Below are 243,883 nucleotides of genomic sequence, written 5' to 3' on the forward strand. Positions count from 1 at the left end.
TTGGAGTCTGCGTCGACTTCCTGGCTCCAACAAGATGTCAGGGCGGCCGGCGGGACTACACTATCAAATTCACCTTACACGATCCGGCATGGCCAGCTGGTTTGGGCCTACTCTTCTCCTACTTCGAGAGGCAATGTTGTGAGCTTCCCGATATCAGAGACCAAGGTGATGTCGTCATCCTGCGACACGTCAAAACAAATAACTACAACGGCCAGACGACGGGGTGGTCGAATGGCGCTTCCTCGTGGGTTGTCCTTCCTGCCGCCGAGTTGGAGAAGATTCATTCTCTCCAAGATCTGAAGGACAGGGCTAGATACCAGGGGAAAGCTCCCAGCACAGGATTTAAATCACTTGCTCCCTTCAGCGAAGCTGAGTTGAAATACGCCAAATGGATTGCTGAGCAGGAAGATCCAAGTCTATGGACAAAGCAGCAGCCCAGGACTCAACTGGAAATAGCCAATACCATGGAAGAGAACGGTGGCACTGCTCCTGCTCGCAAAGAGAAATTCCGCACACTTGCTCAACTCGAGTTGACCAATGGCAGAGGTTACATCTTTGTAGATCTCTTGGGCGAAGTGCGTAAAGTCTTCTCTCCGAACGACTTGACCACAGAGCTCTACGTGACTGATTATACTGCGAATGCCGGGCTCCGCGACTACCAAAACTCCAACGACCAGGGTGGTCGAGATGGTGACCCGTGGGGATACATCGAGGACAAATCGTCAAACCACTGGCCCGGTCCCTGGGGAAAGATGACCATCACCGTCACATGCTGGGGTAGGCAAGCCTCGGTTGCCACGCACATTGCGAAATTGGGCAGCTTCGTATACCTGCGCAACGTGCAAATCAAGCTCGACAGGAATGAATCGAGACTCGAGGGCAATTGCCGCGATGATCGTGACTATCCGGAGAAGGAATTGATCGAAGTGGCGGGGAGTGAAGATGCAAATCGGAAGGACTTGCTGCGTCGCAAACGAGCCTACGAACAAAAGATGCAGAGCGAAGGCATAATTTTTTACCGAAACCCGGATCAGGCGACGAAGAAGCGCCAGAGGGAAAAGGCTGCCGAGCAGCAAAACGACGAACCGAAGAGCAAAAAGGCCAAGACAAGAATCCGAAGGAACAAGAAGGCAAAAGCGGAGGCCCTGCAACAGGAAAAGGAGAAGGAGAAGGCCGTGGCCGCAATTGTGCGACACGAGCACTCTCTCTTGAAATCCAACACCCATATTCGATGTAACCAGTACGAGGGAGTTTCATGCAAGCATATTGTTGACATCCTCGACCCAGACGTTTTGAATCGCACCACGGCGAAGGGCAATGCCTACCGACTCCCCTTCCAGAACTGCACATACAAGTCGAAAGTCCGCGTGATAGATTTCTACCCGGACAACATTGCTGACTTTGCTGCCCCACGAAAAGATGGGCAGTTTGATGTATTGTCCGACAACGAGGACTTTGAGGAAGACTTGGACATCGACCTCACCCAAGAGAACCCAGAGGATTTGAAATGGGAGTGGCGATTTCTTCTCCTTGTTGAGGACGCTCGAGCGCCGGCCGGTGCTGATAGGCGACCGACCCAGATGGAATTGCTCGTGGCCGATACGGATGGAGCTTTCCTCTTGAACATGGACGCCTGCAATTTGAGGGATACGGCAAACCAGGACGTCCTGGCGACACTGAAGGAGAAGTTATTTCACCTGTGGGGGGACCTGCAAGAGAGAAAGGAGGAATCCAGCACAACCGCCGAAGAGCCCCATGGCAAACCAAGCGCAAGGCCTTTCGAGTGCCTGATTAAAGAGTATGGTATACCTCTTCCGCGTCCAAATCCCCAAGCCAAGGGTGCTGTTGTTTATGACCGACGATTCCGTCTCTTTGGTACAACAATTGCAGTCTGATCCTCATATGACATTGAGCAGAATACTCTTCCTATTCTTTTCCGAACGCTTTTTCATGCGCAAGATTCTCTTGGGGGGAATTGGAGCAGCTTTTGTCCGTTCCCAATTTGGTTTTTGTGAATCCGAGCTTCCTTGTGGTAATCCACAACGTATTCTTGGACCAAGCAATAGTGACTGCATCCATCTTGGAGCGAGGTTTCGGAGAAGGTGGAGGATGTGTTTGCCTACCTGCTTCAACGGAACCAGCCCCCTAAAGAGGATGTTGCTGCTGGCTGATCCTCCCAACGAACGCCACTAACGCCACTCAAGCCCAAGGTGCGTGGACCAGGAGAGGCCAAGGACAAGGGTCCCGAAAAGAAAATCCAATCAGGGACGGCAGTGCGTGTCTGTTGTGGAGGCAGCAGACGAATCTCTCGTATGGTCTGATGGAGCAGCACATTCCTTTCTCCATGGACAATAAACGAAAGCTACGCACGGAATATGCCAAAACTTGCTACTGCTATTACACGCACATCAGTCGATGGAGCCCTCGCCTTTCAATCATCGTCTAATCTCCCGTGCTCTATATGTGCTCGTTGTAGCGATGTCAAAGAGGGAAGCTTGCATCGAGATCCACTTCGCTCTCTTTCTGGGACGGTGATGGGTGCCCCGTTCGTACGTACCACTAGCTCCACGAGTGCGGTGTGTTGTCACATGGAATGTTTTACGGGACGCGGAGGCTTGGAAATCTCTCGACAATACATCGATCAAGGTCTTGGGACATCTTGATCTTGTTGGAAATAACAAAAAAACCGATTTTGAGCCAGTTTACGACACCGCGTCGAGAAATGCAGGCTTGGACTGCTCGTCACAATGTGGTACGAGTAAGACTGCACCTGTCACAAAGACACGAGGAACAAGTATCCCAGTTAGTGGTCGAGGGGAAATTTGGGTTCAGTTGTCGTGGGTCGGCACCCTAATAGAATACTCTTTCGTTTGCCCTGACAGGAGGGATTCGATTCGAAGAGCACAAGAGAACGCTTACAAAATTCTCAAGACCTACTCCACGTTTGTGAAAACAGAAGCGCTGGTAATCCACTGGTGGGTGCTTGACGGCGATTCTGGCAAGGCTCCATATACATCGTAGTTAGACTCATATGCGTGGTCCAAAAGCCATGAGCAAATTGGACCCCAACAAACCTGCGACGTCGTTACGAGTCGAGACACCGAAGATCTCTGCGCGGTCGCATTTCCGCATCGCCCTGTACATTATCCTAGTCAGAAATAGAGGACTCACTCAACGGTGGGAAAAGCAGTTCAGTTCTCCTTTGCTTGTTGAGGATGTCCGTTGAGATCCGACTTTGGATGCAAGCCACCGTGAGTATTCCTCCTTCCGCAGCACTAACATATACCTGCACACCTGCGTAGACTCTGGTAGATTTGACGGCCCTTTTGCCGTCCGGGAATTTGGCCGAGTTTGCCGTCCGTCGAAGGAATAGTTTTCCGCTGTTGGTATTTGTTGTGTAATTCGACAACGGGGCGTAGTGCGTCGGGAGTGGCACTCGGGAATGCTCAATGCTATACCATGCGCCGATGAGACGGAGGACCTCCAAAGTCACACGCATGCAACTCGGGGCTTGGATGCACGGCGTGGGCCGTCCCAGCATTTTAAGATGGCCAGCACAGTGGCAATGAGAGATGAGGCTTTCGAACACAGCCCTCCGCCAGGGAAGCTGGTCTGTCCTAGCCAACAAAGCTGGTAGACGATCGACCCCGCCTCGTAGCTTCCAATCGCTCCTCATGTACGTAGAAATAGCCTTGAGCACAATGAACCAAAGACAAGGGTATTTGCTTCAGGCCTAGCCTATAGTTCATGCATCCTCGCAGGATTTGGGGCCTTTGAAAATAACTCCACTGGTAAATTGATTGTCTGCCGTCACTACGAGCATTCTTGCACAGGTGGCTCGAGTACATTAGATAATGCAATGGGAACCGCATGCCTGTCCAGGTCTCACGAGCAAGGAATACTTGTACGGATTATATTTCCAGTAATTCTCAGAGTTGTCCAAAAAGAATCAGGTTGGTGGTTCCGGCAAAGCTTGTCGTTAGGAATTTATGAAGTAGGTGGTGGCTGATGATCAACATCCTTCGCATCTGAAGAGCAGTGCTGTGGACAATGTAACGTTATTGAGGCGTTTCAGACGCACTTGAACGAAATACTTGAGAGTGATTCGTTGCATATTCTCGGTTTCCGGAGAGAGATGAGCGTCCCTGCACTAGACGTCATATTCATAAGTGATATGAGATTCAAGCCGCCGAAGCAGCGCTGAGTGCGACATGCGCTGAAGAGCTCGCGGGTAGGACGACAGGGTATTTTAGTTCGAGATAGATCGCAGTAGTGGTTCTCATTTAGTGCACCGCAGCGTCATAGAAATCTGGATCTGGCTGCAAATCGGACATCTTGAAAAGCCACCTACGAAATGGAGACATCGAGGCTGGCGGCGCTTCTATCTCTCCTATTTGGAGAAACCCCCAACAGGCAGCTTATGCTTTCAGTCCTTCACGCACCGGCCAATGGAAGCGCCCTTTCGTCGCTTTTGAACCGGCCCATCTGCAGCCTTCCCCTCGGTCTTCACAAGGTTTTGACCGATGCTGCCGAGAAGTGGGCTGAGAACTGCTAACGGGAGTTCGTGGAGAAGATGAGGCCGAAATACTCTGCGTCAGGTGCTCGATCCTGTAATATTGGTCTCCTCGAGGCTGTTTATCATTGGTGGCGGCAAGCAGAGGACAGGCCGCTTTGCCGGTTATCCACGACAGAGAGAGACTCGTGGTCTTGTGATATGCTGAAAGTCAATTGGATGAAACGATCAGTCGAGTCAGGTTCCAAGACTTTAAGTTACTTTCCCGAGGTAGACGTCCCTCGAGGCTGAGCGGCAGTCAGCCAATTCGAAGGAAACTCTAACGGGGAACCATGTAAGATGCGTTCGCCTCCGTACGGTTTCAGAAACATCGCTGGAATTGTCAGCAAAAGGTATTGCGCCGTCCTGAGAGCGTCCGCAGACCGCCTGGTATGCGCAAGTACCGGCCGACGACTTCTTGTCGTGTGGTCGGGGGGTTGCGGCAATTTTCGACATTTAAGTTGGTGACATATAGCTCCTTCCGCACAATTCATCAGTAAGCGACGGACGCCCTTCATCCCAACGCGTCTTCAGAGGCGCTATAGCCCATGAGAAAAGGGTATCACTTGCTGATTGTGGGGACGGGGCCTGGAGAGACTATTTGGTTTATACGGAGTAGTGCATCAGAGATCGTGCTCGGCCTCATGACCACCCCAGATTTGCATACAGTTGCGGATTAGCGCGGGTACTTTAGGTCCACTGGGGCCACAAGTTGAAGGGCAACCCGGATCAGCCACTTCCTCAGACAAGGAGCTCGGAAGCAATTTGGTACAATCCTCCGTCCACGCTCAACCCTTAAGGATCGGCGGATTGCGATATCGTGCTTTTCGGTGGCGGCCGTCCAGACCGAGGGCTAGATCAATGGTTGCTTAAGCATCGGCACGAACATCCAACGATTTGTTTGTCGTCTCCTGGGCGCCTCCGAAACGTACAAGATCGATCAGAGTCATAGCCATCGAAGCCGTACGCCGGTACTGGCGGGGCTGCACAACGAAATGTCTCTAACACCAGAGAGCGGGCCCGGCTGGCGATATCCCGGGTTCGTCGTATTGCCGTTATCAAATGGATCAAATAGATAACAGAGCGTACCAGGTAACCCCCAGGTAGACTGTATCGGTGGGGCTCGTAGTCCTTCCACGGTTGTTGTGGCATATTCTCGAAGATGGTAAATAGATCAATCCCAGTCTCCGGTGCGAACGCGTGAGGCAAGCAGCATTCAGGCTAGGGACACGCAACAGTGCATTAAGTCGACAAGCGCCCACAGCAATTGGTGTGACAACTCAAAATTTGAGGACTTCAGGGTCGGCAACGGGTTGCAGAAGGTGTGAAAGGTTCAAGGATTAAAGCAGATGATCCTTAGCAGAGTGAGAGGGAGCTTGGGCCACTTGCAAGCTGGAAGCGGGGGAGGGAGCGGCAGCGTGGATCCACCTCATCCATGTGTCGAACGAGTACGAAGGCGGGAGGATTACCATGCACCGTGTACTCGTTTGTACGTACTCGTAGTTCCGCCGGGTAGATGACTAGATGATTTTGGGCGAACGGGAAGGCATTGAGCCAGACCAACGGATGGAAAGCGTTTCCGAAAAGTTCATGTTCAGCTGCGAGTGAACCGTTAGAGACCGCTGATCACTAGGCTGATCGTGATTGACGTGCCACTACACGAGGCCTATGGCCTTTTGCGAGTGCGATGCTTACCTGAAACCTGGGGGAGAGATTGACAGAGTGAGAGGCAGACGGGCGCCTAGGAGAAAAGAGACCAGCGTTGTGCGTTGATCTGAGAACCCTTGAGATGAGCTGCATGTCGGGCTATGCAAGAGAGCACCACTTTGAATCCACCTCATCCACCAGGCCTAAGAAACAGAAGGGGACCGGGTCACTTGGACGGGGGGTTGTTGTGCTTATTTTCTGCGCCACACATGGTTGGCATTTGACGGCGCCTGCAAAGGACAAGTAAAGAGTCGCTGAGGAGGGAAAAAGAGGGCCCGGTAGGTTGTGCAGCTAAGAGGATCGAGGGAGGCCGGGAAGGTAACTGTCGAGAGAGAATTCATCGCTTCGTGGACTGCATCTCGCATTCCTTCCCGTAAAGCGGAATCTTGCCTGTGCTGGACGAGAAGGATTGGTTTGTGTGCTCCGTTCAAGTACCGAAGTACGTCTGCATAAAATGGCAAGGGCTGCCTGTAGATGGTAGGGACTCAGCAAGAAGAGTTGAAACAAAGGTCACTTATCTGGTGCAGGTGGAGAAGAGAGTAGAGAAGTATCTACCCTCGTAGGGTGTCAAGGGTACTCCGGACTTGAAAAGTGTGGGACCCAAACCCACTGTGTTCGCAACCCAGGCAGGGCGCAGGCAGCTCGTAAGGGCCTAGCGGACTAGGTATGCCACCGGCAAAGCCTATATCAATCGGTACCGGTTGTTTGTGAAGAAGGGTACTTCCATCCAAGTACATGAACCCTACCAAACTCACGTACCTCCTTATTACGGGGCATTTGGTTGCCTATGCTGCCCATAGGTCACTGGCAAAGTGCCCAGCTGTTCAAGTACCGATACCTAGGTAGCTTAAGCAACCAAACTGCCCCCTTCTTGACCCCCCTCTAGGCCCCTTGCCACTTTGGTTTCTAGACATAGGCGTGCCTGGATATACTCGTACTGACCAGCTGCGTGCCTGCAGAGTGCAACCCAGTGATTCCCAATGCTGCGTCCGTTGGGGGTGTGTGTGGCACTGCGTACACGACCGCAGCTAGGCCTGTTGGACCCTAGTCTCAGAAGGAAAAAACGAAGAGCCACCAGGGCCTTGTGCCCATTGTGGGTGCGGCAACAGTCCGCCCCCCGGAGAGTGCGCAAACTGGCGTTGCCCAATAAGCGGTACACGGCCTAGCAGGGTCCTGTCGCAGGCTGCCGTTCGATTCGGTCGCTTCAGTCACTCCAGACTCTCCGGCCTCCAGCCTAAAATTCTACTCCAGAGTCTCTCTCCATCTCCCCAAGTCTCCAGACCTTGTTCTGCATCACGCCCGCTGAGAAAAATCTCATTGCGAATGCACTTTGTGCACCACCGATTCCCTCTAATGAGAATTGCTCTCTAATCTGTTCTTCTTCTTTCCTTTTTTCCTATTCTTCCTTCCCCCCTCTCCCACACCCTTTTCTGCCGTCTCCCGCCAATTTTCCGATTCCCTCTTCCCTGCTTACCCTTTCCATCGCCAAACTTTCGCCCGTACCACACCCTCGTCGTACCTTGGCGACCTGGTTTCTCCGTTTCACGGAAAAAGAAAACAAAAAGAAGAGCACAGAGGGAAAGAGACTGGACATAGGCGTTTCTTCCCTTGAATTCTGCTTCCGGGTCTCTCCCCGCCTGGTGTCCATTGAGCTCTTCGCTCTTCACTCCTCCTGACCCCCCAAAAAACGGCGTGGCTTGGAAAGCTGCAACAGCTATACCTACTGTAGCTGTTCCCCAGAGCCATACCCGACAACCAACTGATCCTCGGTCGGGACTACCTTTCTTCTACTAGGGTCCGTCCAGCAGACGGCCTATCCTTCAGCCAACGGGCGTTCCAGAACAGACAGCTACCTGCCAGAAGTGGCAGCCTACCAATCCCGTGGCTTCTCGTTCTGCCACCCTGCACGCTTGGAAGCACTCGTGGCCGCCAACCACCGTTGCCGCCCACCCACCTGTGACGTGCAAAAACTTTGAGGGGGGTTCGTCTGGCTCAGTCGGCCTCTGGCCAAAGTAAACTATTTTCTCCCTCGGTCGTCGACCTCGCGCATTTTCGCGATTTTGTTACTGTTGGTATATTGACTCAGGTAAGTGTACGAGCCTCGCGCAGATGTCGTCGTTCTCTTAGACCTTGCTCCACGTCGCAAATGCCATACCTCCAAGTACTAAAAGCTGCATAGAAAACTAGACTCGAGCTTTGCTCATGTACATGATCTCTTAAAAATTCCTGGCCATCTTCCTTAGTTGCCACCTTTCTGGGACCTTGTGTACAGTCTTTACCATTTTGTGCCTGGAGCATCGGGTTCCTCTTTTCAGATCCGCCTGGAGCGCGACAGTACTTGTGGAATTTCCTCCCCTTGAGCGGCTCGGCGCATTTGACGTTGTCTTCGGGGATCGGGTACATATGGTGGGTGTGTTGGATTCAACCTTCTAAACACCTGCGACCAAGGAACATTCCAAAGTGCCACATTATATCATCCGAGTCCAAGCATATTACGACCGACAAGCGACGTCGCGCATGCTACTTCCCCTAACTGGCTTCCCTGTCCCGTTCTCCGTCACCAGAAGCCGCGCCGAATCGAGACGGTATTGAGGATTGCTTCTCAGGCACAAGTGGTCGGAGCGGAAGACAACAGGCGCTGAGAGCAGATAGCAGTGATGGCGGAGGAAGATAAAAAGTCTCTTGTCGAGACCATGGACGTGACACCGCCTGAAGCGGCTCCTGCTGAAGGGACCTCGACCGTGAATGCAGAAGCTGCTGCCCCAGAAACGGGTAAGTTTTTTCTTCCGAGATAGCTCGACTTGGTGTGTTGGATGCTCATTCCCATCTCTCAGCAGACAAGGCACCCGCCAACAAGTCCCCGTCCACCAAGGTTCCCACTGCGACCAAGAGTGTCATGCCAAACCCATCCTTTCCTCCCCCAAAGACAGACAAGCCCCGTCCTCATGTGTGCTTGGTCTGCCTGCGATCCTTTGCTCGCCTAGAGCATCTGAAAAGGCATGAGCGATCTCACACCAAAGAAAAACCGTTTGCGTGTCCCGAATGTACCCGTTGCTTCGCCAGGCGTGACCTGCTGCTCCGACACCAGCAGAAACTCCATTCTTCCACAACACCATCGGCACGACCCCGGGCCGGGCGAAGGGAAAGTGTTGCAGGAGTCGCCGGTGGCCGTGTTCGCAAGAATTCAACCGCGAGCAGCACGACAACAATGAGACCGAGAGCGAACACGGTCAGTCATGTGGACTCTGCCACTCGAAGACTGAGTGTGCTGTCCGATTCCGTTGGTACTTTGGGGCGCCAGCCCACAAGCAACCATAACCACCATAACAGCATGTCGGCCATCCCGAATTTTCAGGCGTATCAATACCGCAGTGCAACCGGTCATCAGCATGCCTTGCATCTACCAAAGTTGGAGACCCTGGGACTGCCCTCCGACATCCCAAGCGGCCTCCGCACGGCGCCCCCCTTCGGAGGATTTGGTGCCGAATTTGAAAATGCTTTCGACTCCGACCAAGGAAACACCATCAACCCTCACGCACTGCATATGTCCAACTTGCAAGGACTGGGTGTCGACTCGTCGCTTTCCCCTTTCCACCAGATGTTCCCCGGTATGACTCCTTCGCAAGCCATGGCTGACGAGGATGCGACTTTCGACTGGATGACGTTGGGTTTCGAGAACCAGATGTCTTTTGCTCAAGCCAATGAGAACGCTATCGATGATTCCTCGCCCTCGGCCATGAGCACCAATAGCCCGGCTGCTTTAAATGACGTGAACATGAACGGCGACCCAAACATTGCAGCGATGCAACACGCCTCGGTTACTGCAGCCAATATGTGGTCCACCAGCCTTGCGGCCCACGTGCCTTTGCTGAACAGTCCTATGAGTATCGAAATGTTGTCCAACTTTAATGATGTCGTCAACGCTTCAATGGGGACCGTCTCTCCAAAATCCTTGCTGGGTCAAGCAACTGCTATGGACATCAGCCTTCCGACTCCGCCAGATTTTGCCTCAATGGACGCTTCTGCCATGAACTCGACCCCTCAATTAACGGGTTTCCAGCTCTCCCTCCCTGGAAATGGGCCTGGCTCTACTACCTCTACCGCCTCTCTGGACAGCAGTCTTCGTCAGAGCTCGATCACCACGATGTCCTCAGATTTGGTTAATGAGCATATTCGGAATGTGTTGATTGCTGGCCTTTCTCAGAACACAGGCTTCGGACAACGCAAGTATTCGCAACCAGCAATCAGTTCGCCGCTCTCTCCAGGCTCCAATATACGCACGAAAGGGTTCAACGCCAACACCTTTCCGAGCACACCTGAATTGCAGCGATATGTTTCTGCCTACATCAAATACTTCCATCCCCACCTTCCATTTCTACACGTCCCGACACTTAACTTTGAGTCGCCAGACTACACAACCCCGATCCGGCTAGTGTCTGGCCATTCTCAATTTGGCCAGGCTTCTGTAGCTGGTGGAGGCAGTTGCTTAATCCTAGCAATTGCTGCCATTGGAGCTCTATACGAACATGAGGTATCTCAGTCTCGAGAACTCTTCGAGTGTGCCAAGCGCTTGATCAGCAGCTATCTGGAAGAAAGGCGCAAGGCCAACCTGACCAAAACCCAGTTTGGCCCTCGACACTCTGCTGAGCGAGAAGATACGCCACTCTGGCTGGTTCAGGCTATGCTGTTGAACGTGATCTATGGCCATAATTGTGGCGATAAAACAGCAGCCGAGCTTGCAAGTAACCATTGTGCAGCCCTAGTAAGCCTTGCTCGCGGCGCCGAGCTCGCAAAACCTTCCCAGGGCCACAGCGGAACAAGCGCCAGCGGTGCCAACGTCAACGTTCAGATGGGTGGAATGCCAAACAATGGCTGGAGCTCGATGATCAGCGAGATTGATGACTCTGACTGGTTGGAGTGGAAGGTCATGGAAGAACGCAAGCGGACTTTGTATGCGGTCTTCATCCTTTCGAGCATGCTTGTGACCGCTTACAACCATCCTCCCGCACTCACCAATTCCGAGATCCGTTTGAATTTGCCCTGCGCGGAGGAACTCTGGGCTGCCGAATCTGCGCAAACATGGCGCCAACTAGGAGGAGCCAGTGCGGAAACGGGCGCGCTTACCTTTGCCGCATCATTGACACATCTGCTCATGTCCGCACACAGACAACGACGCCGGAACAGTAACGTAAATGGAGTTGGGCCTACGAGCGAGCTCGAACTCACCCCAAGCACATTCGGGTGCTTGATCTTGATCAACGCCCTCCACAACTACATATGGGAAACACGGCAACGGCACCTGGGACGGCAATGGACTGCAAGCGAGACAGAGCAGATGCACGCACACATCGAACCGGCACTCACTGCCTGGGAAGCGGCGTGGGCGAGCAATCCCAAGCATAGCATCGAACGGCCCAACCCATTTGGCGACGGTCCCTTGTCCGCGGATTGCGTGCCGCTACTCGACCTTGCTTACATCCGGCTATTTGTCAATTTCGGCAGGTCCAAGGAGGCTTTCTGGCAACGGGACTACGATGCTATGGCAGAAGAGCTTGCAAAGGGTTCCGAGGCAGTTCCAGGCCAGGGACTGGCCAAAGGAGACCAAACCAACAACTCTCCATCTCAAAAGCTCGAGAGCAAGAATCAAGAGCAAATGCCGACTCCTGTGGAAGAAGGCATGAAAGTGGAACCAGGAGAGCACGAGCAGGAAGCCCGGAAATCTCAATCATCTCGGCGCGAGCGACACCTTCGGAAGGCCGCCTTTTACGCCGCCGATTCCTTGGCCATGTCGGACAAACTCGGTCTGAGTTTTGCTGAGCATACATCTCGAGAGCTGCCAACGCAGTCAGCAATGTGTGCATTCGACTGCGCGCAAGTGCTAGCCGAGTGGATCGCAACTGTCCAAGAACGAGTTGGCAAATACCTCGGCGTCATTGGCCGCGACGAGATGAACTTAGTAGAAGTACCAGGCATACTGCTCCTCGAGGATGAAGACCGGACACTGATTCAAAAGATCGACGAGATTCTAACGAGTGCTGAACGCAAGATTGAAACCCAGGGCGGATTTGATCTCTCTGCGGCACGAGAAGGAGGCCACGGCAGCAGGATCCTTACACTGACGGCGTACATACTAGGAAGGGATTGCGTGTGGCCTGGTGAGTCCATACTCCCGTCTGAGAGTGCAATGTACTAATCCTGTGTCAGTCTTCAAGCTCATGGCGCGATCTCTGGAGACCCAGGCCGGGCATATCAAGGATCGAGCATTAGCTTCAGCTTCAAACTCGTGACGACACACAGCAAAGCTCAGTCTCCAATCTCGAGATCATCTTAACCAACATGATTATTCTTCTTTCTCCAAACTGCGACGGATGCAGGCTTGATGGAGACATTTGTTTTAATTTTGACCCAAATCTTGACGACGCCAGTCGATATGATTTAACAGGACATATGATCACAATATACCCCACGGGGACACAACCCTGTGACGCGAAAAGTTTGCAGAGACGAGCCATTTCTGGCCCAGGGACATTCCAAAAGTGCGGAACTTCATGTATAGGGAGTACATATGGGGCTTTGCCATGGGAGGAACGGACTCTCAATGGGCGCTTTGATTGTTAATGAGCAACGCAAGCAACGCATCCGAAGAATGTAATTGTACGTTGGGAGGAAGAAGTCGACGGACAAAAGTAACAGATCGAAGGCGACTCTGATGAGGCTCTCATTTTTATGACGGTCGATGAAATGGGATGGTTTATGCGTTGAATGGGGTTTTCCGCTTGAGGATGGAGATTATCTCGAGGAAATGTCTGATCCTGTAGCTATGGGGTTTGGAGGTTGTACTTGGGATGAGAGAAATCATATGCAGGACGGAACCCGAGAAACTGCTCGTTTTGCGGCTAAGATGTGGTTGTTTCTTCGGGTCCGTTTTGCTGGTATCTGCAGGGCCAAGTCATGCGCCGTAGCTGCAGCAGTTATTTCTTTTGTTTCCCTTCTTCCTATGTAGACGGATTGATAGGCAGCATTGGCGGACCTTGACCAGAAATGGACACTAGTCGGTATCAATCACTGTCACATGCTGGCCTCTGGGCATCAGGAGGTGCACCGAAGCGACAGCAAAATACCAAATACCGGGCCACAACTTGAGGGTATACAGCCTCGAAGAGTGTGATTAGTCCTTGTGCATCGAGTCGGTCAGTGTGGCGAGCGGTCAGAACGATCTACACCGGAAATAGCGCTTCACAAAACCCTGTCATTTCATGCAGCCAAGGCCGTCCATTCTTCTTAAATCGAGGGCCCTTGGAGCCCATCGACCAACCATGACGCGGTGCGGCAGAATCAACATCCCGCTTCCCGTGGGGAGTTGGAATAACTCTGATAGGAAACAATTGAACGCAGAGGAGAAGAAAATAATGCTGAAAATAAGGATAGGAGGGAGAGCCGTGGCTGGAGGGAGTGTTCCACCCTGTTCGTTCCTCGCCGAGTTGTCTTGTCTGCGCAAATCTAGCCGCCTTGGCTATCGATTCGGAGATACCAGTTGGTTGTCGTGCTCGTAGGGATCAAGCCGAGTGCCCGATGCGATGGCGTGGCATGGGCGTGGCACCTATTTCTGGTTGGTTCGGGACCCGGGAATTCCAACGACCAACTTGCCTAGAGTCACTCGGTGGGTGGTCAACTTACTCCACAAAGGGAATCGGTCGAGTTGAGGGCAGCGTGGGCGTCGATATCAACTACTCCGTAGTGTCGCCTAGACCCAGCAGCCCAGGGAGTTGCCATGCTTGGAAGGCCATGCTGACCCCTCCCAAGCCCTCTAAGCCCCCTCAAGACCAACGGATCTCCATTCGACCTGGCTCGGCGCCTTATTAAGATCCCGGCTCAACTAATTGTCGCCCTCTAAAAAACCACACCTCACGTCAATCCTCCTCGTCGCTCTTTCGATTGTCACTATAGATACACCCAAACACCCGAGACACCTTGCTGAGTGTGCTTATTACTCAATTGCCACAGCAGAATCTGGCCTTTGCTTCCCCACCGAGTCTTCTCAGCACCGGAATCCCACCTCAGCACATATAGCAGCCCCCAAGGGGCGGGTTTTTCTTCCCCTATCCCCTCGATCCTTTGATTCCTCTATCACCACATTGTACCTCTGCGACCTGGAGTTTCTTCACTCACTATAGAAACTATCCTGCCGCCGTACCCGGTTGACCGATCCCTCTCGAAGAAGAACAAAAGCTCTCAACTATTCCTCTCCTCCAACTACACATGCTGCAAAACGCTCTCTGAATGCGGTGGGTTCTGCATCACGATCTCCACCAAAGAGAAGGAAACGACTGGGGATAGTACTGCCGAGAGGGCATTATAACTTTCTTGTCGATATAAATCAATATTTGTGTATACTTTAGAAATACATACGGGAGGGATCTGTCACTTGGAGCAAACAAAATCCTGGCTGCAGTTTTGTTCATCTCTTCAAGCCAAACGCGCCGCCAAAAACTTCTTGCAACCTGGTGCGACTCCTAGGTCTCACGACATCTGTGCACGATGGCGTGGTCGCAGCTCACCATAGACAAGCCGCATTTGGTGTACATCATCCTCGGCGGGTTCACCAGCATATTCATGCTATGCTCGCTGTTCATCAAGGAGAAATTGTACATCGGCGAAGCAACCGTTGCGACAATATGTGGTGTCATATTTGGACCGCATGCGGCCAATCTCATCAACCCTCTGACCTGGGGTAACACCGATCAGATTACCCTCGAATTCTCCCGCATCGTCCTGGTTGTCCAGTGTTTTGCGGTCGGCGTCGAGTTGCCAAAGGCGTACATGGAAAGGCACTGGAAGTCGGTCGTGTTCCTCTTGGTCCCCGTCATGACTTTTGGCTGGTTGGTCACCAGTCTCTTCATTTGGTGGATGATTGCCCCTCTCAGCTGGCTGGACTCTCTGGTAGTTGCGGCTTGCGTCACCGCCACCGATCCGGTCCTGGCTTCATCGGTCGTGGGAAAGGGCAAGTTCGCAAAACGGGTTCCCAAGCATCTTCGAGATGTCCTATCTGCTGAATCCGGCTGCAACGACGGTATGGCTTTCCCGTTTATCTATCTCTCGCTCTACTTGGTTAGGTACCACTTGCAGGCCAGAGAGGTTGTCTTTCACTGGACATGTTTCACCATCCTCTACGAGTGTATCTTCGGCGCTTTCTACGGCGTCATGGTCGGGTACATTGGCCGTCACGCCATCAAAATGGCCGAGCGAAAAGGATTGATTGATCGCGAAAGTTTCCTCGTGTTCTATTTCGTCCTGGCCTTGTTCTGCGCCGGTTCTGGGAGTTTGCTGGGGATGGACGATCTTCTTATCGGATTTGCCGCGGGCGTCGGATTTTCGAACGACGGCTGGTTCACGGAGAAGACTGAGGAGTCTCATGTGTCCAACGTCATCGATTTGCTTCTCAACTTGGCCTACTTTGTTTACTTTGGAACCATCATCCCTTGGGATCAGTACAATGCGCATTCTCACGGCCTCGTTCCCTGGAGGCTTGTCGTCATTTCGATCATGGTCATCTTGTTCCGTCGGATCCCTGCCATGTTGGCTCTGAAGCCGCTCATACCCGACGTCAAAACATGGCGCGAGGCTTTGTTTGCGGGCCACTTTGGGCCCATCGGTGTCGGCGCCATCTTTGCGGCAATCCTCGCCCGTGCTGAATTAGAAACAGATGGAGCGATACCGTTGGCCACGCTTCCTGAATCAAGCGAGGAATATGAACTAATCTACCTAATATGGCCTGTGGTCACGTTCTTGGTTATCTCGTCGATCCTTGTCCATGGTTCATCAATCGCCGTGTTCACCTTGGGCAAGCGGATCAACACTTTGACAATCACTCTGTCGTACACTCAAGACAACGAGAAAGGGCCTGCATGGATGCAAAGACTTCCTAGAATCACGTCTCAATCGAGGTCCATGTCCCGCAGGGAGAGCTCGGATTTGGACATTGACGAGAAGCTAGAGGTTCCGCCTGGCGAACTGCCACCCGTAGGGATCCCTAAACTGCATCTCAGGCGACAGCGGGAAGACGAGTATGAGAAGAGGCCGACGTCTAGGTCTTCGAGTCACGGCAGAGCACGGAGGCGGAGGAGGCGGGATAGAGATCTCGAAGAACGGCTGGGAGGTCCTGTCACTCAGAGTGCCATTGCCCCATCGAGACTTAGTGAGCCTGGTCTTGTGCAACAGGAGTCGGGCTCGGACACGCTGTTCGATAAATCTGGTGAACCTTCACCGCAGAGTCGCCAAGAGCGCCTAGGGGCTGTGTCACCAACCTCGTCCCCAGAGCGCCATGAGGTTGAAGCAGAGCGGGAGAGAGCGCCCGCCCGCCGTACACGTTCTCCACCGCCCCCAGACACGACTGCCGACGTCGAAGCATACGAGGAAGGTGACGACATTATTGTGGAGGACGAAGAAGGCAACGTGGTGGATACGATTGATGCCAGTCACATGTCGCCTGACGAAAAGGCCAAGGCCATCGAGAAGGCCCGAAATCGGTTGGCTAAAGACGAATCCGGAAAATTCGCGAAATACAAGCACGCGCCACACCCCAAGGACGAGGGCGAGGAGATAGAGGAGCAGGTTGAAGAAGCTGTCATGCCCAAGAGTATGCGTCAGAGATTTGATCAGTGGGCAGGCTTCGGCAGGCGGAAGGAGGGAGATGCGGAACCCTCGAGCTCCAAGCCAGCCGAACGAAAGCGGGGTCCGGCTCATGCCTACCAGTTTGGCAACACGGTTATCGTGGAGGACGAGGACGGCGAAGTCATCAAGACGTACAACATCCCCAGCGAAAGTGGTGGCGGCGACAAGACGAGGGAGCAGCAGGTGCGGGATGGTTTACGCCGAATGAGTACGTGGGTTGGTTTGGGACGACAAAATGCACCTCCAGCGCCGGCTGGGCCCAGCACTGCTGCTCCTGCACCATTAGACAAGCAAGACCAAGACCTCAAGGAGGAGCCTCCGAAAAAGCGAGATTTCAAGAGGCGCATCAGCGATGCTTCCTCTGACGATGGCCTGAGAATGACAATCTCTCGGGCTGATCAATACGGTCTGACTGGATTGCAAAAGAAAACACGGGATGTTCCTGGAACCATCGCACTAGGATCTGGCCGACGACTGTCAACAAGGGACTTCATCAGGCAAATGCAGCAGCTGGACCCTAAAAATAAGATTCGAGAAGTCGAACGGAGTGACGCCACCGAGGACATTAAACGAGAAGTACGAAGAGCCGCGAACATGGAACGAGAAGAACTTGGTGAGCTGACGCCCTCTGATGAGAGGCCAATGCGTGGACGGACCGATTCAGATATCGGGGTGGTGTCGGGCGCTCGCCGCCCAGATGCTGGCAGAAGAACTGCCAGTGAGCTAGAACCCGACGACTATTTCAGCCCTCAGCGACGTCCGAAACCCAATCGAGTTACTACTCATGAACGCAACCCAACGGTGAGCGAAGAGAGCGAAGAAGACGAGGAAGGAGAGGAAGGAGAAATTCCGACTCATAATGTGAGATCGAGCGTGGCAAGGCACGGCAAAGGTCAGACGGCGGCGGATTTTCGCAGAAGACACCTAGCGAGGATTCGATCCGAGGAGGAAGAGGAAGAGAACGATGACGAGGGAGAAACCGCTGCAGAAAAGAGGCGTCGACTGGCCGCGTTGGGTCTGGGTGGCGGAGACGAAGATTCGAGCAGCAACAGTGACGAAGACGAGCCCCGTCGAACTGAAGCAGCCGTGCCAGAACCCACGCAGGAGGAAGCGTCGTCTTCGGTTCAACCCAAAGCTCGGATCCAATGGGGCGGCGAGAGGGGTCGAGAGAAGAAAGACCCCTACGACATCTACGCCGGCGACCCGATCGTGGGTGCCGCAAGGAAACTGAGAGGAATGATGAAGAAGAAAGGTTGAGCAATTTGTGCGCCCCTTTTGGAAGCCCATGCATGTATGCCAGCTGCGGTTTCACCCGGTGCTTTTTTGTCGCTATTTGGAAAGATTGTGTGTGTGTATGATGGTCATGGTGATGAAGCATGTCGACTTTGGGTGCACATACTAGGGTTTTGCAATGTGATTACGGTATTTCTTCTTGGCCCTGGAGGCGCCTGTAATATCTTTTGACAGCGAGCTACGGAAAGAGTCTCCATAGAAACGTATATTGATGACACTTTGTCTCTGCCATATTCAACCCCGCCTCTGGTTGTAACGGAAGGGTGGTCTTTTGACCTCCAACTGTGCGGTCAGTCTACAATTGAGGTAGCGGCTGCTGGCTCTTAATATTATCAATGAGGTACATATACATATATGGCGATGTGCCAAGTTGTACATGGGAAACCTCCGCCTCTCGCGCCCTCTCGACTTCCTGGAATCTTCCTCGCCGCCTCGACACACATCATGACTTGCTCGTCAGTGCATGTACTCTGGTCCCCAGGAAATACCCGGCAAGGAGCATGTCACCATTACCGGACTCATTTCATAAATCTCAGAGGCACAAAATCTGCTGTTTGGATGCGTTGGTATTTGCAAAGGCATGAGAGAAGATCTCACGTTGGATCTGCAGAGACGACCACAAACACCGGTCCCTCCACTAAACATTTAGAGGACCGTGAGGCAGTTGACAATTCCCGTGGTTGAATCAAAGTTCAGCAGGGCCACGTTTGTTTGGAGATTGATTGATGCCAGCCTCGCCTGATCATGCTCCACCTCAATCGCTCTCCACAAGATCTACTCGTTACGAGAGCCGAAACCCTAGGTAGGGGCCCGTAAGAACTTGGGTGGAGATAGGCTCGCTGCCATGAGCGGCTGTATCCCCTAAAATGAGTTTATCACGAGCACCAACCACAAGGATCTACCATTTCTCGCATCAGGTACGTCTCGGCTATAACTGCATAGTCGTTCATCCCAACATCCGATCAGAAGTGCCGTGGCAACCTTAGATGCTTGGATTACAGAGGATAGAGGAGCACCAGGAAACGCAACGGTTGTTAATGGCAAAAAGGGAGATACGAATGATCTGATCGGGCTCGGTCTTTGGTTAAGATAGAGCAGGAAGCGGGAATGCGGTGAGTAACTGACGAAAAGAGCGAGGGCGCAAATCGCATCTCGGGTTGTCTCTTTTCTGACTTATCTGGACAAGAAAGGCAAACGAGAGAGGAGCTCATTCGCCAATCCAGCAAGTTGAGGTACTACGTACTCGAGAGTAACTCCGCGACGGTGCCCAGGGGCTACGAAAACATCAAGCCCGCACTGGGGACCCTGTTAGCGTCCATGATCGTCGCCGCCTACAGATACTACATCGACAGGGAGAAGGCGGATGATCGCGATCGACACGGGGGAGGTGATGAAGATCTTGTGCAACGCTTACGCCCGTGCTGGACTCCCCGGCTCTGTGCAAGGACCCGACCACGAAGTATCTCGCCTCCGCTGTCAACTCAGCCGGACCTTTCAACGTGGTGACAAGCAAGTGGGAGAAGTGGTACTCGATTTTGAAGACGGGCGAAGTTATTAAGTGGTTTAAAAGCAAGATCTCGGGCATGAAGGGGAAACGACTCTACTCCAGCAGATTGCCTGATACCCGATTAGGGCCTCCCCCTCGGTTTCCCGATGAAGTCAGCGTCCTATATCTCTAAATCTGAGGCGCTCATCGTCCTCTCTGTCCCAGGTACCACCCCACTTGTCTTGAAATTATGGAAGGAGCAACACTTCTCGTGCGCGTCGGCGAAGGTAAAGTTGTGTAACCTCTCTCACTGTGTCTCGATCTCGGGTACCGTCACTTACTCCCTCGTGTCCATATACATTTTAATGAAGGAAAATCAATGTGGGTGGAAGGACGAGTACATTTGGACTAGCAAATTACGGTGCTCATCATCCGAGGCCATGGCAAATGTTTATCAATTGGAAAAAGAGAGTCCAAGGCTTCACATGCAACATCCTCACTGCCATCACCTTGCTGTCTTGTGAAATGGGATATTTCCTGCCGGAGCACAATCCACAGCATTTGGGGATGGCTCATATCATGAAGGAGAGCGATCCGGCGAATGAGAAGGGCACCGGGATGGGAATGACGAAATTCCATACGAGATAGCATCTATATACACCCCTGGTGTTTCTCGGGCATTCATCGGAATGTATACGGCCTCAGCAAGCAATGGTGGCATGTGGAAAAGGATTATTGCTGACTTCAAAGGTGATGTTCGAAGTCTTTCGTAGCCAACTCAGACTCTGGCTTCGTCTTCAAACAGCTACTATGGTGTTGCCTGCTGCTTGTTTTCGGGGAGGATGATGATACATCGGACCTGACACACACTTGGATGCAACTCTATATTCTTCTTTTATCGACGTTCATGATTTCCAAAACCCCAAGCCCGACGCCATGCATAAGCTTGAACACCTGCCAAGACTACGTATGCCAAGACTGGGGAAAAAAAAGTTCATATATTATTTATCTTTTCAGAATTCGCACCACAATTGAGCCACACATTTCAGATGGTTTCTCTGGTTGTGTAGTGTAGTGGTTAGCACAGTGGATTCTGATTTTCAGAACTTTCCACTAACCCCGGTTCAGTGAGTAATAATAATCAATCATTTCTTGTGACCTTTAACTAACTGTCTCCTAAGATCCCGGGCACGACCTTGAAAGGCAGTTTTTGCTGTATGATGAGTGGTTTATGTTTTTTTGCAGTTGGAAGCGATTGAAAATAAGGATCTTGAGAATTTTGATGCTTAGGGTGTACCGAGTAGTTGTGTGGGAGTTGGTGACTTCGTGTAGTATAGTTTGAGTGGAGTACACTCTAATAGACTGACCAATCATTTAACTGTCCTTTCGGTCTTAGCACATCAAGCAAACTAGAGACTTTCTGCACCTTTCCCATTTTTTACCCGATTCTCCCCAGACCCAAGCCTTGTTGCTACAGGTTGAACAGGGTATTCAATACGATATGATCATTCATGTCTATAGAGATGGGTGAAGAAAGGTCGCGGAAGCGAAGGAGGGTGGAGGACGGTACCCTTCCACGTTCTAATGCCATCACCAGTTCAGATCAGCTTCACCAACTTCTTCAGTTCCCGCCGTCTTCATCTGTCGAGGACATAAGAGCAGGTATGTTATGAACGGCATGTATGTGAAGAAGCCAACTTGTTGACGGGCGCAGCGGTCGACCGATTCACACAGTTTCTGTCCGAACTCACCAAGGAAGATTCCCCACATCAGAGTCGCCAGTGGAAGGTATTGAAGAAGTACTGTGATGAGCAGTCTTCAGCTTCACACGACCAAGTAGACTTCCCGGATCTTCTGTCTGCATGGTACAATGCCAGCCAGTCCAACGCAGAAGCCGTGCTTGCCGCCATTCCTCGTTCTCTGACTCAATTTTTCGAGACAATCTCTGGCCATCTCGAGTTCCGCGACTTTGGAATCTCCCTATGCCATAGCTTGCTCAAAAGAGACCAACTGCGAATCCTCGATCGAACCCTGTCGTCACCGAGATCCAAAGAACATCTCATAACACCGTGTCTGCAGCTTTTGACAGAGATCGTCGGTTTCGATGGCGGTGCCCATGCAAGCAGTGTCTTTAGCCGACGGGATTTCCTCTATCGGCGGCTCGATGCCATTCTAAGCCAGACGCCGGCAACCGTGGAGCAAGCCGCTTCGGTAAATGCATACCAGGCGGCTTTGGAGTTTGTTCTGGCCAACTTGAAGTACCTCGACTCTGCCTCCAAGTCCGAGTTCATCATGCATGGCAAAACAATCTTTTTGGCAATTCGCAACTTGTCCACCTTGCCCGTGTCTGCCGTCATCAATACTTTGAAGACTTTGGAGCGGTCAATTATTGCCGATGAGACTCTCAGCAAGCAGACAAAGACTCGGAGTTTCAACTCTGGTGTCCTGTCGGCGCTCGCCAAGCTGTACGATTACAATACCGGAGAGGGCGGTGGGTCTTCAGTCGAAGTTCGAGATGCTCTTCAGAAGCTGCTTTTGCAGGTCTGCACGACCTCAAAGGGGGTGTTGCTTGCCCAATCGGGATGGTATCCTCCAGGAACAAACCCCGATGTTCTCGGTCAAGATGAGAACATGATCGATCTGGGTCTTGATTCTCCTTTCTACTTCGATGACTATACTGAGAAAGTGCCGGTCAAAAACGGGGCAATCTCTACGTTCATTCAGGCCTTGAGACCCGAGAGTGATGTGCGGCAAGCCGATCTTATCGTGGCAATATTGAATACTGCCCCTGAACTTGTGGCCGACTATTTTACAAAAAAACCGAAGTTCCTCGTTCCACCAGGAGATGACCCAAAATGGCGTGGGCAGTTTGCTTTCTTGTTCTCCGTGGTTCAGTTACCGGTGCCCCCGAACTGTGGCTGGAATGACAAGCTGCCATTGACGCCACCCCCGTTGTCGATTGTTGTTGAAAGCATCCTCCCACGCCCAATCGACCGAACGACGATCGGAAAGTGTCTCCGCATGAACGAAGACATCATTATCATGTCCGCGACACGGCTGTTGACAGTGGCTTTCGAGAAGCTCGATTCGGTCTTGAAAGTCTTTGAGAAGGCACCAACCGAGTCTCATTTATGGCAGCAGGCATCACGTAAACTAGTCAGCCTCTTCATTGAGCGTATCCCGCCCCTTTCCGATATCATTGCGACACTTCAAACGCTGCCAGACGAAAATGAGCAAGTCCGAACCTCAGTCCTTGAATGCATAGCTGCGTATCACACGATTCTGCCCTCAGTAACCGCTGGATCAAAGTTCGATTTTGGTGTGCCTTTGGGGAAACGGCTTCAACTTCTAGACTCTGACACGTTGGATGCGGCAACAAGGGACCTCATACTGGCCCAAATAGCGCACCTCGTGCAGATTGCGTACATTTCATCCGCAACAAAATGGTTTCACAAAGCGGGGTTAGAAGAACTGTCGTTAGTCGTGCAGCTGCTCAGACGCTGTGGCCAAGACTCCGAGAAGCCAGTCACGAAAGAAACGCTTCCAATCATCAAAGGCGTGTTGACTGAGAAGGGAATCTTGGACACTGATGTACGATCTACAGATGCATTGATATTGAGCCTTACCGCGACCAAGAAATGGCGGCCGGAGCTCGTCACCTATCAATTCCTGGACAACTGCATATCGCGCACGGCTCAAAGACCTGTCAAGTATCTGGATCAACTGGAACAAGCTCAGCATCTTTTGTCTGATTCGCAACCTTTGAGTCTACTCGCCTGCTGCGTGGCAGAGCAATGGGTACATTTGCTGAAGAAAGAAGACAAGAAAAACATCAAGAATGTTGCGGAGTGGATCGCCAGATTCTTTTCCGCCCTGGAATCGGCAGGCGAGAATTACCGTGTCATGATGCACTTGAAGGAGGAGATGTTGAAGCAATGTGATGCCAACGAGAAGGCCAAAGAAACACTGGAAAAGGCGTTTGAGAGGCAACGAAAGAAACAGGTTGTTCTACCAGAGGAGGATCTCGACGAAGCGGACACAAAACAGCCGGACGGTTCCACCGACAGTATACATGGACCGGAGCAGCGACAGCACGTCAGCCTCGATCTCGCTGAATCCTTCCCGCCACCACCGACCATCCCAACATCTCTCGCAGGCCTCGATCGCTGGGCGAAACCCGACTTCGAATCCGAGATTCAAAGCGGCCGTCTCGCCGATCTGATCCGTTGCCTCATCTCCCCCGAGCCCGAAGCCCGACTTCAGGCGTTTCATATTCTCCAACATGTCATACACGCCGTCCAACAGTCTAACTACGACGAGAAGACCCAGCTCTACCTCCTTCTCGGAGAGCTCTGTGAGACGATCAGGAGCCATGGTTTCTCCAACTCGACGTCCACGGCCACAGCCCCGGCCTTCTCCATCGTGGCGGAACTCGCGATCCATTTCCTCCCCATCGTCGCCGACCCGTCGTCCCCGTTCTACCGCAAGACCAACACCTTCCTCCTCCGCGCGCCCCAGTGGTCCGTGCCCCACATCTTGCCGTACTGGTTGAAGGAGACGTTCCTCACGGAGCCCGAGATCGACGACCCCGACATCCCCACGAGCCTTCAGCAGGGAGGAGGAGGAAACGTCAATGCTCAAGCACTGGAAGTCGAGCATTTCCTCGACCTGCTCCTCCGCTCTCTTCGGACACAGACGGACATGGACCTGTTCCGGCGCGCCCAGGTGTTTACGCGACTGTTCTCCTACTACCTTTCCCCGATCTGCAACAAATCCATTCGGAAGAAGATCCTGCGCGTCGTCGGCCTCGCCACGCGAATCAAGGGCGGGAGTGACACGCTCATCACCAGGACCGGGGTCCGGGAGTGGCTGGCGATCGCGAAGACGCTCCGGGGCCACAGTGGGCACGGGGTCGCCGGGTTCGGGAAGGTCGACGACGAGATGGTGCGGCTGGTGGAGGCAGTGGAGGCGCATGTGCAGCAGACTTGTGACGCTGACAGTGTTCGCCGGTGGGAGGCTGAGAGGCGCATGTTCAGGGAGGTGGCCGAGCGTGGTTCCAGGGTTGAGGGAGGGGCGGTCGGCAAAGAACAGCAGCCTCCCCTGGGAAAAGTCAGAGCGCACGATGTGGGCCACCCCCAGGACACGAGCGAAGATGACCGTGAGGACGAAAGCGTCAGCGAGAGTGAGAGCGAAAGCGACACCGACACTACCACCGACACCACCGAAACGGGGACCGAGACCGAGGACAAAGGATTAAACTTGTGAGGACTGGCGATCGAGTATCAAGGACCAAGGAAGACAGAAAGTCATTATAGTACGTCGTAAATGAATACATTGACTGTACTGTACTGTACATCCATCCTCATTTGGAAGTTCGTGCAGACTGCCTGCCTGTCTCGTGCTGCGGTTGAGTCGACCAAGAATCAATCACTCATGAGCAGTGTATACGGATAGATCGATAGATAGTTAACGAGAGAGAGAGAGAGAGAGAGAGACAATCGACCACAGCTCAGCCAGGACTGACTGGTATTGACTGGACCAACGAACCTACCTATCTGCCTGCCTGCCTGCCTAAGCGGCATCAATCAATCAATCAATATTGATCCGATACACTTACTCCTTTTTTCGGGGGCCAGGCTGAGATGCCCGATGAGACGAGCGAGCGGGCGGAAAGGAATGAACAGATCAGAACAAAGCAGAGCAGAGCAAACAAACGAACAAACACAAAAGACTTTGATATACAACCGCTAGACAAATGTGTGTGTGTACCTGCCACTCAGAACTTGATATTTCTCACACAGTCTCTCTCCTTTTACTTCGTCCTCGTCTCGTCTCGTCTCTTCTCTTCTCTGTTCTTTTTTGCTCTTCTCTTTTGGTCTTGGCTTGCTTTGCTTACTTCTTCTTGTCGAATCTTGCCCCGTTATCTCCGGAGCGTCAGTCAGTCGGTCAGTCATGAGTTCTTCTCTTCCTTCTAGTGTGGCGACCGCTCTACTCTATCGGCCTTGTCCTGCTGGATCTCTCGCGAGCCCACGATACGCAATCTTCCCCAATCGCCGGGAACTGTCTCACATCCTGGGGCTGATTGGGGCAACCGTCATTCTATCCACGAAGACTGATGCCTCTTCACACCTTCAGAAAGCAGGAAACTCGGCTGGTCGCCAGGGATCACTGGCGTCGTTGTTTCCCATACATCGCATCAAGGCCATATACCGCAGACAAATTGTTCAGAAGCTCATCAGGTCTGCTCAATCGTTAGTCCTATGCTCTCTCGCTCAAGCCGCCAGCGTGACACTCACCTCTTCCAAAAAGGGCCCTCTTACTCCAATCCATCGCCAACAGCATCCTCGTCCGGAAACTGACGCTTTGGGCGAAATAGATGCTCCGCCACAGGTAGACAGCCATCAGCCCACCGCTGAAATTTAAACCGCCAAAATCGAAAACGGCGGCGTTTCCAATATAGGCCAGGGAACCCATGTGGTGATACTCAAAGGCCTTGTAGACGGCCTCGTCGAGGTCACCAAAGTCGACCTCGTTCGCCTTGAAGCCGGGAATGGCGGCTGCAATCTTGTTGAATTTCCGACCGAGATACTGGCCCTGTTGGTTCGCACGTTGGGCCGTGGCGGGAAGAGAGGTCAGCTTGGAATCAATCTGGACGAGCAACTCGTGCATTTCGCCAAAGTCTAGCGTGCCAGATTTGTCCTTGTCATATTCCTCAAACAACTTGTCCAGTCGTTTGAGATGACCGGCCGCTTGAGGGAACCGCTTGCGCACCTTTTGCGCCACGCTGCGCCAATCCTGGAAGGTGATGTGCATTTTCTCCGGATCCTTACCCTGTTCGAAAGCCATGCCGCGGAGGAAAGTGGTGAGGTGGTCCGCGATATTGTTTTGAACGGTGGCGCAGTCTCCAATGGCGTAGACCTCTCCCAGCGGTGCTCCTTGAAGTCGCAGATGTGAATCCGTCTCGAGAGCGTGTCGGTTGTTCTGGAACTCGCCAAGCTTTTGGGCGATCTTCCGGCTCAGTTCGGTCTGCGCGACACCGGTGGACCACAAACAGAATCCCATAGGCAGCTCCTTGGTGACGGGCTTCCCGTCCTCCATCTGTGAGAAGATGATGCGATCGGGTTTGACCTCCTTGACCCGCGAGTTCGTCAGGACTTCGACGTGGTCATGTTCGAATCTCTTCTCGGCGTAGACGGACAAGGCTTCGTCATAGGTATTGAGGATGTGGCCCCTCGACTGGATGACGTGCACAGACACTTCGTTCCGTAATATCCTGGGGAACGATTTCAAGAGGTCTTCGTTCAGCATGTCGTATAGTTCTGCAGCAAACTCCACCCCGGTCGGGCCACCACCACTGATGACAAACGAGAGCAGCCTCCGTCGTTCTTGGTCCGAGGTGGTGGGCAGACAGGCAAGTTCGAGGTTACGCAGGACCTTGTTCTTGATGAGGCGGGCATCTTCGATGGTCTTGAGGAAGTTGCAGTGTTCCAGGCCTTTGACGCCGTGGGGATTGGTCGTCGAGCCGACTCCAATCACCAACTTGTCGTAGGGCAGATAAAAATGTCGCTTGTTCCCGTCGGCGTCCTCCTGGGCCACCTCAACCAGCCTTTCGGTGAACTCGATGTCGATGGCCTCAGCTCTCAAGAAATGGCCCCTCAACCGATTGACGATCCGGCGCACTGGCTCAACGAGTGATCGCAGTTCCAGGGTGCCCACCGTGGCAGACGGCAGCATGGGCGTAAACAGGAAGTAGTTGTCCGGGGACACGACCGTCACATGGTAATCGCCTGGATGGAGTTCTTTCAGCATGGCGACGCTCCCCCAGCCGGTGCCGAGAACGACCAATTTTGGCTTGTCTTTCTGCTCACGCATGTGGTCGCAGTCTTCGTCATCCACCAAGACCTCTGCGATGGGCAGGTTCTTGGGTCCTCCTCTTCTGGGTGACAGCGCCGCTTCCGACACAGCAATGTCGCCGGTCGGATCTGGCTCTTCGCGGTAGGTGGAGGCATCGTAGAGAAAGAAGGCGAGGACCAAGGTGCCGGAGAAGACGATGAAGATGCCCGTCCATGCGAATATCCGGTAACAGAAGCGAACGATGGGTCCCTTGTTATTAGGGAGCTCTTTGGTGGAAATGTATCGCACAGTGCCCACTTGGGTAGGGTAGATGAGACGAGACGAGAGCTTCGACGTCCCAATGCGCAGATTTCTAGACGGTAATTGGGCTGTTCGCAGGGTTGACAAGGCCCTTGGGGATTGCAGGCATGGTCTCGGCAGGTAGGAAGGCTTCAGTCGAGGAGAGGTATGCAGACTACGAACAGAGCGCAGAGGAAGCTGTAGGTATCGCTGGCCACCGCGGGCCAATCGAGGAATGGCCTCCATTGTCGAGAAGCGAGAGGAGGGTGGCGGCTGGTTACCTCATGGTGAGAGGACTGTGGCCGATATCCAGAAAGGAGTGGTTTTGAGGCCTCGTTGATAGAGACGTAAAGAAGAAGAATAGGAATGCTGTGGAAAGATCGAGGCAAGAAGGGGGAAAAGAAAAACAGAAAATAGACGGAAGATAGGATATGATGCGGTGACGCTATACGTGGATATGACGGAATGACGGCGAGCTTATGGGGGGCGGCATCAGATCAGATGGATGGGCGCCGATGGGAAAATGATTGTGACGGGATGTTTAGGTGCTAAAGATGCTTATCCGCTGAGCCTGTTGAGCCTGTTGAGCCACCTTTCGCCCACTATTACGGAGTATTAATTAATTAATCGGTGCATGCACACCCCGATCGGAAGTGCGGCAGCAATGCGACCTTCTCATCATCCTCCGTCACTGCGGCGTCGCTTATCAAACCTCTCAGCTTTCCCCTTGATCACCTAATTGGTCCCCCCCCTTTTTCCTTTTACTCTTTTTACTCGATCCGATCACAGGCCGGGAAAGTTCTCAACGAGGTATATTCATCTATCTACGAGGTCCCTGATGGGTGCCTAAAGCCCTTTCTCCGGCTTCACCGTCGACAGCTCTGTGGGGGGTATCATATATAACAAAACACAACAAAAGAAAACTCCTCGTCCTGTGTCCCAGCAACCTGTGCATCTCGCTCGCCTATCTGCCAAAGAAAAAAAAAACTCTTGTCTCCCCTCAGACATGAGCCGTCTTTAAACCGCCTTTTTTCGCTGTCCAGAGAAATCCTGCGCAAGTGCCATCATCACTCATAAATGCTGCTTCAGCCGTGGAAATCTGCGTCGTCAAAGTCGTCCTCCCCCGACGACACCACACTCGCTGATCGTCGTGCATTCCCGTGCTTGACTGGTCGCCCTCGAGCTCTTTTGGGCGTGCCTCCCACTGACCCAGAGAGACTCTTGCGCTTTCGACCGCGTGGTGCACTCCCTGGGAGGTCCGACGCCACGTCCACCAGGGCACTGATTGCCGCCTCCTCCTCGGCAACCTTCACTTCGTCGTCCACAGCCACAAGATCAACAAACTCCCGGCATCGTGCAATCATCGCGCCCCGACTGTGGAGCGATTCAAGAACGGCGTTGGTCCTGTGCCAAAACTTGTCTCCGGTGATTCCATGTACCTTGACCGGCTCCTTTCCGGCTTCCTTGGTTTGCTTGTTCTGTTGCATCGCCATCTTGACATCTCGTGAGATCCCGTACTGTCTCCTCAAATAGTTCCTCGCCTCGGAGATCAGTGTGATCGCACAAGCGGCCGCCGTCAGCGATTTTAACGTGGCTGGATCCACGACCGGGTCCGGAGCTATTGGCTCTATGACCATCACATCGTCATCTAGATTCTTGACGTCCCTGACGAGAAGCGGGGCAGGGGCCTGGCTGAGATGCGTCTCGATCGCCTGTGCTGTCTCGCTGCCGTTTCTGCCAAACGCCAGCTCCAGCTGTAGCACAGTATGCAGGAGCTCATCCATCTTCTTGTACTCAAAGAATGCCAAGTTCTGTGTCACAAAGAGAACAAACAACACTTGTTCGGGGATCTCGTCCCCGGCCGCCACATTCAACTTGGAGTACTCGGTGTTTATTTTCGAAATCAAGTTGCTGATGAACTTCTTCACGTACTTGGAGCCACTGGTGCTGATGATCGCAAAAGCTGGGGCAAGTTTGGCCGTGTATCCCGGAACGATGCCTCCTTGCGGATCCTTGTACACCTCACTCTGGTAATGGAACGCGGCGACGACGGCATTGATGTACTCTCTTTCACAGACGGATTCGTGCTGTTGATGGAGGTGCTCGTGGGCAATCCGGGCCACGCGGGCAGTTCGGGGATCGGTGCTGGTCTCGAGCGCCACAAACGCCGACGTGCTTTGCTTCGGGTGTGTCATGCCTTGGTGGTCGATGCTGGCCAGTGTTTGAGCCGCGAGCAGCGCCTTGGGACCAGTCTCGGACAGGGCAATATGGAGGAGGAGGTCGACCAGCGTGTTGGTGATGATCGAAATGGCACTGTCGCTCTCGCGGGTCTTGCTGTCGCCGCCAATCGTTTTCAAGGCCTGAACCTCCCCTTTGTCCGCGTTTTTCTTCGCGTCCTCTTTGGCCGTAACCCGCTTCCCGTACAGTTCTTGAAATATCTCAAGCACGGTGATCTGCATTCTATCAATGTCGCTTTGGTCCAAGCCACCGAGAGACATTCTATTCAGAACCTCGAATAACGTCTCCCGTATATGCCGTTTGTTGAACTGGCCCGGCCATGCTTGACAGACGAGGCCGAGACTCTCCAGCGCCCTGACTCGGGTTTAGATAGGGCGGTGTCGGGAGGTGTGTTCGCAAATGCAGTCCGCCAAAAACCCTGCGACTGAACCACCCTTGTATGCAGGGAAGCTTCGTTGAAATTCCTCTGCACATCGTTCCAGATCCATATATTTTCCCACGGCGCCAAGGAGCCGCAAGCATAAATTCCTCTTTCGATTCTCGCTCGCATCGTCGTCGTCCCTCCCGGGTGTCTTGTCCGGTAGATTCCTGGTGGGTAGCACATTCCGTATCAGAGAGATCGTGAACTTGACCATCTTGACGGTATTCTGCAGTACTCTGTCGATGCTTCCTAGACAGGCCATCACCTCCTCGACCACTTCTCGTTGCACAAGCTTCTGACTGGCTTTAAGAAGATCCATTTGAACCTCTTGAAGCAGTGGAGCTTGCGTGCTGGACAGATGTGGAAGAACGAGACGGAATATAGCCACGACAGATTTGAACTTGGGAACGTTATCTTGCTTTGACAAGTCTCTCAGATAGCTCTTCAGACTGGTCAAGTCGGCAGGCACCACTGCTTCCGGTCGAGCATCAACAAAAGCTACCAGGGTCGTCAGTTCTGCTGGTCCCACATCAGAGCCATTGGCGGCATCGAGGAGTTTCTTGACAATCCGGGCGCAAAGATCTCGGACTTGATCCGTATGTTTGGAATCCTTCAACTTCCAAACCAGGAACTCTTTCAGCAAAGGTGCTAGGCGCGCCATATCGCTTCCGACGCAGGTGACAATATGCGATTTGAGATCCTCGATCTCAACATCCAAGCGTGCAGAGTCGTCTGCAGAATCCAGCATAGCTAGTTTGGGATCAACCCAAATCTCGGCCAATATCCTTTTTGCAAGCTCCGCCACAGATGTTTCTTGGTCGGCTGCCCGGTGTAAGAAGGCGACGGCAATGGACTCTTTTACGGCCGATCTCCCCTCCTTCAAGTAGACGTCTTTCAGCTGAGCCATGGCTCTTTTCTGAACTCCGACATTGGAGTCAAGCATGCAATTGAGAAGCACCCTGAATGCTTGCCCCTGAAGTGCTGGCCTGGGCATGATGAATCTGGAAATCAGAGTCAGGGCGGAATCCCTCACCATGGCGGAGTCATCAGACGCACATTTTATGACAGCATGCGCTAAGGTTGTTCCCCAATCGAGAAGACTCGAATCGATCTCCAGCATGGCCGCAATACTCTTCAAGCTGCGGGTGCGAACCTGAGCCTGATCGCTCTCGATCGACGAACTGAGCGTGGTGGCAATGCCCGGAAACATTCGACAGAATGGTCCGTTGAGAATGCTCAGCATATAGGCTAGCTGGGCTTCCTGATCTGTAACCTCGACATAATCCTGAGCGGCTTCACTATGTTCAATGGATCCGGATAGCTGATGTAGCATCGCCGAAACAGTAGACGTGAGCCGCGAGTCGGGTTCAACCTCTCGGTCTACGTCCCGTGGTTGTGTAACGACCTGATAAATTTGAGCGGCAAATTTCACGAGGAAATATGCTTTTGCGGATATAGTTCTCAAGCCCTCCCCTTTTTTCTGGCTCAGATACGAGTGGACGATAGAGAACGGTCCATGAGCTGACACAAGTTCGTGAGCTTCGAGAGTGAATTGAGGTCGCTCCCTGACAGAATCCGACAATTCCTGAGCGATTGGAGTGGAGTGGGACTCTCCATCTCTTGTGATCGATGAAAGCAGTCTTCGAGCAGACGCAAGAGTCTGGGATATTGCAGATGCCATGACCCCCAAGGATTCGAGAGCCATATTCTTTGTAGAAGCCGACTTGTCTGTCTCTGCAATTTTTTTCATGCGGAACGCCAACACCGTAAGAAGCAATTCAGATGCTGGCCAGTCCGTGGATGGGAGCACCAGGGTGAGGTCTTCGACAAACAAGTCGAGAATATTGCGGTAAGGCGAATCCCCAGACTTGGTGACACTCGAGGCCTTGTCAACCATCCACATCACAATATGCTGAGCACTCTTAGCTGCCTCAGACAAAAGATTCTGCGCTATTGTGCCCAGCTTTGATAGCGGGTCTTTTTCGACTTCATCGGCCGTGGACCTTAAGTCGATCTCCATATCATTGGCTGAATCGTCGTCCACGTCTGAATCACCAATATTGATCAATCCCTTCCGAGGTTGAGGCCGCGACTTCCGATTTCTTTTCACATTTGTTTGCATGGCTGAAGCTTGCACTAGCTGCATGAAAAGAGCAGTTACCAATTGGATATTCTTACCAGGACCCAGCTTATACTGTCTGGCACTCCTGCTATTTGAAGGCAGCTTATCCAAGGACGTCAAGACCTCCTCCAATATTGCTGGTCGTTCGTTAGGGAAAGCGGCGTACATCCTGGCAACAGCCGCCATGGCTTGCTTTCTCAGCCGCTCGTACGCTTGAGATCCGAGTGCAGATGTTTTGTCGTTGTAGGAATTTTGAACAAAAATGAGCTTCGCCGCCAGGAATTCGGTGGCATTAACGACGGGGCCGGCTTCCTTGATTTCCACACATGCTCTTGTCACAAGGTCCAGAAGTTTGCGACCGACATCGAGCAACCGTTTCAACGGTTCACTGTGTGCAGACGAATGATCGAAGAGCTGGCTGCTTGGTCCATCTGGGCGGGCCTCGACAATCGGAATCAGACAGTTTTCGAATAAATTAACGAGCACATTGGGTAGCCATTGTAACGCAACTAAATTGACGAGGTCTTGATTCTGAGGAGCCCCCAGGATGGTGTATATCAGAGTACAGGCTGAAATGGCTCCCCTTTCCGCTTTGTGAACTTTCGACAACCAGGCGGACATGTCTTCATCTGAAGGATCCGGAGGTAGTCGCAGATTGATCGTTTGCGCTGCTTCTATCGCTGGCTCACATACACGCTGGAGTCGCAGAAGAGACTCCAGAGAGGCCTCGCGCAACCGACCAGAGGTCAGGAGCTGACTCATCATCGATTGAAGTGTCTCCTGTAAACGCAGCGCAAGATATGGTTCAGTGTCGTCTTCATCATCGGGCAGATCAAAGATGGCATTGGTGGCGTTTGCTCGGTCTGCTGGGTTGTTGGAGTCAATCTGGTCTCGAGCTTCGCAAATCTCGGCGAGTTGGTTCTCAAAGTTCTCTAATAGCTGGTCGTCCTTCTGTTTCTTAGAGGTTGTCGCGACAGCAGGCTTGGTATACCGTGAAGAAACACTCAGGTGCTCCGGTTCTGGATCATCTAGCACAATGACATAGTTATCTTTATTGAAGGACGGAGGCGGCTTTGGTATGTCGACAACAAAGGTAGAAGAGGAAGGCTTGGTTATGGGCCTCTGGAGAGTTTTCTTCCTGACTGTAGGTTGAGATGCGGTGGTCAAGGAGTTGTATGTATAGTCGATCTTGGACATTTTGAGAACCATCTTTTGAATGGGATTCAGGTCTGCCTGGGCCGAGTTATCGTTTTGCACGGGAGATTGAGGGAACTTGATCTCTGATAGGCGGTTGCGATCGAGCAAGACCGAAAGACGTTCTTTAGCGGTCGCAGTGAACAGTTCGCTTCGATATGCCGCCTGACGTTCGGAAGGAGAAGTGAGCCGTGAGTCACTCGAGCGCCCAAGTTGTGGGAGAGGGAGGCAAACTGTGAAGTGAATTAGCACGGCACCGACTTTTGTGTGAAGTGGGCATACTGTGCTCTGGGAGAATCGAGGTCGTCACGGGAGTGTATTGGAAAGCCTTCTTCACCGAGAGGCCCTTCCCAATGGAATTATCTTGTGCTCGTCGTCGCCGAGGGATGACGACCTCTATGTTATCTTTTCGAGGCTCCATGATGAGAACACTTGTGAATGATTGATCTTGTCCTGATCCGCCCATGCGATTATCTCGATGATTTTGCCGACGAGGGGAGAGTTATCGAAGTGGGGAGGTTTGAAGTCAGGAACCACGCCATGACCATCATAGCCCCAGAACTGCTATCGCAGGCTGTCAGTCGTATGGGAATGGGTTGTCTTGACGCAGGGCTCCCACTCAAACATGCGGAGATGAAGGAAATACTGAGAGGAGAATGGGGGTTTGGGATGGGGCAAGGCGGCAAGGCGGCAGGGCGCAAGGGATCTCCAGACTGCGATCCGCTCGGTTAAGCTGCGGTTTTCAATAATAATATGAATATGCGATCGCCCTTAACCGTATTGGGGCCGAGCCGCTGCAGGAACGAGATCGCAGAAGCGCCTCCAGAAGTTTGTTCGTCAGCGAGCATCAAATTTTTTTGGCTGACTTGCTGCACAACACTCGAATCCCCAAAGATGGTCGCCATAGGCAGCCTTTTGTTCTGCGACGCCTGTGGCTCGCTTCTGCCACGGACCGTTCCAGGAGAGCATCAGGACGATATGGTCAAGTGCGACGACTGTTTCCAGTACACCAAGGACACCTCTTCCAAAGTCATAACTTCAAAGTCCAAACCCAGTGCCTTCCCGTCTCCTCTACGGGCGAAACACTCCGAAGTACAAGCTATCAATGCCGACGATTTGCAGGTCGAGGCTGTCATCTCCAGGGAGTGTCCCGATTGCCATCGACCGGAAATGTTCTATCACACCAAGCAACTACGAAGCGCAGATGAAGGCACAACTGTCTTCTACAGATGCGAATGCGGTTTCAAGGATGTTCAGAACAATTGATTTGAGGCCAGTCAATGTCTGAAATGCACGCCGTCTAAAGCAAGCCCCCAGCTATGCAGCAGCCCCTGTTGGTATCGTGGCGTACTCCATTTCCCCGGTTTTTTCGTACACGGCCATATCGAGAGCAACAATGACGCTCTCGCGGACCACTTGCTCAGGATCATCCAAGAATCTCCTCAACATGTCCTCCACACCCGGTTCTTCTCCCAGACTGCCAAGCGCCTCTGCCGCCTCGTGTCGAACCATACTCTCTTCCTTTGTATTCTCCAGCACAGCTACTAAGGCGGGTATTGATGCCGGGTGTGAGAGTTGCCCGAACACGAAAGCCACCTCGTGTCGGAATAGTGCCGATGGATCTTTGAACCCGGAAGCGAGGGCATGAACGGCAGCTTCTGCCGTGGGGAGGTCGGGGGGGGACGCGAGGTCTCGCAGCGCGAACATGGCTCGATATCGCTGAAACATGGGTAATGAAGTGTCGAGGAGCGTCGCCTGTATGGTCGGGATTGAAGGGCTTCCTGAAGACAAAGGGAGAGGAGGCGCAGGGTCGATAGAGGCAAAGTCGCTTGGCTTCAGGCTTTCGCTTTGTCGGCTCTTAGAATGAGCCCAATTGATGCGGTCGACTGCAATGTCACATGTCTCTCTGACCACCACGGGCTCCCGCTCGTCGTCTTTCATTTGCTTCATGATTTGTAGACTTGACATGTCTCCCAGAGCTCCGAGCGCCTCGGCCGCCTCGTGTCTACACATTGCATCTTCTGACCTGTCTTCGAGGACCGCCCGAAGGAACGGGACTGCAGCTAGATTTCTGGTCTGTCCCAAACAATACGCCAGCTCGTGTTTCAAGAGCGCCGAGGGAGAAGCAAATGCAGCCGCAATTGCGTTTATTGCTGCTGTTGCTTGTGGTCCTGGGCTTTGTGAAGCGAGATGCTTGAGAGAGAAGAGGGCGCGAAAGCGTCGGGCAAGAGGGACATTCTCGGAGGTCAAATCTCGCCGCAGGACTGAAATGGTGGCGTCAATGTTCGAAGAAGGCTGCGGAGAGGTGGCCATGATTGATCTTGAGTCCTCTGGCCAATGCACGGATGTCAATAAACAAGGGCAAGAAGGTGGTGGAATTGCTGTTGAGAGGAGTTGTACGCAGGTGACAAGCACCCTTGGACTGATCACCCAAAATTTTCGCGGGGGGAAAATCCCTTATCGATAACGCCAGCCACTGCCAAGCCAGCCGTCGCTGCCCACCTAGTGCCTACTTAGCGAGCTAGAGATGCCTAAGCAGCAACTCCATGTTCTTGAATCTTCCAACCTTCTAGCTGCGCGCTTCTTTAACCATCTCGCCGTCTCTCCTTCTCCTTCTAACCTGTTCCTCTATCTCCAAACATCTCACAAGAACAAGATACTTACAACGACAACATCTCTCCACGATCCTCCTTCTCAACAACGCGATGGGTTCTGTCGTCATCCCTCACCTCGTGACCGGCTGGCACGTCGACCAGGCCATTCTCTCCGAAGACGAACGCCTTGTGGTCATCCGCTTCGGCCGTGACTGGGATCCTGACTGCATGCGACAAGACGAAGTCCTCTACAAAATCGCCGATCGAGTCAAGAACTTTGCTGTCATCTACGTCTGCGACCTCGATCAAGTCCCAGACTTTAAGCAGATGTACGAGCTCTACGACCCAGTGACTCTGATGTTCTTCTTCCGCAATAAACACATGATGTGTGACTTCGGCACGGGCAACAACAACAAGCTGAACTGGGTCCTCGAAGACAAGCAAGAGCTTATCGACATCATCGAAACGATCTACAAAGGCGCCAAAAAGGGCCGGGGTTTGGTGGTTTCGCCCAAGGACTACTCGACACGATACCGATACTAGGCAGCGACGGTGTTGTGATTTTGTCGGGCAAACAAGCTGAGCCTTATTTCGCGACGCTGCGAACACCGCTGTCAACGGCGGAATTTGCAGAAGCCAGGGAAGTTAGAAGATGACTTATGGTATTCGCTGCAGATGAACTGCCACATTGGCCACACGCCCAACGAAGGAGATGGTGCTTTTAGGAACTGGGAAATATGGAGTTGGAGCAGCTTTGGTTGGTCTCACTTGACATTCAATGAAACTCTTGCTGACACTACTTTGAATTCAAGTCTACCGTGACTATTGCTTCAGGAGTCCCATGATCTCCTAATTTGCTTCTCCAGGTACATAACCCTCTTCTGCCCCATTCGCGTTAGAGAAGGGCTATTGTCGCTCCCAATCCCAAGCGACAAACCCCTTCTCTGGATATCTCGCCGGCAGGTTATCCCAGCATGCCGAAGTCCAGCCCTTGCAACGACCCAGGAACACGTAGACGTTTTACCCACGCCAGGAAATATCCTCCCGTGACTCTACCAAGTATTGTGACTCGGTTGATGCCCAGTCGGCTTCCTACGTACAGAATACCCAAATCACTTTCCCTCTGTGTAAGGTCGACGTTGACCAGATCATGGGCCTAACAAGCATAGAAAAGAGTATCTGAATCGATCAATATGTTTATGTCCTTCAAATATACCCCGTACAGTTCTTCAATCAACGGCCATCTCACGTGCCCTGTCCACCGTGTACTTCCTGTCGATCTCTGCGGTGATTTAATTAGGGTGACCAAGTGGGGTGATATGGGAGAAGCGAAACCATCCACCACGCACCCTTGTAACGCCGCTTCGTTTCCATTCTCCATTCTCCATTCTCCATTGCGCCGCCGCCGTCAACGTCGATTGAGATCTGGCCACCTTTACCGCTTTTTCGTCCTTTTCAACTGCCCAACTCCACCAGTTCATGCATGGCTGGGGACGAATTTTTCCGGGTCGCCTGTTTCTCTGTCGTGTTCTACCTATCCGTCTCTCTTTGATTTTACGCACTCCAGCCCTTCCCACCATGAAATCTCGCCCGCTGCGGCCGTCGACTCCGTGCTGCCGGTAGGACTGCTTGGGAATGAAACTACCCCCTCCTCTTCCTCCTCCTCCTTTGGACTGCGCCGAGATCCTCTTCACTTGTACAGTAGTAGCAGTACCTTGACGACACGAGACTTGCTACCATTCCTCCCTGCGACAGCTCTATCCGGCTCAGGCCCCTCCTCCTCCCTTCGTTCCAACATGGCCTTCGGAACGATCGTCACGTTGGCCCTCCTCCCCGTCCTCATCTTCGCCCTGTGGCATCTCACCTCGACGATGCTCCCGCCCATGCCTGCCCTCCTCCGCAACAAGCGCATCATTCTGCTCATTGCCCACCCGGACGACGAGTCCATGTTCTTCTCCCCGGCTCTGCAGGCCCTCACGCACCCCTCTCTCCAAAACCACCTGAAGCTCCTGTGCATGAGCACGGGCGACAGCGACGGTCTGGGCGAGACGCGGAAACTGGAACTGGAAAAGGCGGCCATGACACTGGGGCTGAGGCGGAAGGAGGACGTCTTCGTGCTCAACGACGAGCGGTTCAGAGACGGCATGAAGGAGGACTGGAAGCCTGAGGACATCGCGCTCGTGCTGGCCAGTGCATTTGCGCCGCACCTGAACTCGCCGTGCGCGCCAGCGACCCCTGCGACCACCGCCGCATCGGATTCGGACAAGGAGAAGGACAAGGACCGACGCAAATCCAAAGCCACGCCATTGAAACATACCAAATCCTCCTCGCGGTCACCCATCGCGACCCCGCCAGCAGTTCCGGCGCAAAAGGAGGCGGAGGGGCCCCGCGCCACAATTGACGTGCTCATCACCTTCGACAAGGGCGGGATTTCAGGCCACCCCAACCACATCGCACTGTACCACGGGGCGGCCTTGTTCCTGCAGAAAATCATGAAGGGCCATTCGGGCTACGCGTGTCCGGTCACGTTGTACACGCTGCCCTCGATCAACATTGTCCGCAAATACTCGTTCGTCCTGGACGCCATCCCCACACTCCTGATGGGCATCTACGAGAGCATATTCGGCAACCTGTTCGGGATGACGAAGGAGAAAGGCAAGACCGCCACGGGGCCCAAAGGCGCCGCGGACCGGGTCATGTTCGTGAACGACATCTTCCGGTACTGGAAGGCACGCGAGGCCATGATCCACGGCCACAAATCCCAGATGGTCTGGTTTCGATGGGGCTGGATCGGGTTGGGCAGGTATATGGTGGTGAACGATCTACGGAGGGAGCGAGTCGTTGCCGGCTGAGAAGCAGAGGGAAAGGGGGAGATAGTTGGACACCAGACACCACCAGTAAATCGGGAGACAAATTTCATTCTTTGCTTCCTTCTGTTTTCTCTCGGTTTTTTTTTTCTCGGGACGGAGGAGGATGAAAAGCGGTCTTCAAAAACGAGGATTCATTCCCCGCAAGAGGAAGAAGGAGAGAATAGGAGTGAAAGGAAGGCAAGGAAGGGAAAGGAAAGGGATCAAATTGTCCCTCTTTTTTTTGGGTCTTCCTCAGGACATCCGCTCCCTTCTCTGGTGGCTTGTGGATGGAAGGGATGGATGGATGTGCAATCAATCAATAATGGGCGGGATATTTTTGACTCGACGCTTTCTTTCTTTCTTGCTTGTTCGCTTGTCCATGATATCCAATTTGGCCTTTTTTTTTGTGCTGCTTGTCGAAAGATTTAGAAGGGGAGCACATAAGGATCAAGGGCAAATTGTTGTCCTTTTCCTGAGTGGGAGAGAGACAGAGAGAGAGAGAGAGAGAGAGAGAGAGAGAGAGCCTACCGCGTTCCCGCAGAGGAAAGTTACCGCTCGATATGTACGCACATGATGATGGATGATGTTACACTTATTACACGTTCTGTACCACAGCCGGCCAATCCAAAAAAAACTTTGGCATCACTATCACTCCTGCTGTTTTTCCCCTTCTTCGTGTTCGTCTTCATCCCCCTCTTCGTCCCTTGTCGCCGATGCCTTTTTCCGACGTCCGCGCTCTGTCTTGCTATTCCCCGTAACCCCACCCCAGGGCTTCCAATCTTCGCTGTTATTGTCTGGGCCGGGTACCTGCGACCCCACGACCTGGCGATCGCTCAGCCGCTCTTGACGGACAGCCGCCTCGAACCGCAGGACCCAGTCACTCAGGCGCCCCGAAGAATCACTGCGGACTTCATCTTGAAATTTAGACAGAGCGTTCCCTGTCGGCCCGCGATGAATAAATCCTGCCGCATGGCGGAGACGAGTTGGTGAATAAGAGTCCAGCAGCATACGCATTGTGCCTGCCCTTGTTGTCTGGAGAGAGTTCGCGCTCTGGATGGCGGCGTGCCGGGACTCCCTTCCCCAGATACATACGTGACCTGTGGGAGTGTAGTAGGGGATGATATTAGGCAACCAATCTGTCCACTCTGCGATGATATTGGGAATGCCTCGGTATGGCCAGTCTGTGCCTTCGTCATGAGACGTCCAGTCTTTACGCTTGATCGTGTTGCGCACAGCGATAGAAATGAGTTGGATGTGACCTTCCAGCTGAAGGGAAGCAAGCACATATTTATGTTTCAAATCGAGGAACGCGGCGGAAGGCAAGCCATCATAGAAGATGTAATGATAATCGGCATCTTCAAGGAGGTGTCGAATTTGGTCGTACATTTCGGAGAGGCGGGTTCGTTCTTCTTCAAGCAGGACCATACACTGGCGGAGATCCTCGACAGCCTTGTAGAGTTTCCTGGCTTCAGATCTGGCTTTGACTCGAAATATCAGATCCTCGATTTTCGGTCGGACATTGTAAGGTTCGTTATGAAAGACGTGATAGACCGACTCGACTGCCCTGCGCGCAATGCGGCCTTCACCGTGGCCTCTCTCGATCCTAGCCTTGCTGTGTTGGATTGAGAGCACGAAAGTCCACTCCAGCAAATGGGTCCAGATATATTCCGGAATTTCCAGGTTATAGTTGCGCGAGATGTAGTCGAGGAGCATGCCTCCCAAGGCGACTTCATTGTTCGTCCCGAAAACATGGACGACGGTAAATAACAGCCGTGCAGAGGGCCGGAGGGGTGAGCCCTCTTCATAAAATGTGGGACTCTCCAGTTCCTCCTCGTCGTACTTGTCCAAGGCGTCCACATCTACGTTCCACACCGATTTGAGGACGCTCTTGACGCTGCCGAGGTCTCCTTCACGACCCATTGCAACCATGAGGTTGCAGAAGGTCGCTTCGTTGCCGTTCAAGCCCTGATTCACCAGTTCATTGAAGATACCCAGTGTTTCGAGCCTGATGGACTGTTCATTTTTTGGATTTTTGGGTGAGGCGACACCATGACCAAAGAAGCCGAGCGGTCTGGTCTCCAAAGACCGACGGAACATGTTATGCCGGACTATCCGTAATCGGTACCTTTCATGCCTGTTATATGCCTCGTTCCAGGTGAGGGCCTCCATGAAGTAGTTATAACAATCCAAATCAGGTTCAATGTCGTCTTCTCTCATGGCTTTGCGGAACACATTCCTAGCAAATGATCCCACTCCAGCTGCCGCCGTGCAGCGCAACAGATGGCGATAGACGTCGAGGCCGAGGGAGTGACCATGTCTTTGTCGTTGGGTGACCAGGGAATCGAGGATGTTGATAAATGTAGCCACACGCTCTTCCAAGGATCTGACTATTCGAAATTTCGGCTGGGTCTCCAGACTCGGCTTCAAGTAGCGAAATAGCTTTCCATAAGGCACAATGAAATGTTCGGGGTCCAATGCGCATATGGCACGTGCGAACGTCTGATCGTCTGCATTTTCGATGAAATCGTCTCCGATCTGAGGCGTCACCAGCCCCAGGAGTATCCGATCGGGGTTATTTTCTTCCAACAAAGCCTGCATTGACGCCAGTTTCCTAGCTCCATGAGTGGAATCAGGCGCCGACACCTCTTCGATCTCGTATTCTATCGGCGGAAGTTCATCGTGTTCGTCGAGCAGGGTCGATTGCTTCGGTAGTATGAAGGGAGAAAAGGAGACAGTCGTGGAGGATGAACGCTGGAAGCGGCGGGGGTAACGAGCATTGGGAAGACATAGTCCTGTGTCCCAATGCGCCGAAGAAGGGGTCTGTCGACGAAGAATGTGAAGAGTCAAGTGAGGAATCCGACTAGGCGAGGGTTGCGACAAGCCATTGAGTAACCTCACCAGAGGCAGCGAGCCATGCATCAATACACCGCAGACCGACGGCGACCCGAGCTGGAGCTGGAAAGAGTGGCAGCTAAGTCATTGAAAAAGTGTTCAAGTAGCTGGCGTTGAAGCGCAGTGAACGGATTTCGCATTCAGCAAGCAGCTCAAATTTCAAATGACGCCAAGTCTCACGACCCTTTCCAAACTAGTGGCCAGGGCTCTGCTATTCTTCGTCGACATTGAATTTATTTCACATACCACAGGCCCCAGCCCGTCATGGCCGACTCAACGGACGAAGCAGCCAATGCGGTGTCGGAACCGCTCGATCTCGTCCGGCTCTCCCTCGATGAGATTGTGTTTGTCCGGCTACGTGGAGATCGAGAGCTGAAAGGAAGACTACATGTAATGCTCGTCCGTGAGTCTGCAGCGAACTCGTGCTGACGCCTCCGGGGAACCATAGGCATATGATAGCCATTGCAACCTCGTGCTCGGAGATGTCGAGGAGACGATCTACACAGTTGAGGAGGAAGAGGACGGAGAGGAGACCGTCAAGGTCAGTTCTACCCAGCACAACAGCCACCCAGAGCACCGACTCACATTAGCAGACAACGAAGAAACAATCTGATATGCTGTTCGTCCGAGGTACATGCATCGTGAGGAACCTACTTAGCATTTGCTGTTGCTGACAAGCAAACAGGAGACTCGGTTGTGCTCATCTCTCCCCAGCCAGGTTCATGAGACTATGTGATCCACGTCAGTTTGGGTTCTTGATTCAGGCGAGCGAAAAGGCCATCCAAAGGCTTTCAGGGGTCCACCCCAAGCTCATGATGGAGCATACCAGAGCGATGGAAACCCAATTTGAAGACTGTTGGCCGGAACAGCGCCTCTATCAATGAGTCACTTGAAGCTGCAGTTCGTGGACCAGCGAGGGAAGCATTGGGAGAACTTGTACGTCGCGAGCTGCACTGTCCACTTGACGGTGCAAGAGTCACTTGTCTTGGATTGGTGACGGAGCAGAAGCATTTTTCAAGAGTCAATTTGCGAGACTCTGTGTTCGAGACAAAGGAGGCTGAAGCGCGTGGGGGCTAGCAACTGGGGAGGATGAGTCAGTGAATCGTGGTTCCCCGCTTGATACAGTTGTCACTGTCATGACTCCAACACTGCCTCCGTCTTATTTATGTACGTCTAACTAAGGGGCTCTCTGCATCTCTCTGTCTTGCATCTACTTCTTCTTCCCAGCCCTTCTGTCGACAGCATGGCTCAAGCCACGTCGTTAGCACTAGAGTAATACTGTGCTTTCTCTGCTGCTTGCAGCCTCACGATGATTCCCCGAATACCTCACTGATCGCGGGGTGAATCCGCTACTATTTTACTTTCCCCTCATCTCACAACCATCACAAGAAAGAGCATGGGCAGTCGCAATAAGCAGACACTGCAAGATCGCCGGAAAGGGGAGCTCGTGAGGGAGTATCAAGTCGTGAATGGGTTCAAGTTCTAACGCGGCGTCAGGCGCTCTCCGACTTCGCGGAGTATGTCGAACGACAACGAGCGAAGACGCGCATTCAGCACCCTGAATCCGTCGCTGCCTCGTCCGTCACCGAAGACCATGCCGAGCTCGATATCCTCGATCAACTAGACCTCTCGGACAGTCCCAGTCGGGCAAAACTAAAAGAGTGGCTGCTTGATACCTCGGAGGATGCAGCTGCAACGCTGCAGGATTTGTCGGGACTTGTACAGTCTCGGATCGACGAGGGCCATGGCGAGGCGCTCTTCGAGCTAGGTCTTGAGGATAACGGCGACTCAATGGGTTTCACCAAAGAGCAATGGGACCTTGCTATGAAACGCATCACTGAAGCGGCCGGTATGCTCAACGCTGCAGTCAATGTGCTGCTGACGTATAATGTTGGCGGCGATAAGGAGGCTCAATCAAACACGGCCAACGACCACTCAAGCCACGGCAAACTCCTCATTCGACAAACCCCGGCAACGGCCGAAGAAGTCATCGAGACGCGAATTGCCGTGGTTGGCAATGTCGATGCTGGCAAGTCGACCATGTTGGGTGTCCTGGTCAAGGGGAACTTGGACGATGGCCGGGGTAAGGCTCGAGTCAACCTGTTCCGCCACAAGCACGAGATTGAGTCTGGCCGTACCTCGTCCGTGGGGATGGAGATTATGGGCTTTGACACTCATGGTGAAGTTGTCACGTCCAGCGTGCCAGGTCGCAAACTTACCTGGGCGGAGATTGGAACTCGATCTGCGAAGGTCATCTCGTTTACTGATCTCGCTGGCCACGAGCGATATCTTCGGACTACTGTGTTTGGCCTCCTCTCTTCTGCACCGAACTACTGTCTGCTGATGGTGGCAGCCAACAACGGACTGATTGGTATGTCCAAGGAGCACCTCGGGTTAGCATTGGCCCTGAATGTCCCTGTCATGGTCGTCATCACCAAGATCGACATCTGCCCACCCCAGATTCTCGAACAGACAATCACGCAGCTCACGAGGATCCTCAAATCACCCGGAGCGAGGAAAATCCCCGTTTTCATCAAGACCTACGAAGAGACTGTCCTGACCGCCACACAATTTGTGTCCCAGCGGATTTGCCCCATATTTCAAGTCTCCAATGTCACCGGGGAATGCCTGGACCTTGTTCGCGCCTTTCTCAACATTCTTCCGCATCACGGTCATTACGATGACCAGGCGCCGTTCGAATTCCACATCAACGACACTTTCTCCGTCCCCTTTGTGGGCACAGTCGTGTCGGGAGTTGTGAAGTCGGGAATGATTCACGCCGGAGACAACGTCCTTGTTGGACCTGACTCGCTCGGACAATTCCAGACTACAAACATTCGATCCATTGAGCGGAAACGAATACAAGTGCCGGCTTGTAGCGCGGGCCAATCTGCCTCTCTGGCCCTGAGGCGGATCCGAAAGAAGGAAGTGCGCAAAGGTATGGTTGTGCTCCCGAAGCTCGAAGGCCCGCCGCCCAAGGTCTACCGAGAGTTTGTCGCCGAAGTCTTGATCCTCTCTCACCCTACGACGATACGACCAAAATACCAGGCCATGCTCCATGTCGGGCCGATCAGTCAGACCTGCGCCATCATCGAGATTGATCGTGAGTATATTCGGACAGGCGATCGAGCCACAGTCGCGTTCCGATTTGTCCAGAGGCCCGAATTCCTTGCCGTGGGGGACAAAATACTCTTCCGTGAGGGCAAGACCAAGGGTTTAGGGATTGTCAAGTCTCTGGAATACGAGGAAGGGTCACTGAACAAACAAGCGCAACAGAATGGGCAGGGATCGTCTAAAGGAGATTGGTCAAAGGACAAGTCCCAGGCGGAAGAGAAAGTCAGCGTGGTTTTAAAGGGTTCTGCATCGGCGGCGGCGGCGGGGTCACCAACGAGCGAAAAGAGGAGTAATTAGGTCGTGAGGAGCATTCGGCGTCTAGCAATGTGGGAATCCTCGGCATGTATTCTATGCGTGCTATCTATGCTGGAAGTTCTGACAGGTTGCCAGTACGTTTTCAAGCCAAAGTAAATTTCTTTTCTCTCTTAACAACTCTCTGCACAGCAACTTACATAGTTATACAACAGCACAGCACAGCACAGCAGGACTCTTCATAGACTTGACTCGTAGGTGTATTATACGACTGTTGAGCGAAATGACATGAATACTTTCGTTTCTTGTTTCCCGGCCTGACGACTCCTTGCCTTGGGGACTATTTAATATTGTTCTCAGAAGGCCGACTCTTCCGCCAATCAGCAAGCGGTATGTACTTCGGCGGCCAGACAGCTGCTTAGCGAGTTCCAGTGTGTACAGAGTACCGAGTAGTACGGGGTACATAGCTAGTGGCGCAGTCAGTCCATCACCAGCACTCTCCACTTTTCGAGCTGCGGCTCTCTTTATCGCTTTTCAAATGTCGCAGCAGAAGACAACAACAACAACACGACGACGACGTGTCGATCCTGGTCAGCGTGAAGAACAGACCGACAACGACGGAGGACTTGGGAACGTCAGGAGTAGTGGACAGAAGGATCAAAGAAGAAGAAGAAACAGGAGAAGAGACGGAGGCCAGGGAGAAGGAGAAGAAGAAGACGTCGTCGAGATGGATCAATCCCCCATCGTCCGCGCACTGCGGCGGCAGCCCGTCTGGATCGTGCTGGCCGTGTCGAGCGGAGCGTGTGCCGCCTTCAACGGCGTCTTTGCAAAGTTGTACGTTCTACGTCCGCGAGTAGTGCTGGGGCTCAAGTAGTTCCTCAGGACTTCATTCTCTGTTGGAGATCTTTTTGACCCTCCCCCCCATTTCGTCTCGCTCTTCCATGGCTGTCGTGCAAAGAACTAATTGATTAAACAGAACAACCACATCCCTAACATCCAACCTGTCCTCCTCGATCGCGACCTTCCTCTCGCTCTCGCCCAGCAACACCTTCGTCGACCTGGCCGTCCGGGGCACCTTTTTCCTGCTCAACCTCCTCTTCAACGCGCTGATGTGGGCGCTGTTCACGTCCGCCCTCACACGGGCCGAGTCGACCACGCGCGTCAGCATCATCAACGTCTCGGCGAACTTCGTCATCACGGCGGTGCTGGGTGCGCTAATATTTGGCGAAAAGCTGGGCGGGACATGGTGGCTGGGCGCGGGGATGTTGGCCGTGGGCAACGTCGTGATCGGACGGCGAGAAGAAGGCACCAAGCCTGGCGGGAGCGTTGGACTGGACGAGACGAGGGAGGAGGCGGAGCGGTTGATGGGCGGAGAATCAGAAAGAGGTGGCCGTGCCGAAGTGGACCTGGTAGAGTTAGACGACAATCCCGAGGGACTGTCGACGAGGCAGGGAGAGGCGCAGAGTAGGTTGAGGAAGGGAGAAGAGGTGGACGATCCGATCTGAGTCTAGCGAATGTGTCTGTCATCGTTCATCCTTTCCTACCACTTCGCCGCACACCGGGAGGTTGTGCTGGAAAATCTTGAAGGAAGCCGGACTTCCACGGACACTCGAAACAACATGGCAATGGTTTCCATGGAGGTGGCCCGTCGACTGCGCGACCTGGTATGTCAACTGTCATCGGCGGGAGCCGCCGAGAAGAGTATCGCGATGGAAACATCGCCGAAGACCTACAGTACAGTAGGGGTGTTGTGCTCGTCCTGTTCTCCACGGAAGGACGTATTCCGTGGTGCTTGAGGCGGCCGGCCCCGAACAAAGAGAAGGCATTATTCTCTGCCTTCATTCTCCTGCCTTCATCACGCATGGCACAGAAGCGGCTTTGGGAACGGGACAGCAGATGTATACCAGGTAGTTCTCTCGCGCACCCTTCGGGTTGGTCAGGAGACCGAGCAAGCATTGCGGAGCGTCACTTTCCGTTGTCAGGCTATTGGTCACATCCCGGAGTGGTATAAAGTGTTCAATTGCCGTCCTCACGCCACGAGGTGTACTCCCGCCTTTGCTGCAAAAATGCCATCCTTTAGTCGTCAGAGTCAATACGGATGTTAGCAACACCACCTCCCCTCCCTACAAGGAACTCTCTGAACCCACCTCACGAGAGACGTCCTTCGTCCCAGAGCTGGGATCCCGCTGAGTTCATTTTGTGGCTCCTGACTGTCCCTTGTGACGATGCTGAGTGCGGAATACTTTGGTACTTTTGAACCAGTGGGAGAGTCAATTCTGATTTTGATCACTTTACGCCGCCAGAAGGAATCGGAAACACCCCGCTCGACACCTGTTAGTCGTAGTTTGTATTCCGCCATGTACAATGCTGTGAGATTTGCTGCCGGAATGTGTTAGGAGACAGCCTGAATGATCATTCAAGTGCCACGCTCGATTCTCGAATAACTTCGATTCTCTGACATCGTGCCAGAAGTGGATCCATATGTATCAGTATCATTATTACGAGTACCAATGTGTTGGTTGGATACAAAGAAAGACGAATATGGATGTCATTGTGTCACCTCTGACTGCAGTATTCTTGGAGCCTCATGGCGAGCGGAATGCCAAAGTTGTCGTCGTTCCGCATCTGGTCCTTTGCAAATGCTTGGGCTATCAAAGACGACCGGTAAGTAGAATCTTTTGGCGGCATTTCTCACGACATGGAACGCCAGGGCAGTGGAACCAGGAGCATTTAAAGCGCCGATATTGTGCATCGTGTTTCATCTTCGTCTGAAGACGTTAGAAGTTTCTTCGTCAACCATTGTTCGTGCACATAAGCGCCAACTGGTGCCGGCATATGCTGTTCGAGTAGTCCATGTGACTGGTCTCCTGACGGAGCTGGACTACCGAGACATGAGCTGGGAATGTCCAAAACAGGAGACGTTCTTGAACACTAAGAAAGGTTTTTCGGAACCTCTTTAAACCTCAGCTAGTTAGGGTGAAAAAACCATAGCTCTGTCGGGGTTGACCGATATACCTACTGTACATGCAGACCTGCGTCCAACAAGCGAGATATCCGTGCTTGCAAGCGTGGTAAAGTGGAGAGATCGGGGGAGTCATCTTCAGCCTTGTATCTCGATCGAGTGGGACAGGTGGAGTGATGCAGCAGGGATAATAACAAGGGAACTTGCGTCCGCGAACATTGTGTACCTACAAGGTACGTGGTAGCCAGGAATCCGTGTCTGCCGATACGGGTAGAGCTGAGCAAGGAAAGAAGAACTATCTCCAAAAACCAGACTGGCCTCAATCGTTACGTTGATGTCGTGTCAAGCTGCAACTGAGGCTGGGCGTTGACCCCAGAGTAATAGGGGAGGGACGGGTTACTCTCGGAAACCGCATAATAGACCACGAAATGCTTGTAGAGCATGTTCTGATTGTGGTAGCGGCATTAAGAAAAAGCTCCCCTACGCTGTAACATCTAGGGTAATGTGCTGATTGAGATGATTGAAAGGTTCTGGAAACCGAAGCGAAGGAAGGCTTAGCCGGCAGAGGAAAATCCTTGACCCGAGCGACTTTATTCTGTACCTGTTCCGTACGGTGGAATGCCAGGATGAGCGTCAATGGCGCAAAAGAGAGCTTCGGATAGGCCGGCGGTTGCCCACGTCTCAGGGGGTGATTGGACTCTCTCCTGGCCCGACAATCTTGCACCGTCACCACCGTCATTGGCGTTTGCTTTGCTCAGCGTGCAGTGCCCAGTGGAACATCGGTTTCGAGGTGCATTATTCGGTAACACCAGCCCTTCTCGGACGTACAAGGGACATGGACGAGGGAAGCCAATAATTCTTTCCGAGCTCTTGGGTGCGGTAACAGCGAAAGTCCCTCTTATGTGCGTCGGGGTGGTCCGTAGGGCTCACCGAGTGCATGCCTGCATTGATTCTTAGACAGGAGGAGATGAAGTCGGCTGTTAAGGCGCATTGGATGTGGGGTAGCTGTGTCTGGCCGCTGAGACACCCATAGTATCAGGCGTCAAAAGCCTAGAAGTATGGGTGTTTAGGGGGCCATCTCTTTAGTAACCTGAGGTATTCTCAAACCATCATCTCCGCAGTTACCTCCTGTCTGGGCTCTGCTTTCCGGTCAATTAGTGGTCGGCAGCTCCAGGCACGGATGGCACAAATCGAGGTCCAAAGATGCAGGACTGCCGCTGATCTGCAAGGGCCGGACGCTTCGTAAAGCAGTTTTTGCATCGGCCGAAATAGCCCATGCGACGCGGGAAGGGTCCAAGAAGGAGGGACAGGACAAACGTCCAAGCGGATTGGGTAACACGAGGCGTGGATGGAGATGATTCGTGCACCGGTCGAGTGGTGGGATGATGGAGGGACAGGCGAGAAGGTAGCGATTCCTTCCACATCCATCATGGGACGAGGGGCGCAGGGGATGCAGCTCGCGTCTTGGTGTTTTGGTGGTAGGTGACTAGCTTCCAGGCCAAGTCTGGGGAGGGGGCGGTGGAAGGCAGGACCACGAGGGCAATGAGGCATGAGAGGGCAGGGAGGAGGCAGGGCGAAGGCGATTCGTGCAGAAAGCGCTCGTCCCTAGGCTGGAAGAGATTAGCGGGACTGGCATATTGTGGGCGAGAGCGGGTCAGGATCGAAACAACACACCCTCCAGGACGGGTGTGGTCGGTCCCTGTGCTCAGAATTACGCCTGCACAACACGGCCAGACTGAGGGCTGCGTGCAGAGCGTTGGACTATTCCGAGCCTGTGGAGTCGGGCAGAGGCAAATTTCATGGCTGTCCCCGGCAAATTGAAGCCCTCGTCGTGGACTAGGGCGCATTAGTAGGAGACGCCTTGACGTTTTAGCAGCGAATGACAGGCGTCGCTCCCGGCACCACTGCCTAAGACAAAGCGGGTCTTGTGTCCAAGTTTGTCCTGCACTTTCAACTAGCCCTTGGATGGTGCTGGTCGCCCTGATATTTCCCGCCCTCGCCGGCTTCCTGCGCTGGGTCCCTCGCACCCTCTGGCCTCTCAGCTCTCCCGATTTCTGCCTTTTCCCTCGCCTTCTTGCCTTCCCTCCACCGCCTGTTTGGCCAGCCAGTTCGCAAATCGACCATACATCACCATCCCACCGCTGCTTTCCATCTCACTTACACTGCCATTATCTACTACCTGCCACCCACTCTCGTCCTCCCTTCAGCCTTTTCCTCTCACGCCTTGTTCCTACTTCTCTCCTCATTGACGCCTGTTCCAAACATTCTTGCCAACCAAGATCTGTCCAGCATAGACCCTCTGCGCTTGTTCCAAGAGGCTCCTTCTTGCATCAGCTGACACCTATTGTTTTTTTGCCACTGTTTTCCCAGCTGGCCTCCCTCTCGACACTACAAACTGCACCGCTGCGTTCCCTTGCTAGACCTCTCCTGTGTCCTTCCCGGTCATCCTCAGCTGCAAATCGGATCCAACTACAACATGTCGACCTACTACTACACTGCCCATCAACAACATCAAGCCACCAATCCGCAGCCGATGCCCCAGACTCATAGCCACCATGGCCGGTCTCGACGTGCACCTCGATTGTCGGCGGCCCAAAACTCCCATCGGCAGTTCCGAGCGCCCAAAGTAGTCAAGGAGATTGTTGTCACCGAGCCTCCAAGCATGAGTGCATACCGGGCGCGGTTTGAGGCAGGCCGGTCGTTCGACCTGGACGACGATCTGGAGTTCTGCCCAAACCTCTTGACATTCGATGAGGTTTGTGGCGAGCCTCTCTCCACAACTTCATCTCTTACTGACTTCTTCGCAAAGCGTCAGTCGGTAACGTCAGGGTCGTCGGATCGTTCATCGTTGTCGAGTGGCTCGCCGGATTCATCTCCTCTCCAATCCCAGATTCAACCCCAACAAATAACACCCGCCCTGTCCATCTCCTCTGCCGTCACGTCCGCGTACATGTCCCCGCCGAGCTTCGCCGGCAACCACAACAACCTCAAGATCCACCAGCCGTCGGCGATCCGTTCTCGCAACAACGCCATCCCGATTGTGAATCCCTCCACAGGCAACCGCATTGCGAGCCCACCGTCATCCATCTCGCCAGGTATGATGCAGCAAACAACTGCCGCCCGCCGGTGGTAAGAGGGTCTCTGTCCTTGGGAGTGCTCTACCTCCGTGCTAGTCGTCATTGTGTCGCTGTATTCGTTCTGGTCGGTGTTATGATGTGTCGCTTGCCTTTGTGCTTTCCCGTGCCTGTCAACCCCTCTCCTCACCCCTACCTCGACTTCTCACCCACACCTTTGATTTGTACATATGTATCTCACGACGAGGAAAATTTTGTTCATTTTTCAACGAGCGGAAAGGCATAGCGATTCGACGAAGTTGACATCATGATACCAGATATTTGTGGAAGACAGGATCAACCAGGAGTACGGTGGCACAGCGATTTCAAAAAGACGAACTTGATTTTAGCATGGAGTTTCCCGAGCATATCCAAAGGTCAAGAGGATCATGATAGACAACGATCATCATCATATTGGCGGTTTTCATTTATATGTGGATTTACGGGAGTTTGCACATTCGGCATCTTGGGGGGAGGAAATGACAGATGAGAAAACATAAGAGATACCAGATGGGTTGATGTGGGTTTTCTGGTTGGGTATGTTGGTTCCAGCAAGGATGGAACAAATGCACATCTCACGGTTGACGGCTGGCTTAAAACGATATCGGACTTTTCATGGGCCACATTCTTGTCCAGCACAACGGTCGGTGGGGATAGCCGCCGTTATGAGATGTATTTCTAGTTAATAGAAAGCCGCAAAAATCACGAGTATTGATTTCTATTCAGACATGATCGATTACATCGTCAGCCTCCTGTTCTGTTTTGAGACGTGTAGCCCTCGTACTGCATCGTCCGTCTTCATACACTGTGGGCTACCCACGTACTCCGTACCTGGATTGTAGAAGCTCATGCATAGCCTCGATCTTGTTTCCACAGTTCAGCTCTGCAAGGTACCAAACGTATGTTGACTCATCTCTGCCATTCGGTGTACGTTCACCGGTGGCAGTGCAGATAAGTCCTCTGTGAGTACAAACCGAACAATTGGTCAGATTCAACATGGGATTGGTAGGCGGCCGTCTAGGTGGGGTGGGAGATGTGGCTTGTGTACACGTTGTATTCCAGAACGCTGAACGAGATACCTCTAGCCCTGCTGTCCCGTCTGGCCGGTATAAGGTCAAGTCACTGCACAGTCGGGGGTGGTTTTCGGCGGGTGATATACCTTGGACCTGGTGACAGGTGCTTACAGTGCAGGCCTGAGAAGTACGTCGAATTCCATCTTGGCATTGGGCATTCTTCGTGGAAGACCAAGACCGAGCCCACCGCTTTTTGCTCTGTAGAAACAGCAACGACTTCTCTGAAAACGAGACATCGGTGCACCATGGCTCTATTCACGCGGAATGTCCTGCTGTGTCTCTTTCTGGGCTTGATACTGTTCAGCCTTCAAGCCCATGCATTTGGTGCTGGCAGTGCGTGGCCACCTCGAGATATTTGCTAGGCAAACCCCTCACTGACATTGAGAATAGATATTGCCTCTATCTCTGCTGTAGAGGGCAAGAACTGGCGCCATGGGGACATTGAAGATGTCTTGAAGACCGTGGCGTGTATCCGTCACCACAAATGGAATTCGATGATGATCAAACGTGTCTACTTTGGGTATGTCTATCCCCCATCTGGCGCAATTCATACAGGGCTAACCATCCGTTTGTAGTAACTGGCTTCGAGACTACTCTCAGGCTATGGATACCGGTGCTCTGAAGAAAGCACAGCCGGAAACCATTCGCATTTTGGTCTGGCTGCTATCATTCCTCGGATTCGGTTATGCTACAGCGGAGTTCGAGGTTACTTCGGAACGCTTGGGGGTATATCGACCTGAAGAGCACATCGAGTGTGTTGTTTCCTTTTATTGCTGTCGACACCAAATGCTAACAAGATCGCCAGCAATCCCAAGGACTACAATGACAACGAGGACGCTCGAAAGTACGATGTCCGCCTCCGGGGACCCGTGCGAGACATTGAACTACAAATCGACATGGAGACTGGAATGAAGAACTATATTGCCAATGGGAAAGGTGACTGGGCTACCAGCGCTGCTTTCGTCAAATACAGCTTTGAACGCAGCATCCACCACGGCCGTCTTTATACCAATGGCAACGGGTTCTTTAAAGGGAAAGACGAAGATCTCGCCGAGGCTCTGAGATGTCTCGGACAAGGCTTACACACTCTAGAAGACTTTGGTGCCCACACAAACTACGTTGAGCTTACGCTTCGAGAAATGGGCTTTCACAATGTGTTCCCTCACGTTGGAACCGCCACCGCCATAAATCTGCATGGAAAGCATGTCTTCCCCCTTATCACCGGCACTTTCGGGATGGTTGACTTCTATCACTCGGTCCTTGGAGAGGCTACCGACCATTTCACCCAGAGTGAAGTCAACGAGATGGACAATGCTCTCGGCACTGCCCAGCAAGCGGCGCAGTCATCAAACCCCTTGATGACCCTTGTCAAACTTCTTTCTAAGGTCCCAGGAACCAAAGGTCTCTGCGATGAGGCCGAACAGCTGCAAGCAAGCGCTCAAGCCCAAGGACGTGCCAATCAACAAGAAGGCTATGGGGGCCATGGGGGATACCGTGGAGTAGATAACTATCGAGAGTCTTCAAGGGGAATTGATGACTGGGATAGTAGCCGTGCATCTCATCCAAACTATCCATCGCAGCCTCAGGCATATGATGCAAATCCTTGGAATCAACAACCCCAGTCTGGTTATCAGCCGCATTGGGAGCAGAATCCGCCTCCGTACCAACAGCAGCACCAATGGCATGATCAAGGCGTGTCGCAGAGCTATGACCATCCACCGCCTCCCCAACATCAGTCTCAGTGGCACGATCAAGGAGCAACACAAAACTATAGCACACATGACCAATACGGGGGTGCACATCAGGGTTGGCAGCAGCCACCGATGGAGCCGTGGCAACAGCAAGCGCAACGTCCGGGTGCTGGTACTTCACAGCCTCTGCAGTCAGCTATTCCCGCACAAGAGCCACCTCAACCATCACAATCTGGTGCGCCCGCTTCAAGCGCTCTCGAGGGGCTTCCAAGCTTTGACCCTGCGAAGACGGTCGCTCAGATCTATCCGATCCTGGCATTCCGCGACAAAGTTGTCCGGACAGTCAGCAGTATCATTGAAAAGATTCCGGGTCTAGAGGCGCTTGTCGACCGTATTACCGAGACTCTAACAGTATTTATCCTTTCGCTTTTGGCACCTTTTGTCCGACCGCTTCTCAACGCACTCTCGAAGGCTCTCCAATCGGGAAGTGAGGGCGTCCTGAGTTCATCTGCAAAGCATCAATTCGAAGTCTGGACGGATCCACACTCGACTGATCCTACCCATTCGATGCTCAGCAAGGACCACTTCAGCAACTTACTGAATGAACCAGCTGGCAATGTGGCGGCCGAGATTCTCAAATTCATTGCTCCCCGCGTTCTATATGCCTGGGAACACCCTGATGTCCCAGTGCAGCAGGTCCTGCACGATGTCGAGATAATATTCCATCATCCCGCCATCCGAAATGAAGGGCTAGAGGTCCACCGGAATATGTTCGCTGCCGTGAAGAGATGGGTGGATGGCTTGCCTGACAGAGGACGTAGCCTCGAGGCGGTTTTGAGTTCGGACGCGGTGCGAGCAGGCAAAAATCACAAAGCCGGCGTCAATCCGCATACTCAGCATTCTGCTCCAAACACAAGCGGATCGCATCAAGCGAGTTCTGGCACACTGGGAGGACTTGCGAGTTTCATTCCAGGCCAGCAGCACCAGGGCGGTGGCGGAGCTCATCAGTCCTCGTCAAGTTCGGGAGCATTTGGTGGACTGGCGAATCTCATCCCTGGAGGACACCAGAGTGGCGGCCAGGGGAGCAATCCACTTGGAATGGTAGGTGACGTTCTCGGAAACTTCACGGGCCATAAACCAGCGCAACAACACCACGGGGGAGGTGGCGGTCTGAGCAATATGCTGAGCATGGCCGACAAGTTGCCCATTCCAGGCTCATTCAGCAAATACACGAAGCTGATGGGTAGCTTCCCTGGAAGTGGGGCACGAGGCCTGGATGAACAGGATATTGGACCAAGTGGCAGTGACCTAGGGGGCTCGACAGAGCTGCGTGAAGCTGCGTTGTTGGCAGATCGCTCTGCCGCGGGTGATAGATCGCCCAGTCCCATGCCCATGCAGCCACCTGCTGGATATGAGCAATACGGTCGACAAGACGTCGGTGGTTATGGATATGGTCAAGAAGGACAAGACTATCAATACCAGACTTCCTACCAGGATCCTTACCAGAGCCAGGGGCAGTATTATGGTGGTGGTGGTGGTGGCGGCGGCGGCGAGAGTGCGGGCTATTATGGAGGACATTGACAGAAGGTCGCGATCTAGAGGCCACGAGAGGAATGTGTAGGCAATACACTGTGTTACGAGTGACGCTCACATCTCAAGAAGAGTGTCCGAGTCATAAGATTATCAATGAATTTGTTGACGCCGCTCAGAAGAAGGAAGGATGCAAGAGTTACAACTTATCAAATCCGCCGTGTCTCCCTCGACCACCAGCAAATCGAGCAGCCCCTTGGATGCTCTCCGACTGCACAACCTTGACGCCGTGGTCATACTCATTTTTCATCGCATCTTCAAAGTTCTGGGCATTGTATGCCGCATAGTAGCAAGAATTCCGGTCAGCGTTCATGCACGCGTTGGGGAACCTCAGCAGCAACTCGGCGATTTTGGTGGCTTCTTCAAGCGCCTTACCCTTGGGAACAACTCGATTCGCAAGACCCATAGATAGAGCTTCCTGTGCCAAAACTGGTCGCCCCGTGAGAATCATATCTAGTGCCCGTCCCAAGCCAACGATAGCTTGCAGGCGGACTGTTCCACCATCGATCAGGGGCACGCCCCAGCGACGACAGTAGACGCCAAATACAGCGTCCTCCTCGACCACCCGCATGTCAGCCAAAAGGCTCAGTTCGAGGCCACCGGCGACAGCGTGACCCGCCACTGCGGCAATCACGGGCTTCCTAACCTGCAACCTCGACGGACCCATGGGACCGCAGTTGCGATCTTGGACCGGTTGCAGATGATCTCTATCCAGCGGGTCTAGAGTAGCTGGATCTTGCTTGGATTGCGCCGTCAGGTCGACCAGGTCTGCGCCAGCACAAAAAGCTCCCTCGGAACCGGTCAGGACAGCGACCTTTTGGGATGTGTCTTCCTCGAAATCAATAAAGGCAGAGTACAGGGCCCGGGCGGTGGGCGGGTTGACTGCATTGCGGCGATGGGGTCGTGTGATTGTGATTGTCGTGATCCCAGACGGGGTTTTCGAGACGGCGATTGGCGATTCGCTCATGGCTGCTGTCCTACCGAGAGGTGGTATAAAGAAGAAACAGCAGGGGAGGGAACAAGGCAATTGGCTTTTCTAGGCGAGCTGAATGCTTGACGAGGCGATGCTCGGGTACTGTTACTGAGTAGCTTTGCGAGGTGCAGGATGCATGAGGAGAAGTTCCGAGGCTCACAAGGCTGCGGCACAACCTGCCACGTGATTGACCGACTCACTTCTTGATTCTCGTACTCGGTACCTCACCTAATCTTAAACCCTATCAAGGGTAGAGTGGTACATGGGAATTGTGAGACTTGGCTTGACAGGTCTTGCACAGACGTTTCATACCTTCTCCAGCTGATGAATTGCAGGTAGCGCAGTAATGTAAATAGAGGAGCTCTGTACGGCGTCTCGCCTGTCTTTGTCGCTTGTCGCTACCAAGTGCTGAATCGGTCACCACTCGATCAAATGAGCTCTCCACTGCGCCACCAGTGTGGTTGCGTTGCTGCAGTCGGATGGCCAGGTTTGAAACCTGATGGGCAGCAAACATGGCTGTTTGCCTATTTGCCATAGTACAACCGATGTGGGCACCTGGGCGCCAAAACCGGGCCGCCTAGACTAGGGGGGGTCTAGGCATTGAACCGCTGCTTGGACACGGGCGGTAGTACCGGGACTGATTGGCTCTCAGGGCCCGTTGCCCCCTAGGAGCCTCTGTGCGTTTGGCGGTGCGCCAGCCACGACGTCACTGCGTGTTTGGAGGCATGCGATCCTCACACTGGCATATCTCGATCTTGCGTTCCTTGCCTCTGATCGTCAGAACACGTACTCTCCAAGCCCTTTATCCAACTTTTTGATCTCTTGCTTTCCTTTGTGTTGATCTTGTCTTCATTCTCCATTTCTTACAACGACCTTCATTAACGCCCTGCCTGTCGCTTTGTCTCTGCAACTTATTTCGAGTCCCTGAAAGCACGGTCTCTTTCACCCGTCTTGTCACTGACGTCCCCCTCGGTTTACACCTTCTTTGATCTCAAACGAATACGCGGGTCGTCACGAGAGAAAATAGTCATGCCACGACCGATCCTCTGATCACCAACGTTTAACGATACACTACTTCTCGCCGTGGAAGAGTTGAAGATTTCCGCAGTAATACCAAAATGTCGTTGAACTCTACCCTCAATCTCGGTGGGAATACCACCGCAGCAGAACAAAAAAATGGCCAAAGCGCTGGTCAATTCGCGGCCTCCTTCGTCACTGCCATAGCAGTGTTCGGGATCCAGATCGGATTGTTTCTGCTCATCAAGGACCGCTTCGCTAGAATATACCAACCGCGGACATACCTTGTCCCAGAAAGAGAAAGAACTAATCCATCACCTCCAGGCTGGTGGAAGTGGATAAAGCCCGTGACGAGCACATCCAACTCTGAATTCGTCCAGAAGTGTGGCCTGGACGCCTACTTCTTCCTCAGATATCTGCGGACGTTGCTCAAGATATTTGTCCCCGCCGCCTTGGTCATCTTGCCAATTCTCATCCCTCTCAATCTGATCGACGGTCGTGGGGCCCGATTTGCACTCGGCAAAAACGAGAACGCAAGTAATGTCACGGGCCTAGACCAGCTTGCCTGGGGAAACGTCGCTCCTGATCACACAGGACGATACTGGGCTCACTGGCTGCTGGCTTTGGCGCTGATTGTCTGGATATGTTATGTATCTTTCGACGAACTCCGCAACTACATCCGGATGCGACAGGCTTACCTGACGTCTCCCCAACATCGTCTGCGTGCCTCTGCTACCACTGTCCTGGTGAGCTCGATCCCTCAGAAGTGGTGCAATGTCGAGGCTCTCGATGGCCTCTACGACGTTTTCCCCGGCGGGCTTAGAAACATTTGGATCAACAGGAACTTCGATGAGCTCAGTGACAAGATCAAACGGCGCGATAAGCTCGCCCAAACCCTCGAAGCAGCCGAGACCGAGCTCATCAAGAAATGCTTCAAAAAGCACGAGGAGAACGTGGCCAAAGCAGAGAAGGAGGCTGGCAAAAAGATCACCAAAGAGGAAAAGAAGCTGCGAGCAACCATTAGAAATGAAGCCGGTGATCGAGCAGCTCATGGTCACGGCACCACAACTGGAAATCCTCATCAGGTCGAGCATAATCTTCACGATGTCATTCATGGCCATGAAACTGGTTCTCTCTCGGAGTCGAGCGATGATGAGGAAGAAATTCCCGAACCTCAACGTGACAGATTCAATATCCCCATAATTGGCGGGGGTATATCTGCGGTCACTCGAGGCTTGGACAAGGTTGGCAAAGGGATCATGGGAGGTATCCATGGAGTCAACAAAGGAGTCAACGGCACCCTCGACACCACCAATGGCTTCGTGGCGACTGATGCTGACCGAAAGGAAATGGGCCGAAGCTCTCACGACGACGACGATGATGAAGGAGCTAGTCCAGCGACACCCAAGAACCACAAGAAATTTGGACAGCCGCGAGCAACAGGTGCTAGAGATGCCTCTGCAAAGAATGAGAGCTCAGTTGGTGACCGTGGAAGGTCAATGGAGAAGTCGCCCTATGAACGACCACAAAGCCCAATCTCTCAAGGTAGTACAATGGGGGGTGAAAAGGCTCGACCGGAGAAGCAACTGTCTAGATTTGGCAAGTTGAAAAGGGCCATCGGTCTGGGCTCGGACGAAAAAGAACCTGTCGACTACCCGTCTGCATTCGAATGGAACTTTGAGCACGACCCTGACGATGCAGTGTGGCGGCGTTATTTGAGTGAGAAAGATCGTGACACCATGAGACTACCAATATTCGGCTGGCAATGGATGCCATCGCTGCCTCTGTTGGGCGAAAAAGTTGACACAATTCGATACTGCCGGAAGGAGGTCGCTCGGCTCAATGTCGAGATAGAGGATGATCAAGCTCATCCTGAACGGTTTCCTCTGATGAATTCCGCCTTCGTCCAGTTCAATCACCAGGTGGCGGCACACATGGCGTGTCAAGCGGTCAGTCACCATCTACCCAAGCAGATGGCTCCACGCTTGGTCGAGATCGATCCCAACGATGTTATTTGGGACAACATGTCCATTCCATGGTGGTCAGCATATATCAGGACAGGTGGGGTCGTCGCCATTGTGGTTGGTATGATCATCCTCTGGGCCATCCCCATCGCCTTTACGTCGGCTCTTTCACAGCTCGATACTGCTGCCAAGACGTGGACCTGGCTGCATTGGGTTCTCAAAATCCCAGCCTGGATCCGGAGTGTCCTTCAGGGTGTGTTGCCAGCGACTTTACTTGGTCTCCTGCTGTTCCTGCTCCCTCTAATCCTCCGTTTCTTGGTACGATGTCAAGGCACACCGTCTGGGATGCTGGTGGAGCTCTCGGTGCAACGCTACTACTTTTGCTTCCTCTTTGTCCAGCTGTTCTTGGTCGTCTCGATTGCTTCAGCCTTGACCCAGTTCTTTGCGCTGTTCACAAGCGTAGACGGCTGGACCAACGTCCCCAGTCTTCTCGGCACCAACATCCCCAAGGCCAGCAACTATTTCTTCTCATATATGCTCCTGCAAGCCTTGTCGGTGAGCGCTGGAGCACTGCTCCAGGTTGGGTCACTCATTGGATGGTTCATCCTTGCTCCTCTATTTGACAATACAGCCCGGGCCAAATTCACACGACAGACCCAGTTGCAAAACATTCAATGGGGAACATTCTTCCCCGTGTACACGAATCTGGCTTGCATCGGCTTGATCTATTCCGTTATCTCGCCTCTGATCCTTCTTTTCAACATCGTCACATTTGCGCTATTTTGGTTTGTCTATCGGTACAATACTCTGTATGTCAACCGCTTTACTCGCGACACCGGAGGCCTCTTGTATCCCAACGCCATCAACTTCACCTTCGTGGGTGTCTATGTAATGGAGGTTGCTCTGATAGGCATGTTCTTCTTGGTCAGAGATCAACACGGGAATGTCTCGTGTACGGGCCAAGCAATCGGGATGATTATCATTCTCATCCTCACCGCCGGCTATCAATTGCTGCTGAACAATGCTTTCAGTCCGTTGTTCCGATATCTTCCAATCACTCTCGAAGACGACGCGGTCCGGCGAGACGAGGAGTTTGCCCGAGCAATGCAAAGGAAACACGGACTCATTGAGGACGAGAATGAAAACGAGGCTCTTGAAGACCAGCTGGAGCGTAACGAGCGACAGTCCATGGAAGAAGACCGCCAACAACAAGAAATCGAACTACAAGATATTGAGAGGGACAGACAGGACAGGCTCGGGGGGCAAAAGTCTCAAAAGTTACCCGATCTTGAACCATACGAGTTTCAGAACCCAGAGGTTGCCATGAATTTGGACCAAGAAAGCAGGGGCGTTCGAATGATGAAGGCAGCAGCCCAGAAGACGGCCGATCGGACCAAAGGCCTTGTGCCACGGACCATTTCTCAAAAGGGCTACCGCAAGTCCTGGGCCGACAGGGACAACACCAGGAACCGACGAGCATCCAACTTTGGCGAATGGGAGAGTCCCTCACAAAGTAGAAACCTGACACCAGGGGCGTCAAAGCATCAGAAACACCATCTGCAACAGCCCAAGGATGTCTTTGACAAGCTCAACAACTTCAACCCGGTAACGGGTAACGAAAAAGATGTGGAAGCACAACGCGCGGCTCGGAACCAACTTGCGGACGCTCTCTTTGGCGGAGTCAATGACGAATTGGAGGACCTGACACCGGAGGAGCGCGATAAGCTCGTGCAGAGGGCATTCCAACACAGTGCGCTCCGAGCCCGAAGGCCGGTCATTTGGATCCCTCGGGACGAACTCGGCGTTAGTGACGACGAGGTGCACCGGATGGGCCGCTTCAGCAGTCATCTCTGGGTCAGCAATGTCCGGCAGGGCCTCGATTCCAAAGGCCGCTGTGTTTACAGTGGTGCTCCACCCGATTTCAGCGAAGTGGATGTGATACAGCTCTAAATGCTTTGCATGAGAGCAATATAATGAATGAAGGGAGGGGGGCGAATTGATGAAAACAAATCGCCAGTCATAGCGCGGCGTTTTTTTGCATTCACGTCCGGCGAGTCGATGTGTATACACATCACGAAAGCAACTTGAGCGAAAGAAGTTTAATGAGTACTTACTCTCTCCCCGGTGGTAGAACCACTGCCTGGTTCTCCCACGGCGGAGGTGATGATGATGTATGTCCATAGAGCTCCTGAGGCGATACCAAGTCGAATCCTCTGTAACGATAGTGTGCCGGTAGATCGCCAATGATTTATTTGATTAGCTTTTGGGGTTTATTGGATTTTTGTTCCTCTATAGAATACTCTACAGGACTCGTACTACTGAGTACAGTTCAGCCTCAGGAACGAAATGATATTTGTCCCGCTAAAAAAACCCTCACCCATGAATGAATGATGTTCATTCATCTCTGATCCCTCATCACCAAAGGCCCGTCCGTAACCTTTCGTGCGTGGTTCCCCCCCCTTTTTTTTGTTTTCACGATCCCACCGACGTCAGGACGACACAAGAATCGACGTCGGTGTTACAGACGTCCACTCTGCCGAGGCCTTTGAACTTGGGTCCCGTCGGCCCGCTTACGTACTTGATCTGGCCGAGCAGGTCGACCTGGCCCGAGGCATTGAGGGGGAGCTGCAGGTCGCCCCAGATGCCGTTGAAATTCAACCAGCCGGTGGAGTCGATGTCGTTGTAGGCGGCGAACTTCTGCGTCGTGTTGTCGAACGAGTAGAAGAACGCGTTGGCGAGGGGGTCCCACAGGATGCCCGGGTCGGTCTCGTCTGTGACGGGCGAGATGGGCAGGCCGGTCCCCAGGTTGAGACCCGTGATGTTCAGCGGGTGCGGCCCCGGCGTGGCGTAGTTGGCGTGGGTGCCATTGGCGCTGTACACGATGGGTCGGGTCCCGTTGTTGAATTTCGGGATGGCGCTGAACGTGAAGGCCTGCCCCCCGGAGTGTTCGCTGAACCACATCGCCTGCGGCGTCTCGTTCTGGAACCGCACCATCACATGTTCCCAGTCGCCGACGTGGTCGCCCAGTTCGAGTATAGGGAGTCCGAAGATCCAGTCCCCGCGATTGTAGGCGTAGAAGAAGAAGAAAAAGGCGTCCAGGATGTTGTTGGGTTTGCTCACGGTCACGACAGCGGTGGCGGTCGTGTTATCTGGTAACGAGCCATCGACGACAGGCCTTTGGCCGTTGAACCACGAAGGCAGGGCACGGATGCCCTCGTCGGACGTGAGAGAGACGTTGCTGCCATTGTTGCTCCCGAAGGTGTTCAGGATGTTGAGGTTGGACAAGGTCAAGGGGGCAGGCGGAGTGATATTTCGCCCCGTGAAATCTTCAGGGTGAGTGTTCGCGACTTGTAAGGCAATGTCACTGGGAAAGAATGCTTCCGTAGAGTCGAGGAACACCACCGGAGCTGTCACGGGAAGACTACATCAGCTTCTCTCGTTGTAAGATACACACATATCGGCTTCCTTCTGTTCAGAGAAGGGGCAACAAGTGTAGAGAGCGAAATATGCATACCGAATTGACGGACAAACGCTGGAACTGTCGCTCGTTTCTCGAATCCAATGGCGGACACTGAAATCGCGATGAAAGAGAGGAACACCAAGTAGTCCTGCGCGACACGCATTTTGAGCTGTTACCTACCACACTGCGAGGTTGGCAGTGTGCTGGGAGAAACAGTGCCGGGCCGGCGCCCTCGTCAGGTTTATAAGACGAAACCGGGCGCTTCCCAAGCAGTTGCTAGACATTGTCACCCTGGGCAAATCCATAACCAAGATCTGACAACCCGAATATGGTAAATCTGGATCTGGTTAGTGTCCCAGGCGCAGTCGTCGACAGAGGCGTACTTGATGTCGTGTACTCGGGGCGCTGGGGGTGCGTGAGTATCACAGGATCCGTCATGGGTACGAGGCTCTAAGCTAAAGTCAGTAGACAGGGGTGCGTGCCTCGTCCTTCCAAGGCCCATACGCCCTGATAAGTGACTGTGAAGGCGGAGATTCCTTGATGACAGGGGCGACGACTGTCTGAGAAACCGCCAATCATCGCAAGCAGAAAACCAGGGTGTTTAACCGGAATCTCACAATCTGCAGGTGAGCAATGCTTAAAGGACCGAATACTGATACTGGAGAAATCAAACCTGACTGCTTATAGCCTGGCTCGACGGGGCCGAAAAGAGCCTGATACGGCCGACAGCGCGGGGACGACAACCGCAGCACTGATGTGTTCAATTTCCGCTTATATTGTATCACTGCTTCGACCAAAGATGCGTCAATCGGGCCAGGGGGAAGCCTCTCTCAGATGCCAAACGGTCAGGCTGCAGTTGCGGACTTCGAAAACCCTTCCACGCATGGATGTGACTGGCCGGGTCCAGCATACATGATACACACAGTACGGTGCATAGCATTGGCAGTGATGAATACGGGGGCGAGAGGCCCACTCTGTAGCCTTGAATGTACTGTAGATGACGTGACTGGGATATATATATATATAGATATAGATAGATAGGAGTGAGAAAGCAGGTAGAGCGAGAGAAGCTGCGCGAGTCTATACCACGTGCCAAGAGCACCACGTGACTATTGAGTCCACTGAGGTCGTTTCAGCATTTGCCAAATAGACTCGACATTGAAACACTGGGAGCGCAGTACTTTGATGTGACATATGGCTAGAGATAGGTACAATGGCGGGCTCTCATGCACAGCCTCTGGCCCAATCCATCTTGGTCTGCCTTGTGCCATTCTGCACCCTGACCCATGCCAACACTCTTCCTCCGCTGATCAGCGATACTGTGCTCTTGTTTCCCGTAGCAAGCATGCCTGCTCTGACCACACCATTTTCCCTCCTCGTGGTCCACTTCAGTCGCCGCCTTTAGCACTTTATGGCTTCTTTCAGGGCTTCCCATGACCTTTCCGCATGATTTGCAAGCATCTAGGGTCCGTATAAGGCCCAGGATGATTGATGCTGATTCTGGTGGTCCGGGGTAATGGCGATCGCTGAAGGCTTCCGTCGACTGTGATATGTAGTCAACCTCCGATGATGACACCTTTTCTCGAAGACGAGCAGTGCTGTTTGTGCTCTCAAGTGTGTTGTTCCGCTCGCTGGTGCTCCGAAATGCGGCTTGAGTTGTTTGCTCGAACTCGCCGGAATTATAGCCAGAGCTCAGGCAGTCCAACTCCGTCCTTGACGAGGCAACAATTTTGTCTCATAGACATTCATTCTGGTCCAATCCTTTCGCTTTCTGCAGTAACCATTTTTCGCTCCGAGGTGTCTCAGTCACCTACCATGCCCCGAACTCTCTCAATCCGGCTCACAGCCTTCTCCAACCGTTCTAGCCTCTTCCTCTTTTCGCCGTCCCTCTGTTCCAACACCTTAACCCTCTCTTCTAACTTCGCCCGGGCTTTCCTCTCATTTGCGACCATCTCGTTTGCCTGCCCAAACAATTGTGCAGTGAGCTCTTCCAACTCGGTTTGGGTCTGTGACAAAGAGGATTCGGCACGTATGCGGAGGGTGCGCTCTTCTTCGAGGGACGACTGCAAGGACAAGAGGCTCACAGTAGATTGGTTGTTGTCTATGGTGGAGGAAGACGAGAGGGTCGGTGTAGAATTACTAGGTACCGTTGCAACTCCGAAGAAGGGCGTTTTCGGCGGAGACAGTGTGGTATTGCTGATGAGAGCTGCGTTGTTCTGCGGAAATGTGCCTGTCGCTGGTGTCAAAGGATTCTGTCCCCCGAGACTACTATTCGCTTCCCTCTTCCGTCCTGGTAGGAATGCACTGATGCTTGCCAGCCTCGACTGCTGCTGTTGCGGTGGCGTCTGCCCTGGTGTTGTGATCGAGCCTGTCCCGTCCCCCGGAGAAATACTCAGCCTCGGATTTGATCTTGCTTGTTGTTGCTGCTGCTGAGATTTGGAGTATGCATCACGCAGATATTGGATCTCGTCCTCGTAGTCCGCCAGTTTGTCTACCGCCGCGGCGGCCTTGGAGTTGAGGAGCCGTACCTGCGCTTCGAGATCGCGGATGCGTCGGTTCGCTTCAGTGGCTTCAGCAGGAGACTCGGAGGATGAGAAGAGATGGTAGCCGCATTGCGGGCATGTGTGATCCGGAGATGAGTGGTACGAAGCTGCGGCGGTCGCAAACGTAGGGTCCATGGGTATGGTATTGAGAAGGACCGAGGTGGCCATAAGACATGCTTGGACGGCCCGAGGAGGAATGTGAAGACTGGACAAAGGGGACGTTCATATGGGCCTCAGCTGGCGACGACTGGCCAAGAAGATGGGATGTCGAATGTGAAGGGGACAAAGATTAGGCGCCGGTGAATAGCCACCTGAGGTGATAATTTGGCTGTGTTTGGGCGCCCGCGTCCGGTCAACGCGAACGAGGAACAGGGCCACTCGCAGGCTATGCAACGATAAAAGGCAACGGTGAACAAAACTTGGAATAAGCTCAATGATCTATATACAGACTTCCTGAGCTCCGACGGCGCCCGGAACACGGAGGATGTCGAACGAAAGAAGGCGAGGTACATTGGACCTCTGTCACATGGCGTGTTTCAGCAGCTCGTATACAATAATTAGAGCCAAGTGACGTGCCGGGCTGGTGTCGGTGGATTCTGGGATGTTGTGGCTCCGCTTCGGCCAGGCACGTGACAAGCCACCGGTGATCGGCATCGGGAATATCACGTGGACCGAATACTGGAGACGAAGGATAGAGTATTCATTCCTCCCTGGCCTCGATCGTCGCTTTTCAGCTTGGAGCAGGGAGTCCACTTAGGCCGGGAAACCTCGACACGCCCAATGATGGGAATCTCGACGAACAAATTCGAATTCAATGGTGTCTGCACTTGATACTGGTTTATAAAGCTCGGCCAGTCCATCTGGGTCCTGGGTGTGGGCACCCTCCTGGTTTTGGATTATGCTGGATATTGGAGGAAATGGGGAACTGCCAGAGGGCTTTCGTTTCGGAAAGCGTCCGTCAGTCCATGTCCAACGACTGCTCCGCTGAAACAGGTATCCTCCGTCTTCTGCCTTCCGTGATATGCTTCGCCAATATTGAAAACCCCTCTCTCTGGAAAAATCTCAACAAGTGGTATCTCGGACAAGAAACGTCGAAGTAAAGAATGAATAAAGGGTTTCCCTTTCAGAAAAAGTATGGGATTGCAGCGCTGTAATCGTTAGCCCAAGAATAGTGCTCGGATGCAAACAACTCACGCGATGGCCAGTGTCGCCGTGACACCTAACACTGCCCTGGTTCGGACCTTTTCTCTCTTCAATTTCTCTTCCAATACCCTCGCCTTCTTGGCGGGTTGTGCTGGAAGCTCTGCATCAATGTCGCTCGGCTCTGGTTCTTGCGCTTTGCGCTTCTTGGAGATCTTCGGAGAGCTTTCCAGGGTCTTGGCCTCTTCGACCATCTTTTTGGCCGTCTCAAGCATTTTCTCCGTGTCCTCCGGGAGTGGTAACTCTGGCAGGCCGGCCGGTATCTCCACCGTCACATTCGTGTGCGTAGTCTCTGTCGTGCCATCGACTTCAATTGATTGTTCGACTTCAACCTTCACCATCTCCGGCTCCGGGTTTGTCGTCGGGGGGCTAGGCAACGACGGTGACTCTGGCTTTGATTCGGTTTCCGCCACAGATGCGGCGTCGTCGAGGGCAGACTGGAGAGACGCGCTCGCCGCATTGGCATTGGCGAGATTGGCCTCTTTCTGAGCCTTTGTCTGTCTCTTTCTGGGAGATGCCTTCACTTTGGGCGGACTTGCAGCTTTGGCAGGCGACGCCGACCGCGTTACTCTCGTACGAGGCGCTTTGGCGGGAGGAGTTGATTTAGGCTTATCGCCGGGTAGATCGAATTTGGGAGGCGCAGCAATTGGCTTTTTGGAACTCGAAGGCGTTTGCGTGATGTCTGTTGGGTCGAGAAGCGCGCGAATCCATTCTGATAGCCCGTATTCTTCGGCCAGTTCCAGAGCTGGACGTGATGTTAGCCTGAAGCATCCTGCCTTTTGCGCCGCTCATCCTACCGAATTCCGGTGCCACCCAGACATTGCCCGCGACTTCGTCCTGACTCGTTGATTCAAGGTTCTTGAGGTAGTCGCGCTCTTCCTTTTCCTCCATATGGGCAGCCCAAGGAAAGGCGATCTTGAACATGCCGGTCGCGCTCACAAAGCCATCTTTACTCCTCCTCTGCAAAACAAAGTCAGACGTGACGACGTAGGACTGGTTACCGATGCCTTTCGTACCATGAGGAAATATGTTTCCGGGTGGGCTTGGTTCGATTGAGTAGCGAAGATCTCGGAGCCGGTGAGGTCTTCCGGTAAAGGAGCCCGCAGATGGGCATACTCGAACGGCCCCAGATTTTCTGCCTTTGTCGCATTCGATGTTCCCACTTGCCCCGGCTTGACCGTCAGTTTTGTCTTGCCCAGTCGCCGACGGCTGACCAGCTCTTCATCTGGATTGACGTCAGTTTCCACTTCCGGCAATATACAGCTCATGAGAGATCGACGTACAGGAAGGTGCTGCGCCAGGCGCAATCAAAGGATTCCGCTTGCTGGGCAGAGGTCGCATGTTGATGTAATATACGCGCACAATGTACGGGCGAGTGACTTGAGCGCAGGAGAAGCGGTACGCGCCGGTAAGGAGGGATGCAAAATGTCGAGGCGGAAACAGAGAAGGAGTGGCAGAGACGGCTGCTGAGAGTCCCGTCTGGTTCAAATGAAAACAGCTCGGTGGTCAGGAAGGCCAGATAAGAAAAGAAATGGGATGAGTTGTCCGGCTGTCAGTGGGTGGGCGAATTGAACGAGCGCGACAACACAGAAGTGGAAAGGATGGGTAGAGCGCATTCGGAGAGTGAGGGAACGGGGGAGGATGAGGTTGACAATGGGGGGTGGGAGAGCTGGGCTGGAGCTGGGGGAGGGTGTCAGGGTCACCAGTGCTAGCAGCACAGCGATGGTTGGGTGGTTGTTCCGGCCAGGGCCCCCAATCGGAAGCTTTTTCTAGGTGGCTGGTGGGCGCGGAAGAGATCACACCAGTGCCTGTTGGGTGTGCTGGCTACTCGTAATGTACTTGGTACATAGGACAGGTACACAGGTACTGTGACGCCCCCCATATCGCCCAGGTATCTCTACGTTTGTGTATCAAGTTTCTCAAACGACTTCACCTTTGTTCTTCATCAAACCCGTCCGATTCTTCGCCTTCTCATCCTCCTTCTCGTCGCCTATCTCTAAGACTTCATCACCACGATACTCCCACGGACCAATATCCCTTGGCCCATCGACACCATCTGGAGGCAACGCCCATTGTGGCGCAGGGCTGCGATAGCTCCAGCTACCTTCGGCCACATCGGCATACGAGAGGGCGTGAAGATATATGCCCAGTTCATGAGGACCAGGGTCCGAGTATAATGGAGTGTCGCATACTGGACATCTCTCGCCTGTCATCTTTTCTCCTTTCCGCTTGTTGTAGTCTGCCACCATCTCATCGTGTGCTTTCACGAATGCCCCGTATTGAGCGTCATTGTGCATGGCATCCTCCCCCGATCCTCCGAGAGACCCGGCATGTAACGTGCCAGCCGGTAACGGTTTGAAGAATGGGTCCTCCCCAGTTGAGGCAGATGAACGTGACGCTTCGCTCAACTTGGCCGCCCCAGTCACAGTCATTTGTTGTGTCTGGTCCACAAGCATCGCCAGTCGCTCCTGCTCATATGATATGGAGTCAGAGACCTCACTTTTCCCTACCAATTTGAGCTTCGCTATAATCTCCTCGTCCTTCTCTGGGCTCGAATCATTTTTGGCAAGACCAGGCCCAAAGACAGCTCTGTTGCTGTATATTGGATCGTTCGTGATCGGGTGACCTAGAAACTGTAGATGGACTCGGATTTGATGCGTTCGCCCCGTCAAAGGAAGGCAGTGGACAATGCTGTAGCCTTCATTCTCCGTACCGGAGATTGCTGGTGCCGGTTGGGCCTCCGTCTGATTATTCGTCAATGACCCGTTCGAGTTCGAGGTGGCCTTCGGGTTTGTCGTTGGGTGTGGTTTGTGAGGATAATATGCCAGGCGTCTGAACAATGTCTTCGCAGATTTCCCGCTCGCTCGAGCTCGATTGAGTCCAACAATGGGACTGATTTGCAGAATGCTCTCCTCACATTTCACAATCCCTCCGCGCATTGGGTCACCGTCCCAGCCGTCTCCGTCAGGGAATCGGCCTTTGACTCTTGCAACGTATTCCTTGCGGACTGTCCGCCCGCGCAGTTTTTCACTGATCGCCTCCGCCTCTTTGCTTGTCTTCCCAATAAACATGACACCACTCGTCAACCGATCAAGTCTGTTGCAGGGCAAGGGTTTGAAGGCGAAATGGCGCTCGGCTTTCATGATCTCGACGACCGAATTGTAGTTGTACCGACCAGCCGGATGGACGGGCACACCGGCAGGCTTGTCGATAACAATCATGTCATCCGTTTCATTGATGACTCGAATCGGCTGCGCCGTCACCGGCGGCTCGTGTCTGTGCAGCGTATGTGAGATGACATCGCCATTCTGAACAATGGTATGGACATCTTTACATGGTTTCCCGTTAATTGAGATCTGGCCCGTCTCGATCGCCTGCTTGTAGTACTCGCGCGTGCGGTCTCGAAACTCAGCAGCGAAGATGTCGAGGATTTCCCGCCCCCGCCATCGCTGTTTACAGTAGGTATTGTATGTGAAATGATAAGGAGCCACACGCCGGAGGCCATTCTCGAGGTAATACGGTCGAGGCCACGGATCACACGGTGTGACCGCGACAGACGGAGGATCTGTGAGCGGCTTCCGATCATCGAAGAACTGGGGTGCCTTGGTTTCAGTCGTGATCAGCGCCATGCTGGGGCTGGGATAGCGGCCGCGACTTGCCAGATAGGCAAGAACGCGAGGTGAAGGAGCCAGCGATATTTGTGATGCGGAAGGATTCGGTTGATATCGCCTCTAAGTTAGAATCTGGGGTGTCACATAAGGAAAACTTTTGGGAGTGGATGTTTCTAACTGCGGCACAACTGACGCCGAAGTCTCTGAGCATGGCAGTACGACAGCACTCCTTTCACACAACCGCACAATTCGACGCGAAGACAATAAAAGATGGTAGGTATTTACAGCTTGCCGGCTTACTTCACGATCGTCTTCTGCCTGGCAACGGCGATGCTAGTAGGATCAATACTAGGAAATTGACTACGACTCGAGAGTCTGCCCTGTCGGTTATCTTGCGATAAGTGGTCAAGCAGGAATTCTTGAGGTATCTACCCTGCGAGAAATGAGTCTCACAAATGCTGTAGAGACCAATGACAGGGGGAAACAACAGGTCCACGCTTGGAGAATCTCAATCCTAGCCTTCCCACCAACCCAAGAGCACGGACAAGGCAAGGAAATGTGGCAGCTCGAATAGTACAGTCCAGGAAACATTGAAGCAGAGAAAAAAAGCCATCGAAACGTCAGGTGGAGACATGATGTCCTTGAACTTGAATCGATTTTTTTTCTGGATCTCATACCATCTGGCGCCCAGGTGATGATGCACAGACTCGGTGCTTAGCCATAAGAGGGCGCTCTCTAACCCATCTTCCGCCGCTGCCGCTGTAGACCTGGTTTGGCAACAAAAAGCTCGTGACCACCTCTCATTGATTCATATCCACGAACGGAACCACAACACCCTCTCTTTGTCGCACTCATGACTCGGTAGTAATCTTCGCCTTGGGGTTGGTAACCTTGACGCCCAGTGCCTTTGCCTTTGCAACGATTTCAATTCGTTTCCGCGATGAAACAGCGGATGCGATTTCAGCGGCGTATGTTCGGTTGTGCATGAGGAGGAGTTCGACGTCACGGGGGTTGTGAACGAGGAAAGCCTTGTGGCCGGAAGGCATCATGTGTCGGGTCTTCTTATTTGAACCGAAACCGATCTGTACATTATGTCTGTCAGCCCAATGTTTCTGCGTACCGACCACCTCGCATTCATGGGGTGCGCTGTTCGTGCTCTCGTGTCCTCCCTGCTGCCTCAACCGAAGATGCGAAAATTCGGACGTACCGATGGCATGACCATTTGGCCCTTGAACCGTCTTCGGACTCGGTTGTCGATACCCTTAGGCTTCCTCCATGCTGAAGGCACACACTTGAAGGTGTCGGACTGGTGTCGGTGCCAGGCCTTCTTGTGCTTTTTGATGATGGGGACGTGCTTCTTTGCGGAGACCATCTGTGCGAATGTCAGCTATTCGTCCGGGGTTTCCTGAGAGCGTGCTGGTCTGACCTTGACGATTGTATGGTCTTGACACCTGAAGCAATTACGAGGGGTTGTGGTGAGAAGTCGTCGACAATGGCGCCCTAGTTGAAAATCGGGGTGTCGAATTTCGCAAAATGCCAAGAGTGACTTTCTGTGCGCGGGAAAACCAGACAGCTAACCCTATCTGAATTAGCGTCATTTTCCAGCCTTGGGCCTCTGGTTGCAGAGACAGACTTGTGCTCGGTAAGCGTATCTCTCGACCTTACTCATGCCTATCAGTTCAGCAGCAATAGTTCTCGATGGAGTCTTCTAGATCTTCTACAGTGCTTGGTGTTCTAATTTGATCGGGACTCCTCCCTGCTCGCCACTTCGCAACATAGCTTCAATCAGCTCCAGATCCGCCAGAGCTTCTTCTGGGGATTGACTCTCATTGACCTTCCCAGCAGCTAGAGCTTCTCCCCACGCCCTCACTTCGCCCGGCACACCTGTCCTTTCATCCTGGACCTCTTCAGTCTTATCGTCATACGTGACCTTGTTGCCCGAAAGGCTGACGGAGCCTTTCTCACAGCCCACAGCCCATTCACTCCCCTTATGAGTGGTTCCAAATGAGATCGATATCGTTCCTACCGTCCCGTTCTTGCTCTTTGCTGTAGCTTCAACGGTGTCGACTGGAGGGAGATGTTCTTGAAGCAGTGCAGAGTGAGCGGACAGCGTGACCAATGGATTGTCTTTGCCCATCATCAACCGGAGTCCTGCAGTAAAGTGTACGCCGCCGTCTAGTAAAAATCCACCCTGATGCGTTGGATTCTTACGCCATCTGGCAAACAGTCAATACCATTCGCACAGCCTTGTCGGGAAGGCGGGGTGTTTTACTCAGTCTCAAAGTATTTCCCGCCCTCAACAAGTGTCTGCAATCGGCATCTGAAAGTCAATTGCCGACCCTTGGTCTGCACGACCTCCCCGGCTCGAATAAACGAGTTCGTGTATCTGATGTTCTCGGCGACGGCCCATGTCACCTTTTTCGGTTCGATCTCTGACCGGTACCATTTGATGAGTTCTGCGGCGTCCTTTACATTCTCCGCTACCGGCTTCTCGGAGAGCACATGCTTGCCTGCCAACAAGACCTTGCGAATGTAGTCTGGCTGGTTCTTGATCGGCAGGGCGATGATGACTGCTTGGATATCCGAGCGGGCCAGAAGGTCGTCCAAAGATTTGCCAGCGCCCGAGTCGTCCGAGTAGAGATCAACCTTGGATTCGTCCACCTCGAGCGTCTTTGCCGATTTGAGTGAGCGGGAGTAGACAGCCTTGAGCGTCAAGTCCTTGGACGCTTCGACGGCCGGCTGTCAAAGGCGTTCTCCATGTCAGTAAGAGGGTCGAGGACAGATGACAACCTTTTCTCCGCGCACCTTGTGCTCCTCTCGAGCGAAGATACCTGTGCATCATCAATCAATATCATGGTCGTGATCCAACGACGAACCCAGGTCAAGATCCATACCTCCGCCTAGAATGGCCACCCCGATCATTGTGATGTGACGTGATGTGATTTGTTAGTATTATCTAATGTCGCTCTGATTGAATTGCTCCAGGAATGAAAGTATCAATTTTCGAGCGTCAATTGAGGGCAGAAGTAATTCATATCACCCACTTACCATCTCGCCCGCCCCAAAATTTCCATGGGTGAGGGCCTGTAATTTAGGCTATTGGCCCCTCATCGGGCTCATTGCCGTCTTCAGCGGTTTTTGATACAACATCCGTATCACGTGTTCGGGTATGTCGCGCCTCCGTCCCGCGTTGCACGCGTCGTCGGTGTCGTCACCATGCAGGAAAGAATGGATCCACAGGAGAAAAGCATAACAACACACAGAGAAAACCACGGCGACGGTCGAGTGGTGACCAGCAGTTGGCAAAATTCCTGGATAGGCTGGACGATCCCCCTGAAAGCTACGACATCTCGCTCGCTCCCTTTTGTTGACAACACTCTTTGTTTAACACTATCCTTCATCGATACCAAGTCTTTGCCAGAGCAAGCTCGCCTCTGCCATCACTCAGAACAGCGACATTGTCCGCTCCTTTACACCCGTGAGTGTATGACAAGGTCATAAGACGCTCTCTCAGAACGGCACCACGACCAACACTCGGTTTCAACACATCAAATGGTGAGCTCGCAACCAGAACAGCTCGAAACCGCGCAAATTTCTCTGCCAGAAGAGCTGCGCGCCACCACCCGACATAGACACCATGCTTTGAACGCGCAGATCATCCAGCGGCTGCCGTTGTCTCTCCCGCCAAATGCAGACAGCCCACTCGCTTATGCCAAAGGCATTATAGTCTTTGGTCAGATATACTTCGCCTTCGAGAACTTTTTAGAGACACAACTGGCTTCTGGTCAGTTGGATCAGCGACTGCTTCACATCTACGAATGCGTGCGCTTTCCCTGGCTGCTAAGGTCCGGCCGGCTACAAAATGACATCGATACCCTGGAATCACAGCTCCTTCAGTCTCAAATGGAGGAACTTGAAGCCCTGGTAGAGGAGTCGAGAGGCTTTCGTCTGCAGATTGAAAGTTCATTGTCGGCAAAACCACACGTCCTGCTGGCCTATACCTGGACGATGTACCTTGCTCTTTTCAACGGTGGTCGCTGGATTCGAGGGCAGCTTGTCTCTGCAGGCCCAGAGTTTTGGCGCGCAGGTACGCTCCCGTTATCCTTTTGGGATTTTCAAGGCGAAGAGGACGTGAACGTCGATGAGCCACTCAAAGAGGAATTCAAGAAAGGATTTCGGGAAGCAGCCTCCTCTCTAACAGAAAATGAAAAGAGAAATGTTGTTGAGGAGACTCTGGATTTGTTCGATTTGTGCACCAAAATGGTGGGATTTCTCGACAATAAGACCACGAATTGCTCATTGCAGATAGTTTCCGAAAGGCTGCCATCACTCCTCGCTTCTTCGCAGCTCAGTAATTCAATCGGCGCAAATTCGATGGCAGCATCTCTCTGGCAATGCATGGTTTCTGCTTGTTCGTCGCTGATGACGACGACAATCACAGCAAGGAGACATAAAGCAGCCTCGGCAGGTTGAGATCTGAGCACTGCTCTTTACTGCCTAGGTCAACTGGTCTCCAGCTCGATAAGAGCAATTCTCTAGTTTAATAGAACCACAATGGTCACGTCGGATGACAGAAGTAGCATGTCGAAGTATAAGAGCCGTGGTGGGCACCTAGTCATCATTTGCAAGCAAAGGAATCCAGTATTTTTCGAGCTGGCACGCCACAGTCCCTAAATTGGCCTACCAGAGCAACAAGGCTGTCCGATACCAGATCTGAAACTAACTGCCTTTCTTAACGATGCATGCAGGAAAGAACACCTGAATGGCAGGGCGCCCAAAATCGTCATTTGGATTCGATTGTTGCTGTCTTCCGCTGGGCCACGTAACGTCTGGGACAGTAAATGAATTCGAGCCCTTTTCGCTACCGAAGGAGTGGTCTGAGCTGCCCCCATCTGAGGGCGAAACTATGACATTAGGTCGGGGGAAAATAAGACGGGGCTCCTAAGTTGACTTCAATAGTTGGGCCTGTCATTATTCGTAGAGCTGAAACGAGACCATCTGGAATCGTGCGTCTGAGCAGCTGCCCCTCATAATATGTATGATCCAGGGGTAAGAGCATGGGTCAGAACCTTGTATCGGCACGTGGAATCTGAACGACTCTCCTGCCATTACTCGTGTTTGCAGAGCTTCGACCTTCCACCAGGTCACCGTGAAGCAATCGTACCTTCTGGCGCGGGTTGATGCAGTTGTAGTGCAACGCATGTGGCAGTTCAAGACCACGCTAGATCCTTGTCCTAGGCCATTTGACGGATCGTCCGAATTTCTCTTAGCTTCGTCTGGTGTGTTGCCACGAGAGCCACTAGGGAAGGGTGATCCCGGGGAAGGCCTGTGCGCGATGAACGCTTCGTCGGATCTTGGAGCGCCCTGAATTTGAGATGATAGTAGGCTGAATATTTGATGCTTACAAGTTCAACCCATAGCTCTGTAGATGTGCATATTTGTGTAGCTATTTGGTGATTGCTCGGGCTACGGGTACAGTACACGATTAAACCCACAGTTTAAAGTCTGGGCGCCCCGAAGTAGAGGCATCAGGTTGCTGGGCCCTCGGTTTAAAGCTTCAGCTAAGGACCCAGCAGGAAGGTCATCACAGGGAAGAGGCGATTGCCAGCAGAGAGTTGGGATAACCTGGCACCTCAGAGCAACGGCACGATCGGATGTAGGTGAACCTTCTGGCTATTGGAGATTGGTTTGAACAGTTGCATATCCTCCTGGCAAGAGTGAAGCAGGCAGGTCCTTCTTGTCAAGGACCCAGCTGTGCGTTGGCGAGCTTAAGGGGGGATTCCTTGGTACATTGCTGCCGTCTTGTGGCTCTACAAGGATGTCTGCATGACATTCTAGGCCAGAGCCACGCAGATTTACTGACTTTGAAAAGCCCCCCAACGTGGCTTTCTGCTGTGCACGGGTGCCGTCCGAGAAGAAATCGGCTGCACGTTTCTGTGGGAAGACCCTGGTCACTCTGTGGAGGTTCTCAAGTCAAGGCCTAGAGCGGGTATGTGTGTACTCTGTGTTACGTATCAAAAAGCAATGGACGGAACGCCCCCCTTAAAAGTCAGTATTCTTATGCAATGTGGCCTTGAACTTGGAGATTGCCATTACCGTGTTCCCAGTGATGGCAGCATAGCTCTTCCCATGCTCCTCCGTCCTGGTACCGCTGGGATGGGCCGTAACACCGATGGATTCGTCAAGCGAGGTTGCAGAGCGCCAGGTGGATTTGGCAGCTGGATAATGCGCCGAATCCGCCATGCCGCCAATGGCTGAGGCAAGAGATGGTTTGGGGATGTGCAGGAAATGGTATCGAGCTAGAGAGAAGGAGGGCTGGGCTGCTGCAGGTCGACTAGGTATAGATAATTCGACGGAGCTGGCCGCTGCAAGCTCACCCGCTGCTTTGGAGCCATCGGCGCAACCTGTGCCGGCGGAGGGATCTTCGCTGACTCCTTAGGCACCCATTAGGTGAGCAAGGCGAGCAGCAGTCATACCCTGCTTGAGGGCAAGTCGAATTCTTTTTGGAGCCGGTTTAGGACGCCCACGAAGGAGTTAATATTAGATGTTGGTATGTTCATGATTTGCAAGAGTGGTTTAATCCCGAGGGATATCCAAAGTGGCCAGTTGCATGGCCAGGCAAGAGCTGGACCCTTGGAGGCAAAGACAGCGAAAGAGTTTTCAGGTGGCCTTCCATATTAGTGGACAATGCTGCTGTGCGAGAGTCACATCCAGCATCGTTTTTGTCAAAATTCAATCTGTAGCACGGTTTTCTTCACCTGGGCACCGGATCCAGCAGCTTGCTTGGTGGCAACCTCTATACGAGGTACTATTTAGCATGGCAGGAGCTGATAGGTGGTTGGGGGCCCTTCTGGCAGTTGCCACGTACCCGAGCCCATAGTACCGGTGCTCTGGGGACGCCCCCCATCAGTAGCAGCGGGACTAGGCCTGCACGGACCCAAGCAGCTCCCCGGGCGTTCCTCTAACCTTAAACAAGGTGAGTACTCGGCACTGCTCTTTGGGTCTCGGACTCTCGGGTCGCTTCTGTGCAGATATTTTTTGCGGATGCCCGCCGTCGCCCGTGCAGGCTCCCCATAGGTGGTGTGATAAAATAATGGGCGCCCCTTGTGGCACCCACTGCACCGATAGACAGAACGGTATGGCCCCTCCCTCCCCACCCCAACAATTCCCTATCTCAGGCTAACCCTGAAAGCTTCGAGTACCCAGTCTGACTGCCTCGCTGCCTAACTCCTTGATCCCCAGGCTGGACTTCCCCCTCCTCACCCTTCTGAAGCCCATGCATGACTCTTGTACCCACGCTTTCCAGTTTCCACATGATTATTAGGCTGGAGTCGCCCGCTTAGTTCGGGCTTCTGTTGGCTGGGGCATTGGATTCCGGTAGCCTAACACACGTAGTTCCCACCCTAACTGCATGCCGGTTCCCAGACTCGCGAGACTGCCTGCAACTTAGCGGCCCGTCGACTGCGGTGCGTGTCCCCAGGCTCCCCCAGTAGTCTCGCAAATCCTGTCTGCAGCTCCTCGTGCTGCATCATCGTTGGATCTCGTCGCTCCTAAGCTCGATGCTTGGTGTTCAACACTGCCTCTTGCTTCTCCTTCTGCTTCTGCTTCCATTCCCCATCCACACACCCGCGTGTGTGCTTCTCCTCTTTCCTTCCCTTATCTCCACACTACTTCACACTCCAACCTGCTCATCTCTGTCTTCTTCGACTCTTCTGACCTCTTCGTCGCCCCTTGCTGATCGTCCCTTCCTCCCACCCCCTCGTCTTTGGCCTCGTATTCTAGCATCCCGGGGTCAAACTCTGCGACGCCGTCGATCGCTCACATCCACCACTGCGAGCTCTGTACCTAGGAGAATTTCGCCGGCACCGGTCCCTCCAGGTGTGAACCGCCAGCGACGATCAGTGCTGATCCTCACTCGCACCTGAGACTTGCAAATCTTCAAGAGATATTGCCAATTGAGCCCTCCGTCGACTGCTTGCGGATCCCTTTGCATCCATACCACACCACATCACGACATCCTGCGACACCTGACCTGCTGTCTGAAAGGGCGCGCTGCTGGGAAGGTCGACTGGGCAAGTCAATGGACCGCAGCATTGGGAACAGGGATCTCGCTACCCGACAAGTCACATTGCAATCCACTCCCGCGGAATTCCACCACCAATAATTGACGGCTTACCTTCTTCATCACCTTCGCCGTCCCAATTCCCTGGGTCAGCCAAACAGCCAATAGTCGCACCATCAAGCCATCGGTCTCTGTCTTCCAGCCCGTCCGGTGCGCTCTTGCTGATTGCCTTCCATCTCCTATGACACCATCTCTGTCAGGCCATCCATTCCACTCCGCCAATGGAAGCGGCAGAAGCACAACCGTTGAAGGAAAAGAAGGGCTTGAAAACGGTCTGGAGCAGGATCAAGGATTTCTTTAGAGAAAAACCCACCGCCACACCAAACTCTCCATCTGCCACTGCTACACCATCTGTTCCCGCTCCTTCTATCGCTGCACAGACAAAACGAGCTGCAGAGGCATTCACCTCCCCAGAGACAACGCCACTGAGCGTTGACGACAGGAAACCTCCAACGGCGCATGCGCATGAGAAGGAGGTGGACGAAACATTCAAGGAACCCGAACAGCCCACCGAACTTGTCTCGACGTCGCCGCAAGAAGCGGCTGATGCCAAGAAGGCCGCTACGGCCGAGTCACACATGCGGTTCACCAAAGCACAAGCAATCTTTGCCAGACACAACCTGGAACTGGACGAGACAGAATGGGAACCGAGGTACAGAGGACCCCCAGAAAGGGTGTACAAGAACATACGAATGAGGGTCAGATACACCTGTCACAATTGTTCAACAACGTTTGGTCGCGATAGAATCTGCATGGGATGTCAACACCGACGTTGTACCCGATGCTCACGCTACCCGCCAAAGAAAGATCGCACGAAATATTCGCAAGACCCTACGAGCACTGGCTCTCCAGAACTCATCCCTGAAGCCCCTCGATCAGGAGCCGAGGGCGGAACGTGCCACGAGTGTCAGGGTGGTTTTGAAGTTGATGCTGAAGAATGTCCTAACTGCCATCACAAGATCTGTGAGAGATGTCTGCATGAAGCCACCATTACTGTCGAACCGGGTCACCAAGCTGCTCAAGAAGCAACTCAAGAAGCGTCCGGGGTCGCACAACCTCACCAAAGGAACCCCAGCCTACAAGAATCATCATCTATCAGCTAACTTGAGTCGATATTCGTCTCTGGCGCCGCTAGCATCTCAGGGGCGCGGGCCTCTCCTAGCATTCTTATATTTGACATTTTTTCTGAGCATTTTGATGATGCGACGACGACTTTTCTACGACTACTTGTCCTTTCTCGATCTGAGCGTTCCAGTCCTAATTGTCATGGGGTGGTGTTCACGGTGTTGCGTTCACAGGATTCCCCGTTTGACAGTACTTTGATCCATTTTGAGCGCCAAAAGCGAAAATGTTCGTCTGGAGTTGGGTGTTGTTTTCTTGGGTCCCTTCAATACGTTGCCCATACCAGAAGGGTGATCTTACATTGGAAGAGAAGGACTCAGGGTCCACAGGAAAGTTGGGAATCCGGGAAGTCAGGAAAAGAGATGGGTGACTGGAATCTGAGGATTCTGACGCCGCCACCGTACAGCGGGAGCACATTTCAAAGGGTACAATTGCGGGAGGAGGGTTCAAGGATCAGGAAGGATTCGAGCAGGGATTCGAGCAATGGTGATTGTTGCTCAGCAAATTGGACGGCGACTCTGCAGCCTCGATCTTGTCCTCTTGGTGAGGCTGGTCTCTACGATACAAATGAAGAAAATAACAGCGCCACTCCACTGCCTACACTACTACCTCCGTTTTTTTTCTGTCTAATCTAGTCTCAAGTTTTCCTTTCTCCTTCCTCTTTATCGCTGGGCTGATCAACCACTTCACTCCTCAGTTCTCGAGTCTAGCATTCTTTCTTCAGAGCCGACGTTGGGCTCTGGACTCCCCCACAACACCCTGCAGCACTCACACTACCTACGATACGGAAAATGACGGATCCCCCCATGCCGTAAGAACTCAAGTTCGCGACGGCCCTATGGCATGCGGCTCACTCCCTCGGAGCGTGGTCAGGCTGAAATCGGGTTCCCCTGTCAGCACTGTACAGAACGTGGGATCCTTCCGGACGTAGAGGAGCATTCCGAGCACGTTTCCCCTTCACTTCCATGTCAGACAGATCAGTCCTTCCATTCGAGGCATCTGGATGGTCGGCCCCAGTATGAACTACTCCGCACAACGGCAGCTCCGAGGCGTCGACGGACGAGACTAGGCAGGGAAGAGATGGCCACTACTTGACGCACGATCAGACGAGGGGGGACAGCAGCACGGATTTGCCGTGGATCAATCTGGTTGAGGAGTAGGTGGACGGCAAAGACCGTCGGTCATCCTTGTCCTACCAGTCCCATCCTGCCTACTATGGGCCTCACACTTTACCGAACCGTATACCAAAGAGATGGGACGACTGCCCTTACTAAAGCACTGGCGCTGACACACGAACGATCAAGGTCTGCCCGTGCTCACTTGATCACTCAATCGTTCTGCCTCTCTCACAATCCAAAATCGTCGCTGTTCTCCTAGCGAGTGTGGGAAGGGAGAGCCCTGGAAAGCAAAGCGCCGTCAGCTGGGCACTCAGCACGGCCAACCTTGCGGTTCAATAAACGTCCGTCGACGTTGACTCTGCTTGGAGACTGCGCGGCATTCGACCAGAAGGGGGTGGACACTGACCGTTTGTGGGCAGAAAACCTCGTTCATCACCTGATATATCACCTTATGAACTGGACAGAGTGGGCTTCAAAGAGGCCGGCATGGCACGCGCCAGATATCCAAGTTGGCCTGCCGTATATTCGATTCTGTTGCGAATGGACATCTAGGGTGAAGGCCTGCGCCACCCCTAAAGGAGGCATACACCACCGGAAGGGGAAAATGTCAAAGACTTGGGCTCTTGTCGCCAAGGAGATGGTCTCCAGGTACATCCTTTCACGCCATCCCCAGTCGCTTTTACCGAGAAGAGATGGAGCACCACAAGACGCAACAACATGTGAGTAGCAGTTTGTCCCGGCACACGTCAAGTGGCCGCCACCCTGGATGCCGTTGAAATCTCAGAGAAGAACGTGCGCGGCGACTGGCCTGTCAGCAGCAGCAGCAGCTTAAGGGGAAACGCAGATGCAATGGATTTTGCTTGTGATGATATTCGTCACTTCGGTTCCCTCGAGGCGAGTAGCACTGGCTCGCTAGGCTTGTGCTTACCGAGACCTTAGCGCTGGGCCATCGAAGGCTGTTCGGCACGACGCACAAGCGCCTGGATTGGACAACCCGCGTGGCGATCTCTGACGCGGGTGATTTACTGGGAGGGTGTACGTGTACCTGGAATGGAGATGCAGTATGATGCTACATTGCCTCAAAGCAAAGCTAAGGAGGCAAAGGCACTCATCAAGCTCGTGCCCACTGTCAGGCCATCCAGCTTCCTCCATCTCCGGGGCTAGTCTACATCTGCATCGGCTTATCGATGGGAACGAGACGCCGGCGAACAAGGTACTTTTGAGATGGCGCCGTTTGAGGGTGGATGCCTCGACTCCTCCTCGTGGATATCTTTCCCTTTTTCCCATCATTATTACTCCGGTCAATCTCATCTTTCCTTCGTTGTCGGTTTGGGTAGATGATCGACAGAACGGAGTCTGCGACATTTTCCTCCATTATCCACGAGAATGGGCAAACACGCTTCAGAGAAGCGAAATTCTCCCAGCTGGCGGCGGCGGGCTTGCGGGTATCCTGCATGGCTCCGCTGCTGCTGCTGCTGCTGGGCTAGTTTCATCGTCTTCAATCGAGGGTATATCGTGCGCTCGAAACGGGGGCCTACAGTAAACCTGGAACAGAGCATCCCCTTCTCCAAGAAGAATACCTGAAACCCATGGTCCATGGGTTCAGGTCCATGGGTTCAAGAATGAGGATGGATACCAGGAACGAACAATACATACTACCAGATTACTGTTTACAGTACACAGGACAGACAGGAGAAGATTGTCGGCCTGCTCACGAGGAGCATCACACCACCTGGTTCCACTGGAAGGGAAACCAGGGCTTCCCTGACTGACTGACTGACTGACTCACTCACTCACTCACTCTGTCCTTTGGTGTTTCCCATGAACCAGGTCACCATTATGACTCTCTCATAGTCCAGGCAGACAAACCCCTCGGAGGTGAGACGTGAGCCGGACGACGACGATGACAAGGCTGCGCAAGGCCCCCCTGTTTCCTCCTCAAAGCACGTTTCAGAATGAGCGTCAAGACGAAATGGATATTATTATTACGACGGACCCAGCCGGCCAGCCGCGCGATCCCACTCGGCTTCGGGGCATTTTCATTCCAGTAATATTAGGTAGTCGGTCCCAGACAAAAACGTTGAAGGGCAGATCCAATCCACCCACTACTTGTTACCACTTTCTTCCTCCAAGCGAGATGACCCGTGCGCTGTTTTCTATTTTCTATTTTCTATCTCGTTTGTTCGGCCGAACGTCCCCCCGAGACCGGTGTGTGCGCCCTTTTTGTCGTGCAGCACGGACCTCCTCCTCCTCCTCGAAGCATACTGCGTACCTATACCGACTAGTAGTGGTGGTGGAGGGAGGGGGGGACATCAAGTATCGTCCACCAAGACTGACTCTTCTCTTTTCTCACTTCTCGCCAGCTCGGCCTCAGTCAGGCTCAGGCTCAGGGCTCAGCCAAAGCAAGCAAACTCGGATATGGCGAGTAAATTCATCCGGGCCCGAGAGCGAGGCCCCGGGTGTGCGACCTGACTATGTACATACATAACTATGTGAGTAATTACTCGTTTAGGTCCTAATGGGTGCAAGTACCCAGTGACCCTTTCTTGGGTATCTCTCTCATCGAATAACAATGTCCCCCCTGTTCCCACCGACCCGGAAAAGGGTAATACAACATGTTTGTTCCGGAGGATGATCAGTATTTCAGTAGATAGGTATGGACCTCGTCGTATGTATGAAGAGCCCCCTCGAAAATTCCATAAATCCCCCAAACCAAACTCTTGGGCCGACACACTGTGCTGGGCTCAGTACAGTAGTGCTGCAATGCAGCCAACCAACCAACAGCCGGTCGCTTCCTCCTCCATCGTACTCTCCATAACTATGTATGTACATTTGAAATACTTGTTCTGTAGCAGCAGCTACGCAGAACCGAGTCCTTGGTACGCGGAGTCCCCAAGGTTCACAACGGCCGGCTTTCGTTCGATGTCAGGAAATGATCGTCGCCGTCCGTGCATCAATCCATCATCCATCCGTCGCTGCTCCCCCTCCAGCCATTGGCGTGAACGAAAGAAAAACCCAGTCTGGCGCCCGCAGTAAGTAAGTACAGTAGCATTATTATTAGTGCGCTTGGCCCGGGGCCTCCGGGTCACTACCGCTCCAGCATGTCCCGTATGATACCTATTATGCATGTACCAACCCAAAACCCACAAAAGAACGCTCGCTTCCCCCTGGTTTTGCTCTTCGAAATCTCGCTTGGTCCGTGCGCAGCACAACGGCAGTAACGGCGGGACATACTACTATGACTACTACTAACTATTAGGTAGTTTGTTGGCTCCTCTCATCTCCTCTCTCCCACCGCCGTGGTCCGCCGAGACGGACCGATCCTCCCGCTAAAGGCCCCGTCACTCCCGTCCAGCGACTTAGCGGCGACTTCGACTGGGTTGACTGATGCTGGAACTGCTGGGGGGGGTTTTTCGAGGCACGAGAGATCAGTGACGGTTGTGTGGTACAAGTTCTTGTTGTTGTTATCTATCTATGTATTATCTGGTGCATGCAGGCAACGAACCTACAATAGTACTGTACGCAGTACCTCTATACATCTAACGTGTGGGAAGACCAGGTGACGACAGCGTGTGCGCGAAACGACGTCCAACCTCGACTCTTGCATCAATCCACCCTCTCAAGAACCCGTTAGAGGGAAAAGAGCAGGAAGCTCGGTCCTTCATCAGATAGATATTGCGTATATTCTCGTAAATGGCTCTCTCTCTCTCTCTTTGGGTGGATCCTCGCAAACAGACAGACTCCACCCTCACAGACAGACATGACCTCTTCTATCATCTTTTTCTTGTCGAGTTGGTCTCTCCTCTGCCCCTCTCCCTCCCCTCTGCTTTAGTCTGAATAATGCTGAGATCGTCCCGTGGACCACCCCATGCCCACCCCGGTGCTGGACCAAGGATGGACGGCGGATCAAGAAAGACCTGTGCGGAGCAGGGCGGAGACGGACGAAGATACACACCCTGGCGAATACCGGACAAGGGTTTTTAGCAGTGTCTGGGATGGATCGACGGGTGTGAAACAGACGGGCATGAGTGCAGAGAGCAAACGAGTCCCCAGTTTCTACCTGCTGGAGACGTCCTGAGAAATAGATGCGTCGGAACTCGTCCTGCTCTGTTTCAAGCTGACCCGCAAGGATCGGAATGTTGCACAGACAGACAAAAAGATTGCCAGGATTAGCATGATCAGCATGATCGGCATACTCACACTCGTCGTGGACACCTCTCATGAAGGATGCGAGGTCATGAGGGCTCTCGTCATTCCTCTCTCGTCCTCTTCACTCTCATCTCCGGTGTCGCCTTCCTCGGACTCTTCTTCATCCGTCTCTTCGCTCTCCGTCTCCTCTTCGGACCCTTCTTCCTCTTCCCCTTCTTCTTCTTCTTCCTCCTCCCCTTCGCTCTCGGCCAGCCAATCGTCGAGAGTCCGAGGCTTCGCGTTCGCCTTGGTTGTTCCTGCCGCAACAACCTTCTCCAACCCCCTCTCCTTAACAGCTTCATCTAACCTCCGGCTTGCAGCGACGGAGCTTGCGGTCCTTGCGCCAATGGGTACGTATTCGTCTTTCTCGCCACGGTCGCCCGCGTCTCTGAGCTTAGGATCGGGCTCGAGCCCTTCACTCACCCACTCCGGAAGTTGCTCGTAGCCTGGCAGGCCCAAAATACCCGCCACGTCGGTACCCAGGACGAGGGTGGTACTACCTAACATCAGACCTTTCCGACTTTCCGAGGGAGAGGGCGAGTGTGGAACTGGCTTGGGTGCCAGAAGGAGTAGAGCTGCCAGTTGGGTGGATGTGGGGTTGGCGAGCAGAGCTTTAAAAAGCCGTGCTCGGTCACGAAGGTCGTACGACGTGTCGTAGCGTGCCAGGAGCTGAACATAGTCCCATAGCTTGGAGATAGGGTGGTCCAAGTTGGCGGAGACGTGCGATTCCTCTGTCGGATCGCCTTGAGATTCGGCAACCTCCCTCTCACCACGAGAACCGGCAGTCTCCCTTTGCAAGAACAGCAGGTAAACTTTTGCAGCCAGTAAGACAATCTGTTGTTTGGCAGATTCACTCTCATCCGCAAACCCTTTGGCCAGTATGCGCAAAACATCAGGCGCTATGTTGTTGTCGGGATCGAGGCTCGCGAATTCCCCCACGAGCCATATGATTGTCGCTCGAGCCTCGGGGCTCGTGGTCTTATCCAAGTTTCTCGCCAGGCGCACCACAGTCTTTCGGTGGGAGGCAGGATCCTGTTGAATCAGATGGCGCATGACGGTGAGCACTTCAGAGACCAGAATATTGTCGAAGCTGGATATTTGGTTCAGAAGAACCTGGAAGCATCGGTGAGCGTCCTGCGGATCAGATTGTGCGCATCGCCCAATCGCACGGACTGATTCGCGTGTCAGCTCGACGTCCGCCGAATGAGAAAAGTGCTCCAGCTCGCTTAGGATGATGGACTTGAGGTGTAATGCAGCATGTGCAAAGATGAGGGTCTGGAGTTCGATCTTCAATTTCCATATCTGTGGAGAATCTTGTGCCCGGATCAGAAAATGTGACGCGTAAGAGACAAATAGGTCGGGCGCCGACAAAGCAACCAGCACAATATTGAAGAGGGCCACTTCCTGCACTTCGGGAGGTCCGCGCATCAGTCCGATCAATGGGCCGACGGCTTCTCGAAGGTATTCCGGGGTGCCCAGGTACAAAAAGCAACTGGTCACCGACATGACAACCGCTGCACTTCGGCTTTGTAAGAGAGGTTTGCAAGCTTTCAGAAATAGTTCCAGATCTGGATCCAGCTTCTCTACCACCTCGCCTGTCTCGACAGTCTCTTCAGACTCATCCTCGTAAAACCCCTTTTTGTTGACTTTGGTGACTTTTTGGGTCTTACGGGGAAAGCACCGTCGACTGTAGAACAAGAGAAGCTTCAAGGTGGCTAACTGACTCCATTCATCCATGTCGACCAGTTTCTTGACGAGACTCCTGTAATGCACGTGTATCAGGTCGATGCGATCCGGACACACCTCGAGAAATGCCTGAACTGCTGGACCCACCACGAAATACTGCTTGTCCCCCAACAGCGTGGAAATGTAGTCGAGCAGTTGCGGGAGAGTATTCGGGTCGAGGTTATAGCATTTCGGGATTGCGAGAGCAGCGGCCTTGCGCACGTGAGGGCTCATGTCCCCCACGCCCCGTTTGATAGCCAGAGAAACGATCTGGCTGATAACCGGTACTCGCATCCCAGACATGGTGCGCAGGGCCAGGGCTCGCACCTGTGGATTCTGGTCGGTGAGGGACTTTTGGATGGCATTGACGGAAAGCAAAGCCAAATCGGGGTCCGACTCGGCGTAATGCAACAGATAGATGTACACGAGCTTCTTGACTTCTAGGTTGGGGTTCGCAACATTCTTGACAACCGACGAGAAGTACGGTAGACACGGTCTATTTTGGTACATCATCTGAGCGGTGGTCAGCAAAGAGGCATCGTTGAAGCTGGGGCGAGGGTTAAAATCGCACAGAGACCACTCTTTTCAAGCCATCAAGGATATCGCGGTCACTTCTGCTGTCCAGAAGAGCCTTGAGCTTGACGAACGGCATGTTGTTTCGAGCAGAAGAGCTTCCTCCTTTGATGGCCTTGGATATGCTTTGGGCAGCCTCGACCGTCAGGTCTCGTGCTTGGGTTGGGTCAGCGTACTGCAACCACGAAGAATCCATGATGGTGACCGACCTGGGTCCATCAGGGACGAGATGCGAGAGATGGAATCCATCTTGTCGAGAGCCTAGTGTCGCAGTCGTCCTGTATCACCGGAACATGGTTGTGTAACCCGAAGTCCTCCAGTTGCAGAAAGAATGATGCGATGTGATGTTTGTCGAGGACATGACGCCGGCGACAAGCATGCCAAGCCTTATAACTCCGAAAAGGGCCTCCGCTCCGAGTGCCAAGACACAACGTTGATGGACCTCAAGAGAAGAGAGGCATCACCACGGCACCACGTTCGATCTGTAGTTGGTTTTCTGCAGGACCTACAGTATCTCAGGACGCAGCTCATAGGCTTCAAGCGGAGGAACCCTCGATATCTGCACGAGACAATGGCCAAAGGGACTAAGCACGGCTCTCCCCCAATCACTCCTTCATGAACTCCATCATCACCACTTACGACTACGAACTTGAGGTGCTCGAGGACGTCCTCAAAGAGTCAACTGATACACCGGCAGACTTGGTGGTGTGTTCTTCCAAGGGGGATTTTTTGGACCAGCTCGTCGCCCAGCTTGACCAGTTACCCGTTCAATCCGAAAGGCAGACACCACCACTACAGGAAGAGGTGAACACTCAGCCCGAGGACGGCTTGCCTGAACCCAGACACATTCTCCTCTCACACACTCTGCATATCTTGGCCACAAGCCAACTCGTCAATCTGGTCTTCTGTCCCACCATTCCTGTGCTCCGAGGCTATCTCTCTGGCTATGTCTCAAGCACAGTCGCCCAGCCTCCAGGTCCCATCATAATCCTGAATCTGCTGGCCATGCACCACGGAACGTCTGAATTCACCTTACAAGGCCTCTCTCAGACACTGGCCACCGCAGTTTCTGCCGCTCACCGAACGAATCACGTGCTGAAGCTGGTGGAATGTAAGGATATTAATGATCCTGCGAACCCAAATCGGGGTCCGGGTCTTTGGCAGGCCGAAGTCCAGCTGCTCAGTGCGGCGATCAAGATAGGAGAGCCAGGTCAAAGCTGGGGACGACGCACCATTCCGGTCATGAGGATCGCATCACGATGGTTCCGAGTAGACGAACAGCACGAACGGCGCCGACAGGAGCATAGTCCAGTAGTTCGTGCCAGGGACGACCCAGAAGATGAAATGCTTGTTTGAAGGGCACAAGGGAAAGATTCTTGCTAATTTGGCCCATACAACCCAAAAACCTAGTGGCGAGCCAACACAACCGGGTATCTTCAACAACGACCAACCAAGTCCTTCATAAACGTCGTGACAAATGGCAACAGATCACATGCTTTGCTCCATCTCGGTAATGTACAACTTGATGTGGGATTCAAGTTTGAGGTACTCCTCGTGCGCCGAGTGGACCTCTTGTTCGATGTTCTCCTTAAGATCGGCCATCTAAGTGCTGGTTAGCAAGATCCACCCGTCCAAATTTCACGCTGGATCGACTCTCACCTTCTTCTCGGTCTGCTCGATCCGGACTTTCCTTCTCTCCATCTCCCGGCCCTTGTCAGCCCGCTCGTCCCTGAGCTGCTTCTGAATCTCTCTCAGCTCGTCCATCTTGGCCTTGTTGGTCTCATCTCGGTCCTTGTGCTTCCGACGCAACTCTTCGATACGTTCTTCCCACTTCTTCAGCTGCCGCTGGAGCAGCTTCTCATTTTGCTCCACCTCGCGCACATTGTTCCCCCGCTCGGCAAGAGCATCGCGGTTCTTGGCCGCTCGCGCGTCTTCCTCCTCCTCCTTCTGCAGCTCCACTGCGATCTCTTCCAGAACTTTGACACACGCCTGTACGTCATTTTGAACAACATTAAAACTGTCCCCTGATGTCTGGAGGGCGCGGCATCTGCGCTCCAACGCATCGATCTGGGCCTTCTCGCGCACCAGGTTGTCCGACAGCTCCGTCAGGGTGCTCTGCAAGGCAGCCGGACTCTGTAAAACGTACGGTCTTAACTTCTCGCTTTCTTGCCGTGCTCGTACTAGTCTTTCGGTCTTCTCCTCCAACATTGCCTGGGAGCGTGATTTCTCGGCTTTGGCGCGCTCGAGCTGCTCTGCTACTCGTTCCTGACCTTTTCGAAGCTCCAGCAACCGCGCCTTCAATTCGTCGTTGCGTCGCATCTTCTCCTTGACGGCGACCTCCATTGCCTTTCTATTGCGCCTCATCTCTTCCAGTCTCTGCTCCATATCCTGATTCTCGGTGTACAGCGTCTCGATCCGGGCCTTTGTGGTCTCGGCCTTGTTGAAGTTTTCGTCTATTACGCTGGTGTGAGTTTCCCGGAACCGAATAAAGTTGATGGTGTACGAAAGGATCTTGACGAGTCGATCGTGGGTCGGACGGACGAGGTCGTTGAACGAGAAATCATGGACACCGCACTGTTCAAGCATGTTGCGCAGTTGTACGAAGAAGCCCATGAGCAGCCTCGTCTCTGCAGGCACTAGGTCAGGAAACTCAGAGCAGACGTCTTCGGCGGCAGCGCGCAGGGCAGGATCAAGGGTGTCTCTCGTGGCATTCATGACCAGTTCGCCGAGGTGCTCGAACACCATTTGGATGACTTGCGGATTCGGTCTCAGGATGTCGGAAGGTTGGAAGGGGATGCCCATTTCGCTGATACATGAGGCGATCTCCTTCTCAGACTGTAGTAGACGCCGTCAGCACGTCTTTTGTGGACATTGTTCGCAGACAACAAACCAGTCGCATAAAATCAGCGGGGTCCTCCTCCTTCTTCTTGACCCGCTGCTGTTGCTGCAGCGAGGTACGGTATTGGGAGTTCATGTTGACCGTGGAAGGTGTATCAGGTGTATCGTTTCTGCGTCAGTCTATAGAAGGTGGAAATGGAAAAGGGAAACATCAAAACGACGAACTGAACCTCAATGACGGGAATGGGAATTGCTTTGTTGACAAGTCCCGAATAGGAATAGTTTGCGGGGGTTGCAGTCCCCCCACGCCAAGACCATGTGACAAGGCTCTGATGGAGCCTTGTTGAAATAAACTGTTTCCATACAAATTCAAATTCCACGAACCAGTTTGCCAACATCACATTCCACGCAACATCCGGAGGTATTTTGCATGAAGCTACAGCTGTGTACTGTCGAGAAATAAAGATACTTCACCATGGCGGCTGGTGAGTGCCATCCACCCCCCAATCCATGTTTCCCCCTCCTATGACTCAACCGACTCTACATGGCCCTAGACAATATCTTCAGCACGAGTCCGAGTCCTGGAGGGAACTTGAGGTCCTGGTTGAGATGGAAATCCGTCGCAGCGTTCTATGCAAATACTCTGCGGTTGCCTTGTGAATCCACTAATCATTCCACCCTCCCAGTACCAGCATCAATCTCGCCCACGGCGTCCACCCCCTCAGCAGCCGAAGGGTCGCCATCGACGACATTCGACATTGTCGCGTCCTACAACTCGCTGATCGAGAGTGACCCAAACATCACACCTCCGATCGCGGCCATTGAATCGCTGATCAACCTCCTTGCAACGTCGCCCTTGACCACCATCTCTGAAACCCTCGCCCTGCTGTCAAGTCACTCCCGAAGACTGCTGGAGTCGCAGCGTAACCCGATTCCACTCTCTGCGGGAACAGAGCTGTTCCAGCGTTATTTGATCAGCTCGTTCCAGCAACGGCCGTCGTCGCTAGCGACATCCGACTTCACCGCATTACGCCACCACATTATCACCCAATCGTCTCTATTTGTGAAACGAGCCAACGAGGCACGCCTCAAGATCGCCCATCACGCCTTGCCCTTCATCAGAGAGGACTCCACGATCATCACCTACGGCTATAGCCGAGTCGTCCACGCTGTGCTGACTGCTGCGGCAGAGTCAAAGCGCTCTTTCAACGTCATCTATATCCTGCCCCCCACGGGAATATCGTCGTCGCTCGCCGATTCTATCACCTCGCTTCAAAGCCTTTCCATTCCGACCACCACAATCCCGCTGCACGCCTTGACCTACGCGCTGGCGTCCCTGCCGCCCTCCACAGCTACACCGCCACAGTTCCTGATCGGCGCCACCGCGGTCTTGGAGAACGGCTCCATCGTCACGGAACTCGGCACGCACCAGATCGGGCTCATCGCCAAGTCCTGTTCCATCCCCCTGCACGTGTGCGTGGAATCGTACAAGTTTGTGGGGAACTTCCCGCTCGGGTTTGGGCCAAGTGATCTTCGAAGGATGGGGGTCGAGCAGGACGTCTTGCGCTTTTCATCCGCCAGGGGGGATACCACGCCGGCCGCTACCGCTACCGCTTCGGATTCGGACGAGGCCAGCCAGAAGACGAAGAAGCAGGAAGCGAAGTCCGGCTCCAGACCGCCGCTGTCACCAGGACACGTGGATGATTGGATGGTGGAAATCACGCCGCCGGAACTGATCTCGGCGCTTATCACGGAGAATGGCATCATGACCCCCAACGCCGTCAGCGAGGAGTTGATCAAATTGTGGTTCTGATCTCGTGGGGGGTAGCGTTTGACTCACGCGCGTGGAATCCAGAGTGCCTGCTGAGCCTATGAAGTGTTTTGCACTCAGAGCGACTCCAATGGGCGCAGCTTCGGGGTTGATGGATGAATAGGTAGATGACACACATGGTTGATGCCACGGCGGCACGTCAGCCGCGCGACGGGACTCGAGAATTGATTACCACCTGGCACGAATACGAATCCAGCCCGGTGCGAACGGGGCCGAATCGAAAAGCATAGAGAACAACGAATCGGCCCATCACAGCCATGTCGTCCCACGGGGAAAGGATACGGCCGACATGAACTCCCCTCCCTCCCCCCTGAGGTCCTCAGAGTTGTCAGAGTCCAAGTTCGATCTGGCCGCAGGGTGCCAACGTGCATGCGCGCGACCCGTGTCGCAACAGAACCAGAAGGGTAAAAAACCAATCGGGGGAGACGCGTTTCAGAGGCAGAGCAGACAAGATTGTGGTGGCGGTGGCACGGAGACTTGTATCATCAACACCATCCTTATCATCCCACACGCAGGTCCGGATGTTAAGCAAGCAAGGTTGCACACAGCAGCAAGCCTTGTTTGGTTAGTTGGTTGGGTTGGTTGGGTCGACGATGGATGGCGAGAGAGCAAGCACGGGTTGGTTTCATTCTGGCCCCCGGCAACGACAACGAATACGCGATCACACACCGACGCTCCTCATGTCTAAATGCACTTGCTGATTGCGAAGACATGGAGGGACGGTCCTCTGTAAGGCGTACCTTAGGCTGTCTGTCTGTCTGGGAGGACGACGTGCCAGGGCTCTGATCTCTGATATGAAGGATACAACAATCGATACACAATACGCAAAATGTCCATGACTTGCTTTCATGACTGGTCGAAGCTGGGGGAGGGTGTGGGCAGAGATATTACGGGTTTGATCCTCTCTACACATGTATGTAGCAGGACGGACAGACACGTAACCGACCATGTTGTCTACCACTCTACGCTATAAGGGGCCCTGGCCTGCCTTGCATACCCAAAAACCACTGCCTTGCCCACGAGGGTGGGAAGATATAAAAATCGTTGGAAGACCGGACGGCAGGCAGGCTCTGTGGTGGCTGCGTGCATACATACATACTCGTATGTCGCCTATAGCCTGGCTTGGCCTGGCCTGGCCTTTCTTCCTGTGTGTGTCTGTGCGTGTCTCCACCAACCGCAAGAGTTTTCCTCCGGCGCCTTGCTGTAGCAACATGCATTCGTTAAATCATTTAGAATCTTGGAATTGTTCCGCCCCCAACAATGAATGTCCGCATGCAGATTTTATGGACGAGGAACCTCTGTAGAAAGCCCCCGAGGTCAAGTGAGATCATCAATCTCACGTTCTTTGGCACGCAGCGCCGCCCGCATGACTTCTGCCTCACGCATCAGCTGCGCTCTTCTTTCCGCCCTCCAAGCGGCGCCACCTTGCTGCTCGTTCGCACCGTTGGAATTCTCTTCAGGTTGCTGCACCGCTGTAGCATCCTGTTCCTGACGACGACGACCAGCCTCCACTAATGCGGGGTCAAGTTGCATATCTCCTGCCGCTGCCGCCGCACGTTGAAGTCGAGTGGCATAGTCTTCGTTGCTGTCCTGCGCGGTACGCCGGGCTTCATCCACGGGTGATTGTGGCTCGTATCCCGTGTAGTCCACGGTTGGAGGGGGTCGTTTCCTCTTGGGCCACGGTGGGTTGTCGACAAGCATCGGCTCTCTGGCACTCGCAGGCACAACAGGCTCAGGCGAAGCCGACTGTTGTTGTTGTGGTTGTTGTTGAGACGAACTGGTCGCTGGTCTAACACCGTCCGAGTATGCTGGAACAACCCTTTTCCGTCTCTTGATCGTGGACTTCTTCATTTGTACTGGCCGATGCGACCCATGAAGTTTGTGATACAGACCGCACGCATTGCAGATGGGACGGCCTTGCTCATCACGACGCCACAGTGGAGTTACTGTTGTTCCACAGTTCTTGCACGCAACGAGCAAGGACGCATCTCCGGGAGAGGCTTGTTGCTGAGCGGTAGGACTTGGTGCGCCTGGGCTCGTTCTCAAACCAGCCTCACTCTGCGAGTCGTTCCCGTCTTCGACCGGTAAGTTGGCCATGGCCGAAGTGCTGGCGGTTCGAGCGACTCTGTTGTTGTACGCAGGGCAGCCCCCACAACCTTCGGCCCCGCCTGCTCCGTTGCACTCTCCTCCACCTGGACACGAACCGGTGGTGTGCTCTGGGACTCGGTACGGGATACTCGACGGCAGGGTTTGCGCCGATGCTGACGCCACCGATGCTGTCGGAGATGCCGTGGTTCTCTGGCGTGGACTTTCGGGAGGGGCGGCTGAGTTGGGACGCTTCAAGTTGGTCGGCCGCGGAGCGTTTCGCGTTTTGAGGTAAAGCCCACAGGCATTACATATGGTATGTCCGGTGGGAGACCGTCGCCATAACGGGGTCTTGGTCGTCCCGCAATTGCTGCAACGAGTGTTAGCCTCATCACCAGCCCGGAGCAAAGGAGGCAAGTCGGCGTGGCTCGCGGAGATGACATACCTGCAGATTTGGCCCAGAGCCGGAGCATCTCCTCGCTGCTCAGCAGGTTCCGTCGACATCGATAGCGGTGGTTCAGAGGCTTCTGGTCCGCGACTGGCTTGACCGAGGGAATGGTGGCCGTAGGCGACATCCCCCGCATTATTTTCATGGGTCGGGAGGGAGCCGTGGCGTTCACCAAGTGCCGACGACACAAGCTGATGAGCCGCATCAAGGTCTTCAGCAGAGGGCTCACGCATCAGACTTTGCCGCTCAGACCCGAAGGAGGTGCGACGCAAAGGGTCCATAGCAGCGCGTACAGCCAACATGCCGATCCAACTGTTGTGGGCGTCTGGTCAGGTGAAGGCACCCGCCATCCAGGGACAAAGCGAGCAGGCTGCAGTCAATGTTGGAAATCAACAAGGAGCGAGAGATCCGGGAGGGGGACACCCCAGGTCTCGCGGCGGCTGGATAGATACGAGAGAGAAGTGTCCCAACCAGGACGAATGTAGGCAACCTGGGTGAAAGCGATGTCGGTCAGACGAAGAGCGCTGAAGAGAGGGAGTGTGTGAGTGAGTGAGTGGTTCAGATGGCGGGCGTTGCGATGAAATATCGAGGGGTTCTCACAGGTGAGAGCGAGGTAAGTCGGCAAGTTGGATAGGAGAAAGTCGAGAAGCTGGAATTACCCATGTCAAGCAAATGGTCGCGGCAGCCTCTAAGATGGAGGGAGTGACGGCACAAATGCAGTCCAGGAGGAATTCGTGAAGCGCGACATCCACTCGACGCATGCTGCTGGGCGTAATATCAAACACCTGTCTTGTGATTGGCTGGGATGGCGTGTGAGTCTGGTCACGTGGCGGTGGGACTGTCCTAGAATTGAGCACGAAGCGTGTATCGTTAAAACAGCGACTAAATGTGACTAGAATAGGGCTAGTGGATTACGCGCTTACCGGCATACCAACTGTGCGGCTTGTGCCAGCCATTGCCTTCGTTTCGATGCAACGGTCGTCCGGGAGACACAAAGAAGTGATATGGCTCATGATCGCAAGCCGGTGTGCGGGCCTTCTCTCGGACGGAATGTGGCGGACAGCGTATTTGTCGTTGGGAATGGTTAGACAACATCGTGTTCATCAGACCTGAAGCTTCAAGAACCTCGAGAGCAATGGAACCTTCAAGCGTGCATTGGAGAGATGACGACAATGACGTCCTCGGTCTCTGGAGAATCACGACTGCACACCATTTTCTGAGGGGACATCCACCAGGTATAACGTTTCCTGGAAATGGGCAAGAAGAAGAAGGAAGCCCTTGACCAGGTCATCCGTCACCATTTCAGATGGGTTCCTGTAGCTACTATCTACCACCGGGAAGCGGCAAGAGAGATGGGTCTGCCACACAAAGCATGTATGTGCATATGTTCACGGTAACGAAATCCTTCCAAGATGTACTTCAAGTGCGAACGCAGCACAGCACAGCAAGCCAGCGTATTAGGAGCAAGGACAATTACGAGCTCTGTTGAAATCTTTCCAGACGACGACAACGACAACGACAACAGCACGCAGTCTTCGCCCACCAGCTTTCTCTGATTTCATCAGGGACGACAACTTACTTGACAGATTGCTGGCCCATATACCGGAAGTGGTCTTTTCTGGGACTGGCTAGGTAGCCAGCACCGTAATGTATTCGATACTTATACATGAAACATTATGCAGACCAGGATGTTGCCGGTCCAACGGAGAATACTTACAGCCAACTGCCAGTTCCCTTCCTCGTTGAATTTGATTTTCATATCAGAGACTGGCTCTGCTTATCCTCGATGTCGCTACTCGTAGTATGTCAGAACTTGGCGAGCTTTCAGTACCTCAGGAAGCCGGCCAATAGATACACCACTATAAATACCTGATCATATATTTGCGCCAGCCGAAGTTGCGCGTTCCTCTGTTCTGCACCCACCACCACCATTCTGACGACTTGGGCACACACTCATGGCCTATCGAAGGTTGCTCGTTTGGTGTCACCTCCTCCTGCCAGTCGACCAGACCAAAACCCGACCAAATTAAAATATCATCCACCATGGTGACAGTTGTTCCCGCAAGCGATCATCTGCGCGTCGATCGTTCGCTTAGACTTGTTCAGCGCCCCAGCCAGCATCCGCGTCACGCATGTTGGATGGTGGCTCAATCGAGGGAGCAAATTCGAGCGCGCAGTAACCGACGCCAGTGGCAGCAACAATGGTGCCAGCAATGATTCGCAAAACGTGTCCCTCAAGGATGATGCAGCCAACGAAGATGTAGACTGCGCACGGTTAGGATCTCCAGGAGAATGAATCGCGGGAAGGACTGACAGATGCCGCGACCGAGGAAGGAAAACAGAAAGCTGGCGTATTTGGGGAGATAGGGTGGGACTTGTGGCAATAGTTCGAGTCCGGCAACAGCTGCAGGTTCAGTCAGTCTCTTGCGACCACCGTTCTGATAAAGAGGACTCTTTCATACCCAGCCCGAAGATGATCACGTAGATACCCACGATGATACTTCGACTGTCGTAGGATTTAGTATCTGCACAAACAGGCCACAGGAGGACAAAACCGACAATCCAATTGGGAAGAACTGGCTAATTCCTGTTGCCGTCTTAGTACGAGTGCTTTGAGCGGTGCGCCTCTGATGGCGTTGGATTCATTTCGTACCTCCCAAGACCATAATCGCTCCCACGACTAGATTGACCAGCCGGCTACAGCCTAGAGTCAGCACAAGAATATCAAAAACAACCAGCAGCGGGCATGGCATAAACGCGGTGCGGACTCGAAACGTACAAGATGTTGGAGAAGTCCATGATGATGGTCCAAGCGCAACTTGAACAGGGCTCGGGAGACTGAGGATGCGCTCCGAAGGACAGAGAGAGGAAAGGGGGGACTGTGGTTTCGGAGAGGATAGATGGCGAAGGGGGATGTTTGAAAGGAACAAAGTTAGCAGAATCTAATAACTGCGCAGCGCAGGCAGAACACAACAAAGGGGAAGCTGCCCAGCTGTTCTCGAGAACGACGAAGCTGGCAAGCCCACACGTATGCCAAGCGTCCAAACCCAACCGAAATCCTTCGACTCAGTGGTCCGTAATCAACTTTATCCCCCATGGAGCAAGGAACTCGGATTCAATCAATATTTATTCAATGTGTTTGTTCAATGTGTTTGTTCAAGGAGCTCTTATGTTGCCCGCTTCTTCGAGTGGAAAGGCTCGTATCAAAATTCCAACGAGCTGCTCTCCGTTACTCCATGGCCTCCATCGATGATTTGTTTCTACTGATGTATGACCGGTTTTATCGTAAATCATTGGGGATCCCAATCATGGTCTGGTCTCTAAGACGGGTCCCATTTCCTGACCGAAATCTCTTGTAATCTGCCATGTGCCGCCGACGCTATGCTATGCTGGGGTATCAAAACATGCCAACCCGTGCTATGCGGAATACCTCACCAAGACTGCTGGACAAGTAACCTCAACCTGTACTCCGGTAGTCCCCCTATGCTCGCAATGTTGGTTTGGGCCTCTCGGCAACCGACATCAATCTTGAGCTAGTCGACTCTGATGCAGCGGCTACTTTGTTGGTGACAAGACTGAGTGAGATGCGAGGCTGAGCCTTAGGGACAGGCTTCGTAGGATCGGTAACAGATTCCAGATGAGTGCCCTTCTCCTCAGGGACATGACGGTTGGCCTTCGTCTTAGGATGCGTGTTCTCTTGAGCGGGGTTGTCCGATGATAATTCGGTGTCTTGAGTGCTTGGTGGTGTACCTGTACTTGGCGGGGAGAGTTCATTGTCTGGTTCACAGATTGCAACAGCCATATCTGCACGTCGCCTCGTGCTTTTGCGTCTATCTGCTCTTTTGGTTGCCCGAACAGGTTCTCCATCCTCGTCCAGGGATCTCTTTGAGCTCGAGCTGCGTTGAGACGAGGTCACAGAAGGACTTCGTGCACGGTATTTGTCACTGAGCTGGTCCAGATTGTTCTCCATGTCTCTCTTGCTCTTTTGCAGGAAGTCCTGGATGAACTCCGACGATAGTTCTGCCTTGCTGCTCCGGATCGCTCTAGTACTGAGGATAAGATGTGGCGAGGATGGAGAACCAGTAAGGCCGTTGCGAGAAGTGTCTTGAGGTCTGAGGAGGGGGCTGTTCTTGTGCCGTGGCATGGAGCCATCCCTGGTCCGGGCGGAGTCGTAGTGTGCTCGCGTGACCTCATCTCCGCCGTAGCAGATGTGAAGCGGCAGCACAGCAGCTGGGTCCCTCCGGTGCTCGTTCGTGTAAAGGATCGAATCCCTGTCAAAATTCTTGATGCGTGGGAGGTGCACCGTGACATCTTGATCGAAGACCTGACAGAAGGCTACCAATTCAGGTTCTCCACCATAGGTCCCGCTGCGTGACATGAGAGACAAATATTCCTCAAACGCGTCTTCTGGCTCTTGACGAGAAGCCAGTGTGGCAGAGCGGAGAGTCCGTCGTTGTTGCACGTCGTCCTTGTGGACATAATGTTCGAAAAGCGGGCGGGAGGTTCGCATGTGGTCAATGATGCTCGCACGTATCTCGGGGTGTTTTGCCGGCGTGCCGTAGAGTTGGTCAGAAAGCGATGCAAAGAGACAATTGCCTGAGATCGAGTCAGACTGACATAGACATGAGATGAAAAGGGGAGGATCACATACCGTCGCCTGCTATCTGCTTCTGGTACATACCCATCTTGTCCAGGCCGGGCCATACAGCCCTAGGCTTTCGAACCATGCTGGGAAGCTGCGTGGATGCATGGTCAGCCATGGTCGAGCCAGATCCATTGACCCAAGCATTTGGAAGAGAGAAAAGGGAACGAGAAGGAGGGATTGGGACGATCACAACGACATGACAGGGGCCTGCAAAACGAGGCAGCGTTGAAATCGACAGAGTGGTCGCCTGCTAGGGGCTTTCCTGATGATTTCAGAAACCACGTCAAAGCAGCAGTAACTAGGGGGATGGAAGCCATCTTTCCAGTTGCCCCCAAAAGGTGCACCTTGGGGCCTAGGAGAGGGGCCACGCTGGACGGAGGGCCGGCGCTGTTTGGCTGCGGCTTACCTTCTGAACTGGCAATGACCGCCGCCTAAGCTGCCCAGGCGGGTAAAGGGGCGCCTGTCTTCGGGCGGCGATGCTGCCTTGCGATAGGCGGACTGAAGGAGGGGCTAGGCAAGGAGGCCAAGTGTGACACCAGCTGATAAGGACCTGGTTATCGTAGGTTGACTGATGACGGAGCCGGTACCTGAGAAAGTAGCGGGGATGTCACGGTGCCCAAAGCTGCGTTCTCCGTATTTTGTTCCCTGCATCTGAAGGTCGGACGCCCTGTGAGTACTCTAGAGGTAGAGTCTAGGAGGAAGACGGCACAGGTATTAAAAAACAGGCTGAGCCGTAAGACAGACACGCCCTCTTCACCTTGGGGTCCTCAACCATTGTATTGTGTACCTTATTGTTGCGGCTGGTATAGTGCGGCAGAATTGGCCTATTCACGACTCATTCTATTGACTGGGCACCCAAACAACACGATCCGAACCACCGGGCCCTTGCCCTTGCTGCCTGCCTCTCCCTTCCTCCTGACCGACCAGTCACGATGGCCGAGAAAAAGATTGTTGTCGTAGGGTGGGCATAGGTGACTCAACTTTCTCACAGTGAATGCAGCCTAACACGCATGTAGAGCGGGTGTTGCTGGCCTGACCACAGCGCTCCTGCTGTCCCAGAATCCTCGATACAAAGTCACTATTGCTGCAAAGCACATGCCGGGAGATTATGACATCGAATATGCCTCGCCCTGGGCTGGCGCAAACTACATGCCGTGAGTTTTCGACTCACCTCCTTGCACAACTGTGACACTGCCACTGAAATATGTGAGACAAAAGCGTGTCGGCAAGGGGGACACCCGCGGAAGAGTGGGATAGGAACACCTGGCAGCCTCTTTTTGACTTGGCCAAGAACCATCCCGAGGCGGGGATTCACTTCCAGAGAACAGAAATCTACAACCGGAAAAAGGACGTCTCTTCGGCGACGGCGGCATGGTTTTCTGAGCTTGTCAGTCCCGATCCATGGTTCAGCACCCTCTTTGACGATGTGAGTCGCTCGCTGTACACTTCCCCTCCACCTAGACGAGACTGCTCATGCTCGGCTTTGTCAGTTTCGCCAAATCCCCAAGTCGGAGCTGCAGCCTGGGATCGATAACGCCACGTGTTTCACGTCAGTCTGTATCAACACTGCGATATACCTGCCCTGGCTCGTATCCCAATGTCTAAAGAATGGGGCCACGGTCAAGCGGGCGGTATTCAAACACATTGCAGATGCCGCCGCCCCTGGCATCCATCATTCAGGATGCGCTGCAGACCTAGTGGTCAACTGTACCGGGTTATCGGCGGCTAAACTCGGCGGCGTTCAGGACAAGACGGTCGTTCCTGCTCGAGGTCAGATTGTTGTTGTCAGGAACACGGCGCCCGCGATGTATGGAACGTCAGGGACAGATGACGGCCCGGATGAAGCCTGCTACATCATGACTCGGGCTGCTGGTGGCGGCACCATTCTGGGCGGTTGTTATCAAAAAGGTAACTGGGAGTCGCAGCCTGACCCGAACCTTGCAATCAGAATCATGAAGCGATGCGTCGCCATCTGCCCCGAATTGACCGGAGGTAAGGGCATCGAGCACCTCGACATAATTCGACATGGCGTGGGCCTCCGACCCGTGCGAGAAGGAGGAACCAGAATTGAGAAGGAGAAAATCAACGGTGTCTGGACAGTGCACAACTACGGTGCAGGTGGTAAGTGAAGGCCATGTTTGTTCCCTCTCCTTTTGGCATACCCATCCCCATAAGATGGCCAATCTTGTTCAATTGCAACTCAGCTTGCAAGTGGATTGAACACGTAGCTAATACCATACAGGCGCGGGCTATCAGTCGTCGTATGGTTGCTCCCAAGCAGCTGTAAAATTGGTCGACGAAGTTTTCGAGGACAAGGCCAGGTTATGATCATAGAGTAAAGTGGATCATAGCAGTGGAAGTAAGATAAGGCCGTGGCCGCGACCTCATTTCGGGACCATTTACCGGAGTCTCGATCTCTGGAGTGCGCAGTACCTCGTACAAATATATGATCTCGAAAGGTCCCATATCCATCTGGAGATTAATTGATCAACCTCAACGCGAATCTACCGACCTCTTTGGGCCATGGTTGCTTCCTGAGTGAAATTGCTACACAAGTTCGGAAACCCGCTTCTCCACGCAACATGACTGAAAGCGACCTGGCACCGGGGATGCGAGCTCTTGACGTCCTGTAACTTGACTCGCCGATCGAGAGATTGGCGACAAGGGGACAAGAGCGACGCCGCCGGAGGCTGAAAATGCTCCGATGGCGAGGCGCCACAGCCGCTAGCAACGAGAAGCTAGAAGATGGCGTCCGCAGGTGGCCCCCAATCCGGATTCCATCTCCTACCACCTGCCCAGCCTGTTGCATTTTCATTCTCACTGCATATTTCCGGCTTCCTGGGAATATGAAGTATCGATATTGCAGGGCTTCAAGGCCCTGGAATTATGCACCATGCGGGCAAGAGACCGGCAAGGACTGCAGTTGATAGTGATTACTGGTCAGAATATCCGAAATAGATCATCCGCTGTCTCGAAACAGGGTTGTCGGGTCTGAGACATGCGCTTGGAAAGGAAGCGATCAGATGCAGGAACCGGCCATCCACGACGCACCCATGAACCGGCTACCAGCTAGCCATAGTCCGCTGGTCAGGGATTGGAGGTTCATTTGACTTAAGAAGGGGACTTGGCTCGGGTACCTGGACGGTCCTTTCGAGCTATCAGAGTCCGTTGTAGTTGGCCAACATCAGAAAGCAAGGAATACTGCGTCAAGCAACTTTGCAGACACCAACCACACATGGTAAACGTCATCAAGACTGAAACCAAGCACCATTGTGCATTTTGGCCTTGAAAGCTGGCAGACAACCATTCGCAAGGTTGGAGGAACACCTGAGACGGACTCATTGTTATCCACGCTTTGGCGAGTCACCACGGGCGCAGTGCGATCAGAGGCTTGCTGTGTTGAGCAGGCTCGTGATTTGCCCGCTGTGGCTTTCTCCTGCCCCGCGCTCTCACAGCATTCTCGGGGGCTTTTTCTCGCTGCACAGACACGCTGACAGGAATAACTGCTGTGACTCGTGGCATGGCTTCGTACGCTTCCGGATGACGGTTGTACCTGTGCCTTAACGTCTGCCGTGTTCCTTGCATGTCAGCAAGACGTTCCCTGACCTCCTATCACCTTCCCGTCGCGTACACCCTTGCCATCGGGAGAAAAGAGACCTCGTATTCTGGCCGAAGGCATAAACTGTCGTCGAGCTGACAACGCACCGAGTTCCAAAGGGCCATCTGGCATAGCCTGGTCAGGTTTTGCCATGGGCAAGAGGCCATTGAGTGCTGGGTGCTGACGTCGAACTAGTCTGAACCAAAGCTGTGACAGAAAGGAGATCAGTTCTACGAGAAAAGCAGCTTCGAGCCCTGGCACTGGTCGGCACATGCGGCCACGAATGATTGGAGTAATATCCCCCGAATGATGGTGGTGACCAATGCGAGCTGCCAGATCTGTTGTGATGCCACTTCGTGCAGACGACGTTGATCTCTGATGGAGCTGCTTGGACTAACAAGCACTGTGATGCAAATGACCTTTTTCCCATGGTTGATCTGCACTCAGACATCGAAGACTAGTTGCAAGCGTAGAGGATCATCGTTTTTTTGCCTGGCAGGTGATGGGATGGGGTCGGTGAGGCGTGGAGGAAGCAGGTGGCTTGTTAAAGGGCGGGTGGCTACCTGTGAGAAAACGCGATACCCCTCTTCAGGTTCCTCCCTGCAACGGTGCGGCTGTTGGTTAAGGATGGATGGGCTTATTGTGGGCTCCGGGTCTCCCACGGGCGCCACGGGCGCCATGGGCATCATGAAGCTCCACCCCAGCCCGCATCGATCGCCTAACAGTTCTCAGTAACCCACCGGCCAAACGTCCACCAGGGCTTGCCCGCCGCCTGCAAGACTAAATACTCGTAGTCCGTAGCTTAAGCTGCCATTTCAAACTTGCTCTTCGCCTCCAGTTGTTTTTCTTTTTAGCACTTGCATGCCCCCTCAAGGGAGGTTGGTCCCCTACTGCGTGCTGCTGCCGCGCCCGCCACTCGCTCATCATTCGACATCATCGTCACCATTCGTCACTGACAGCCCATCCTCCAGACCAGCAGAGCAACCTGCGGCCCAGTTGCCTCGCTTCGGTCCTCTACCACGTTTTCCGTTCATTGTTCAAGCCACGCTCATTCCAAAGCTGCCCTGCACAGAGAGTTCTCCATTTCCGCTCTACGAATTATCACCCGCCCTATCTCAAACACCGTATCCGGCCCTCGAACCCTCGCGTGTCCACAGACGAACCGTCATTCTGCTTGTCTCGACTTGCTCAGAATCCATCACACTGCCGAGCTCTTCGAGGAAAAATAAAACATTGCGACCGCGACCGCGTGGCGCTGCCGCCCCTGTGACAATCCAAGTTGAAATAACAACATCACATTTCCGGAACCGCCTGTGCCACGGACGGTCGATTCTACCTTGTTCCTTATACTCGATTGAAATTTGTCTCGTGCGCCAGTGTGGTCGTCGTTGATGTCTCTCATCAGGGTTTGCAAACCTCCGCCTCGACTAAGCCCTGTCCCTTGACCGACCCTCCCCCTTCCACCAAGCCACCTGATCTGCAACTGCTGGGCTCAGCATGGGCTTTTGGCCATTCGGTGCAGGCAAAAAAGGCCGAACGACTCAAGGCGAAGATCAAGGACAACACTCACTGTTGGAGAAAACACGGACAGATCCTCGCACCAGAACAAATACAAGCTCGTCTCAAGACTTTGTACCCATGGGCAGCCAACGTGGACGAGACGAGAAGCCTCGAAGGCTTTCGAAACAGCGGCTTCCTTCTCATCCCGGAAGTGTCCCCCGTGCCTCCACGTTACCCATCAGCGTGCCCGGACCTGAGTCACTCGGCTACAAGAAGAGTTCCTACGGGGGAGGTGGCGGCTTTCAGAGTACTGATATTTATTCGCACAATCCGATGTCACAAACAAGCATCGGCCCCGAAGAGTTCACGGCACTGCCGCAGGCTCCCACGCTGCTAGCTAAGCGTCCAGGCTACGACCCGACACTTCATCGGAGAAAGTCGAGCAAAAGAAAGGCCGAGGACTATGCTCGTGAGAGGGAGGTGCGTGCCATGAGCTCGCCAATCCAAGTTCTGAAGCGGCCCACCACGTACTCCGGATCTGGACTGCTTCGCCGGGACACCAAACAGATTCCGGGTGATCTCAATAGGAGACTGCAACGACCGACGTCAGAAGTGTCTCTGCCGTTGCCGGAAACAATACAAGAGTCCGAGGATCTTTCCAATCAAGCTTCCTTCAAGATTGGGATCCTAGCAGCGTTGAGTCCCAGGCCCACGCTTACTTACGTGGCAAGCCCTCGACCTTCAGCCGGAAAGCAACCTGCAAGAGTGAAACCTTCAATCCAGCAGGCCATAGAAGAGGAGGACCCTGCGTCGAGAAAAAGGATAAATGAATTAGCAGACGAGCTTGATGCCGGAGGATTGAGAGAGTTGATGGACAGAGATCGAAGACGTAAGGAAAAGAAAAAGGAGGCCGACCGTGCTCGATTAGAGAGAAAGCTTCAACGCAAGGCCGATAGGCAGCGCGAGGAGGACATGCGGGGACGTCGACCTAATGATACCTCTGGTGACTTGACTGTCCCAGGGGATGAGGCTGCAAGAAGAGGTCGTGCGCTGTTCGGCAACGTTGGAGAAACATCGCACACTGCTGTTGCACGGGGGCCTCCAAGTCCTGCAAGCCAACCGGCTAATCCATTTGCTGATCCAGGAAGCTCACAAGCTAGGCCGGTTCAACACATTAGAAACCCATTTGAAGATGAGAAAGACATTGATCTCACGCAAGAATCATTCCTGCATGAGGGAGAAGGAGAAGAACCGCCGGTACCGGTCAGGTCGCCTCTCCGAACGGTTCCCGCTGCTCAAGCCCGGCCAGAGGAGAAATCATCTCTGGCAACCACGATCTCCCCTCCCATTTCTCCGGCACAAGGGCCCGTTGACCGCCAGAGCTTCTCTCAAACCAGCGGGCTTGCTCGTGAAATCACTCCAGACATTCCAGAATATGGATCGCTTGATCGACGCGCTTCGGACCAGAGCAACCGACAGCTCAGTTCTTGGACCAGCTTTTTCAGGCGTGGTGGGAGACGGAAAGCCAGTACTGTTGAACGTGGTCGAAGCACGCCGTCTGAGTTCTCGAACACGTCACGAGAATCGTTTGCTCGAAAGCAACAACCACCACCGGTGATGGTTCCCCGAAGCTTTCGAAGGTCCGACTCCTCTTCGGTTCCGCAAAGAACTATGTCTAAATTCCGCGAGGATCTGCCTGAACTTCCTATTTCTCCTCCAGATTCTCGCGTTCAATCTCCTGAAGTGATGGCCAGCCCACAAGCTGGTCAGGCATCCCGGCAACCGCGGCACTCACTGTCGGGGACTTTGGACAATCGAAGTCTTGCCACGAGCTCGAGTAATGCAGCGTTGGATCGAGGGGCGGCTGAAGGCCGCCAACCTCAAGGTATTGACATTGAAATGGGTGGTACCACCTCAGGACATGCTGTGTCCCAGTCCTTGGCGTCAGTTGACTCGGAAGGATCTTGGCTGTCAGGTAAGCCTCCAAAGAGGCTCTCAGGTGGTATGGGACACCCGCTTCGGCAAAGCCAGTCCTCAATTCCGCCCCAGTCCATTCCTGGCTCTTTCGAACCAGAGGACGACGACCTCGCAAACGACGAATATCTCAACAAGTTGTCCCCGGGCCCAAGTGGGCGGCGAGATTCGGTCGCTTCAGCGGGCCGCAGAGCGAGTAGCAACGTCATCGACCTCGAGCGGGAACGCCAGCAAAGCCCCGTTCCCGACCTTCCTCCCATTTCCGCCGCTCAAGGTGCAGATGAGAGATGGCATGCTGGAGTAGCACGACAAGCCACCGTGGTCCGGCAACCCAATCGAGCGAGGTCGAAGGAAGGGCTGTTGAAAGAGACGGGCAAGGATGACTTGAGCGCATCTCGAAGAGCTAGCTCGGACGTGGAGGAAGAGGGCGAACCTGCCGGAACGGAACTACAAGAACAAGAACCCACGCTCCTACGCGCCAGAAGTGTGGACTATAAAGGCCATGCGAAGCATATCAGTGCCGGGAGCGCCCGACTGCTCGACATTCGGCGATCTTCAACCCAATCAGAAAGTGCACCGCGAAGTGCCAGCCTTTCGCAGACTGTACCACCAGCCCAGCAGGAACAGCCCACATTACCATCGAAAGAGTGACAAGGCTGTGCCGAAGCCACCGACGACTATTCTTTTTTTCCCTATGTCCATTTTCTATGTTTGACCCACGGAAGCAAAAAGGCCCAGTGCCGCCGCGGGGACAACCGTCGGGACGGTTGGTCAGATCACTCCTACGACATTCATGATGCAAAATATTGATACCCCAGATCGCTCTTTTAACATTTGTCTTTTTTTTTCCTACCTTGGGGGACATAAGCCACTCGCCTCTTCTATGATGGATTTTGAATTGGATTACAATTAGCGGGAGGAGAGAGTCTGGTTTGAGGGTGAGGGGGATGGATATATAGCTGAATGAAGCAATTGATTTGCGAAGGAGAGGTAGTCCGTGGCGGCCGCGCCCACGATGGAGCCGAATCCTGGTTGATTTGGCATCTTTGGCATCTTTGGCCATTTCTGTGCTCGGTCTACATGTACACCTGTACACAGCGAGGGGTTTTGTGAAGGACAAAAGGACACCAGGGGAGGGGGCAGACAAATAACGCAATATTCCGGACTCGGAAACAGCTCGGGACTGATACCTAACACGCTATATCCGGAATCCGGATTAACCAATGCTCCGTCAGGCTTACCGTAAGAGTCGATGCCGTCATGCTCTGTGATTGTCATCTCGTCACGTGAAACAAATTATGACGTCAACATGGGCCAATGCGGGCAGGAATCTCGCTGCTCCTGGCACTTTTAGTACTTTGTTACCTTCCCCAAAATTCAAATACTGTGAAGCTGCAGCAAAACGTGTCCGGTTGGATTTCTAATCGCGTCATCTTTTCACTCAGTCTTCGTCTATCCACCACCCACCGTCCCTTACCCCCCCTTATCTCAATTCACCATTCACCATTCACCGTCCAGCCCAGCCCGTTGCACCCCTCCATCCATCCCCCTTCAGCCTCACAAGCTCCTTCGTTGCGCCAGAGTTACCCTCTATATAATAACCTTCACGCTGGCCGCCTCAATCCGTTCCTCCTTCTCCCCCCCCATCATCACAACACTTCAACGCCTTCTACTCACAACAACACCCAGAGCCACACTTCGAACCAGAACAACTTCGTTGATCCGGTCTTTCTCAACCACCCATCCGACGCAGTTTTCGCAGTCGCCATCCAAAATGGTCGTCCACAACCTTGCAGAGTATGTAGCCTACCATCAAGCCAAGCTGCGCGAGGAGCAGCAGGCTCGTAGTGCTCCCAAACCTGCTAAAAAGTACGGTGTTAACCCCATCCACAGCAAATCCTCCTTCAACACGTCGGTCGTGGAGGCTCCTGCCGACCGGCTGGTCGTCCTCGACTGCTTCGCCACCTGGTGCGGCCCCTGCAAAGTCATCGCGCCCGAGGTCGCCAAGTTCTCCGAGTCGGCTGAATTCAAGGAAAAGGTCGACTTTTACAAGGTCGACGTCGACGAAGTCCCCGATGTCGCCCAGGAACTCGGCGTGCGCGCCATGCCCACGTTCATGATCTTCAAGAACGGCCAGAAGGTCGCCGAGGTCGTGGGCGCCGACAAACGAGCCCTCGAGGCCGCCATCAAGAAGAATTTGTAAATCTTCCTTGACTACACCCTCACCTGAAAACGCGGGTTTTTCCTTCACCTCGACAAATTGTCGACCGCGGGTCGATTTGTCAGCCACACATACGTCCCTCAAATCGGCTATAACAAATGACCGAGAGTCCAGAGGGAATCCACGGAAGAAGATGTCTTGAGACAAAATGAAAAAAGTCCACGGTACACGGTACTACGAAGGTAGTAGAGGTGGCCGCAGCGAAACGGTGTTGCACTATTTCGCATTAAACAGAGCCCAATAAAGAAATGTCTGTCATTTGCACTTTCCACGTGTGTCATTTCTTTTTAAGACGTTGTCGTTGTCCTCCCCCTTGGTGTGTGGAGCCAGTTGGACATGAATTGCAATCAATCTTCATGACAGTTTTCCTCTGTCGAACTCGTCGGTTGACCGAATGATACTGCCGGGATCGCAAGGTTGAACAAGGTTAGGTGACTGCAGAAGTTGCTCCTCACAAGCCCAATCAATACCCATCGGCTTCCCAAAATGTCACATCCGACCCGCCAACTTTGATGTGCAGCCTCGTTATGTCTCTCTCTCTCACTTACACACTGGCGAAGACCCAACCACTCACTCTCTGTTGTTGTTTTTTCTTAGTCTCCCTGGACTAATCCATACCGCTGCTATTGTTGTTGCACGGATGACAGACACACTGGACCAACCGGAAACCCACGTAAAGCCCCCAACCCCTTCTTTTGCATCTCTGGCCTTGTGTTGAGGAAGAGAGCAAAGAGGAAGCAGGAGAGGGAGAGGCACAGAGAGGGAGAGGGAGCTCTCCGCGCCCTTTTTCCCAACGGGCGAGTACCCCCCCCCCCCCCCTTCTCGGCCGTTTTATTTTCCTTCGGCGCCATGCTTTTCTTCGGACGATTTTCGTATCCGGCCGGTCGCCGACGCCGTCGGGTAGCTGTCATTTCCGCGCCCCGGTGAGCCACGGTCACGGTAAGGGTCAGGGTCAGGCCAGGCCGGGGAGAGAGGGAAGGGGTGGGTTGGGCCGGGCGGGTGTGCAAGCATATATCGTTTGTGCTTGTTTGTGTTTTATACTCGACTCCTCGCGCACAATGAATTTTACTTAGAGCGTGTGGAACGGAGCGCCCAAGGGGGGTGATAGAAGAAGAAGATGGAAAGGAAAGCTTGAGGATCTATCTACTACTGTACCCCCAGTACCTCCAATACCTTCCTCTATACTCGGGTAGCCCGCCGCGCATGTATGCTTGTTGGGGACAGGTCAAAAGATGTATAGAGAAAAAGAAGAAAGGCAACGACGATCGCTTCACTAACGTTCGCGGAACATGGAAGGGTGGAATGCTCTACTGTCTATACATATTTCACACTGACAACAAAACAAGCCATTCTGATCCGGGTGGAATGACTGTTCCCCTTTCGTGTTCCGTTGTGTTCTGTATATGTGTGTCTACGTATGCCCTGACCTTCATATGTGCGACTCGATACTGTGCCTGTACTAGATAGAACATCCTGGCCCTTCTGGTAGTCCAAACTATTTGTACAGTGATGATGATATGTACACTCATGAAGTGCAGTCGTGATACTCGTGCTTCGTCAATAAAGAGAAAGAGAGAGTGGCCCGTCGTCGGCAAATCGATACTGGGTCGTTGAATCGCGCAGAGAAATCAATATAGGTGCCGCCCGGTGAAATCCAATGGCCACGGTTGCCCAGATGTCTCAACACTGTATCCAAGACTCTGGCAAGAATCAAACAGCAGTTCCGCATTTTTTACACCTGAAACTTTGGCCCTTGTCGGTCATCGTCGCTTTGAACGTCGTGCCTCCACACTTTGTGCATTTTAGATCGCTGTCGCTGCCCACACTGCTCCGCCTCCGGGACCGGGGTTTGCGATTCTTGTTCTCCGCCGTCGACGCTCCACGCTTGTCATCACCCATACTCCCGCCAGGACTGGGATCACGTTCGGAACCAGTAAGTTCGCTGGACAACTGGCTTATGTAGCTGGCAGCGCGAGAGAGAGGGTTGCCGTCCGGCCCAATCAAACCCGGCGTCCGGGGCATATGCTTGGCCATGGGTAATAATGTGCTCTTCATATCCCACGCGAGGTATGATTGCTGGTCCACCAAGAACAGCGGATCGTTCGGGCTGTGTGGGAGATCACCTGGCGTGGGATTTGAGGGTAAAGGCTTTAGAGATATCTGTGGCGACAGCAACTCCTGGTCTGGAGTCTTTTGGTTGGCCGAATGGAAACTGCCGGGCGATTCGGCGAGCGGCGACTGCACCGTGATCGAGGGACCGTTCTGGATCTGATGTAAAGGCGAATGATACTCGGGGGATTTGGGGGAGGTGATAGTGTCTTTACGTGGAGGTGCCGATCTGTGAAGTGAAAGACGATGGCCCAGGATCTTCCTAGGCGAGGCGCTGCGGGACCGCTCATTGTTCGCCAGCTGGCCCCGGATTTCCAGCATGCTTGTCGAAGCATTGTTGTTGGCAATATCGTTGGGACTCACAGAATTCCTCCAGCTCAGGATGCGGTCCGTTGACTGCGTCTTCGGATTCATAACCAGTGAGTTCCGGTGGCTGGACGAATTCACCGAATTGCGAGTGGCCACAGAGCCGCTCCGACCAAGCATTTTCCTGGAGAAATTAGAGCTGGCGTCCCACGACTCGTGTCGGCGTTTCTGGAAAGCACAGTCTTGCCGGAAGACCTTGATTTGTCCAGTGTAGTCCGCCGTGACAATTATCTGGCCGCCTGGGTGCGAATGACGAGATAAATACGCGGGTGTCTCGGGAGCACGACGCGGAGATTCCGACAGCCTCGTTTCGTCCCTGATATGTTTGTCATCTGAGTGGTTGCTGTTGTTTGTGGGCGCCCGAGAGGAAATGACAGAGTCTGCACGACTGATCAACGTCACTGGCGGCGGGTTGCAGAGGTCGTACAGAGGATCTCCCGACTGTGCCAGCAGGCGTCTTGTCCGTTCGGGTGCCATGATTGCGGTGGTGACGATGGCGGAGTGGGCCTCAAACACTTCCATCGGGCGTTTGTCGTTCTCGGGCCGCTCATTGACAGATGTTGGCCAGATGTACACCTTACGGTCTTCACTCCCGCAGATTACATATTTTCCATCGTCGCTGAACGAGGCATGTATTTGGCTGCAGGAATTCTCGTTGCCACGGAACTTGACCTCCAGGGTCCTATCCTTTAAGTTGTACATTCGCACCCGCGAGTCGTTGCTGGTGATCAGGAGTTTCACATCGGGCTGACCACCTTCCCGCGGCAATGAGATGGTATCGATCCCCGTGATTTTGCTCCCTTTGGCATTTTTGCCCCGGGCTGACCGGACATGGATTTGCGAGTGCGCCTTGAGACCTTCGGTGTCGTATAGGATGCACAAACCATTCAAGCAGCCGGCGATGGCGGTCTTTCCATCCGGCGTAAAGGCGACGGCAGTGACCATGTCGGAGACCTGCGTCCAGTACGCGACGTTCTTGTCCGGGATACTCCACAGCCGAATCTTGGAATCCAGAGAGCCCGCCAGGAAGAATCGATCATCCCGAGGATGAAATTGGATCGACGTGACGAAGTCGTTGTGTTTGAACGCACACAAGCATTCTACCCGGCTTACGTGGTACAGCCTCACGGTCTTATCCATGGAAGAAGACAGCAGAAAGTTGTTCTTGCTCCAGCTGAGGTCCAGGATACTCGACGTGTGGCCATCATATTCGCGTATGAGCTTACTCTTGAAGACGGGTGCGTTGAGTTTGACCTTTTCCCCATCGTTGTCGGTCTCTGCAAGTTTCTCCTCCATTTCTCGGTCGTCGGTGGATGATATGACCTCCCACACCCTCAACTTTCTATCCTGCCCGGCAGCAGCGAGATATCTTCCATCTTTTGAGAATTCCATGGCCCATATGGCATTGCTCGCCGAGTTCCTCGGGGGCGGCGGCGCGACATCGTCCGGGGTGTCGTTGATGCTGTGGATCTTCGAGTCTATCTCGGGTTTGCGACTTTTGGATGGCGGCGTCCCCAAGAGGATCTGGGCCAGGAACAACCTGTCGAAATCCTTCTGCTTCCTATATTGGGCCTTGACCTTGATGTATCGTGGCGGCGCAGGGAACTTGGGTATGAAGCCGACGGGCTGGGAAAAGACTTCGGCCTCGACGCCGGCAGGTCGAAACTCGGAACCGACCTCTGAAGCATTGTCGTCGTGAAGGTCAAAGGAGTCCCGCTTCTTGTTACCCATGATTCGACTGAGGAAGGAGACACCTTTTCTGGAGAGACATTGGCAATTAGTACACCGCAGGGACTCAACTTTTCAGCGCCGAGGCCGGGGAGCAGCAGATGGCCGAGAGCACATGGAAACAAGGTGCTTATCCATCCATCGAGAACAGAGACAGGTGGAGAGACCAGAGGGTGGTGTGCGCCCGGTGGTCCAGGCTTTTCTATCCATAGGGACTTACTTCTTCTCCTTGCCCGAGTTGCTACTATCAACCCGTCGCAACGAAACGGGTTCGGCTTTCAGACTGCCCGAGTCGGAATAACCGGAGTCTGCATAAGGCGGTTTGGAAGGCACACCGCCTTGCGAAGAGGCAGGCAATTTGCTCTGCGACTGGGTCCTCTCGAGGATTTGCTAGAGGTTATGAGTGAGCCAAGCGTCATGAGCCAAGTGGGTATTTGTATGTTATACGATACCCTGGAGATGGGATCTAGGACGGGCTCAGAGCCAGGCTGGGGCTCCGATGAGCCCACGGTCAGGACAGGAGACATGTTGCCTGCTGTGCTGGCCGTTCCTGGGGTCAGGCCGTAATTGTAATCGCGACGAAGACTGTTGGCAGCATCCGGGACTGAGAAAGCGGGCGAGCACAGTCAGCACAGAGATTGGGCAGTTCTTGGGGGGGACGAAGAGGAGGAAGACGAGGTTGGCGGGCCGAAGATTAAATTCGGTAACCACACTTTGCTGATTGGAACATCACATAATGACATACTGCTGTGGGAAGGAGGAAGAAGCTGTTGTTCGATGTGCTGCTGAGCATTGGAGCTGGCCACCGGCACCTCGCTGCTGGGAGGTGGAGGGCAAATGTTTGGAGCGCATGATGACAAAGACGCCGTCGTCTCTGGCTGTTGGCGGTTTGCGTCACTGTCACTCGTGGCTGCCAGGCAGTAGTTTCCTATTGCTACAATGCCCGCAGCCACCATCTGGGCCATTGTTGAGCCTCACGAGTCACCGTCACCGTCACAGTCACAGTCACGAAGAATACAGATCGTGGATAGAACTCCCCAAGGCAACAAGAAAAGATTGCCTGCCAGGCGAGCCCCAGCCCGTCGGTGAGCGTGCATGGGGCCTGAAGGACACGCTCCTCATCTACTTTCCGTATCCCGTATCTGACTTATGCATCCAGATTCCAGATAGACAAGAAGAACCGGTGAAAACCCTCAGCTAGCCTCGTTGGGTACTTGTCGAACCATTCCCTGCTTGAATCATCCCTCCCTGCAGCTGAGCTCATCATCTGCCCATGCCCCCAATTGGTCCTCTACAGCTCCACGATTTTTACCTACACACTCGCGCCTTTTACTGTTTTGGTCGTGGTACAGGTTGCAAAAAACATGTACTGGTTGGGGCCACATTTGGCACAGAGAGAGAGACAGAAAAAGTCGGCAGCAAAAAGAGACAATGTTTGCCGACACACTTATGCATAAATTATGTATGCCTTCACAACACCAAATGCCCGGGTATCACGAGAGAAATGGCAGAGCCCGAGTGCCCAGAGGCCCCGCTTAACGCGTAAAGACCAATGCGAATACGAAGGCGCTCGTATACATGTCCATTTGACTTCTCAACTATTCCCGACCAACGTCGCACATGTGCTCCCTGACATCCTGGACTACCCCAGCCCGCGCCCAATATCCTTCGTGCCCAGTCCAATCATTATGCTCACATGTTTCATTGCTCCTGGCTTGCGATTCTGCCCAAGTAGCCCAAAAGGAATGCCTTATTTTCAGCGCCTGTTTGTCGCTTTTCGCCCGCGGGACGCCCTGTTCCTGGCCCACTCACGATCGAGGTCATGCTCCCCACACGGGACGTCCGAGTGGAAATGGGCTCAATCCCAGACAGCGGCATCTCGCCATTGGCATTGAGGATTTGACTAGTCGTCAAAGGCGACACTATGCCCGAACTGGGCTGCAAAGTGGTTGCACCAGCTGCAGCTGCAGTGTCCAATCCTCCTCCACCAAAGAGAGAAAGTAATGTTTGTTTTTGCGCCTCTGTTTGGGAAGGCTTCCGGCTCGGCGTCGATTGTTCACCACTATCCACCTTGGCAGTCGAAATCAGCTGTTGATTTGGAGCCTCACTTGTAGCGGTGAGCCCACCAGCTATAGCTGCTTCAATGGTTTGCGGCCGACGAAGAATCTGAGGCTGAAACGGTTTTGCTTGCTCCTTAGGCAATGCCCTTTCCTTCGCTGCACGCCTTGGTGTTGACTTGGCACCTCTTGGAGACCGCGGTGCCTGGGAGCGAGATTCTTCCGACCGTGTCAATATCTTGACCGGTGCTGGTTGATTGGGATCGTATAGGGTCCTGTTGGCAGGGACTGGGTTGCGGCCCATCTCGTTCGCCCCATGCCGCGTCGCCCGAGAGACGACTTCAAATTCGGGTTGATTCAAGGGACCACTGATAGTAGCAGCCGTTTCACCCTCTCTTGGAGACGGACGCTTAACCTCGGCTGCCTTTCGTGATGCGTCTTTGCCACCCTTCCCCAACAGCGAGAGCAGATTGTCCTTGTTCACCTTCGACTTCTGAGAAGAGGTGGAAGGAGCTGTCGCTGCGAGCTCCACCGGTGGTTGACGTGGGGTGATTGAGCTCTCCCTTGGTTTCGGTGGGGACGGTTGAGTGAAAAGCTGAAGAAGGGATGTCTGCTGTGCGCTTTGAGGTCGTCGAGAAGGCAGTAGAGAGGGAACCTGGCTTTCAACCCCTGCATTTGCGGTTGATTGTGCGGGCGCATTCAGAGACCAAGGAGCCGAACCTTGGCCGATGCCTCGGATAGTCTGATCGGCCGGTATGTTCTGTCTTTGCACTGGCGGGGCCTGCAATGCCTCGACCCGGCTCTGAACATTCGTGGCTGGCGTCTCAAAATGCGTTGACGGCTGGATAGGTGGGCTCTTTGCTCCTCTGAAAACATCGAGTAACGCTTTCGTGTGATTTGTCAGCTTAGGCAACGCGCTGGCTGGAGGTATGGTTGCCTGTTCGCGCCGCAACGCGCCTTCAGGAGCAAACAATGGATCGGTGGTCCTTTGGAATGGTGTGACTCGTGGGACGTTATGGGTGGGATAAGCCGCCGCAGCCGCGGCGATGGTTGAATCGTTTGGTCTTTGCTGAGATGCCTGTGCAGAAGGCAACGTCTGGTCTTGGAACTGCGGCGGGAATGGTGCTGGGGGCTGGGCTTGATCAATCCGTGGCTGCCGCACATGTGAGATATGTGGCGACCGTTGGACCTCAGGCGGCAAGGAGATCTGTTCCAGGGGAGTCCGGGGTACGGCAGCGGACTGACCCTGTAGGTCCCCTCGCAGAAGAGCCAGAAGCGCGTTCGACTTCTCAGTGTCGACCTGCGGCATATGACTTGGTGGCAACGTCGCGGGAGGCGGCACAGCTTGTCCTCCAATCTGGAGCAGCTCCTTGAGATGTAAACTTGGGTCGACCGCAGTAGAATCAGAGACTTCGGGCAGATCGCTGATAGCCGACGGTAGGAGCTCTCCGCGGAGTGCGCCAACATCGTTTTCTTCATCCTCAGTAGTCACCTCCTCGGGCACCATGGGGGGTGCTGCAAGGTGCGAGCTGTATCGGTTTTCTTTCTTTCGTTGCTGAGCTATCCATTTCTTGAGTGGGTTCAGGAAGGGTGCCACCATATAAAATTTGTTTGCGCTGATTGATGCACGGTCGGTACCGCTGCCTTCATGCTGGCGATGATTATTCTTTTTCAAGGTGGGCAAATCTGTCAGCTTATACCATGCGATCTTGCTGATCTCCTTTCGTGTCCTGGGTTCAAAATGCGCGTCTCGGGGCACCCCTCGGAAAACATATAGTCTCATGTGTTGTTCTCTCATCGTGACTTCGATATATTTCATGTCCTTCTCATCCTTGACGAGTCCGGCCTCACGGACGTCGAAACCGGTCTCCTCGTAGACCTCCCGCACCGCACAATCGAGATCATTCTCATCCTTGTTAATCTTCCCACGAGGGAAGCTCCAATGTGCGCTCTTTTTCCAACCTTTCACAAGGACGACCTCGTCCATCGACTCATTCAGCAAAATGGCCCCTCGAACGGGGACGCGGGATTTGTACGCGAGGAACTCCGCGTAAGCGGTGGTATGGTGCTGAGCAGACCATTGGGAGAAAAGCGGACAGTGTTGGAAGATGCGTAGACTGAAGGCACGTAGAGAAAGGGAAGGGAGAGAAGGATCAAGGGGTCGAATGAAGTCTTCGTAGAACCATTGCGCCTCCTCGACTTGGAAGCAGATGCGCTCTACGGACTCAAGCTCCTCCGGCGGTAGATTGATGATGAATCGGACACAGAGGTCATCCAGCCCTAGGGAAAGTAGAGCGTCAGCATATGGGCAAACATCACGCCAAATTGAGGAGTCTCACAATCCTCCAGCTGCATCTCTTGAGTTTGTTGCTTGATGAGAATATCTGCTCATCTCCACTGCTCTGGAGATTCTAGGGAGGATAGGAATCACGAGTCCAGGACTAACTGGCTGCAGGATCTCCAGCCTCACGTCCAGATGCTGGTGACCGAGTTGCGCGGATGGGCGTCTAGCCAGTTCAGGTTCTGAGGGGTATGGTAATACGTTTCCGGTTACTGAGAGACACCGCGTGCTGAGAAGAAGAGTCCACGTCTCGGAGACCGGTGGCGGTGCAGAATGTCTGTGGCTGGTGATTCTCGCACAGCCACTAAATGACGACTCAGATGACGTTGGCGCGCATACAGGCGCAGAGAGAGTGTCTGGGAGATCCAGCGCGTAGAATCCCGTTTGACAGCAATCCGAATGCCAATCAATTACTGCAAGCCACACCGGCTTCTGACAGCAACTTGTTCTTGCGACTCATCTTGGCTTTGTTTGGCAAGTCTAGATTTGCTGTGACATAAAGCCCCGGACATCATTAGTTGGTCTTTGTGGCCTTTTAAGCCCTTTCTCAGCCCACCACCTTCTTCTTCCCCTACACTTCCCCTAATTGTCCTCCCTCTCTCTCCTTCACATCTCAACTACAGCATTACAAAGATGACATCGTACGCAGCAAAGTTAGTGGCCAAGAGGCTGTTCAAGGAGAATTCGTCCAATAAAGACGGTCGTGAGGTATGGATCTCGAACCCGATAGCCTTGTTTCCTCCTAACACGATACAGGATCCCTACTTTGAGACGATACCCGCGACCAGGCTAGGAGGACTGTACAAAACCACAAAGAAGCGACGAAGGGCCCTCCCGCCAGGGTTGACCGCAGAAGAGGAGAAAATCCTGACTAAAGCAAAAAGAAGAGCCTACCGCGTCGACCTTTGTCTGGGAAGCTTCTTGGGCACAAGAATCGGCTGGGGAGCGGTCATTGGCTTAATCCCAGGGTAAGCTAAGGGCTCTTGCGTGGGACGTGTATTCATCGAGACTGACTTCTCTCACAGCATTGGCGATTGCCTCGACCTCTTCCTCGCCCTGTTGGTCTACCGCACCTGCTGCTCTGTCGAACCCGAACTACCCTCGTCCGTCAAAATGCGAATGCAAATGAATGTCCTCATTGACTTTGCGATCGGGCTGGTTCCTTTCATCGGTGACATTGCGGATGCGGCATACAAGTGCAACACCCGAAACGTGGTATTGCTGGAGAAGGAGTTGCGTTCGCGTGGCCAGAAGAGAATTAAGGGTACTCCGCAGGCCAACGTTGCAGACCCCAGTCTTCCAGACGAGTTCGACTACCAGAATGACGAGGGCATATTGAACGCCCAGAACGGTCCTCCCCCCAGATACACCTCGCGACGAGAATCTAGAAGATCCCATCGAGAGAGGCAACGAGACATCGAAGCAGCGGAAGGCATACCTCCTCCGATGCCTGCTCGTACCCGTTGAGCTGGCGAGTAGTGACGGTGAGCCGTGCTCTACCCCGACATGACATTGGACCTGGAGTTGGCTATAGAGCGACAGCAAATTTTGAGCGTTCCTTTTCCTCATCAGACGATCCGGAGGAAGAAACAGGGTAATGAAGACCGACGGAAATCGTCGACTTCCAAGATTTGGAGGGATTTCAGGTGCTAATATCCTGCTTCACTCTCGCACATCCATAGCAAAGAACATTGTTTTCCTCTGAGCTCTGTGGATTCGTTATTGTTGGCATACCACAGACCGGGCAAGCGTTCGCCTCGTGGTCAGTGGCTTTGACTTGGAGTTTGCCTGCTGTTCGCACCACGTTTGCCATTATACCAGGGTATTTCACGCCCTGTCCGCTGATGTAGTTGCTGAGGAGCTCGTCAATCGAGGTGCTGCGAATCGTAGCCGCCTGTCGATTGGCATCATGATCTCCCGGCTCAGTCAGCAAGGGATTCGGCAAAGCTTGTGTGTAAATTCGAAGCTCATCCATGAACAGGTCACGGGCGGGATAATTAAAGTTGACCCCGTATATAGTTGGTCCATCAGCGATGGTTGGAGGGACTGACCCACCTCTACCTTTCGCAACATCTGCAAGTGTGAGAGCTGCCAAACGACTATCTGAGTGGCCCCAGAGCACAGCCTCGCAACCTTGTCGTTTTGCGACTGAGACCAGCAACCTTCGTAAAAGAATGGGTATCAAGTCTGCTCGTGCAGTCACGGACGTGGTAGAGGAGAGCATTCGGCGTAAAAACTCGTCATCTGGTTCGCCTTCCTGGCGATTGATCCCAAGATGGGTGAGGTCCCGCTCAATTCTCTGATCTAGCCGAAAGACGTCATGGAGACAGAGGACTGGGAGGAAAGTATGCAAAGGAAACCGGCTATTAATCATCTGATAGTCCTTCTCGATAAGTGCCTGTTTTTCTTTGTCAGGGAGCACGACACGGGCGATGATGAGGTCGTAGGCAGTTCTGTGGCGTTTCTCCATCTGCTTGTGTAGTTGCGCGTCAAGCACTTGCAACAGAACAAGAGAAGAGACACCGCCGGAAAGCGGGAGAAGTAACCGGCGCTTCTGATCCCCCGCAAGGTTTTTGAATGCGTAGGACTCCATACGTTTGAGAATTTTGGCGTTGACATATCGGACGAAACATGTAGCACATAGGCGCCGGTTTCTGATTTTCAAACTGGCGTCACGCTCCTGACAGTCGACACAGACGTCGCCCTTGAGGTTCGTTGGCATTGCGCCAAGTGTAATAGTTGAGTTCGGAAAACTAACCACAGGACGTTTGACTGTTAGTGAGCAGTAAATATCTGTGTTGGACTTTTTCTTAAACGTTGCTTGGGGAAAGTTTTGGGATGGGATCGATCTGGAGTTGCGCCGCTTTTAGGCACCCCGCAAACAAGATCTCACTCAGTGACTCCATTATCACCGAGTGACGTTGCTTGTTTCCTTTCTCTTTCTGCGACCATAATGCGACCGCAATGACAAGGTCAGAGCTATTTCACACCACAAATCTATGTGAATTGCAGCCAATAGCAAGGATCATATCAAACCCTGGCACTCAGCCTTGAGCGTTGCATGCAGTGTTTGTAAGAAGGACCAATCGCTAAACTCGATGATAACACGAGCATCTCATTCAATCGTGTGGGACTTAGCACTCAGATGTACCAAATCCTTCCAGAATACAGGCAAGCTTTTCCAAGTTTACCGTACGATGATCCCCGACATTTGGCTGGTGACGAGGCACCAACACCACCGAAGGCGTGTTTCTATGACGTACGACGAATCATCTTCCACACACCACAAGGGCAGTGGTATGACGTAAAATAAGACGGCCCCCGTGGTGGCCTCCCTTGCGCCCTCGAGGACATGGCGCCGACTGATGCGAGTCGCCGAGATCCAAAAGTCAAGAAGGGTGAGAGCAACCGAGCTAGATCTAGAGCGCTGATAAGACTGCAATGCTTCGACCGTGGAACTTTCTTTTGCCAAACAGTAGTCTCCCTACCACTTGATCCTACAGCAGACACGTATTCGCTGAACTTTCACCGTTATCTTCAAACAGTCCTCGTACAATTCTGTCTCAATTCCCCGGAAGTTATCTCACCCCGCTGTCCTCACTTGTAATGGTCCAGCCTTGACAGTGTTCACCAGACGATTACTGACGCAAATGGATAGAGTCATGGCCGCCAGCACTCTGCAGTCAGGCCAAGAGCCCCCCTCAGGTATACAGGGCAAAGGTACACTAGACGAACCCTACGACCAAGGAAATGCACCAGGTAGGCAGCCAGTGAATACACATGCCCCATGACACCTGCTAAGTGGCTGGTTGGTGCAGAGAACACCGCCGTACGATCAAACCAAGAACCTCTGTCAGGCGTGCAAGGGAAAGGCACAGCGACAGATCCATACGATCAAGGGAATGCTGGAGGTAAGGTTGCACACATCCGGTTTCACTATCTGTATGCTGAGCCAAGGTAATCGCAGAGAGCACCACATCTTCGCAGCCGACGAATGTCCCTGCGTCAAGCGCTTCGACGGCGGAGAAGACAGCCTCGACCAAACCTGCAGAGACACGAACCAATCCATTGAGTGCGCCAGCAAGACGCCGTGAAGAGAGGGATGTGAGCCCCGGCACAATGCCAGATGGCTCCCACGCACAAACAAGTGGTGATCGTGGAGAGAGCTACGAGCCCGCGAAGGGACTCCATAGACTCAAGGGCAAGCTGGGTCTTGGAAAACACTAAAAGGAGGGGCTTGTGCGCATATTGCATTTACCAAATTCATGATCATTCAGTGTCACGCGTTCTGGAGGTGTCTGTGCCCTGCAAGTCGTGATAGATCGACCAGAGTATGCGACTGCTTTGGTGGAAGAATTGCAGATTGAAGGGAATCGCCCTTCTGCGGTTCTCTTTAAGAAATGCTTTCACCCAGACTCACACAGCCAGTGGCCAGCCATTGTCGGCTGACGCTGGGAGACCTTGAGCTTATAGTAGAAGCAAAGTATGGGCCAAAAGAATACGAAGTTGAAATGAAATGATGGTCTATTGCTAGTAGTGAACAAAAGTATTGATTCGACCGCCTGCCGTCCCCGGTCAGAACCACCGAATTCCTCCGTGCGAGCAATACGGAGGATGTCCGACATCACGTCAACGCGCAACACATAATTAACAATCTGCTTGATTGCTAATTGTCAGACCGTCTCTGGATTTTCTTCTGGTAGAACGCAAGTCTGTTTGCACATCTGCTCGCAATCTTGATACAGCCATCTAACCTTTTCTCGAACGCCCTTACCGCCCAGGCCAAGATGTCGGCGGTCGACATCCCCAAAATTGAAGCAGGAAACCTGTTCAATGTCAATGGCCTCGTAGCTGTCATCACTGGCGGTGGCTCAGGTACAGTATCATCTTCCTTGCTCTCTTCTGCATGTTATAACTTTGGCCAGGACTTGGGCGCATGATGGCTAGAGCCCTGGCCGCGAATGGGGCGTCCAAGGTCTTCATTATCGGTCGGCGTGAAAACAGCCTGAAGGAGACTGCCGAATCTGTTCCCGGGGGCGCCATCATCCCCCTGGTGGGCGACGTGACCTCGAAGGACTCGCTTCAACAATGTGTTGAGAAGGTCAAAGCAGAAGTCGATTATGTCGACGTCCTCGTGGCAAACAGCGGGATATCTGGCCCATCCGTGCCAACACTAGATGCCAACCAGAAACCTGTATCCCTCGAGGACCTAGCCAAGAATATGTGGAAGCCGGAACCGGAAGAGGTCACGCAGACATACGCCATCAATATCACTGGTGTTCATTTCACCATTGCGGCATTTCTCCCGCTTCTGGATGCGGCAAACAAGAAGAGGCCGGCCCCGTCAGTGGACAACTTCACACCCCGTCCTCAGATCATCACTACCGGATCTATTGGAGGATTCAATCGCAAGCCTCTAGGGAATCTCAGCTACGGCCCCAGCAAGTCTGGGGTGATGTTTCTGTCGAAGCAGTTGGCGACGGCGCTTGTGCCTTACGATATCAGGGTGAACACGATTGCCCCAGGGCTTTACTATTCGGAAATGACCCATGGAATGTACCAAGCTCAAGGAAAAACCGAGACTCACAATGTCGAGGGCACGTTCAGCAAAGATGTTGTCCCTGCAACCAGAACCGGTGACGAGCAGGACATGGCAGGCGTCATCTTGTGGCTCTGCTCGCGAGCGGGAGCTTATATCAACGGATGTGTCGTGGTCACGGACGGTGGACGGCTGAGTGTTCTGCCTTCAGCATATTAAACGCAAATGAGCAACATGGGATATGCGATATAGCAGTTAGATCTCTAGAGGTATGTCGAATACATCGGAAGGCTACAAAAATCGTACTAGTAAGCATTCCATACCAAGTATAATTACTGGGGGCATTGCCTGGGCGATAGAAGTCGAACCATTCGGCGTCACATTCGTGATCGCCAAATCGAGATGACAAGATTCGACCCACAGCCTACAGGGGCCGACTGAAGCTCATCCCTTTGATTTCAGGGGGTCACGAGTAATGCCGGAGTCGACAGTTCCGTGTAGAACCATCTTTGGACGACGTGTGTTACCATTCACAGACCAGAAAACTACCCGCAGAGCCCTTCTCCTGGTAAGGTGGGCTGGGCCGTGGCCGTGGGCAGTGGCATCATGCAGGAACATCAATTCTGCTTTCCAGTTCCCGGATCATCCCACCACAAGCCCAACGCCGCAGCCACACCGCCCGCAAATAGGCACATGCTATTGGCTGCCACGGAGATCCTTAGGCACGAGCTAAGCTCTAGAACGGAACTTAATCATGCTTAAAGGGCCTCTAGCTCTGGTCACCCTCCCCCAACAGGGCTTCCAGTTTTCGCCTGTTGAAATTTGTGGGCGTCTGCTGCCATCATTTGCTGTCAGGGATAGACACTGCTACTTTGTTGCTACAAAAGCATCTCGAAATCTCTCTATCCCTCTCATCGCAAGGACTTTTCACATCTCTGTTCTACTTGTTACCTGCTCGCCTTCGAGTCTACGTATTCTAACGCCGCCACTCTCAGCTCGCAGACGAAGCGAATACCTGCGCAATTGGTGCCAGTTACACTCCCTCCGCTCTGCTTGCGCATCCCCACAAAAATTATCTCTCGCTCGTTGTTATCCTGCAGTCCCTGGTCTCCCCCACCTCACCGCCTCCTGTGCTATCTGGCGATAAAACCCTTTCTCGAGTTTCCCTCCTCCTCTCACTGGCATATTTGAGAAAGGCACCCTGAAGATCTTGTCATTGGAAACCACATTGCCGCAGACATCATGGCCGCGCGACCTCAAAACATCGGCATCAAGGCCATTGAGATATACTTTCCAAGTCAGGTACGCAAACACGAAAGGAGGCAGGCTTTGAGTTGACTCGTCGCTAACCCACTCTCAGTGCGTCGACCAAGCCGACCTCGAGAAGTTCGATGGCGTCTCAACTGGCAAGTACACGATTGGACTCGGGCAGACGAGAATGTCTTTCTGCGACGATAGGGAAGGTGAGTGGCAAAGCACCTTGGGGACGGCCTCCTGAGCTCAACTAATGCAAGAGCAGACATTTATTCCATTGCCCTTACCACTCTGACGAGCCTGATCTCGAAGTACTCCATCGATCTGAAGAATGTTGGGAGGCTGGAAGTGGGCACAGAAACCATGCTGGACAAGAGCAAAAGTGTCAAATCAGTGTTGATGCAGCTATTTCAAGAGTCGGGCAACTTCAATGTCGAGGGTGTCGACTCTTACAATGCTTGCTAGTAAGTTCTGAACGTTTTGTTACGCCACAGAAGTGTCAGAATTCTGACATACCGCAGCGGTGGGACAAATGCGGTCTTCAACTCTCTAAACTGGATCGAATCATCAGCGTGGGACGGAAGAGATGCTGTCGTGGTCGCTGGGGACATTGCCCTTTACAAGAAAGGAAATGCTCGTCCCACCGGTGGCGCTGGCTGCGTGGCCATGTTGATCGGTCCTGATGCACCCATTGCTTTCGAAGCTGGTCTCCGAGGCTCCTACATCACGCATGCCTACGATTTCTATAAGCCCGATCTCACCAGCGAATATCCTTACGTTGACGGACAGTTTTCTTTGAAATGCTACACCGAAGCTGTGGATGCGTGCTACAGGGCCTACAATGCTCGAGAGAGAGCACTCAAGTCGCAGACGAACGGCGTCAACGGACATGCGCACGTAAATGGCAATGGCGTGCACAAGGAAGAGGACGAGAAGGCTCCTATGGATCGATTTGATTACATGGCCTTCCACGCACCGACCTGCAAGCTTGTCTCTAAATCGTACGCTCGGCTACTGTACAATGACTTCCTCGAGGATCCCAGCCACCCTCAGTTCAAGGAGGTTGCGCCCGAGCTGCGAGATCTGGACTATCAGGCATCTCTGACGGACAAGACTGTGGAGAAGACGTTCATGGCTTTGACGAAGAAGCGTTTTGCCGACCGAGTGCAGCCTGCCATTCAAGTCGCCACCATGTGTGGCAACATGTACTGTGGCAGCGTCTACGGCGGTCTCGTCGGGTTGATTAGCAACATCCCCCCTAAGACGCTCCAAGGCAAGAGGGTTGGGGTCTTCAGCTACGGCAGCGGTCTGGCCAGCTCGATGTTCAGCCTCAAGGTCGTGGGTGACACGACAGAAATGGTTGCCAAGCTCAATCTTCAGGAACGATTAGACGCCCGACGGGTCGTTGCACCAGAGGTGTATGACGAGATGTGCATGCTTCGAGAGAAGGCACATCTCAAGAAAGATTTCGAGCCGCAGGGTGATGTCACTCATCTTGTGCCGGGAACATACTACCTGACTGAGGTCGACGAGATGTTCCGACGAAAGTATGAGGTCAAGGCATGATGGCAGTCAGCAGCAGAGAGGGGACTTGTGTCATTCTTGCACCAGACATTGCGTTTCAGGTTCGGGCGCCGGACTTGCATTGGTGGACCAGGTAGACCGATCTTTCCATAGAGGGAGAAGGGCGTTCCAGTGCATGCTTGATTGGATCAGGTCTGCTGGTGGTGTTGGGCCTGGCATACACTTGTACATATGGGGCCAGCCGATTCATGCTTCGGGCAGGCAGAAGCTCACCTGAGCGGTAATCGATCAGCAGAAGAGCAAAAGCGAATGATCATGAAGCTTTGTTGCAGACCTCGAGTTCCTTGAAACCGACGCTGTGCGTCGTCTGTCAGTCTCGTGCAATGTGGCTCCGGCATGCATTGCTGCTCAGCCTGGAGTCGGCCAGTATTTTGACCTGTTTCGCACCAGCCGTTGGCAAGATGAAACATGGGCCCGATCTCGAGGGCCTTGGACACCAGTAAGGGCAGAGGGAGCACCGTTAGAGTGCTACTAAGAGATGCAGGAAGAGGACAATTGCATGCAAACGAGGAGGTTGGGAAGAGAGAGTAGCATTAGTCGTTCACTGTTCGTGTATCGTTCGTGCTGGAGCTACTGCAGCTGCTACTGCAGCAGACGCATTAGGGGTGCATTGATATCATTTGGTGCAGGTGACTTGGTGCCAGTTTCGCGCGTGGATGGCGTAGGCGGTGAATGCGTGTGCACGATGCCTTCGCGACGGATGGGCACGGGACTTTGCTTCGGCAAACCTGCCCAAGAACAACCACAGCGCTTAGCCCTTTTTGATTATCATCCACCTCTGACTGCGCCACCGTCGTCCACCCACAGACAGGGTATTTTTTGCATCGCGCGCCAACTCCAGCACCAATGAGATACCATACACGGCTATAGAATCTCCAAGCGCCCTAAATCTGAGGGAGAAGGTGGGCAGGAGATTCGTCCTGGGTCTCGCAGCGCGCCTCAGCCACGCCCTGCAAATTCCCCGGTGGTCTCTCATCTCTTCAGATTGCCGCAGGTGCCGCCTCTTCTGCTGGCCTCGTCGAACAGCCGCCAAGTCGCAGGGGAGCTCATCTCTCGAAATAACCAGGCAAGCGCCGACACAGATTGCCTCGTAAGACATGATGAAATGGTCCGGAGCCTTGTTACACTCCCTCTGAGCAGACTCGCAGCCTCAGGCAACAGATCTGCCCCCCAAAATAGCTGCATATGGCGCAAATGTTTCCATACCTCTGGCGCGTACCACGCTCCACGCTCGCGGTCGATAGGCGATCCTGGCCGTTGCTGGTTACCCAGCATCGGATTCTCGAACACCGTGTCAGTCGTGTTTGTTTCCTTGCCATCTTGATTCTCCTGCTCCACGTTTCAGGTGGATAATGACCCACGGGACATTGTTGGTCGGGCGTCATGTTGCTCGCTTTTGGCCGCATACACCCAACCCATTTATACCTGGTTCTCCCTCCTCCTCAAGAGCTCTGAGCCTTTCATTCTTTCAAGTTGCAAGACTGAAGATTCAGTCTGCCTGCTATTGGTAATTCCATCTGCATTTCCTCTTTGTACCTTTCCTTTGTTCTTTGGGTTCTCGTCTCCACACTTGAGAAGCTGGCTTCTCGCTGACCACTACTTTCGCCCGGACTCAACCAAAAAGTTACCATATGTGAGTTGTCTTCACCATGGTGCCTGGCTGTAACCATGCATGCTGATGAGGTCTTTCAGAATGTCATTGGCACCTTATTGCTATAGACCGCTTACGCCCCCAGAGGCTGCTGGAGCTGCTGGTCAGCACGGCCATACTCGGAATGTTTCTCGCTCGTCCTACTTTTCAGTGGACAGCTCCCCCGAGTCGATAATTACTGCTCGTAATACAACTCCCAGTCGGTCACCTGTTCTCCGTCAACATGGCCCGACCTTGCTTCCCAAGATCAGGACCCAGGACTCGTCTCTCGAGCCTCCATGTGCTCATCGTCCATCCACCCACCGACGGAGCTCGTCGACCATCGTCAAAAACCCCAAACATGCTCGACCCGCCATGTACAGGAGCGCCACTGAGCCTGTTGAGTGTATGTCCATGATGTCTCCAGTCTCGAATGCGCCTCACTCGCGATCAAACTCGCTCAATCCCTCTCCTGGGCTCGCCAAAGCACAGCTCAGTGTGCCTGTGAGGACCCATTCTCGCTCGACTTCAGCGTCGAGCATCAACAGCGATGTTCTGAATCGGTTTGGCTATCCCACTTACCGCCAAATGCCCGTCTATATGTCTCAAAACCAACAAACTCCATCTCCTGACCTCTTCGCCACCAACTTCATGCCATATACCAATGCTCCCATGCCTGAGCCTCCCATCATCAACCTGGAGGGTACATTTGACATGCCGATTGATCTCGAAACTATCTCAAGGACCTGCTCTATGAGCCCCCCTCCCATGCTGCCGCCCGTCTCTACGATCAGCATGCTGAGCTACTTGACCCAGCCAACACAGCCCATCAACCTAGTGCGGCACCTCACCTTCCAAACCGGCCGTGGTCTAACCAACCACTTTTGGTGGGATATACGCAACGTCCGATCCTGGAAATCGTTTTCTCTCCAGACCATGTCTGCGATTCCGGATCTTCTGACGCTACTCAACTTCGAACATGATACAGCTTGTCTACCTCTGACCAGCTCCAACGCGAGCACTGTGACACCTGCTTCTGAGGCCGATCTTGCCAATCTCATTTCCAAGATCTACTTTCCCAAAATTAACGCTGCTACACGGCTGTCCCTGGGTAATAACTCTGTTGCTCTGTACGTGGCCCCAGCTCCGACGAGCTCTGGGTTGAGCGCCAACTCCGCCAACATTCCCACGTTTCTTGCCAATTACCCAAGTGACAATGACCGCACGCTCTCAGGACTGCCGCGAGGTCGCGTTGTTGGTTTGGTCCGGTCTTTCGATCGCTGGAATACGGGCATGCGCCGTGAAGGCCCTGCCCGCAAGGTCGAGTACCTACGCACTCTGGCGCACCTGCAGAAATGCATGCGCGATCATAGCTGTCGTTACGGCTTCATCATCACAGAGATTGAACTCGTCTGTGTCCGCGCCGGGTGTGACGATCGTGGTCATCCATACTTCGGCTACCTGGAAGTCGCGGAATCGGTGGAAACCAAAACATTTACTCGAAACGGGAACGAGGCAGATGGATCCGTTAACATGACTGTCACCTTGGCTCTGTACTATCTGCTTATGCTGGCCAAAGCCACTCCTTTGCCCGGCCAGCCAGGTAGCTTCATGGACGTTGGTGGTCCTGGAACACTTACTCGACAAAGAGTGTGGGACGGTGGAAATGGTGGTAGCACTATCACGGTCGATGAGGATGGCGATGTTGAGGAGCTGGGAAAAGACGGCAAGGACAAGTGGATGCCTGAACCACAGATGGGGGAGAAAAGGGAGGCCAGGACGGTGAGAGGATGGGTGTGGCCTAGCGACCCCTGGCACAAGAGGGAAGGGGAGCGCGGTGAACGTGGAAGCGGAAGGGGGGGGAAGAGAGGATAATGCATTTCTCCTGGTATTCCTGGAGAGAATGAACTATGAACGTGGCTATGAACAACGTGGAGGGATCCTGGATCCGGGCATGGGTTTATAAGCGATGCCATCCAGGTGATGTGCTCGATACGCAAGGTTCTCGAGGTGTTTAAACTCGAAATCGTAGAATTGCAGACTTTGGTAATACAATTATATTCACCAAAAAGCCCCAAAGCTCCTGGTCCAGCTGTGTTGCTCTCAGCATTTCATGGCGAGGTTCGGCAGAGTAAAAACCTGTATCAAAGGTCGAGAGAAGTCAGCAGGAAATTCTAGCAGCTTGACGTCCGAAAGGGACAGGAACGAATCTGCGTCGTGCGTTGTCTCATGGGCTCCTCATACTGTTGAGACTTGACATAATTTTTAAAGTCACCGACGGATGGCTTGACATGCCGGATCCGTCTCGTCAGTTATCGTTTGAGCATATAGGTCAAAATCATCGGAGCTCTTCTTGAACGCACGGAGTGAAGGGGGAGCATCGGGGGCGCTGAAAAGGGCCGGCTTACCAGAAATAACATAAGTAGGCCACTCAGAGATGGGTCTACAGGCTCAATACGAAGGAGAAAACGGTTGCAGGATGACCTTGCTTGTTGGAGGGGATGGAAGAGGAGGGTGAACGAAAGGAAGAGAAAGAAATTGAAGCGATGGAATTTTCCTTGGCAGATCAGGCTGTGGGGGCCGGTTGCGCTGAGTGACACAATTTCCACCTGGCGGTCACCTAGCCTCAGGTGTTGGACTAGGCCCGCGGGGTCACAAGCACGCATCTGCTCTCTCTTGTATACACCCTTCGACTGCTGTTTTCCACGTCCTCTTTTGCACAGGCAAGCGAAGTTTGAGTTGTCTCCGGCGCATCTCCCACATCCTCCTCAGGTCACCATTTCGGAGAGAGGAATAGTCGACGATCTGTTCATCAAGATGGGAGGTACGTGCTGGAGTCATCTCAACTCGTCCTCTGCACCCAACTTTCTGGGCGCATGTGTTCTCCTGAGATCGCGGGACTGACAGAAGTGACTCGGACAGACTTCCAGCAAATTGCCCGTGAGCCTCCCTGTCCCTGGAAATCCACTGAGCGCACAAGCATGCCTAATGCGACGCAGAGCAATTCGTCGAGTTCTACTACAAGACATTCGACACCGACCGCACACAGCTGGCTGCTCTCTACGTATGTTTGCGGAACCCACGCCTTTGGTGCAGATGAGTCGAGATGGGGCGGGAGGAAGGAAAGAGCTAGATGTTTTCTGACACGGCAGCACGGGCACAGAGACAGAATTCGATGCTTACATTCGAAAAAGACCCTTTCCTGGGCACGCAGAATATCCTTGAGAAGCTGACGGTACGTGGATGTGGGCCTACACTGTGCGAGGGGTCACTGATGACGAGGGATTTGGCAGAATCTCCCGTTCCAAAAAGTCCAACACCGAGTAGACACGACGGATGCGCAACCCTCCGACGAGCAAGGAGGCATCTTGGTCATGGTGACGGGTGCATTGCTGGTACGTTTGCCACACTGAGGGCTGAGCCCCCTGCATCAAAATCTACGGCGGCGTGGTCTCTGAAAGACATCACACAAACAGGTCGACGATCAACCACACCCGATGAGCTACGTCCAGACATTCAACCTCCGCCCCGAGAGTGGCAGCTACTTCGTGTTCAACGATGTCTTCAGACGTAGGTGGATTCCGAACGTGCCAAGCAGATATCGAATGGGCTAACAGCTCTCGACAGTGGTGTACGCCGCAAGCGGATAGATTCATCAGCAGTACAAGGTCGTGTCAATTCTGACATCCAGCAAATTCCCGGCCTTGAGCAGGGCCCACATGATAGGTCGTCATGCATAGCAGATGGCGCAGGACGGGCAGGAGGGAGGAGGCAGGGATTTGCAAAGCACACAAGGCTATGTCGGTGTTGAGCGAGGAGGCAAGAAACAGTGCGATGATAGAGGGGACGTAACTGGCACCAAGCTTACATTCTTCCATATGCACGTTGTTGGAGCAAGCATCTATTCGACAAGGCTGCCACAATTCCGACTTCGCAGTAACTGTCCCGGCTGCCCGAGTGGCCTGCCACCCTGCCTGCCTAATAATAATTTCTTGGTTGGCGATCCGAGATGCACGCGTGGACCATAATACGGAGTGCTCGGACTGTGGATTTGTTGTGATGGCGCCACGCAGTCAGGCTGCTGCATTTCCCCTCTGTATCCATAAGAAGTGGCGTTGGGAAAGGGAACCAAGTAAATAGTTGTTGTCGAGCAATTGGACCTCATCAAGTCCCTTAAGTCTTGCTGTCTGGTGCTGTTGTTGTGCCCATCTCGTCGTGCTCAGTGGTCCTAGTGGGCTGGTGGGCTCCAGCTAAGGCCACTACTCGGCGCATCCGCATCCCTGTCTCGGTGTGCTGCACCTACCACAACATCAGCCGCAATCCGTCATCTGTCGACAACTTTTGGTCCAACACAACGCAGACGTCGTTGCCAACAACTCGGTCACTTCAGTCCTCTACTCTATACCTTCACGTTTTACGGTCCACATACAATCTGCATCCACGATTAAACCCGAACATTACTGCATCGGCGAGGGGCTCAATCATCAGCCTGCATTGAGACAGTGCCTTTGTGCCACATCTGTCCTCTCCGACTTCGACACTCAAACCACCCCTGTACCTTTAGGCGAGGAATTCAAAATGGCGCTCATGGACGAGTTCAGAATGCGCAACTTCAGTGAGTGTGTTCCTCAGGGTTGGTGTTGCGACTGCACCGGATCAGTGCTGACAGTGAGCCGCAGGCATCTATGGGCAGTGGTAAGCAAAGCCTTCTCGCTCCATGCGCCCTCCCCCGCGATATCTGGTGCTCTTGTGCGCAGCATGACCTTGTTGCGAAGACACCACTGCTTCTCACTCGGTTGAATAACCTGCGGAGCACAATATGGAGGGACCTTGAAAGATACGAGCATGAGGGCTGACACGAGAGGATTACCAGGCTCGGAGTGCTCTGCATCATCCTAGGCTTTGCCTTGGGTATCGCCAACATCTTCCACTTTAACCTGCTCATTCTATTCAGCGTCATACTACTGTGCGTCCCTTACAGGCTCCTGACATCCAGAAGTTGCGCGGTTAACCTGTGATCTTGCAGTTGTTCCTCCCTCGTCCTCATATTCATCGAAATCCCGCTCTTGCTACGCATCTGCCCGACATCTGCCAAATTCGATGCCTTCATCAAACGCTTCACCACCAACTACATGCGCGCCCTTATTTACGGCCTCATGTCTCTAGTCCAATGGCTGAGCATCATTGTGGAAGCCAGCAGCTTGATTGCCGCCGCCGTGGTGTTGGCCCTGGCGGGAGCTTGCTACGCGCTGGCAGGATTGAAACAGCAAGAATTCGTGGGAAGCACGACACTGGGTGGCCGGGGAGTGGCACAAATGATCGTCTAAATGCGCGACTTGTCTCCCTTACCTTCTCACCAGGCCATCTTATCGAACTCAGTGGAACAAAAAGTGATTTGACAATGGTGTATTTCTAGCGGCGTGCCTGGACACCGATTGTTCGAGCGCAGGGAGTACGGAGTTCAATGGAAAAGGCATTTTGGTGACCCGATGGAGTGTTTCACCTAGACCTCCAAGGAATTTTATGAGGGTGGTATATACAATGCCGCTGATGAACACCGCGGGAGGCTGGATAGTCATTTGTGCCATGAGTAGGATTCAGTTCAGCATGGGAAAAGCGCCTCTTAAGACGCATATGGCATCAGAATTGAGATTATTACAATTCGTCAGAAGAGGCTCGGCACGAAGGAATGAAGGAAGGAAGCGTGGGTTGCCTTGGGGCACCACCTTTCGAAGCTGGAGTAAAGATATAATAAACTCGACATTGTACTCCAATGCAGCTTACTGTTCCTTCCATTGACTGGATTATGACTGCATTTGTCACAAGGCCCGTGGCAAAAGGACGGGTTTCTGGTGTTCTGGTGATCGGCAATCTGGACAAAGGGAGCGAGATCCCATTTCTAAAACACCCCGATTCCACCGCCACAGGGACCCCCATCTCTTTCGTGTCATCACCAACGTTTCCTCCCCTGGTGCTTTACTTCTTGTGGTGGGGAGTGGTGAAATGGGATCGTGATCGACCGGAACTTTAACGGCCCAGCGAGATGGATCCTGCCGTAATAGCAGTAATAGTAGCCTGCGGGGAGGCGCAGTCCGCCTTGAAAAAGTATTCCAGAGTAGCTGAATAGTAAGCCTGAGCATTGAGCATTGAGTAGATGGGACCCACGCCCAACCAAGGAATAATGAGTGATGAGTGGCTTCAGCTTGCAAATCTTTGGGGATAGAAACTTGGCGTGTGAGAGGCTGAAGAGTAACAAGGGAACAAGGCTCGTGTGGCGTGCTAGACCAGAACCAGTCCAGTTTCCAAGGCGAAGATGAAGGCTGTGTTTCGTGTTTCGTTACTGTCTTGTCGTCTGCGAAGGTTCGGGCCCCCCAGCCAAATCATCGCCCAGACCTCCGTGTGCTATTCTTTTTCATTTGCGGCTGAGGCCTTCTGGCTTTTCAAGCGAGCGCCCCGGTTAGTCTTGTCCGGTGTCCTCTCGCTTCCTTGTTCGTCCCTGGCTTGGACTCGAATGGCAACTTCGGAGTTTCTGGCCTGAAAAAAAAAGTCATTCCAGTGACAACTCTTCTCTTTTCGGTGAGAAACTTGTTAACACAACCCCTCGACTACTCTTTTGCCCAAGAAAAGAACCACAAGAAACCAAACAAAAGAAAAGCAAAGCAAACGAAAGACAGAACACCAGGAGAGGAGGATGAATTAGCCCAGGCAGACGAGACTCCAACAATGTCGCCCCCAGTGTCTGGCCTCAACCATGGAAGAAGACAGTCGTCCCAGCATCTTGCTCAATGTTCCCATCACCGACGCTGAGCGCCGTGCTCAAGTTGCTGCGGCGGCCGTCCGAGATGACAGCTCCGAACGACTATTACCAGAAGTCCGACAGCCCTCGCCCGAACTCCAGGAGTCGTCGACACCATCGTCGGCTCAACTACAGCCACCACCAGGCCCCAGTCGATTTCCCTCCATCCACGCTCCCCCGGCGATAAGACAGTACGCGCCGAGATTCTCGCAACGACCGGAAGTTCGCCAATATGTCCCCATCTCCCCGGTCCCAGAGGAAGACGAACCCGAGTCCATCAAACTTCGCCCGTACTCGGCCATTACCACGGACGATGGCTATTTACTCGCTCCTCAGGGACCCATGCCCGCCCTGTGGACTCCCATTTGGTTGAAGCAGTGGTTCCTGGGTCTCTTCGCCTTAGTCTTTGCCGCGTTTCTAATCGGCTTGATTCTCCTCTGGCACTTTGACAATCAGAACGATGGTTTCCACATCGACCAGGGAGCAAATCATTATGCATGGGCGTACACGCCTACCGTCATTGTTGTCATCATCGTGGCCGCCTGGAGAATGGTGGACCACCACTCGAAACTGGCGATGCCCTACGATGCGCTCCAAGACGGACCGATCAAACCGTCGGAAAGTCTTTTAGTCGACTATATCTCGAATTTTCAACTTGTATCATTACTCGAAGCATTCAAAAACAGTCATTTTGCGGTTATTGCGTCGATTACGGGGTTTATATTACTAAAGGTGGTCACGGTCTTTGCGACGGGATTGTTGGTCGCTCTCCCAACACAGGTGGCTCAAAAGAGTGCGACCGTGCAAGCTAGAGGTTTCAGTGCTGACTCTTTCAATCCGAGTTCCGCCCTCGATCCATCGACTTTCTCGGCTCAACCGGTGTATGCGTACTATGGCAGTATGGCTCAGGGTGTGCCACTGGAAAATGGCGTTCGGTTTGATCTGGCATACAGTGCCTTCACAGTCAGTTCTGATATCCCGATCGGCGACGATGCGATAATATCTGGTGAAGTCGATGCCTTTGTGCCGACTATGACATGCAAAACATTAAATGTGCAGTTGGAGACTCCGCGGATTGTGAACGACACCAACTCAGCGAGCGCATTCGCGACTTCGAGCAACATCACCTTCACCCTCAATGCGGGCGATGTGTGCCGTCGACAGTCCTCGGTCAGCGTGCCAGCGGACAATCCATACACTGAGATTGTCCCCACGCGCCAGGTCACAGGGACTATGCAGCAGATCTTCTGTGGCACCACGAATGCCAGTGTTCCTGATTCGAATGGCCCGCAGGGGCTGTTGTTTACGGTAACCGATATCAGTTACCGGCAGACACTATTTGACAACGCCACCGCCCTGGCAGGTGGATCGTTTACCATCGCAAGCGATGTTTCTCGGACCCTTGATAATGTGGCGAACGTCTTCTGCATCCCTTCGTACTCCATGACCAGGGCTCAGGTCACGAACAACACCCGGCTCCTCAACAACAATGCCGCCGTAACGGTTGCGTTGAAAGATGGAGCAAGCAATAGCACACTCCCGGGGTTCTCGGACTGGAATGCCACCAATGTTCTCACGCAAGCTTCGATTGCTGCCCAAGTCCTCTTTGGAGATACGATTAACGACGACACTCTGACCGAATCAAGCGCTATATTTACACTCATGGCGTTGACGCAGGGTTCTCAAAACGTCGACACTCTGATCGACCCGGAAACAATGGCATCAGCCGCTCAAGCGACGTCTAATGGAATTTTATCCCAGTATGCCCATCAAGTATTGAGAGCCCCAGAAGACAGCAGTGTGGAAGGGGGAAAAGTGACTCGTCAAGAACGGAGGCTTCGGGTCAACGATGTCTCTGTGTGGACGATGGCTTCGGCTTCTGGATTACTGTTTCTCTTCTGCGTTGCCTTGATCTTTATCGCCCCTAGAGCGGTTGTGCCCCGCGATCCGAGCTCTATTGCGGCAGTTGCGACGACTCTGACCAGAAGTACGGAGCTTAATCGACTTTTGCGAAAGCAGGGCGCTCCGAGCCAGGCGAATCAAAAATCTGCCCTGGCAGGCTTTGAATTTGGGACTGCGATTGCGACGACGGACTCTGGGACGAGGAGTTTCAAAATTGTTACTTCCGAAGGCGAGCCAGACGAATCGACGACCAAACCGACTAGGGAGTTCGAGTGGTGGTTACCGATCACAGCAACATTTCCGGTCTTGACAGTCACCCTGATCCTGCCACTGGGCCTCATCGTGGCGTTGGAGCTCATTCAGCGACATTCTGACAATCACAATGGGCTTTACACGGTGGCGGACGACAAGTGGACCGAGATTTACAGCCATTACATCCCTGGCCTCGTCATGCTGATTTTGGCAGCGCTGGTCAACATGCTTGATTTCAACGTAGCCTTGTTTACTCCGTGGAACAACCTGGCAGAAGGCAATGCGATTCACAGACGATCAGTCCTCAACAATGTTCTTGGGAGAGCACCTCCTTTTGCATTCTTACAGGCTCTGAGGACGCAGAGCCTCGGTGCCATGCTGAGCATCACCGCGGCTACGGTGGCGAGCGTCCTGGCAGTCATTGCTTCTGGACTGTACTACGTTCAGCATTATACCGTTGACGGGGCGAGCATTTCGCTTACTCAGGTCGACTCTTTTGACCTTCAGTGGCCGAACAGCTTCTCTAATGACAATGGAGCGGCAGCCATTACAAATTTGATCATGCATCAGAATTTCAGCTACCCTCAGTTCACCTACGAGGGTCTCGTGTTCCCAAAGCTGTCGTTGAACAATTCCGCCCTGACGAAGGATAGCCTCACGACCGTGTCTGGATCATCCTCACACGTGCTTCCGGCTGTTCGCGCAAATCTCAGATGCGACGTTCTTGCCAGCGACTCCATTTCCTTGTCCACGCAAAAGGCTGGTGCTGACAGCGCGTTCGCCACGGATCAAGCATTCATCACCGCCAGAGCAGCACTTCCTGACTCGTGTCAGCTCGCCGGCTCCTCTGGCACGGACAACTTTGTTCTCTACCAAAACAACTTCGAATTGCCTCCGGGTGGGAAGGGGACGTTTGCCGGTGCACAGTTAGATCTCTTGTTCGGTGAGAATGCAACAACGTATGGCAACTACGGCGAAAATCGTGGTCAATACATCAGTGACAATCCACCGGTTGGTTGCCCAAGTCTGGCATTCACTTTCGGCCACTTCCAACTAGACAGCACGGACACGAGTCAAGTGACCACGATGGTGTGCTTTCAAGAAATTCAAGGCCTCAACGCAAATGTCACGCTGCAGCCCAACAGCACCACCATTGATTCGAGCCACCCACCAGCAGTGGTTGAGAGCAGCATCGTCCTCCACGACAATCCGCTCAGTAACCACAGCGGGGTGAAGACCTTCGACTTCCGCATCCAGAACAACCTCGCCCAGGAGATGACCGTGTTTAACGGGGAGGGCGGCACACCGACGACGAACCCTTCGAGCACAAACACGTTTGACATCTTCTTTCAAGCCATCATCAACGGCTCTGAACCCCATGATCCAGCATCTCTCGCCGGTCCAAACAATCACGATGTCCTCATCAACGCGATAAACAGATTCTATCGCATCTACATGGCGCAGGCTATTTCCGCAAACATGCGCGGCCCCGTAAACAGCCTGAGCACTTCCTCTCGCCTTGATCGACGCCAAAGCTCTTCCACGATTACCTCTCCGACCACGATTGACACTCCACGCCTCGTCCAAGACAAAGACAGCAAATTGATCCTACAGGTTCTCCTCGGAATTATGACAGTCCTAGCCGGAGCAGCATGGCTATCCACCAAATTCCGCCACGTTCTCCCATGTAATCCGTGCTCCATTGCAGGAACCATGTCCCTGCTTGCGGGCAGCGATCTGTGCCACAGCGCGGACGACGGACTCTGTGAGTGTTGTGGGAAGCCCCGTCGACGGTCCTTTGGGTATGATGGCGGTCCCAGACCTGAATCCATCCACGCAGGACCGGACGAAAACGGCGAGGACGTCGATGAACGCCACCAGGTCATTTCCGACGGCGCAGAATGGATGCGCGCCTCCCAATTCGAAACCGTCTTCGGCGGAAACCGCTACAGTATGGGCTGGTGGCGCGAACGGCGACTCATAGGCAAGAGACGGAGATTTGGCGTGGACATCGGTGCCCGTGCCGATGGAGCAGATGACCAGGACTGGGAGCTCGGGGAGAGGAGGCCCGAGGGAACTGGATTTAGTGATTTCATGATGAGAGGCGGCGATCGGGACGGCCGGGGCGAGTATTCGAGATTTGGTCCCCGATCGAGGGGTGCGAGCGTCAGTGGAGCGAACCCTGAGCCTGGGGCGACGGGAGCAGCACCGACGACGATGACCATGCCGCGAGAGCCCTCGCCGGGGATTTACGTGCCAGAGAGAGGGCGCGTGGCCCAGCAATTCGACCCCGACTCCACGGAACCCGGCCCGTCGATATTCATGGGAAGACGAAGTCCCGTCGGAGGTGAAGCATAGACGCCGCTCGAGAATCTACGATCGACAGTACACGAACTCGATTAATGCATGCTCGACAGGGGTGGGCAGGCAGGGTGACCTTGAGATTGATGTTATTTCGAAGCTGCTGAGCTGGTGCTGAAACTCCGCCCATGGTTTTCTTTGCCATTTCCATCCTCATAACGAGTTCATATTTGGTGCTTGGTGCCCGGCGCCTGGTGCTTTGGTGCTCGGTGCTTTAGTGACTTTTCAGGGAGGGGAGAGAGAGGGAAAGACACCACTCTCTGTCTACATATACTTATATATATCTACAGTACAGAACTTCCCGAAATGTATTGCAAGTTATTTCCATCCGTGCTAGCGACGTCGCTCTGTTGTATTTTGTCTAGCTGTCGCACCAGGGCAAGGCATCCCCGTGGGGGCCAAATCACATGGTAATCTCCTTCGAGTTCGCTCGACCAGAGTGACCTGCACAGTGCTGATTGTCCATATCAGAATGAACTGCTTAAGCCGCCACTACACTTGAAGGACTAAACTACATATCTCCTCTCGAAAATCTAGCTAACAAGCTATGATGCTGTTCTCGAGACATCCTGGAAACAGTATCTAAATATTAAGCCCAGCGATATCTGGAAAAAGAAAGTCGACTCTGATAATACCACTACTCGCCAGCCTTTAAGAGAATGTCAGGCGATCTGCCGCGCCTATAGAGTAATGCCAACAAGTCCCTCCGCAGGTCTTTAACCAAATTCTGCTTAGATATTGTAATCACGTGATCCATAGGAGGGCCTGTTCAGTGACTCGGGTTTCCATGCCTGCGAATTTACTCCAGGCCACTCTTCAGCCTGATCAACCACTCTTCAACATGTACTCCCATAATCAATTGGGCTCCCATGGCCATGGCTTGAATTACCTGCTGTGTCTCGGCGGCAGACTCGCGAGTACCCTCTTTCACCCAAACTACCAGGCAACCACTCCGCCGCGGACCCCCTCCTGATCGATCTTCGCTCTACGTGCGACAGCCTCCCGAACTTCACATCCTCGAGGTTGCAAGAAAACATCCCTCAACAGGCAAGAGGCATTCATCAGCAATGCGAGCGATAATCCTCCTCTCTGCAGAGCGGATGCGTGTCACCAAATGCTGAGATCTGAGTTTCACCATGCGACTTTTGAAGTTCGACGATCATGGTGAGCTCAGCCTGACCAAAGACTTGATCGACAATATTCCACGCTACGCGATCCTCTCCCATACATGGGGAGCAGATGACGAAGAAGTGACCTTCAACGATCTAAAATATGGATCTAGCCAGCGCAAGGCCGGCTATGAAAAGATCCACTTCTGTGGAGAACAAGCTCAGAAAGACGGGCTACAGTACTTCTGGGTGGACACATGTTGTATCGATAAAGCCAATCATGCCGAACTCGCTGAAGCTATTGTCTCGATGTATCGCTGGTACCGCGACGCAGAAAAATGCTATGTATACCTCGCAGACGTTTCGGTGGAGGTTGTTGACAAGAACAGCCAGCCCCAGCGGACATGGGAGGCAGATTTTCGGAGAAGCCGGTGGTTCACACGCGGATGGACGCTTCAAGAACTTCTTGCTCCGAAGACAGTGGAGTTCTTCTCGCGAGAACGAAAGTGGCTTGGTGATAAACATACCCTCGAGCGCTTGATCCACGAGACGACCGAGATCCCTCTCACAGCACTCCGCGGCGTCCCTTTGCTTACGTTCAGCGTGGAGGAGCGGATGCGATGGGCTGCGAAACGGGACACCAAGAGAAAGGAAGACAAGGCATACTGCCTACTGGGGATTTTTAACGTGTTCATGCCTCCGATCTACGGTGAAGGAGACCATGCATTCATTCGACTCCAAAGCGAGATCGACAAGCTCTCAGGGGCGCAGGTCGACTCGAACAAGGTTTCCGATGTTCGACATGCTCGGCCGATCTGGTATATCCCCTTTAGCCAGACGTCAGAATTTGTTGGACGCACATGTCAGCTTCGACGTCTTAAGCGAAAGATTGAGGAACTCGGCAGCAGCCAAATCGTGTCCATCCTCGGTTTAGGAGGCGTGGGCAAAAGTCGTTTAGCGTTGGAGCTAGTCTACCAAATCCGTTCAGAACACCCACAGTACTCGCACTTCTGGATCGAGGCGACAGATCGGTTAACGTTTGAAAGGGATCTGCTTGAAATCGGGAAGAAGCTTGGAATTCCAGGGATTGAAGATGCCAAGGCCGACGTCAAAACGCTGGTTAAGCAATGGCTCAACCATCCAGAGGAAAGATGGCTCTTGATCCTCGATAACGCTGACGATGAGGCATTATGGGGAAGGAGATCCGATCCCACCGATGGGAAGTCCACAGCCGCAGAGTGGTTACCAACACTAACTAATGGCACCATCATCATCACCACCCGATCACGACGTGTGGCTAGCCATCTCGCCGGGAAAGAGGTGATTGAATTGACGGCGATGTCACCGGAGGAAGCGAGGACCATGTTCAAGAATGCTTTGGAGAAACCAGAGATTGCCGCAGACGAGAACGAAACGACCATCCTGCTCGACAAGCTGACTTACCTCCCACTGGCTATCTTCCAGGCTGCCTCTTACATGAACATGACCCAAGAGCCTTTGGCAACTTACCTAGAACTCATGGACAAACCCGAAGAAGAAGTGGTCGAGTTACTGAGTGAAGATTTTGGCGATCGATCTCGATATTCTAGTGCCCATAATCCGGTCGCCACCACCTGGCTTATCTCGTTCAATCGAATTCGCGAATACCACCCATTAGCTGCACAGTTTCTCAGCTCGATGGCTTGCCTTCGTGAAAAAAGTATTCCAGAGTCTCTGCTGCCGGAAGTCGACTCCAGGAAAGATGCTATTGGTGCCCTTGCCACGCTGAAGGGATACTCCTTTGTGACGAGGCAGACAGGGAACGACGGTCGGATAAACCATGAAGCGTTGTATGACATGCATCGACTGGTCTATCTTGCTGCACGAAGTTGGCTAAGGAAACAAGGTAAACTTCGTGATTGGCAGAAGGCCTGCATTATACGACTCGCCGAGCTATTCCCTCAGAGAGACTATCAGTACAAAAATGTTTGGACGGCTTATCTACCACACGCTCAGAGACTCTGTGAAGAAAGCGAGACTGAGGATTTTCCTAAGCGGTACCGGCTCCTCGAAAAGATGGGTCTATGTCTCATTGCCGATGGGAAGTTCGGTGAAGCCGTGGACGCCCATCGCGCAGTAGTGCACTGGAGGGAGAAGAAGTTGGGAATTTCCGATGAGGAGACATTGCGCGCCTATAATAATCTTGGGGAGGCATTGAACTGGAAGGGTGATCACCATGTGGCGGAGAAGTACCTTCAAAAGGCTCTTCAGCTACAGGAAATCCTTGGGCCGGAGCATCCCGACACGCTGACTAATATAGATAACCTAGCGTCGACGTACTGGAATCAAGGCCGATGGAAGGAGGCAGAGGAGCTGGAGGTGCAAGTGATGGAAACGAGCACGAGAGTGCTCGGGGCGGAACATCCCGACACGCTGACTAGTATAGGTAACCTAGCGTCGATGTACCGGGATCAAGGCCGATGGAAGGAGGCGGAGGAGCTGGAGGTGCAAGTGATGGAAACGAGGACGAGAGTGCTCGGGGCGGAGCATCCCAACACGCTGACTAGTATAGCTAACCTAGCGTCGACATACTGGGGTCAAGGCCGATGGAAGGAGGCGGAGGAGCTGGAGGTGCAAGTGATGAAAACGAGGACGAGAGTGCTCGGGGCGGAGCATCCCTATACGCTGACCAGTATAGCTAACCTAGCGTCGACGTACCGGGATCAAGGCCGATGGAGGGAGGCGGAGGAGCTGGAGGTGCAAGTGATGGAAACGAGGACGAGAGTACTCGGGGCGGAGCATCCCGACACGCTAATTAGTATAGGTAACCTAGCGTTAACGTACCAGTATCAAGGCCGATGGAAGGAGGCGGAGGAGCTGGGGATGCAAGTGATGGAAACGAGGACGAGAGTGCTCGGGGCGGAGCATCCCCACACGCTGAACAGCATGGCTAACCTGGCGCACACGCTCAAAAACCAGAATCGCGGTGACGAAGCTACATGGTTGATGGCTTCCTGCGTGGAAATAAGGCAAAGGGTCCTCGGCGCTTCGCACCCCCACACCCAAAGCGCAGAGCAGACGTTGAGGGCATGGCTCAGTGCGGACGATGACACGGACTCAACAGATCCAGAGGCCCAGAGTGTCGACGACCCCTGGATGATGCCAGGAGCCTGGGTTGAATGATGATGTGGTACAGAGTACGAGCGAGGCACGAGATAGAGGCGAAGGTTTGTTTAGTGTGGAGCGCTATCACAAATCTTATCATATGCTGCACAAGACCTACCTGAGCAGATCTGAAACCTGCGGTGATAGCTGCCGTAGAACATGGCCAGTGACTGAAAGCGACCCTTCGCTTCTTCACAAGACAGCTTGTTCTTTATTGTATATGTGACGGGACGGCGGCATGGCACACGGGGCAAGGAGGAGGCACCGAAGTCGTGTATTTTCCTGTGTACGAGAAGACTCAGCTAAGGGAGGGAAGGAAGGAAGATAGAGAGAGAGAGAGAGGAAGAGAGCATGTCGCCAGCGTCGACGACGCGACGTTGAAATACCTCGCGGTCGTGCCAAGCCGTGCCAAGCCATCTCATTAAGTGCTGGCCAATCCGAGTGTGCGCCAAGCCGCCGCCACACAATCAGGTGCCATATAGAGCTCGCCGGGTCCTGGAATTACTCCGGACATTGTACAGGGCAAGGTTGACCAAGGAAATTAGATCGCTCCGTTCAGCTGGGTGGGGTGGCATGTGCGCCGGTCCGGTCGTGCGGGACGTCGGTACATATCGTTGCTCAGGCCCGTGACACATAGATGCCAAAGAGTGTGAGGGCAAGGGGTCCCGAGGGCAAGCAAAGTCAGAATAGAATGGCATGGATAAATCCTCGTGTGCTTTTTGTTTGTTGGCGGGCTATATACGAACGTATATATTATATATGTACTCCGGGTTTGCACCTACAGGACAGCAAAGGCCTCTAGGCTGGTACGTAGTGGCAGGAAGGATCGAGTCGCTATATAGCCCAGAAACGAAGGAAGACCGTGTTTCACTTGAAGGAATGGCAATTTAGAGACCGCAGTGCTTTTTTCCGGCGTCTTCATCCTCTCAGCTGGTTCCAAATATCATGCAGAATTGCTGCCTGGTGACTCCTTCCACACACCTGTTCACCACTCTCATGTCTGGAGTGGAGTCGCATGAACGAACAACCGTTCACTGAGCCGTGCCAAAAACGAAACTCAATACGTCGCAGCCAGTCTCATGACCAGATAATCCCCACTGTTGATGCCCTTGTACTTCTTGCCGCTCTCCTCCCAGGTACCCGGCAACGCCTCGATCCAGCGGTCAAAGTTGGGATTGCAGAAATAGGCAATGCTGTAGCGGGCCGGCACCGTGGCGTCGGGATCTTCTGACCCCTCGTCTTCTTTCGGTGGGGGCTGGATCACGCGGTGATTCGTCGACTTGATCCGGTCATTGCTCCAGCGCTGCAGCAGGTCGCCCGCGTTGACCACGATGGTGCCCGGGATAGGCGTGGCCCGCACCCACGTGCCCTTGGGCGACTTGACCTCCAGGCCCCCGATGTCGTCTTGGAACAGCAGCGTGATGGAGCCGTAGTCCGAGTGTTCCCCGGCGCGGACCTGGTTCGGGTTGGCGCGCCACACGCTCTTCTTCACGGGCGGGTAGTGCAGCAGGCGCAGCGTGTTGTCCCCTGCGTCCGTGTAGCTGTCGAAGAAGTGCTCGTCCATGCCCATACCCAGGGCGATGGCACGCATGACGTTGACGTGCAGGTCCTTGAGGGTGAGGAAGAAGCGCTGCATGTCCCGCGTGAAGGCGGCACCCGCTTCGTCCAGGTGGGCGGGCCACTGGTTGGGTTTCCCCTCGACGCCCTCCCGCCCGATCTCCATGGACTCCTTCAGGTCCGGATTGGAGGCGCGCAGTTGGGCGATGACGTCCGGGTCATCGGACTGGGTGACCTTCTCGCGGCCCCAGGTCACGTAGCCGCGGTTGGCGTCCGGGGTGGTCCAGCGCATGGTATCCTTCTGGGCCTGGGGCCGCTGGAAGAAGTCGGCCGACTGGGCGAAGGCACGCGAGACCTGGTCCTGGGGGACGCCGTGGTTCTGCAGGTACAGGAAGCCCGAGGTCTGGAAAGCGTGGGAGATTTGCTCGGCCGTGGCCTTCTTGGTTGCGGCAGAACCGTGCAGGAAGGCCCCGAAGTCAATCAGCTGGCAACAAACGGGGGGTTAAAACGGCGTCTCTGGTCGAAAGGGGAAGGTGGTGTCGTTGGGGGCATGTAGAGAGAAAGGGGCAGGTGGTGCAATGTGTCATGCGTGTATGGAGCTGCTGGTGGTCCAATGGCCACGCACTGCCATACATATATGTGTACGTACCGGCATGATCAGATCATCTTGTTCTACACCCTTCTGGGCGACTTCTCCTCCCACTGAGCCCATGTCTTTCTGTCACAAGGCTGGAGTGGGCCAGGGGAAAGGGGGCAACTGCAGCACTCGGTAGTCTTGGACGGGCTCTTCCTGGTCCTCTTGCCCTGACTAACGAGTCAGAAGGTATGTGGATGGATAGATGACTGGCAGGGGGGACGGCGGGTGGAGATACGATTCTTTGGTTGGTTCCGGGACAATAGCGTCTTCGTCAGTAGATGCGGCTGACTAAACGACTCGGAGGCTCTTGAAACCAGAATCCGGGGTATCTGAGTCTTTCTTTCCACGATGGACGAACAGGAGGGATAATCCAACATGTCCTCGAGAAATATATGTATGTACAAGAGGAGGAGGTGGAGGAGGAGGGGGCGAAATGCCCGTGTATGGCGGGGAGTGACGACGCCACTGATTGGATGGGAGCCTGATAAGGACTCGTAGCTAGTGGCGGAGGAGCCCGTTGAAGATACAAGATACAGCGACAGTATCATCTCACCACCACCGTCACCGTCACCGTCACCGTCATCGTCACCATCACCACCACCATCACCACCACTGCCATCACCATCGTCACCACCATCATTCTCCTTCTTGTATACAGAACACACTACACCACACCACACCACACCACACCACACACGAACACACCTCCTCTCCTCCTCCCTCCCCCCACCCCCCCAAACCTACCTACCACCTCCAACAACAACATGCTGCCTCCCCCCCTCGTCGTCGACATCCACACCCACATGTACCCGCCCTCGTACATCAAACTGCTCTCCTCACGCACCACCGTCCCCTACATCTACCAACCCACCACCGAAACCAGCCCGGATGCCGACCCCCGACTCATCATCCTCGCCTCCGACGACGACCCGTCCCGCCCCAAGTCCTCGCGTGGCCGCCCCGTCGACAGCACGTACTCGTCCTTCGACCAGAAACGCGCCTTTATGCGCCGCCACGGCATCACCTGCAGCGTCATCAGCCTGGCCAATCCCTGGCTCGACTTTCTCGACCCGGACACCGCCCTGAAAACCGCCCAGGGTATCAACGACGATCTCGACGGGGCGTGTGCCGAGAACAATAGTAGCAGCTCAGCAACCTCTCACGAGGGGCTGAAGCTCTACGCCTTCGGATGTCTCCCCCTGTCGGCTCCGGCAACCGACATCGTCAGCGAGATCCACCGGTTAAAGACGCTCCCCCACGTCAAGGGCGTCATCATGGGCACGACAGGTCTGGGAAATGGCCTGGACGACCCGGCGTTGGACGACGTCTACTCGGCCTTGGCCTCCACGGGGACGTTGGTCTTTTTGCACCCGCACTACGGCCTGCCCGACTCTGCCTTTGGCGGCCCCGAGGTCGTCGCCAAGTCGGGGCATGTCCTGCCCCTGGCCCTAGGATTTCCCCTGGAGACCACCATCGCCGTGTCGAGGATGTACCTCGCGGGCGTCTTCGACCGCCATCCACAGCTGCAGTTCCTCCTGGCCCATTCGGGCGGCACGCTACCCTTCCTGGCGGGGAGAATTGAGTCCTGTGTGGCGCACGAACGGGAATTCGTTGCCAACGGTGGTCACCGGCAGGGCCCCCAGCGTTCCATATGGGATGTGCTGCACACCAACATTTACCTTGATGCCGTCATATATGGCCAGCCGGGCCTGAGAGCCGCGATCGAGGCGGCAGGGAACGTGGACCGGGTCATGTTTGGAACAGATCATCCTTTCTTCCCGCCGCTGGGAGACGACAAGGAGGCAAAGTGGTTGAGCGTCGAGAGTAACAAAGGGGCCATCGACAGCTGCCTGCCCGAGGACGAGGTCGCAAAGAGAAAGATATTGGGTGGAAATGCCGTCAGGGTGCTTGGTTTAGACTTATAACATTCTATGTCAGCACGACGAGATCGTGTCGTTTGGCGGCGACTCGGACATTCGACCATACCGCCACAGATGAAAAGAAAAGGCTCAAACATCCCTCCTGCCAGATAAGATATCCCACCCCAAATGCTCCCACACCTCTCCAATGAACCATTCCGGCGAGCAATCTTTGCCTTTGATCTGCTTCACCATTTTCGTCAATTCTGCCTCCTCCTCTCCATCCGCCTCACGCCTCAAAGAATTGTAAAATGCGTCATCGTCATCGCCAAACGCACCTCGAAGAAGGGTGTTTTGGAGTGTCTCTTCGATCCGCCGCCGAAGGCTTTTGCCTTGAGCCACCCCCTTTGCGTCGGACTGCTGCGGCGTGAAAATGAGCTGGGACTTTCGAGACATGTGTTTGGTGTTGGCATGCAAAAATTCCAGCCCCTTGCGCAAGATCCAGATAAGGTATGGCCCTTCAATGTTGGCCGTACCTGTGGCAGACTTCGCGTCCAGATGCGCCACATCCAACAAACCGCGTGGTGCCAGCAGACCTGGTTGCTTTTCGCTCGTCCCGCTCAAGTCGGCAAAGACCAGAAGCGATAGGGACGAGCCAACACGGTCGAGAATTGTGCACAAGCAGCCCTCCAGCATTTCACAATGAGCATCTCTCGAGACGTCAAGCTCGGTTATCATCTTCACCAGAGTCCGAACTATTTCTGTGGCCTCGGCGATGGCTTGTTTATTCGACGCTGCGAATCTCCGGCCTAGAACCTCTCGCACACGAGCTGACCCTCGTTGCTTCGATTTGACGTCTTTCTCTTGTCTGGTGTATTCATCCAGAGCAAGCTTGTGGAGCCGCCCGAGGAAGGCTTGGAACACCTTGGTGAGGTCGGGAACAGCTGGGTAATACCGTGCACCGTCCTCACCGATCTGCGGCTGGATGAATCCCATCGCCTGCAGAATTGACGGATAGGCATTCCCGAAAGCCACACAAAGGTCTTTCGCTGCTGGGCCTTCCTGCCGGGCAGACTTCTTCGGCGGTGCACTCAGCCGCTTTTGAAGTATCCGTGAGACGGAAATTGCGGCAGCTCTGATGGAATTCACAAGTGCCTCTTGGTCAGGATCTGATGAACGCAGGCTGTGGCGGAGGGATATGAAGCCGTGAAGGAACGATTGGCGATCTGTGGTCAATTAGTATCTGCCCACCTTGGAATTCTGGAGGCGTACCTGTGAGAGGGATGTCGAGACTTTCGATTTCCAAGGCCCTGTCATCATTCTCAAGGTCTAGACTGGCTGGTTGAGTTTTTCTCACCATCGGAGCATCTCGTTTGCGCTTGCCAACAGTAGACTGTCGCGTTGAGAGCTGGACTTCCTCGCTCGGCAGAAGAGCATCTCTCTCCTTTCTCAACTGATCCAGCTCGTGGGCCAGCTTCAGACGCTCTGCCTCAGCTTTGTGATATGCACTTTTCCAGTACATCTCTGCGTCAAAGTCCAGAATGGTGATGGAGGGATTGTGAGACCTTGTCACAATAGCCCGACGAAGGTCCTCAAGGTATTCTAAGCAACATCAGCGAGAAATCTCTCAGACCCGGCAGGCTCATACCTTCTATGGACAATTGAGATGGTTTCGATCGGACCACGGCAACGGCGAATGCGATGTGGGCAGGACAGGGGAGGTCATGATAGTTCTGGTCGGAGTGGGGCTTCGCCCGAGTGGTCATATCTTCTGTTTATCTGCCGAAGGATGAGGAGAGCGACATGTTGAGAGCAGAGAAGGAGACAAAGGAGCAATCATGGGAAGAGCAAAGAGGAGTTCAGTGTCGTGGAATCAAAAAGGAGCAATGGAAAGTGTGAATTACGCAGGAAACGAGGAAGGCACGACTCTTCCCACGACCTTCGGATAGAGGAGCATTCGAAGGACGACAGATCTTACACAGACGGGGCCATATCATCAGCAGACTGAATTACTGGCACATATGTTAATAACAGTAGATGATCAGATGTGCATTTTCCTTGTAAAGCCATAGGATGTCAGTGGACGTCTCAGTTGAGTGAGCTTCGTGAAATCAATGACTGCGCCAAAGGGTTGTGTGGTGCACCGTAGTCCCTAGTGCGGAGCATACAGTCTCCGACTCTCCATGTCCTTCACTTCTGCACCAGTCTATGTTTGCCTCCCAGAACCACATCGACAACACACAGACAGTACTCGGCCAACATGGCGCCGTCAAACGACGCAGACATGTCCGTCGACTTCTACGAACTGCTCTCGATCCCCGCGACGGCATCCGAGTCAGAGATCCGCCGTGCGTACCGCAAAACCTCGCTGCTGTACCACCCGGACAAAGTCACGCCCACGCCCGAGACGCTGGAGAAGTTCCAACTCCTGCAGACGGCGCTCACCATCCTCACCGACGCCGCCGAGAAAATCAAGTATGACCAGACGCGGGAGGCGAAGCAGCGGCGGCTGGCCGAGACGGCGGCGCTCGAAAGCCGGCGGCGACAGATGAAGGAAGAGCTGGAGAAACGGGAGGGCGACTTTGCCACCACCGGAATGCCGTCGGTGGGCGGCGTGAAGCGCACCTGGACCGAACGCGAACTCGAAATCAAGCGCATCGCCGAAGAGAACAGGAGGAAGCGGGAAGCGGCCATGGCGCACAAGGCGCAAGAGGCACAAGCTCGCACACAGGCTGCGGCCGAGGCGACAGCGGAAGAGCAGTCTCCTTCCAGCTCGATCGACCGGTCTGTCAAAGTGCGTTGGATCAAGGAAGCGGACGGGCTGGAGATCGACCAGGAGGCACTGGAGGAGAACTTTGCCGCCGGCGACGTGGAGAACGTCCTGATGCTGAAGGACAAGAAACGGCGTGTCGACGGCAGGGCCAGAAAAGTCCTCCTGGGCACTGCGGTCATTGTGTTCAAGTCTTTGGCTATCGCGAAGAAAGTCGTGGCACAGGGTCCGTGGGAGGGCATTGAAAGTGTCGAATGGGCCGCGACCAAGGAAACCGACGGCGGTTGACGGACCGTGGAGTTATGGTTTGTGACTTCTACAATCTAACCACGGCATTCCCCCCGCCGTGAAAAGACTCCATTCCCGCTGAGATGGGGAGTCCTCGAGCATCCGCCCCTGGAATGGATTCGTCAAACTTTTGGCCAAGTGAGTTGCTGCCGGTTGTCAAGCGCTGAAAGTGGCAGCAGAAAGTGTCTCCAAGGGTGTTGTTGTTTCCAGCAGAGGAGCTCACAACAGGAAAGAGCTGGCACCGGAGTTCTACCAGTATCTGAAAACGCCTGTGCCTATACCTGAATCTGACCGACCTGTGCCCCTTGATTTGTCGGAATGCAATGCAAGTCGGAATCCGTGACCGTCCATTCCGGCACACTGCCATGGCACGACCAGCATCCATTTGGTGAGAACCCTGGAGAAATGATGCTTCACATACAACGAGGTCATGTGCATCCCAACATTCTTGCCATGCTGCTAAGGTCAGTCAATCAGTGAGCCAGTAACTCACGGAAACCACCCAGCGTGGCGGAACGCGAGTGTTTCGTGCCTCGGGGTTTCACATGTAGAGAGGGACGTATAGCGACCACGGACGGAAGGCGATATCCATTATTTCTTATATGAGTGTCCAAATCGATTAGATAACATTGTTCTCTTTCTCTCTCTCTCTTATTCAAGTTCCTCGTCATCCTCCTCCTCTTCCCGTCGGGGTTTGACCTTCTTCTCCTTCCTGCGTAAACTCTGCTCGACGCCCTCCCTCAGCCACTGGGGCACAAACGGCTTGAGCATGACCCCCAGCTGCTGCTGTTCGACGCCCTCCCCTGCTTCCCACTGCACCTTGTACTGCTCGGCCGGGTCGTAGTTCGTCCGGTCGGCCGTCAACTGGATGTCCGTCATCATCTCCAAGCGACACAGCGCGAGCCCGATGTTGCCCACCCCCGCCAGCCACTTCCCACTGCTCCGCCCCCGCCCTTTCGCCTTGAGCTTGCAGATGTTGGAACCTGGCGGCGGGTGTGGCATGTCCACGCCGGGCTTGTACTCGGGCAGCTCCTGGTCCGCCGGCGGCAGTGGCTGCTCGTCGGCGTCGTACAGCTGGCACGGGAGGATCCTCTTCCGGACCACGCCGGTGTGGTGCGTCCGGATGGTCAGCTCTTGGCCCAGGTAGCAGCCCTTGAAGAAGTCGATCCCACCGAAGAAATCAATGTTGCTTTCCTGCGGCAGCGCGTGGCCCGGGATGATCTCCGACTGGCCCTCCGCGACGCCGTTGAGCATGCGGTGCACCGTGTACTCCTCCAGCGAGGCCGGTTGGCTCCCGCTGTCTTCCAATCGCTGCAGTGCGCCTGGTTTCGAGGATGCCCGATCGAGCAGCCAGCGGACGCCCATCCCAGGCCGGGGATCTTGCCCTCCGAGACCCCATGTGCTGCTGCTCGAACTCACCGAACCCTGACTACCGCTGGCAGGTGGTGGCCAAGTATAATACACGCCCATTCTCTGCCCGTCTATCCTCTCCAGCGTAAACTTTGCCCGTAGCTTGTGTTTCTTCAGGTGCTTCAACAGGTCCCCCGCGCTCTCTGCATCGACTTCGATGAACCATTCTTCCCCGGGGTGTTCACCAACGGGGCTTGGAGGGTAGACGAAGACGTCGTTCAAGATCCGTCCCTGGGCCGAGAGGAACGCCGTGTAGATTGGGTTCGTGCTGCCTCCGATGTCGAGGATCTTGGCCGGGATGAGGTTGTGGAGGAACAGGGCGGCGTCGGGGCCCGCGAGGCGGATGACGCTGCGGTTCGTGAGATGGAGGTACTTGCTCTGGAGCCGCGGGGATGTGCTGAAGCTAGAGCGGCGGACCAGAGGTTGGTCGCGATAGAGGCGCCGGCGGAGCTGGCATTCCGGGCATACGAATGGTCGAAAGACACCAGATTTGAGTCTTGGAGGCATGGTGGAGGGCTGTACTCAGGTTCTCGTCGTGGTGGTGGTGGTGGTGGTGGTGGTGTCGAGCACGGTTTCGTACGTCAATACAAGTTCTCCGCACTGATGTCGGCCAGTTATTCTCGGATTATTATAGAGCCGCTCCGGGCCAGGACTACCCCGATTTGGCATGGCGTCTTCCCGTCATACCTACTCCACGAGGGAGTCTGCTGTCTTGATCTAACCCTCTCCTGGTCGTCAAGTTCTACAAGTCGCACATGAAAAAGTCGGGCATTGACAAGTAAAATGGTCGAGTTTTCCTGTCATGAAAGAGACCACCGAAGATCGAAGATTCGACACCCTCTTGCTTACCATACTACGAATCCGATTGGACGGCTTGAGGAGACTGAGACGGTATGGAGCCCGAGAGGCAAAGACAACTGAGGCTGCCCCGTCTCCTCCTCTCACGCTGGAACTCCTCCTGCTGTCTCACCTCAACTGTCACCCCTAGTGCAGACCCGGAAAGCCCACCGAACGAGCCATTTCATCGCTTCCAGAACCCCATGTCTACGAGCTCGGTGTACTTCAAAGGGGCACGCAGCAGATCTTCCTCTCGTATGGCCTTGGCGATATCTTGGTGGTGCTGCAGGTCGCGTCGAGTCTGGACTTTTGACATGTCGTCGATCCTGTTCGAGGTAGGGAAGACACAGGTTAGCCTGGGAATGAATGAGGTGGGAGTGCAATGTCGTTGTGTATTGGACTCAGACGTCGAGTGCAATTGATGGCCATTGGCTGTGGTTGCATACGCATTCAAGATCTGCGAGGCAGCCATGATCTTAGGCTACCCATAGAGGCAACAGCTCAAAGTCAAGCTCCTGCTTCCTCTTTGCACTATCTCCAATCGAAACGTCCCCCAAGAACACCCACGAGGACAGAGCAAAGTGGAAAGTCTACCTACCTAAAGGCGATGACATACTCCGCACCGTCTGCCTCGGACGAGCCGCCCACGTGCTTGGCTTTGTACTGACGGTAAAAGCTGACCCACGGTTCATGCTGGCGGACTTGCTCGGCGACGTGGGTGATGAGCTCTTCTACGCGTTTTTCCTTGCCGGGCTTCGGGAAGATCTGCACCATCACATTCGGAGGGACTGGGACGTTTGACATCGTTGACAGGAGTCGGTGTGAAACGTTCGCGTGTAAGAGCTCTTGCTGGCGAGGGAACTATCTTTGCTTCAAGGAGACGCGACCCGTTTGATAGAGACGAGACAGATGCGTAGTCACACAGTGTTAATTCAGGAACGAGGGACAATTATCATTCTCGACTTGCTCGACCTTTCCAGGGGTTTACATACCATTCTCTCCGATGGAAAAGAGCGTATCACGTGCTTGCTAACAAAGTCAAATGGTTTAAGAGGTTCAGCTGCCCTTTTTAATCGAGGCGACGTGACATAGGGAACTCGTCTTCAAAAGCGGTACGAGACATCCTTTCCTGGTCACTGGCTCATCCTGCAAGGGACTTCGTAAGAGGAACTATGTCAAACAAGTCCTCATACTGCATCACGGCGAGCACATGGGAACCTTTCGACGGAGCGAAGGAAAAGATCTTTCGATTGAGTGGAGTCTCGTATTCTGACTTCGGCGGGTGCTTCTTGATTCGCGGACCCCCGGGTTCGGGCTCGTATTCGCTTCCTCAGCTGAACAGCCATGTCAGAGCCGTCTCCTTGTTGTATTGAATCTTGTTTCTGACCTCTGCAGACGCATTCGACCCGGAAGCCAGAGAAGCAATCGAATCGGTCCGAGCTTGAATTCCTAAGGCCTGGTGACATCCTCGCATGCACACGCGTTGATCGGCCAGAGTTACTGCCATGTGGGTGGGTGAGGTCTAGACCTTTTCCCGACAACGTGCAAGGAGTTCTCCAGGTGCTGTTTTGCATTTTGACATCAGCTCCCTCTCTGCCAAAGTCTGCTGGATAGGTCAATAACGCCAAGGGCAAGGTCTCGACCAAGACCCTTGCACATATATCCACCGAGATTTGTGGTTGTGGAGTTTTGGTCTCCGAATGCCAGCTAGAACAAACGAGGCAGATTATGGCGGCCACATGGCATTGCCATTATACTCGGTCAGAGCGTTTCTGATATCTCGGGATCCGACAGCAGTATCTCTACCATGTAAACGTATCCTGCATCGTAGGACGGGTGTTGGGTGTAGACCCGCCAAGTCAGCTCCACGTGACCGACTACACGAGGCTGAACATCCAAAGGGGCGCAGGAGGAGGAGTAGCAGAGGAGCAGCCATGCATGGACCAGCTATCCAAGACTGGAGCCGAGTGGTAAAAGTGAACGCTTCTGCAATGGCAATGTGAAATTCCATGTAGTATATAGCCTCGATGCGGCGGGAAATATCCAGCCGGCATCCTTTCTGCGACCAAAAGACAGGCCGTCCGACCATCCACGATATATATTATTGTTAGTACACCCGAGGATTCTCGGCGCGCTTTTCCAAGGGCAGCTTCTCCCGGTGCCCCGTCAGGACCCTCCGACAAAGCCTTCCGAAGGTGCGGATCCAAGCGTAGGTCGTGTTCAGCCCTCTCCGCGTTCTGCTGGCCCCGACTTTGCCGCGCCACTTCTTCATCCGGAAGTTGTAGTAGAGCAGAGGGATCATGAACAGATCGAACGCCACGTATGCCCAGACGAGGCCAAAGTTGCGCCAGCGCTGGCCCCACGAGATGCCACGAGGACTCAGATACTGGTCCGCGACGGACAGGGCGCAGTACTCGCAGTTGCTCGTTGCCGCGGGATTGTATAGTGTCCCCGGTGCCACGTGGAGGTAAGGCGCGAGGTACTGCCCGCAAGTCATGTTTGGTGGCGGAGAGAAGACGCTCAGTTCGTTCTCTGCGCACACGACCTTGCGGCTGTGCAGCGCTGTCGCCACAATGCCATCGATGATGTACGTGAAGGGGCTCACACGGTACATGAAGTGCCAAAAGCCCGGCAGTGCGTTTGGTGGTTGAAGCACGCTAGGAAAAGTTAGCACCTGTGGAGATACGACTGGGGTATTGTCACTCACCCGTTGAATATCACACACATGGCGAACATGAGTGTTGCGATAATGCCAGCAGTCTCCGCATCAGGCAGAGCCGCGATCACCATCTGAGAGAACGTGCTTGCATACACGAAAAACTGTACACAAAATAACAAAACAAGGCCTTGTCTTTCGGAGGATTGTATGCTTGAGATGAGGGTTTAGTAAACAACATCGAGGAATCTACGTTTCGGAAACTCACCCAAAGACCGAGTAATAATACGAAGCGTATGCCATGATGCCGAGCAGGATCTGGTAGGGTATTTCCACGAGAATGTTGGCGAGGAGGAACGCCACAAAGGAATATGCCTTCGACGGGCGCTCGCGGACTTCGTAGAGCGATCTCTGAATGACAAAGCGCGGGATGATTTGCTGGATTAAAGCCGTAAATATCGATGTGAGCATGAAGACGCTCAGCAGGACATTCTGTAGCCCTTGTTGGGAGCTGTTGGACTGCCAAAACGAGAAGCCAATAAACCTGTTCCCCGTCAGCACCCCTTTCCCTCTGAATAATTGTCGAAACAGAACTCACAGAGCCGAAGCAACACCAAGGCCAAACTTGTGAAGAACATACCCCGGAGTTCTCCAATACTGCTGAAAGGCACGAATAGTCGTGTAGTAGATCTGGGTGAAGACTGGCACGGCGAACTGGCCAAGGTTTGTGACGGTGCTGTCCTCCACAGGGATTTTGCTTCTTTCCTGGTTGATTTGGTCCAACTCCGCCAGCATATGCTTGTTCTCTTCGCTTGATCTCCAAATCTCAACCCAATCACGATTGGCTTGAGCACTTGCTTCAGGATTGACAACTTCCAGCATGTACTCTGCCACATTTTCCGAATCAGTGCAGGGCCTGGCACCGTGCCTCTCGAAATAGCTGGTGAGAGTCTGCGAGTTAGGGCCGATGTCGCCGAAGTAGACAGTCCGACCTCCCGTTGTGAGGAAAAGGAGTCGATCAAACTCCTGAAATAGCAGTGCACTGGGCTGATGAATGGTGGATAAGACCGCTTGTCCATGGTCAGCAAGCTTGCGGAGGAACCTGAGGATAGACCAGGAGCTTTGTGAGTCCAGCCCACTGGTAGGTTCATCGAGGAAAAACAGGAGGGCAGGTTTCGCTGCGAGCTCGACCCCTATTGTAAGGAGTTTCCGTTGCTCAACATTCAGGCCTTCTCCCGGCACACCAACGACAGCTTCGGCGAAGTCTTCCGCGTTGATCATCTTCAATACCATCAGCATATCCACAGTCTCGCTCGAAGAAAAGATATACAAACCTTGATCACTTCTTCCACGTACTCGTACTTCTCTTTCTTTGAAACGGATTTCGGCTGACGTACCATGGCGCTGAAGCGTAATGCTTCGCGAACAGTCGACGTCTCGAGGTGGAGATCCTGCTGTTGAACATACCCTGATGTTTCTGTTAGTTCCTGAGCGGCGCTGAGCTATATAAGCCTTGTTCAAGATATCTCACCTGTTTTTCTTTGGAAACTAGGGTCTAACGGCCTTCCGTCCACCAACATGTCCCCGGTAACAATTCCGATTGAGGTGCGCTGGGCTAAAACGTCCAATAGTGTCGTCTTCCCGGCGCCTGATACACCCATCAGGGCAGTTAGCGTTCCAGGCTTGACCCAACCTGATACTTGGTCGAGTAATCGGCGTGTGCCATTCTCAACCGGAATATCGTAGTAAACATTGTGCCAAGTGAAGATGGCCTTTTGCGGTGGGATTGCTTGGACATCGTCGTCCCGGGTGTCATTGTCATGACTTGCGGTTATTGGGAGGGAGGCATCGGGATCCTCTTGGTTTTCATGTCTCAGACCCTCTTCGACGTAGCGTGGAACATGTCCACGACGGAATAGCAAGACTTCTCCCTTGCCCTCTGGTTTCGAGTTGATCTCGGATATTCCGAGGTAGGTGATCATGAAGAAAACCAGGAAAGCAATCAATATGCCCAGATTCCGCCAAATGTGGCTGTAACTGTATCTGTAGGACTGTTCGAGGTATGTATCACCAGATACAGTCGGTTGGCCGACAACTGCGCCGGGAACGGAACAAATGAACGTATCGCCGACGAGGTTTGGATATGCAGGAACAAAGCTGTAAGCAGGGTGAGTAGTGCGCGAAAAAGGAACCAGATATTTACATACTTGCCACACGGAAATTGTCTCCCGTGGAACTCGTTGACGAGAAGTGCTTCAAATGAATATGCAACTGGATTGCACCACGAAAGCCACTTGAACCAAGGGTGCATATTCGGTCGAGGTATCGTGAATCCGGTGTAAATGACTATTGCCAGGACGAACACGGCGGCAATCGCCAGTGCTTGTGAAATGGTTTTGGTCGCTGCCCCGATCGTTCTGAACAATCCAGTCATTGCCAGTCTTGTCACAAAGGCGAAAAGGAAGAAGATGAAGAACTGTGCAACTTCTCTCCGCAGCCCTGACAAGAAATAGAGGACGACGTTGAAGATCACGGCGGTGAGCAGCTGAACTGGTAGATCCGCTATTACCGTAGCCAACGCCTCTGTAAAGGGGTGGTAGAAACTATTCTCGGGTCAGAATATATCATGGAAAGGCCGAAACGTAGCCCAGGGCTGCAGGAAACCCTCAACCGCCGTTTTGACCCGGGAACACTCACGCGTAAGAGACTTGCTTCTCCACGATAGGCCTTTGGTCATACAAGCGATTGATTTCCGTAACCGCAATTAGAGCGTTCAATAACACAGCAAAGAAAATGGTAGAACCTTTTGCGAAGAAACTATTGGTGTCGTTGATCGTCCCGTAGAAAATGGAGCCGATGATGAGGGACATGCTTCCTTGTCCAATGATCAAGGTGAGTCGGATCACTCTTTCATTCCACAGCCGCTGAAAGCCTCTCTTGGTACATATCTTGATCTGCATTGGAGTCGAAACGGTGTAGGGAGAGCTTGGAGGAACATGGTGCGCTTGGACTGCACGGCGTGCGGCTTTGAATTCATCGGCTGCGGCGGAACCATAGTCTTCCTCTTCATGGGTCCTGATTTCTTGTTGAAGGGACTTGTAAAGTCCTGATCTTCGCCAGTATTTTTCAAATTCGACAGCAGTACGAGGCACCTTTTCTTCGTATCCAGGTCGCGTTTTTCTTTCGTCTACATTTGTGATTGAGGTCAGAAAGTCAGGAGTTGGTTGGCGAGCTGGACAGAGCCAGCCCATTTCTGTAAAGTAGTCCTTCGCAAGATTGGTTGGACCGAAATAAATCTCTTTACCCTCATAGAGAACCACAACCTTGTCAAATGCATCGTACATCGTCTGGGAAGCCTGATAGGCCGCAACTGCGTGGGCGGATCCGCTCAAATCGGCACTCAGTCTGAGGGTACGGACGAATGTAATAGCAGACGAAGCATCCAGACCGCGCGTACTGTTGTCCCAACAACCGATGGGCGAGAACGAGAGAAGCATCTCAGCGATGCTCACTCGCTTTCGAAAGAATTAGCCTATGACAGTGTTGGACAATAGCCAACTCACCTTCCTCTCCCCCCCTGATGCACCTCGTACATAGGCATTTCCTACTTGCGTGTTTTGGACATGGCTTAAACCGCAAACTGCCATTGCGACGGCTGTCATTTTGTGAACGTTTTCATTCCGAGTTTCCCCCAAGATTCGATTTCGAGGAGTACGCATGGCAGCCGCAAATTCGAGAGTCTGTCTGACCGTCAAATGCGGGAAATGTATATCGACTTCGGCGTTGTAGACGATCTCGCCCTTGAAATGCTTGATCATCTGCTGTTGAGGTATTCCTGTCCAGATATCAGATCCACATGGCAAGCTGATGAGAGTAGACGAGTATTACCGCTGTAGTGTATAACCGAGTCATCTCCTACTTTCAAGCCATGGAGTTCTCCAGCCAAAGTCTTTAAAAGCGTCGAACATCCGCTTCCAGGACGTCCTAACACCAGCAGCATCTCCCCAGGCTTCACAACGCCGTCAAAGCCAGTGAGGATCTTTCTCTGCGGCTTCTTCGCAAAGCGAATCCACTCGGCGGCACGCAATGGTGCAAGAAGATAAGATGCTACTGTCGGCTGGAGATTCATAGCGATCCCAGAGCCTGATACATTCAGGTTCTTGAACGTGATCGAAGCACGACGTAGCTTGATATTTGCGCCCTCGGCTTCTCGCATGACCATCTTGGCCCATTTGTATATGTCGAAGGCGGAGTCAGCGGGATCCAGAGCCGGATCATGACTCTTCTCGCGCTGGTCGAGTCCCTGTTGACTGTGATGAGGAGAAAGGCTTTCACGATGACAGCATTGGTTTCCAGGAACTCTTACCTTTGATTCAGTGGCAACCCGTGTGATTTCAAAACGGTCAGCTTCCATGATCGGTTCATAGTTGCTCACGCTGCTGGACATTGACCGGGTGGGCTGCAGACATTCATTCGAGCTCGAACCCGAAAGGTCCCTTTGGGATCCCGTGCTGGAGACAACTTTTTCATCATCATTGGCATCATCTTGCCCTTGAGTGGTTGACGCCATTGATGTTGTGTTGAGAATCAGTTCTGTTTTTGCAAGGAGACAAACACAGGAGCCATAATAGAGACTTGTCAGGGACGACACAGTCCCCCATAAATGCACTTCCTCTCGGGCCCGCCAAATCACTCAATGATTGCATAACTGGCATCGGAGGCAATGCCTCCGTCTGACGGCCCATCTGTATGAGTTTTTCACCGTGTGTTTTCAGTCTTCTGACAATAAGGCCAAAACACTGGATTTCATACTGCTGCACCATATGCGTCGTATGATGTGGTCGGGTCTTGTATGTGTCCGAAAATCCAACGAAACTCTGATAGGTCGCTCGTATATCGTATGTCTCCATGGTTCACGTGATTTAGCGATCAGCCTATCGGCACCCTCTCGCGTCTTTTCACCGATGCCGCCAAGACTGGCTTTCCTCCATCTTGCCTCTTGCGGCGTTGTTCACAATGCCCCCCGCATCTACGGATTGTTTAATTATTTCACTAGTTGAAGCAATTGGACACCAATTTGATGCTCTTAGAGCTCCCTCTTGAAGTGCGGGAAATGGGATACGCTGACACATGAAGACGGACCTGCACTGACGTCATGCTCTAAGAGGAAAACTTCGATTATCGTCGCTGCAACATTGTCAGTAAAATCACACCTTTCCACGGAAATCGTCACACCACCTCCCGCACGAAGTCCCGCATGCACGGCGAAGTGTTTACATTTTGAGAGCCGAGAGAAAGAGGAAACGGGGCGTGTCCGAGGCTAGCTAGCCATGGCCTACTTCACAGACCTGCACACCTACCTGCACCAGTCGTCGCTCCTCCTGCAAGCCTACCCTTCGGCACGGATCACAACAAAATATGCTCTACCCCGGAAACCCAATACGAAGGCCAAGTCAAGACCGAAGGCATCCCGAGAGAAAGATGACGCCCCGGCAACAGCTGGGACTACTGCTCCATCGCAACCGCAAAGCAAACGGGAGCCTTCTGCTGTCCTCACCTTGAAAACATACCACGCAGAAAGCGGAATATGCTTGAAATACCGAACCGACAAGGCTGCCGAAGTTGGGAGGCTATTGACTGGACTTGGGAGATTGGCGAAGGGGGAGATCATTGAGATGCCTGCTGCCCCTGTCTCTGCAGTACCAGGAACGGGAATAGCTGTGGACGGCGATAAGATGGACGTTGATGCCGGCTCAGTCGCTACAACTAACCAGATTGAAGACAAAGTCGTAACAGCCCCGCCAGCCGTGACGCATGGGAGTGGAGGGGGAAAGGGGAAAAAGAAGAAAGGGAAGAAGTGAACCTAATCCTGAGCGGGCTGGCTTCACATACCGGTATGCTCGTCGGCTCTCGAAAAGTCAGATTGGTTAGGTGTGAAAAACATTGTCGGAAATATGATGTGCCCTGGTGAATGCTCACGCGGAGAATGAGCACGAGGCTCAAGTGCAAAGGAGGCAGGAGACAGGGACAAGAAGATACTGGCGAGGTTCGAGTGGCTCTTCGACGGGAAAGGGGCGATTTAGAACCAAAAGTGTCCTGCCGTAACAGCGTCGTGGGTTCAAATCGTCTCCCTAGAGACCATACCGAAACCATCAAGTTGATCGTGCTGACCGCCACGGATCAATATAGACTGAGCCGACCAGGCTGGCTTCCAGCAGGGAATCGAAGTACAGGTCAACTCGCCCCTGGAATTTGTGGATGCAATTAGAGAGAATACAAGAATTACCGCTAGAATTGTGTCTCTATTTCAGAGTACTAGTATGTATTTCGTACAACCTTCCAGTTCACCACGCTATGAATTCCTCATGATTAACCCAAAAGACCCTTTCTCTCTAACTGATTCATGCGTAGGGTAGAAGCAGACCGTTCTCAAAACAGTTTAAGCCACAAAAAAAAGCCATACACTCCTTCCTCACTAAAGCACCATTTGGAGCTGCCACACTGCTTTTCTCGGTGACGGATGCCGATATGGAATGGGTATAACAAGTGTACAAAAGGATGGGACACCGTCTAGGTCTTCTTCCTTCCTGTACCGATGAGACGCCGTGAACAAACAGCCAAAGAAATCGTCGTGAAAGATCCCATGTGATCTAAAAGTCTTCATCAAAACTGATGCCGTTACTTTCGGCCTCCGTCTTCTCCTCCTTGGGAGAAGCGGACTTCTCTTCAGACTTCTTGTTGGCTGAAGTCATCACACCACTCTTCTGGTAGTCGCCGACGCGCTTTTCGAAGAAGTTGGTCTTGCCAGCGAGGGAGATGTTCTCCATCTGTATTACGATAGTTAGCCTCTGAATTCAATATGGATCTCACTTTCTCCAAGAGAGTTGACGTGACATATCTATCACACCAGAAAACGCATTGGAGGGTCACTTACGAATGGGAACGGGTTTTGTGCATTGAAGTATCGCTTGTTGCCCAAGGCAAGAAGCAGACGATCAGCGACAAACTCAATGTACTGACACATGAGCTTCGAGTTCATGCCCAGCAATGCGACGGGGAGAGCATCGGTGAGGAACTCCTTTTCAATCATGACCGCTTCGGTTATAATGTTTTCAATGAGTTGTGGGTCCGGCTTGTGCTGCAGATGTTGCATCAGGAGACAAGCAAAATCCGTGTGCATACCCTCATCACGAGAGATGAGCTCGTTGGAGAAGGTGAGGCCGGGCATGAGTCCCTTGCTCTTGAGCCAGAAGATAGATGCAAAGGATCCAGAGAAGAAGATGCCTTCAACAGCTGCGAAAGCCACGAGTCGTTGGGCAAAGCTCGACTCTTTGTCTGAGATCCATCTCAAAGCCCAGTCCGCTTTCTTGCGGATACAAGGGATTGTGTCGACGGCGTCAAACAAATACGTCTTCTCTTTGGGATCCTTCACGTAGGTGTCAATGAGAAGGCTGTACATCTCCGAGTGGATATTTTCCATCATGACTTGAAATCTTTGGAAGCTGTCAGCAACGTGACAATGAGATGGTGGGAAACTGCCTACCCATAGAAGCAACGGGCCTCTGGTACTTGCACTTCGGCACTGAAGCGCTCGAGAAGGTTCTCGTTGACAATGCCATCCGAGGCAGCGAAGAATGCGAGGACATGGGAGATGAAGTAGCGTTCATCATTGTTTAGACGGTTGTGCCAGTCGTGAAGATCTTTGGAGAGATCAACTTCTTCCGCCGTCCAGAAGCTGGCCTCTGCACGCTTATACATATTCCACTGTACAAAGATGTCAGTCGTAAAAGTTCCAAACATATCAAGTGGCATGACTGTGAAGAACGCAGGACGGCTTTTGCTGCGGGCCAGGACACGTACTATCTCATGATATTTCAGAGGAAAGAGGACAAATCGATGAGGGTTCTCTTGTAGCAGTGGCTCTTCCTTTTCAAGCTCTTTCAAGGTCTTGGGGACCTGGACCTGCTCATTCTTCTCCTTTGCCTCGGAAGCAGGCTTCTTCTCGATCTCTGACTCTGCTTTGGCAATGGAGTCGGTAGACTTGGTGGACTCGAGGACAACTGGCATGTTCTCCTTGTCCTCAACATTGAAGTTGAGCTTTTTGACAGGACTGTCCTTGACCTTGAGGTTCTCGAGGCTTGCAGCCGCCTGCGCGTACTTGTTAGTAATGTGTACACGATGGAGAAAAATAGATGATGCAAGTGGCAAACACACCTGTTTCGACGGCGTAACCTGAGTCGTCATTGTTCAATGATGAGATAGGAGTAATGAGAACACAAAGGAGTAATGTTACTTGGGCAGGATAATGAAGAAGTGGTTGTGGTTGTCGAGTGTGAAGGTGGAAGAGAAATGTCAATGAGAGCAGATGTAAACTGGTTGCTGGGCGTATTTAACGTGAACGCGCTAGAGCGTGCACCGCGACAAAGTGGCCGAGCGTGTTCTGGTGGGCTGGGGCTAAGTGCTGGCCTTCACCGAAGTTGATCCACTTCATCACAACATTGCAACACCAGACACCCGTGATTGTGACCAGGAGTCTTAGCCTGAGTGGATTCCTTACGAAATGCTGAACAATGTCTTCGGATGGGCTTCAGAAGAAGCTCCTTTTCATTAGCCATTGCACCCCAGATGCGAGACAGCTGCCTGAAGTTTCTGCAAAACTCTACCGGGCGTGAAAGTTTCCCCCTCTGTCATGTGATCTAATCTGATCTGATTTTGATCCGAATAATGACGTGCGTCCCTGGCATGAATCGCCATTCCTAACAAGGCAGCACTAGCCACTCAGCAGCACTCCGAGATCGGTCTCGCCAGCACCCCAGCCTTGCCCTGAGCCGTGCACTATTATGCTCATTTGCAGTTCTCAGGGCGGCGGATATGCGCCTCGACCCGGCCAGCAACACAAAGATACAGCCATCTCTTCTGGAGAATTCCTGTAGGAGGCAAAGACACACAATGCCCCTGGAGAGTGCACACATTCCACCCGTTATAGGACCCGCCTTTGAGGTGTGCTTTGGTCAATTTGTCAATTTTGCGTGGCTTGCGATATATGGACACAGCAACCTCCAGAAGCCTTGACCAACAGGAAATTCGCGTTGATCCCAGGAGACCCTGACGCGAAACTCTCAAGATGACGGATGTCAGTTCCAACCAACGCCGTAAGATGCAACGCTAAGTCGGTACAGATCAAATCATGCATCTCAGAGCTTCTCTGTGAGAGACTTCGGCAGGAATCTGCCCTCAACTCCCCGTACGAGCTTGTTGGTCTGCTCTGCCAGCGACAACGTGAGAATCGTGTGCGGCAATATTCGAGCAAGATGCGCAGTGAATCCCTTGTAGACACTGAGAATACCTTCCGTTGAGATGGTCTTCCAGAGGCAGTCGAATATGCCATTGTAGAGATTGCCATGTTGGTTGTACAATCGAGCCATGACGGTATCCTGTATGATATATTAGTACTGGAAGCAGATCAAAGTTCAAGTGTGCATGGAGAGACGTACCGGTGGATGCATAAAGACACAGACAACAAAGCCACTGGCAGTTGAGCTCAGCAAATGTAGTGCTGGGCCATCTTCCATTCCAAAATGGCGTATTAAGCGTCTCTTCGCAAAAAAATATGTCGGCAGCTGAACTGAACTTCCAGCTCCGGTTCTGACCATCGACGCGCCCATGCCTCGGTATAGACCTCTGATGCCCTCTGCTTTGTATATCTGTGAGAGGCCGTCGAAAGCATTGCGGTATTTATGCTGCGTGCCTACAGGCAAAGAGGGAGAGTATGATTGCAGTCGGGTCTTGACCAGGAAGAAAGGTGAGCCTGCCATGGCCCCTAAGATACCAGAAGCCGCGCCGGAGAAAATGTTGATGCCCAGAGACTGGACAGTGGTGTCCTTGTAGATGAGCTTGGTGCATGCCGCTCGTAGTGGCTCGTAAAATCCCAATCGACAGCCATTCAGCAGGATCTGGTAGATGTATGCAGTTCCGAGTCCTCGGTATATCCCTTTCAGCCCTTCGTTTTTTAAAATGACCCCAACCCCGTGGAAAACACCCCTGTATTTCCTCACTGCAACATCCTTGGCCTGTAGCTCTCCCTGGAGCTGTAACCTGATCTTCACGGTTTCGAAAGGATGTGTTGCGGTGACGGCTCCGCAAGCAGCAATGCCGCCGGCAATGAATGCGCCTGTTGTTGTTGACATTATCGAGTTGTCAAAGTGCTCGATTGGCCGCTCCTCTTCCCTTTGACGCCTGGACTGACCGTGATTTTACTGCAGAGTTGATGAGACAAGGCACAACATATCCCCAAACGGGAGGGTGGCCAAGGTGAAGGGTAGTGGCAGGTGGAAGGTCAGCAATTGTTAGAGGCAGCGCGTGCGACAAGAAAATTATTTCCGTCCAGGGTCTTATACAAAAAGCGACCTCGGAGTTGGAGAAGTAGTACAGTAAGATGGCTCTGATCATTGCTCCGTAATTGAGTCAGCTTCAGGGATTGGGGGAGGCGGTTATCACCGGGGCACCTAAAATGGAGGCTGGGATTGGCACCCTGGGCTACGGTTTTGCCGCAAGGTCGCCCGGATCTTAGGCGGAGTTTATGCCGAAGCCTCTAACTGGCAATTGGTGCCAAAGATAATCCAGGCACTAGTACCTGGAGCGGTAAATCAAGCGCTGGAAACGGGAATTTTCTTCCCCACGAATATGAATGAAACCACTCCATAGTGCCACCAACTCAGAACCAGCGTGCGCCTTTAGTTGCGCGGTCTGACCTTGCTCTTTGTCCTCTGAAGTGTACTCATCGCGCTCGTATTGGAGTCGCCTTCGCGTCGGTGTGCAGCTTTTGGCACTTTCTAGACCTTCCTCCTGTTTGTTAGCCATGGCAGCCCCTCCGCAGCAGAAAGTCCACGATGTGATCAGGCAATACCGGCCTGCCAGGGTAGGTCCTTTTTACTCTATCTTTCCGCCTCTGCTAATTCAGTTTAGCAATTTCCCGGTTCTACGCGGTCGGATGGGGTCGAGAGCCGTGTTACATCCCTTGATTTCGACGATATGGGCGAGTTCCTCGTCGCCGCCTCGGACGACGAAACGATGCATGTCTACGACATAAAAGAGGGAAAGAGAACCAAGACGATACCCAGCAAAAAGTATGGCATACATCTGGCTCGATTTACCCATCACCCGCGCAACGTTCTGTTTGCCAGTACGAAGCAAGAGGATTCTCTACGCTTGCTGGAACTCCACAATGAGAGCTTCGTTCGCTATTTCACAGCTCATACGGGCCGAGTGACCTGTATAGCCCTGTCGCCTGGTAGCGATCAGTTTCTGTCGTGCGGCAATGACGATATGGTCTGTCTGTGGGACCTGAACTCCAGGAGTCCTCAAGGGAAACTGAAACTTGTCACTCCCTACCTCGCAGCCTACGATCCCTCTGCGCAAATCATGGCGATCGCGTCGCAATCCACCTCCTCCATCCTCCTGTACGATGTCCGGAATTTCGATAAAGCCCCGTTCGCTACCTTTGACATGGCCGCCGAGGAGGATAGGTATACCCCAACCACAAAGGGTCGCGCATGGACCAAATTGGAGTTCTCGAACGATGGGAAAAATATGCTTCTCGGCACGGATTATCACGGTCATTTCGTGCTGGATGCCTTTGATGGGACGGTCAAATCGTTTCTACAAGGGAAGACGGCTGGCACTGGACGCGCGGCTCCTGTGTCAACATCGGGAAAGCCACTCGGTCAAGGAGACGTCTGTTTTACACAAGATGGGAGGTATGTCGTCGGTGGGGCTGGTGATCAACCCGACCTGCTCGTCTGGGATACCCATAACACCACTGATATTCGACTGGAGCCTATGGTTCGATTGACAAGCCGGGGGATCAAGGCGCCTGTGGTGCAATGCAATCCCCGCTTCAACATGCTTGTGACGGCTGACACCAGGGTGTGCATGTGGTTACCCGGCGACCAGATCAAAAATCCGGAAATATGAACAATCTGCCACACCGTTCAGCGCTTCGGATTGATACCTGGTACCCAAGCATGTTCTTGCTCCCAGGCGCATCAAATGGTGAGGCGGTTTCACTTGAGTCAAAAAGAGGAGCTTGGCAGTGTGCTTGTTCCGCCAATCAGGAAGGTTCTCGGTATACCTACTCCGCAACATGAGTGAGCAAGTTCACCTCACGATCAATCTTCACAAGAGCACCGGCGCCCCCTTTGGATATCACCCCATCACGTCTTTGCAGATCTGGCAGTCGATTCTCGCAAGCTGACAAGAGGACTTCAATGCTTGTTTCAGACAATTACGATGGAAGCGCGCCTTCAATGCCGAGGTCTGCCGACCTGCTTGAGAGTCTCCGAAGCCGTGCCAGTGTTTTGCTACACGAGTTTCAGTTATATCAGGCCTACCTCAAGACGCGAGCGAAACAACACCAAGTCGAAATTAGAGCATTCAAACGAGGAATCGAGTCGGAGGTGAAGATCTTGGAAAGAATAGCACTCCTGTTCGCAACTTCCGATCGCAACTCCCAGAGTATTCTCAATAATCCAATCGAGCAGGATGAGGAGAGTCCACAGCTACACTCCCTGAGAAGCTCTAACTTGCCCTTTTATGAAGCTGTTTGGAACACCGCGAAATCATGCCGTCACATTACTGCGCTGGGGAAGAAAATGCACTTTACAGGAAAGTACAGCGCGGCAAGTGAGAAAAATCGGGAGGAGAATTTGGTGAGCTGGACAGACGTTTCGAGGGATGTGCAGAAGAAAGAGACTCTAGTGGACGTCATTGCTGACAATGGATTGCAATGGATAAAAATCTCGACCTTGACGGAGAAACGGCTCCTGTTCGAGATGGCCAAGGAAGGCTGGGAAAAGTATGGAGACTTTGGTGGAGATAGCGATGTGGAAGACGGACACATCCCTGAGACTGACAGCGATGCCATGAGGACAAATAAACTTGAACTTGTGCGGCTTGCTGAAGATTTGAAGATCGCAGCCCAGGAAGTCAGAGTTCAATTTCGGCACCCACGGATTCGATTTGTCCTGCCAAACATTCGCGAAGGGATTATCCCTGATGTGGATGCCTTTCTCGCCGACTTACGCGCGACTGGTGCTGTTGTCGAATGCAATGCGGACGTGTGCTCGTTCGGTGAGGATCGTCAGCTTGATCTCGTCAATATGATGCCCACTGCGCCAACTGTCCCTTTGACCAGCACTATCAACATCGATTGTACGATACTATTGGCATTGGTCTCTGACATATCACATTTCCCGAAGCACCAACTGTTGTCAACCTCTGGACAAAAAACCGAAACTTATCACAAAGCAATTGTGAACCAAATCGAATGCGAAGCATCCTCACCGATGCTCCCTGGCGATATCTATCCGCTCCTTGTCACGCGAGACCTAGAATGTACTGTGCACGCTGCTCAGCGAATGCGAGAGATAGTTCAGTGCATGGGGACATCGAGCGAGTTGAGCCGCGCCGAGATCCTCCTGGGCGAAGGACGATACACAGATCAACCGGCCTCGACCCTGCGGCGGGTCTTTAGTGAACTATCAATGCATGCTGTCCCGACAGAGATACAATTCCCAGTCAAAGTGGTCGATTTCGATGTGCATTCCCTCTTTGGCTCAGAGACCACCTCACTGGCGCTGGATGTTGAATCAAGCAAATCATTCCCTGCCTCTGTCGCTTCCCGTGTGAAGGACAGGCTGCGGCTTACTCCTATCAACGCCTCAGTATTCTTTTATGGCTGGATCGGCCAGATTGTAACACTAACAAGCAATCGCACGGTGGCCAACGAGCTTCTCAAGACCATCAACGACATCCTGGATTGGGATGAGTCGCAAGGGCAAGGCTGTAAGGGCGACACGGACTTCCTGGGACCACTCATACGTTGTGAGACGGCGAGAAGCTTGATAGGAAAGACCAAATTCAGGTGAGGGTTAGGAAGCAAGAAAGGTGGATGAGGAGGCGGCATCAGCGGTGGCTCATCCTCTACTCGGTAGAGGGCATCGGAGGCTTGGTGCATGGTCAAACCAGGCAGTGAATCCTGCCTACCACCTTTTGCGAGCTGCGTCTCTAGCGAGTACTCGGCATTTGTAGTAGCAAGTGCGTGGATAATATGAAGAGTTTGTGGGTCTGCATGAAAGATGGCTACGAAAACAATCGAGCAAAAGTGCGTTGATTCCACGGTGCAATAGTAAATGAGAATCGATCAATGGGTTCTTCATGGTGAAGTAGCTGCGCTGGGGCGGAGTCTGGAATTGTCTCCGATAAATAATACGTATGTTGGTACTCCTCCAACTCACAACATCCACGACGGGAGTGACTTTCCTTCGAATAACAGAACATGCCTTTCCCTCTGTCCTCCTAATAATTCCTTCGAACCAAAGCAGTTCCAAACCTCAAATTGAACGTATTCTGCATTTTCTCTTGCCCTTGATTGTGTGTGTGTACGTCTGTCGCCATCCACGGTGCTGCCTTCACCATGCGCCGATGGGTGCCTTCGCTCGGCCTCCTGGCATACCTTGCAGCAGTTGTCCTGGGGAATGAAGTTCAAATTGTGAGGACAGCATGGAGCTATGTTGCGTAGTACTCTGCCCGCTGACCATCACTAGAAACAAGATGATGAGCACCGCCAGCGATGTTCAGGGATGTACAGCCGGAAATCTTGGGGCGGGTCAATAGATCCCTTCATCCTCGTCAAGTTCCTCCCAGACCACACCGAAGACGACTCGGACCCAATCGCCAGCCTCATAATATTTGAGTGGGAAGATGAGCCGTTGATAGGCAGGATACCGCCTGGCGGGGAGTCCTACCGAGATCTCGAGACAATATGCACCACGGACGCGGTCGCACAAGGGTTATGTGAAGAGAAGGATATCGGCGCGTTCATACTGGCCCCTAATGCCACCGAAGCCTCGAGGAACCCGATCTCGAACGAAGCAATCCATTTGAAAGACCCGAAGGCTATCAACTACCCCATCCGTCGAACGGGCTACTATTGCGTCTCAACCTACGCTTTCTCAGATCACGAGTATAACGGAGTGGTGACGTTCAGGAACTCATACGGTGAACTGCCAGCGGCTCAAATCGCCAAACTCCCATTCTACGGCGGCCTCACTATTGTCTACGCCGTGCTGGGTATATTCTGGGCGTTTCTCTACTTCCAGAACCGCTCTGATATCCTCCCGGTGCAAAACTACATCACTGCCATCATCATTTTCCTGATTGTCGAACAGCTGATGACCTGGGGATTCTACGACTATCAAAACCGCCACGGCAACAATACGCTCAACAAAGTCTTCATGATCATCGTCTCGATCCTCAACGCGGGGCGAAACTCGTTCTCTTTCTTCCTGCTCCTGATTGTCTGTATGGGCTATGGAGTAGTGAAACCCTCTCTGGGAAGGACCATGATCTACGTCCGCATCCTCGCTGCCGCACACTTTGTCTTCGGGGTCATCTACGCCATCGCCTCTATGGCCGTCACCCCGGAATCCGTCGGCCCCTTGATTCTTTTCGTCATCCTACCACTTGCGGGTACCATGACAGCTTTCTATGTGTGGACATTGTCGTCTCTCAACGTCACTATTAAAGACCTCATTGACCGCAAACAAAAAACGAAGGCAATGATGTATAAGAAACTGTCGTGGTGCATTCTAGGGAGTGTGCTGGTCATTTTTGCCTTTTTCTTCATCAACAGCTTCGCGATTGCAGGGTCGGGGTCCGCGAACTTTGTGCCAGAGCATTGGCAGACTAGGTGGTTTGTGCTGGACGGATGGCTGAACCTCGTATATCTGTTCAACATCGCGTTTATTGCGTATCTGTGGAGGCCGACAGCGAATAATCGACGATTTGCGATGAGTGACGAGGTGAGTCTCGCTCGTGTTGTTGCGTCCCGGTATGGAAGCCGTATGAAGAGGCTAACATGATTTTGCTTGGACAGCTCGCTCAAGATGACGACGGTTTTGAGATCCGCAGCATTGCTGACTCCATTGACGATGACGACGAGGAAGCCGCCAACGCACGAAAAGATCAAGAAAGAGCAGTTCCTCCCTCCGGAGGGGGAGCAGCGACCTCCATCACGGGCGCAATCGCACTCGAACCTTCGCCAGCGAGGAGGCCTTCCCCAGCCCCAGCGCTACAGAATAGTACCCAATCCGCACCGCCTGTCAGGCCTCCGAACCCGCCGCAACCGAGAATGTCGTTGGATGGCGAGACCATCTTCGCCGTCGGCGATGACGGAATCGAATGGAGCGATGGCGAGGAGGAAGATAGCGGCGATGAAAGGAAGAAGTTGACCGGTAAATGAGGGACGTGGCGGATTTGGACTGCTGAAGGCCTGGAGCACGAACTGAACTGGCGCGCTTTCCTTTGGATTCTTGAATGCTGGGGGCTCTCACTGGGCCCTTTTTGACTTTGACAGCGGCGCGGGAACCCGGGGAAATATTGATGTCGATGACAAGCAAGACAAATCGCTGGGAGGCCAGGGAGAAATCAATGGGTTTTGCACACAAACAAGAAGCGAGTTTGAATCCCTCCCATTGAAAGCGACAACTCTATCCCGATACGCTACACACACGTAGCGTGAACTAGTGATGGCTTTGCCCGTCCCCTATTCCCTATCAGGGGTCCTCTGTGCTCCGAGGAGCACAACAGCCTGGACATCACACCCGCGCCAGACGCAGCAACGAGAGGCAAGGGGAGAAGGGAGAGAAACAAATGACGCCTCTTCGGAAGGAGAATCAGAAATCAGATATGTATTTGTATTCAGAGCATGGGATCCCTCAGTGCGTGGAGTGGTCTTTCTGCACCACTGCCTGCGAGGCTGGCGTACATACCTAAGGTACGAATCTTTCTTGGCGGATGCGGTTGATCCAATCTCGCTGTTGTCAAATGCCCGAAAGAGTTCGTTCTCGGTTCCTTCGTGCCGTGGCGTGCCATGCCATGTTCCAATCCCTTGAGACGTGTCGGTTTATGGTGAGGTCAGATAAAGTGTCCCAAATGCGACGTTAATCGGCCAGCTTCTTCGCTCGATCCTTTGCAATGTCACACATGGCCTTTGGGCGAGGAGAGAAGCACGTATCAGCATGTTTGACTTTATATCGAGGCTGCACGAGTTCAAAAAGGATGGGTGGTCTACCTTGATTGCCTCTTGCTTTTCTAGCAGAATATCTCCTCGGTCTATCCGCCTCTGCATATCTTCCATAATGACAGGGCGGCTTCGTCCGTTTACAAACACTCTAGTTTTTTCCCTCATCAATCATCACGACAGTCATGGGACAGGGAGGATTTTAGGGAAGAACGGGCAGACAGCGGATTCAGGGGGAACAGGAAGCCATACACATATCTCAGACCTGGAAACTTGTCTTCGTATTTGCGGTTCAATTCCGCCAGCTTCTCTGCCTCTTCCACTCCGCCTTGGTTCAGTTGAGCTTGCTCCTTGCGACTCTGCTCGCTGTCAACCTTCTTCTCACCTAACCGCGGATGGGCGGACAATATGGTTTCCAGCCATTTCTGATCACTCTCCAAGTCTGATCGGTAGAGTCCCAGGAGCTGCTCGCCCACGGCATCAATGAGTGAGTCGTAGGTTTGGAATGCCTGTTCCCGCAGTAAGCTGACGGATAGCGTGTGCAATTGCACACACGGCTCGAAGAGGGTGTCCAGAATTTGTGCCCTCTGTTCGGCGTCTAGTGATGGTAGGGTCGATGTTGGTGGAAGAGATGCCATGATAAGTAAGAAACAACTTCTATTTTGGTCAACTGTGCACAGGAGCCTTGGGATGGACTGCAGAAAAATACTGGGGGAAATGAAACGTCCAAGATTCAAATACTCAACGTCATTTGGATTGCCCTTGCACCACCTGTAAAGAGGTAGTCGGCGTTCGCCGATACATTTGAATCCGCCTCACGTGGTTTGGCGTTGAATTCGTGAAGAGGCTGGAATGCATGACGATTTCGCTACGTGTCGGTGAAGTCGCAGTAGTCATCAACTGCCGGCCTATTTGTGCCCCAACCTGTCCTCATTGTCCGTTCGGATGATTACTTCAACGTGCTGCCACGCGAATGGACGGTGTGTCAATAGCTCCGGGCCGGCACCGTTGGCTCTGGGGAACCAGAAATTTCTTGCAGCAACAAGCCACTGAGCGTCCATTCGGTCTCTCAGGGACAGCGTGTCTGCAGAGCACGACATACTCGAGATTTACCTTTCGGACCGGTAGACATCTTGTCATTGTTGGACACACGGGGAAACGCCATGCTCAATTATTAACAATGAATATAGAAGCAGTGGAGGAAAAGCTCCACCTCGATCGGAGAAATGTTCCCGATTGTTTCAGATCAAGGAACAGTATTCGTCGAGACGAATCTGCATCCTGTTGTGCACTCAGCGTGCAAGCCATCATTCTCGTCTTTGCTGGAGTCAAGATCGGCTCTAGACCCGTGGCAGTCGAGATTTGAAGCAGAGAGATCGACAACAATTCGCAATTCGTGATCAGCCATGCCCAGGGTGTCGAGTCTCTGACAGACTTTCGCTTGTTTTACGTAGGGGGGAGGAAATTCAGGCCCGTGGAAGAGGCATAGCGTCGGTCTCGCTTGCGTCTAGCCGCAGTGCCCGAGGCAGGGATTGGGAAATTGGCTCGTGGAAACTGAGGACACAGGCGAATAGGGCGCTAGCATCAGCCGTTTGGTCGAGAGTTTCAGCGTCAAGCTGAGCTCCACCATCACGCAGTAAATGGGGATTACCAGGGTACATCGGCCACGGACTGTCGGCGGGCTACCCTTGTCGTGGCTCCAGCTTTGACCCGTTGCAACACCCCCCTGAACTGCAGATAGCATGCCGCGCTGTGGTCCCATTCGCAGAATGTCCCTGCGACCTGCATGTGCCTTCCCCTCGAAGCTGCACCTCCAAGCTGAGAGAGGGCTGAAGTAGTTGCTCGCGGTTGGCGTTGCTCTGGCCGCCTCAAGCCTTACTCTTCTGCGTCTCTCGGTCTTTTGTCTAGCCTACCGCTCATTCCTGGACTGTATGAGATCGGATTCTGAACCATTGCGCAGGCTTGGGCCTTCTCAATGAGGGCTGAGAAATGTCATTGATTGGACTTGATGGAGCTGCTGTCGCCGATGCACATCAGGCTGCTCAGGCGGACGCAGGAGGATGGTATGTCGCGCATTCCTTGACGTTGTGCTGCCTCATGGCTACCTGCGCAATCCGTCTGCTGTGACGCCTGCTGACACGAACCAGGTTCTTACTGAAATATGTCAATCGCGACACCGTGGAGTTGTTGAGCAAGGGCACAGGGGGCGTGCCGGCTGTGCGTGGAGTGATTGAGCAATATGCAGAGAAATCGCCCCTATATGGGTTGGTGCAGTATCGGCGCAAGAAAGTCGTCCTCAAATATGTGCCAGAAGGGACATCTCGGTTGCTGCAAGGTGGGTGGACGCGCTGGCCTTGGAGAGATTCTGACTGACCTGCTTCACTTGCTACAGTGCGGCTCACCGTGCAGTTTCAATCCGTCCTGGAAACCATCACGCCTCACGACACCATCTTCTCCTTCACTGCGGCCTCTGAGTTGACGGAATCCGCCCTCGGCTTATGTACGATGCTCGTACCCTCCGCGTCATCATTGACCTCGTCAAGCTCTTCCCTGCGACGGCGCCGACTCAACGAGATTAGTGAGGATGCTGAAGATGCCGTGTTGCCGGCAGAGGACAAAGAGAAGGAGAAGGAGAACGTGGGCCTTGCTCTTCGCTTCGCAACACCCAAGCTGGAAGAGGCGCCACCGGTGCTATCGATGACGAGCTCGACGTATGGGAGACATGAACTCGATGAACTACCGGCAAGTGCGGTTCTTGCAAAGGCTCTTCTGGCAAAGAGGAAAGAGGAGGCTGCCGCCGCCGCCGCAAACAGCAAGGCCACGACCTCGTCTCTATCAGACAAGAATATTCATCCTCCGCGTAAAGAGAGCCTTCTCCCATCACCCAAACCACCGGCCTCGCCGTTACCATCTCCACTACCTTCCTCCATCATCGACAAGGAGCTCCCAGCGACCCCCGAACCGACGCCCCCCTCTACTAGTGAAGGAGAAGGTCCACGAGCTCCAGATTTCGAAGCCACCAGCAACATCCTGCTCGAGACCACGACAGCAACAGCAGACACCTCCAATCCACCGACCCCTCGCCCTCACGCTCGTCATCTTTCAGCCGCCGAATCAGACAGTATCAGCCAATGGAGTAGCAACGTCGCGTCGTATACGACAGTTAAGCCGAAGAAGAAAAAACTAGGACCGCGACCTCACGTTGAGACGAGTCATCGTCCTAAGACGTCGGGAACAACAGATAGCGGAACAGGGATACGGCCGGTGGCGAACCTCCCAACTTCCATCCGTGTGAACAACAAATCCCTAGTCAGCCTTGGTCTTCGGCCAGGCTCTCAGCAGTCGAGTCGAAGCGTCCCTGGCCGTTTTGTGCCCACCAGCAGTCGGTCTGTCAATGGTGCACCGCCTCTGCCGTCGCCCTCGTACCTTCACGCCCCCTATAACGTTGGGGACAGTCGTTCTGCAATCCTCCGGCCAGCTTCGGTGACTGGAGATGTCTCTACAACTACCCCAGAAAAGCTAAGGCTGATGAAGGCCTTGCAGTTGCGGAAAAGGAACATGCTGCTGGCCCAAAGAGCAGCTTCGGCCGCGTCATCAGCCCCTTCAAATGCATTCATTCACAATGCGTCGGAGTCGAATCCGAGCGGGAACGGTCCGAGTGCTCGTCTGTCATCGATTCCGAGTCAGGAGCAGCTCTTGCACGGCGACGATGAGTCAAAGCTGACCCAGTCATCTTATACAACGTCACCAACCATAATGACCAACATTTCAGAAGAGCCTTCAACGAAGGCCTCTTCCATCAGCGAACAGGATGATTGTTCCCGTACTCGCCGATCGTTGTCATCTGCCACAAGCTCATCCCTCACGCCTAAAGCTTTCTCGCAAGAAGACAAATCTGCCATCGAGTCTAACGAGGCTCCCAGCGATGTAAGACCGCCTGCCACTGTGGGCCAGGGCACCCCAGATAAGGAGGACAAGCCTGACTCTAGAACCGATATGAAGGCAGCACTCGTTTACCTCGAAGCCGAACCGGTCAACGCAGGAGCAAGTCTCGTCTTACCTGAATCAAGTTCGGATGTTCAGCAACCGCCATTCAATCCGTCGCTGACACAGGATGCAGAGTCACCGAGGAAATCTAGGCGCTTGGGACCTCCACAAGCCCTAAAGCTCTTGCCAGGAGGCAGTGCGTCAACCTCAGATCTCTCAGAAGATGATTCTTTGATGGACGAAATACAACACGCTACCGTCCATGAAGCTATGCCGGTCTCTGTGGCACGCTCGCCAGCGACTCCAATAATTTCCAAGGGAAGTTCAGATCGTCTGCGTGATGTTGTGGCCAGACCGCTCAACTCCAGCCATTCCACAGGCCGACCAAATCTTGTAACAACGCCGGATGGAAACAGGCCCAGCAGTGGTAGCGTACGAAGCATTTCAACGGCGCTTCCACAGTGGCCCCCATTGCCTACCGAGTCGGTCCAACTGCCTCTTACCAAGAAGGCTACGCTTGGTACAGGCATCTCTAAACGCATCAAAGCCTTGGAAGTACTGAGGACAAAAGATGTAAGCCCTCCGCGGCACCCCCAGTCAATCCGAGAGACAAGTGCCGGGACCTCTGCCTTCTCGACGTTCATGAAGCGCTCATCATTCCTTTCGAATCAGCAGCAGCCCCTGAACGCCTCCACCGAAAATTCACCCCCAAGGCAATTGCCTACAGCTGGCTCGCACTATGAGCCACTTTCATCAACCGCAGGAAAAGAACCACGACGTCCCTCGTCGGACGTGCATCGGCTACAGAAAGGCGAGACCATCTCTGTCACAGCAAGGATTGTTCGTGATTCCAGCAATAAACATCCCCCACTGGCTCCCAGCTCCAGCTATCATGCACCTCTCAATCTCTACCGAAGTCCTTTGATCGTCGAACATGAGCAGGCCGACCAGCCGTCCTTTGATCCGGCCCTGGCTTCGAATCAACCCAGGATTAAAAGCCCCACGAAGTCGGAGAAGGGCCGCTTCTCCTTTTCCTCCCATCGGTCAGGATCTCACACCAACCTACCTCGATCAGAGTCGAATCAAAGCAAACTGTCCAAGTCAAGCCAGAGACGCCATGGTCCGCGATCAACCAGTGACTCCGCATCATTTTCCGAGGACAAACCGAAATCTTCCATGACAAGCAGACTCATGAAGCGCATGTCGAATCTAGCAAATGCGCGAAATAGGATTCAACCGTCGACGAAAGAAGAGGCCAATCAGTCGCAAGTCAATATTCCGCAGGAACAGCCCGACCTAACGAGGGAGAGTTCGATAGCAGAGTCATTGATGCATGTTGTCGACATTGGAGACGTCAACGTACAATTCCCAGAGTCATTTTTGTGGAAACGGCGGTTCATAAGAATCGATGATCAAGGGTACCTGATCTTTTCTCCGCCAATGACTGACGCGAATATGAAAAGTGTCAGTCGCAAGTACCACCTCAGCGACTTCAAGCGGCCTAGTCTACCTGATCTCGAACGCGAAGAGATGGCGTGGAGTGTCCTTCTTGATCTGAAGGACGGGAGATGTTTGCAGTGTGCGTGCGAGAGTAAACAGGCTCAGCAACAAGTACTACAGAGTAAGTCCCTGGTGTTTTGCAGCATTCGGTAGCGTCATTACTGACTTTGTCCCGCAGTGCTCGTTGACGCCCACAGTGCATATCACCAGTTATACGGAGCCGGATGAAAGGCAACAGGAGGATCCAGTCCAACAGGGGCCACCGGCAATCACGACCACCGATCAACTGTTTTGCATAGTTGTTGATGTTTGAACGGCAAGCAACAAGCGAAGGCGAGAAGCGGCGTTGGGATGCTGTTGGAGAAGGAGAAACACATTCTCTGGGAATTTCTGATCCTGCATTTTACGAGACAGTACAAATCTACGTACATACCCGCCTAAGTTAATGTCTGTACCCGAAGAGAGATGTTGGCTCTCGAACGAGCCCTGGTGAGTGTAGAAACACCGAAAGAGGAGGACACACTGTTCTCAAGGACATTTACAATACTTGGTAATCACACTCCGGAACATGCCTCTGTAGATCCTGGTTAACAAGGAGACATGATTGGACCCTGAGCAAACAAGGCTGAGTCGCAAGGACAAGTGGCTTTTCAGTCTCGAAAAAGGGGGCGCAGACAAGGGCATGTTGGAGGTGGATTTTTAAGCATTGAAATAAAGCGGCGTTCGTATATATCCCGCCCACACGCCCAAGTATTCACTGTTCTTCCCATCTCCCCTTCCCAATCGCTTTCTCTCTGGATATACCGCCTCGCTGCAAGACGTACTCTTTATTCTGCGTTAGCTCGACTCTTTCGTACCACTTCTTTCCGCTCGATACGGCGCCATTATGGTGCAATTCCGCTCGCTCCTCCCGTGGGCCACACTTGCCCTGCCCCTCCTCACGGCGGCCTCAGACGTGGTCAACCTGATCCCCTCAAACTTCGACACGGTCGTCTTTGAGTCGGGCAAGCCTGCCCTCGTCGAGTTCTTCGCCCCGTGGTGCGGCCACTGCAAGAACCTCGCTCCCGTATATGAGGAGCTGGCCACCGCCTTCGCCACCTCCGGGAACAAGGTGACCATTGCAAATGTCGATGCGGACAAGCACAAAGACCTCGGCAAGAGATTTGGTGTTCAGGGATTTCCAACCTTGAAGTGGTTCGATGGGAAGCCCGGCTCGGAGCCAGAGGACTACAATGGCGGCAGGGATCTGGAGAGTTTGACGGCGTTCGTGACGGAGAAGTCTGGCGTCAAGGCCAAGGGGCCGAAGAAGGCACCGAGCCACGTTGAAATGTTGACGGATACAACATTCCAATCTGAAGTCGGTGGGGATAAGGATGTTTTGGTGGCGTTTACGGCACCTTGGTGTGGACGTACGTTTGTCCCTTGAGACCCCTGCGGAGGGTGTTTGATGCTGACATCTGGCTTGCAGACTGCAAATCCCTTGCACCGACATGGGAGAAGCTCGCCACCGACTTCGCCAACGAGCCCAACGTTCTGATCGCCAAGATCGACGCGGAAGCCGAGAACGCGAAGGCCACCGCCCAGTCCCAGGGCATCACGGGCTACCCGACCATCAAGTTCTTTCCCAAGGGCTCCACCGAGCCAGAAACCTACAGCGGCGCCCGGAGCGAAGAGGCCCTGGTGGACTTTGTCAACTCCAAGGCCGGCACCTACAGAGTTCCCGGCGGTGGGTTGAACTCGCAGGCTGGGACGATCGAAGTCATTGACACCCTGCTCGCCAAATACGTCACGTCCAACGGTTTGAAGGACATCGAACAAGCGACGGCTGAGATCAAGAAGGCCGCGAACAACCTGAAGGACACCTCTGCCGACTACTATCTGCGAGCCCTGTCCAAGTTGACCGGCAACCCGGAGTACGCAATGAAAGAACAGACCCGACTGGCGGGTCTGTTGAAGAAGGGCGGCTTGGCCCCGGAGAAGATCGATGATTTGCAGAAGAGGAGCAACATCCTGGCCAAATTCCTGGTCAAGGAGCCGGAGGACAAGACCGAGTTGTAAGCGATGCAATGAGGAACCATCGAGTGTGGGCACTTTGGAAGTCACGAGCAGATCGGGCAAAGGCAAAAAGGTCTGCAGGCAATGGATCTCTGTAAATTGACTATCAGTAGAGGAGTTCAAAATGGCTTTTGTGTTTTTCCACTTTCTATCCACGCGTAGTGTCGCGTGCCAGTCGTCGATGTTTTCCCTGTGGCGGTGCTTCATCTCTTTCTCGACCCGCGGGGGTCTTTGGTCTTCAGTTGCTGGGCCAGGACCTTCGTGACTCGCACTCTTGTACATGCATCATATCTCATTTCTTGACCCTCGGCATCGAACCTCGAGCCTCTGATCTAGGGACAGCGGCCCAGTCGCGGTAGCAAAGACATCCCGCGCGTCCCGTTCCAGCCGTCGCGAGCACAACGTCGCTCGACCACATCAGCCCGACCCAGCGGTGCTCCCTGCCTTCCCACCGCCCACGTTCTCCATCGCGCTCGCGTCTCTCAACAGCATCTCTTGCTCCAGCCGGTCACACCGCTCCGCCATGTCATCCAACTTTGTGAGGATCTCGTCGCTGATGCCCTTGAACTTCTTCTCCAGGTCGCCCAGGAAGTCGTCGATCGCCTCGGCGAGCTTCGTGGCTGCGTCGTTTGGATTCTTCTGCAGGGTGTCCAAGGTCGAGGAGGCGGACGGGGGTGCGCCGGCGTTATGGAGTGATTGCGAAGACAGCGGCGGGCTTCCTGTGCCTCGAACAGTGGACGGGGGACCGGGGACGGACTGTGGTAAGGGAGAGGGCTTCAGTCAGGGCATGGATGCCGTTTGTCTTTGTGTCACCCCAAGCTCTGGGGCTCAAATACAGGGTTAGGGGAAAGGGGCGTGGGCAGTCTATTGCAATCGTCTCCTTTCCCCGAGGAATTGGGCCAGTGACATTGTGGTGGATATTTGCACTTACCATGTCGCACGGCGACCGTTGTTTGCGTATTCGTCCTCTGTGAAAGGGAAGAGTCTGGAGTCGAGGCAAGTCGAGGGAAACGAAATCAAGGGAGCAGTTTGTTTGCTGCGCCCTAAATCAATCAGCAATAAAAAGAAAACCCCCAATTCACATAGGATGATGCATTTCGAAGAGGGCCAGCGCGCGTCACGAAATGGAACGCCCTCCCCCAGTGACTGAACGGAACGTGCGAGGGTCACAAGAAAGACGAGGTCTGGGGAATAAATATACGCAGCAGTAATAAACAATTATTATGTATGTACTTGGGAGCTAATTGATTATGAAACCTCGGGGAATTTTTCCGAAGTTCATGCGGAAAGTCCTTGCATCATGCTGCATCCAATATCTAAGCAAATTAATATAATCTAATCCGGCACTCCTATGTTTCTCAAGGCTAGAAGGAGCATGTCACTACTGAGTTCGATGCTCATCCGCTCCCAAGAATCTGTCGTGCATACAAACAACATGACCAGTCCGTACTTTTCATCCAATTGCCCCTTGAACGAAGAGAATGGGGAAATAACAAGAAACACTACTGTCGGCCAGATATGAGGATGACAGTGGTTGAAAGTGCGAGAGGTGATGGGAGAGTGCTACCACACGCTTGCTTTCCTTGTCCATATAAGCGCCGACCTCTCCAATTGCAATGAGGTCCCTCTGTTCGGCGAGAGCAACACAGCACTGGAAAGCACAGTAATTCAGACGCCTCCGTCCACCCTATCGAGCTTATGGAGCCTTCATCCTGGAATCCCTCTTCACTTGAAGAGCTGGAGAGCAAGGCACGAGAAGACCATCCTGGAGTGTGTGAAAGGTAGGTCGTCAACACCACCGTAGCCCCTATATGCTAAGGTGTACGCGTGTTCGATCTTTTCGCTTCTCAAGGCTGGGAGATTTATATTTGCATTGAGTCTGGAGTTTTTTTTTTTACCAGGCTTTGGAAGAAATCGACACCCTTGTCTTCTCGGCTTCAAGTACAATGAAGGAAAACCTGGTCAAGCCCGCTCGCTCTGTACAAGAATACCCGTTGAATGACTTTGCTTCAATTATTCTCTGAGTATTCTTCGGTTTCGGCAAGCTGGATTTCGCTAATGGTATATCGTACTGACTTACAGTGTATAATACGACTGATCATGCCGTGGACGAGGAGGTGGACCTGAAGCTTTGTGGGTGATCGCCCCCAAGTGGGCTCCTACCGACCCGGACACAGACTGGTATGGATACCGTGCAAAGGTGAAAGTCTCAAGTTGTCTATTTGGGCTGTGGCATAAATCCCACGACAAAGTACGGTGTCCATGGCGGGAGCTGTAGAGAGCAAATCGCCGGAAGATAGTCCTGCTCATCATGAGCAAAGGGAGAACAAGGCGAGTGGATGATAGTGAGTGGTGGAGGAGATGGGCAATGGCGGGTTCATCACTCCGGGGGGGGTGGGGGGCGGTTCTGTTTAACATGTTGGCTTACTGCATGGGGGAATTTAAGGCCCATTGACACCGATTAAGCACCTGTCAAGCACTGCTAAGAGTGCAAATCCTTACCGCCTCCGATAGTTTAATCCAGCCGCACCACCACCACCATATTCTATCTCAACCACCACCACTGCCGCCACCACACCCACTTCAACAAATGCCCAACGCTGGCAACATCCCTCGTATCCTGGGAAAATCCAGCTCGCGTCCGTGCCCCCCGACAGGCGGCACGGCATCTTCAGTTGCCATCGCATTTCCACCTTCTGCAATCTGCTGGCCCTGCATAGCCATGTGAAAACTTCAGCCGCATGGCCAAGTCCAGAACACCCCGCAACGATGTGCTGCCCTATCTCGGACCGGGGGAGAACGATGTGGTGCGAACCAGCAAGAACAGCTGAACCATGACATGACTGGCCAGCCCATCCACGGTTTCTGCAGCCTGACAATGGCGGTCTCTCTGTTCTCCTCCCACCCAGCTGCTCTTCTTTCGGCCTGGACTGGGCCATTTCCGAAGCTGAAAGGCAGCTTTACGCCAGCCACAAACGCTTTTGGGGGACCTTGTCCATTGCCGGCCAACTGATTAACAACCACGTCGCCAATGTCTGGATAGCTTCACCCACCCTCGCGAGTCGGCGAGCCCTTGAGGAGCTCTATCTCGCTGCTGCTTCCGTCGGCTGCATGCTCCGTTCGTAGCCTGTTCTTCGTATGGCTGCTGCGTGATCGAACTTCGCCTCGCTGCCTTTTTCAGAACTGGTGGTGCATGACCTTTCAGGCAGGCCGTCCAAAAAAATGGGAGACTCAAATACCCGCCGCCTGCTTCTTGCTGTGGCGCTTTTCTCTGGGTTCTCCAGTCCACTGGTTTGTTTTGGATAGGTTTGTGGTTGACGTACGTTCTCCTGGTCGATCGCGCAGCACAATGGCCGCAATGCAGGGACAGCCTCTCTCACCTACCAGGATCCCTCTTCTCTCTGAAAAGGCTGCTGGGACACCGGCCACACAGTCCACCAGCTCAGATAGCCCTCCCCCAACCCCCAAGCCCCACCATGCGGTCAAAGACAACATGGAGGGTGCTCTGCCGTCGTTGCTCTGGGGAGCATTTGCGCCTTGCGTCCCGGTCGCCGTCATCTCCAGCGTGCTTCTCACGGCCATCCTGTACAATCGGATTGACAGCAGTTACGTCTTTCTTCCCAAACATCAAGGAACAACCAGCACGAGTGAAGGGCTACAGACTCTCCAGAATATCCAGCAGATCGAGAACAGTGGCGGCGATCGAGCTTACTACCTCCACTACAACACCATCACCAATCCCGCAGTATTGCACATGATCTCTTCATGGACGGCCAAGATCATCCCCTTCGTCACCGGGGCATCCATGGCTCTCGTTGCTTTCTTCGCAGGCCAACGCATCATGAAGGCCACCGCCAGCAAATCCGAGAAGTTGCCGAGTCCTCACCAGGTATCCATCCTTATCGGACTGCTCAACGGAGGCGGGACGCAACCCCTACTCGACACCGTCAAGTATCGTTGGCAAAACCACGAGAGCCTCGTTCAACCGGTTCCTCTCGCCTTTTGGTGCTTGTCATTCATTGTGTTCATGACGTACGTCAACTATCCCTCTCTGTGCTCCTCATTGTGTTGTGCTGACTCTGTGGCAAATTCAGCTTCGCGATCGGCGCCGTCGACAGCTGGTTTGGTACCGTCACCACGGCCTTGAATATTGAGTTGGTCGTTCCAAAAAACCACACGGCCTTCTTCTCCTATGGACGGGGTCTGAACTCCAGTCAATGTGGGCCTGGGGACTGGCAGGTCCGGAGTTGTCCAGGCAATGCTCAAGCGAGCTGCAGCTACCCGTGCAGCATTACGAACTGGACTGCGGCGAACGGCGAGCGCCACGGTGTGCTCAACGCACAGCAAGCCGCGGAGGTTCTGATGTCGAACTCGTATAATAACACCATCTACAACGTGACGACCGGTGGCTCGAATTACTACTTCCTTGGGGATGTGCGGAGCAGCACGACGCTCGACTTTGCGGCGACAACGCTGGCGATCAAGACGCAGTGCCACATGGTGACCCAGGATTGCAATGTCACCAACAACGGCGATCTCAGCTCCGGCTTCACGTGTGGGGCCTACAGCGCGCCATCCTTCTCGTACTCGGGAGAGGTGGGCGTGGACCCGAAGAACGCGATGTCGTCGCCAGATGAGGCCATGGTCGGCATTCAATTCTTCAATGACACGGCAAAGACTCAGCCCGTCGGATTCGGCAGCAGCACCACCGACCTCTTCAGCACGCAGAACCCCCTTCAGTTTCTGGTGTGGTCCAAAGGCTTCCCGCCGGTGGACACGGGTGAAGACCAATTCAAACACATGCGGGATGCCTACTTCCTCAAGTACGACGCCACGGGCGATACTGTGTTTATCCTGAATTGTTCGGCTGTCATTGCGCAGGTCAAATACCACTGGATCAACGCATCGGTGAGCCTTGTCGAGCTCGAGGCCGACGAGGACGTGGCCGACTACTACGGTGCCGTCTTCAGCGCCCCGTTCGCCATCAACAGCGCACTCTCCCACCTGTCCCTGCAAGACGCCGCCGCGCTGGCCGCATATCAGAAGACACCGGAGGGCCTGTCTAAGGTCTTCGGTGACCGGTTCTCGCAGGCCGCCGTGGCCCTCAGCTCCGGCATCGCCATCAAGGTCCAGAACGAGCAGGAATGGACGCGGAACAACAACTATCTCGCGGTGCGGGTTCCCTACGTGCCTCTCTATCTCCTCGTCGCGCTAAAAGCCATCTACGCCCTGTTCGCGCTGAGTCTGGCCGTGCTGGCGGTGTTCCTGACGCAGCCGTCGCAGGCGCAGGAGGTCAAGGAGCGGCTGACGGTCGACGGTCTCGCCGCGGGCTTCTTCGAGCCCCACGCCAACCACGAGAAGGCGGTCAAGAAGGTGTGCGACCTGTTTGCGGAGCACCAGAGTCCCGAGAAGAGCGACGACACCCAGAAGATCGGCCTGTTGCAGACCGACAAGGGCGGCTGGCTCTGGGTCAGCGTGGTGAAGAAGGCCGCCGAGGGCCTGGGGATTCAGCAAGCAGCCGACTACGCGATAGGCCAGGTGGCCGACGCGGCCGCGACGCAGATGGGCGCGGTGGGCACCTTGGGGCAAGGGTACAAATTGGTCAAGGAGATCATTTAGGGCAGCATGGCACGAGCACCGGGCAGGGGCACGGACACGGACACGGACACTGGACACGGATACTGAATTCGTTTTTGCGTACTTCTCATGAATGACTATTATGTGTACAAGGAAGGGACCCACGGAACACTTTGGGGCGGAGGGTTGTAACGAGTAATAGGGATAATGGATAATGAGGGCAGGCATTGCGCGAGAAAAAAAGGTCTATCACTTGGTTGGATGAATTGAACAGAGCCGCCTATTCCTTTTTCTTGGTCTTTGACAATATTACACTGGGCAGATCCCCCATTGAATTGGAACAGATGATTTCCAGCGACCAGCCTTTTTCGTTTTCGTTTTCCTTCCCTCTTTAAAACAACAACGATTCATTCCCAAGTAAGTAAGTCGTCAAGTCCTCTTCCCCTTCGCCTCCCCAGCGTTCCCCATCCCCACGCCCAAGAGGAACGCGGCCCGGAGCGCGCCCAGGCCCACCAGGATAGCCAGATTCGCCCACTCGTCGGGCGCGACCAGGCGCCAGGCGAGCCGGTGCTGGGCCGCGAGCGAGCGCACGACGGCGCCGACGACCGCCACGTCCTGGATGAGGATGCTCGCCTCGAGACAGCGCCACACGGTGCGGTCGGCCGGCCGGCGCCGCAGCAGCACCACCTGCAGGAACATGGTCGACAGCAGGTACCCGGCGCCGCTGTCGAGGAGGACCGTGGTCTCGGGCGCCGGCCGGGTCGTGGCCGCGGCCGTCGCGGACACGTTGTAGAGTCTCAATATCGTGGCCGGCGCGAACAGTTGCGTCAGCGCGCCGCTGAGCGCGATCAGGGGGTCGATGGTGCTGAAGAAGACGCGGTAGAAGCGCGGGATGGTGGGCGACGACGACGACGACATCTTGGAGGGGAATTTAATTCCTGTGCTTCTTGTTCTTTGGGATGTAGCTGTAAGGGGTATATTGGTATGTACAGTGGTCGGGAGACACGGGGTCCAGCTGAGAGGAAGCTCTCTTGAGGGTTGTGGAGACTGACTCTCTCTCTCTCTGTCAAGTGAGACGAACAAAGATAGCTAGTTACTGCATGTGATGATGCGTGTCTTATTACATAGCACTGAGACGGACGGATGAGAGACGGTTGGTGACAAGGGCCCTCAAGAAGAAGAAGAAGAAGTTTCAGGGAAGAGAAACGGGGCTTCTTTGTCGCTTTTATAGAATGATTCCGATGTGTACTACTGAGTACAGTACAGTACATGTATGTATGCATGTCGCTAGCTGAGGTGGTGCATGCAGCATATAGTAATACATACCGAGTGTCCACCGCCGTGTCTTGGCCCCTACATATGCATGCAAGACGCTGTCAGCAATACATAATTACGTTGACCGGTGCGTGCGTCCAGATGCGGGCGTGGGTGAGGCTGAAACGGCGGAAAGTGGGTGGGTGAGCTGACCTGTGGCTCCTTGTCATGTATTATGTATTATGTACAGAGAAAGGGAACGTCAGGTCGGCGAATGAAGACTCACGTAACAGTCTGGATATACAAGAAACCCACATATGCCACCAGCAGCAGCAGCAGGTTGACGATACATGAGCTGAGAGTTCTCGGAAGAGTCATCTATTAGAAATGTCCGTGACAAGATTTCACCACCCCCGATCATGATAGACACAGTGCCTGTCTCATCGCCCTTGTGAGCTCGGCCTGAGGATCAGACACCTGCCTCCGCTGGCGCCACGCCACAAAGTCGTCCGGACGCACAAGGATCGCGCCTCGAGACGAGATGCCTGCGGCAGATTCGAGTCTTCCCTTCGGACTGACCACATCGCCGTCAGGGGCGGCACGATACGCGGCCAAGTCGACGTTCATGGCCGAAGACGCCTTCTTCGCTGCTTCCACCCACGACATGCCGTCTGCCCCAGCGAACAACACAAAGGTCTTGCCGCAGAGATCGAGTGTCGAAACACGTTTCCCCCGGTGCTCGACCCACAAGTGAGGAACCCTGCTCCCAGGTCTTCCGTCGATCGCAAGCATCAGGCTCGGCATGGTCCACGGTCTCCAGGTCCATCCTCCCAGGGGAGAAGTGTTCTCTGCGCAGATCGCCTTGCTGGCATAGAAGGCTCCGTGGCCGGAAAGCAGACGGAAGCCTCGGGCTAAAACCAGTGCCAACGTAAGTGGTCCCTTTGCCGCGATGATTCCATTCTCATCAGCGTTGCTTGCCGAGAACTCGGCAGCCGCCCGTCCCACGGGAATCCGCTCCACGTCGTACGTCTCGAGCAACGACTTGCTCGCATGCCCTTGCAGAACGGCCGCGAGCTTCCAGGCGAGGTTATGGACGTCTGCGATGCCCGAATTGGCCCCCTGGCCTCCCCACGGTGGCATCTGGTGTGCCGCGTCGCCCGCAAGGAAGATCCGACCGTGCTGCAGTTGCTCCGCAATCCGCACAGACGGTTTCCACGGGAGGATACTCTTGATGTCGATCTCAATGTCCGGGATTCCGAGGGCCAGACGCAGCAGTTCTTTGCATCTCTCGGGTGGGAAGTCTGACGGTTGCTCGCCCTTCGACGGGTCATACAGAAGGTGGAAGACCCAGCGGTCGTCGTTGTTGATGGACGTGAAGAGACCGGTTACTTCGGGACGTTCAATCTTGCACAGAGAAAATTCTCGTCCTTGCACCAGAGATTTGAGGTCAGCGTGGAAGAGGATGTTGAGCAAATGGCCCATCGTGCCCCTGCCCGACGTTGGAACCTTGAGACGAGTGCGGATTGGACTCTCCGCGCCATCGGCGGCAATCAGGTAGCGTCCTCGGATAGTCGCATTGTGCCCAGTCTCCCGATTCTTCAAGACGACAGTAACACTATTGTCATCTTGCTCGATATCGATGGACTCCGTGTTGAACCTCACATCCACCCCACGCTCCTTGGCAACCTTCAAGAGAACGGGCTCGATCATGTCTTGAGTGACAAATGTCCCGTTCACCGGGCTCAGGGGTGCCAGAAATCCAGTCCACGGTATACTTCTGAGAGCTCCGGAGCGGGATAGGGGCTCAATGACCTCCTTGAGAGAGGCGCCCTTGTAGATGCCCTTGCTCGGTGACAACGACGCACCAGCTTCATGGACCAGTTCCTCAATTCCAAGTTGCCGATAGAGCTCCATCGTTCGGGCATTGACACTGCGCGCACGCGGATGGATCGATGTCCCTTTGTGGCGCTCCACCACCATGGAATGTATGCCGTGGTGAGCGAGGAAGTTGGAGGCGGACAGGCCCACGATGCCACCGCCGATGATTATGACGGGCACTTCTGGTTCGGATGACATTTTGCGAGCGGTTCAGGTGTCGAGGTACGAGGCAGAACGTGTTGTCTTCCTCTCCGGTTCGCCAGAATGCCGTTGGCAGTGGGTGGAATGGGCACTTCGAGATAGGACTGCATCCTTTATAAACGGACAGTGCAAAGTATAGGCACAAGGTTGCCTGGTCATGGAACCTATAGTTGACAAGTCATTTGAGGCGTCAATGAAAAGATCGTCACTGAACCTTAATAACTTACCGTTAGATCATGGCATTCTCATAGGACCCGAGATTGGGATCGCTCGGCCCCGAAATCACCACTGCTGGCTACATGTGCGCACCACCTTGCTATAAATCCACTTACTGGCCCTAGAAGTCCCGATGGGACCTGTATCTGACGATGCTGTTCTTGACGTATTGGTGGCATGATCAGAGAATTGATATTATTGTGTACAGAGAGAGAGACGGAAGGCCTCCGTAAAGGCGGACGAGGCAATGAAAAGGGGATCCACATAGGTTGAAGAACCGAATTGGCAGCCAGCGACTCTCCTTTGGCCCAGCTGTTTCCAATGAAGGATTTTGATCATCTATCGGGATCAAGAGAATAGGGACATTCAATGCCAGTCAAGGGACAGAGCTGTGAAAGGGTCTTTGCCTTGTGATGCGGGATAGATGCTCACCGTGGAACAAAAGCCAAGTGAGAGGTCAGCTGAAAAGCTTTCTGGAGAGCATATGTTCTGCTCCATCGGTATCAGGAGACACTGTGGATCAAAGAGAATGGTATGGGGTTGTGAGGTGCCCCTGGTCTTCTCAAGGTTGATCCTATATGCGAACCACAACACCCGACGTAGATCGGAGAGTTTGGTAGCGACATGAGGCAGCTCCGAATATTGCCGAGTCATACGTTTGCTGCTGGCCGTTTTTGGCCTCATCGTGAACCTGGAGAAGGCATTGAATGATACAGTGACAGCACTGGGTGACTGGGTGACTTGAGATGGAATTGACAAGTGCGGTCACATGCCATGTGCTCCACCATATTACTCCGCCGTACTGCACCTTCCCCCAATAGGCAATTCATCCACGACGTTGTGTGGAGTAAATTTCGGTGTCGACGCTCGTCTCCAAAAAAATTTGGAACCAGCGAAAGTCGACAAGTCCCTCCCACTCGCTCAACTTCCTCACCGCAGCTTGGGCCAGTCTGAAAGCCCTCCATTCACTATGGCAAAAAAGAGCAAATTACTAGCTGCCCTAGATGCCCACAAAGGACGAGATTACCAGGCAGAGAAGAGAAAGGCACAAGTGAAAGCCGCCGAGAAGCGGAAAAGACAGAAGCTGGAGCGAGGAGACGACGACGGGGAAGCGAAGGACGCAAAGGAAGAAAATGGGAACCTCACCGAGCTTGCAGAAGAGGACACCACCTCAGACAACAAAGCAGACGCAGACAATCAGAATGGGGTTGCCGGCCATGCAGTCGGCGACGGTGCTACTCCTACCATCCCCCGCCCAGCTCAGACGGTCGACGCCTCGGCCTCAGAAGCCGAAAACGAGTCGGACGTGCCCGTCTCCGACCTCGAAGACTCGGATCTCGAGGACACGATCCCCTACCAGAAGATGACCATCAACAACGGGCCTGCTCTGATCGCGGCGCGCAACCGCATCGCCGTGATCAAGAACCCCCAAACCACGCCCTTCCACCACCACAACTCCCTGATATCGGCCCTCCCACCCACCGCGGAGTCCGTGCCGGACCCCAACGACGACCTCACGCGCGAACTGGAATTCTACCGCGTGGCCCGCACGGCGGTCGTCGCCGCGCGCGACCTGCTCCGCGCCGAGAAGATCCCTTTCTCCCGCCCGGCCGACTACTTTGCCGAGATGGTCAAGAGTGACGAGCACATGGGCCGCGTGAAGCAGAAGATGCACGACGAGGCGGCGAACAAGAAGGCCGCCGAGGAGGCTCGCAAGCTGAGGGACGCCAAGAAGTTCGGCAAGGCCGTGCAGGTCGCCAAAGAGCAGGAGCGGGCCCGGGAGAAGAGGAACACGCTCGAGAAGATCAAGGAGCTGAAGAGGAGTAAGTTTCATACACCGTTTTCCCGTTTAGATCCTTGTGTGTTATTTGCTGGATCACTAACATGGATGTGTGTTTTCTCTCCGCTACAGAACGCAAGGGCGCCGACACGGGCAAAGTGACCGAGGGCAACCTCGATGACGACCTCTTCCAGAAGATCGACGTGGAGAACCCGGCGGAGAAAGGAGAACGCTCGACCCGCGACGGTCCCAATCGCAAGCGACAGAAGCGCGACCAGAAATACGGATTCGGGGGCAAGAAACGGCACGCGAAAAGCGGCGATGCCCTCAGCAGTGGCGACCTGCGCGGATTCTCGGCAGCCAGGATGAAAGGCAAGGGTGGTGGAAAGGGAAAGCCAAAGCGGCCCGGGAAGAGCAAGAGGATGGCGACTCGGTGATGCTGGACATCACACGACACACGGAAAGATTCAGGGAAAAAGAGATTTGGACTGTTCATTAGTTCGATTCTTTTTACAAAGAGGCGTAATGCCGTATAAAAGCACATGGGGTATCACAATCGCAAGGACAAACGCAATGCGAAGACTCGCCAACCCAGCACAGCCCACCCGCATCCAGAACGCCGTCACCAAGTTCTTCTCGTCGCAAGGGCTGCTCCCGAGGTACCCATGCTCAAACAACCCACTGCCCCAGGAATGCTTGCAGATGACCGGTCTGATGCTGCCGACCGACTCGCTTGGCCTCTTGAGCAACCAGGTCGAGCATTTCTTGGGCCTCCGGGCCAGGGGGCAGCTCAGGTAACGCGTCAGGATCTGGATGGCCATTGAGTTGTCGGCTGGGACTATCTTCGCGACTGGGTCCTGAATCTGCCGTGCCTTCTCTCATCCTACTGGGCGGCAGAGGACCTGCTTGCCGTCGAGCTACTGGCGACGAAATGGGGATATCACTCATCACTTCGTCTTCGTCTTCGTCCGCGAAGCCTCGAGCGCGCTTGTGTGATTTGCTAGCGCCACTGGGACGAAGCACAGACTTCATTCGGTGGCGCTGGGGTTTCGCTCCGTCTGGTTTGCCGGGTGTCTTGATGGTCTCGTCCGCCACCACGCCGGCAAGCGTGGCTTCCAGCTCGTCGTAGATTCTCCGGGTAGACCAATTGAATTTCTTTCGGAGCTTTGCTTCGTTCATGAGTTTCAGTAACGGTTCTGCTGAACGTTCAAAGGCGGCCACTGCGTCTTCGTGCGACCCAAAGAACGCTGGTAACTTCTGCAGCTCCGTGGCGGCTTCCTCGATCCCACAGTGTCTCATATTGAAGTTGGCTGACTTTCGGAGGACATTCAGCATATCCCATATAGTTTTGGTCCAATCAACGGGCACCGCCTTGATTTCGACCACACTGTCAGAGGTTGCCTCGGAACTATCTTCAGATTGGTCACCATCGGATTCTTCTGACGTGTCCTCTCTGTCCTGCTGCGGTCCCTCCTCTGCATCTTCGTCTTCATCGTCGTCGTCGTCTTCTTCCTCTGTTTCCTCTTCTTCAGAGGTGTCGGAGGCTTCCGGTTGGGTATTCCGATTCCCTCTTGCCAAAATGGCCTTCAACTCCGCCACTTCATCGGCGTAAGTCTCAGCCAAATGTTTCCAGAGATAGGTCTGGGACCAGTCGATCCCTTCTCTCTCTTCAAGCATCTGTCTCAAAAGAAAGTGGTGATGTTTGTGGATCGTCTCCATGGCTTCGTCATCGTCGTTAATCCGGTAACCCGTGTGCTTCTGGTATTCGGTGAGAAACGGGTCGATCAAGAACCCCAACTTCTGGCGCTTTCGTGGGAGCTTTTGATGCTGATCGACCATGAAATAGAACAAATCGATAGCCTCTAATGTATCGTTGTAATAACTCAGATAGCGATCCGAGGGTGAAATTTCGTACCAGCCTGCCTTCCCTGCAGCCCAGATGACAGGTTTCGAATTGTCATCTTGACCAAAGCTGTAATTCGTGACCTTCTCGATCTTTATTCGTGCATACAATGGCTTGTCTATCAAAGCTGGCGGGTTTTGTCAGCGAGCCCGGAAGGAAAAACGGTAGAACCCTCCATACCAAGATGTTCCTGCTCGTCATCCAAAGGCATCAATTCTCCCACAACACAGAGGGGTGTCTCTTCGGAGGCGTGTAACAGGTCTGCATATCGGCCTTTCCCTTGGTAAAAGATTTTTGTTTCTCGCAAGGCAAAATCCGGCCAGTCATTGACATCATCGGGGACGGGATCGAGGGGTTTCAGGACTCGTTCTTCAGGTTGAGTGGACATGTCCAAACGAAAATGCGAGGCTCATGCTTGTGTGCGAGAGAACGGTGCTATAGAACAGGCAAGGCAGGGGATCTAATCGTCATGTCGCAGTCGACTGTCAATAGGAGTGAACACGCAGCCTCGATCGTGTTGGCTCGTTGGGTGCAGTTGAACTGTGGTAAAGGAGGGGGTGACAGAAACAAGCGGCGCGCAGTATGTATGGTGAGCAAAGTGAAGGAGGCTGGAAGCTGGTAGTGCAGAGCCACGGCTGAAGAGGGACCATCGCCCTGTGATTGGCTACGCTAAGATTTAGACTCTGGGGCTCACGTGGGGCTCCACTTACCTTTTTCGCGTACCTCTGAACTCGTTCCGCAGTCTTTCTCGAAAGCTGCGCGACAGTTCGTTCCTTCGAAGGGAAAACGTCAACTCTCGTGTTGGCGGTAAGGCACGTTGCTTCGATTGACAGCCCTGCTCTGTCGCATGAGGCCATACTTCATTCTCAAGATGGCCCAGCCAACAGGCAAGGTCCTCGAGGGGGTCTTTGGTGAGGCCGATTCCTCTCCCAAGACTTTCCCCTTCCTGTTCCCGCCCATAGTCTAACTGGTCACTGTGTCTCTTAGCCATCAACAAGCCTCCCAGTATCTCTTCGGCTCAAGTCCTGCGAGACCTGCAGCACAAATTCGCAGAGTCTCAAACCTTTGCACCCTTGCTCGAAAAGACAAGAAAAGCCCAAGAAGAACAGGAGCGACACCAGCCAAAGCGCCGCAAACGGGGCAATGACCAGACATTCAAGATGGGTCACGGAGGGACTCTGGACCCGCTGGCAACTGGTGTCTTGACCGTTGGACTAGGCAGGGGTTCTAAATCCCTTGCCGACTTCCTCAGTTGCAAGAAGACCTATGAGACGGTAGTGTTGTTCGGAAAGAGCACCGACACTTACGACATTATGGGCAAAATAGTGGCGGAGGCCCCGACCGAAAATATCACCAAACAGGTGGTCGAAGACGAATTGACACGTTTTCGGGGCAAGATGAAACAGATCCCCCCCATTTACAGCGCAATCAAGATTGATGGCATGAAGTTATACGAGTATGCTCGAAGTGGCAAGGAGTTACCCCGGGAGTTGGAGAGCCGGGAAGTCGAGATCTCAGACTGCACACTGCTCGACTTCTACGGCCCTGGAGAGCATGACTTCAGGTGGCCGGCGGAGGAAGCGAGTGACGAGGAGAAGGCTCTCGCTCAGAAGATAATGGCGGGAGCTGAAGCAACAAAGAAGTCATTGGGGCAAGAAGCAGCACCCGCGAGCCCCAAAAATCCCCCCAAGGAGAGGCACCGAGAACACCACCAAAGCAACAAGCTCACGCCTGAGAAAAAGGCGGAGCTGCATACCCACCATCTCCCGACACAGGAAGCTGAACCTGCCAATGCCCCGGCGGCCCGCATCCGCCTGACTGTGAGCAGTGGCTTCTACGTGCGTTCGTTTGCACATGATCTCGGCATCGCGTGCGGTTCATATGGGACGATGGCAGCCTTGGTTCGAAGCATACAAGGCGAGTACACCAATATCGACCCCGCTCCGGAGGGCTTGATTCCGGCACTCACGTACTCTGATCTGGAAGCCGGCGAGGGTGTATGGGGTCCAAAGATTGCTGATGTGCTGGAGAAATGGATCGAGGCTCACCCAGCCCCTTCCAACGACAAAAGGCCTGACGACCGTGATCGATCAGATAGAGATTATCGTCATAAGAGGTTCGACCGCGGCGGGCGGGATGACAGCCGGCCCCAGAGGGCTTGGACCGGTCAGAGACGTTGGGAAGGATCGAATAGATCAAAGCGCCGTAACAGCTCGTCACCTGAGCTATGACCTCCTGGTTAACAGGACCGTACAGGTTGTGGCGCCGCCCATACATATGTCGTACTCTGTGTACGAGGTATATAATGGGTACTCTTAAAAGATCTCAAATGACGTAGGCCGAGCCAGCCCGTTGGTGCCGTTAATCTGCCGATCTAATCCCTTTTCGCCTGGCCAGGCGGCGCGGAAAAACTCATGCAGGTACGGAGTACGAAGTGCGCGCCTCACTTGCATTCCTTTCAGGTTTGTTGCCCGCCGCCCGCTCGCTCACTCAGTCGTGTGCCTGTGATCTTCTTGTGCTGTCGCACGCTCGCCCAACATTTATCATGTCGGCTTGATCTCTACCGCGCTCCTTTCTTGACATCTATTCCTGCCATATTCTCTTTGCCTATTGCAGTCTCGTCGTCCGACATGGGGTCTCTGCCTGCGGAGTCTCGACCCTTGTCGTTTGCAGCCTTAAAGGCCAAAAAGGCCCCTCTCAAGATTGCCACCAAGGTTGTCACTGTTAATTCAACCGCGAAGCCAGTCGCAAAGTCTTTACCCTCTGTCACCTCCTCCCCTTCCTCCTCCAAGCCTAAAGCCTCCCAGAAAACACTCAGCAATGGGCATTCCCGTACCGCGAGTGCGCCTCGGAAGTCAAGCACTCCAGTCTCCGTGCATTCAAGGCAAGGCAGTGGCGAGCCGATAGAACGGATCAAGAAGGAAAGGCAAAATAGGACGAAAAGAGCATCCCCGGCTGTCTCGACGCCGAGATTGACAAGCTCCGACGATGAGAGCGAAGAGGACGACGACAAGCCTAGAAAGCGAATGCGCCTCAATCGCAAAGAGAGCATCGATGAAAAGCGCAAAGTTCGGGATCTGAAAGCATTCTCTCAAGAAGAGGGCAATGGATTCCATATGGTGCACGCATACGACATCGCGAACAGCACTCTCGTGGAACATGGGCGAGACAAGTACGAGGCATTCTTCACAGCCTTGGAAGGGGACGAGGACGAATGCCCCATGATCGAACTTCAATACCCAACATCTCTGCAAAGCGAGAAATACCAGTTGGTCAAGCCTACAGACACTTCTGACTTTAAACCCCTGGATGAAATCGAGGCGACTATGAAAATCGTCGCGGAATACTATCTCGATAGCGATTCCGCAGAAAAGGTCACCAGCGACGATGGCTCCGGCCTCGTTCAACAGCTGCACCGGCAAGCCTTGCTTGGAATGAGAGGACGCGTCGGAGCACAGTCGAAATACATCGACGTGGTGGAGAAATTCAATGCGCTGGTGGCCGACAAGCGCAAGGACGGAACGATCGCAAAGAAGCTGGATCAGATGCGACGAGTCGATCTCAGGTTGGTCGAGCATATCATCAAAAACCAAATCTACGCCCGGACGGTGTCGCCCCAAGTCAACCTGGTGAGACATTACGAAAGCTTCTCCGACAATGTCTACGGCGAGCTATTACCCAAGTTTCTCAGCCGCATATTCAAAGAGACGAATCTGAAGTCCGACCAGGTATTTATTGATCTCGGATCTGGTGTTGGTAACTGTGTCCTTCAAGCCGCGCTGGAGACCGGAGCCGAGTCGTGGGGCTGTGAAGTCATGGACAATCCCAACACTCTGGCCCAGCTGCAGGCCGACGAGTTCCCAGCTCGGTGCCGGCTCTGGGGAATCAAACCGGGTGAAGTCCACCTCATTCACGGCAACTTCCTGACCAACGAACAAGTTCGGCAAGTCCTGAAACGCGCAGACGTCGTCCTCGTCAATAACCAAGCCTTCACGGCCGAGTTGAACGACAAGCTCAAGTACGTCTTCCTCGATTTGAAAGAAGGATGCCACATCGTTAGCCTGAAACCCTTCCGGTCGCCCGCGCACAAGATCAAGGATTCAAACGTGAACGATCCGGTCAATGTGTTGACGGTCGTGGAGAAGGAGCGATGGAGCTCCATGGTCAGCTGGAGCGATGATCCGGGGAAGTGGTATCACCACCGCAAGGATTCCAGGGAGCTGAACGCGTTCGTCAAGAGCATGGGTGGGTTCGAAAACTGTTAGAGGCGAATGATGCCCCGGAGAACCAGAGCAGCCATGGCGCGGTGGAAAGCATGATACGGGTATTAGGATACTGTAGGACGGGGACTTCGGCCTACTGGGGTTTGAAACGACTTGATGACAACTCGCATAGCGACGGGTATGGAGAGCACCATGCTGCGGCCAATTTGATATGAGGAGACATTACTGCTAGATGTAGTTCATTCACTAATAATGGCTGGGTGCCATTAACCCTCGTTCAATGAGTAACGCCGTTCACATCGTCACACTGTCTCTTCTATAGACATGTCAGTAATGGTGACTACCTAAAGATAAGAATCTGTGCGGAAGAATTTCCTGACAGGACTTATCATCCATTGAGCTCGCCGCAGGGGATCCTGGCAACGCCTGCGTCAAAGTAGGTCCGTCTCTAATGCCAGTGTTGAGTAGCTGTGGACGAGGCTGGTGTGGAAAGAGGAGGAAAACGGGCAACCTTGCGGACGACGACGACGCAGGTCCTCCTTTCCACGTCCTCGAGGCTCCCCTTCTCAGCTGTCGCTGGCGACCACGACAGAGACAGAAAATAAAAGTCGGGAACCAGAACTCCGTATCATCATCCAAACTTGCCCTCTTCATTCATCTTATCCGCTTCCCTCCCCTTGATCGCCATCAGTCGATCGACCAGCTCCTGATTGTCCTTCTGGAACTTTTGCGCCTTCTCCTCGGCCATGTGGAGCTCCAAATTCAGCGTGACGTTCTCGTCCTGGACATCTTCTATCAGTTTGGCCTTGCCACGCAGCTCTTCGTCGCGGTCTCTCAATTTGACCGTCAACTGCGAGACGGAGGCGTTGAGTTGTGCCATGCGCTTGGCGTCCACTTTGGCTTTTGCCTTCAGCGCGTCCAGCTCACGGAGGGCGGCGTCCAGGCGGGATTGTAAGTCGGCACGCTCGGTCTGAGCTTTGGACAGGTCTTGCCTCAGCTGGGCAAGGCCGGTGGTTGTCGCCGATGGAGAGTCTGGACGAGTTCCCTGGATAGATGGCGAGGTGACTCTCCTGATCCCCCAGCCGGGAGACGTGACAGGCTCCGGCTGCACCGGTGTGTTTTCTGACGGCGACGCTCTCTCTGCAAGGCGGGCCCTTTTCTGCAACTCGGCCCTCTCATCTGCCAGCTTGGTGCAGTACTCGTAAAGTCCAAGGTTGGCCTTCTCCACGCCGTCTCGGGCTTGTAAGGCTGCTAGATACTGCTCTTTCCATGTTGCCATGATCCAACGTCAGTCATTACCGAAACCGATCCATCCGAAGCACGAGGTGAGGCAGAGAAAAAGAGTGAACGTAGTTGGAAGGAGACGAGCATCTATCGCAAAAGAAACGCATTCAATCATCAGCCAAACGACAAAAGAACATGGAATGTGGAACGTGGAACGTGGAACATGGGGGCGTCAGGCAGGTGGACCTCGACGGGTATTTGATCCCCGGCTGACCTTCCCGCTGGCGAGAATGCGTGTCTGAGGCTGGAGATGGAGCAAAGTGGCAGTCCGTCGCAGTCAGTGGCTGGCTAATAATTAATATGACGGCTCCTCCTCCTCCTCGAACCGCTAATACAGCCAGCCCAACGATCCCGATCGACTTGGTCGCTCGCTGCTCTTCCGTCCTCGATCCTCCCATCTCGACTTCCCAAGCTTCGAACTCCCACATCCCAAGAAACTGCCTACGACTGGAAAGCGCAGGCATCCGCCACATCCTTCTTCTAACTAGTACCTCGGGGCTCGACAAATCGGCCTATCGCGTGACTCTCCAGCGGAGAACCACCTCGCAGAGCAGCGCCATAAATCCCGACAAGCCACCCCAGCTGTATCTGTGACACCAGCACGGGGCTTCTCCTGTTCTCGGAGTCTGTAGGGACAGCGCACCAGTCACAATCGCATCACGGGCAGTCATGGCGTCGAGGAAGAAGGTGTTGTTGAAGGTAATCGTGCCCGCACAGCTCTTTATCGCTTGTCAATGTACGTAACTGACCATGGCTTTGCGCAGGTCATCATTCTCGGAGACAGCGGTGTGGGCAAGACCAGTCTGATGAACCAATACGTACGGCGCTCTCCCCCATGTTCCCACCCTCGAACCGGCGCCTTCTGACCTTTTTTTCTACAGGTAAATAAGAAATTCTCTACCTCCTACAAAGCCACTATCGGCGCCGACTTCCTGACCAAGGAAGTCACCGTCGACGATCGGATCGTGACACTCCAGATCTGGGACACTGCCGGCCAGGAACGGTTCCAGTCGCTGGGTGTGGCGTTCTACCGGGGAGCCGACTGTTGCGTGCTCGTCTACGACGTCAACTCGGCCAAGTCGTTCGAGACCCTCGATTCCTGGCGCGACGAGTTCCTCATCCAAGCGTCGCCCCGCGAACCCGAAACGTTCCCCTTCGTGGTGTTGGGGAACAAGATCGACTTGGGCGAAGACCGGAGAATGGTTTCGCAAAAGAGAGCGCATGCCTACTGCCAGAGTCGTGGACAAATGCCGTATTTCGAGACCAGCGCGAAGGAGAGCATCAATGTGGAACAGGCGTTTGAAGTTATTGCCCGAAACGCGCTGGCACAGGAGGAGAGCGAGGAATACGGCGGTGACTTTTCGGATCCGATCAACATCAACCTGGAGCAGGAGAGAGATGGGTGTGCGTGTTAGAAGGGAGGACCTGGGAGAGCGCACAGAGCTGACGAGCTTCGGGCGGATGGTTTGGAATGAAGTTGATGCCTGCTTGGACGAGTTAAGCCACGAGTATCGAGTCACTGAGTCGGAAAGCCCTTTGTTCGAGGGATCTTGCCCAGCCCTTGGAAACGGTACGCACAGCGGGCCTCTGGGCATAGAGCAGGGGGAGGCACGTCAGAATTTAATCCGGGGACTCCTTTCATGCGAATGCCATGGATTGCACCGGGTACACTGGGGATCACGGGAGTCTCATTTCTATACGGAGTACTTGTTTCTATGGTTTGCACGGCCTTTGATTCTCAAGTCGGGTTCGAGGTCTGGCGAGCAAGCGAGTCAGTCGGGACGGCGTGTACAGATATACAACTACAGCACAGCAATTCAACGTTGAACACAACGAACGAGTTAACGTCCCAGTAGCCACCACAGCGTCCACCCACTCCAGTCGTCAGCTGGAGGACTGGGCGGCAACGACCTCGAGTCTATCTACACTTGTCCACACACAAAGTCCCGTCACATAGGTGTTTTGTTTGGTTTCAAAGGTGGAGGGACCTCGATACATCAGACACTGTAGGCCCAGGCTCCCTGTGTGTGCTACAGGTATTAGGTGCTTGGTACATTGCTAGAAGTGGGAGGAGTAAGCGGGACACTCGATCCGCTCTTTTTTTCACCAACAGCTTGGTTCTGTAAATTCCCGGCTTCACAGACCGGCGTCAAGGAAGTGCTGCTGGCAACAATGGAAGATTGGGAAAACCTCTGGTAGTAGAGACACTGAAGATGGAATTCGGGAAAGGCCCTCATTAGCACAAGCGCAGCCACGACTGATAGACGGACAGACAGACTCCTCCCTGCCTTCCCTTCCCTTCCCCCTTCCGGTTGCAATTTGAACAAAAACCCTGGAACCCGCTGTGATCGATTCGCACATTCACAAAACAATTGGACTCGAGAACTTTTTTTATGGTCGCGTGCTCGCCATTGCTGAACCCCTTTCAGCGTCTCTATAACATCCTCCCCAATGCCGGTGCCTCGCTTCCACTCTTTCTGCATAAGTCGTCTCGGTCTCCTAGATCCTTTCTTGGGAAAACACCGCACGCAGAAGAATGATGGAGCAAGGTTGCCAATATCCGAGGTTTCACATTTTGGGATTTTTCCCTTTTTTTGGGGTTTTCTGCACTGCAGTTCGCTCACCAGATCTGCAAGCAAGGCTGACTTTCTGTTGTCGTGAGTCAAGCAAGAAGAGCTTGAAAATTGTGTTTGTCAAGATTAGACACGAAACAGGAGAACGGTGATGAACTCCATTCGCACCAATGTCGGGTCATAAGGGTCGTGCATTGGAAACAACGTGAGCGGTGTGTCTTGCCAATGTCTTGGAGGACAACATAAGCAAATGAGCGATCCTCCCTCCAGCCCACACAAGAAAAGCCTATCCAGTAAAAAGATTTTCAGGGCATTGGTGAGAAAGCAATTGAGCTCTCGGGTTCGCGCGACGGTCAAGTTGGGGGCGAGGAAAAGGAAATCGTCAGAAGCTGTCGAAAGGATCGTGCACAAAAAGGGTGATCTGGTCGATGGGCCCGCCCCTTCGAACATGACCTTGAAGTCAAATCGCCGCTGTTGGAACAAAGTATATCCTTCTCCCAAAGCCGTTTCTACCACGCCCAGATTTTGAGCTGCAAGAAATGCGTCAGCCGAGTTCTCCAATTTGGTTAGCAAAGATCAATGGCGACTTACTAGAGAATCCCACGAACCAGTACATAAACTGATTCCGTCGTTGCTAACTCCAAGACAGCTGACTCGGTTTTCGTGGCCGTTCAATGAACCGACCTTATCACCACGCAAGGTGTCCCAGACCTAGGATTCTCGTCAGCTGCAAATAACAACAGTTATACATCACAGATTGTACAAACCTTGCATTCAAAGTCATCATAACCTGCGAAGAGTAATCGGCCAGAAACGGAGAAAGCGACGGAGGTGATGCCGCAGAGAACTTGTTCATTCTGTTCCAGTTGTCAGCCAGTGCGCGGTAACAGAACGCATATGGAGGTCCCAATATTCACCTGGTAAGACATCAGTTCTCGGTCTGCGCGAATGTCAAAGAGCCTGCAGGAGGCGTCGTCCGAGCCGGTCCCGAAGGCATTTCCATCAGGGAAAAATTGAATGGCGTTAATGTCAGATTCATGTCCGGCAAATGTTTGGACTGCTTTTCCGGTTCGGACGTCCCATAACTTGGCAAAGGCGTCGCAGGCACCGCTCACGAAAATGTTGGCATTTGTGGGATTTATGCTGATGCTCATCACGTCACCCAAATGATCCGCAAACTCGGTGACTTTGGAGCCCGTCTCGATATCCCACATCATGCAGGTCATGTCACCAGAGGAGGTGATGATTTTTCGGTCATTGACAAAACGACAGCAGGACAAGTATCCAGAGTGTCCGGATAATTCGCGAGCCACACGTGTCGGGCCTTCTCTCGTGGAGAGGTTGTAAATTGAGCAAATGTTGTCGAGACCACCGCAGGCGACGTAGTTGCCACTGGGGGCATATGCACAGGTCATGACCCAAGAGGAACGGAGGGGAATGGCGTGGACCTTGTTGGTGGTATAGGCATCCCAGATAATGAGCTTGCCATCCTGAGACGCCGATACCAGATGCCTGCGATCTGTTGACCAGTGCATGGCGTAGATCTTTGCAAGATGGCCCTTGAGATTCCTTCGGGGCTTCATGCCTATCCGAGGTAAAGCCTCTGTGTTGTTGAGGGCGACTTGTCGCACTGCAGAACCCCGATTGATTAGCAATCCGCACAGTGGTGGGCAGGTAGGCTGCGCGTGAGTTTAACTCGAGGGAGGGGGGATTGTGAATCGACTTACAGCTGGTATCAGCCAAGTCATCCTTCTTGCGCTTAATTCTGTCTTTGAGGCCCTCTGCTTCTCTTCTGGCAGCTGTGATTTTGGCCTGCATCTGCTCTCCCGTCAAGTCGGTCGACATCGTGCCGCTCGGGCCCCTCGTCGGACCAGAGTACAGGGGGATTCGCAAGTAAGTCAGAGCTCAAAAGGTCAGCCTCGCTAGAGCGACGCGCACAGCAGAATAGATGTCTGTTTGGTGTCAGGGCACGGTGGGCGATGAACGAGCGCAGGAGCTCCGGCGAGCGAGGTATCAGGGATGAGGTGGATAAAATACTGGGGGGGCCAAGAGCTGCGATTGGGGGCGTCTCGGGATAGCGGCAGAGCGCAGAGAGGATCGACGGCAGGAGACACGGTCGGTCTGGGAATTTCTTAGAAGATATGAAGCAATCGACTGCCTGGAGGGCGGCGAAAAGGCGTCGACGAGGAGGTGGGCAGAAATTGAGGGCTTCGGGGTGGTGAGGTCGGGTCACAGAATTGAAAAGGGCCCGTCCTTGGGGGAAGGCGTGCAATAGGAATGGAGGCCACAGTTGGAAGGTCCGGGTCTGGGTGCTTGGGGCTCGGGGCACCAGGGGGGGGTTCTTTGACCTGATTCTTGGTGTCTGGTTCGTTAAACCCCAAGTGGGGATTGTGTCGGTTCGGGGGGTTGGACTCCCCTGTTCTTTCCCACTACGGACGGTTTCAATTGGCGAGCTTCAAGCCAGGGATTGAACTGTCCCGGAGTGAGGGACTACTACTACTACTAACTTACGAGGAATGACAAAGGGACACACAGCCCACGATCTTCAAACATCAACCCGCCCATCACCACCATCCATCCCATCACCCAACCGCAGGTCAGGTGCCTTCTGACTCGCCTCTTCAGATCGCAGATCATCACTGTCACCACCTATACCCGTCCTTCTGATGGAAGCCCTTCCCCTTCGAGTTAGCCTTAGATGGCCAACACCTTCGAATGCAGCACATAGGGGTCTTGCAAGCCAGTCCGCGGCCAGCGGCACACAGACCAAAATGAACATGAGAACATGTCCTCCTAAACGAGATCCTAGCGAACAATAACCTCTCTCCCTTCGGCTACGGCCCACGACTACTGGCGCTCACGGGGTCCCCCGATTGTTGCGTTAGTCCAACATCGAGCTGGCCCGGGGGAAGCCTGCCGGGTGGCTCTCAAGCTTCGAAGAGGCGCACCGGCCTAATCCCAGGCAGGTCAGGGATATGAAAATGCCAATCCAACATGCAGAAACCCGCCTGAGAATTGGGGACAAAATTGGGAAGCGAGAACAACTCTGGCAAAGAGAAATTGCCCGGCCGCGTCTAATGTGGGCTAGAGATAAGTTGGTGCAACGCCCGATCCCCCGTTTTCACGACAGGTATCCGCTATTGCAACAAGGAGGCAGAGATGAGGTGCGCCTTCGAATCCGCTTGCAGCCCTCGCATTCAGCCTGGTGGTCTTTTTCTCCATGCCATAGGCACTTGGACGCTGATCCTTTCCACCCGCTATCGGTCCACTAGCCACACTAGGCTGGACATGATCCGCACGGGCTTATCGTTGTGTCCACTACGTACGTTGCCTGTTCGTGTCAACTCTGATGGCTGTCCACCTGCCTTGATCTCTGCACACGTTGTCGGGATAATAGCATTCATGGCGATGGTCCCTCTTCAACAACGCTGGTGCCCCAAACACCTAATCAGGAGGATCTACACGTTGCTGATCCCTCCGTCTTTATCACGAACTACACGTGGCCTTCGCTAATCTAACAGTGTTGAATGCACCACGGTCGGAAAAGAGTTCCTATAGCAATCAACTCTAGAAGTGTTGGGAGAAAGGACTCGAAAAAGGCAGCAATCTGAACCGATACGAGTTCCGATCACAAAAGCCAAGCTGTCACCCGCACTCCCCTCATTATGCAAGGCGTTAACCCTTTCACGGATGGCAGGGCCACCATGGCTTCTAGTAACAGTCGCAGGAACCTTCTGAGCAAGCTGTGGCCACACAAATCAGCTGCTCACACGACAAGTTTCATCCAATCGAGGAGCCCAGCAAACTCATTGCTCAACGCAACTCTTGTCTGTACGAGGATAAGATGGCGAGTCTTAATCTCGCCGAAACAGTGGACCTTGTCTCTCACTGATCGCCAGCTCGCTGGGTCCAAATATAAATGCAAATGCTGCAAACTCTGCAAACGTGCCAAAAACGGATATGCGTGACCGTCTGCTGTCCACTCGTGCCACTCCATCGACTGTGCTTTCTGTCATCTTTCTTTCCGGGTATTATTATTTGCTTGTCTTCCGAACAGCAGTCTCCTCCCTGTTTGCTTGATTAAACCACTCTCCACAATGTTCTGGACCATCGGATGCGTTTATGGGGCATCTTCCGTCATATTCGGGGCCTTTGGAGCTCACGGGCTCAAGAAAACCATCAGTGACCCCGCAAGGCTCGCAAACTGGTCGACCGCTGCTCAATACCAGGTAACTCATTGAGCTTTAAAGAACAATGGCATGACCATCTTCTAACATGATTCCTCTCGCACAGTTAATTCATAGCGGTGTCCTCCTTTTGACTGCCACAGCAGCTCCAAAGAACAAGGTGATATCCGCTGTCTTCGTGTCTATGCCGGTCTTGATTCTAAGTAGGCCGACAGGTTGCTGCCGCACTTTTCACCGCCGGGATGACGATGTTTAGTGGCAGCATTTATCTTCTCGTTCTGGATCCCCAGCGTTTCAAGGCTTTAGGCCCTGTGACTCCGCTGGGAGGCATGTGCTTGATCGCCGGATGGGCCGCCCTCGCTTTTGGCAGTCGAGGTCGATTTATTCAGTGAAACAGCATCAATACAGAGGGTAGCTGGGGGCGTTTTAGGTGCCGCTGGGTTGAAGAATACTCATCTCAATACTACTACCATTATCACCTTCAATTCCACAACATTCTCGCTCGATTCCCCTCCCCCTGTCTTATGCCTCTGCGTTCAGCGCCTTTGCCATTTCCAACAGATTCCTCACAGTACCCACGACAGTCGTTTCGAACGATCGATACGTCAGCCCCAGCATCTCCCGCGACGATGAGTTGTCAATCTTCAAGGAGCCTGCAGGTAAGGGGTACCGACCTGGATGCCGTGGCGGGGTTTTCCCATCGAGCTTCGGGAAGTGCTTTCACAAAATGTCGCACGTCTCTTGGTTGCTGTTGCTGCCTGGAGTGACGAGGAACCGATGCCCGCCAACGCAGGGGACAAGGGCGTCCTGATAATGTGTAAATGACAAGTCCTGCGAAAAGACAGACACGCAAAAAATTAGCCCGGGGCGCGGAAGTTCAATGGACACACAGGAGACAGTCCGTCGTAGTCTTACCCGAACGTCGACGAAGATGTGCAGAGAGTCCTCTGGGATTGGAGTCCCCTTTTCAGAGGTCATGAACTTCCAAAGCACGGTATCTGTGTTCAAGTCGCTCATCGAGTCAATGCTGTGGCTGAGGATGCCGTAAACGATGGGCGGGTTAAGGACGACGAGTTCAAAGCTCGGCTTCTCGCTCTGCATGAATTTCCAGCCTGCGTGCAAATCAAGTTAGTCTCCTCGAAATGACGAAGGGTCGTGTGACGGGAACAGGTCCTAGACTCACCTGCTTGCTCGGCGAGGGTCTTGCTTGCCCAGTAGGCCAGGCTCAGATCACCCGCGTATCCCTGCTCCTTCGTCACCGGGTCCCTCACATCGGACAGTACACTCTGCCATTCTCCTGGAGATCTAACGGGTTGCCGATGGCCGCGTCTACTTGTGATGACAAGTCGTTTGAGCCTTGGTGCGTGCTTCGCGGCGGATTCCAGGATTTCCGTTGGGCAGTGGATCGCTGGGTCGATAAAATCGCCAGGTGTCTTGGCTTCCGCATAGTTGAACGGGGAAGTGGCATGGATCATCACGTCAATGGGCTGGGCATCCTTGAGGCACTGGTCGAAAGCCCCGGGCGCTGTGATGTCGAGGACGATGGAGAAGTCGAGCCGGGATCTGTTAACGCTGGGAAAGTCTTTCATGACTCTCTTTCGCTTTGACTTCGGATCACACCACGGCTTGCACGAAGCACGACTTTTCCAGGAAGAGGGACACCAGATGGCTTCCAATAAACCCGTTGCTGCCCATCAACAAAACTCGAGCGTAGCCATCTGGAACTCTGATTGTGGTATCGACTTCGTCTTTGGGATTGAGATCTGGGTATTCGAGGTTTGGGTTTCAAGCTGCTGAACTTGAAATACTCACTCGTTAGAGATATTCTCGTTGCCTTTTTACCTGGACAACCAGGCTCGAAGCGCAGAGAGCGTTCATGCAAGGTTAAGGAGATACGAACTATTGTCCGTCCCATGCTTGATGCAAGACGACGTACACGCCCAACCAGACTGACACAGACTTTTCGATATACCCATCCACCGAGATGCTTTCAACAACATACCCGAATATGACGTGATGTATATGGCCGACAAAGGAAACCAAATCGACCCCGGCGCCCGTACCTGAGGGCGGCTCCATTCCCATGACAAAGAGGAGGATATGAACGCCGATCGCGTCTTTAAACGTCGCTCCCTTTAACCTAGTATTCAACGCTAAGCCAGGAACGCTTGTTGAAGACAGCAACCAAAGATATTTGTCTGACGCCGACGTTATGCACGGTGCGGGCTGTCCGCAGGCTTGCAAAGGTTCCCTTGTATCCGCCAATTCCAGGGCAGTGAAGGCGCTGATGTGCGCGATGCGGCCGCTTAAGTCGGCCTAAGTATATGGCCGACTCAGTAGAACCATAAAGCGGCCGTCCATGCCTCGTTCAAGATAGCAACGACATCTCTTTCCAATCGTCCTGTCAAACAACGCCGGGGAAAGGGAGAAACATCAGATGCGGTCGTTCCGAGATCGGGCGCTTCTCATCCCGCCCTGCATCGTATGATGTCTGTCGTCAGTCAATCGTCCGTGAGAGTGCGTTGACTCGCAATGGCTGAGAAGGAGCCTTTCGACGAGAAGATCAGGGTCGACGGCATGGTACTGCATGCATTGATCGCACGAACCGAACGATACGTCGACGAAGCGCCCTTTTGAGAGACCTTTATTCCTCGAGCGTGCATCATCAGAGCATTGCCCTACACGAACACATGAAACGGCACTGTAAATAGTGCATTTCATACGGGCTCCCTGTCGCTAGCAAGCCCCTGCAGACGGCAACCAAAATGACACTTTAGGTCACTAACTGCACCAACATTAATATGGAAGAAGATCTGCGTCGAAACCATCAGGAGAGGAGAGAGGTTTTTGGCGATTGGCCAAATAGCCGCTTCGGAACAGCAAGCAGCCCCCATTCTCGTACCCAACGATCGGGCCAAAAATAGGCCTCAAGCGAGTTCTATGAGTCCAGCCTATGATGGTCGAGGCTGCATCCTGTTGGACCACGTCATATACCAAAGTTTCGAGAAATGTATTTGTGTCTTCCGCTGGTGCCGCATAGTTTTCAGGGAACCCCTCAGAAACATCCCGATGTATCGGCACCACAGGAACCAAACATAGGAGGAGGAACAGACGGACCAATGCCCAGTCAGCAGGATCAAACCCACATCTGACGGCGAAAGCGAAGATCAGGTCCAGACCTTGGGCGACGATGGGCTTAGACGTCTGGGCCCAACTCTTGCAGCACTGACCACAGTGTGACCTCTCATACCACGAGCATCACAGCAAAAATTCAAGAACGATGGACAAAGCAAAGTTAAATCATTTCGAGGCCTGGACAACGGAGAACATACCAGTAGTAAAGCCACATCCGGACCCCATCTTGATTGGCAATGGGTGCCGTTGCCACAATTCCATCCTGGCTTGGCAGAGATTTATCCTGTATGACTAATTGCTCGACCTACCATGTATGGTGGTGTCCCGGGAGAAAGTCGAGACGCACGCTTCGAGAACATGGCGGGCCAGATTGTTTTGGCTCTTATTTACCTAAATATCTTTCTCGCCGCAGACAATTAATTTTGTGGCAGTCGACGTTGATGTGTTTGTCGCCCGGTTCATTGGGGAATTCCACCTGATGAAAACAAAAGTGACTTTGTGCTGTGGCAAGGAGAGCCGTGTTGCAGAATAATAATCATAATGGGCCAGGGCAGTTGGGCTTTGGGAACTGCCCAGTCTTGTCGTAGTCGATGGTAAAGGCGCGGCTCCAATTGCATAGCAGGATGAGGGTTGCCCACAAGATTGCGCCAGTGGAGACGAACGAAATCAGCGACAGCCGCCGTTTGTTTCTGCAGAGGCCAGACGGGAGCTCGTCATTTGGCGGAAGGGTCTCGCCGCTAATTAATTGCTGGGCAGTGGGCACGGACACCAGGGGGAGAGGGGAGGAGATAGCATTGCACATACCGCACTGTGCTGGGTGGTATTACTGGTAGGGAACTAGGGTTTGTATACGGGCCCAGGAGAGTGGTCAAAGGGAGCTTAGGTCGGAGGAAACCAACTGAACCAAAAGGCGACGGTGCCAATCGAGGGTGAAGCTGGTTGAATCTGAGACGCTCTCTCCAAACTGCACCCTCGCACCCTCGCACCCTCGAACTCTCTCAGTTGGAACTGCGACCTTGCAACCAACCCTCACGCTAAATCGACACGGACTACCACCACCATTACTCAAACTCCAACCTCACCACCTCCTCCTCCCATCATCCATCCGCACCACCACCACCGCAAACCCTTTCCATCTCTCCTGTTGCTTTGCTGCATCTCCCGCATCTCGCTTGTCCTTCTCCCTCCGCGGCTGCTTTTAGTTGTTCCCGCCGGCAGCTGGCCAAGTCCTCCGAGCGGCGGATCGATCTGTCGAGTCCTGCCCTGCCCTGCCCTACCTCGCATCGCCTCGCCTCGCCTGACCTCCGCCTCCCAAATTGCGAACTCCGCGTCCTCGAATCCAGCCGCCACACTCTTTACTAATTCTCCCTATACTCGCTGTTCGATTCTCTTCTGTCGAGATCCTGTTCATCAAAATCATTCAGCGAGCCATATTCTGCATTTATTTTCTGGCTGCCGACATCCAGCCCCGACCCCCCCTCTCGAATCTTTCACGCCCTCGGCCGGTCATCCTTCCCCGGTAGAACACGAAACTCCGCCCATCTGCGTCCTACACTTGATGGCTACTGGTCCTTTCAGTCTCTGTGGATAACCAGACAAGTTCTCGTCCGGTGACGGAGTTGGCCTTCGACGCCGTCGCGGCTCAAGGACCGGTCAACGTCAGGGGTGTTGCCACAGCTCCGACGCCGATTGCGCTGTGAGAAATTCAAAAACAAATACATCTACCCTATCACAAATACCAAGCTGCAGACATCGAGATATTGCATGGTGGAGGACTACTGGACAACATGAGAGAAGTCAACTTCAGCATCCCTAATGTCAACAAGGCCTCTGTCCATATTACTACCACCCTCTATGACCGTCGGGCCCTGGATTGCACTTCGACCCTCCCCCTTATAAACTCCCTCAATCATCTAGCATACCTGACGACTTCCTCTGCACGCATTCGAGATATCCTTACTGTCGATGGCGGCGTTGAGCGCCTTGTCTGCATATTGAAGGAGGGCCGAAGCAAGGATGAAATGCACATGTGGAAATGGAATCTCGCTTTTCAATGCATCGTGAATATTGGTGTCCGAGGCTCGGAAAATGTACGGACGCGTGTGGTGGAAGCAGACATGGTACCGGTTATTGCGACAGTTTTGTGGGACTATATCTTGGTCATTGAAAGGGAAAAGGCAAAGGCCGATGCTGAGCAGGAGAAACGCAATGGGTCCAAGCACTCGGGGAGCTCGAAAGCATCCAAACTGTCTCGAGAACTGACACAAGATCCCGCCACGAGGACTTCGTTCTTTGAGCACCTGCATGCGGCGACCGATCAGCGTTCCAATCGTCGGCAAGCTCCCCCTCCATCATTGGATCTACCTCAATCCTTTTCGCAGAGCTTTGGCGCTGCAGACACAGGGCCGGCTGAGGGAGCAAGCGTCATGCCTCCCAGCGTTTTCACCTCGCCTCCCGAACGGACCATGTTTCCTCGGCGTGATTTGCACCATCACAACCGGGGGCACGAGAGCCGGAACTCGTTCCACAGGACCTTCAACTTACAACCTCCAGCTACAGCAGTGCCATCTATGGATACCTCCGACGGATTCTCATTGCGGCCAGTGCGAGAGGTGGATAGATTACCTTCGATGCTGCCACCACTGAATACAGGTGTGACATCCCATCCCGACTCGCCAACGACCCCATCTGCGCCACTTCATCGCGGAACGCTGTCTCCCGTTGGCCGCCGCATGAGAAGACCATCGATTCGTCATCAGAACTCTACTGGCGACAACGACGACATGAGCATGGATGACGTGGCTGGTCCAGACGACGAACTCTTAGATCCCGAGGCTCCAGCTGAAGGTCGAAGCAGGGCCCAAACCCGGGATCCCAGTCCTCACGATCTTCACGAGCTGGAGGGCCGACAACCACTGACCCTCGCCATACCTCCGCAACAGGCTCGAGAAATCGACAACAATGTGGACATTGCTCAACAAACGCCCATCACCGCCGGTATGGGTAATCCCTTGGGCGCGGGTGGTCTTGAGGCCATGGGTGTATCTCCCCTTCCTCCGGCGCCCACCACTGCCGCTTCTCCTGCAATCCCGCTGAACGCATACCCAAACTTCTTCCTGCGAAATGCGACCAATACGGCCACGACCGCCTTGATGCCCCGCGATGAAGATGTTCTTATGGGCTTGCAACTCCTGGCTTACATCTCTAAATACTGCTATTTGCGCCATTACTTCCAGGCTACCCATTTGGTTCCCCGACTGAGAATCGATCGAGAGGTTGAGAAGATCTATGGACCAATGCGAGGCTGTGCACTTCTTCCAGAACCCACCGAAGACGAAGACGAAGAGTTTCTGCAACCTGACGACTGCAACATTTTTCCTCTGGTGGAGAAGTTCACTGTCCGTCACCACTCTAAAGACATGCAGTACTGGGCATGTGTGGTCATGCGTAATTTGTGCCGAAAGGACGACGCCCGGGGAGGAATTCGCCAGTGTGCCAACTACAAATGTGGGAAGTGGGAGGAGTACACCCGCCAGTTTGCCAAGTGCAGGCGCTGCCGTCGCACGAAATACTGCAGCAAAGTACGTGATTTCATTTTCGGATGGTGGTGATACTTGATGCTAACTACTTTGACCAGGAATGCCAGCGGGAATCGTGGAGCATGCACAGGCACTGGTGCCACCTGGAAAATGCATACCTCAATCGCAGGACCAACGCATAAATTGCCGTTTGCAGTTGCATAGCCGTGGAGTATTTGGATCAAGCGTCGTTGGCGTTGGCGCCGTGGAGTTTGTCGACTTTTCGAGGCATGGGCTTTCAGCATCGTTTCCGCATCCAGCCTTTGGCAAAACACCCAGCACGATTGATGTACAGCGAATCGATATTGTTGAACGAGGGACGCAAAGACTTTTGAGAGTATATATCATCAACGAATGTAGCAGAAGACGAGGCGTTTGACGCGACAACGGACGGGTCCACGATGAAGATGAGCTGCAGAGGTATTTTTGGATTGCGCAACCTTCGGGCTGATCTCGTCGAGTCGTCAGGCACGGGCTGGTCGTCGTGAGGAGATTGTTCCCGACAACACCAAATGTGTAATATGACGAGCCGAGTAGTGAACAAAATGATGAATATTGATATTACCACCATCGACGTCGCATCGTTTCTTGCTTCGCTCTGTTCTATGGTGTCGACTGAGCTGTTCCCCATGGGTGCCTCGGCCATCAACCGAGAATGCACGATTGTCAGCAGTTCGATCGAGTCTTACTGTGGCTATCCGAATGACTGGGTCGAGGATCGTGGGCCAGTCCAGAACGACGGGAGTCGAGAGTTTTTCGGAGCTCGCCGCTTGACGACGCCAGCCAGATTCAGATATATCAAGGTTGGGTGCTGCCAGTGTGTCATATTATTTTCAAACACCAGGCTGTCCCTTCTATACCCAAGGTGCTAGCACGGAGACCTGGACGTCTCCTTTCTTGTCTCCTATGAAACCCTTCTCCTTATAATTAGCCGTTGACCTTCGCATTGAATAGTTAGGAGCCCCGGGTAAAAACTATGGGGTCGATCGAGGGAGTCAGCAGTGCCATACAGCTGCCTGTCATTGATATCTCAGAATTCACTGAAGCGGTGGGCAAGCGAGTACTGGACGCTGCCACCAAGTTCGGCTTCCTCTACATCGACACCAATGGCACGGGCTTCACGGAAAGCATGGTGGATCGAGAATTTCAACTCTCGCGCCAATTTTTCGAGCTGCCTGAGGCAGAAAAAGAGCCTTGTCGCATCGACAAGACCAATCGGGGCTGGACAGGAATGCACGACGAAATCCTGGACCCCAGGACACAGCGCAAAGGCGACTTCAAGCAGGCATTCAACATCGGGGAGTTCCTGAATGGAAAGCCGCAACAGCCTTTCCCTAAGTTCCTCGAAGGCCATCTTGACGAGCTGGCCGAATTTGAGCGGACGTGCAAGCAAGTGTGCGATCGAGTGCTTGATCTTCTCGGGCTGGGACTTGAGGTTGAAGAGCCCAACTTCTTTTCCTCGCGGCACACCCAACCCAGCGGGTGCACTGTCCGCCTCCTGCACTATCCGGCCATCCCAGCTGATGTGGACTATCAACCGGATGTCGATGTCAGAGCCGGCGCCCACTCCGACTATGGAAGCATCACGTTGTTGTTTCAGCGTCCCTCACAGCCTGGCCTCCAGATCCGAACCCCAGAGGACACCTGGGCACCTGTCCCCGTAATCCCTGACGGGTATCACTCGACCACCTTCCCGCCGATCCTGGTCAATATTGCCGACTTGCTGTCGTACTGGACCAATGGAATCCTGAAAAGCACAGTCCACCGAGTCATCTTCCCCAAGGAGGCGAGAAGGGGAGGGGAGGACCGGTACTCCATAGCGTATTTCTCACATCCAGGGAACGAGGTCGAGTTGACACCTGTACCGAGCAAGCTGGTGGCGCAGCACAAGCTGGACGAAGACCAGGAGGTGGGATATGGAGGAGGAGCAACGAGCAAACGAGCCATGACCGCAAAGGACCATCTGTTGTCTCGGCTGGACGCGACCTATGGATTCAGAGGGGCACAAGCCAAGGAGGTTGATAGCACTGCTTAGTCGGGAGAGAACTCTGGTGTATATTGCGTCTGGCCCTGGCTTGGGGCCGAGTAGGCGGAGAAATCGACACCGCGGGCACCAGTCGGGTTCCCTCCTCAGTTAAACAAGCCCGTACTATTAGCACCTATTAGTACTAAGCGGCTAAGTGGTTAGCGCGCAGTTTGCATCCCAAAAGTTACAACGTTGACACTCTCCGACTTTCACGGCCGCCAGAGCGCAGACGTCTGCTTGTTACTTATATCGACTTGCTTGGAAAGCGTGCGACCTTGTCTTCTATTTGATTCACTTGCTCATTCACTCCTTTCCCGCGGTTTTTTTTTGTCTTTCCGAATCGCCGAGTCTCGTCTACGTCTAGTTGTTTCTCAGCGGCCCAGGATGTCAGGTATGGTCCCCTCTTGACCCCCCGGAACCGTTGTGTCTTCTCACATTGCGACCAGTCCAGAAGTTCGACCAGTGGGCCAGCAGACATGTTGAACTCTGCCAGCTGCAAATGCTGAGAGATGCCGTGATTGGTGTCGATGCCTCGTACTACCTGAACCTGCGCCTCAACGGCAACAACGAAGAACCTCTCAAGCATGCCCTCGGCGGGCAGCCATTCGTCTTTAAGAAAGCGATAGAGGATGACATTGCCTTTCTGCGACAGAACGGCATCACCCTGGTGTTCATCTTCAATGGCCTCGACTACGTGAACAAAAGCCTCCCCGACTCGCAGCTGGCGGATAGCCGAAGAGTACAAGATGAAGCCTGGCACCACTATATGAATGGCGACAGCAAGCGCACGGTAACAGACTTTGGGAAGGCCAAATACCCCGTCGAAATCATGACCCGAACCCTTCAGAAACTGCTGTTTGATAATAATGTTCAATACATGGTTGCTCCGTACAGTGCGACTGCGCAGGTAAGTCCACCCTCTGGGAACTGTTGGGGGAGTCGCAGCTGAACAACCGGGCAACAGTTGTCTTATCTTTTGAAACTGGAAGACCAATACATTGATGCCGTTATGGGCAGCACCGAGTGCTTTCTCTTTGGGGTGGATCGAGTGGTGACAGATTTCAACCTCAACGACTCAACCCTGAGCATGGTCAGCCGGGCGGTGTGCGAGGACATGCTGAAAGTCCACAAAGACGTGCTTCGAGACGCCCAGCTCTTGCTTGGCACCTCTTTCACTCCGACCTTCCCCATTCTCGAGAGCATGGCCGCGGCGAAATCGACGGGCATTGTAGACGCTATCACCCTCCTTAACGGGGCTGGCAAAAGTGTCATGCAGCTGTGCAACTACCACCGGGACAACCCTCAAGTTCAGAGCATGAAATATGCCGACCGGTATAAGAAAGCAATCATGACCATTAGACACCACGTGATAATGGAAAAGAACGGCGTCGTCGGTCCTCTCAACTTTGACGAGGCGCCTGGCGACGTCCACGAATTTGTGGGACAAAGACTGCCCGAGGAACTGTTCTTCTACGTCTCCAAGGGCATGCTCGGCCCACAGGTACCAAACTGGCTCACGTCTGGTGAGATCACGCTTTCGCTTCCGGGAGGTGTCTTCGATTCGGAACCCTACCGAAGATTGGTGATAGAACTACTCAATCCCTTCCGCACCGAAGCCCTCAAAATCCTGGCCGAATCACTCAACTACTACTACCAGTCCCGGGTCATCAAGGTCAGTCCCTGGATCGCTCAGGATACTAGCAACTTGACAATCGAGATCCGAAACACTCCAGCAATGAAACCGAAGTTGGTGCAGTGGAGAGTCCGAGGGGCGAATATTGAATCCGTCATCGGCAAAAGCGAGGTAGGTCTCAAAAACGCTTGAGCTGTCCATCTGCTGACACCAAGTAGAACGTCGGTTTATTTTTGCCTTGTTTACGGTCTCTCAAAGACGTTGCCTTTGCGAAAAAGACCATCACCCTAGGCAAGATGGAATTCCCAGCTCTTCGAACTGCCGACGAGGTCGCCGTCAACACGGTCTTCCGGTATCTGCAAGTGCGTGGTTATGTCGACGACCAACATAACGTGACTACATGGGGGAAAGCTTTGGAAACAGCATTGGCGATTGCCGATGAGGACTGTACCATCATCGGCGTGGAGATGCTGAGAATGGGTCTCTTCACTGGCAATTTTGCGTCAGGAGACCCTGTCGCGAAGACTGGTTGGTTTGACCATCACTCTCCCCGGATGGCTGCTAATTCTCTTGTAGACAAGGATCACGACCGGAAAGTCAACACCAATCTCATTTCCAAAGTCGCGTGTCTGGGTAGAATCCGGCACAAGCCTATGGGATTTATTGGATCTCTCGATCGACAACTATTGACATATGCATGGAAGATTTCAGCGGTTCGTACGACCCTCAGAGATCTCTTGGAAACTATCATGACGAGCATGTTTTTGAACGGAGACGTCGACCGGGACCGAGAAGATTGGATTGCTCTCGCCCAAAGGTACGCATAATCCGCTGTTCGATCCCCACGATGTACATGACTGACCCAGTTCCATAGACTCCCATTCTCCAGTGACAATGGCTCAGGGCTGGGAATCGCCGTCAAGACGTATCTGGACGCAGTCAGCGAAGAACCTGAGCCAACCGACGCACTAAAAACCAGCATTAAGCAGCAAGAGGGAAAGTACAACTGGTTCGCACAACTTCGAGGCAGTGGTTACTTGACCAAGAGTCTCGATCAAGCCTGGAAGATATGGGATGCTGTAAGTCCAGCTGAGACGGCTGGCCAGAACAACCAATGCTAACTGCTGGTAGATTTATGCTGCAAGTCAAGTGCCAGGCACCGACGTCAAGGAGGCCAAGCTCTTCTCAGAGGCGAACGAATGGCTTTCCCCACGACGATGAGCGGCTTTGTCAGACCGTGAAGCAGGAACGTGAGGTTTACTCCGTGAAGCATCATATCACAAGCTCTGGCTCGCAGGACCTGCCGTCCCTGAGCGAGGATACACCACGCCACAAGGACCACCCCCCCAGCCAGACTGCGCTCCAGCGCAGCGTTGTCCGCTAAGAGCACGCTCGCCAGATTTGACTCCGGTCCACGGTGTGTGCATGTTAGGAGCGGTGGGGTCAGCGGGTCTTGTCTCTCTCTCTCAGCGGCTGGCGAGGAAAATACGGCTTTTACAAAGAGAGATTCGGGGACGAAGTAGACTGTAGGCTTATGGTTGCAGAGACCCCAGCAGCAGAATTCCTCGAGTGACAGCCTCTCGTCTGTTATGGTCGATTGAGTTGCTTTGCTTCTGGAATCAGATCCTTGGGTGTGGCTCAAGCCTCAGGAGTTCCATATCACACGACATGGCTGCGTTGAAGCGGAAATGGCCGCCTAACACGTACGAGGCATGCCCTTCCGACTGCGCAATGACATATTATTGCATACTTACTCCGTCCATTCTTTGCTTCTCCCTTAGCTACCGTTTGACTTTCAACCCTCAGCCACTTATCGTCCGGGAGTTTGGGAGAAAAACATAAAAAAAAAACTCCATCCTATCATTAACTAGGCACTCTCGTTCAACCCCCACGAGCCCGGACGTCAGGGCCCCCGTACGGGCGTCCTTACCTAACTGAAATCTCCTTCTCATAAGCAATGTTGGGCGCGAGGGGCCTACACCATGACCGTCCGTCTCCCTCCATCTCGATCCCTTGAAGAAGAGCACATTGAGATGGAGGACGGTGGCATGTCGAGGAACTCCTCGAGGCAGAGCCTCCTCCACCCTCGAGCACGCGGGGATCGCGGACGGCTCGCTGGTCTGGCCTCTCATACCCTGGGCTTGATCCTTCTCCTTTGCGTCGTCTTTTTATGGACCATGTCCAATTTTCTTGGTAGTGTATGCATGAGATCGTTCCAGCCCCGATTGAGAGAGTGTGTGAGAGAGAATACTGTGCTAATCTCGGACGCATCCAGAGCATCTTCGCTGACAACACGTATGCCAAACCCTTCTTTCTGACGTACCTCAATACGTCCACCTTCATGCTGGGCATGATCCCAACCCTCGTCCGGACCGCATACAAACGGCACCGGGAGCGCGGGGACTTGTTCGATACGATCCGAGCGAATGTGTTGCGGACAATCAAGGGCGAAGGCTATCGACGACTGTCGAACGTAGACGAGCCACAAGATCCTGAAGAAGAGTACGACTCGGAACCAGAGACATTCATTCAGAAACCAAGCAGAGACGGTTCTCGCGCGGGCATCCGTCGTCCGGGGCGTCACATTGGGGGAGAAGGAGGAGGAGCAGGCAAACACCTGGGCATCATCCCCACGGCCCGGCTGGCCTTTGCCTTCTGCATCCTCTGGTTCAGCGCCAACTACTTTGCCATGGCGTGTTTGAAGTACACCACGGTCGCGTCCACCACGATCCTGACCTCGACATCGAGTTTCTGGACGCTGTTCATCGGCGCTCTGACGGGGACGGAGAAGTTCACGTGGCGCAAGTTGTGTGGCGTGCTGGCCTCCTTCGCGGGCATCCTGTTGATCTCGAGCGTCGACTTTTCGGCCAAGACGGACGGGGGCGATGCGAGAAGATCGATTTCGCGGCGCGAGGACACGTTTCCGGACAAGTCTCCCTCCGAACTCGCCCTGGGGGACGCCTTTGCGTTGTTCTCCGCCATAATCTACGGCGTCTATACCATCACGCTGAAGAAGACGACCGTCAAGGCGCTGCCACGGTCTCTCAACATGCCCCTGTTCTTCGGGCTGGTCGGCACGTGCAACCTCATCCTCCTGTTCCCGCTATTTCCCATTCTGCATTTCACGGGCCTCGAGCCGTTCTCGTTCCCCCCAACCCGGAGAATCTGGACGATCCTGCTAATCAACAGCTGCGCGAGCTTCTGCTCGGACCTCTGCTGGGCGTACGCCATGGTATTGACCTCGCCGCTCTTGGTGACCGTGGGGCTGAGCCTGACGATTCCGCTTTCTTTGGTCGGCGAGATGGTCCTCCAGGGCCACTACGAGGGGTGGGTCTACTGGGTCGGGGCTTGCATTGTGGTCGGCAGTTTCCTGTTTATCGATCAGCAGGAGAAGAACGAGGAGGTTTCTCATCACGCCGGCACCGGCCAGGGTATCGAGGCCCAGAACGAAGATCATGACGTCGACGACGATGACGATGCTGACGATACCCCTGGCGCGGCATTTTCTGCTGCTTCGGCAAGGAACGACTACGGCGTTGACGGACACGGACACGGACAGGCGCATCGACACGCATCCTAAACACAAGTAGACTTGGGGCGGCTGAGATTGTGACTTTTTGCTTGGTTGGTTACTATATATATACATACTCCTGTTCAAGTACCCCCATCCACGTACCTCTGTTGTACCATCTGCAACGTACCTCGCGGTGTCCTTGGGACAGACAGAAATATCATACATGAAAACAATGACCATGTATGAAATGCCTGTCGACCGACCACCCGCAAGAATATAGTAGGAAGCCAGGCTGCATCCCCCTCCTGTCTGATAAAAAGGCGGCGATCCGCGTGGCAGGATGGGAATATTCCCAAGTATATTTTGATCGTAATCGAAGTCTGCTGATGCAATGGATATTCCATAGTCCCGGATGGCATTTTTCTTGAAGGGCAGACATGGTCACTGATTGTTTGTAGCAGGAACCAAGAGACCTTATTCATCAGCACACGGTGTTCGATGGTCATGGTCGATGAGAGTCCACCTTAAAAATCAATAAGGGGCGCACGGGTTTTCCGTCGCTTTAATCCGGGTTCATTTGGCTTTGTGGAGGGCTCGAAGACCTGAACGCTGCGAACGCCGCCAGACCGTCCGTTTCTCGATCTCCATTGTGTCCTTGGACATCTCCTCCGTTGGAAGATTTGATGTTTTTCCCGAATCACCATCTCTGGAGTATATGCTTGAGTTGTTTCGGACTTCGCATGTCAGCTAGAGGTCCTGCTTGTTTGGAGGACATAGAGCCAGGCTGCGCTCAGTATGGGAGGTCCAGTCTTACTTTAAGAAGAACTGGTCTTCCTCTGCAAGGAGGTGGATAACCTCTTCATGAGATCTTCTTTCTTCTACGTCAAGTCGCAAAATATTTCCGCGACACAGGTCATATTCGTGATCAGGGATGCATCTGGATCGGCCCTTCGGCCTTTGACACCCCTCAGCCTTGTCGCTCTGCAGCAACATGTCGACAAACACGCGTTCTCGTTCAGAGGAACCAACGCTTGACGCAGGGACAACTCGATGCTCTGAAATATGAGGTATGAAGTCCCGACGGAGAAGACTTGCAAACCAAGTCGAGATATATAGAAGCTGGCCCAATTGTCGCAGCCTGGTGGACGTCGAGTAGCACGGGTCTGACCTCACGTGTCCTGGTGGCAAGAAGGTCCATTAGGGAACTAGACAAATCGTTCGACCGGTCCATATGGGTCATTGGTGAAAGGAATCGACCTGGGTACTCTCGCACTCTCAGACTTGACAGCAGGTGAATGGGACATATGGATGTCGTCCATACTAAGAAATGGTCCACAGGAGTGGGCCTCTTGTCGTTCCTACAAACTGCTGCTCCGCCAGAAGCCGTCCGCTGTTTCCCGTCCAACACGGTACCAAGGGACTTCAGCATTTCGGACCAGGTCATCGTCATAAACTGGGAATTCGACAGTTGGTGACATACAAAGAACTTCAAAAAGTATGTGGCTGTCCGAAAGTGCTGGATATAACGCTTACCGTTGACAGCCCAATGTCCACCTCACTGAGTCCAGCGAACATAGAACGTTTCCACCGTCTTGATGGATATCTTCAAGACAATGACAACATTGCCCTGACAGGTGCAAGCGGACAGAAAGACTCCAAGTCTCGCCTTATCATAAGCACAACTGCCCAGAGGGCGAAGGAAAGGGAAGCGGAAAGAGAGCTCGAAAGCTTCATGGATTCCCTTTCTGACCGTGAGATGATTGAAGAAGCCAGAAGGGCGTGGCAAGATCAGAAGTAGTGGTCGAGGAGGTGGTAGGCGTCAGTAGTGAGGATGATGGCTGTAGTTAAGGAAGCACAGGTGAGTCGCAGCCAATCTGGATCCAAGCAAATCAGCAATGAACCTGATGAAAACGGATGAAGGTCGGATACACGTCGCTGCAGTCAACAGGAAAGTGTAGCCAAGGTGGAATCTCTGTGATAGGATAGGACTCGGTGGCAGCTCATAGGCACCGCAGGATGATAAAAGAGTAGGTCGAGCGGGAACAGCGGCATCGACAGCGAAATACCTGGGACTCTGCTCCTTATATGCTTCTCGAAAGAGAGGGCTTTCGGACTTTTCAGCTTGGGACTTGATAAATTCTGACTCTGTGCGCTTCGTTTCATTTGCTTGTCCATACGCCCCAGGTATCCGAGGCTAGCGCGTTCCGGTCCGCGCCTGATTCATCCTTGTGGTCATGAATATCCTCACGATACTCGTGGGCTTGTCTGCTCACACGGAGTGCCTTGCCGAACCCAGTCTCCGATGTTCGACTTACTCTTGCAAGGGTCTAACTTGCACATGATCCCGTCATTCCAGGCCAAGCTCCTGCATAGTCGGCATCCCGTCTCTCCAAGGCCTCGGCTCACCGTCGCCGGGCATTTCGAACCCATTCGGTAGCTGTACTTTGGGAAACCCATCTCTCTTCCAAACGTATACCTCGTCGAGATCGAGGCTCTCAAATGCACCTGGCATTGAGCGCGTCTTGTCGTCGTCGCTTTCTTGCCGCGGCACAGCCCACTTGCTGCGTACCTCGTGCGCTCTGTCCTCGTCAACAAGCACCAAAGCTCCGCTGTGCCAGCCTGCAGCTGCAATAGCAATTGGGAAGTAGGATCCGAGATTTGCGTAGTCCCCTGTAGTGTGGTTCTCTGGTGCCTTGGCAAGTGGCTCTGTGATCATCTTGCTCGCAGGTCCTTCCTCCCAATGTTTGCCTTCTTGCTCGACCCACTCGCTGAAAGCAGCTTGCTTGACTGTATCAGTGTCCCAGATATGACGAGCTGGCTGGCCGTTGACGGCGAGATGTGGTTGGGTTAGCTGGTCTTCCATCCATTGCAGCCAGTCCTTCCGTTCAGGTTCAAACCAAATTTGACGACCACGGATGTTGGCGATAGGAAGCAGTTGAGCATCACTTCGGGGATTACGTCCTTCTCGACGCAGACCACGGAAACGACCACCCTGATCAGGGCCGGAAAGGCCTAGAGATCCACAGCTTTGAGAGTCCGTGCCGTATGATGTGATTTTGCCGTCAGCGTGCAGGGCGTGGTAGTGGTAGTCACCATAAGCCAGTGCTATAACGCCCGTGCGCTGCATGGCGGGCACGTCCTGAGGTCTGGAGGCAAGCAACGCCGTCATGGTAGACCAATCGTTTGTCGATAATAAGTCGGGATGGTGTCGGACGGCTTCACCACAACGTCTGATGTAGCTCGTGTCACCCGCAAGGACTTCGCCTGTGGCTGTGAAAACGCCAAACCTATGAAACTGGCCTTGAACATCCTTCAATTCACGACCTGGTCCGTCGAAACCCGGTAGTTCGAATGGAGGGTGAGTTGGACCCGGCTGATCGGGGTGGTCGACGTGCAGGGCACATGCGTAGATCTTGGACTCGTTCGTGATCCAGACGACATATTCTTCAAGAACGACGTGCTTAAGGACTTCCACGTCTCCAGTCTCGGTTCTTCGCCTGGCGGTTCCTGGAACAACCTTCTCTTTAACTTCTTTTCCATCCAGCATTTCGTCTGAGTGGTCATTTTGAATTGGAGTCCAATAGACAATACCTATCTCTGGCACATAGGCAGAGCTCTCTGCCCAGCCAGCAGCAACTCGAACGGGCTTTCCACCAAAATCAGTCCCACTCCTTGAGAAGACCATGAGACCTTTCGCGTTGATTCTGTCCCAGGAGAGAATTTTCCCATCATCCGTGAGTGCCAGAATATGGCGACGACCTGAAGAAAATTGGCGGATCGCGGAAGTACTCTGAGTTAGATACTCGAGTTGCTGAAAATGGTTGGAAGATTCGCCCACCACTCTGCCGTCCATGGAATCTATTGAACCAGTGGTGTACAGCTTACCATCAGAGGACAAAATGGTAGTGGACCAGCCTCCACATTGGAGATCGGCTATCACCCCTACGTCGTCGTCGATATGAGCTTCTGTAGGCCAGCTGGAGGAAGTTCGCTGGAAAGCAGCCCTGCCAGGATAAGGGCGTATCTGGTGAGGACGTGCGGGGATCCGAGGGAGGACCCTCTGGGGGAGATGAGGCGGCAAATGAGTCGGCGGTCGGCGAGGCACCGAAAGAGCTCTTCCAGGCCCCAAGCTCCCTCTCAATCCTTGACCCCAGGTATAAAGCCGAGTCTGGGTCTTGAGTCGTTTGTATAGCCAGTACCAGCGAGGGCCATCGGCGGCAAGAAGGGGGCTAATTGGGAGGCGGAACGTATTCGAAGCCTCGTGTCTCCAATAAACAGGATCCTGTCGATATTTCGAGTATACAGCTTTCGAGGCCCGACAAAATGCGAGGTAGTCCTTCGGATCCAGATAGGCTAGGACGATGGGAAGAACGTCGTCGGGAAGTTCGAGGAGAGGCATCTCTGCCAGATTCGAGCATCACCTTACAGGCAGGATGTAAGGAGAGACAACAGAGACTATACAGCAGGGAGATGAGCAGGCATCAGGCGAACTCGACTTCACATCACACCAGGTTCTACAGCAGGTCTGGACGGAGGATGATGTCATTAAGGGGGCTGTCTTGGCGCCAGGCGCTGCAGGGGCCCAAGCCTCTGGCATGTTCAAATCATGGGTGACTCTACTTGCAGGAGTTTGATATTTTAGTGTGGGGTGCCAACAAACACCTGCAATCGCCTCAATCTACCGCCCTCTCTATCCTTCAAATCGCGTCTGCTCTTCGAGTACTGCCAACGTTACGTCCCCATTCAGTCTTCGCATCTCTCGTAAACATGGCGGACTCCGGTGATGCCAAACCTACTCCCTCGGCGGATCAGACTGCCTCGTCCGAGTTGAGACCTGCCGAACAAGAGACCAATCTCGTGACGAATCCTCTGGGTAATCCTTCGTCTGAAGCCCCGGCAACTGATGCCCAAGACACCAAATCTACCACCTACACCGAAACCGCTGCCAAAGCCGCGACCACTGCCGCGAGCACTGCCAGCGCAGCCGCAAGCGGCGTCAAGGACTCCGTCTTTTCCATGTTTGGTGGCGGAGCCAAGAAAGAGCGCAAAGTCGACGAGGATGACAATGCAAAAGATGAACCCAGCGGCAGTTCCAAGGCCCAGAAAAAGGAGGATGATGACGATGTGAGATCTACACCACCCATGGCGAGGAAGGACGTGCACTGACCATGTTGATGTATTAGGACAAGGCCGAGGAGGAGGAAGTAGACGTCGAGTTTGAACCAGTAGTCCGACTGACCGAGAAGGTCGAGACAAAGACCAACGAGGAGAGCGAGGAGCAGGTCTTCAAGATGCGTGCTAAACTGTTCAAATTTGACAGAGACTCGAAGGAGTGGAAGGAGAGAGGCACTGGCGATGTCCGATTGCTCAAGCACAAGGAGAATGGCAAGACACGATTGGTTATGCGTCGCGACAAGACTCTCAAGGTCTGCGCAAACCACTATGGTATGTCATCGCTTGCGTGGGGTGCTCGCTGTTGTATGGATTTTTGCTAATTTCCAAAATTAGTCACCCCTGACATGAAGCTTTCACCAAACGTGGGCAGCGATCGCAGCTGGGTCTGGAATGTTGCGGCTGATGTCAGCGAAGGCGAGCCAGAGGCCCAGACTCTGGCAATCCGGTTCGGAAACAGCGAGAGTATGCCATGCTCCTGCGTCGTCCATTGCTCGCGTGCTAACCCGTTGCAGATGCGAATCTCTTCAAGGAGGCGTTCATCAAGGCTCAGCAAGAGAACGAGTCCCTGTTCCAGAAGTCATGATGATGCATTAAACAACAGAAAGCGGGGGATGTGTGATGATTGATCCAGCATGGAATCTACAGCTACCAGCAAGCAAAGCAATGCAGAGCAATGGATATGGAAGGAGGATGCTATTCATGGTTTGATGTGGACTGATACCGTCGTACCACCTGAGCTTTAGATAGAGATGAGTCCCGTCCAGAGGCCGCCCTTGGCAAGATTTGAAAGGAGATGTGAAGGTGCCACTACGACTTAGCTCGTCCTCGCCTCAAAAACAAAAAATTCTTATAAACTCTCACTTCTGACCTGACGTGGTGCTATCACCTCGGCTAACTTGCCATCCTTGATAATTATATATACAGCCCACTTACTCTCTGGATCGATCCACTTAACAACGTTTGTGAACGGCAAAGCATCTTTCCACCCAAGTGCGACAACCAAGTTGCACCCCTTGTTCTCAACACCTTGTATCAGAGTGTGGCCTCTCCTGACATCGCGACATTTCCTCGACTCAGTCGTCCTCACCTCGTCGGCAACCGGGTCTCACAAGTCTCTCGGCTCTGACTACGTCCTCACCAGCCCCGACCCATCGGATCTCCAGACCCCACCCTGTCGTGGTTTCTTTAGGTTCAACTAACTACAACATCATCATGCCGGACGTAAGTCTCAAATGTCGCGCTCTTTGCACATGGCGACGCGACTAACACTCATCACAGGTCAAGAGGAGCATCAAAATTGTGACTGAACAAAAGATCATGTGCGTGAATTTTGAGACCCAACTTCCACTCACTCCTGCCTCACCCTCGCATATCTACAGTCTCAACCTGCCACGACCGACCCTTCAGCGCTTGCGTTCGCTTGCCTGCTACTTTTCATAAGGCCATGTTCTGACACCGTGTTTACAGACCCGGCGCAGACAGTGGAGTGGAGGGCTTCCCCTTAAGACACTGGTCCATGAGGATTTTCCTTCTTCATGCAGATACCAAGCAAGAGATCGATGCGGACATCTTTGAGTCGGTAACATACATTCTCCACGACTCATTTGGTGACAAGGCAAGACAAGGTATGTACCTGGCGCAACAACCTCTTTCGCAGCCGGTGTCAAATTACTGACGACTGGCGATCGTGACAGTCTTCAAGAAGCCCCCTTTTCGCGTCGCTGAAGATGGATGGGGCGAATTCGAACTGCAAATCGACATGAAGGATCTCAGCGGCAAGGTTCACAGCATCATCCACGACCTCAACTTTGCCAACCCCCGGTATGAGACCAAACAGATCATCACCTTCAAGAACCCGAAGGGTGCCCTTCTCGACGCGTTGCGCAATTCTGGCCCCATTCCAGGAGAAACTGCTGCCAACGGTACGGAAACTGCTGGGAAGAAACGCACGAGCGAGATCGGCGGAACACAGCAGAAGAAGAAGAAAGCAGACAGCAAGGCGATTGACATGGACAAGCTGGCGGAAGGCCTTCAGAAGCTTGGTGAAGATGATCTCCTCGTGGTTGTACAGATGGTGCACGATAACAAGAGTGACGACTCGTGGATGCGCAACGATGCCGAACGTACGTGCAAACTCCAACCCTTCTCGTCTGTGTTTTCGGCAAATACATGGTTACTGATACTTGTTCCTAACAGAGGGTGAATTCCATGTGGATCTGTACACTCTCCCAGAGAATCTTATCAAGATGCTCTGGGACTTCACCACCGAGAAGAATGCCATTTCGGCATCGGCATAGCCAGGCTGTCAAACACCGTGCCTTCTGCATACGGGTAGAGCAAGGATGGCTCCGCATTCTCTGGCCGGCCCAAGTCTTATCTGACTCTTTTCTGGATCTTGAGCTTCGATGGCGAGGCGTCTTTTCGTGGCAAGAGAACAGGAAAATAAAAAGGGTTGGATCTTGTACCATCACATCTATGAACGACTCAGGCATGATATGGTCCGGGGTTTCCCATATGCCGACCTTTTGTTGCGTCTTGCACCACTCCCCTGCACACCTCTCTGAACATTTGGGAATGAGCCTGAACCAAGTGTTTCTGCGCTCCTGTCAACATTTCCAGGGGAGAGGCACTGGGGCATTCCGTGGAACAACGAGGGTGGTTTTGATCTTGTTTCTCTTTTCTTGTTTTGTTTCTCCTTTGCGCAGCGTCTCGGTGGGATGGCATGGCATGGCATGGCATGACGTGGTACGACTGCAACTTGCGACGGACGCACTGGGAGTTGGGAGGCAGGTGATGTACTCTACTATGGCGGCGAGGATTCTATTCAATTCATATCTCATGTGCCATTCATCCGCCAACCTACATAGCTGGTCGGCCGGACACCGCGATCGCAGTGCCTGCGAGCTGCCGGGATTGAAGGCAGAAGCTGAAAGAAACGCGGTGGGGGGAAAAGCATGCTCTCAAGGTCGTTGCATGAAAAGCGAGGTTTCTCTGACATATTAGGTGACAGACGACAGATATGAGCAACGTTCTAGGGACGAAACCCCCCGAAAAAGAAAGAACGCAGAGATGACCAAGCAAAGAAATGACATGAACTCATTTCGACGATGGGATTGATTTGATTTGATTTTTAACGTGTTTTTTTTTCTGCTTTTGTTCATTTGGGGATATGCAGTAGATTTTCCCCTGAATCCCCGATATTGCAGAACGCGAGTTCTTTTCCCCCTGCCAGTCAGGTACCTGGTAGGTATCCAAAGGTCTAATTGCGCTGTGGCCGCATCACATCACATCACATCTCAATAACAGCCCGCCCCGAGTCCTCATGTACCGATGAATTGATTGATTGATTGATGGTGGTGGTATCTACGTAAATGGATCGTAAGTGGTGATTTCCAAAGCAAGCTTCTCGGCTTGACTCCCAGGGTTTTTTTGTTGTTTTCTTCAAGTTGTTTTCGAGGGAACAGCGCCCAGTGCTTTGGCCGACTGGTGCGATCGTGACTTGTTCTGTGCTGCGCTGTGCTGGGCAGCCGCAAGTATGTACATAGAAACAAGGCCCAAGGAGGTCGAGAGGCCGGCCGACATGTGTTGTCCTGTGTTGTCGTTGGTATCGTAACGGAGACGTGGGGCGGCTGCTGGAAAGCGCAGATACCCCAGAGTGGATGGATGGCTTGACTGAGAAAGCACCATCTACCTAGGAATCTCCGGGTCTTCGGGTAAGGGAGCGCCAAGTTCGGATGTCATTACTCGTAGAGAGGGTTTTTTTCGGAGAATATTCCAAGATCAGCGCTGTCCATTTTTTGCTGTCGGAGCAACAGAAAGGTGGGCGGGATCTTGAGTTTTAAGTCGTTATGACGATGGATTAATATGTGGTGTGTGTGGAAAAGAATAGCATGCTTTCCAACATGCTTGGTATCAACTCATTGAATCACACGGTTTCTGTGGGAATGGGGATCAGCTTCAGTGCCTTTCATCACCAGGAGGAAGGCCCATGTTTACTCACTGTAGCAGCACACCTTCCAAGCCCTCTGCCCTTGCGCCTGATACCGTAGCAAAGACATCTCCAGCCTTGTAGGCCAGGATAGCGGGGATCTCGACCGTCTCCATCTCCGCAATCTCGTGGTGCAACTTGATGAAGCGGGTGGTGTTGTGCTTGTATGCAAGCATACTCAGCTCGTCTTCCACCGCAGCACTGGCACTCGACGAAGGATCGTAAATCATGACGACGACGACAGTCTCGTTGGAGACCTTTTCGATCGCGTCCAGGTAGCCGTTCGCGTCCACTTCCACGAACCTGCCCCAGGTGCGTTGGCTGGGGGAGTGTCGTCGGTGAGAGTTGTAGGCGGACTGGGACTGGGAAGAGAGCTCTTGCAGGCGGTTTGCTCGCCATGCTTTCATGAATTCCGAATCGGCCTCGTCATCCGAGAGGGTCATGTTCGTGTCCGAGTTCGAGGAAGGAGTTGATTTGGGCGATCCAGAAATAATGGTTTTGCGCTTGTCACTCTTCTCTGTGACGGTTGGGATCGCTGCTGCTTTGCCATTCGAGGTCAGGTTGTTGGCAAAGCTGGTCAATCGCTGCCGAAAGGTTGACTGTTTGGCACGGGCAAAAGATTGAGCATCTGCAATGACTCCCTTGGGGCCGGTGTTGGCATAGTGCACTTGTGAGGGCAGATGGTAGGTGGTCTTTGTGGTGGTCATAGTCGCCATGTTGCCGGCGGTGTCGTCGTCTGTACCAGGGTCAGACAGGTTGTCAAATGCAGGTTCAGGCTCAGCGTCGACGTCCGATCTGTCTTCGTCGTCGTCGTCGCGATCTTCAGGATGAGAAGTCAGGTGGTCACGGTGGGAGAAGTAACGGTCGGCCTCCTCACGGGCGAGGTCGGCCATGTTGTATATGAAGCGCCTCTCCCCTCTTTCGCTCAATAGCCTGTTGTTTGTAGGGCGGCAGGGGTGGGCGAGTGGAGAGCGGTTGAATGTTGGATCGTGTCAGAACGATAGCAGTTGGCGGAGCCGGTTGGTCGGTGTCTCTGTGACATAGGTAGGGTAGGTAAGGGGGGTCCAAGAGGCCCGTCTCAAAGTTTGTTAGACCCTGCTGGTGCTGGTGAGACGATGAGCTGGAGTTGATCAGCTCAAGAAAAAACAAATGCGGCACCAGTAGTGCGACTTAATGACAATGTTGGCAGTTTGAAAAGAGGTTACGTGGTGGAGATTGGGCGGAACGATGGGAAACTTGTCGTGAGACCAGAATGGACGAGGCAACGCCTGAAACACAAGCCTAACAAACCCTAGCGAGGAACCACGGCAGGACGGTGGGTCTAGACCAGGCTGAAAGCTCTTGGGCATGTAATCGTATGGACTGTGGCCTGCGGACCGGCAGGGCGGTGTTCATGGAATGCGGCAAGTTGAGTGCAAAGAAATGAATGAAATGAGTTGTTTAGAAGGAGAGAAATAATACACTGATAGGGGTCACCACTGTACACTTGTATCTGCCAGATCGAACGAGGAGCGATGGCGGTTCTTCTGGAGAGCATGAAACTTGTTGGCTACTTGTCACATTCGTCTCCTGATGACATAAGCGTCACACTGCTTCTGACAGCGGCTGCGGCGACAGTGGGCGAGGTGAAGGATGAGATCATGGGCTCCTAGCAGCTATGCATACTTGTGCCTAGCCCAAATGTAGGTACGGGTAGTACCTAACTTCTAGGTGCTTAGGGTACCAAGAGTGCCTAGCAAGTAGCAGCAACTAGCAGTTACATAGTTAGAACTTTGTTCCGGGTCTCTTCTGCCGATGCCTCCCGTCCGGCTGGATCTGCCAGATGCCAATCGTCCACTCCACACACTCAATGCCACTTGTTGCTTATATGGGTCAGACATTCCTTTGACCTGTCGATCTCGGACTTCAACTACCCTATACCAACCCGGGTAGCTCGTTGTTCAAGGTACTATAACCCTCAATGTCTGCTGGTCCTGACAAAAGTGAGTTCCCACTCAAGCCAACGGCCTCTCCTAAACCACCAGCACAGATAGTCACGGAACTTTTTCTATAGAATCGAGCACAATCCAGTCTCCGATCTTGTCCCTTCCGAGTCCTGCCTGGGCTATACCGGACAGAAAATCTCTCCCTCTCTGGCCCCCCCAAAGATTCATTGACGCATGGTCGATCAGTGGAGCTCCAAGTCAGCTTGGGAGACTCACTAGACCCGTAGCTATCTTGTCCTGCCAACTGTCAATATCCGTGCATTTTGGCCCCTGAAACTGCACCCATATTGTCGATCATCCTGTTAGTCATTTACTTGCAGGGTTTCAGCTCTTCTGTGCCCCGGTTCGAAGGATACTCTTCGATGAAAATATCGATTCACATCAATGACTCTTTCATTATTCGACAAGGGCCCAATGCCAACGGCGCACAGTTCTGCACAAGATCATAGAGGCAAACAGGGCCGACACTCGAGTATTCAAAATTCCTTGATCCCTTGATCCGGCGGACTTCGTGGTTTATGCCTAGTCCGTCTTCCAGCACCCCATCCAGCATTGACAGTTGTCAGTAGATCATCGTCTCGAATCTTACGATCCGCGGACTTCAATCGCCTCGCAGGTGGAGCTTGTTCAACGTCGTTGTTTGGCCTGCCCTTCCCGGATCCCTTTTTCCTCGATGCAGCCAGTTTCTCCCGCAACAAGATTGCTTCTTCCGGGTCCTCATAGCCTAGCTGCGTCATGGGCGGTGCCGCATCTTGCTCCGTTGGGAAACCGACATTTCTGGGCATATCCGGGTCATCCATCTCCAATGGAGCTGATTTGAGCGCGGCCAGGGTCTGCTTTGCACGGCCAGTGAAGTTGAAGGTGCCTTTCTCAGCTGTAGATGCGCTCTCACCGCTCTGGGTCCCGACTGATTGTATGGTAACAATCTCGCTACCCATTCCGTCCGTGTTGATACTGTCAATAGAACTGGCTCTCGAGCACCTCACATTTGAAGCCGTTGACGAGTTAGAAAGATTACTCAGTGCTCGCCCGAACAACCGGTTCTTTTTCTTCAGTGGATCGCTCTGATTGCTGCCGGCAGACTTTTTTCTAGAGTGCTCGTTCAGGATGTCTCGGATCGCACCATTGATTGCTTCGATATCTGCGGTTTTGCCGTGGAGTTCAGGCCGGACACCACTTCTTGAAGGCGCCGGAGCATTCTCTTTCGATGTCGAATCGTCCGTTCTCGAGATACCGTCCAGGGTGTGAATCACGGGTGGCTTGTTCACCAAGCGTGTGTTTCTGCCATTCGGAGACATTACCCGGAGCGGACAGTTGTCATCATCATATGAGCGTTCTTTTGTCTCACTTCGTCCCGAAATACCATTCGCGCTACTAGGAGCGGAGGGTCCTTCTTTGGCCTGCTCAGATGTCTCTTCCGCCGATTGCTGCTGGACATCCAGACGAGGGCCTGATTTCTCAACCGGTTTCTCTGGCATATGTCTGTTCTGTGTTCCAGTCCCGGCTGGCTCGGACTCTAGGTTCGCTTTATGGTCGCCAGGATTTCGTGGGAGAGGAATTGTGCTCACTTCGACGTAGTCTTTCGATGCGCTCCTTTTGACTGCTGGTCTTTCACTCTCCGCTGGACCCAGTCGAGCTTGTCTAATGAGATAGCTTTCAACATTTGCCTTGTGCTCGTTCTTGATCGTGGACCACAACCATTCCTCAGTGACAGCGGGGATGTGCAGATGTTGTGCCAGATCAAGCTTGTCCTTTTTAGCATTGCCAGCCTTACAGATCAGTATTGAAACTCCAGCAGCAAACATCTGCGAGTAAGTCCCCCCCAGTAGTGTGACAATCTTTGAGATATGCATGGCTTCTAGTCCGTCGAAGCCGGTCGCGTTGATGGTTAGATCCTTCAAGCATAAAAGGGGGGCACTCAGTATTTGCCCAAGCGGATATTTGACGGGGTGGATGAAAGACTTCGCAAGCATGCATTTTTCAAGCCAGAGCTCTGACACCGCCTGGGAGGCTGCCTCGATGCGTCCATTTGTCGTTGAACCGGACTTGCTCATATCATGGGGCTGAATGACAATTATATTGTTTGGTTCGATACCATTGAGATCGTCTCCCTCATTGATGATTGTCGCACCGTACTCGACTAACACATTTCGAAGATGTTTTCTCTAGAGTGTTGTAAGCAAGGAGCGGGGACAGCAGAGCCAGGCAAGACGATGGCCTACCTTCTTCTCTTCGAAACCTTTTACTATAAACAGGCGACCAGTTAGGAACCCTAAACTTGCAGTTTTCGTGCCGGGAGCAGGCTCCCCGTTGATGAGGTCGGCTTGATGATTGCCAGCAGCAGTTGCTGGTCGTGCAATCTCTCGAAGGCCAGGCATCGAGACCGAAGGCTTCAGCGCCGGACGCTCAACCTTTTTGGCCTCAAATCCAGCACCGCCCACAATGTCCGACCACATATCTTGAGTCTGACTCCCAAACTTGGCACTTGCCGTCCTCCGGAGCTTTCTCAAGGGCTCTGCACCGATATTATCTTCCCTCGGGCGTTTGCCCAGCTGAGGAGAACCCCGAGCTTTTCGATTCCATGCCCCAAGACCTTGTTCGGGAACAGGAACAGTAGGATGGTAGAGTCGCTCATCCAATTGCATGCCTCTTTCCAGTGTGTCCTTGTACCATTTGAGACTGACGACCTTCTTCTGCCATTGCATACCATATTCATACTTTTTGCCCTCGGGCTTGGCGGCGATGAGGTGGGTTACATCCTTGGTCAGATCTCCCGTGTATTCTCCGCCATTCTCTTTGACGTTCTTCTGCAGCTGGGCACGAAAAGCAAGGTCATCAAAGCCTGTGATGCAGATTTTCAAACCGGCCAACGTGGGCATCCGATATTGCTGTGTGAGGGCGTCGAGGTCCAAAGGTAAGTCGTTGATCCAGTGGTCTCGAACGGCTTCAATCCACTCCGGGCGTAGCACTTTTATATCTTCTCGTTCTCGAGCCACGTATTGATATTTCAAGGTGTCCGTGCTACCGACAATGAGATGGGTTGTATCGGAAGTCAAGTCGAGCTTGTGTTGGGCTCCCATCTGTATTGCAATGTCGGCATATCGACTCTATGGTCTTCGTCAGCATATAATCCGAAGTCAACCGTTTCAATTTGCTGACTCTGTCCTCTGGGCCGACTGAAGTAAAACACAGCATTACACCTTGGAGCGGTTGCTCGGCCGATCCTAAGGAACACAGGTTAGCAAGTCAGCAAAACTCCGCTGATGGAAATACGTACCCCGAGATTCGATTCTTGCCATACTGCATGGTAAGCATGGGTCACAGAGTCATACAATCCTACTCTCCAGGGAGTTGTCTCGAAGTATCGGCCTGCGAAACTATCAGCGAGCTTTGGCGGCGCCATCAACGTGGACGCGACGGGGGCGCGTCCTGCTGGTACAGAAACTTAGCCGACGTGGGGTCCACATCAGGGTTACGGGCGCTTGGCAGTGTGGGGTTTCTCCGTCGTGCCCCTGATGCCCTGTTGCACTGACGTCCCCTCACTTGTTATGACGTCGTGCTGCATTTGGTGGACGAGACTATTACCTGAGTGTCATCTCGTGCATCCGCCGTGGCTTTCTATCGATCTTGAAGCTAACAGTAAGAAAGCAGATCAGATCTCCTCCATTCTATGGATTCTAAATCTAAAACCAACTACGTATCTCGCCAACAGTTCATGAATTCCCCTTTAGGGACTTTGTGTGCTGCAGGCCGCAATAGAACAGAATCACCTTCAATATGGGGATTTTGCCTTAGTGATCACGTGCAGCCGACTTGTAAACTACCTGAGGGACTCGTGACAGGAACGGAAAGACGGAAACTATGCCAATCTCGCCATTCAAGACCCTACAAGTATATCCCAGGGGGAGCTGTGGAGAGGTGTGAAAAATAAATAAATATCGCATGACATGTCATGCATTTTGCACCACATGGCAACCGTGACGGGGCCGTCCGGTGCGTAATCCACGACAGTCAGTCAGATCTGATACTGGGTAAGCGAGCCGAAGAAGCCGCTGACTTGCCCAAGGGCAGACTGAACCCTGAAACCCACACGGAGAGCGCCTTCCCTTCCATCTGACAACGACCCTCAGGGTCTTTTCTGGAAATAAAAATCATGCCCACGACCGACGGGGCAGAGCGACAGGGCGGATGGTAGATACTTGTAGAAGTGACTAGTCGGTGTAACAAGCGAATCCTGACTCATAGGAAAGCTGACCTCTCCTGCAAGGCAATCCTTCCGAGGACGAGCTCGGAAGTTGCTCAGGCCCAGCCAAACGCGTAATTCCAGAGCATCTGTATGCAGTCTGGAGAGGTCGACGGCCGCTGGCTGGACCATTTCTGTGGAGATGATGTTTATGCAGGGTCAATACCAAGAATGACAGTGCCAGAGGCATAAGAATAAGCCATAGAGCCTGTGGCAGCGACTGCATTACAAAGAATGCAGGGTCAGTGACTCAGTGTGCACTAAGGCGTTTCGTCCTGAAATGCGGTTGTCGTTATCATCTGACATATGCTCCTTGTAGGGTATAATTCGTTAGTGTGAAATAGATCTGCTCATCCGTATTTAGAGAAGATGATGTGCAAGGCACAGGGGCTTCGGGAGACTGTGCCTGGACCCTGGGCTTGTTTTTCCGCTGTAGGGATTGTACGGTAAAATACACCGTAGTTGCCGGTGCTGTAGCTGACTCAACTCACAATTGTGACCCTTCCCCAAACTCCTGGTCGTTGAAAGAGGCAAGTACAAGCGGGGCATGGGCAAGGAAAGGGAAAGGAAGGTCTCGGAGAGCAATGACAAGCATGTAGTTTTCTGTGGTATTGTGGAGATGGTTTGTCCTCAAGCTTAGACCCAGATTCATAAAACGGACGGGATATGGTTGGGCGGCGAGTCATTGATGCCTCGAACTTTCTGCCCAGGCGGGATGACACGGGGGATCGTGAGGCCGCAAACCTAGGCATTGGGAACATTTGAAGCTCACAAAATTTGGATAGATGGAACACCGTCACAATCCGAAAATCGGCATGCCGTTCCTAGTATACCACCTTTTAACTGGAATCATACATCAAGGCCACCCATTCGATGACCGAACAGACACGAAATACGCAGTATTGGCGGAGTCGGGGAGGCGACGTGGCTAGCACGGGATGCGGGAGACTCGGCTTTTTATTTTCCTTCTTCGTGCCTTTTCTTTTCGGTTGTCAGTTGCTGAGGGGCGGTTGCTAGCTGTCCCACGACATCCGAGAGGATGAGCAGGTTGGAAGGGGCTCAGGAGGAATGATTTGAATTTTGCATTGCTTTTGTGGCGACCAACAGTATGGATGATGCCAAAGGGATGTGCTCTGTCCATGGTCCTGGTGACCCGCTGTGAACCATATGGTTCGATCATATCAAGACAGCAAGGGAAAGAGAAGTGGTCAGACGCCCAATTTGGCTCTTCTCACATGTACTGTAAGATTGGGCATAATGCAAACTGGAATGCCAGATGTAAGTCAGGCACACGACATGAGTAAGATGTAGTTATTAAGTCAAGGAGCCACAGGGCCACGCCACTTGCTCTCTTTCTCTCTCCACTTCGCAGCGGACGCCAGATTGCTGATCAGCAGCTGCTCTGGATCAATATCCGCCGAGCCGATTCGAAGGCAACCCGGTTGCTTGTTGAATCGAGGTGTGGGAGACTTGAAAAGAACAAGGTCTGCAGAGGTGGGGAGAGGCTGTCCGTGCGTCAAAACGATCCCCACAAGAAACCGGCTTCTGGAAGTTTGAAACGGGAGAAGATCATTGATGCTTTATATCATCGCCATCATCAACTGACGGACTGACGACCAACTGACGAAACAAACCACAAAGAGTCCCCCACCCTGCCGAGTGACGCCCACTACCCCCCCCAAGTTCAACCACCGATCCACCCACCACTTAGTCAAGGAAGTGCCTGGCGAGCTGGGAGTCTGGGCTTTTGGTTACCCACCGAGCCTAAGCTGCTTCGGAGCACCTGAGGCCTTTTGCTTGGTTCTCCGGGCCGGGCGTGCCACTCTCTGCTGTCAGTCCGCGTGTCATTTATTCCCACCATCTCATCCTCAATCATCATCATCCACCGTTCCGAGCAGCCCAGGACCACAATATCTCACTGGGAGGAGTGCTCTTGAAAACCCAGTCTGTCTCACTCTGGTCAGTGAGCACCACTTCCTTCAGTTCGTCGGGCTCCTTCATCTCGACCTTTGATTCCCGCCCTCTACTATATCACCCACACACAAAAGCAATGCGCCAATGACACCCAAGAGGGTCATTCCGGTGAACGGCACTCCCTGAACCCCGACTAGTTCCTCACGCTGCAGTTCTCCATTCAGCTGAATGGTTGCTGCTGCCACATTAGGTGCGTTCTCTCCACGCCTCCAGAGCCAAGCGCAAAAGCAGGTCAGAGTTCAAAGCTCGTTCCCAATAATTCAAATCAAAGTTGCGGGTTTGGGGAAAACAACGTGAAGTTGGCACTTACACAATTGCTCACGCTCCCCCTCCCACGGTTAATCCTGCTGCGTGCTACGGATTGCCCACTACCATCAACTACATCTCCCAACCCTCCTTCTGTACTGCTCTACCAGCGAATCTGACAAGGATCAATTACAGTTACCTCGAGTCAACCAAGCCTCCGCATTCGTCTTGCTCTTCCTCCCTGACAAGTTGCATAACCTCTGTTCCGCTCGTCACCACCACAAACCCGACCACTATATTGTCCTCTAGTTGCTCGCGAAGCTGGCTTTCTCACGGGAACACGCAAAACGATTCTTCAGACTCAACCTTCCTACGGTCTCTTCACAACCGGTTACTCTTCATCCGGTAGTACCTGATCGAGTGTCCCGACGAAGAAGTTCAGTGGGAACGGAGGACATGGTGTTCGCCGACGCCGGCAGGCGTTCACCCGAACGACGGGGAAGAAGTCCCAGTGTAGTCAGCGCTATAAGCCATCGATCCAGACACAACAGCAGTGCTCGAACTGCTCCTGCCCAACCCCCCTCCCCCGAGACACACCCTGCGGCGAACGTGACCCTCCTCGCAGATGAGAAGCCTGTTGCAAGCGGCAATGGCGTCTCTGTTTCCATCGCATTGGCGGAGCCAGTTCTGTTTCTGCAGGGGTTTGATGCCAATGATCCCTCTACCCACAGCACCACAATGCTTCGTGGGAGTCTTCTTTTGAGGGTGCAAAAGCAAGCGAAGTTGAAATCTATATCCCTGAACTTTCGGGGCAAGTCAGAAACGGAATGGCCGGAAGGAATACCTCCCAAGCGCGTCGAATTCCGAGACACCACCACAATCATGAACCATACGTGGTCGTTCTTCAATGCTCAGATACCCCAGGCCGAATATAGCTACGGTGCAGACATTGTCCAGCTCTCCAAGGGTGCCTCGGTGGAATCGAAAGAGGTCGGCGTTACGGCATCGTCATTTGACCTCTTCCAGCGTAGTGCCTCTCCCGCCAAAGGGCACCCAACTGCCCGAGACCTCAAGCGACTGTCCCTCCAGGCGAACCATTCGAGGAGTTTCGGCAAAGGGGACACGATCAATGGGGGGCCGACCGTCGCCCAAAGGGGATTTAAAGTGTTCCATCCAGGGGACTACGTCTACAATTTTGAGCTCCCACTTGACTCGAGGCTGCCCGAATCTATCAGTGTCGATCTCGGCCACGTCAAGTATGAGTTGGAGGCCCTTGTCGAGCGTTCCGGGGCCTTCCGTGCTAATTTGGTGGGCACGAAGGAGTTGACCTTGATCCGAGCACCCGCCGAGGGGTCTTTGGAACAAGTCGAACCTATTGCAATATCTCGGAACTGGGAAGACCAATTACACTATGATATTGTGATTTCTGGGAAATCCTTCCCGCTTGGCTCAACGGTGCCCATTGCTTTCAAATTGACTCCCCTCGCCAAGGTTCAATGCCACAGGATCAAGGTGTTCGTAACGGAGAACATACAATACTTTACAAACAACAAGAAGGTACACAGGCTGGAACCGACGAGAAAGGTGCAACTTTTTGAAAAACGGGCCGATGGACATAGTGTGACATCCTACCCCGGAAGTTCAATGCGTATTCTAGCCGGTGGTGGTGTCCCCTATGACTATCGCCAACGAGCTGCTGCTGGTGATGAAGATATCCCGCGAGACCAGACGAACTTGCTCGGCAACTTGGATAATGACGCCGGCAGTATTGGTCCCACTGAGATGGAATTCAACGTGCAACTGCCCAGCTGTCACCAGATGAAGGACAAACTGAGAAGCGAGCGATTACATTTTGACACCACATACTCCAATATTCAGGTCAACCATTGGATCAAGGCAGGTCTATTCCGTTACTTTCATGTACTCTGCGGAAACTAACCACGACTCTCAGATTGTGATGCGACTCTCTCGACCAGATGAGAACGATTCAACTAAAAGGCGGCATTTCGAGATCTCCATTGATTCGCCCTTCAACATTCTTTCTTGTCGCGCCACACAAGCCAATATCTCTCTTCCTGCCTACAGCGCCGGCGCTGGTGTTCCGGCCTCTACTGATGAGTTCGAGTGCGGGTGCCCAGGCGCTGCAATCAGAAGACGAAATACGCCACCCATATCCCAGAGCCGGATTCAGTCTGTCAATAACTCAACAGATTTTAGTGCTCCAGCGCCCGGTGTAAGCCGAAGCTGGACGAATGACTCGGGTGGCTTGACGATGCCGACGCAGGCACACGTGCACAACGACCCTAATGCTGGACAATCCAGACCTATCCACTTGCTGAGAAGCCCCTCGTTCAATCCACCCGCCTTTGACGACGACGAACCACCTCCACCTTTGGTCACTCCGCCTCCCTTGTACGATAACATTGTCCCTGGCGATTCGACAAGCGCATTGGCGGATTATTTTGCCCGTCTGGCAGATGAAACTTCTGACGAAGACGATCGCTTGGATCGGTCACGTGTAGACTATCCCCTTACTCCGGGAGGCCGGGTAAACAGGAGTATGGATATTCCAAGGAACTGGATGCCGCTGGGCACGGCAGCCAACACTGAATCGGCTCCATCAGGACTGGCATCCTCGACGTCAGTAGCAAATTGAGCGATTCGCTTGTTAGTTTTGGTCATCAACCAAAATGGTATGATTAACGAGAATGGAGGAATTTATCACGAATTTTGCAAACTGCATCTATGCTAGCGGGGCCTTCATATTTGGACCAAATTCAGGTTGGAACTGCAAGCAGACAGGTGTTTAACGAGATTTGATGACGAGGGAACCAGGCTGAGTTTCTTCGACAGGGGGCGGTAGGAAAAGATTGTCCTACTATCTGTCCGTAGCAGCTGAGAAGCAGACTTTTGTACTTAAATGTGTTTTCTGTCCAAGTCCAACCTCAATTGATACATGTGCTTTTATCACCACAAAATCAAGACGGATGGATGGATGGCACTCAGGGCGGAAGACTGGTAGCGGACGAGGCTTGCCACAAGCAAACATGCCAAGACCAAATGCTCCATCGCGGTCGGCGTGTAGCTACTGCGATGGATTTTTGGAGCTGCGAGTTTTGCTTAGCCAGACATTCACTTTTCTCTATTGTCCGTGCCGTGTGGTTGTCGTGGCAGATACTTGATGCATTGCGTGACATCAGACATGAATTGTTGATAGGCTTTCCTCACTCCGGTCGCGATCCAGCCATTGACTCCGTGCAGCGTCCATAATGGCGGCTGTCACTGCCAATTCAATGGCTCATCAGATACCTCCAATGTCCATCCCTACCATGCCACGCATACGCCCTCCTAGAATGTTAAAAGGAGAACCTCACCCTAATCAAGCTCTTCAACCAACGATCGTACCCAAAAAAGCCAATATAAAATGGGTTCAGGGCAAATGGCGGGCGGGAGGATCCAATGCGGCCAAGAATAAAGCAGCCACGCAAGACATTCAAGTTGCAAAGGCGCTCCGACATCAGAACCACGGTCTAGATATCTATGCCTACCGTCATATTCGAACTAATCAAGTTGTGTACAGCCTGACGAGGACTTTGCAGGTAACGGGCTCTTATGCTGCCACGCTCGCCAGTTGCTAACATTTTGGTTTCAGGAAACAAAAATCCTCAAGCAGCTGCTTTACCACGGCAAGAAGACTGTGCCTGCATCGATACGCCCGGATATGTGGACGCCATACTTCTCCATACACTTTCCACCTACTGCCGCAGGAGCGTTAGAGGGCCTTTTTACTTTCCAGAAACTCCGCGAGCTGTCGACGCAAAGACAACTATCACCGCCTGAAGACTTGATCAAAGCTACACAAGAGGACATAGATGTCGTGAAATCGAAGCTAGGATCTCCTGTGACTCTTCAGGAGATGGCCGTTCGTGATGGGCTCGTTGGGAAGATCCCCAAGCTTGACGAAATCCTGCCGAAGAAGTTACGGGCACGAAGATTGATGGATCAAAAAGCCACCAGTGTCGCCGACGCAGCATTTGTGCTTGACTGGATATCCTCGGGGCCCAGTCCTTGGGAGAAAGTGACGATGGTGGAAACAAACCGGCTGATAAACGCCTCGAAAATGACAAATCGAGCACGGAGGCGCATCAACAAGATACGGAAGGAGCTGGAAAGAAAAGCCGCAGAGATTCGAAAACGGGCGGCACTGGCTCTCCAGGATCTGCCCGCACACGAGCGGGCACTCCTGCCTCTCACGCGCAACACGGTCCAGCACCTCAGTATGGAGCACCACGGCATAGTCCGCGGACGTAGACTTGACGTTGTGGAAGGCGAAAACTCCAATGATCTGAAGGGGCCGAAGGAATACGATTCCGAACAGTTACGGGAAGAACTGAAACAGCAGAATTTTGATGTCTTCAGGCAACGCCAACAGGTCGCGAAAGCAGCGGAGCAGGAAGCTATGAAAGAATGGTTCAGTCGTAACGACGTCCCGGTCACCGAGGTCGGCTCGGTCTGGGAACAAGTTTCCGCCGCTAGAGAATCAGCTCTCAAGGCATTTGACGCCCAAGAAAGGTCCGACGGACAAGCTATGGAGAGTCAGACACCGACGTCGAAAGAACCGCAAGCGAGTACAGGCGCGAACCAGTCACACGGCACCATCTCGAAACCCGAGTGGGCCAGCAAACCGCGTGAAATCAAGATGTACTGGGCGGACTTGAATGACGGACTCTTCGCAACTTCCTGGCCACGAAATGTCGTCCACGGCGCCCTGGCACCTTTTGGCCTAGCGAAAGCTTGGAAGACGAAACTCGGACTTGATGACGAGGGCGAATTCCCGAGGGGAGAGCCGCAGCAACAATACCAGGCTGTTGTGTCCAAGAGCGTGCATGTTATGGGCAGCGGAGTAAGTGATGGGTGGATGCCCCAGGAGATGGCCAACGGACATACGCAACCGCCATTGTGGGAACAACCGCTGTCGACAGAGAACGGGGAAGAGACAGCGGGGTACCCGACTGAGCAGGCGGAGATGCAGGAGTTCGGAGCTGGCTCGCCTGAAGACAAAGTCGTATACAGGTCACCGGCGGAGCAGTATGAAGATGTGGTGGTTGAGACTAGGCCGAGGGGTTTGTGGGGACGGGTCAAAGGGCTTCTTGGTCGATGAATATCGAGACACAGTTGGCACGCAAGCGTCCTCGAGAGGTCGGAGATACGATCACTCCGCTCAGTGAAGGACAATGATACCCTGGTGGAAAGTGAGCAACCTGAGCGACGCGCGCGGGACATGTCCGGTAACAGCCGAGTCCCCTAGATTCTCAAAATGCTCAGCTCCTTGCGAGGCCAGGCAATAGGGCTCGCCGTGCTTACCTGTTCTGACTCTACCTTGGATTGTGGGATGGTGTATCAAAAGGCCGGTTGAATCTCTGCCTCCTCCCCTTCAACCATCTCGACAGAGTATTTGTGTATAGATATATAGGGCTGTATTACTACTATAACTACAGCCATTTGCGATTGCTCCTTCCCTCTCACAGACACCCTTAATTATCTGGGATCTATGTCTCCCAGTTAGATCTGACAGTCTAGCTCGTATATGGATACCTTTTCCTTGTGCTTCTGATCCCGGATCCAGAATTTTGAAAGCGGCAACGGAGCGCTGTATCAAGTTACAGAGGGCTCAAGGTTCGGAAGTGAGATTGCGCCATTATACAGTATCAGGTTACAGGCCCTTTCCTGCGCATATATTTCACCGTTACGCAAGGGCCCGGTACTGTACCTCTTTTACAGAGCTGTGTACAACTTGTACGTCCTGCAGACCAAGACCTTCTTAGCCTGATCAATTTCCGTCTCCTACAGATAAGCTTGAATTTGAAGCGGCCCCTGAGCCATAAGTAACCAGTCTTGTCCCCTGAATTTGGGTGATCTGGCAACGATCTCACATATCTCAACTGTGTTGGTAGCTCCCTCTTTTCTGAATGCAGTTGTGAAACCAACAGTGACTGGGTGGAAACGCCTGAACTGGTTGATTGTCTAGGGAAGATGCTCGAGCGCATTCACAAATCCCTGCCCAGGAACCGTTGCTGTCTGCTAAATACGGTCATGAGCAAATGATTATGGATTTCAAATTTGGGAAACCTTGCCTGTTGTTGGCCCTCAACAGACGTGAATGTCAGCCCATATCTCTCCCGCAACACTTCTTGATTTGATAGGATCTCTCCAATAGCGAAGAGGGCAGCGTTAATTCCCTCAACTTTATACGGATTCTGAGAGAGATATTTCTGCAGTTTCTCGTGGGTCTGCACCGATTCCTTATCTGATTTGACTTCGTGGCGATGAATCTACCAGTAGAACCCCCAGGCTTTCAAAATAGACTCCTGGATGCTCATATCACGGGCTGTAAGCCGCATGACATGCTCAGCTGATCTGACATCGGAGTAGAAAATATAGCAATCTCGACAAAGGGAGTAGAGTCCGACAACAGAGATAGCAAAGCCGACGGGATCCATCCAGTGACGGAGTTATTCGCCCACAGTTGCCTGGGAATGGGGCTGAGACGTTCAAACTGGAAGCTGTAATGACCATCAAGACTTAAAAGGTAGTTGTAGGGTGGAGCCAACAAACTCAGAAAACTTCGTGCAATTGTTTGTACATATGAAGAGTCAGCCAGGAGGGAGCGGCTCAGGCTTGGGTTTGGCAAGCGCGGGCTAAGTCGCCTGTTTATCAGGGCTGGACAACGTTCTCCAGATCAGGGTATCTTGAGCAACCCCGGCGTGACGTGGCCGGGGATGCCTTCGCGCAAGGGAGCGCGACGTGGACCAATTGCAAGTTGGATTGTCAATCTTGCCTCGCATCGGGTTTCGCTACAGCTACGCTTTTATGCTGCAGCCAATGTAAACGCGTGAAATCAATGTGCGGCTGAAAGATAAGAGAGTCTGGCCGGACGCTCCTACGGAAGCGCGGGATTTGATCAAGAAAAACGAGGATCTGGATCACGAGAAAACGAGGAGAACTGATCGATCGAAGAGAAATGGATAGGTAAATAGCTATTACAGTAAATCAGCTAGTTACGTCTCTTTTGAGGATAGACAAGTTAGTGCGGTTTTATATGCGGACATCTACATAAGCAGCAAACTCTGTTCATTGGTTGGACAAGGAGATCTGTGCTTAACGAGATGCAGCCTAGCTTCATTTCACGTTGTCCACAAATCATGGGGCCGAAACAATTCTGAGTACATATACAGTATATACTGTAGTGTATACATAGTGGGGAAGCCGGAATTGTAAACGACTGTACAGTAACAACAACAACACCGCTATCACTATAACTACCACTACCAACCCCTCTACATCATGTATGCCATAGTATTCATTGTTTGATTATTCGAGCCTCAGTACTTCTCTCAGAACAGCGCGCTAACTCCCTGCCTCATGTATAGATGTAGATAGGTATATGTATCTGTATACAAAGTACGAGTTAGAGTCATGTATAGATAGATAGATGGGTGGATGGAGAGATGGAGCAAGGGAGAGCCAAACCGCATGCCCGAGCCAATTGACCGTCAAGCCATGAGTGAGTGTTGTGGTACGGACAAGTTAGAATACACATACAGAACAACCAGAAATTGGGGGATGATGAGGGTAGTACTCGGTGCTATCCTATATACGAGGTATTCAAGGCTTCATCCACTAGCGACGCTGTAACCCTCATCTTCTGGTAGGAGGCTGTGCAACGTGCAATGCGCAATATCATTGCGGTTTTGATTGTACTATCCAGTGTACGCAACGCAAAACAGGCGCAAAAGGGG

The 243,883-nt window shown here is 53.3% G+C and overlaps 87 protein-coding genes across 87 annotated transcripts in view; 50 read left to right on the plus strand and 37 right to left on the minus strand.

Annotated features, from left to right (window-relative positions):
* Window positions 1-1,895, plus strand: part of AYL99_02240 (hypothetical protein) — a gene marked incomplete at both ends in the record, with an annotated part of 1,986 nt that extends 91 nt beyond the window's left edge. Inside the window, one exon of the mRNA XM_018833756.1 lies at window positions 1-1,895. This exon is cut by the window's left edge and continues 91 nt beyond it. Within this exon, the coding sequence (XP_018696380.1) occupies window positions 1-1,895 (1,895 nt within the window).
* A 7,021-nt stretch (window positions 1,896-8,916) lies between these two features.
* Window positions 8,917-12,546, plus strand: AYL99_02241 (hypothetical protein; the record flags this gene model as incomplete). Its single annotated transcript, XM_018833757.1, has 3 exons — window positions 8,917-9,031; window positions 9,094-12,414; window positions 12,464-12,546. The coding sequence occupies 3 exons, from the start codon at window positions 8,917-8,919 to the stop codon at window positions 12,544-12,546; spliced, it is 3,519 nt and encodes a 1,172-aa protein (XP_018696381.1).
* Window positions 12,547-14,797: 2,251 nt separating this feature from the next.
* Window positions 14,798-18,187, plus strand: AYL99_02242 (sodium/hydrogen antiporter; the record flags this gene model as incomplete). Its single annotated transcript, XM_018833758.1, has 1 exon — window positions 14,798-18,187. The coding sequence occupies one exon, from the start codon at window positions 14,798-14,800 to the stop codon at window positions 18,185-18,187; it is 3,390 nt and encodes a 1,129-aa protein (XP_018696382.1).
* A 3,033-nt stretch (window positions 18,188-21,220) lies between these two features.
* Window positions 21,221-24,974, plus strand: AYL99_02243 (hypothetical protein; the record flags this gene model as incomplete). Its single annotated transcript, XM_018833759.1, has 2 exons — window positions 21,221-21,371; window positions 21,424-24,974. The coding sequence occupies 2 exons, from the start codon at window positions 21,221-21,223 to the stop codon at window positions 24,972-24,974; spliced, it is 3,702 nt and encodes a 1,233-aa protein (XP_018696383.1).
* A 959-nt stretch (window positions 24,975-25,933) lies between these two features.
* AYL99_02244 (hypothetical protein) lies at window positions 25,934-28,088 on the minus strand (the record flags this gene model as incomplete). The annotated part of the gene is made up of 2 exons (XM_018833760.1): window positions 25,934-25,950; window positions 26,006-28,088. The coding sequence occupies 2 exons, from the start codon at window positions 28,086-28,088 to the stop codon at window positions 25,934-25,936; spliced, it is 2,100 nt and encodes a 699-aa protein (XP_018696384.1).
* An 839-nt stretch (window positions 28,089-28,927) lies between these two features.
* On the minus strand, window positions 28,928-34,238 carry AYL99_02245 (hypothetical protein; the record flags this gene model as incomplete). The annotated part of the gene is made up of 3 exons (XM_018833761.1): window positions 28,928-30,434; window positions 30,498-34,050; window positions 34,100-34,238. 3 exons carry the CDS (start codon window positions 34,236-34,238, stop codon window positions 28,928-28,930), a joined length of 5,199 nt encoding a protein of 1,732 aa, XP_018696385.1.
* Window positions 34,239-34,711: 473 nt separating this feature from the next.
* On the plus strand, window positions 34,712-35,083 carry AYL99_02246 (hypothetical protein; the record flags this gene model as incomplete). Its single annotated transcript, XM_018833762.1, has 1 exon — window positions 34,712-35,083. The coding sequence occupies one exon, from the start codon at window positions 34,712-34,714 to the stop codon at window positions 35,081-35,083; it is 372 nt and encodes a 123-aa protein (XP_018696386.1).
* A 51-nt stretch (window positions 35,084-35,134) lies between these two features.
* Window positions 35,135-36,130, minus strand: AYL99_02247 (deoxyhypusine hydroxylase; the record flags this gene model as incomplete). The annotated part of the gene is made up of 1 exon (XM_018833763.1): window positions 35,135-36,130. The coding sequence occupies one exon, from the start codon at window positions 36,128-36,130 to the stop codon at window positions 35,135-35,137; it is 996 nt and encodes a 331-aa protein (XP_018696387.1).
* Window positions 36,131-36,522: 392 nt separating this feature from the next.
* On the plus strand, window positions 36,523-36,954 carry AYL99_02248 (mitosis protein dim1; the record flags this gene model as incomplete). The annotated part of the gene is made up of 1 exon (XM_018833764.1): window positions 36,523-36,954. The coding sequence occupies one exon, from the start codon at window positions 36,523-36,525 to the stop codon at window positions 36,952-36,954; it is 432 nt and encodes a 143-aa protein (XP_018696388.1).
* Window positions 36,955-38,207: 1,253 nt separating this feature from the next.
* On the plus strand, window positions 38,208-39,263 carry AYL99_02249 (hypothetical protein; the record flags this gene model as incomplete). The annotated part of the gene is made up of 1 exon (XM_018833765.1): window positions 38,208-39,263. One exon carries the CDS (start codon window positions 38,208-38,210, stop codon window positions 39,261-39,263), a length of 1,056 nt encoding a protein of 351 aa, XP_018696389.1.
* Window positions 39,264-39,908: 645 nt separating this feature from the next.
* On the minus strand, window positions 39,909-41,858 carry AYL99_02250 (hypothetical protein; the record flags this gene model as incomplete). Its single annotated transcript, XM_018833766.1, has 1 exon — window positions 39,909-41,858. One exon carries the CDS (start codon window positions 41,856-41,858, stop codon window positions 39,909-39,911), a length of 1,950 nt encoding a protein of 649 aa, XP_018696390.1.
* Window positions 41,859-42,416: 558 nt separating this feature from the next.
* AYL99_02251 (hypothetical protein) lies at window positions 42,417-42,878 on the plus strand (the record flags this gene model as incomplete). The annotated part of the gene is made up of 4 exons (XM_018833767.1): window positions 42,417-42,542; window positions 42,601-42,693; window positions 42,746-42,782; window positions 42,838-42,878. 4 exons carry the CDS (start codon window positions 42,417-42,419, stop codon window positions 42,876-42,878), a joined length of 297 nt encoding a protein of 98 aa, XP_018696391.1.
* A 670-nt stretch (window positions 42,879-43,548) lies between these two features.
* On the plus strand, window positions 43,549-45,563 carry AYL99_02252 (hypothetical protein; the record flags this gene model as incomplete). The annotated part of the gene is made up of 2 exons (XM_018833768.1): window positions 43,549-43,599; window positions 43,650-45,563. The coding sequence occupies 2 exons, from the start codon at window positions 43,549-43,551 to the stop codon at window positions 45,561-45,563; spliced, it is 1,965 nt and encodes a 654-aa protein (XP_018696392.1).
* Window positions 45,564-46,245: 682 nt separating this feature from the next.
* Window positions 46,246-47,023, plus strand: AYL99_02253 (hypothetical protein; the record flags this gene model as incomplete). Its single annotated transcript, XM_018833769.1, has 2 exons — window positions 46,246-46,352; window positions 46,495-47,023. 2 exons carry the CDS (start codon window positions 46,246-46,248, stop codon window positions 47,021-47,023), a joined length of 636 nt encoding a protein of 211 aa, XP_018696393.1.
* Window positions 47,024-50,956: 3,933 nt separating this feature from the next.
* AYL99_02254 (hypothetical protein) lies at window positions 50,957-51,613 on the plus strand (the record flags this gene model as incomplete). The annotated part of the gene is made up of 2 exons (XM_018833770.1): window positions 50,957-51,235; window positions 51,290-51,613. The coding sequence occupies 2 exons, from the start codon at window positions 50,957-50,959 to the stop codon at window positions 51,611-51,613; spliced, it is 603 nt and encodes a 200-aa protein (XP_018696394.1).
* A 1,298-nt stretch (window positions 51,614-52,911) lies between these two features.
* AYL99_02255 (hypothetical protein) lies at window positions 52,912-55,938 on the plus strand (the record flags this gene model as incomplete). The annotated part of the gene is made up of 4 exons (XM_018833771.1): window positions 52,912-52,999; window positions 53,057-53,186; window positions 53,242-53,418; window positions 53,472-55,938. The coding sequence occupies 4 exons, from the start codon at window positions 52,912-52,914 to the stop codon at window positions 55,936-55,938; spliced, it is 2,862 nt and encodes a 953-aa protein (XP_018696395.1).
* Window positions 55,939-56,086: 148 nt separating this feature from the next.
* Window positions 56,087-56,914, minus strand: AYL99_02256 (hypothetical protein; the record flags this gene model as incomplete). Its single annotated transcript, XM_018833772.1, has 1 exon — window positions 56,087-56,914. The coding sequence occupies one exon, from the start codon at window positions 56,912-56,914 to the stop codon at window positions 56,087-56,089; it is 828 nt and encodes a 275-aa protein (XP_018696396.1).
* A 1,124-nt stretch (window positions 56,915-58,038) lies between these two features.
* Window positions 58,039-61,851, plus strand: AYL99_02257 (hypothetical protein; the record flags this gene model as incomplete). The annotated part of the gene is made up of 1 exon (XM_018833773.1): window positions 58,039-61,851. The coding sequence occupies one exon, from the start codon at window positions 58,039-58,041 to the stop codon at window positions 61,849-61,851; it is 3,813 nt and encodes a 1,270-aa protein (XP_018696397.1).
* Window positions 61,852-62,373: 522 nt separating this feature from the next.
* AYL99_02258 (hypothetical protein) lies at window positions 62,374-63,524 on the minus strand (the record flags this gene model as incomplete). Its single annotated transcript, XM_018833774.1, has 2 exons — window positions 62,374-63,308; window positions 63,416-63,524. The coding sequence occupies 2 exons, from the start codon at window positions 63,522-63,524 to the stop codon at window positions 62,374-62,376; spliced, it is 1,044 nt and encodes a 347-aa protein (XP_018696398.1).
* Window positions 63,525-65,163: 1,639 nt separating this feature from the next.
* On the minus strand, window positions 65,164-66,072 carry AYL99_02259 (hypothetical protein; the record flags this gene model as incomplete). Its single annotated transcript, XM_018833775.1, has 1 exon — window positions 65,164-66,072. One exon carries the CDS (start codon window positions 66,070-66,072, stop codon window positions 65,164-65,166), a length of 909 nt encoding a protein of 302 aa, XP_018696399.1.
* Window positions 66,073-67,027: 955 nt separating this feature from the next.
* AYL99_02260 (hypothetical protein) lies at window positions 67,028-68,445 on the minus strand (the record flags this gene model as incomplete). Its single annotated transcript, XM_018833776.1, has 5 exons — window positions 67,028-67,052; window positions 67,099-67,849; window positions 67,902-68,064; window positions 68,121-68,329; window positions 68,388-68,445. 5 exons carry the CDS (start codon window positions 68,443-68,445, stop codon window positions 67,028-67,030), a joined length of 1,206 nt encoding a protein of 401 aa, XP_018696400.1.
* Window positions 68,446-69,023: 578 nt separating this feature from the next.
* Window positions 69,024-70,733, minus strand: AYL99_02261 (hypothetical protein; the record flags this gene model as incomplete). Its single annotated transcript, XM_018833777.1, has 1 exon — window positions 69,024-70,733. The coding sequence occupies one exon, from the start codon at window positions 70,731-70,733 to the stop codon at window positions 69,024-69,026; it is 1,710 nt and encodes a 569-aa protein (XP_018696401.1).
* Window positions 70,734-71,566: 833 nt separating this feature from the next.
* AYL99_02262 (60S ribosomal protein L32) lies at window positions 71,567-72,087 on the minus strand (the record flags this gene model as incomplete). The annotated part of the gene is made up of 2 exons (XM_018833778.1): window positions 71,567-71,797; window positions 71,923-72,087. 2 exons carry the CDS (start codon window positions 72,085-72,087, stop codon window positions 71,567-71,569), a joined length of 396 nt encoding a protein of 131 aa, XP_018696402.1.
* Window positions 72,088-72,432: 345 nt separating this feature from the next.
* AYL99_02263 (hypothetical protein) lies at window positions 72,433-73,637 on the minus strand (the record flags this gene model as incomplete). The annotated part of the gene is made up of 4 exons (XM_018833779.1): window positions 72,433-72,931; window positions 72,988-73,454; window positions 73,521-73,546; window positions 73,592-73,637. The coding sequence occupies 4 exons, from the start codon at window positions 73,635-73,637 to the stop codon at window positions 72,433-72,435; spliced, it is 1,038 nt and encodes a 345-aa protein (XP_018696403.1).
* Window positions 73,638-74,267: 630 nt separating this feature from the next.
* Window positions 74,268-75,070, plus strand: AYL99_02264 (hypothetical protein; the record flags this gene model as incomplete). The annotated part of the gene is made up of 2 exons (XM_018833780.1): window positions 74,268-74,965; window positions 75,025-75,070. 2 exons carry the CDS (start codon window positions 74,268-74,270, stop codon window positions 75,068-75,070), a joined length of 744 nt encoding a protein of 247 aa, XP_018696404.1.
* A 3,988-nt stretch (window positions 75,071-79,058) lies between these two features.
* On the plus strand, window positions 79,059-79,940 carry AYL99_02265 (hypothetical protein; the record flags this gene model as incomplete). Its single annotated transcript, XM_018833781.1, has 1 exon — window positions 79,059-79,940. The coding sequence occupies one exon, from the start codon at window positions 79,059-79,061 to the stop codon at window positions 79,938-79,940; it is 882 nt and encodes a 293-aa protein (XP_018696405.1).
* A 5,355-nt stretch (window positions 79,941-85,295) lies between these two features.
* On the minus strand, window positions 85,296-87,812 carry AYL99_02266 (hypothetical protein; the record flags this gene model as incomplete). Its single annotated transcript, XM_018833782.1, has 3 exons — window positions 85,296-87,503; window positions 87,562-87,719; window positions 87,773-87,812. 3 exons carry the CDS (start codon window positions 87,810-87,812, stop codon window positions 85,296-85,298), a joined length of 2,406 nt encoding a protein of 801 aa, XP_018696406.1.
* Window positions 87,813-88,178: 366 nt separating this feature from the next.
* On the plus strand, window positions 88,179-88,919 carry AYL99_02267 (hypothetical protein; the record flags this gene model as incomplete). The annotated part of the gene is made up of 1 exon (XM_018833783.1): window positions 88,179-88,919. One exon carries the CDS (start codon window positions 88,179-88,181, stop codon window positions 88,917-88,919), a length of 741 nt encoding a protein of 246 aa, XP_018696407.1.
* A 132-nt stretch (window positions 88,920-89,051) lies between these two features.
* Window positions 89,052-90,537, minus strand: AYL99_02268 (hypothetical protein; the record flags this gene model as incomplete). The annotated part of the gene is made up of 3 exons (XM_018833784.1): window positions 89,052-89,165; window positions 89,223-90,398; window positions 90,454-90,537. The coding sequence occupies 3 exons, from the start codon at window positions 90,535-90,537 to the stop codon at window positions 89,052-89,054; spliced, it is 1,374 nt and encodes a 457-aa protein (XP_018696408.1).
* Window positions 90,538-90,876: 339 nt separating this feature from the next.
* On the plus strand, window positions 90,877-92,214 carry AYL99_02269 (hypothetical protein; the record flags this gene model as incomplete). Its single annotated transcript, XM_018833785.1, has 2 exons — window positions 90,877-90,886; window positions 91,088-92,214. The coding sequence occupies 2 exons, from the start codon at window positions 90,877-90,879 to the stop codon at window positions 92,212-92,214; spliced, it is 1,137 nt and encodes a 378-aa protein (XP_018696409.1).
* Window positions 92,215-93,549: 1,335 nt separating this feature from the next.
* On the minus strand, window positions 93,550-95,046 carry AYL99_02270 (hypothetical protein; the record flags this gene model as incomplete). The annotated part of the gene is made up of 2 exons (XM_018833786.1): window positions 93,550-94,687; window positions 94,763-95,046. 2 exons carry the CDS (start codon window positions 95,044-95,046, stop codon window positions 93,550-93,552), a joined length of 1,422 nt encoding a protein of 473 aa, XP_018696410.1.
* A 1,811-nt stretch (window positions 95,047-96,857) lies between these two features.
* AYL99_02271 (hypothetical protein) lies at window positions 96,858-97,564 on the minus strand (the record flags this gene model as incomplete). Its single annotated transcript, XM_018833787.1, has 6 exons — window positions 96,858-97,030; window positions 97,080-97,169; window positions 97,228-97,271; window positions 97,325-97,352; window positions 97,419-97,462; window positions 97,545-97,564. 6 exons carry the CDS (start codon window positions 97,562-97,564, stop codon window positions 96,858-96,860), a joined length of 399 nt encoding a protein of 132 aa, XP_018696411.1.
* A 682-nt stretch (window positions 97,565-98,246) lies between these two features.
* On the minus strand, window positions 98,247-99,525 carry AYL99_02272 (hypothetical protein; the record flags this gene model as incomplete). Its single annotated transcript, XM_018833788.1, has 2 exons — window positions 98,247-99,361; window positions 99,417-99,525. The coding sequence occupies 2 exons, from the start codon at window positions 99,523-99,525 to the stop codon at window positions 98,247-98,249; spliced, it is 1,224 nt and encodes a 407-aa protein (XP_018696412.1).
* Window positions 99,526-100,342: 817 nt separating this feature from the next.
* Window positions 100,343-101,738, plus strand: AYL99_02273 (hypothetical protein; the record flags this gene model as incomplete). Its single annotated transcript, XM_018833789.1, has 5 exons — window positions 100,343-100,371; window positions 100,427-100,564; window positions 100,629-100,836; window positions 100,901-101,531; window positions 101,653-101,738. The coding sequence occupies 5 exons, from the start codon at window positions 100,343-100,345 to the stop codon at window positions 101,736-101,738; spliced, it is 1,092 nt and encodes a 363-aa protein (XP_018696413.1).
* Window positions 101,739-104,505: 2,767 nt separating this feature from the next.
* AYL99_02274 (hypothetical protein) lies at window positions 104,506-107,133 on the plus strand (the record flags this gene model as incomplete). The annotated part of the gene is made up of 1 exon (XM_018833790.1): window positions 104,506-107,133. The coding sequence occupies one exon, from the start codon at window positions 104,506-104,508 to the stop codon at window positions 107,131-107,133; it is 2,628 nt and encodes an 875-aa protein (XP_018696414.1).
* Window positions 107,134-108,256: 1,123 nt separating this feature from the next.
* On the plus strand, window positions 108,257-108,685 carry AYL99_02275 (thioredoxin; the record flags this gene model as incomplete). The annotated part of the gene is made up of 1 exon (XM_018833791.1): window positions 108,257-108,685. The coding sequence occupies one exon, from the start codon at window positions 108,257-108,259 to the stop codon at window positions 108,683-108,685; it is 429 nt and encodes a 142-aa protein (XP_018696415.1).
* Window positions 108,686-110,413: 1,728 nt separating this feature from the next.
* On the minus strand, window positions 110,414-113,871 carry AYL99_02276 (hypothetical protein; the record flags this gene model as incomplete). The annotated part of the gene is made up of 4 exons (XM_018833792.1): window positions 110,414-112,937; window positions 113,127-113,296; window positions 113,359-113,510; window positions 113,652-113,871. 4 exons carry the CDS (start codon window positions 113,869-113,871, stop codon window positions 110,414-110,416), a joined length of 3,066 nt encoding a protein of 1,021 aa, XP_018696416.1.
* Window positions 113,872-114,607: 736 nt separating this feature from the next.
* Window positions 114,608-117,318, minus strand: AYL99_02277 (hypothetical protein; the record flags this gene model as incomplete). The annotated part of the gene is made up of 2 exons (XM_018833793.1): window positions 114,608-117,243; window positions 117,303-117,318. The coding sequence occupies 2 exons, from the start codon at window positions 117,316-117,318 to the stop codon at window positions 114,608-114,610; spliced, it is 2,652 nt and encodes an 883-aa protein (XP_018696417.1).
* A 619-nt stretch (window positions 117,319-117,937) lies between these two features.
* Window positions 117,938-118,771, plus strand: AYL99_02278 (hypothetical protein; the record flags this gene model as incomplete). Its single annotated transcript, XM_018833794.1, has 3 exons — window positions 117,938-118,012; window positions 118,061-118,272; window positions 118,330-118,771. The coding sequence occupies 3 exons, from the start codon at window positions 117,938-117,940 to the stop codon at window positions 118,769-118,771; spliced, it is 729 nt and encodes a 242-aa protein (XP_018696418.1).
* A 175-nt stretch (window positions 118,772-118,946) lies between these two features.
* On the minus strand, window positions 118,947-120,026 carry AYL99_02279 (hypothetical protein; the record flags this gene model as incomplete). The annotated part of the gene is made up of 1 exon (XM_018833795.1): window positions 118,947-120,026. The coding sequence occupies one exon, from the start codon at window positions 120,024-120,026 to the stop codon at window positions 118,947-118,949; it is 1,080 nt and encodes a 359-aa protein (XP_018696419.1).
* A 940-nt stretch (window positions 120,027-120,966) lies between these two features.
* AYL99_02280 (hypothetical protein) lies at window positions 120,967-121,531 on the plus strand (the record flags this gene model as incomplete). The annotated part of the gene is made up of 3 exons (XM_018833796.1): window positions 120,967-121,063; window positions 121,123-121,215; window positions 121,272-121,531. The coding sequence occupies 3 exons, from the start codon at window positions 120,967-120,969 to the stop codon at window positions 121,529-121,531; spliced, it is 450 nt and encodes a 149-aa protein (XP_018696420.1).
* Window positions 121,532-122,091: 560 nt separating this feature from the next.
* On the plus strand, window positions 122,092-123,062 carry AYL99_02281 (hypothetical protein; the record flags this gene model as incomplete). The annotated part of the gene is made up of 2 exons (XM_018833797.1): window positions 122,092-122,179; window positions 122,230-123,062. 2 exons carry the CDS (start codon window positions 122,092-122,094, stop codon window positions 123,060-123,062), a joined length of 921 nt encoding a protein of 306 aa, XP_018696421.1.
* A 1,023-nt stretch (window positions 123,063-124,085) lies between these two features.
* On the plus strand, window positions 124,086-125,663 carry AYL99_02282 (hydroxymethylglutaryl-CoA synthase; the record flags this gene model as incomplete). Its single annotated transcript, XM_018833798.1, has 4 exons — window positions 124,086-124,145; window positions 124,204-124,306; window positions 124,363-124,561; window positions 124,619-125,663. The coding sequence occupies 4 exons, from the start codon at window positions 124,086-124,088 to the stop codon at window positions 125,661-125,663; spliced, it is 1,407 nt and encodes a 468-aa protein (XP_018696422.1).
* A 2,065-nt stretch (window positions 125,664-127,728) lies between these two features.
* AYL99_02283 (hypothetical protein) lies at window positions 127,729-130,961 on the plus strand (the record flags this gene model as incomplete). Its single annotated transcript, XM_018833799.1, has 6 exons — window positions 127,729-129,148; window positions 130,311-130,375; window positions 130,475-130,546; window positions 130,605-130,706; window positions 130,788-130,881; window positions 130,939-130,961. The coding sequence occupies 6 exons, from the start codon at window positions 127,729-127,731 to the stop codon at window positions 130,959-130,961; spliced, it is 1,776 nt and encodes a 591-aa protein (XP_018696423.1).
* A 928-nt stretch (window positions 130,962-131,889) lies between these two features.
* AYL99_02284 (golgi apparatus membrane protein tvp18) lies at window positions 131,890-132,638 on the plus strand (the record flags this gene model as incomplete). Its single annotated transcript, XM_018833800.1, has 4 exons — window positions 131,890-131,926; window positions 131,991-132,006; window positions 132,185-132,277; window positions 132,338-132,638. 4 exons carry the CDS (start codon window positions 131,890-131,892, stop codon window positions 132,636-132,638), a joined length of 447 nt encoding a protein of 148 aa, XP_018696424.1.
* A 1,424-nt stretch (window positions 132,639-134,062) lies between these two features.
* On the plus strand, window positions 134,063-138,619 carry AYL99_02285 (hypothetical protein; the record flags this gene model as incomplete). The annotated part of the gene is made up of 1 exon (XM_018833801.1): window positions 134,063-138,619. One exon carries the CDS (start codon window positions 134,063-134,065, stop codon window positions 138,617-138,619), a length of 4,557 nt encoding a protein of 1,518 aa, XP_018696425.1.
* A 1,139-nt stretch (window positions 138,620-139,758) lies between these two features.
* Window positions 139,759-142,893, plus strand: AYL99_02286 (hypothetical protein; the record flags this gene model as incomplete). The annotated part of the gene is made up of 1 exon (XM_018833802.1): window positions 139,759-142,893. The coding sequence occupies one exon, from the start codon at window positions 139,759-139,761 to the stop codon at window positions 142,891-142,893; it is 3,135 nt and encodes a 1,044-aa protein (XP_018696426.1).
* Window positions 142,894-143,932: 1,039 nt separating this feature from the next.
* On the minus strand, window positions 143,933-145,144 carry AYL99_02287 (hypothetical protein; the record flags this gene model as incomplete). The annotated part of the gene is made up of 2 exons (XM_018833803.1): window positions 143,933-144,916; window positions 145,082-145,144. 2 exons carry the CDS (start codon window positions 145,142-145,144, stop codon window positions 143,933-143,935), a joined length of 1,047 nt encoding a protein of 348 aa, XP_018696427.1.
* A 689-nt stretch (window positions 145,145-145,833) lies between these two features.
* On the plus strand, window positions 145,834-146,994 carry AYL99_02288 (hypothetical protein; the record flags this gene model as incomplete). Its single annotated transcript, XM_018833804.1, has 1 exon — window positions 145,834-146,994. One exon carries the CDS (start codon window positions 145,834-145,836, stop codon window positions 146,992-146,994), a length of 1,161 nt encoding a protein of 386 aa, XP_018696428.1.
* An 84-nt stretch (window positions 146,995-147,078) lies between these two features.
* Window positions 147,079-148,694, minus strand: AYL99_02289 (hypothetical protein; the record flags this gene model as incomplete). Its single annotated transcript, XM_018833805.1, has 3 exons — window positions 147,079-148,154; window positions 148,201-148,530; window positions 148,577-148,694. 3 exons carry the CDS (start codon window positions 148,692-148,694, stop codon window positions 147,079-147,081), a joined length of 1,524 nt encoding a protein of 507 aa, XP_018696429.1.
* A 494-nt stretch (window positions 148,695-149,188) lies between these two features.
* Window positions 149,189-149,986, plus strand: AYL99_02290 (hypothetical protein; the record flags this gene model as incomplete). The annotated part of the gene is made up of 1 exon (XM_018833806.1): window positions 149,189-149,986. One exon carries the CDS (start codon window positions 149,189-149,191, stop codon window positions 149,984-149,986), a length of 798 nt encoding a protein of 265 aa, XP_018696430.1.
* Window positions 149,987-150,637: 651 nt separating this feature from the next.
* AYL99_02291 (hypothetical protein) lies at window positions 150,638-151,903 on the minus strand (the record flags this gene model as incomplete). The annotated part of the gene is made up of 1 exon (XM_018833807.1): window positions 150,638-151,903. One exon carries the CDS (start codon window positions 151,901-151,903, stop codon window positions 150,638-150,640), a length of 1,266 nt encoding a protein of 421 aa, XP_018696431.1.
* Window positions 151,904-152,417: 514 nt separating this feature from the next.
* AYL99_02292 (hypothetical protein) lies at window positions 152,418-153,037 on the minus strand (the record flags this gene model as incomplete). Its single annotated transcript, XM_018833808.1, has 2 exons — window positions 152,418-152,559; window positions 152,832-153,037. 2 exons carry the CDS (start codon window positions 153,035-153,037, stop codon window positions 152,418-152,420), a joined length of 348 nt encoding a protein of 115 aa, XP_018696432.1.
* Window positions 153,038-154,340: 1,303 nt separating this feature from the next.
* AYL99_02293 (hypothetical protein) lies at window positions 154,341-159,459 on the minus strand (the record flags this gene model as incomplete). The annotated part of the gene is made up of 11 exons (XM_018833809.1): window positions 154,341-154,890; window positions 154,941-155,102; window positions 155,158-155,433; window positions 155,488-156,170; window positions 156,224-156,357; window positions 156,421-157,046; window positions 157,097-157,492; window positions 157,587-158,404; window positions 158,453-158,724; window positions 158,778-159,192; window positions 159,256-159,459. 11 exons carry the CDS (start codon window positions 159,457-159,459, stop codon window positions 154,341-154,343), a joined length of 4,536 nt encoding a protein of 1,511 aa, XP_018696433.1.
* A 760-nt stretch (window positions 159,460-160,219) lies between these two features.
* AYL99_02294 (hypothetical protein) lies at window positions 160,220-160,750 on the plus strand (the record flags this gene model as incomplete). The annotated part of the gene is made up of 1 exon (XM_018833810.1): window positions 160,220-160,750. The coding sequence occupies one exon, from the start codon at window positions 160,220-160,222 to the stop codon at window positions 160,748-160,750; it is 531 nt and encodes a 176-aa protein (XP_018696434.1).
* Window positions 160,751-161,539: 789 nt separating this feature from the next.
* On the minus strand, window positions 161,540-163,133 carry AYL99_02295 (ribonucleoside-diphosphate reductase small chain; the record flags this gene model as incomplete). The annotated part of the gene is made up of 5 exons (XM_018833811.1): window positions 161,540-161,716; window positions 161,824-162,382; window positions 162,433-162,653; window positions 162,750-163,037; window positions 163,104-163,133. 5 exons carry the CDS (start codon window positions 163,131-163,133, stop codon window positions 161,540-161,542), a joined length of 1,275 nt encoding a protein of 424 aa, XP_018696435.1.
* A 950-nt stretch (window positions 163,134-164,083) lies between these two features.
* Window positions 164,084-165,076, minus strand: AYL99_02296 (hypothetical protein; the record flags this gene model as incomplete). The annotated part of the gene is made up of 3 exons (XM_018833812.1): window positions 164,084-164,089; window positions 164,138-164,323; window positions 164,384-165,076. 3 exons carry the CDS (start codon window positions 165,074-165,076, stop codon window positions 164,084-164,086), a joined length of 885 nt encoding a protein of 294 aa, XP_018696436.1.
* Window positions 165,077-165,747: 671 nt separating this feature from the next.
* Window positions 165,748-166,862, plus strand: AYL99_02297 (hypothetical protein; the record flags this gene model as incomplete). The annotated part of the gene is made up of 2 exons (XM_018833813.1): window positions 165,748-165,807; window positions 165,855-166,862. 2 exons carry the CDS (start codon window positions 165,748-165,750, stop codon window positions 166,860-166,862), a joined length of 1,068 nt encoding a protein of 355 aa, XP_018696437.1.
* Window positions 166,863-167,194: 332 nt separating this feature from the next.
* Window positions 167,195-168,814, plus strand: AYL99_02298 (hypothetical protein; the record flags this gene model as incomplete). Its single annotated transcript, XM_018833814.1, has 1 exon — window positions 167,195-168,814. The coding sequence occupies one exon, from the start codon at window positions 167,195-167,197 to the stop codon at window positions 168,812-168,814; it is 1,620 nt and encodes a 539-aa protein (XP_018696438.1).
* A 548-nt stretch (window positions 168,815-169,362) lies between these two features.
* Window positions 169,363-171,189, plus strand: AYL99_02299 (hypothetical protein; the record flags this gene model as incomplete). The annotated part of the gene is made up of 3 exons (XM_018833815.1): window positions 169,363-169,437; window positions 169,493-170,749; window positions 170,824-171,189. The coding sequence occupies 3 exons, from the start codon at window positions 169,363-169,365 to the stop codon at window positions 171,187-171,189; spliced, it is 1,698 nt and encodes a 565-aa protein (XP_018696439.1).
* Window positions 171,190-172,136: 947 nt separating this feature from the next.
* AYL99_02300 (hypothetical protein) lies at window positions 172,137-172,607 on the minus strand (the record flags this gene model as incomplete). The annotated part of the gene is made up of 1 exon (XM_018833816.1): window positions 172,137-172,607. One exon carries the CDS (start codon window positions 172,605-172,607, stop codon window positions 172,137-172,139), a length of 471 nt encoding a protein of 156 aa, XP_018696440.1.
* Window positions 172,608-173,958: 1,351 nt separating this feature from the next.
* AYL99_02301 (hypothetical protein) lies at window positions 173,959-177,684 on the plus strand (the record flags this gene model as incomplete). The annotated part of the gene is made up of 4 exons (XM_018833817.1): window positions 173,959-174,032; window positions 174,117-174,304; window positions 174,362-177,577; window positions 177,635-177,684. The coding sequence occupies 4 exons, from the start codon at window positions 173,959-173,961 to the stop codon at window positions 177,682-177,684; spliced, it is 3,528 nt and encodes a 1,175-aa protein (XP_018696441.1).
* A 658-nt stretch (window positions 177,685-178,342) lies between these two features.
* On the plus strand, window positions 178,343-179,514 carry AYL99_02302 (protein disulfide-isomerase domain; the record flags this gene model as incomplete). The annotated part of the gene is made up of 2 exons (XM_018833818.1): window positions 178,343-178,865; window positions 178,925-179,514. 2 exons carry the CDS (start codon window positions 178,343-178,345, stop codon window positions 179,512-179,514), a joined length of 1,113 nt encoding a protein of 370 aa, XP_018696442.1.
* A 414-nt stretch (window positions 179,515-179,928) lies between these two features.
* Window positions 179,929-180,445, minus strand: AYL99_02303 (hypothetical protein; the record flags this gene model as incomplete). Its single annotated transcript, XM_018833819.1, has 2 exons — window positions 179,929-180,267; window positions 180,443-180,445. The coding sequence occupies 2 exons, from the start codon at window positions 180,443-180,445 to the stop codon at window positions 179,929-179,931; spliced, it is 342 nt and encodes a 113-aa protein (XP_018696443.1).
* A 2,415-nt stretch (window positions 180,446-182,860) lies between these two features.
* AYL99_02304 (hypothetical protein) lies at window positions 182,861-185,130 on the plus strand (the record flags this gene model as incomplete). Its single annotated transcript, XM_018833820.1, has 2 exons — window positions 182,861-183,543; window positions 183,606-185,130. The coding sequence occupies 2 exons, from the start codon at window positions 182,861-182,863 to the stop codon at window positions 185,128-185,130; spliced, it is 2,208 nt and encodes a 735-aa protein (XP_018696444.1).
* A 387-nt stretch (window positions 185,131-185,517) lies between these two features.
* On the minus strand, window positions 185,518-186,006 carry AYL99_02305 (hypothetical protein; the record flags this gene model as incomplete). The annotated part of the gene is made up of 1 exon (XM_018833821.1): window positions 185,518-186,006. One exon carries the CDS (start codon window positions 186,004-186,006, stop codon window positions 185,518-185,520), a length of 489 nt encoding a protein of 162 aa, XP_018696445.1.
* A 753-nt stretch (window positions 186,007-186,759) lies between these two features.
* Window positions 186,760-188,418, minus strand: AYL99_02306 (hypothetical protein; the record flags this gene model as incomplete). Its single annotated transcript, XM_018833822.1, has 1 exon — window positions 186,760-188,418. One exon carries the CDS (start codon window positions 188,416-188,418, stop codon window positions 186,760-186,762), a length of 1,659 nt encoding a protein of 552 aa, XP_018696446.1.
* A 1,189-nt stretch (window positions 188,419-189,607) lies between these two features.
* On the plus strand, window positions 189,608-190,854 carry AYL99_02307 (hypothetical protein; the record flags this gene model as incomplete). The annotated part of the gene is made up of 2 exons (XM_018833823.1): window positions 189,608-190,460; window positions 190,550-190,854. The coding sequence occupies 2 exons, from the start codon at window positions 189,608-189,610 to the stop codon at window positions 190,852-190,854; spliced, it is 1,158 nt and encodes a 385-aa protein (XP_018696447.1).
* A 232-nt stretch (window positions 190,855-191,086) lies between these two features.
* Window positions 191,087-192,708, minus strand: AYL99_02308 (hypothetical protein; the record flags this gene model as incomplete). Its single annotated transcript, XM_018833824.1, has 2 exons — window positions 191,087-192,447; window positions 192,501-192,708. 2 exons carry the CDS (start codon window positions 192,706-192,708, stop codon window positions 191,087-191,089), a joined length of 1,569 nt encoding a protein of 522 aa, XP_018696448.1.
* A 483-nt stretch (window positions 192,709-193,191) lies between these two features.
* On the plus strand, window positions 193,192-194,551 carry AYL99_02309 (tRNA pseudouridine(55) synthase; the record flags this gene model as incomplete). Its single annotated transcript, XM_018833825.1, has 2 exons — window positions 193,192-193,231; window positions 193,308-194,551. 2 exons carry the CDS (start codon window positions 193,192-193,194, stop codon window positions 194,549-194,551), a joined length of 1,284 nt encoding a protein of 427 aa, XP_018696449.1.
* A 399-nt stretch (window positions 194,552-194,950) lies between these two features.
* AYL99_02310 (hypothetical protein) lies at window positions 194,951-196,585 on the plus strand (the record flags this gene model as incomplete). Its single annotated transcript, XM_018833826.1, has 1 exon — window positions 194,951-196,585. The coding sequence occupies one exon, from the start codon at window positions 194,951-194,953 to the stop codon at window positions 196,583-196,585; it is 1,635 nt and encodes a 544-aa protein (XP_018696450.1).
* Window positions 196,586-197,174: 589 nt separating this feature from the next.
* On the minus strand, window positions 197,175-197,822 carry AYL99_02311 (hypothetical protein; the record flags this gene model as incomplete). Its single annotated transcript, XM_018833827.1, has 1 exon — window positions 197,175-197,822. The coding sequence occupies one exon, from the start codon at window positions 197,820-197,822 to the stop codon at window positions 197,175-197,177; it is 648 nt and encodes a 215-aa protein (XP_018696451.1).
* A 674-nt stretch (window positions 197,823-198,496) lies between these two features.
* Window positions 198,497-199,242, plus strand: AYL99_02312 (GTP-binding protein ypt7; the record flags this gene model as incomplete). The annotated part of the gene is made up of 3 exons (XM_018833828.1): window positions 198,497-198,526; window positions 198,592-198,645; window positions 198,709-199,242. 3 exons carry the CDS (start codon window positions 198,497-198,499, stop codon window positions 199,240-199,242), a joined length of 618 nt encoding a protein of 205 aa, XP_018696452.1.
* A 1,667-nt stretch (window positions 199,243-200,909) lies between these two features.
* On the minus strand, window positions 200,910-202,245 carry AYL99_02313 (guanine nucleotide-binding protein subunit beta; the record flags this gene model as incomplete). Its single annotated transcript, XM_018833829.1, has 5 exons — window positions 200,910-200,930; window positions 200,992-201,111; window positions 201,168-201,257; window positions 201,318-202,030; window positions 202,128-202,245. The coding sequence occupies 5 exons, from the start codon at window positions 202,243-202,245 to the stop codon at window positions 200,910-200,912; spliced, it is 1,062 nt and encodes a 353-aa protein (XP_018696453.1).
* A 2,252-nt stretch (window positions 202,246-204,497) lies between these two features.
* On the plus strand, window positions 204,498-204,979 carry AYL99_02314 (hypothetical protein; the record flags this gene model as incomplete). The annotated part of the gene is made up of 3 exons (XM_018833830.1): window positions 204,498-204,629; window positions 204,694-204,747; window positions 204,803-204,979. 3 exons carry the CDS (start codon window positions 204,498-204,500, stop codon window positions 204,977-204,979), a joined length of 363 nt encoding a protein of 120 aa, XP_018696454.1.
* Window positions 204,980-205,307: 328 nt separating this feature from the next.
* AYL99_02315 (hypothetical protein) lies at window positions 205,308-206,176 on the minus strand (the record flags this gene model as incomplete). Its single annotated transcript, XM_018833831.1, has 3 exons — window positions 205,308-205,418; window positions 205,503-205,699; window positions 205,771-206,176. The coding sequence occupies 3 exons, from the start codon at window positions 206,174-206,176 to the stop codon at window positions 205,308-205,310; spliced, it is 714 nt and encodes a 237-aa protein (XP_018696455.1).
* Window positions 206,177-209,509: 3,333 nt separating this feature from the next.
* On the plus strand, window positions 209,510-211,443 carry AYL99_02316 (hypothetical protein; the record flags this gene model as incomplete). Its single annotated transcript, XM_018833832.1, has 2 exons — window positions 209,510-211,303; window positions 211,360-211,443. The coding sequence occupies 2 exons, from the start codon at window positions 209,510-209,512 to the stop codon at window positions 211,441-211,443; spliced, it is 1,878 nt and encodes a 625-aa protein (XP_018696456.1).
* An 833-nt stretch (window positions 211,444-212,276) lies between these two features.
* On the plus strand, window positions 212,277-213,335 carry AYL99_02317 (hypothetical protein; the record flags this gene model as incomplete). The annotated part of the gene is made up of 1 exon (XM_018833833.1): window positions 212,277-213,335. The coding sequence occupies one exon, from the start codon at window positions 212,277-212,279 to the stop codon at window positions 213,333-213,335; it is 1,059 nt and encodes a 352-aa protein (XP_018696457.1).
* Window positions 213,336-213,710: 375 nt separating this feature from the next.
* AYL99_02318 (hypothetical protein) lies at window positions 213,711-216,180 on the plus strand (the record flags this gene model as incomplete). Its single annotated transcript, XM_018833834.1, has 7 exons — window positions 213,711-213,717; window positions 213,773-214,233; window positions 214,291-215,130; window positions 215,178-215,487; window positions 215,536-215,776; window positions 215,834-216,038; window positions 216,091-216,180. The coding sequence occupies 7 exons, from the start codon at window positions 213,711-213,713 to the stop codon at window positions 216,178-216,180; spliced, it is 2,154 nt and encodes a 717-aa protein (XP_018696458.1).
* A 761-nt stretch (window positions 216,181-216,941) lies between these two features.
* On the plus strand, window positions 216,942-218,539 carry AYL99_02319 (hypothetical protein; the record flags this gene model as incomplete). The annotated part of the gene is made up of 2 exons (XM_018833835.1): window positions 216,942-217,157; window positions 217,235-218,539. 2 exons carry the CDS (start codon window positions 216,942-216,944, stop codon window positions 218,537-218,539), a joined length of 1,521 nt encoding a protein of 506 aa, XP_018696459.1.
* Window positions 218,540-220,820: 2,281 nt separating this feature from the next.
* AYL99_02320 (hypothetical protein) lies at window positions 220,821-222,872 on the minus strand (the record flags this gene model as incomplete). Its single annotated transcript, XM_018833836.1, has 1 exon — window positions 220,821-222,872. The coding sequence occupies one exon, from the start codon at window positions 222,870-222,872 to the stop codon at window positions 220,821-220,823; it is 2,052 nt and encodes a 683-aa protein (XP_018696460.1).
* Window positions 222,873-223,240: 368 nt separating this feature from the next.
* On the plus strand, window positions 223,241-224,231 carry AYL99_02321 (hypothetical protein; the record flags this gene model as incomplete). The annotated part of the gene is made up of 4 exons (XM_018833837.1): window positions 223,241-223,597; window positions 223,657-223,918; window positions 223,982-224,110; window positions 224,161-224,231. 4 exons carry the CDS (start codon window positions 223,241-223,243, stop codon window positions 224,229-224,231), a joined length of 819 nt encoding a protein of 272 aa, XP_018696461.1.
* Window positions 224,232-224,860: 629 nt separating this feature from the next.
* On the plus strand, window positions 224,861-225,945 carry AYL99_02322 (hypothetical protein; the record flags this gene model as incomplete). The annotated part of the gene is made up of 5 exons (XM_018833838.1): window positions 224,861-224,869; window positions 224,927-224,967; window positions 225,116-225,273; window positions 225,343-225,771; window positions 225,845-225,945. 5 exons carry the CDS (start codon window positions 224,861-224,863, stop codon window positions 225,943-225,945), a joined length of 738 nt encoding a protein of 245 aa, XP_018696462.1.
* Window positions 225,946-227,565: 1,620 nt separating this feature from the next.
* AYL99_02323 (hypothetical protein) lies at window positions 227,566-228,529 on the minus strand (the record flags this gene model as incomplete). The annotated part of the gene is made up of 2 exons (XM_018833839.1): window positions 227,566-227,584; window positions 227,649-228,529. The coding sequence occupies 2 exons, from the start codon at window positions 228,527-228,529 to the stop codon at window positions 227,566-227,568; spliced, it is 900 nt and encodes a 299-aa protein (XP_018696463.1).
* A 1,568-nt stretch (window positions 228,530-230,097) lies between these two features.
* Window positions 230,098-232,920, minus strand: AYL99_02324 (hypothetical protein; the record flags this gene model as incomplete). Its single annotated transcript, XM_018833840.1, has 4 exons — window positions 230,098-231,786; window positions 231,844-232,728; window positions 232,781-232,845; window positions 232,899-232,920. The coding sequence occupies 4 exons, from the start codon at window positions 232,918-232,920 to the stop codon at window positions 230,098-230,100; spliced, it is 2,661 nt and encodes an 886-aa protein (XP_018696464.1).
* A 3,620-nt stretch (window positions 232,921-236,540) lies between these two features.
* AYL99_02325 (hypothetical protein) lies at window positions 236,541-238,740 on the plus strand (the record flags this gene model as incomplete). The annotated part of the gene is made up of 2 exons (XM_018833841.1): window positions 236,541-237,984; window positions 238,061-238,740. 2 exons carry the CDS (start codon window positions 236,541-236,543, stop codon window positions 238,738-238,740), a joined length of 2,124 nt encoding a protein of 707 aa, XP_018696465.1.
* A 613-nt stretch (window positions 238,741-239,353) lies between these two features.
* Window positions 239,354-241,245, plus strand: AYL99_02326 (hypothetical protein; the record flags this gene model as incomplete). Its single annotated transcript, XM_018833842.1, has 2 exons — window positions 239,354-239,683; window positions 239,737-241,245. The coding sequence occupies 2 exons, from the start codon at window positions 239,354-239,356 to the stop codon at window positions 241,243-241,245; spliced, it is 1,839 nt and encodes a 612-aa protein (XP_018696466.1).
* Window positions 241,246-243,883: the final 2,638 nt, after the last annotated feature.

The sequence above is a fragment of the Fonsecaea erecta genome (assembly GCF_001651985.1).
Source record: "Fonsecaea erecta strain CBS 125763 chromosome Unknown Scaff2, whole genome shotgun sequence".
In the NCBI taxonomy this organism is placed as follows: domain Eukaryota; kingdom Fungi; phylum Ascomycota; class Eurotiomycetes; order Chaetothyriales; family Herpotrichiellaceae; genus Fonsecaea; species Fonsecaea erecta.